The 236,601-nt window shown below is 48.7% G+C and overlaps 5 protein-coding genes across 9 annotated transcripts; 2 read left to right on the top strand and 3 right to left on the bottom strand.

The window, feature by feature from the left end:
- The first annotated feature begins 233 nt into the window (after positions 1–233).
- On the top strand, positions 234–27,386 carry LOC149344154 (insulin-like growth factor-binding protein-related protein 1). The gene is made up of 3 exons (XM_089546176.1): positions 234–1,897; positions 24,225–24,368; positions 26,231–27,386. The coding sequence occupies exons 1-3, from the start codon at positions 1,462–1,464 to the stop codon at positions 26,401–26,403; spliced, it is 753 nt and encodes a 250-aa protein (XP_089402302.1). The 5' UTR covers positions 234–1,461; the 3' UTR covers positions 26,404–27,386.
- A 39,329-nt stretch (positions 27,387–66,715) lies between these two features.
- LOC149344153 (uncharacterized) lies at positions 66,716–117,413 on the bottom strand. Of its 5 annotated transcripts, XM_089546171.1 has the most exons (15): positions 116,668–117,413; positions 109,892–110,048; positions 106,118–106,860; positions 99,428–99,701; positions 98,472–98,884; positions 97,114–97,439; positions 92,937–93,044; positions 91,284–91,370; positions 90,688–90,918; positions 83,477–83,800; positions 81,371–81,598; positions 79,447–79,473; positions 74,221–74,319; positions 71,621–71,730; positions 66,716–70,368 (listed from the first exon to the last, which is right to left on the bottom strand). In XM_089546171.1, exons 1-14 carry the CDS (start codon positions 116,940–116,942, stop codon positions 71,636–71,638), a joined length of 3,387 nt encoding a protein of 1,128 aa, XP_089402297.1. In that variant the 5' UTR covers positions 116,943–117,413; the 3' UTR covers positions 66,716–70,368; positions 71,621–71,635. The 5 variants fall into 5 exon arrangements, with proteins under 5 accessions (XP_089402297.1, XP_089402298.1, XP_089402299.1 ...); XM_089546172.1 differs by lacking the exon at positions 79,447–79,473; XM_089546173.1 differs by lacking the exon at positions 81,371–81,598.
- A 41,057-nt stretch (positions 117,414–158,470) lies between these two features.
- On the bottom strand, positions 158,471–159,022 carry LOC149344152 (uncharacterized). The gene has a single exon (XM_089542564.1). The coding sequence runs from the start codon at positions 159,020–159,022 to the stop codon at positions 158,471–158,473; it is 552 nt and encodes a 183-aa protein (XP_089398690.1).
- A 3,410-nt stretch (positions 159,023–162,432) lies between these two features.
- Positions 162,433–165,641, top strand: LOC149344151 (uncharacterized). The gene is made up of 3 exons (XM_089542563.1): positions 162,433–162,518; positions 163,559–163,693; positions 165,042–165,641. Exons 1-3 carry the CDS (start codon positions 162,507–162,509, stop codon positions 165,639–165,641), a joined length of 747 nt encoding a protein of 248 aa, XP_089398689.1. The 5' UTR covers positions 162,433–162,506.
- Positions 165,642–193,877: 28,236 nt separating this feature from the next.
- LOC149344150 (uncharacterized) lies at positions 193,878–214,193 on the bottom strand. The gene is made up of 5 exons (XM_089546169.1): positions 214,035–214,193; positions 210,753–210,885; positions 199,791–199,930; positions 196,916–197,036; positions 193,878–194,641 (listed from the first exon to the last, which is right to left on the bottom strand). Exons 1-5 carry the CDS (start codon positions 214,090–214,092, stop codon positions 194,425–194,427), a joined length of 669 nt encoding a protein of 222 aa, XP_089402295.1. The 5' UTR covers positions 214,093–214,193; the 3' UTR covers positions 193,878–194,424.
- Between the last annotated feature and the right edge of the window lie 22,408 nt (positions 214,194–236,601).

Below are 236,601 nucleotides of genomic sequence, written 5' to 3'. Positions count from 1 at the left end.
CTCTCACGGCGCTGTCTCCACGCGTCGTTTTTTGCGTCGGGGCTCGATTAGAGGGCCCTCGGGGCGCGCGTTTAACTTGCATGCATGATTTGTAAATGGCAACTCGCATTGCTTTAGTTTTGCTTTTCTTCGCCAAAGAGGCCAACGCGGTTTCACAATGGAAATTTTCTTGCTCGGGGGAGGGCAATTCGCAATATAACAATCTGAAACCCGACCCGACCAAGGGGTCTGTTCGGGCCAAGTCCTCCTAAGAGACAAATTTTCCCGATCATAGATGAAAGATACGCGCATGTGCATTTGTTCATCCGAATTAACTAGCCCCAGACAGCGAGTCTCTACTCTCTCGCTGGCGGCAGCGACGCACCGTGCGACCTACGCCCTAGCACCCCAGCCCTGCTGCTGCCGGGTGGGCGCTGTGCCAGCTTCTTCGCTGCCTCAGCCGCTCCCGTTTCATCTGTTTACATGTATTTTCATTTCCCTCGCTCCTTTGCCCGTCTTCTGCTTTTTCAGCGCCCCCGGCTGGGCGATCGCCGGCCCGCAAGGCTTTCCTTTCCAGCGGGGTTTCTTGTTACTCCTGCTCCTCCCTTCCTCGCTGGAGAGAGTCGGTGTTTTGCTTGGCACGGGTTGATTAGTCCCTCCCTCCCGCTCTCGACCACCGCTGCCTTTCGTTGCTTCGTGCGCTTTCTCTTCTGGGTTCCTTGTTTCCAAAAGCTCTGCTGCAACCTCCGCCACTCTCTTGCGCCTCCGCATTGCATACGTGGGCTGAGATAGATGAGAGTCGAAGAGCTTCGTCGGCGGAAGCAGAATCAGACAAAGCGCACATATGCGCTCCAAGGTACCGCGCACAGATGGTCGGAGAATGAGCGCAAGAGGGCACAAATAAAGCGAATCCAACAAACCAGCAAGCGTTGATGCAACAAACAAAAAACAACACATTAAACGCATCGATGGTGGCGTCATCTCTTGCCATGTAGCTCAACCACAATCTGTTTCCAGAAGCGCGCCTAGGAACAAAAGTTTGCTTCGGTTCCCGTGCATACGCGAGTGCAGAACGAAGGTAAGAGAGGAGAGGTCATGACCTGTTCTGGGTATTAGCACCAACCGTTGCCGAGGGCCGTGGCAGCCGCGAAATGAAAAGGCGTAACTACCAAAAACGCGGTGGTTTCGGTTTCGCTGATCGAATGTCGCGCCATCTGAGGGCGCGCGCGACAGGCAACGCGTCTCTCTCCCTTCCTCCCTGCGTCCTTCTCTCTCCGGCAGCCCCGCCCGCTCAAGACAAAACGTCCCAAACGGAGAACAGAGGACCCACCCGGAGTGCGCCCACGTCACAGCGTTGTCGCAGGCTCCTCTCTCGTCTCTTTGAATCTACTGCCGGCCAGAGCGCAGGCGAACACACTTTCATCCGCCAGTCCGCGGTCGCCACTCGTAGCAGGCAGGCAGGTCCGAGAGCGATCCATCGCCATGAGAGCCGTCCACTGCGCCCCGTTGCTGGTGCTGCTCGCGCTGTGCGGCCTGCTGGCGCCGGCCTCGTCGCGCAAGGAGTGCGGGCCTTGCGACTTGGACCGGTGCGAGCCCCCGAGCGGCCAGTGCCTGGCCGGCATGGTTCAAGACGCGTGCGGCTGCTGCATGGTGTGCGGTCAGCGCGAGGGCCAGCGCTGCTACCACCGGTCGGTGAAGGGCAGCCTCGTGGACGGGCCCTGCGGGGAGGACCTGGAGTGCCGGGTGCGCCGCGACCTGGCCCCCGGAGACCCCGCCGAAGCCCTGTGCGTGTGCTCGCGCCGGGAGCCCGTGTGCGGCACCGACGGCGTCACCTACGACAACGTGTGCCAGCTGACCGAGGCCCGATACCGGCTGCGCAACGGACTCGAGGCGGCCTCCAGGGGACCCTGCTACTCCGGTGCGTATGACGAGATCCAGACGCGGATCTGGAGTCCTCGCGGAAGAGGCTGTACAGACTTCGGGAAATTTTCCACGCTGCCGCTGTGGGCCCGTGGAAAGAAAGATCTATACTTGCGTAAATGGTAGCCGCAAATGTTGCTTGCTTCGCCCGTCCTATTAGCGACCTTAGGCTATCGGAAGTCCTAGAATAAAAGGCTCCCAAGCTCTTCGTCATCCTCCGAAGCGAAGAACACGGGGCGAGCAATCCGCCCCTGCGAGCCTCCTCGTGTGGTCTTGCATGTGTTTCCTCTGTTCAAGAGACGTAGACAGCACCTGGAGGATGAAACAGCAGTCCTATCGACGTTTCCTGAATAGCACAAATGTACAAAAGCATGCAGGAAACCGACTAGCCCAAACGCCATTATGCGCCGCGGCTCGATCGGGCCCACGCGGCCAACGTGTCATGTTTCGGCGGCGGGTGAACGCGGCAGCTTATGGTTAGACGACACCGTGACCGATATTCTCGGACAAACATTTTTGAAAATTGAAAGACAATGCTGGAAATATTCAAGGTAATGGTCTGTTCTTCTGATATGCAGCAAGACCTTTATTTTAAAGTGCTTCCATCGATTGCATCGAACACTTAAGACTGCCATAGAAAACCAATGGGGAACGCTTTTGACGATGGCAAAAAACGGTAATAGAAAAAAAAAGTACAAGACTGCCGTCGGGTGATTTACGGATATATTGATTGTTAAAATTAAATCTTACAATTTATGAAAAGAAATTGCGTTCATAAACGGTTCCCACTCAAAAATGCTTTTGTCCAGAATTGCTGCGTATGGACAGAGAAGAAGGCATCCTTACGCTCAGGTGTCCAAACAAGCGGCATGCGTCAATCAATCAATCAATCAATCAATCAATCAATCAATCAATCAATCAATCAATCAATCAATCAATCAATCAATCAATCAATCAATCAATCAATCAATCAATCAATCAATCAATCAGTTTTATTTTCACCAAAATAAAATATACATGGCGAAAAAGGGGGGTAGGAGAAAAAGCTGCATAATAGCAGCTTGACAAAGCTACAACCACCCTGGCAACAATTACAGCAATATAACAGTTTAATTTCTGTTCATTTTACAAGGAAAAGAAAAAAAATCACAATGAAAAAGAAAGTATATAGGAATAGTCTCTAGTTACAGTAACGGTCGCTAACAAACAACTGCATTTAGTTTGATGCCGGGTGCATGATGTCTGCATCCGCGGGTACCCTTCCCGCGCCTCACATTATAGAGGAGGAGGTTTGTTCGACTACGCGCCACCGCTGTTTGTGGGGTCACTTTCTGACGACTCGGAGGCACGAATAGGGCGACACTGACTGATGGCTGTCCAGGGCACCGAAAGTCGTCAGCACGTGTCTCTCGCGCAAAGACGCGGATCGGTGGCCCCCCTCGTGCTCTCATACACGAGTGGAAACTCCCGCGAAGACGAGCGGAACCTTCCGCTTTGTGGAGCTAGTCTGGCTAGTTGAGCACTTTTGAAATGGCCGTGTGGGAGTTTGGCGTTGCAACTTTTTATTTAAACAGCGGAAACAGAACGTGTTGAATCTCTAAATAAAGTAGTCATGTAAAAAGGAACAGCTTGGGATGGAAAAGTTTGACTTTGGTAGTGGTATGCAGCCTCGTTGCATTCGCGGGCTGTATCTGCCGGGGTTCGTAAACAGGCTCTCACGATTTTGATAAGAGTTTCGCGGCTGCATTGATTAAAGAGCTCCGCGTTCGCCGGCCTTGTCGCACCAAGTGGGAAGATTCTATTTGCGTATATTCTTGCTTAGCGATATATTGTCGGTACTGCACCTAGTCGTGAAAGTAACCAGAGCGGAGAAGCATGCAGATGTGACCAGCAGTCCACACCCGCGTTTCTGTGCTTTGGCAGTGGTGGTGGCGTTTTCTGTACAGGAGAGATTAGCCTTAGTGCGGTCCGTCGGCAATGGCTGTGCTGTCAGTGCCGTTCAAAAACTGAGAATTATTGCCACTGCTCTTCACGCAGTTCGTGAGCCTTCCGGGTAGATGATGCGAGAGACGTCGTCCAACGGAACATTCATTCTCCTCAGGTTACACCGCCCGCGCACATAAGGAACAATTTGTTCAGAAGCCTGTGTCTCACTTAAAAACCGGAGCTGTCTCCTCTGTTCACCGGTCTCCAGGCTTTATGACTTCCGCCCAGGCACCGATTCGTCAGTTACAGACACTGGCACATACAATGTAACACTCAACATACGTGCTCAGGGACTAAAAAGCTCTTAAGCGATCCTCGGTGGATCATTTGAATACGTTCGTTGTATCTGAGGTTGACTTACTAAAGTTCATTTTATCCGAAGTGGTAGACTTAGGTTCGTTACATCCGAAGTTAACGCACCAAGTTCGTTATACCCAAGGCGGCATACTGAGGTTCGTTATATCCGAGGTTTACACATGAAAATTTGTTATATCCAAGGTGACAAACTTAGGTTCGTTATAGCCGAGGTTAACACACTAAAGTTCGTTATAATCGAGATGGCATACTGAGCTGCGTTATATCCGAGGTAGTATACAAAGATCGTACGTTATATCCGATGTGGCGCTACGCATGACGCTTGCACAGGCCCCACTAATGCTAACGCATTAATAAAGTTGCCAAATCAAGTGTTTTCTCTCTCTCTCTCTCTCTAGCGTGCGCACGCAAAAGGAGCAGTGAGACAGTATTTAATATTGCAAGGCAGCGCGCTGTTTCGTTCCAACGAAAAGTTGACGCGTAAACCGCGAAATCCGTTCCACCCGATACTTCGCTGTACGGTACAGGTGTCCACCAACTATTGCACAGCTACCACAACTTTTCTTGCTTATAACTAATTGTGACGCCTACGCAGAAGTGGGTATATACTTTCGAATGTTTTCCGGCAACGCGTGTGCGGGCAGCGTCCAGAGCTCATGCTTCCTGTGTTCAACCCCCTACATGTTTGCGAGATGGGGAGACTCTTGCTATAATAGAGGCGTTTGGAAACGTTTCGCGGCGTCTTCGCGTCCCACCAGATGACGAGGGAGGTTGCGCGAAGCACGGGGGGGGGGGGGGGGGGCACGTGATAGCGGACCGAAGCTGTGAGATAAAACCTCCCGGACTTTCACTCTCGAACCTCGGAGTGGCAGCTACATCGCGGCCCCATTAGAGTCATTGGAAAATTTTGTGATTCCAGTGATTCCGGTCCCCATGAGTGCATTGCGAACATGTGGGCATGTCCAGCTGGCCCACGTGACCACAGGCGGCAGAGTCTGTGTGAGCCCCCGCCACCTCGGCGGCGGTGTCCCTCATGGGTCGGGCTCAAACAAATTGTCCTTGGGTAGCATGGAGTTTTCCTGGAGTTTTCCCTTACGACATGCTACGTCGCGGAGAAAACTCATCGCTCGGCTATCGCTAGAAAAAAGCGATGACCCTCGTTGCGAGAGAGCGTATCAGTGTGCGACCTTCGGCTGAGAAACGAAATAGCCGCTTGCGTTGGCGATCTGCGCCTCCGGTGTAACGCGAAGCCTGCAGCCACTGTCGTAACAGCGCCGCGCTGTTGCGACTGTGGCTCCGCTCGGCGAAACCGACACCGACTCTTTGCACTGAATCTGCAATGTCGGGAGGGTGCCGATAAACAAATCACCGGTGGACGCCGTCCTTGGCTGCTGCTGCGTGATATGTTAGCCGAGGGGGCGAAAGCGGCCTGAAGAGGTGTCATTTGGCCCTGTTCCCACTCCGGTGGGAGAGAAACGCCAGCCCTTCACGTGTGAGCTACTGCTCGCTATAGAGACAGGTGCGAAGGAAAATTAATTGCCCGCAACATCGGGCGAGTCTTAACGATTCGCGGCAGTCGGGGTCCCAAAAGGAACTTGAGTCCTCCTGTCCCTGCCTTGACCAGGCAGGCCAGCAATGGAGTCGAGATAATCGAAGGATCTGAACAAAAACCTCGCTGTCCCCATTCCCAGCCTTTGTCCCAACCCATTCCCTACAACCATTCTTCCCATCCATTTGCCCATCCCTTCTGCTACTTCCCAGGGGAGATCAGGGGAGTCTCACCGGGCCCGATCCCCCGGCTGTGGGTCGCTATAGTAGCTTTTCCCTTTTCTTTTACTTTTCCACCTACGGGTGGTGAAATTACAATTTGCCTACGGGCCTATTCTTTTATTTTCGAATTGGGTTAAACCTGTTGTACGTATGTGGTGCAGGCAGGGGCTTATTATTTTTATTTCCTTTTCGGTTACCCCAGCCTATTCTTTGTCCTACGCCAGACTTGGAACAAGGTCGTATAGACGACTTCCCTCCATGAACCAGAAGTGAGATTGGATTGGACTGGAAAACATTTATTTCGACCAAAAGGGCTGCAGGATTACAGGCGAGTCATGTTAGGTGACCGTCAGCCAGTGGCTGTTGGCGACCTGGTCGGCCCACTCAGTGACCCGGACTTGCGTCCTCTAGGTCTGAGCTGGACAGCACGGCCACCCACCGCTCGAGAGAAGGGATTTGTAATAAATTCCCCGGAGGCGGTTCTTTCTTGCAGTCCCATAGGAAGTGATCATGAGCGGTTCGAATAACTCGGCGCTTACACTCTATAGTGGCTATAGGATACATGTGCACTTGTAGCGAAGTCAGAAATTTACACGACTCGATAGGCGTACGCTGTCACATCTTTTACTCCACGATCAAAGTAATTTGCAATGAGTCCAGCTTACTGTTGTTACAGTGCGTATATTCTTGCCGCGCAGCAATAGTCATCGTTACTTTCATTATTTCACTAACACTGTGTATCGAGTGAATGTGTCGTTTTTGCAGCGCGGTGTATACGGCATGGCAATGCTGCATGGCAACGATCAACTCGGGGAATGTGTCCACAAAATGAACCTGACATCTCTTAGTCGTCCGCAATATGTCCTGTCGAGATGAACAGATTTTCGTGATCCTTTATATCGTTAGGTTAGTCCACATAAATTCGGTCTCTGTACTGGGGAAAAATAAAGGGGAACGGGAGGGTTTTCGCTGTGCTTGTCGTGCTCTAAGCATATAAATACCCGTGAACATTGGGAAGTAATGGGAATTCTCGTTAAGCAGAAAATGTAGTCCAAAGTTGGTGAAGAATCTTTTGGATGGCCAAGCAGGATGCTGACGAAGAAAGGGTATAATCAAGCACCAGTTGCTGGCTGCAGGGTGCTGTGTGCGTACAAGCGTTCTCCGCTCGGGCGGAATCCGCATTTTTCACTCAGTCCCTCTACGCATGCGCGCCTCCTCTTGCTCTGCCCAAATGCTTAGAAACTATATGCCTCTGCCCTCTCCCGTGCTCGACTAGTTAAAAAAAAAAACGTTAGGTTGTACTGCACATGCGCAGTTCTCGTTGGCGGCAGGTGTAAATTCACTCCTGCCATTCGCATCCTCAGTTGGCACTTCGTGGATTGCGCCTTTGGCTTTCACGTGCACGCGTTTCCGGCCAGTTTTAAAGCGAAAACCTTTAATGCCTCATCGTTGTCGACAGAAGGTCGTCAGCAGAGGTGCCACGCTTTTCGGTTGGTCGAAATAGTTATGACGTCAGAGTGCGCGGATTCGCAGTAATGAGGTCACCCACTCGGGAGCCTTCATGTGCTTTTTTTTTTTAAAAAAAAGCTTTTTTTTTTTAGAAAACGCATATGAAGGCTCCTTGTCACCCACGGATGCCTGACGCCTCCTTTTGGAGCAGACGACAACTAATAAAATAGTTGTCGTCCGTTCCGACAGGGGGCGTAAGGCGTCCGTGGGTAACAGTCTCGCAGACTGCCAAACAGTGCGCCAGGGAAGGCTTGCGCCTTGCAGCACTTTAGAGATCCAAAGTGCCCCCTGAATTTTTCTGTGTAGCAGACGAATTTTCGCGTAGTCCCCAGGCTGTGCCAAGTGTCATGCAAAATAGGCTAATTGTTGCTTGTTGGCTGTCTTCTGCCTGTCCCTATCGCGTTCGTTGAGTTCGCTATCAACGAGGCCTTTCGTAGAAGTGTCGCGTTTCTTTAGGAAAATAAGAAGGGAAAGAAAGCAAGAGGTTGCTCCGGTTACACTTTTTCGTCCCGAATCGGAGAGTGCACTATCACTGCTCGCTCCTGCTCACTTTAGCAGGCAGAGGAGACGCCGACTTGCGAAATCCTCTCAGCGTCGCCCAATCACTTGTGCAGCGAGTGCGTCATATTCCGCGCTCGCTTTTTGCCAGAGCTTTATCCGGAGATGTTGAGACACCGTCTACCGAAAGAGCTGCGGCCTTGGCCTTGTCTGCTTGTTCTCTTGCATTGTTTCTTTAGCTCCCTCGCCCCGCAAGACCCTGGCGACTCGCATTACATGAGCGCGCGCCGCTCTAATTTGGCTGCGTTAGACACCAACGCGGAAGCAGCAGTTTGGCCGCGAGACTACGGCGCGACCGCTCCTTTTTGGAAACGTTCCCGGCCACGTGGAACTTGCTTATCGAGCCAACTGTGAAACTGCCCCCCCCCCCCCCCCCCCCCTCCACGAAGATGTAGATTACTTTTCAAGGATATTAGATGTCCGGATATCATAGAGTAATTTGCTTAGTTTGTTGAGAGAGAAGACGTCAAATGCTTTCGGTTGCTCGCTTTTCTTCTCTCAGAATGGTGGCCATTTTGAGAGAGAGAGAGAAAAAAACTTTATTGTACAAGGAATTCGGGGCACGACCCCACCGCACTCAAGTGTTTGTGTTCCTAAGGTCTATAACACTGGCAGCCCGGCCGGTGGCGATGGTCTGCACGGCCGGGTCCTCCGAGCGCAGCAGGGTCTCCCAGTCCTCCCAGGTCTTGAGGTTCTCTAGGTCCCGCGGGAGAGGGTCCGCCGGGCAGAGGGAAAGGAAGTGGAGGGAAGAAGCGAAGGGTTATGGGCATATGGCGCATGCCGGAGTGGGGAAGGAGGGATGATAGTGGACTAGGGTAAGGGGTGAGGGAAGAGAGTGTGTCTGTAGTCTGCGCCAGAACGTTGCTTGTTTGTTATCTAGGGAGGGGTGGGGCGGGGGTAGAGCTGGCGTGAGGCTCTGTAGGCCTGCGTCAGCTCACTGAATGAGTGCATGCGCTCCTTCGTGAATCCCCGATCCGAGGCCACCTGAGCCCGGTTTAAAGAACCTCGGGCTAAAAGGTTGGCGGCCTCATTTCCGGGATTCCCGGAGTGCGCGGGCACCCATATCAGCTCCACTTGGCGGGGTGGGGGTGCATCGGCCGAGTCTAGTATGCCAAAAGCAGGGACATGGAGTCGGCCTCGAGGAAAATTTAGAATCGCAGTTTTAGACGAATAAGTTTACTACCTTCGCTCCAGAAATGGCATCTGAGAAATGAAGCTCAGAGAATGATAAAACAAGGAACACTGTAAACCAACTACACCCTGAAGTATATACGTGAACTTATTTACGCCCTTAAGGGAATACAAACATGTACACCACCTATACAACACCTGTATTTTAGCGAAAAGGATAACAGGGTAACACCCCGTCTACACCCCCCTTTATTTTCGGATTTTCGGGATGTTGTATGGGTTGATCCTGAGCCGGCTCTGGGTTTATCAACTGCCATTGTGCCCCTAGAGATTGTCTGGGTGCATGCGGTCTTGAAGGTTGCTTTGCAACCCTTCCTACAGCTGCATATGATACGGCGGTAATTAATACTGTCCTTCTGATGACAGATGTTTCACTACCAAAATAAAAAAAAAACATTTGCAAAAAGACTTAGTGTTAGCTCTAACTGCGAGGCCAGATATGTGGTCGTTATATGCTGCAAGAAGGGACAAGCATAACGTGTATAGAGCCTTACAGCCATGCATGTGCTGGTTGGGGTCTCTTACGTGGACATGAGTGGTTGAGTGCCCGATATCCTTAGAATCTCTGTTACTCACTATCTGCGGTGTTGTGACCCTGCGTCAGTACTGCTGATTGGTGCGGTGGAGTGGTTTTTGGACAAGGTCCAGGAAGAGCTGCTCTGTGTATTTCTGACACATGTAGAGAGTGACATGCATCCAAAAAAACTCTTCAAAATAATTCTTGCGGCACCTTGTCCTGAGGGTGCTGATGAATCGAACGGCCTTTTAAGAAGCGGTGCACCTAATGCATGGGTATTTACTTGCCGTTAAACGCCATTTTGGAGCGGTGTGTGTTATAGACGCCACAACTTACCTTTAGAGTGTAAAGCGGTGTACTTTGCGGTTTGAGGCAGTTTTTTTTAGCGCTAGGCGTTCATTCTACGGTTTCCGGGCAAAGCGCGCGCTTGTCGTCGTCAAAGCTCCCGGGAAATGCATGTTTGTGTTTATAGTCATTTAGCGTCTGTGCAGCCAAGCGTGACCGGGTGGAGAGCGGCAGGGTTCCAGGGGCAGGCGCGTACCCGTCCAAGCAGTCCGCACGGGGAGCACGTTCTTGTCCGTAATCACTATTGCATGTCAGCTAGCACTGAATTTTCGCATTAACGGTTGTGTAACCACGATTCAATTTATTTTCAGTTTGAAATGACTAAGGGCAATCACTAATAGTATAAAGGCAACCTTAGACATCAAAGGCTACTCAACAATAGGCCATATTCACATTAACGATGAGGTGATAGAGAAAGGCGCAAGTTACGTATCCAAACCTTACATACCGGGTATCCCAATCAAAGGTAACCAAGCTTTAAAAAAAGTCGGAGTGTGCCGGCCCAGCGAAACCAACTGAGGGCGGTTGAGAGCCGCGTGGCTTAGTCGTCAGTATTTTTTCGTTCTCCAAAGTCAATGAATGAGTAAAAATTAATCATCGAACTTTTTAAATACTTGCTTCAGGAATATAGTGTCGATTCAGAAGTTGCAGATCGTCTTGTAAAACAGCTGGCTGAAATATTTGTGCCAAGGTACCTTTCACGCAACTTTATTTGTCGGCCTTAAAAGAGAGCTGCCCCGTAAAAGATGTTGGCGCATATCTTTTGACAAGTGTACACGCAAACGACGCATGCTGGGACGCTGAAGCAGCACCGCCGTCGCGTGGAAGCTTTTGTATTGCGCGAGTTGTCTTTTAAAGGCCGGTAAAAATGCTGTAGGAGTAGCGCAATTCGGGCTTGTTGGTATGGGTCATGATGAGAATGCGCACAGGCACAAGGACGACAGCAGAGAAGTGGACGAGACGGATGCTCGTCTCGTCCACTTGTCTGCTGTCGTCCTTGTGCCTCTGCGCTTGTACAGTCGTTGTAAAAAATATACAGCCCACGGGGTTGGCTTGCAAGCCGTGTAGCGGGGCTCTTAAGCACACTTGATAATTCTAAGCTTTGGAGGGTTGAGGACTTCAGTTCTTCCCGCCTTCGCGAGATTGGGGTCCCTTAGCATGCAAGAGGAGCCGCGCTGCATGGCTCAGAAGCAGATCTCTTGAGCTGTATACTTTTCACAAATACTGTACATCCTCATCACAAAAAAAGTTACTTTATGTAAGTGATACATCGGTGTAAGCAATTTAGCCAGCTATTTTTCAAGACGAGCTACAAATTTTGAATTGACACTCTATTACTGAAGCCAGTTATTAAAAAGTTAGCTTATAAGTTTTTACTCATTAATTAATTTTGGAGAACGGGCACAATACTGGACACTAGGAACACTCTGAGCATTTGGTTTCACTAAGCTAAGACACTCCGTCTTTTTTTTAAAGCTTGCTTACCTTTAGCTAGGATACTAAATCTAGCCGATCTAGCCTCGACAGGTTACGAGAAAGCATTTGGCTCAGTCAAAACCTGAGCAGTCGTGCAGGCAATATGGAAACAAGGTGTAGAAAAGGCATTTATACTGGAAAATATCTATAGCGGCTGCACAGCCAGCAGAGTCTTCCATAGAGTGAGTAATATTACCCCTAATTAAGACGGTGTACGTCAGGCTGGGAGAGACAATTTCTACAGTACTGTGCTCTCCATTAATAGTCTACACGAGGTGAACCTCGTGTTTGTAGCAGGGATTCAGGGATCTGGATTGGGAAGAGTTGGGGATTAAAGTTAATGGAGCCGATGATCACATTGCCTCGCTAAGTAGCTCACGGGACGAAGTGAAAAGCACAAATCGAGGACCTAGACAGGCAAAGGAGAACGGTGGGTCTAAAGATTATGCCAAAAAACTAAATTAATGTCAAAAGTCTCGCACGGGGACAGCTGATTACGATAGGCAGCGAAGCTTTGGAAGTGGTGAGAGAATACCTCATCTTAGGGCATATTGTAGTGACCGCAGATCCCGACTGCAAAAGTGAATCAACTAAGAGATTAAGAATGGGGTGTAGTGCATTTAGCAGCTCAGATTATTAATTGCAGTTTAGCAGTATACCTCAAAACAAAATCGTATAAGAGTTGCACCTTACCGGTACTCCTTTATGGTGCAGAAACGTGGCGGCTAACGGAGATTATTCAATTTAAGAACAACGCAGTGATCTACGGAGAGGAAAAATTCAGGGGGGCACTTTGTTGACCTAAAGTGCGGTGAGCCGAAAGCCTTAAGCGCGGTGTCCCTGATGTGTGGTTCAGATGTTAAGCTTCGCCTCTAAGAGTGGAACGCGACAGCGTCTCGCAACACTGCCAGGGAGTCCACAGAACGCCTTCGCCCATTAGGCTTTACGCCTGGCTCGCCGGTAAATTGGTTTTTGAGGAACGGAAATGTATCTCTCTCGCATATCTCGGTGGACACCTGAACCTCGCTGTAAGGAAAGGGAGGAAGATTGGAGCAAACGAAGACGCCGTATTAGCTAGACGCGCCTTTGTTCTTTCCGAAACACCGAGCTGGCATGGCGGAGTGGTTAGCGTGCTCGTTTCGCACTCCTGAGACCCTGGTTCGATTCCCCAACTCGAGAGCAGTTTCCTTCTCGTTTTTATTTATTTATCTGGTTTGACTAGAAAGGTGAGTTAGGCTAATTGGTTAATTAAGCTGTTAACTAAACTCAGTCCCACTTACTTGAAGCATCACTATATACCATCACTTCAATTGGTTGCATGGTTACTAGATAAAGTACCATTGGCCCCGTTTGAAATTCGCGCGCTTTGACGTCACGACCCTTTCTACCAATTGAAAAGCGTGACATTTCTGTCGACAACTCCTGCTTATACCGATTCTTCCGCTTTAATATATTCAGTCCCTATGTACTACGCGGCAGCATATATCTTGTAACAAAAATTCAAGCGAGGCATTTTGTTGACCTAAAGTGCGGTGAGGCGGAAGCCTTAAGCGCGGTGTTGCTGCTTGTGTCAGTGATGTGTGGTGAAGACGTTAATTAAGCTTCGCCTGGAACGCGACAGCGTCTTGCAACGCTGTCAGGGAGTCCACAGAACGCCTTTGCCCGTTCGGATGTACGCCTTGCTCATTGGTAAATTGGTTTTTTGAGGAAAGGAAATGTAGCTGTCTCGCATGTCTCGGTGGACACCAGAACCTCGCCGTAAAGGAAAGGGGGAAGATGGGAGTGAACGAAGACACCGTATTCCTTAGACGCGCCTTTGTTCATTCCAAACCAGCGAGCTGGCATGGAGGAGTGGTTAGCGTGCTCATCTCGCACTCCAAAAACCTGGGTTGGATTCCCCAACTCGACCAATTTCCTACTCGGTTTTTAGAGCGCAGCTCTTTGGCGTCCGTTCCTGGGTTTCGCGTCGGCGTCGGCGTCGGCCTCGTAACCAGCTCCGCCCCCAATGTCACGCTTTTCAATTGGTCGAAATGCTCGTGACGTCACAGTGCGGGAATTTCAAATGGGGCCAATTGTACTTTGGCTAGTAACCATGCAACCAATCAAAGGGATCGTATAGTGATGCTGCAACTAAGTTGGACTGAGTTTAGTTAATTGCTTAATTAATCAATTAGCCTAATTAATATAGAGGAGAATGAAGAGGTCAGAAGAAAAGAAAAGAAAGACGCGCGCCGCAGCGACAACAGCGTCCGCGGAAGTAAACGCTGCTGAAAAAAACAGATAAGTACGAAGCCGCGTTCCCTCCACCACCACGCACTTCCCCACTCAGTAAGACGTTGCTCGTTTCATATACGTTGTGTCGAACATCCTAGACAGTTCCAACAATTGACAGGTTAATGACAGAACACGATGGATAGAAATACAATAATATAAATATGAAATAGCCTAATTAACCTTTCTAGTTAGACCGCATAAATCAATAAAACCGAGAACGAAATTGGTCGAGTTGGGGAATCGAACCAGGGTCTCCGGAGTGCGATACGAGCACGCTAGCCACTCCGTAATGCCAGCTGAATGGTTTGGAATGAACAAAGGCGCGTCTAGCTAAAACGGCGTCTTCGTTCACTCCCATCTTCCCCCTTTCCCTTACGGCGAGGTGCAGGTGTCCACCCAGATATGCGAGAGAGATACATTTCCTTTCCTCAAAAAATAAATTTACCGTCCAGCAAGGCGTACAGCCGAATTGGCGATGGCGTTCTGTGGACTCCCTGGCAGCGTTGCAAGACGCTGTCGCGTTCCACTCTTACAGGCGAAGCTTAACATGTTAACCACACATCAGTAACACACGCAGACAGCCAATGGACGCGTCATTCGCTGGCAGCACTTGATTCATCATTCACAACCACATTCTTAACGTACGCTCCCTTGCCGCACATGCCAAGGACGTACACCACGATCACATTCTGCGCCATTCCTCTGTACTTTGCTTTGCTGAAACCTGGATGGATCCCGAAGAGCCTCTCGAAATCATAGATTTCCTATACTGCTGTGGTGCTCGCAGAGACCACAACAGAGCGGCGGGAGTCGCTATCTACTTGCGCACAGGTCTCTCTGCAATACCAGTAGAAATGTTTGGCACGTCACATGAAGTTGGCGAACTGTGCGCCGCAAAGTTGCCCAACGTCTTGCTGGTAGTAGCTGCCTACTTCGCCCCTACCGCACTCATGAAAGACGTCGTGCACTTCCTGCAACTCGCATTAACCGTCCATCGATCCACACCGATGTTAGTAGTGGGGGACTTTAATGTTGACATAAAGACAAACAGCAATTTCCTAACACTTATGCGGGAGAACATCCCGTTCCTCTCGCTCGTAACGCGTCCCACGGCTGTGACAACCTCGCGAGGCACTTGTATAGATCTCGTCTTTGAGAATCAAGCATTGGTGTACCAAGTCGAACATATATCAGTCTATTTCTCCGACTACAAAGCTTCCTTCATGACTGTCAAGAACTGTTAGTGGAGTCTTTGTTAAAGGAATACGTGTGAAAAATAAAAAAAAATTCTGTGATAGCGCATACATGTGTTGCTCGATTTGTTTGCCTCAATCTATCGAAAAGGTGAAACAGCTTATTTGCTGCGCTCAAATTTCGCATTAGGAAGTAACGTAATCGTCGGTAATTTTTTATTTACTTACCTGCTCCGACTATAAAGGTTAATTAGGGTAATTGGTTAATTAAGCAATTAAATAAACTCAGTCCCACTTGGAGCATCACTAAACGATCCCTTTAATTTGTTGCATGGTTACTAGCCAAAGTACAATTAGCCCCGTTTGAAATTCGTGCGCTGTGACGTCATGGCCGTTTCGACCAATTGAAAAGCGTGACATATCTATCGACAACTCCTGCTTACAACGATGAGGCATTAAAGGCTTCCGCCTTAAAAACGAGGCATCCGCCGTTGTCGTCGTCATCGCACATTAGGCGATTCCCCCGATTACATCCGTAATAAAAAATATCACTGCAATTGAAGAAGAGAGTTACAATGATTCTTTTTCTTCAAGTCAGATTTCTCAACCCATCCGACTAAATATTGACTGGGCTTACATATATACACCTAGAAAGAACGCACCGCCATACCTAGTGAGGCGTTTCTGGCGCAGAGACTGTGGGCCCCCAAAATGTCACACAAATATGGGACGGTCGCATTCGAATCTGCGTGTGGTTTAGCACAGAATTGCTAGTCACAACTTGAGTAACGAATCTTTCGGAAGCCGAACTGTCAACCAACATATGCATGGCGTCTATGGAAGCCAGCCGGCCCTGCGAGTAAGTGCCCATTTCGCGGGCATAAGGGCGCACAGCGAGGCTCTAGCTGCGCTATCGCACCAGCACACGTAATCAGTGATTAAGTGTCCCCCTGAATTTTAAGTCGGAAGCCTTTAATGCCTCATCGTTGTAAGCAGGAGTTGTCGACAGAAATGTCACGCTTTTCAATTGGTCGAAACGATCGTGACGTCACAGTGCGCGAATTTCAAACGGGGACAATTGTACTTTTGGCAAGTAACCATGCAACCAATTAAAGGGATGTTATAGTGGTGCTCGAAGTAAGTGGGACGGAGTTTAGTTCATTGCTTCATTGCCCAATTAGCCTAATTAACCTTTCCAGTCAGGCCAGATAAATAAATAAAACCTAGTAGGAAATTGGTCGAGCTCGGGAATCGAATCCCGGTCTCCGGAGTGCGAGACGAGCATGCTAACCACTCCGCTATGCCAGCTCGATGGTTTGTAATGAACAAAGGCGCGTCTAGTGAATGCGGTGTCTTCATTCACTCCCATCTTCCTCGCTTCCCTTAACAGCGAGGTTCAGGTGTCCACCGAGGTATGTGAGAGAGAGACATTTCCTTTCCTCAAAAACCAGTTTACCGCCGAGAAAGGCGTAGAGCCGAACGGGCGATGGCGTTCTGTGGACTCCCTGGCAGCGTTGCAAGACGCTGTCGCGTTCCACTCTTACAGGCGAAGCGTAACATCTTAACCACACATCAGTGACGCAAGCAGCAATACTGCGCTTAAGGCTTTCGCCTCACCGCACTTTAGGTCAACAAAGGGCCCCCCTGAATTTTACGTAAAACCACTTATTCAGTCAAAACAGCATAGCTCACACAGACATTGAGTAACAAGGGTGCTGAAAGATGTTAGCAAATGCCTTCAACGATCATAGTCCCTCCGCAGGAGCAGTGAAGATATGCCGACCGGGAAGCGCGCCAGACAAGGTGTCTCAGTCTCTTCGCTGCCATTCACTGTATGTTTACAAGAGCAATCGAGAGGGCTGGATTGGTAGGGTCTGGGGATAAAACTTGAGGGAGAACACCTTAGAACAGCTCCGGTTTGCTGATTGTTTTGCCCTGATAAGTAACCGAGGAGAGGAATAGCAGCGCATGAATGAGGACTTAAACACTCACTTCATCTTAAAAGTGATATGAAAAAGATAGTGATGATGTTATTCATGAGGTGTGATAGCAATAGTTCTAAACACGACAGCAGCGCAAATCTCACGGACCGGCAGCCGGGTCTTCCCCTGTGCTCATCTGCCGCAGAACTTTCAAGGTTTTTTTTTTATTATTATTCTTTAGAGCAGGCTGACATGAAGACTATTAGACCGGAAGCGGGCAAAGAGGGTGAGGGAACAAACGCGGGTTAATGACATCCTATTCGAAATCAAGAGTAAGAAATGGGCTTGGGCAGGGCATGTAATGATTCCAGGAGAAGGCAAGTGGAGCAGAAGGCGGCATTAAGTTAGGTGAGTATATGAGATTAAGTCTGCGGGGATACGGTGGCCGCAACTGGCAACGGAGTGTGTCAGTTGAAGAGACATGGGAGAAGCCTTTGCCCTGCAGTGGGCGTAGTCAGGCTGATGATGATGACCTGAAGGCAGCAAGAGAGCACACTGGGTCAGAGAACAAATGTGAGCTAACAATATACCAGCTAAGTCAAGAAGAAATGGGCCTGTGCTGATCATTTAATGCAAAGGCAAGATAACCGATGATTCCATGACGTGTAACATGATATTGGCGGGTGGATTCCAGGCTAACGATGCGCTCTGTTTCTCCAGCAGCTTTCTTGGTGACGTGTGTAACAGGTGTCGTGCGCCGCCACCGTGACCAGCGGTTTAATGAATTCGGTGTTGTTGTTGTTGTGTTGTTGTGACTGAGAGAAGGATGAAAAGGAAATTGCACGGGCCTGCCTACTGGCTCGAGCCGAGCCACCACCGCTGCCGCGTGCAGATAGAGGAGAATTGAGAGATCAGACAAAAGAGAAAAAGGAAAGAAAAGACGCGCGTCGCAGCAACAACTGCGTCCGGCGGAGCGGACGCTGCTGAAAAAAAAACAGATAAGCGGCCGAAGCCGCGCTCGCCGAAGCGAGGACAGATACTCAACTAATGAATTCGGTGGTCTGAAGAAAGATTTAAATATCAGTAAAATGCAGCTGTCGACATGAGGGACAATGATAGCTCTGGGGCGCGTGGAGCGAACAATAGACAAACAGTCCATACAGAGGACTAGTGGAGGGCGTTTAAGGTGGAACGCACTCCACGCTGAACGCAGAACGCTCTGGGCACGCGTATCATACATACCCCAGTTTGCATCATCGTTGCGGATAAAGCGAATGTCGGTATAAGTTTGGACGCTCAGCTGACAGCAGGATTAGCTGCATTTTGGTCCGGTTGTGTGGAAGAGGACACACAGAGCCAGGGCTGTATACTGCTTGCGAACCGGCAGTAAAATTAGGCACAAATCATTCGCTCCCTTTGTGCACTCAAACAACCCCTTCTAGTATATGCAACTCTACGGCAGCAGTGCTCGTCCCTTGCACCGCTTCCTTCAGGCCTTTGCCAGTCGCCGATGATGCATCGCAGTCGCTGCAGGGTGGCGCGTCTGCCAAGAATATTCCGCGAGATGCACTGCAAGCCGATTTTTTTTTCTTTTTTTCTTTTTTGCGGCGGAGACGGCGAGAGCAGTTTTCATTTAGTTTTCAGTGTCGTTTACGTTTCAAAGTATCCCCCCTTCCCCCCCCCCCCCCCCCCCCCATCCCACCGGCCCTTTCTATCGCCTCCGGCGGCTCGACAGCCTTAGCGCGCCCTTGTCTGCGCCAGCATCGAGGCCCTCCACCCCCTGTCTTTCGGTCTTTCCTCCACTGTAAACACGACCGGCGGCGGCAGCTGGTCGCGGCTATTTCGGGAAGCGAGATTCGTCGGGGAACTGCACCATCAGCCTACGAACGCCGCCGTTTTGTCTCGGTACAATCCAGCACAGTAGCCTTGATTCCGTGAAGGGTGACGTAGGGTGCGGTCACAGACTGTTAGTCCGCGGCATTCTGTTAGCGCGCCTTCATTCGCTGGTGATCGTCGGCGTCCCGCGCCTCCCGCCCATTCTTCATGCACTGCGCGATGTATATGCAACAGTGAAGCGCTGGGTGCGGCGCGATCGCGTTTCCAGAATGAAGGGTGCTGCAGACGGGGGAATGCGTCGTTGGCTGCACGCGCCTCTCCTACGGTCCCACATCTCGGCCGCGCGGCCAGCTGCCTAGCGTCATCTTGCGCCGAGCGCTCCTCTTTCTCGTTGACGCCGCCCGCCCGCTTCGTGAATCGTCGCCGCGACGTGGCCCATCTCAGCGCTGTTGAGAAAACTGTGTTCTTGCCGAGTCGCAATGCTTTCCATTGCTCCAGGTGTTCTTTGAGTCGGGTACAAGTCAAGAAAAAAAGAACGGCTCTTCCCCGTCAAACGGCGCCCTTCCAGCCAATGGCGTCTGCCGATTCTCATGAACCATGCTAGCAAGACAGTGCAGGCATTGGCAGAGGAAAGGGGATAGTACAGTTCCTGCATTGTCCCGCTAGCAGGTTCATGAGAATCGGGCGATGCCGTTGGCTGGAAGGGACGATGGGTAAGGGGTCCTTCGACGGGGAAAAGCCGCTTTTTTTTTTTCTTGACTTGCACTCGAATAAACGCGCTTCGGCTCATGTGTCCCATCGTAGATGCATAAAAAAAAAGCCTTTGGTTAATTTCTTTCTCGCTGGCTAGCGGGTTATTAAAGAAAAAAAAAACTGAAGCTTGTTATTGTTCATGCTCCACCAGCCGTGCCAGGCAGTCTTCGTATCTTATAGTGCTCAACAGCTCTGTGAGACACCTTTTGTTATGCGACAGCGTTTGAGTTGTAGTCGCATCAAAACCCCGCCAAGCTCTCAGACGAAATTCACTGATTGGTCAAGAGAGGTCGCGTGACCTTCTTTCTGACGTCATGAGAGCCTGCCCACCGTGGTACGTAACAGTCAAATTCATGATTGGTCGAGCGAGGTCACGTGACTTGTGGGGTCATCACAACCAGCCAGTTGGGTTGCGAGCAACCCAGTTTCTAGACAGCAACCTAGATAGAGAATCAAAATCAAAAATCGAAAAAAAAAAAATTTGGTGCACGCAAAGTCGGCACCGTCACAGCATAGCGGACATGTGCTAGTGCAGCTAGCAGTCTGAATATGACGATTGATAGATGTGAATAACCGAACGCAAACACACACAGAAGTTGCAAGAGAAACTGCAACAAATGTTAAGTCGAATGCTATCACCCTGGTTACGCAATACCTGCATGACTGCTGAGGTTTCGACTCAGACAAATGCTTCACTCATACAAGGTGTACTACGTATACAAAACACTCATACTGTAATTTTGGACCGCCCACACCTCAAACTTCTCTCAACCAGTCCAGGTCACAAACCCCTTCTCAAAACTGCCCTGCTCTGGCTCCCCTTCTCTGCACGCACCGGGAAGCCCTGATTAAGCGCTGTCCCGGTGTCATAACACCGGGCTTGGTACTCTTCACGGTTCGTCCCCCGGTCACACAGATTTCTGTCAGAATGTTCACTTCCCAAGGGGTGTTCCTGTACTCGTGCTCTCTCTGCTTCCGAGTGGCCGTTCATATCGAGTGCCGCACCCAACTGCTGCTGCCCAGACGGTGAGGGGGAAGGCGGAGAGCAGTTCCGGCCATGTGGCGTCGGGCGGGCTGCGTTCGTCTGGCGCGGTGCTGTGTGTGTATATGCACGGGTTGCGTGGGACGACGGCTGGGCCTTGTGCGACGTGGAAGGGTGTGCGACGTGGAAGGGGGGGGGGGTGGGGTCGCGGGCAGCGAGACGAGGCCGGGTGGAGGGGAAGGCGGCCAGGATCGCGTTACGCGCCCACTTCGGCGAGGCAGGCCTTCGTGGCCAAGGACATGTTGCGAGAGCTGAGATGCACAGCGGTGGTCTCTGCGGTCGAGATAACGAGCTTTGCTAGGACGCCGGAGAAGAAGCCGCTGCCGCGGCGAGCGACACGTCGAGGCGGCCGCCCGCGATCTCCTTTCGTCTAATTAATTGCGAGGGCCACGTCGACGACGCGGTCCTTCCTGCGCTGCGACGATGGCCACGGCTCACGCGTTGAAGTGGTTCTTTCACAGCAGCCCGGAAGAACTACTCTACTTGAGAGGAAGGCGCTTGGAAGTGCTTTGCTTGCATGGTTTTTATCACGAAATTCTTAACGATATACAGAGTCTGTCCCAAAATTTCCCGAAAGGATTTTTGCATTTTTTGTAGTCGGCTGGCGGGGAGGCGCTTCGGGCGGAGAAGCTATAGTGGGGGATCTAACCTTCGATACGAGACCAAGGGCGTCCGCAGAACTTTTTCCAGCGGGGGGCACCCGATGTCCAGGGATGGGGGAGGCGGTAGGTTTGTAGTTGTTTTCTACTAGGGCATAAATAATACGTAATTCCAGGGGGAGGGCGGGGGGGGGGGGGGGCAGCCGCCTCCCCCTTGCCCCCTTCCGGACACCCATGCATGTGCGAGACCTGTCTCAGTTGCCTGCAGGCAGCTGTTGAGGCAGGTCACGCTCCGCGCAGAGGTATGTACTGCACCTCCGCTGAGAAAAAAATGGCCCAGTTTTTGGAGCACCGTTATGCAATCAAGTTTTGTGTGAAACTGGTTAAAAACGGCGCGGAGACGCTCGAAATGCTTTGGAAAGCCTACGGTGACGAGCGATGAAACAAAGCCAAACTTTCATGTGGCACAAGAGGTTCCGGCAAGGTCGGGAGACTGTCAATGACGACAGCCGCTCGGGACGCCCGTCGACATCACAAACGGACCACTCGGTGCAAAAAGTGCGTCAAGTTTTGGACAAGGTCCGGCGATTAAGTGTTCGCGTGTTTGGAGTGTGGAATGACCAAACCAATCGTTCATCGCGTTTTAACGAATGATCTTCAAATGAGTAAAGTCTGCGCGAAAATAGCGCCAAAAGTCCTGACGAGTGAGATGAAGGAAGCGCCGTTTGTTGGAGTGCCAGGAATTGCATGAACGCCACGAAACGGACCGAGAATTTTTGAACGGAGTAATCACAGGGGACGAGACTTGGATTTTTGAGTACGATCACGAATCAAAGATTCAGAGCAGTTAGTGGCACACCACAGAGTCTTCTAATCCCCCCCCCCCCCCCCCAAAAAAAAAAAAAAAAGAAAACAAGAAGCAAATCGCGAATCAAGGCAATGCTCATTGTGTTTTTTGACAGTAAAGATGTGATTCACAGTGAATTCATGCCTCAGGGACAAACAGCCAACAAGCAGTTTTGCTCTGAAGTGCTCAAACGGTTTCGCAACAGGTTCGACGCGTCCGAAAAGAAATTCGCGGCAATGGATCTTGCCCCATGACAACATATCAAGCAACACCGCACTCATTGTCTTCGAGTTACTGGCCAAAATGGGTCCGGCAACGCTACAAAAGCCGCCGTACAGCCCGATCTGCGCCACCGGACTTCTGTTTGTTCCCAAGGATCAAAAGAACCCTGAAAGAAACTCGGCATGGTTCACTGGAGGCGTTAAAAGCTGCTGCAACAACCTCACTGAAGGACGTTCCCGTTGACGACTTTCAGTGCGCCTTCAATGATTGGGTGAAGCGTGGCAGCGGTGCATCGAAGCAGAAGTAGAATTATTATCACAACATTATCACAACGAGTGCCCGTCTTCCTGCGTGTGAAGCCTCTGTTGGCAGGAGGCAAAGTGGAGAGAAGGAAATGGGATAGGATGGAGCGAGAGGGCAGGGGTAGAGAGGGTGAGAAGTGACGGGTGGCGAGAGGGACACCGCGCTCGCCAATCGCAGCCGAGCGGTGGGGAGAGTGGAAAGGGAGTACGACGTGTCATACGGTGATTGGTGGACTGTGTCACGCAGCCCACTCGGTGGCTCTCCGTTCGAGGTTAACACTAATGCTAACGCATACTCTGCGGCACGAATCTGGTTGATCGTCTGTGAATTTTTTATCTTTAATTTCTGCAATTTCACCGCATGCACTTGATGTCACAGAAAATTGTCTGATGGCATATTGGACTCGAAATTCATTCCTCCTGGTTCCGTTGCGGTTCAAGCAGATCGAGGTAACTCTAAATGCGTAGGCGTTGCTTTGTGTTTTTCGGTCACATCTCAAGTTTCAGCACTGTTGCCATCACCGGATGCAGTCAGGCTGGCGTAAACTTTATCTGAATAACGCACATAACATGATTGGCGTCTCAGCCGTCCACCTAGTTCCTCTGAAGAAGGCATTCAGGCTCTTAGTCGGTGTACTATATTAACAAGCAGCGACTCAATGCGTGTAACCTTATCTGCGTAGGCGGTTGCAGTTTTCCGGAATCCAATGGCCTTCGTTAACACTTGAAAAATAAAGTTTCGCAAAGAAAAGCTACATCTGAATGATACAATCAAAATGCAAAAAAGTAATACTTTCCAATAGTGGTTAAGTATACTTTGAGGGAGTTTTAAAATCTACCATGTAATAAATCATTTAATAGTGTATAAAACATTTACCGGCATATATTTTACGTAGTAAATAAATACTGCGCAAACTTCAAGAAAGCTAGCACAGAGCCACAATAACTTTGGATGAGCGTAACGGGAGACTACGGCTAGCGCTTCTGTTTGCAGCACTGGGACTGATAGCCGGAAAATTATCATAATACACCACGCAAAAGAAAGTACTCGCATTCGCAATGAGTCTGCTTGCATAATTTAACCTTGATATTTGTGAAAAATTGTCTGGGACCGTTGTTAGACAAACTGTGTCCCGTGCGCATCAAAGGGTGTACTTTACCCTTGCTGGATGAGAGGTCGTGCAGGCTTCCATCACCAATAAAGACAGTGCTTACACTTCAGAACGCGACCGCAATTGCTGAAAAATAAAATATAAAGGAAATAACATCGAGCTCGTAAGCTGGGGCATGGTGAGATTGTGTTGTATGCCGTAAGGCATGTAGCTGTACGTACGAATGACAACGAGTTGAGCGAGTAGACGCTGCCCGTACTTCATTTGTTATGAAGGCGACAGTGGGAACACTCTGGTGACGGCTACAGCATACAAGGCGACTGTCCTTAATTTAGTATCTGTGAAAGCTCGCTTAAAGCCGAGAAGAAAAACTGCATGCCATTTGATTGCTTCAAATCTGGATAGCAATATCACGGCTATGGTCGACCACCAGTTGTTTTTGATAGCGTGATAGGTTCTGCGAAGGAGGCACTAGTTCTACTGATCTGGCGGTACAATGCCTAGTCTTGCTTCGCTTCACAACTAACGTGTTGCCATTTATCCCTTGCACCCGCAGCACCCCGAGTGGTGACCGCTCCAGAGAACACACGCAACCGGACGGGCGGTCGAGCCGCCATGACCTGCGAGGTGTCTGGATTCCCGGTGCCCACCATCGAGTGGCGCGTCGACCGCGGAGACGGACCGCTCAAGTCACTGCCCAGTGAGTTCATTACAATTGCGGACACGTGCCGCAGGGAACGCTGCGGCAATAGCTTTTCGCGGACACGCGGCTGCCGTCACCGTGCTGCTGGCCAAAGCATGCACTGTTCTCTGACATAACGGCGATGCTGCAGTGATTCGGTGCTTTGAAAGCGCGGTGTAGCTCCCTTTTCATCCGACAGTGATGGAAGCTTGCCCTTACAGCCGATTGTGCAGTGCCAGCTATGAAACATGAAGAAAATAAAGATGGTCTGTGTCATGTACACGACCACGACGCTGGTGCAGAAGAGTTCCACAAGTAGTGAGACGTGCCTTCCTTGCGGGACCCTGCCCGAGAGTGGCCAACCAGTTCGGTGGAGGATGGTACTATAGCATTATTAATATATCACACTGTCCCCATAGGCTATAGTATACGTGCACAACCTGCCACGGAGATTTAGCGCCTGTTCTGCTAGTGAGCATGAGGTCGCAAGTAAGATACACTGCCGCGGTGCCTGCATATCTCCATGGAAGCTGAACCGGACAAACAAAACATTGAAAAGGTCAGGGCGGCTCTCAGGTCGATACACGAGCTGAGGTGCGCCGATGCGTGGGACCCCGCGGGCGCAGACAGCGCGAAACTGGGGGAGTTCGTAACTAACAACCAGCGCTGTATTAACGAATACCCTGGTTGCCTTGAGCCAGGAGTGGTCGCAGGAGCTTTTGAATATGCCGGTTTACACTTCTGTGAGTCTTTCCGGCAGCTCGTGTGCTTTTAACTTGTCCGTCAAAAAGTGACAGCATACATGAATCTTTTCCGTGCGGGACCACATAACCGCTACATCCACAGCATTTTTCTTGACGGGGCAGTGGCACTGGCCCTCCACGCACAAGTCATGCCAGTATGTGTATCCATGAGAAAGGTTAGGTTTGTTTAGGTTTGTTATCAGAGTCCTCATTCTGGCATATATATCCTGACCCCTAAGAAAGGAAAATACTCGTCATCGTTGACAGGCTCGGTAATCTGTTTTTTATATGTAGTGTCGATGCACTGGTATGCCTAGCCACGGCATTTGTTTTTTCAAAAGTGAACGTGACAGTCTGTCAGGAGATCTTCAGTTGGCAGGGCCATAATGTGGTACAAAGAGCTCCGGTACGACCGCCGTCATAGGCGTGGCCGTCATTCCTTGCTCAAGAAGCTGACCACTAATGCACCACGACCAGAGAGGAGTGAAGAGCGCACAGACAGGACGCAAAAAAGGGGGCTTACAGAACGAAGGCTGCTAGTGTACCCTTTCGTACTTGTTCGCGTGTTGTTCCTTCGTTCCCAAAACGATGTGATCAACCGCCACCGCCCAGCCAACCTCCTACCCGGTCACCTAGTTGGCCACGGCGCTCGCCAACTTCAGAGCTGCAGAGCAGGCGAGAGTGATTGCCGGACGGGTCAAAGCAGTATAATATACTTTTTGCTTGTGTAAATGAGTGTCCCGACACCTACTGCCTGTCGCCTTCTACTCACACGCCCCCACAAATTGTTGAACACGCACTCCTTCCGCACCCGGAACCTCCGTGTTCAAGCTCGAGGCTCCCCCAAGATGCCCTCATCATGACAGTATGCACAACCCGCACATCTACTGGAACTGTTTCTCCGACCCTCGTTCCTGTCTGCTGGAGTGGCTGTCTTCCCCACCCCCCTCTATTCCACCTCTCATCCATTAGAGTGAATTTTTCTTTTCAGCGCTTTGGTTACCTGCTGGGTAGTTTGAGCTGAGGGGTGCAAACACCCCGCCTGATCCACCGAAATTATCCTTGACGAAGTATGCCCTGGACAGGGGGGCTTGATTCTTTGTAATGAAGCACTGTCCCTCTCGCTCTCTTCCGCAGCGGACAGCTCCCGCATCAACGTGCAGAGCCGCGGCGGTCCGGACAGCTTCGAGGTGACCAGCTGGCTCCAGCTGCTCGACCTGCGGCCCGAGGACACGGCCACCTACTGGTGCGTGGGCGCCAACGAGAACGGAGAGGCCTCGGCCGCCGCCAAGCTCAACGTGCTGCCCTAGGCCGCCTCTCGTCCTTGTTGTTGACTCCTCCTCCTTGTTGTTGAACGCCATCCACACTTGCATTACACAAGCGCGTCGTCGTCTCGTTTAATGTGTTCGTTCTCTTCGTTTTATATTCTTTTTTATTTCGTCGTCTTCATACGTGCTATTGGTACTTTCATTCTTTTTTTTTTTTACAAGGATCGTTCGTGTAAATCGCTTCAACGGCAGCTGATCGCGGCTCCGATATCCCGCAGAGCACAGATCAAAGCTCATTACATTGTTTTCTGTAGCATTCGCCTCTGTGCCTAAACGAGCGCGTCAAGCGCTCGCTGTTGCAACTCGCGGACAGAACCGTCGATCAGGCGTCCTGCTTCTAACACAGAAGCCTATTTTGCACTCTTTGAACGGCCTGAGGTTGTAAAAAGAGATGAACTAAAGAAAACCATGCAGGACTATCAAAACACTTGCTTCTATATCATGAATGTGTTTAGTAACAATGTGCTCTACGCGTCCTTGCGGAAGCCATTAATACTGGGACCGAATAGTGTTGAAAAAAGAGTCAAAGCACTGGACCAAAAGCAAGAAAAAGAATATGATGAGCATGCCTGCGTATCTGTCGACGAGCAATTCTAACGCTAAGGCGCCGTTTTACCCACAACCATAACTGCATTTATCAGCGCCAGCGACGACGGTAACAAAAACGTCGCGGCTGAGATTCTAGTCGCGTGCCACTTGACACTGCCAGCGTGCCTCGCACTATTTCTGCGGGGACGAGGAGGGCGCTACACACGTAGTCTTCTCGAGTCTTCGGTAGATGGCGTACAAACTCAGCGCGTGCTCTTGTGCCAACACAGTGGAGTTTCACTGTTGTCGCGTGCCTTTCCACACCTGAGTGCTGCCATTTTGTTTGTTTTTGTTTGTTGAAATTGGTGGTCGCTTGCGCGGTGTACTTTCGCTTTGTTTTCGAAAAAAATGCTGCAATAAAATGACGTTTACTAACTTGTCACGTCCATTTCTGTGCGCGACCGAAGAACAGTCAGTGCTCACCGAAGATAACGTGACGTCATTGCCATGAGCACTCAAAGAGCTCGAAATTTTAAAGGGAACCTTCAACTTTGCGCCCTTGGCGAATAAACCCCTTCACCGGATAAAGCACAGGTACGAGCTACATGAAAGGGAAAATGTTTTGTAGCGATAGCTACACTACGTCAGCCGCTTCGCGAGGTCAGCGTGACTGCGCGCTGAGCCATGGCACCGCCGCTCCGCCAGCTGTGAGCATGCGCGGAGTGACGTCTAGCGTGCAGCTGGTCTGCGCTCCGCGCGACTACATTACGCTAGCATTTCGAGCCTTCAACATGGCGGCGCCATGGCTGGCCACGTGGTTGGTCACGTGGTGCGCAGCAGATGCCGGCGGCGCGGCGCGCCAGCGAAACCAAGTGGGGGAGGAGTGAAGAGGGGTGGAGAGAGTGAATCCACGTCCAGGGACGAAGATGAAGGGACGACCAGCGAAACACGGAGTGGCGAAAGACTGACTTTCCAATTCGACTGAGCGAGTTTCACACGGCCAGCTGTAGCTATCGCGTCACTCCAGGTTTAACCAGAGCTAAACCACAGCCATATTTTTAAAATTAGGAAACAAATTTATTTTTCCCGAAATTTTTGAAGCATTACAGCAATCATGGCTGTCGTGGAAAACCACTTAAACAAAAGGTGTTTTTATAAGGTTTAGCATGCTTTCTTCAAATCACTTTTCATCCAAATGAGGTGGAGGGGACGGGCGGAAGACGGCCGTCGCCTCTCCAGTATTTCTTTAGGGCCATAGTTCCCCTAATACGTTTGAAGTCGCTGCAACACGTATTATGAGCAGGGTCACGACAATGCGCAGACGTTGGCACCGTGAAGTTACCCATGCGCTACGCTCTGGTGGCCAAGCCCATACATAATTAACTGACGCCGGTGGGAGGGTTAATAAAGAAATTTGGGCTATTCTGGGCTTGTAGGTATAGCTGTTACTCTTTAACTAGTGCGAAAACCCTCAACTGACCAGGGGCGGACTTATGGTGACTCGTACAGGGGCGGTGACATTTGAACCCAGTATTGTTAGGAGTTTTTTCTTTGAAAAAATTGGGTTCAGCATGGTTTTGTTGCGTAAAATTTCTCGTTGGAAGGGGAGGGGGCCACCGCTTCCCCTGAAAATTCGCCCTGCAACAGACAGCGATATAGTGACCACTGTTCCTTCTCGAGAAGGAACACGGGTCACTGTAGCGCTGCGTCCTGCTGGTTCCTTCTGGCTGTCGCGTTTTTTTTTTTTTGCACTAGGGAGGCTGAAATTGGCGATCGAAGCCTGACACCTGGCGTTTGTGCCTAGAGGGGATGGGCAGTGGGCGTCCCTCCCAGTATGATTTCTGTGGTGGCGCGCCTCCGACAGCGAACCCACCACGGTGATCGTCCTTCGAAAGCAGTCTGAAGATGGAGGACAGACGGCAGGCCAACTGTATCAGCGCGTGTTCGTTTCTCCCATTGCTCAACTTCTTGGAGGGCGTAACGGCGTGCCTTCCCGGCCGGAGAGCGACCAGAATGAAAATGCACGGCAAAAGCGGGCCCGTTTTTCACATTAACCTGCGTGCAACTGGAGGTACTCGACCAGGAGAAGAACGGAAGACATTCGGCCGGTTGGGTCGGACAGGCCAGCTGGAGGAGGCTGCGCGGTGGCTAGCAGGTTTCCTGCTTGTTGCCAGCTCTGACCTATTTCAGTATGGCGATGGGCAGAAACCTTGCTGGTGCGAGCCTTGATCTGTAAGTGGCTTTACGTGACTCTCTAACTCTTAGATAGTTTTGCTTTCTACTATTGCTCCTTTCATTCGCACAGACCGCAGTAAAAAAAAAGAGCAGGAAGGGACAGTTAAGCTCCGCCTTAGTAGTAGTAGTAGAAGACGTTTATTCGGCCAAAATTTACAGGCCGAGCATATCGACCGCCTGGGCGACCAGAAGTCGCTGTTCTTCCTCCCCTTCAGCGCCAAGCCAGTCGAGCCAGGTGGTGATGGATAAAGAAGGTGGGGGGTATGAACCCGACTGCTGAGCAGCCGGGCAATAGAAGAGGCAATGGGCAAGGTCCGCATAGATACAGGGGCAGTTGGGACAGGAAGGGTCCGATCGATAGCGATATAGAAAGAGGCGAGACGGGGCGATGATTGCATTCATTTGAACGTGCCGAAAAAGGCGAGCCTCCGGCACTGTGAGTGATGGATGAGGGGGAGGGTAAAGGCGTTTGTCGAGGCGGAGCTCGAGGTAGACCTCTTTTATGGTGCGGCGAAGGGTGAGTCTCCAAACGTCCTCCGAGGGCTTGGGCCAGGGGATCAACGGTGCCCGGAAAAGTGTCACGGGCGAGCTGATGAGCCAGCTCATTGCCGTCAATCCCTGAATGCCCAGGGACCCAGCGGAGGAAAACGATGGAAGGCTGCAAAGCGTAGACCGCTCGTTCGACCTCCTGTTGAAGAGAAGGGGTTAGGGTGCGTTTCTGTATGTGGTGTATAGCGGCTTGTGAGTCTGAATAGACTGTGTACTCTTGAAGAGAGGGAAGGAGGGCAAATGACTGGAGGGCATGCGCAATGGCGAGGACCTCGAGGGACAATGCATCCGGAGGGCGTAGAAACGGCCCGCTGGTGTGAGTTTCAGGAGCGGGGAGGTGGGGGTGGTACAGGGCGTAGCCGCAGGAACCTCGAGGAGCCACGAAGGAGGCATCCGTGTAAGCTACACCCTGGGTATCAAAGAGAGGGGAATGGTGCTGTGCGGCCGCATGACGACGGCCGGCGTGCAGAACGGGGGACATGTTGGACGGAAGGGGGAGGATCCGAAGATTGGGAGCCGGGGTGGGAATAGGAGAGGTAAACGGGGCGCAGGGAATGGGCGAGATACCCGCTTGAGTCAACAACCACTGACCCTGTGATGGGTAAGGGAAAGCCGGGCAAGCTGCGAGTCACGATGGATACTGAGAAGAGAACGAAGAGGATGGAAGAGGCCTGTGGCAAAGAGCTTAGTGGTAGAGGTAGTGATAGGGAGGTTGAGAGCTGCCTTGTAGAGGTCCACAAGGGCAGTCTCGAGAGCGTTAAGTTGAGTCTGAGTGAAGGAAGCGTAGGGTGCAAAGTACAAGACCTTGCTGAGGGCCAGCGCGTGGGCAACTCGGCACGCGTGAGCCTCGTGGAGACCTGAGCGTTGAGTGACCACGCGCCGCAGGAGGTGAGTTACCGAGTGGCAGGTGGTGACAGCGCGGCGGAAGGCTTGCACATTCTTGGCCGCATGCAAAGGGAAGCCAAGAACTCTGCACTGTGTGACGACAGGAATGGGAGAGCCAGAAAGGTGGAGAGAGACGAAGTGGTTGTGTGAGCGCTGGTAGGAGGAATGGTTGAGAAGGAGAAGCTCGGATTTCTCAGGAGCAGGAGAGAGGCCAGCGGTGGTGAGAAAGGAGTCGATGAGATCTAGGCCACGTTGCAGGGTGTCCTGTACGTGACCGGGAGAGCCAGACGAACACCAGAGAGTGATGTCATCGGCGTAAAATATATGATGCAGGTCGGGAATTTCAGCTAGCTGGGAGGCGAGAGGGGCCATAGCAAGATTGAAAAGGGTAGGAGAGAGAACAGCACCTTGAGGAGTGCCTCGGGTGAAGTTGTGGGGGTCGGACAGATAGGTGTCGACTCGAAAGCGAGCGACACGTTTAGAGAGGAATGAGCGGATATAACAGTACATGCGGGAGCCACAGTCTAGGGAGGAGAGTTGAGAAAGGATGTGGTCGTGGCAAACACCGTCGAAGGCCTTGCGAACATCGACGGTCACAAGTGCGTGAATTTGAGTGGGGGTAGGTGACAGAAACGTGTGCTGGAGAACTAGAAACATGTCCTGTGCACAGACGTGGCGTCGGAAGCCGATGAGAGAATGAGGGAAGAACTCCCTCGTCTCGAGAAAATTAGAGAGGTGAGTCAGGGCCATTCGCTCAAGGGTCTTACCAACACATGATGTCAGGGAGATTGGGCGGAGGTTAGAGAGAGAGGGAGGCTTGCCCGGCTTTGGAATCATAGAAATGAGGGAGGAGGTCCAGGAGCTGGGCAGGCAGCCGCTGTCCCATGCATCATTGTAGGTGTTAAGGAGGAATTCTTTGGCGCAGTCAGGAAGGTTGCGAAGTGTGGTGTATGTAATGGCATCCTCACCGGGAGCCGAGCGTGTAGCATTAGCAGCCAGAGCCGAATCGAGCTCCCGGAGAGTGTAGGATTGGTCCAGATCGGGGTTAGGTCCACCGCAGTACACCGGGTAGGAGGGTGCCAGAGGGGGCGGGAGATAGAGAGAGGCGAGCTGATCAAAAACATCGGAGGGAGTTCCTTGAGTGAGGGCTTTAGCTAGAGTGGGAGCAAGGGCAGGCTTAGTGCCAAGGAGGGATTTGAACAGAGACCATGTGGATCGCGAGTGCAATGCAGAGTCAAGACGGTCACAAAGAGCACTCCAACGAGAGTGCTCGAGTGAGGCGCAGTGGGCGACGATCTCGGCCCGCAGAGCAGTGATCCGGGAAGAAAGTTGGGCATTGTGGGGTTGGCAGCGGAAGGAGCGTTGAAGACGTTTACGGCGACGCCATAAACGGAGTAGGTGAGGATCTGGGTCTGGGACTGGGTGACAAGAGCGAACACGACGGCTACTGGACGTGAGCGCTGCAGTGATGCGCGACGTCCAGTCGTCGTAGGATTGAAAGGAGTCAGAGGAGAGATTAGCGCGGAAGGCGTGCCAGTCAGTATGAGTGACCGGATGACTTCGAGGGATGTGGGAAAGAGAGGTGGAAATGTGGACAAGATAGTGGTCAGTGAGAAGAGTTTCGGCTGTCACTTGCCAGTGAAATGAAAGTGAACCCCGAGAGAAAGTGAGATCGGGTGTCGTGGGACGCTGTGAGGCAGTGCCCGCTCGAGTAGGGGAGCCAGGAGTATTGAGAAGGGTGAGGTGGCGTTCCTGGGCCAGACAGTGGAGGAGGCGGCCGGGTTTGAGGGTTTGAGGGTAGCCCCAGAGTGTGTGAGGGGCATTAAAGTCACCACCAAAGAGGAGATGGGAGTTAGAAGGAAGAGAGTGAAGGAACTTGCCCAGGGCGGAAAATAAAGAGGAGGTAACAGGGGGGTTGTAGAAAGACAAAAGGGCGAGTGAGACGCGGGAAGAAGGGTGGTAATAGACCACACCAAATAAATATTTAAGAAGGACGGAGGGGATATCAAGTGGCTCCACGAGCACGTCGCTACGTACATAAATAGACGCAAGTGGTGTGGCCGCAGCGGCATGGTAGGCGCGGTAGCCTGGGACAGTGCGGGCCGTCCGGGTCTCCTGGAGAAGGAGAAAATGGGGCAGGGAGGGGCGGGCGAGTAGATACTGGTGGAGGGGGGTCTTATTATGGCACAGATTTCGGCAGTTCCACTGCACAATCTCGAGGTCCTCGCCAAAAGCCATTATGATAGTGTAGAGGTAGAACTTCGTGAGGGTACGCGCTCCTTCTTTTTGGCCGGGGGCAGTGACTCATGCAGGGATTGGAGCGTAGAAGTGGATTCTAATTGTTTGGATTGTGCTTGGAGGGTGGTAAGAATCTGCAGAACCGATGTCTCTAGCTGAACCAAGCGAGTGTGGTGTGCCTGTGTGGTGGTTTCGAGAAGATCAGCCAAAGGGGCGACCTGGGCGGTGGAGGAAGGAGTGGTGAGTGTGGCAAGGTGCTCATTTAGCTTGGTAAGCTGGGAGGTAAGAGAGGAGGTGGTTGTCTGGAGGGTTTGGGTCAAGGCGTGGATCTGTTGTTGTAGGTCGTGGGAAATTCGCTGTTGCTCTCGCTGCTGGCGTTCCAGCATAGCGAGCCGTAGGTCGAAGGAGCGGCTCTCGTCAGTCAGGGATGGAGAGGGCGGTGCAGTGGAAGAGACGCTGGAAAGGGACGCTGGAACCGAGGAGCCTTTAACTTTGGCGGCGTAGGAGCCTGGTGGTGACGTGACCGGAGCTGACGGAGGTTCATGATTAGAGGAGGAGGAGGGGGTGGGTTGCGTGGCCCGGCGCAAAGCTAGGCGTCGTAGGTACGCAGCTTTGGCACACTCGCGTTGTTTACCGAGGAGAAAGGGGCAAGTGGGGTCGAGGGAGGAGTGGGTGTTTACCTGGCAATGAACGCACCAGGGCTGGGCACATACATGAGCGGAAGGGTCGGCGGGTAGAGGAGCAGCACAGCGACGGCACTTTGCCGGAACGCTGTGCTGTGGACACTGGTGGGCGCGGTGTCCAAGAGCGAGACAACGGGTGCAGGTGGGAGGCTTAGGCTTATGGGGACGGCACCGGAAGGCAACGCGTTTGAAATACACAAAGTGGGGGATTACGGTTCCAGCGAAAGTTATGAGCACCCACTGAGTGGTGCCCATCATACGAGCAGCAAGAATATCGGTTTTGAATGATTCGATATCATGCATGAGGTCATCAGGGGTGAAGTGGCCACCGACGTTATGGATGACGCCGAGGCATGAGATGGGAGGATTAGGGGCATATGTTTTAATGGTGATAGGCTTACCGTGAAGCTGAAGATGCGTGATAGAAAGCAGGAGGTGGGCGGTGAGAGGGGAATGAGTTTTTAAAAAGACGAGGCTTTGGGCTGGCTTGGCCTGAAGGGTAATGTAATCTCCGCACTGCTCTCGGAGGACAGTTGTGCAGCGGAGACGACTGCGGCGAGGACGTCGTAGAGCGGTATCTTGGGGTTGAGGGTGCCAGGGGGAAGCTGGATGCCAACTGTGATGAGCTCGGTGCGGGGCCGGGTGGCGGAGGCAGGCTTACGGCAGGCACCGATGGTGGTCCAGCCGACCTCAGGGGCCGGAATGAGATGGCCGTCGACCGGGGACGCCGTAAGGTCCAACGTTACTAGAACCTACTCAGTTTCGCAGCTCCCCATACCGCCCAGCGGAGGAGAGTGTCCCAAGCGGCGGTCACGAGAACTAACGGCGCTGCAGTCGAGTCTTGCTCCCTGCCGGGCGCGTCGTCTGCTACGCGCAGCGCGGAAGCGTGGAGCGGCCGGCAGATATGAGGTTTTGGCGAGCTGCATTCGCGCTCTACATCGCTGCAGTAAAATAATACTTCCATTACGGCAGCTTTTGCTTCGAAGCTGCGTGTTATCTTGGAGAAAACGTTTGTGTGATGCGAAATTAGGCTGTTAATATTGTGAAAAAATTGCAAAAACGCTTAAATGACTGTCCGTGGAGTCATCGTTGGGATACCCGCTATTGCATCCCGGTGCAAAGCAGGTCAGCATGAAGAGGCCCGATGTCACAAAATACTAAAACAAAATTCAGGGGCCACTTGATCTAAAGTGCGCGAGGCGAAAGCCTTTCCACGCAACTTTGGCCACACGGCCGTTGGCACACACGAGGTGGCTATGGGGCGACTTGGTTTGACTAGCCATGACGAATTGGGTCGAGACTAATTAGTCATCCCCCATGAATAACTAGTCATGATTGATTAATTACGAACTAGTTATGTCCGGTTAATGACTGGCTAGTCATGACAAAACAGTCATGACTAACCAGTCAACTAATGGCTGTTTAATGACTAACTTGTCATGACTGCTTAATAACTAACCAGTCATGGCAATTAGTAATCGGCCATGGTTAGTCATGATTAATCTGTCATGACTAACCATGACTAATGGCTAACCAGTCATGACTAGCCATGACTGGTTAATTACTAACTAGTCATGACTAACCATTAATGACTATATGGGTCATGACTTGATCCATGACTTACTAGCCATGATTGGTTATTAACTAGTCATGATTGCTTATTGACTAACTAGTCATGTCTTGTTAATGACTAGCTAGTCACGACTAACCAGCGATGACAAACCAGTCATGACTAACCAGTCATAACTAGTCATGACTGGTTAATGACTAATTAGTCATAATTGCTTAATGACTAACCAGTCATGACTAATCAGTCATTAGTCATGGTTAGTCATTGCTAACCATGACTAATGACAACAAGTCATGACTGCTTAATGACTAACTAGTCATGACTAACCAATCATGACTAATTGGGTCATGACTTGACCCATGACTTTCTAGTCATGATTGGTTATTAACTAGTCATGACTAGTTGGTCAATGACTAGCTAGTCATAACTAGCTAGTCATGACCAACTAGTCATGATTGGTTAATGACGAACTAGTCATGTCTGGCTAATGACTAGCTAGTCATGACCAACAGTTCTAGTAACGTTGGTCATGACAAAACAGCCATGACTAACCAGTCATGACTGGTTTGTCATTGCTGGTTAGTCATGACTAGCTAGTCATTAACCAGACATGACTAGTTAGTCAATAAGCAATCATGACTAGTTAGTCAATAACCAATCATGACTAGGAAGTCATGGGTCAAGTCATGACCCAAATAGTCATTAATGGTTAGTCATGACTAGTTAGTAATTAACCAGCCATGGCTAGTGTTACAGACGAGGTAGCAGCATCCACCAGTTTGTTAAATACGAGGTAGCATGGCCGCCGCGGTGGCTCAGTGGTTATGGTGCTCGGCTGCTGACCCGAAAGACGCGGGTTCGATCCCGGCCGCGGCGGCTGGAATTTCTTTGGAGGAGAAATTCTAGAGGCCCGTGTACTGTGTGATGTCAGTGCACGTTAAAGAACCCCAGGTGGTCGAAATTTCCGGAGCCCTCCACTACGGCGTCTCTCATAGCCTTAGTCGCTTTGGGACGTTAAACCCCATAAACCAAACCAAACCAAACCAAACGAGGTAGCATGGTCGTGTGCCGGAGAGGGAATGAGGGACGTCTGAGACGAGGCTGCTGGAAAAAGACAATGAAAGAGGACTTTATACAGCAATTTTCATATTTACAAGTGAGCTGCAGGAACGCTGCATCACGACAGCTCATCAGGAGATCATTCAAAGACAAAGAGCTCCTCGGCCGTGCCGCTGCAGAGGTTTTAAAGAGTTCCCTTCCCTAGGGTCCCTAGATGGGGGCCGGTCCTGCAGGGGAAGGAAGTCCTCACTGGCACCAATCACAGACACACACGCACTCACTCACTCCTGAGAGATCACGCCGTCGTCACGCGCTGGGAGAGGGGGAACGATGCCATCCACGTAGCGCAGACGCCGGAATGTCCATGAGCGGCGTTCGCGCGCATTTCGAACGCGCGTTCACACTTGGTGTACGGGAAACGCTCGCTCAACCGGGCAGACGGACGCGCCTTCCGTGGCAATCCAGGCGCTCACCCAACGCGCGTCTCGGGGTTTTTCGGCGTTTCGCTGCTGCCATGCCGTTGTCTTCCCCACGACGAAGGCGAGACGTAACACTAGTCATGACTGGTTAGCCATTAGTCATGGTTAGTCATGACAGATTAATCATGACTAACCATGACCTATTACTAATTGTCATGACTGGTTAGTTATTAAGCAGTCATGACAAGTTAGTCATTAACCAGCCATTAGTAGTTGACTGGTTAGTCATGACTGGTTTGTCATGACTAGCCAGTCATTAACCGGACATGACTAGTTCGTAATTAATCAATCATGACTAGTTATAACCAGTCATAACTAGTCGACTGCTTAATGACTAACCAGTCATGACCAATGCGTCATTAGTCATGGCTAACCAGTCATGACTAATGACTAACCAGTCATGACTAGTATGACTGGTTAATGAATAACTAGTCAATCATGACTAACAGGTCATGAGTGATTAATGACTGACCAGTCATGACTGGATAGTTAGTCATTAACCAATCATGACTAACTAGTCATGAGTTAATGGCTAGTTTAAATGCCAAAGGCCCTGCCGACACATCTGCCGACACGGCTGCTAACGACAGTATGAGGCATTAAAGGCTTTCGTCTTAAAATTAACCGAGAAGCAGACGACACAAAACGGCTTTCGCGAGCGCTCTCTTTAAAAAGGGCGCAACAGGGCCAGCGAGCAGCACCGAGCGGCGACGAGGGAGCAAGACTCGATCGCAGCGCCACTAGTTCGCGCGACCGCCACTTGGGACAGCTCTCCGGGCAGAGCTGTGAAACTGTTTGTTCTAGTAACGTTGGTAAGGTCCATGTCTGCTGTGTCGTCAGCCTGAGCCGCAATCTGCGACGCAGGTACCAAGGTGCTGGACTTGCTGTCAGCGGGAAGTGTGGTCCGAGTAGGTGCGGCGGCACTGGCGGCGGCGACGAACGCAGTCGACTCGATGCGTCTGTGGGCCCGAAGCTCTTGGCTTCCCTTAATGCGTGGAGTTGGCCAGCAGTGGACGCCGCGGCGGTGACGAACGCTGCCGGCTGCGTTGCGGCTGTCGATTCGGAGCTCCCAGCGTCGGTGAACGCGACGGGAATGGGCGCGGTGGTGTGGCCGGTGTTGAACGCAGCCGGTTGAGACATGGCTGTAAGCGTGGTTGGAGTAGGCCCCGCGGCGGCCGCGTCGGAAGAAGTTGACAGCGGCGAGGTATGGGTGGGTCTCGGCTTCAGGGGCTTGTTGAGACGCTGCATGCCAGAGGTGCAGGCGCGGCGCGTTAGGGTTAGTGAGGCTCCGCGCCGCAGCAGATTTTTAGAGGCGCTTGGAGCGCCAGCTCGACAGCGGGCCGTGATGCGAATGGTGTCCTCGTGGTGCGGATGTCTTCCTGACGCGATGGAGTGTAAATCCAAGGGCGGGCAAGGCCCTGGACCAGGCCAGGGGCAGGTGAAAAACGGAGCACGATAGTCAGCCAGCTAACCAGGGCGGCGCCACCTAGCGGATCTCTCCGCCTTATGGTTAAGACGCGATAGCGTTAATGGGCGAAAGCCCATATATGCGAACTTGGTCATTCTCAACTTCACATTCTCATGCCCGAGGGAGTTCTCATGCCCCTCCTGGCGCAGTGGTGCACCGGTTAAGCGATGCGCCACTGCCCTGCGATGATGATGATGATGAAAAGCCTTTATTTAATAAAAGAGGTGAGGCTTTCTTAAAGAGCCCCGCAATGGGTGGAGTCCCTATTCCGGGACCCCATTGGTCGAAGCCGCCAGCTTAGCCCTCTTGACCAAAGCCTTTTGGGCCTGAAGGTCCGAGCAGCCAAGCAGGGCCGCCTCCCATTCCTCTCTGGTAGGGTTGGGGTGGGGGGAGAGAGCTGAGTTGCGCTGGCAAGCCCAAACCATGTGGTAGGTGTCAGCCACCTCGCCACAGTGTTTGCACCTGCCAGTGAACGCGGGATCGAAATGTTTTAATACTGCCGGGCACAGCATTGTATTAGTGAATAGTCTAAGTAGAACGCGTTCGTTTGCTTTCCCCAGTCCCTTTGCAGGGGCCGGGTACACGCGGTGCCTATCCTTATAATAAGATGTTATGTCTTTGAACGAGAGTAAAGAGCCACCTTCAGGTTTCAGGTGCTCAGGAGCCAATGGGAACGCCCGGTGAATGAGTGCTCGGGCCGCCGCGTCTGCAGCTTCGTTTCCTGCTAGGCCCTGATGGCCCGGAGTCCAAACTATGCAGCGGGGAGTAGGATCGGTGTCTCGGCTGCAGTTCCTTAATATTCGTTCAGCTAGTGGAGTTATCCAGCCAGTCTCATAATTTTTACACGCCGAACGCGAATCAGTTATGATGTGTTTTAATTTGGTATCAGAAGCAGCTAGGGCGATAGCAACCTCTTCAGCTTGTGTTGTGCCTGGGGCTTGAAAGGACAGACCATCCACCTGTATTTCTTGATGTATGACCGCGGCAGTGTACCACCCCCCGTGGGTCGGCCCGGCTACATCTACGTAGTAGACACCTTGCTTGTTGCCATAGTGGCGCGCTAAGGCTTCCGCCCTAGCCTGGCGACGACCACTATGGTCTTCCTTATCCATCTTAGTGGGGAGGGGTCGAACTCTGACGGCGCGTCTCCAGAGTTCGGGCACTCGGACCCGCTCCTGAATGTGGAAATCGTGTTGGATGTGAAGCCGGGCTAGCAAGTCCCGACCCGACTTCGTTTGGGCTAGCCTCGTGTATTGATTTGTGAGATGGGCTTCCTTGAGCTCCTGAAAGGTGTTCACCACTCCCAATGCAAGAAGTCTCGCATTGGAGGTGGAGACAGGAAGGTCAAGTGCCCTCTTCATCATTTTACGGAGTATTACCTCAACTTTGTCTTCGTCGTGCTTCCGCAAGTGTAGATAAGGGACCGAATAGAGAATTCGGCTGATAACGAAAGCATGGGCCAGCCGAACTGCATCCTTGCTTCGCAAACCCCCCCTCTTATTGGAGACGCGACGGACCATACGGCCCACCTGGTCTCCAATTTTGCGGAGCTTGTGCAATGTTGTGTCTACTCTTCTTTGGCTATTGATGAAGAGTCCGAGTATTCGAATTTCTTTGGCCTCATGTATGGGGCCACTTGTTAAGGAGAGATGTATTTTGGTATTGTCCTTAGGTGATGCCCTAAGGTGTACAAATTCAGATTTGCTGGGTGCGTATTGGAGACCACAGTGCCCTGCGTAGCGATCCACTACGTGAGCGGCTGTTTGCAGGCATTCCTCCATGCGCCCTAAGTTTCCCTCTGTGGCCCAGATCGTGATATCATCGGCATACAGCGCATGCCGTATGCCGTCAATACCCTGCAACTGGTCCGGGAGATGGAGCATCGCCAAATTAAAGAGTAGGGGGGATAGCACCGCGCCTTGTGGTGTCCCCCGCGTACCCATTTGATACGGACCGTATTCTACCTCTTGGATTTTGATTAATGCTGTTCGATGGGTGAGAAAGTCTTTGATATAGTTGAAAGTGTTGCGGCCACAGTGGGTTTCACTGAGGTGTGTCAGTATGACGCTGTGTTTGATATTGTCGAAGGCTCCTTTCAAGTCTAAGGCAAGGACGACCTTGTCATTATGTGGATGTTCAACTGGTTGTATTATGTCTCTGTTGAGTTGGAGGAGTATGTCCTGTGCCGACTTATGTGGGCGAAAGCCGAACATAGTGTCTGGAAACGTATTCCGTTGTTCCAAGTATTCGGAGAGCCTATCCCGCACCATTGTCTCCATTAACTTGCCCACACACGAGGTGAGCGAGATAGGCTTCAAGTTGTCTGTGTTGATTTCCTTTCCCGCCTTGGGGATGAAGGTTACTAGAGATGTTTTCCAGTCTAGAGGGAGCGGGGTTTCGCCCTTCCATATAGTGTTGATGTATTCCAGAAGGGCCTCATACGCCTGGTCGGGGAGATTGGCCAGAAGCTTGACTGTGACCTTGTCCCGTCCAGGCGCAGTGCCCCTTCTCATTTTAGCCAGGGCTGCCTTGAGGTGAAAGAGTTGGAACGGTTCGTCTAACTCAGGATTATCTTTGCCTGCGTAAAGATACTCCTGACCACAAGGGTCCTGTTTGCAGCAGAGATACTTGTCCCTGAGTGTGTCTGCGAGTTGTGTTGTGCTGCCCTTGAAATTATGAAGTGCTCGTTGTAAGTGGCGCTGTGTTTCGCCCCGGGTCTGCGCGGGGTCTATAAGGCTGCGGAAAAGCCTCCAAGTGTTCTTCCCGGACATCTGCCTGGCAGCCGTGTTACAGCGATCTATCCAGTTGGCGTCAGCAAGTTTTGAGGCATACTGAGCTGCTTTGTGAGTGAGATCTAGGATGCGCTTCTTGAGTGTTCTGTTATGTTTCTGTCTTTTCCAACGTTTCGTGAGACTGCGGCGGGCTTCCCAGATGTGGAGTAGATGGTTGTCCACCGCTGGGCAGTCCTCCGTGGTTTGTATCTGTGTTTCGTGTTTCTTGAGTGTTGTCATAAGTGTTTGGGCCCACTGCTCGTATCCATCTTTAACCAGGCTGGTTGTGGGCAGGGACTTTCTGAAAGCCTGCCAGTCTGGGAGTCGAGCCTGTGTGAGTGGCCTTTTGAGAGGCCGCGTGTGAATTAGTGTGTTAATGATGCAGTGGTCACTGCCTAGCGTGTCTTCTGTATTGTTCCATTCCACGTGTTGGATGTGTTTGGAAAGTGTGAGATCAGGACACGTGTCCCGAGTCACAGAGTTTCCCATTCGTGTGGGATGTGCTAGGTCGGTCTGGAGGGTGATGCCTAGCGTAGAGATAAGCTCCGCTAGCTTGGCAGCTGCTGCCACCGGCCTATCTCGGCAAAATCATGAGTGCTCACTCAGCCTCACTCACTAAAGTTTGGTTAACCTATGGGCTCACTCAAACTCAGACTCACACAGGCTCGAGCTCAACACTTAGGCTCACAACTCATTTGTACTGACTCCGACTCAAGACTCATCCGGGGTCGGCTAACTCACGACTTGCTTCGATTCACAACCAATCTGGGATCACCTCAATAATTTCGACTCATGACTCATCTGTACGCACTCACTCATTTCGACTCATGGTTCATTTCGGCTCACTTACTCGTCTCGACTCAGACACACATGGGCTCACGAAGCACCCAAGTGGCACGCCCCCGAGCCGACCGATCGTGCGCGACAAAGGACCCCCCCCCCCCCAGCGCAGCGACGTGGCGGGACTCGGACAAAGCTTCCGGCACATCTTCAAGCAGCTCATTAACGCCCCCGCATCCACGTAAACTAGCAAAGGGGAGGGGACAAAACGCCCGTCTTCCTCGCTTCCGCAGAATCCTCTTCGGTTGCCCGCAGACGTCGCCAAGCCGCCTTACCCTCAAGCATCCTTAATCGCAGCAGAAAATCATTCCTCCCCTCCGCTGTCAGTGAACAAGGAAGCAAAAAGAATCTAAGCGCGGGCCGTTATTGCGAATACACGCACCATAATCTGAGCCTGATTCCGAACTCACTTATGACTCAGATCATGATCTGAATGTGAGCCCCAATGAGTCGACTCCTGAGTCAGCCCGCCGACGTATCTACAGGTTGCTCTTCCCGAGCAACCTCTCACGACTAAGCATTAACATAACTGTCACTTGCCACGGTTGGCAGTTTGTGCTGAGGCCATAAGGTCACATGAACTAGGTGGCCAACCTGCCTCCTATGTTGCTTCTCCGGAGATTTTTTCCGGATTTTTCGCTCACGGGTTCTTTAAACCGGGCTCAGGTGGCCTCGGATCGGAGATTCACGAAGGAGCGCATGCACACTTCAGCGAGCTGACGCAGTCCTACAGAGCCTCACGCCAGCTCTACCCCCCGCCCCACCCCTCTCTAGATAACAAACACGCAACACTCTGGCGCAGACTACAGACACACACTCTCCCCTCACCCCTTAACCTAGCCCACTATCATCCATCCTTTCCCACTCCCGCATGTGCCCTATGCCCAGAACCCTTCGCTTCTTCCCTCCACATCCTTTCCCTCTGCCCGGCGGACCCTCCCCCGCGGGACCTAGAGAACCTCAAGACCTGGGAGGACTGGGAGACCCTGCTGCGCTCGGAGGACCCTGCCGTGCAGACCATCGCCACCGGCCGTGCTGCCAGTGTCTGCCAGTGCCTCAGGAACATAAACACTTGAGTGCAGTGGGGTCGTGCGGGGACCCTGGGGCGTGCCCCGAATTCCTCTTGAAATAAAATTTTTTTCTCTCCTCTCACGACGCCGAAGATGACGATGGCCTTTCTGCGACACGGGATCCTTAACGCTATCGCGTTAATATAAGTGAAATAAATTTACGAAGTCTGTGGAACAGCCATTGCTGCCTCTCAACGTGTCTCTGGTTCAGAGAGCCCCTGCGGGACTACCACCTCCGCGCGACTACCACAAAGGCGACCTTTTATTACCTGGCATAGTCGAATCTTAAAAGGGCTCTGAAACACCCGCTGAGGAGAGTACACAAACTCGCTCAATCGCTACATTCTCTCGTTATCAACACCCGAGTTAAATAATACACTCCTACACGCACTAGAGAGCTCACAATCGCGTGCGAAAGTTGTTGAGTCTTTTACGGCGACTTTTTCATGCTCGCGCCCTCCTCCGTAGTGTTAAGAACGGAGGGGTCCTGGAGATGACTAACTCGTTTAGCCCCACAGGTACCGGCTCCGAATGACGTTGTCGGACTGCGCTATCGAGGAAACTGTACAAAAGGGTTTATTCTACATATTTACAGATGAGAATCGAATCGAATGCAATCTCCGATCACACAACATCCCGTTAAATACGGTTCGCGTTCCCCAGATCCCTGACTGGGGAACTTAGTTCGAATAATGTTGTCCAATCGGATGGGCCAGTTGATGATGCTGGCGGTACCACCCACGGCAGGGCGGTGCTGATGCCCTCTCGCTCTCTCACAGCTCGGGGGATGAGAAGGGGAAGACAGTCATCAAACACAGATGCGTCACCTTGACCACTGCCGCAAGTTTTCTGTGCGTTGCCTCCGTGGGAAAGCAGAATCCCACAGTCTCCTCGCAGGTGGTTGAACCTTCTCGAACTCCCCCGCCGGATGGCCGAAGCACGAGACCCCTTCGACACAGCGTCTTTCAATTAGCAGCCTCGCTCAGCGTGACCTTGCGTAGCATCATCCCGTCCGGTGACCCGAAGGCCGACTCGGCCAACGTATACCGCTGCTTCCGCCGTGCTTCCTGTGCGAGCTCTCGCCGCATCTTTGCCCAACGACGACACTCGTTTGACAGTAATTTCTCCCAGGCCCGTGGGAGACAGCGTCCTTCGATCGGTTCGGAGGTTCGGTGATTTGGAGTGCAACAGCCCCGTCCGTCGTCGTCTATGCTTCTGCCGCCGGCGCCAGGCCCCGTCATATTCCTTGCTTTGCGATGAGTCACACCCGGCTCCCAGGACCACGTTGTCCACTCTTAACAGTAGCAAGTACCTGCGTAACTCTGTTCACAGATAGCCACTGGCTAGATTCCTTCGCGCGTCACGTAGCTACTACGGCCGCGGTGAGTCAGCAGCGTCGCTCGGGTGGGTCAGAAAGCATCCCCCCCCCCCCCCCCCCCCCACTAGGAATTCCCACGCGAAGTGCGTCGACCTTTGAGCATGCAAAAAGTGACGAGAGGAGAGGGAAAGGTGCGAAGACGCTGAAATGCAAATTTTTACTACACATAACTTAGTTCATACAAAGCGCACCAAACAAAATTCTTGCGAGAGGATATTCGTGAAGCGGCATCCTTCAACATCTCAGGAACACCGCACCTTTTCGAGAGCCCCTTTCAGAGCTCCTTTAAAGAGAAGTCTCAGGAGTCAAAAGGCGCGTTTACATGAATGCGACAATAGCGCACGGGGAGGGACAGCAGATGCTTCCGCTAAATACAGCGGGGTGGCGTATGGGTGGGTGGGTGTTGCTTGAGCATTCCCACGTGATCTGGTAAGCCTTGGGGGATCACTGAAAATTGATAATTGGTTTTGAGGGAAGGAAATGACGCGCAAATTGTCTCGCATATCTCGGCGGACACCTGAACCACGCCGTAAGGGAAGAGAGGAAGGTGGGAGTGAAAGAAGAAAGAGAGAAAGAGGTGCCGTAGTGGAGGTCTCCAGAATAATATCGACCACCTGGGGTTCTTTAACGTGCACTGACATCGCACAGCACACGGGCGCCCTTTTCACGTTTCTCCTCCATCGCAACGCGGCCGCTGCGGTCGGGTTCGAGCACGAGAACTCCGGCTCAGTAGCCGAGCGCCCTAACCACTCAGCCACTGCGGCTGGTCATAAGTAGACGGGTTTTGCAAAGGAATCTTTAGCTACGCTACAAGGCGGCTTCCTCTCGAAGAGAGTGTAGGGTAAGTTGGGTGTGCGGCGGTCCTCGTTCCGCCATCTTAATGCCAAATTTGACACCCTGTTGGAGACCGCGATGGAACGCCTCATCGCTAGAGTCATGGAGGCTATCCCCTCTATGATAGCTCAACACGTCGCGACTAACACCCGCCTTTCTCGCAGAGCCGGTCCTCTTAAGGACGTATGTGGTCGGCCCTCCAGATTGTCCCGCTGAGTAAATGACCTTGACGATGACGAAGACAGCTGCCTCCCTCTAGGTGCTGAGCTTCAGCCCCTGGTATCTGGCTCGGGGCAGCCTCACTTCCACCTCTCACCTCTAAATCTGAGCATGGCGGGACACCCCGGTGTAGGCGCTCCCCCCTTTCCAAATCGGCTTCCCCCATTACGATTACTCAATGGAACTGTCGGGGGCTCCGGGCCCGTTCCAAGTGGGCCGACCTCCGACTTTTCCTTTCAACCTTTGAGCATTTGCCAGCCGTGGTTGCCCTCCAAGAGGCAGGGAAAGGCGCAGCACTAACAAATTATATGACGTTCCAGCAGGACCCCTTGTCTTGTCTATTAGTCCATAGAAATTATAAAGCCAACCAGGTCGACTTAGACATGCAACTTGAATACTCCTATGTAATGGTGACCCTCCTCCCACTCCGCAAGCAGGACCCACCGCTACACATACTCAATGTATACTGCAATCCGAAATTGCCGAATGTATCATTCGCGGACCTCTTTAGCCGCGCGCTGAGAGTTGCGGGTCGGGACCCCCTCCTGATTGTGGGCGATTTCAACGCTCCCGCTCGGATGTGGGGTTACTGCCGTGAAGAGAAGCAGGGACGCAAGTTGGCGGAGCATGCGTCAACGCTGGGCCTCACTCTTCACACTGACCCAGTCCACCCAACTCGTATCGGCAACTCCGTGACTAGGGATACCTGTCCGGACTTGACCTTCACCCGCAACATTCAGTATGCAGACTGGGTCAACACCGAGGAAACCCTCGGCAGCGACCACTGCCTCCTGAACACTACGATTAGGACCCATCCTTTCGCACGACCAACAACGCAAGCCCGACTCCCAAATTGGACCAAGTTCAGGCAAAATTATAACACTGCCACACCCATACATGAGCAAGGCTACCAGTAAGCTTGGTCACAACATTTGGTCTCTGGCCTTCGCTCCTCCGAAACTGAAATTCAGCTCTCAGAGGCGGTCTCGGATGTGCACAGCCACCTGATCCACCTCTGGGAGGCCCGGCATTGCCTCGTCCGTCGGTGGCGCCGGCAAAAGCACAACCGAAAACTTAAAGCTCGCATCGCCGAGCTCGCTCAACGAGCGGCTGAGTATGCGGCCCAACTCGCCGACTCCAACTGGGTGGCCCGATGCAATACGGCCGTGCGGCAAATGTCAAGCCGGGACACGTGGCGGCTCTTTCGCACCCTAATTGACCCAACGCAAACACGCACGGAAACTCAAAAACACCTCCAAAGAGCAATACACAGCTTTCAGGGCAACACAACTCAATTCGCACACAAGCTCCGGGACCAGTACTTGTGCACCACCCAGGACCCCCGCGGGCCGGCGTACTCTTATGCAGGTTCTGATAACGTTCAGCTGGATCAACCGTTCCAGCTCCACGACCTGAGGGCGGCCCTGGCAAAAATGAAACGCGGCACCGCTCTGGGTCGGGACAAAATTACAGTCAAAATGTTAGCCAACCTCCCCGACCCGGCATACCTGTGTTTATTGAATTACATCAACTCAATCTGGCTTGGGGAAGTGCCACTCCCCATCGACTGGAAGACTGCCCTGGTCACCTTCATTCCTAAAGCTGGCAAGGCCATCAGCACGGACAACCTCCGCCCCATCTCTCTGGCTTCCTGTGTGGGCAAACTCATGGAGACGATGGTACGTGACAGGTTGTCCGAGTTCATGGAATCCAAACACCTTTTCGCAGACACCATGTTCGGGTTTCGCCCACACAGATCTGCACAGGATGTCCTGCAACATCTAAATCGGGATGTCCTCGACCCCGTCGAATGCCCTCACAATGACAAGGTCGTACTCGCCTTGGATTTGAAGGGTGCATTCGACAACGTTACCCACGAGATCATTCTCACCCACCTCTCTCAAACTAACTGCGGCAGAAACGCCTTTCAATACATTCGGCAATTTTTAACCGACAGACAATCTTACATTCGAATCCAGGATAAAGAACATGACCCTTTTCATTTAGGGACCAGGGGTACACCCCAGGGCGCGGTGCTCTCTCCCCTGTTGTTCAATTTGGCTATGATGCGCCTACCGGCCCAGCTGGGCGCTGTCGCCGGTGTGCAGCATGCGCTGTACGCCGATGACAACACCCTGTGGGCCACACAGTGTTCCCTTGGAGACATTGAGACCAACCTGCAGGAGGCGGCGACCATAGTGGACCGTTATGCTCGCCGCTGCGGCCTCCAATGCTCCACCCAAAAGTCTGAATTTGTGCACATACGCCCCTCACCAAAGTGCACAGCCAAAATTTCATCGTATCTTGAGACAGGTCCAATTCCTGAAAACATCGAAGTCCGGGTATTGGGGCTCTTCATACATCAAAACAGACGGTCAGAAGCAACATTGGCCAAACTCCGTCAGGTGGGGGACCAGGTAGGGCGCTTGGTCCGCCGGGTTTCTAACAAGCGTGGGGGGTTACGATGTAAGGACGCCTTGCGGCTGGCGCATGCATTTGTAACCAGTCGAATTTTATATTCGACTCCATACCTCCACCTGCGGAAGCAAGACGAGGATTCACTCGAAGTCATCCTCCGCAAAATTATTAAGCGGGCTCTGGGCCTCCCTGTGAACATCTCCAACAAGCGCCTCCTGGGGCTGGGCATGGTGAACACATTCGGGAGCTCCGGGAAGCCCACTTGACCAACCAATACACACGTCTCTCAAAGACATCGTCGGGTCGCCGCCTCCTTGCCCGACTGCACATACAACACACCACTCTTATGAAAGAGCGCGTACGTATTCCATCCCAGTGGAGATGCGCCCTCTTCCCGCGAACATGAACCGTGAAGACCATAATGGCCGGCGCCTGGCGCGGGCGGAAGCCCTGGCCCGCCACTATGGATCAAAACCCGGCGTATTCTACGTGGATGCCTCCGGCCCCCACCATGGGGAATGGTACACGGCCGCAGTCGTCCAACAATCCAAAACAGTGAACGGCCTTACTTTCCGAGGCCGTGACATAACACACGCGGAGGAGGTCGGCATTGCGTTGGCTGCATCTGATTCCAATTCAAAAACAATTATTTCCGACTCGCGAGGGGCATGTCAGAACGTCAAGCAGGGCTGGGTACCATATCTAGCCTACCGCATTCTCCAAAACAGCGTCTACACCGGGGACCCCGCGCACCGGCCTATCGTTTGGGCTCCTGCTCACATGGGCCTTGAGGGAAATGAGGCAGCTGACGCCGCCGCCCACGCGCTCTCTCACCGGACATTCCCCTCCGACCTCGACGATCAGGACCTCGAATTCACTCCCGCTTACTCCTTTAAAGACATTGTTTTACTTTATCAATCTGGCCACGGTCTTTATCCCCGCCCGTGTAAAGGTCTCTCAAAGGCAGAGGAGCGGCTTCTGCTTCGCGTGCATACCAATACTTTGCTGTGCCCGGCAGCTCTCAAACACGTCGACCATTCTTTCTCGGGCAGCAGTCCGCGCTGTGCGGAGAAGTCTTCGGACATCTACCACATGGTGTGGGCCTGCCCCTCCAACCCTGCTATCCCCTCTCACCCCAACCCAACCCGGGAGGACTGGGAGGCGACCCTGCTCGGCTGCTCTGACCTGCAGGCCCAACGGGCCTTGGTCGCGCGAGCCCGGGCGGCGGCCGACGCCACTGGGGTCCCGAACTAGGGACCTCCACCTAGTACTTGTAAGGGCTGGCCCCCTCTGGGTCGGCTCATGCAATATCTCCAGTAGTGTATGTGTAAATAAATGTTTTCCACCACCACCACCGCCAGCGTAAGCATAATATTACACACGAACTCATTAACTGGGATGCCTTTCGCGCTGCACGCACCGCCCTCCCAGACACTCCCATCGCAGACATCGATGCATGGGTGCAATCACTCAAGCATGATGTTCACCACAACACGCGACACATTGAAACTACAACCGAAACACCGACCCTTGACACACGCCTAGCCCACCTCTGGGAGGCTTATCACAGCATCCTGGAACGCTGGAAAGGCAACAAACACAACAGAAAGCTTAAAAAGCGGCTGGCCGCGCTGCAGACACAAATCCAACAGCACTCTGAGGAGCTCTCCCGATCCAACTGGGGACAGATATGTGACGGCATGGCCGGAAACCTGTCCAGCAAACGCGCATGGCAACTCCTCCGACACCTCATTGACCCCACACGCACCAAATCAGCAACACAGCACCACGTGACACGCCTCACACATGAACACATTGACGATCCCGACACCCTTCTAGACACACTTCAAACCACGTACACATCTCCCGGCGGCCCCATACCTCTACCGCACTACACAGGACAAGCAAATCCCACGCTCGACACCGACATCACGGAGACGGAAGTCAGAGCGGCCCTCCTGGTTCTCCGCGCCAACTCCGCACCTGGTGCAGACCAAATCACAAACTCCATGCTCCGTAATCTGGATGACCGATCGATCACCCACATTACGAAATACTTCAACCAGTGCTGGAGGGAGGGTAACCTCCCGCAGTCCTGGCGCCACGCGAAGGTAATATTTATACCAAAACCCAACAAACCACTCACCATTCAAAACCTTCGCCCGATTTCGCTAACCTCATGCCTCGGGAAGCTCCTCGAGCATGTTGTGTTAGCGAGACTCACAAGTCACATGGCGGACAACAATCTCTACCCGCATAGCATGGTGGGATTCCGCCCTCATCTATCCGCACAGGATGCCATGCTGCAACTCACACACGACCTTTTTGACCCGCTTCTTCCAGGTCACACCAAGGCAGTCTTAGCTTTGGATCTCTCCAAAGCTTTTGATCGCATTGAACATCAGGCGATCATGACTGCTCTATCCCCATTGAATGTGGGTGTGCGCACGTATGCCTACATTCAAGCATTCCTGACTGACCGCACGGCTGAGATACACTTCGGCCCTCTGTCTTCCCCCTCCTACACACTTCAGAGTATCGGCACCCCTCAAGGGTCCGTCCTTTCCCCCTTTCTCTTTAACATAACCCTCATACCCCTCGCCCGGAAATTGGCAACTATTCCCCACCTCAAGCACACTCTTTATGCCGACGATATCACCCTGTGGACCACCCACGGCAGTGACGGCGACATAGAGAACACCTTACAGGAAGCAGCCACCCTCACCCAAAATTACGCACGGACCATCGGACTGTCTTGCTCCCCAGAGAAGTCCGAACTGCTCCTCATCCGGCCTAAGAACCGCCGCTGTCCCCGCTCCCCCATTGCCATTGAATTGAATGGTTACCCGGTACCTGAGGTTGGCACCCTCCGTGTATTGGGCCTGCACATCCAGAACGATGGCAAAAACACCACTACCCTCAAGAAACTCAAGCAGGTTGCAGGCGCGATATCGCACCTCATCCGCAGGGTTTCGGGACATCATAGAGGCATGAAGGAGCGCGACCTATGTCGCCTCATTCATGCCTTTGTCCTCAGCCGTGTACTGTACACTACCCCATACTTACAACTATCCAAACATGACATAAACGCTTTGGATGCTTTGATTCGCAAGGCATTCAAGGTAGCACTTCATCTTCCCCTCAACACACTCACAGACAGATTACTAGGCCTGGGCCTCCACAACACGATTGGGGAACTGGTGGAGGGCCACCGACAGGCCCAATACATCAGGCTCACAAAAACTTCCACAGGTCGGTATATCCTGGACTCCCTCGGAATCAGCATACCGGCCAACGACCCAACCCTCCTCGCCATCCCACGACCCCTTCACCAGGAGCTCCTCATCAGGCCGCTCCCGAGGAATATGCACCCGTCCCACCATGAGCAGCGCCGCAGAGCCCGTGCGAAGGCACTCCATCGAGCGTACGGCCCCCAGCCGGACGCCGTATGGGTGGACGCTGCCTGCACGGGTGATGAAGCGACAGCAGCTGCGGTGGACTCTTCATCCACCCTCCTCACACTACCTCTCCCTCCAGACACGTCCCCAGAGGCTGCAGAGGACGCCGCCATTTGCACTTGCTATAACCCGCACGGAAGCCCAGTATATTTTAACTGACTCTAAAACTGCGATTCTAAATTTTGCTCGAGGCCGAGTTCATGTCCCTGCTTTTGGCATACTGGACTCGCCCGATGCACCCCCGCCCCGCCAAGTGGAGCTGATATGGGTGCCTGCGCACTCCGGGAATCCCGGAAACGAGGCCGCCAACCTTTTAGCCCGAGGTTCTTTAAACCGGGCTCAGGTGGCCTCGGATCGGGGATTCACGAAGGATCGCATGCACTCATTCAGTGAGCTGACCCAGGCATACAGAGCCTCTCGCCAGCTCTACCCCCCGCCCCACCCCTCCCTAGATAACAGACACGCAACACTCTGGCGCAGATTACAAACACATACTCTCCCCTCGCCCCTTACCCTAACCCACTATCATCCCTCCTTCCCCACTCCTGCTTGCGCCCTATGCCCAGAACCCTTCGCTTCTTCCCTCCACATCCTTTCCCTCTGCCCGGCGGACCCTCCCCCGCGGGACCTAGAGAACCTCAAGACCTGGGAGGACTGGGAGACCCTGCTGCGCTCGGAGGACCCGGCCGTGCAGACCATCGCCACCGGCCGTGCTGCCAGTGTTATGGACCTCATGAACATAAACACTTGAGTGCAGTGGGGTCGTGAGGGGACCCTGGGGCGTGCCCCAAATTCCTTTGTAAATAAAGTTTTCTCTCTCTCTCTCTCCAAGCAAAAGCGTGTGCTCAGCAGGCGCCTCGCCCTTAAGAGTCCCCGAAGAACCCGGCGTTTAAATGAAATTTTAACTACAAGACTATGCGACTTATGAGCACGACCAGTTAACTGCCACGTTAATGCACAAATTATTATTATTAGTAGTAAAAGACTTTTATTCGACCATAATTTATAGGCCGAGCATGTCGACCGCCTGGGCGACCAGAGCCGCTGTTCTTCTTCCCCTTCAGCGCCAAGCCAGTCGAGCCAGGTGCAAGGGCGTCCGCAGAATTTTTTGCAGGGGGGGGCCCATTGGTTGTGGGCGGCGGAGGGGGGGGGGGTATATTCGTAGCGAAAAGGCACTATTTGCGGAGTAAATTGATTTATTTATATATAAATAAAAAATAAGTAAAATACACACATGAAAGAAAATTACAAGCAGCAAATTAAAGCGCGGATTGTAGAGATACATTGGAGTTTATCAACAAAGAAACAATTAAAATTAATAAAAATGCAAAAAGATACTATCAATACTCGAAGTGCTCAGTCTTACTGCATACGGGTTCTCGACTCACCCGAATTGATGACCAGCACACAGCGCAATATGTTCACAAACACGCAACTACAGTCACTCAGTCAGTCTTCCTTGAACAGCAACTGTAGGCGCCTCGGATTTTTCTGGGCGAATTGCGTAGTTACACGGGTGATAAATTCATTTCTGTGCTTCATTACACGCTCTCAGTGCACAGTCATCATATATATTGATTGGAAAAATGGTTGAACGAATACGTTGAAAACAAAAGATGACTATATATACAACGAAAACTTATTTACAAGATAAATGCACGCTCGCAGCTTCATACACCTCGCTCCATCTTGCTCGCGCATCCGCACAGTCGAGCAACCGCACACACACTGCTCGCCGCTCGTCGTTTTCTCGTCCGCTGTCTTGGTTGTTCTCACCTTCGTTGACAACCCGCCACTAAAAACACCGAAGCACAAACACAGAGGCGCGCACACGTGCAAGGGCTTACTTGCCACAATATCCACGAATGCGCACTTTTGGGGTGTAAGGAACGCCGCGCGACTTCCGAGGGGAAGGGACACCCGCAACTAATTCGGCCGGAAAATTTGTTTTTGTGCTTTTATGGGGTTCAGAGCCCCAAAACGACTCAGGCTATGAGGGACGGAGTAGTACAGAGTTTCGGATAATGTCGACCACCTGGGTCTCTTTACCATGCACTGACACGCACAGTACATGGGCGCTGTTGTGATTTGAGGCCCAGCCAGAGGTGACAGGCGAGCCAGGCAGGCGCCATCGGGCTGCGTTGACCAAAGGCGCTGGTTTTCGGAGAAGACGCAAGGAACGCTGGTGTGGGGGCGCCTCTGGAGACTGCGTCGCCGTGAACAAAAGCAGCTAATCCCCTTTGCCGAAGGTTCTGAAAGCGGCGCTTCTACCGCACCGAGCTCTCCCGTGGATCGGAGGAGACAGCGCGCGGCGGCGGCGCCAACTCGTCGCCCGCTTGCCCCTGAGCAGCCCGACAAAGCGGGGGTGAACACGGCTGATTTGTCCTTCCCCCCTCAAGAATTCATCGGTGGCCGGCGTACGAACGTATCATGATTATAGCGAGCGACCTGTGCCCTGTGCACTGTCTGCCTCCGTGTCGCTATCTCTCTAGAGATCAAAGAAACAGACACCCATCTCGAAACACATGCTCGCCGGTGCCGCTGCATGTCTGCAACAGGTCGTCCTTCAGCAGAGCTGGCGGTGGCGTGGTTTGAAAACGGCGGAACGACGCGCGCCCGGACGCGGCATTTCGCAGATGTGACCAAGCGTCGAAGCGGGGCTGCTTTTACCCTTTTGGCTGAGCGCACCACCGCCCCTGGCGTGCGGCCATCACTCACGGTTCGAGTGAGTGATTTTCCAGGGGGGTGCAGCCGCCCCCCCTTGCCCCCCCCCCCCCCCCCCTCCGGACGCCCATGGCCAGGTGGTGATGGTTAGAGAGGGTGGGGGGAAGGAACCCGACTGCTGAGCAGCCGGGCAATAGAAGAGGCAATGGGCCAGGTCCGCATAGATACAGGGGCAGTTGGGACAGGAAGGGTCCGATCGATAGCGATAGAGAAAGAGGCGGGACGGGGTGATAACTGCATTCATTTGGACGTGCCGAAGAAGGCGAGACTCCGGCACCGTGAGTGATGGATGAGGGGGAGGGTAAAGGCGTTTGTCGAGGCGGAGCTCAAGGTAGACCTCTTTTATGGTGCGGCGAAGGGTGACTCTCCCACCGTCTTCAGAGGGCTTGGGCCAGCGGATCAACGGTGCCCGGAAAAGTGTGTCGCGGGCGAGCTGATGGGCCAGCTCATTGCCGTCAATCCCTGAATGCCCAGGGACCCAGCGGAAGAAAACGATGGAAGGCTGCAGTGCGGAGACCGCTCGTTCGACCTCCTGTTGGAGAGAAGGGGTCAGGGTGCGTTTCTGTATGGTGTATAGCGGCTTGTGAGACTGAATAGACTGTGTACTCTTGGAGAGAGGGAAGGAGGGCAAATGACTGGACGGCATGCGCAATGGCGAGGACCTCGAGGGACAAAGCGTCTGGAGGGTGTAGCTACGACACGCTGGTGTGGGTTTCAGGAGCAGGGAGGTGTGGATGGTACAGGGCGTAGCCGCAGGAACCTCGCGGAGCCACGAAGGAGGCATCCGTGTAGGCTACATCCGGGATATCAAAGAGAGGGGAATGGTGCTGCGCGGCCGCATGACGACGGCCTGCGTGCAGGACGGGGGACATGTTGGTCGGGAGGGGAAGGATACGAAGATTGGGAGCGGGGGTGGGAATAGAGATGTGAAGGCCTGAAAAAAACACTGCAATTTTGGGGAAAAAAAAACGTTTTTTTTTTCGTTTTTTTTCAGACGACAAAAAAATGGAACGAAACATCGAAAATTTCACAATGCAATTTCAAGGTTCTATGATTTCTTGCTTTCAGTTCAAGGTTTTTGTTTTTGCTTTGAAAACCATAACAGTTTGCATTTGAACGATTGGAGAGCAGTCGTCATCGCCGGTACCAGGTAGTGCTTTTAAAACTCAAGGCTGAAGTAAAACAAAATGACTGCAAATTCTACAGCGCGACACACACGGCATAAATAACATAGGCTGCTTAAGCGGTTCTAGCCAAATACAAGCCTAGCTTCTTGATTTCCAACGTAGCAGAGTACAGGACATCCGCAGGAATTTGATTCAGGACAGGGGTCTGGGACTCAGCGAAGCACGTGGCCCCATCTACCTGGTGGCAAGGCCTTTGCACCAACCAGCCGCTAACTCATCTGACTTGCCGACTGCTGCAGATACCATAATCAACCGCCAGCTGCGAACGAAACTGGTCACGTTTCGGAAACGTCCATACAAGGATTCGCAACAGGCTTTCAGGGGATCGCGTTCGAAAGCTCGTGTATGTGCAGTCGAACCTAATTGTGGACACAACTTAATCCATGCTGCTGCGCGTAGTGCCGCCTCCAGCGGAAGTGACTCTGAATCCGATATGGAGTGACTTATAGATCAGTTTTCATGTTCCCTTTGTCGGTGCAATGGAACAAGAAGTTCGTTCCACAAATACAATATTTATATCTCCATATTCGCCTGGAGTGCAAATCATTATTTATCTTCTCGGTGCAATAGAACAAGAAGTTTGTTTCAGAATATGACATCTATAACTACATATTCGACTGAACTTCGGAGCATTATTATTGATCGTTGTGCTGTTGCAAATAAATCTGTTTTTAACACGTTTTGCAAAATTTCCAATTTTTCATGAAAAAAACCCTGAAAAGAACGGTTTTTTTCATTCCATTCGAAATTTCTTGAAATTTTGCATCTCTAGGTGGGAATAGGAGAGGTAAACGTGGAGATTGGAATGGGCGAGATACTCGCTTGAGTCAACAACCACTGACCCTGTGATGGGTAAGGGAAAGCCGGGCAAGCTGCGAGTCACGATGGATACTGAGAAGAGAACGAAGAGGATGGAAGAGGCCTGTGGCAAAGAGCTTAGTGGTAGAGGTAGTGATAGGGAGGTTGAGAGCTGCCTTGTAGAGGTCCACAAGGGCAGTCTCGAGAGCGTTAAGTTGAGTCTGAGTGAAGGAAGCGTAGGGTGCAAAGTACAAGACCTTGCTGAGGGCCAGCGCGTGGGCAACTCGGCACGCGTGAGCCTCGTGGAGACCTGAGCGTTGAGTGACCACGCGCCGCAGGAGGTGAGTTACCGAGTGGCAGGTGGTGACAGCGCGGCGGAAGGCTTGCACATTCTTGGCCGCATGCAAAGGGAAGCCAAGAACTCTGCACTGTGTGACGACAGGAATGGGAGAGCCAGAAAGGTGGAGAGAGACGAAGTGGTTGTGTGAGCGCTGGTAGGAGGAATGGTTGAGAAGGAGAAGCTCGGATTTCTCAGGAGCAGGAGAGAGGCCAGCGGTGGTGAGAAAGGAGTCGATGAGATCTAGGCCACGTTGCAGGGTGTCCTGTACGTGACCGGGAGAGCCAGATGAACACCAGAGAGTGACGTCATCGGCGTAAAATATATGATGCAGGTCGGGAATTTCAGCTAGCTGGGAGGCGAGAAGGGCCATAGCGAGATTGAAAAGGGTAGGAGAGAGAACAGCACCTTGAAGAGTGCCGCGGGTGAGGTGGCGTGGGTTAGACAAGTGGGTGTCTACTCGAAAGCGAGCCACACGTTTAGAGAGGAATGAGCGGATATAGGAGTACATGCGGGAGCCACAATCCAAAGAGGCGAGTTGAGAAAGGATGTGATCGTGGCAAACACCGTCAAAGGCCTTGCGAACATCGACGGTAACAAGTGCGTGAATTTGAGTGGGTAGAGGGGACAGGAACGTTTGCTGGAGAATCAGAAACATGTCCTGTGCACAGACGCGGCGTCGGAAGCCAATGAGGGAATGGGGGAAGAACTCCCGTGCCTCAAGAAAATTAGAGAGGCGAGTCAGAGCCATTCGCTCAAGGGTCTTACCAACGCACGACGTCAGGGAGATAGGGAGGTTTGCCCGGCTTTGGAATCATAGAAATAAGGGAGGATGTCCAGGAGCTCGGCAAGCAACCGCTCTGCCAGGCCTCATTGTAGGTTTGACGGAGGAATTCTTTGGCGCAGTCAGGAAGGTTACGAAGTGTGGTGTATGTAATGGCATCCTCACCGGGAGCCGAGCGTGTAGCATTAGCGGCCAGAGCAGATTCGAGCTCCCGGAGAGTGAAGGATTGGTCCAGATCGGGGTTAGGTGGATCCACCTGAGTACACCGGGTAGGAGGGTGCCAGAGGGGGCGGGAGGTAGAGAGAGGCGGGTTGATCAAAAACTTCGGAGGGAGTCCCTTGAGTGAGGGCTTTAGCTAGAGTGGGAGCAAGGGCAGGCTTAGTGCCAAGGAGGGATTTAAAGAGAGACCATGCGGATCGCGATTGCAGTGCAGAGTCAAGGCCATCACAAAGAGCACTCCAACGAGAGTGCTCGAGGGAGGCGCAGTGGGCGACGATCTCGGCCCGCAGAGCAGTGATCCGGGAGGAAAGTTGGACATTGTGTGGTTGGGAGCGAAAGGAGAGTTGAAGACGTTTACGGTGACGCCATAAACGGAGAAGGCGAGGATCTAGGTCTTGGATTCGGTGACGGGAGCGAACGCGACGGCTACTGGACGTGAGCGCTGCAGAGATGCGCGACGTCCAGTCGTCGTAGGATTGAAAGGAGTCGGACGCGAGATTAGTGCGAAAAGCATGCGAGTCAGTGTGAATAACCGGATGGCAGCGAGGGATGTGGGAAAGAGAGGTGGTGATGAGAAAGTGGTCACTTAAAAGAGTTTCGGCTGTCACCTGCCAGTGAAAGGAAAGTGAACCCCGAGATAAAGTGAGGTCGGGTGTCGTGGGGCGTTGCGAGGCATTGCCCTCTCGAGTAGGGCAGCCAGGAGTATTAAGAAGGGTGAGGTGGCGTTCCTCGGCCAGACAATGGAGGAGGCGGCCGGGTTTGAGGGTAGCTCCAGAGTGTGTGAGGGGCATTAAAGTCACCACCAAAGAGGAGATGGGAGGTAGAAGGAAGAGAGTGAAGGAATTTGCCCAGAGCAGAGAATAAAGAGGAAGTGACAGGGGGGTTGTAAAAAGACAGAAGGACGAGTGAGATGCGGAAGAAGGGTGGTAATAAACCACACGAACTAAATATTTAAGGAGGGTGGAGGGGATGTCAATTTGCTCTACGAGCACGTCAATGCGTACATAAATGGACGCAAGTGGTGTGGCCGTAGTGGCATGGTAGGCGCGGTAGCCTGGGACAGTGCGGGCCGTCCGAGTCTCCTTGAGAATGAGAAAATGGGGCAGGAAGAGGCGGGTGAGTAAATACTGGTGGAGGGGGGTCTTATTGTGGCAAAGATTTCGGCAGTTTCACTGCACAATCTCGAGGTCCTCGCCAAACGCCATTATGCTAGTGGAGAGGTAGAGGCTCGCGATGGTACGCGTTCCTTCTACACTGCCATATTGCACGGCACTTTCGAACCGGATATTGCGCACTTCTATATTACTATTCTTCCTCTCCAAAGAGGAGCGGCATGCACGCATGTCTACAGCCCTCCTAAAGACAGGCAGGCAAGATTGGGTTCCCTCATAAAGAACTTTCCGAGCTTAGCGGGCCATGCCCCCTGCGTGACTGGGGGCGACTTCAACGCACAGCACCATTCATGGGGCTACCCGGCGGCGGCACCAAAAGGCAGAAAACTGGAAGAAGTATAGCGACGCAAGAAGGGTTATCGATCCCCACCGATCCCAACTACCCTACGAGGCTGGGAAACAGTGTTAGTAGAGATACGTGTCCGGACCTGACGTTCACCAAGAACATAAAAAGCGCCATTTGGAAGAATACCGAACAGCACCTGGGAAGCGGTCACTTCATCCTCTCTCTGGAGGTACAAACGCGTGCAAGTGCAAAATAGGTATCGCAAGAATTACGAACTGGGATAGGTGGAGAAAGGCCCAGGCATCTACTGCAAACCCTATTACCGACCTAGAGGAATTGGTTAAAGATGAGGTGCACTCTTTGAAAGCCTTTACGAGAGAGGTCTAGCTGCACGACAGTAGATTGCCCAGCGGTCGATCCGCACTTTCTACATTTACGGAAAGCAAGGCGCTCATTGACAAAGATGGCAAAGGCAACGGCTTAACCGCAAACTCAAGAAAAAAATAGAGGAGATAAACAAAAAGGCAGAATCCTACGCCATATCCTTGGCCAGACAGAACTGGAATTCGCTCTGCGATGGTATTCAGGGGAACCTAGGAGTGTCAAAAACTTGGAAGCTCCTGGGTGCCCTAATCGGCCCAGCAGCAGCAAGTCGGCCACTAAAGACAGGCTCACGAAGATCGCACACACCGCCCTGGTACGGAAACAGAGTTGATGGAAAAGCTCAAGACCAGCTTTCTGTGCACGTACCAAGTCGTGGAACAGCTGGAGTATTCTTGGCTGCTGAATCCGAAGCTGGACATCCCACTCACAAAAGAAGAAGTCAAAGCAGAAATCGCGGCTATGAGAAAAAATTTAACCCCAGCGATGACACCATCACCTCGCTGGTGGAATGCTTCAACGAGCAGCATTAGGCTACAGGAAATTTACCAATATCCTGGAAGACGGCCGAGGTTCGGTTCATTCCGAAGCCGAACAAACCCCTCAAACTGGATAATCTAAGACCGATACCACTGGCCTCGTGTTTGGGGAAACTCATAGAGAGGGCCATCAACACGACACTGAGCAGATACTCAGAAGAGAACAACCTCCTACCTAACACACAATTCGGCTTTCGCCCTCACCTATCGACACAAGACGCCCTCTTGTACCTATACAAAGACCTCCTTGAGACACCTCCCAAGTCACAGACAAGGGCCATCCTGACACTTGATTTCAAAGGAACGTCCGACAAAGTTCTGCATAAAAATATCCTGCAAAGGCTCGCCGATACCAACTGTGGCGCAAGAACCTACAACTATATCAAAAACTTATCAGCCAGGCAAGCCACTATAAACTTCGATGGAATAAAATCAGATCCCATCACTCTCCGTGAGGAACTCCGCAAGGGGCGGTACTGTCACCCCGCGTGTTTAATTTGGCTATGAAAGATCTATCAGGCCTTCTTTCCGAAATGCCCAGCATCAAACACACATTGTATGGGTATGATATCACTGTCTGGTGCAACTCGGGGAGTGTGGGACGCACTCGTCCCCTGTGGTTAGCTCCCCCGCAATGCACTCTCCTTAGTTGTGTTACTTTAACTAACAAGGGAGGGCGCTCGCGTCGCAGCGACACCAGCGCCACGGATGGCGCGTTTGCTGCTCGCGCGCGGGGGAGACTGTTCTCTTCTGCTTGGGACCGGGAAAGCGCACGGACGTGTCGCGCGCGGCTCCGCTTTGTCAGCGGGCGCCTTCTGGTCGGAACACGCTCCGCCAGCCCGCCAGCCTGTTCCGTCCGGCCTCGGAGTTTTCCCTTGCCCTAGCGTGGGCGAACATTCGCTCGTAACCGTGTTGGTGAGTCGGATGTCCTCGATTCCTCAGCGTATTTTGTTGCTAGCTGGCGTTATTGTTGTTGTACCAATAAATGCCTTATGTCAGCCAGTGGGTCATTCCTTTGTTCCCTCAGAGCAAAGCCCGCCGTGGTCGCCCGGTAGCGTACGCGATCACGGGGTAGGGTCGCGCGGTTTCGAACTGTCAGCCGCGGTTAAGCGGGGAGAACGTATTTATCTCCCCTATTTAAACCCCACAGGAGTGACGCCGAGATCGAGGAGCGTCTTCAAGCAGCAGCGGACACGGTGGACCGGTGCACCAGGGAGAGAGGCATGCAGTGTGCGCCGGAAAAGACCGAGTTGCTCATCCTGAAGAACCAGAGGACACCCCTAGCGCAGAACATCACGGCGTATATAGACAACCACCCAGTACAGAAACTCATGGCTATCAAGATCCTAGGGGAGTATATCCTGCAGGGATGACAGAGCACCACCACTATGAAGAAGCTTACAACATCCACCGAGAAAATCCTCCGGATGATACATCGTATCCGAAATAAACACCATGGCATGAAGGAAAGGGACACCATCCGCTTAGTGAAAGCTTTCGTCATCTCTCGGATAATGTACGGGACGGCATTCCTTAACCTCTCCGGGTCAGAAATTGAAAAGTTGGAGACATTGATCAGGAAAGCCTACAAGACGGCACTGGGGCTACCGAACTCCATGCCAACGGCAAAGCTCATGGCTCTAGGAGTACCTAATACCCTCAAAGAGATGTGGGAAGCACAATGGCTCTCACAACTAACAAAACCAAAGGAAAGAGGTACCACGCGATGTGAGGAGACGCATCAACGTGTACTCCATTCTGCGGAATATGCATCCCGCATATAACATAGAGAGGAGAAAAGCAAGAGGGGAAGCCCTGCAGAAGAAATGGGACGAGCAACCTAACACCCTTTACATGGATGCAGCAGGACCAAAGAATGGAGTCATGACTGTTGTGGTCTCAACGCCTTCAGGATCGATGGTGAACTTGGATGGGTTAAACATATCCGTCATTCATGCCCTTTAACCCCGATACTAATAGGTGGTGACCTTAACGCTCCGCGCACTGCTTGGGGATATGATTATGATTCCAAAAGCGGTGCTCAAGTTCACACTGCCTTCACAGAAATGGAGTTCACACTGCTAAATCATATAGGGGTTGCAACGCTACCTGCAGCACAAGCACACTCACCAGATCTGACATGGTGGAAGGGCCCTAGTGACCAAAACAATAGCAGGATGAATCAAATGCGTGGGTAGTGACCACGCCACCATTTTCACAACCTTGGGAAATTCCTTTTTCCCGGACAAAGCTAGGACAACAAATGTTGCGCCACTCACTTCCAACTTTACTAAACACACTTCACTGCAATCAAATTGACATCAACCGCACTAAAATTTCCAAGGTAAAGGCTTTCCTTGAAAAGCTAGAATCAAGCCACTGAATGCATTAACACATTCACAAACAATACTGTTCATTTTTAACTGATGTGATCATTCTCATGACCTTATTGTTGATGCTTTTGCTGCTGCGCAATAAATGCTTTCATTGTTATTTTATTTCCTAACTTGCTTTGTACATATTCCACCTACAATTTGTATAATTTCACTGTGTGAATTGTTTTGTCGAGCTTGTTCTGTATAATTAATACTTCTTTTGCCTTGTTTCCCCCATATTATTTTTATACATACTTATTTCTATGAACATTGCACTTATAATTGCATATTGGCATTGTGTAAATTATTTTGTAAGATTTTCTGTGCATAACTACCATTTTTTGTTCTATTCTGCAATCTGTAAATGTATCTGTTGTTATACTCGAATTTTGTCGTCACCAAATGCCATGAAAAGGGGGCTCGAACGTAATCAAGTTGACTTGCTTCACTTTTTGTTCGAGCCCCCTCCGTTGTTTTGAACGGAAATAAACTCAATTTGAATTTGAACATATGTTTCGATTTGGGACAAATGAAGAAAATTAGAAGAAAATTTGCGTACGGCAGGATACAAGAACTCACAGCCGAATACTCTTGTACCCACCCTTCAAACGGTTTTCAAGTACCATATCATTACAACAACAGTGGACAAAGATCAGCCAGCTCCCGACCTTCAGCTTTTACAACTTTGGGCATGACGAAAACAGGCGGAGATACAGGCTGCTCAGCATCCTGAAGACTTGCAAAGAAATATTGAGGTGAATCGAGTGACAGTACAGACACACCGTTATGAAATGCAGGTGGCTCATAAGAGGTGAAATGACTGGTGCAGTTGTTTGGGCTCAGGAATAACTTACAAGGCCTTCAGGTGGACTTTCCGTGGCATGGGAAAGGGGCAGCAAGTCAAAGATCATGCAGAGAGTGTTAGACTCGCCTTACAGCAAACGTCAGAGGAGTTTGCAGATCAGGCTTCAGCCCTTTTCTTCCCGAATCATGCACAGAATCCAACATGTCCACTGACAAAGGACACGGTTGATAAAACGGAAAACGGGGATAAAGTCACCGTTTGCCAAATTTAGAGTTATTGGCTGCTAATGAAGAAGCGAATGGTAAAACTGCGCCTGTGAGTGATGATGTTCCTCATGAGGTCTCCAAGAACTTAAAAGGAGACAAAATTGACAGCCTGTTGGGCGTAATATGTGAGGTATGGCAAGGAGGTGAAATTCCATCTGACTGGAAACACTCAGAGGTGGTCCCAATACCAAAGGCTGGGAAACCTCCCACAAGCCTACAATCTCTGCGGCCTATCTCGCTAATGCCCACAGTTTGAAAGATCTATGAAAAGATGATTGCCACGCGCCTATCATGGTGGTTGGAAAATGAACAAAAATACCATGCTTGACAAATTAGGTTCCGTACAAGCCTTGGCACAGAAACTTAGTCGGCTATACTGGCTGAAGAGGTCATACATGTGTCACTTCATAGCCAATTTGTAAGCACTGTGGTGGCTACTGACGTGGCGAAGGCATGTGACGTGTTACATGCCAAGATCCTTGACATGGAACGTATGGGTATTCCCCTACAGGTCATAAAAGCAGTATATAATCTGCTTAAGGACAGGACTTTTTTTGTCCGGGTAAACGGACAACAAATCGGTAATTGCACCTCAAAGAGAGGCATGCCACAAGGTTCAGTTTTAGCAGCTTTGCTATTTAATATCGCACACATACATACTATTGGTGTGGAAATTAGCTGAAATATCGGAGGTGCAGTTCATTATTTATGCAGGCGATGTCACGTTTTGGTCTACTGATAAACAGCTGGAGACAGATTTTTTATCCGCAAGAGGCTTGAATTCACATGATGAGCATGTCCATGATGCAGACCCAGGACTGTCAGCACAAAAGTCTAGCTACTTTCATGTTGCAAACAAGAATGAAAGAAAGCAATTGGCAACTAAAAGTGTTATGCTAAAGATTGGAAATCAGTCATACAAGAGGTAGATGAGTTGAGTGTCCTTGGACTAGACATTCATAGTTCTGGCAAATGAACACAACGGCTACATAGGATGAAAAAAGTAGAAGCAACTTGTTTGAACTTGATCAAACGCATTTCGTCTAGGGGAGCAGCAGCCCAAACGGAGATGTCAAAACGTTTTGTACAATCGGTGCTTTGGCCTAGGATAACCTACCAGGTCCAGTTCCAGTGACTGATGAGGTGACAACTGGCGGAGTTGGAAACAGTAAATAGGAACGCAATGCGCACCACCACAGCCTTACCAAAACTTACCCCCATACCAATTCTCCAGGTATTTGCACAGCTGAATACACTGACAGAACTAACTGATCCTCGAGAGGCAACAAGAAATCTGAAGTGAAATTACGCTATGTCCATAGCATCCTTGTACAATGTGGTGACAGTGCAAACACCTGCAATGGCTGACCCCCCCTGCATGGGAATTCATGACTAACACGACAAACAAGATGACCAAACTTTGTCGTAAAGAGAAGCCAAGAATTGAACCTCTGGTTGGTGTATGCACAGGAACATGTATTGTGTATATGGACGCCTCGATTATAGAAAAGGGTGGTAGAACAGCAGCCACTAGCCTGACACAGAGATAAACGTACATCATGAATAAGCATAAGAGTATCCAGATCCGCTCGTGATGGAACTTTACACAATCCGCGATGATATGGAGGCCATATAATAAAATAGAGTTTATAACAGAAACCCATGTCTATATAGACTTCTTAGCCACCATAAAACAACTGAAAAGAGTGACAAAGACACTCAACAAGGAAACAAAGATATGCATCCAGGTACACTGGACACAAGACGATGCTGCGAACACTGAGCATAGAAAAGTAGACAACCTAACACACCAAGTTCCACACACTAATGCATACCCCACCAGTCTTCCCTTTTGACACCCGCTCCACCCTCACCTTCTTAGCATCCTCCTTAAAGGGGCTCTAATAAAGCTTAAAAGAGTAGAAAACTGAGCTAGTTGGTTCATACTTCTGGGTGGGTACAGCAGGAACAACAAAACGCGGACGCAGAAACACACAGAACGTGGATCAGCTTCGTCCACGTTCCGAGTGTTTCTTTCTGTGTCTGCGTTTTGTTGTTCCTGCTGTACTCACCCAGAAGAAATCTAATAAAGCTGCGCTATGCCTGGATGCTAAAGCAAGCCGCTTCATGAGTATTGTCCAGCAAGAATTTTTTTTAATGCTATATAGTCAAATTAGAATTTCAGCGCCTACACGCCTTTCCCTCTCCTCTCGCCAATTTTGCACGCTGGAAGGTCGGCACTTCTCCGTTGGCATCGCTTCCGGGTGCGGAGCTTTCTGTCCCTTCGGAGCTAAGCGGCTTTTTGGCCGCGGCCATGGTAGCTGCCTGACGTCTGAAAGAATCTAACCAACAACCATCTCTCAACTTGTAGTCGCAGGTGCAAGCCACGGAGGAGGGTGCGAGCAAGAAAAAGCCGCCGGGTACGGCACGCCAACTTTCGTGCGTGATTGTGGGTTCTCTGCTGAGTGTAGTACTAGTGTATTATTTGGCTCAGGTTTTCACGACAACACAATGCAGTGATTGAGCAAGTTGATGTGCTCTCCTCGGAAGGTGCTTCAGAGCCCCTTTAAGGAAAAGTGTACGTGCCCTCATTCCCCCGTGTACTTTTCCTCTCCCTCATAACTTGTTGTTATTGGAGGAGGTATCCCTTAGAAGGATCAGGGCTGAGACGGCCCATACCCCGTTGGTCACGTGCCGATGGGCCTCACAAGAAGATGCAGGAACCACCACTTGCCCGAGGTGTTCCACACCGGCAGCAGAGGCGGGTGCTCGTCATCTGCTGTGGACTTGCACAGGGACAAGTTGTTTAAGGACACGAATTATACAGCAAGTGCGACGAACGGCGACAAGGGAGTACGGTATCTTGAAGTGGCTGATTGACAACAATAAGAGCAGGAGCCTTCTACGGTTCCTGCATGAAAACACCTTACATGACTCTATTTAGTACAAAGCAAACACAAATGATGCCTTTATGCCATAATTTGCCCCCGGCTCCCTCTCTCTCTTCATGAAACGAAGTTAGCACCAGGCACGAGATGGTAACTTCCTGCGTTGACATCGAGGTGGTAATGTCCCGAGCTCTCGATGCTGACAATAGAATATTCTATGCACTATATCGACGATATGGTTACTTGGTGCGCAACTCCGCAAAACCGCAGCAGTGCCGTCATCGCACACTGCATGCGGTTTCGTAACATCAAGAAAACGGCTTTTTATCGCTCCGGTGCAAAATGTGAATTCGTACGTTCGACTGCGGATTCCTCGGCAAAAGACGCTCCACCCAGCAAAACGAGGAAATCATTGCCAAGTCACACTACCCAAATGCATTAAAACAAAACAAAACAAGAAAATTGGTGGTCCTTGGGAGCATCAGCACCTGTACAAGCCCACATCTCTTACGTGCATTCTGGGCAGTTGGCCAGGTCCACTCTTTACTCTTTTTGGTGTTTTCTTCAGACAGCAATAAACGGATTACAGAAGCATGATAAGTGCAATCTAATTTGCTTTGTTTGTGATCTTTTGTCATGTGACGCGGCGTAGCAAAAGCCCAATATCCAACCATGGCAATGATTAAGTCACGTGCATGCAATAGGCTTTGAAACGAAAGCACCCACGTTTTCTCATGACCATTCTGGACCCCTATAATTAAATGCAGGATTCTGATGCTTTCATCAAGAGCAACAAAGCCATGCAAGGTTCTTTGTGAGTGACTGCTGTTGCAAACTGACAAAGGAGACACTTCGTTTCAATGCAGTATATTTACAACCACAGAGCCACAGCTCACAAAGTACTTCAACAGCACACAGTGTGTAACACACGAAAAATGTTGGTCACTGTACAAGAACATATGAGAGCAACCATCTCAAACTGGCACCAGCGTACAAGAGGAAGACAGATAAGAGGCACACAGGAGAATTGCCCCTTATCTGTCTTCCTCTTGTACGCTGGTGCCAGTTGAAGAAGAATCAGCCCAACTTTCTGCATTACTCAAGAGCAACCACATGGATGAAAGGCTTCGAGAAGAATGGTAAAGATTAAGTGACATGCATGGAATGAGACACTGTACAATCCACCTCATAAGCTAAACATGTGAACAATGGAAATCGGCTATGCTGGCTCACCTTGGTCGAGTGGAAAAGTTACACAGTGCAAACAGTCACTGCACCTGATGACAATGCACTTAAAATAAAATTACAAAAAAAACCTTTGCTGCCAAATGCTGCGCAGTTTGAGCAAGTGTTTCCACCGATTTTCCTGCAACCGCTGCTACAACATCGAGCCAGCACGTGAGGTTACAATGTGACTGACAGACACGAACATGATTCTGCCATCAAAGGGAGTTTTTATGTCACTATGGAGAGTCAGCCACTCTCTCCATGCCTAACTGAGCCACGGTATTGCTGTAAAATGGACTCTGGAGACAAAAATGTTCTGAAACATTCAAAGGATACAAAAGGGCTCGCACTTCACAGCAAATCAACACTCTGCAATCTACTATAATGCACGCAATCTGAGAGACATGGCACATTGCTTAATGTGAGGCATGAAGAAATGCTGCTTTGTTAAACTATGCGCACTACTGACACTGCACAAATGAACAGAAATGCACGCTCAGCGTGAGAAGATGCCGTGCCAAACAGCCTTGACAAATCGTCCAAGGCCATGACTAGAGCAACAACAGTTGTGTTACCTTGAAGGAACCCTTGCAAACTTCTTGGTGACTGAGGCCCCATGAGCACAACTGCAGAAAGTGTCCCATCACTGGAGTTGCTTGGAGCAGCACGGACGTAAAGATGGAGACTCTCTCGAGACCCAATTCTTACTTAAGCTGTCAACAAACACTGAAGAATCCAAGTGGTTCACAACCAACCAAAACATTGTGCCTTTGATAGTCCCAATTCGCCACTGCTGAGAATCGCATTGCAAAACAGAGGGACACATTTTTTGAGCCAACACAAAGATACACCCAATCACACCGCAACTCCCCAGATGCCACCTCCTAGTAAAGTAAGAGACTGATTCCCTGACAAACTGGAACATAGCACATGAAAGTGAAATCAAAAGGGACTGGCAGTGTTTTGCAAATATGCTCAAATTAGCACTCTTTTATGTACAGTCCAGGACAAAAGTATGTGGACCACGTGTTCCTCAAACAAAGCCTATAGCTCTGCTATTAACTGGCGGCTGGAGACTGCACTTTTGGAAGTAAGTCAAAATTTTGTTCTTTCACCTCCCCAAGTGTGGTCTACAGCTACCAGCTAATAGCAGAGCTATGGGCTTCGTTTGAAGAACACACGGTCCACATACTTTTGTCCCCGACTGTATATTCCTTGTCACTAATGCTACGGAAAAGAAAAAGAAATGAGGTAAAAATGGCTGCAACAATTGCGTCACACATGCTGTTTAAAAGCGCAACATCAAAAACAGGTTCACAGACTTTCAAGAAGGATGACCTTATCAGCAATTAAATAAGTGCTTTATACTCAAAGCACAGATCTCCCAAGTGGACAGAGCTCCAGTTTCAGATGACCACTGACCATTCCACTGCACAACATAGGCTTAGCCAACAGAGAGCACTTGACGCACTCCTCTTGGTAGGCCCCATCTGCACCCCTATCTGTGGCGTTGCACTCTTCAGGAAACTGCGGCTAAAACAAGAAACTGCAGCGACAATCCGCTTTTTGCCCAGTGTTTTCTTTACCCCTGCACTGTACTGTACTCTATGTCTGGGCTCAGTCTACAATTTTTCAGGCCTCCTGAAAGTATGTACGCTTAGGGTTGATGCCCAACCAAAGAATCTTTCTCGCCGAGTAGTAACTAAAATCAGATCATCAATAAATAACAAAACCCCTCTGATTGGCCCCTGCAATATGATTACATTCAACTTAAAGGATGACTGAATACTGTCAAACCAGAACCTTATTCATTCACAGGACAGAGAACATGATGTTGAGTTCCTTTCGGAACAATGTTGTGTTCTGTTATGAGAGCATAAAAAGCGAATAAGTGCAAAAATTGCACCTTTTCCTTGCTCGCATGGGATCACACACTATAAATGATGTACAACTTTTTAAAGGTCAACACCATAGCTACAATGAACGGCACAAGTTACTGGCATGCTATTTAAAAAAAAAAAAATGGCTTCACACACTGGCGCTCACAGTCAAGATCCCTGGATCTCAAGCTGCACTGACCTAACAACAAATCAGCAAAAAAATGATGAACTGCAACACAATGAACGGCGAGCAAGAAATTTACTTTAGAAGAAATTGGGTGACCTAAAAATATCCTGCCCATAACAAAACACCATCCTAAACCTCCGTAAAACATTCTGAAAACACACTGCCAACATAAATGAAAAGTGAACACACCTCACAAATGAAAATGACAATCAAAGCGGGTGCACCAAATAAAATAAACAGCGAGTGAAGGTAACAATGGGTTTGCACACACAAGGGTGGCCACAAAAGTGACGACTTCGCACCTGAAGAGCAGTGGTGGGACTTTTTTTTTGGTTGTTTACAGCTGCACAAAGTGGACCTGATAATTTCTTGCACAGCCATAAGTTCGTGCACAGCTTGGCAGGCCGCTCTCCACAACAACAGCACAGAGCGGCGACAACAGACTGTGGAACCCAACAAATGTTCAACTATGCATGTTCTGTTGAAGACGATGTCCACTGTCACAACAGAGACTGCGCATCACACAAGTTGCACAACATCGAACACTACCGCTGTTGCTGTCGACTGGAGATGCACCACAGAGTTACCCAGGGAGCGTCTTAACGTAACTGACGACTTGCGATGGTACTGGCGTTTGGGAGGGCATTGCAGAGGTTGAAAAAAAAAAAAAAGGACAGAAACCAATCCACGGCCGAAAAGTGCAATCGATATGCCATCGAAGACCATTGCAGCAGCCTCGCGAAGAACGTATGGCTAGAACGATTCCAGGTCTGCACAAAACAATACAGGTGTCGATGCAGTGAGCGTGCCTCAATGAACGAAGGAGGAAGACAAAAAGGAAACAAGTCGAGACATGCCGCCACAGCACTGGGCGCACCTTCCTTCCTGACGACAGGGCTGGAATGACTTCACAATGGCTGCGGGGCAGACAAAGGAAAATGGTGCAGTAACATGGATGCTCAGTTGTGGGTCCACTCCTCCGGAACGCTCAGAACATCCGTCACCCTTTTTTCGCCTCCCTTCTCTGGAATGGGTCGGCACACTCGGACAGTCAAGCATAAACTCGCCCCATATCACATTCTGACCCTTCGATCCCCACACACCTGGGAGGTCTGGCATCGCCACGCACGGTGAAAAACACGCACACAACATTGCTGATGAAGCGAAGCAGTCACAGCACCAGCGTGAAGCATGAATCAATGCGATCCAGCTGCAAAAAGAAAAACAGAAATAGTGTAAAAAAGTAAATAGGTTTTAAGGTGCACGTGGGCATTGGATTTGGAGCATCTGTACATTTAGGTAATACACAGTTTTGAACTTTCCGTTAAGTTGGCAGCATTTTTCATACTAGGCAACTTGACTGCTTTACGGAATTTTACACAAAATGAAAGTTCATGATTTTTGCCACAGGCCTCTGGCTATTTATTGTGCTGCATAAAAAAAAAAATGAACACAATGAAAGAAACAAGAAATTAAATGAAAAGTAAGAAATGTCCCACAACAATCAGCAAGTCAATCTGTGGCATCAGCAATCCTAGCTCAATGTCACACCAGCTCAGCAATATTACGGGTTCACTCTTCAAAATGCCCACTCTTCAAGGTTGTCCACTTTTGACTTATTTTCACGCACAGTAATATTTGAAATTGCGCAAGAGTATGTCCAAAGCTGTGTTTACTGTTAATATGCAGTTTGCTCTGGTGCATACACTGAAATTGAACCGTACATGGATATCACAGCTTCAGGATTTGCACTATCTGCAGTTGTTTGTAAAGCTTTGATTAAATACAGAAAGGAGGTAAAATAACAGAATCAGTGTAGGTTCCGATACGACCATCATTTAGGATGGCCCAACCTATCCCTTTCCCAATGACCAACCAGTAGCAAGCTATACATAAAGCTGAACAGTGAATATGCCGGAATATAAATAATTTTTGGAATAACGCAATCACTAGAACCGGAACATTTCGGCAGAAATCTGCGTGGTCGGGAGGCAAATTAGAGGCAACCCCCAGCGGCAGTGGTTAGAAAAAACGCGTCTCCTGCTTCCGCCGAATCAATAACGAAGAAGGTGCCGAGTTGGCACCGAAATGTCGGTTCTCACGTGAGAATTTGGTCTGAGTATAAGAGTTTTCTCTGCAGTAATATAATTCAGCATTGTTTAATTCACATTTCCCAACAGCATTCCCGATACCCGGTCAGTTTAGTCTTTCTCAAGCTCCTTTCATCAAACCTACTCATGTCATTTCAGAGTTATACGTGGAGCCAAGAAAAGTTTCGTGCTTGGCTATCGCTGGGTGCACACCGCTGGGCTTAGGCTCTCGATACGCAGCAATTTTATTACATAGCTAAAGTATGTTGGGGCAAACACCGGCAAGTAATATAGGATTGTGACAACAAATTGCTGGAACACAAAGCACGCACAAAAAGAAAGCCCGAAGGTGCCTGCAACCAACACGATTACCTGTGTGGCCTAAAGTCATTGGGATGGTGCCTCAGAGCCGGCCTTAATGTCCTCGAGAAGGCTGCGTGCTGCACTTTCCATGCTGGCTTGCAGCTGCTGCCCCGTTGGGTCTGCAGAACGAAAATCAGCCATCACATCTTGGCACTGATATGCAAGTCACAACTCCTCCTGTAGTTGCATTCCCTTAAAAATCAAGTGCTTAATGCACTAGGTTTCCACTCCTCTCTTTGTTGGTTTAATGTTGTCAATCTGAAGGAAGCAATAGAGGTCTACGTGGAAGTTGGAACATTGCATAAGGAGCATGAACTGTTCAATCCACGGCCACCAATTGCACCATGCTGATCTCACGTGTGCTGCACTGCTTTTTACACCGCAGCATTTAGGTAGTGTAATGGGCCATGATTTCCATTGCCCTTGTTCTGCTATGTACGTTGTTACACATATTTTCGTTCCGATATTTGCTTCCACTTTCTGCTATGAACAGTCGTTTTCAAAAACACATGGTCCACGGCTTTGGTGCATGGAGCGGCTGTGGGGCCGCACCGCAGCGCTGCAATCTTCGTTGGGTGCTCGCTGCAAGAATGTCCCACGTGATGACAGCCTTCGCACTCACTCTTACGCTGTCATGTAACATGCCTGATGAACTCGTTTGTGTGGCGTTTGTCTGTTTTGCCGCTGGCACTCGGTACGAAAGAATGCGCCCTTAAGGGGGGATGAGGGTCTTGAAAACTTGCTTTTTATTTTTCGACATAACTTATTGAAACGTAGCACGCAGGTGTATCATAGAATGCTGATTTCAAATATACATTTATATTTCAAATATCTCACCTGGAAGAAAATATATGGCAAAATAAAATATCCTAATTAGGTCATTTCTTATGGGCCTTTATAGTAATTTATCAGTTAAAGAATGATTTTTTAAGAATAAGTAGACATTTGCAAAGGCCTAAAGCACATGCTAAAGCTTTCTTTTTTCCTTTAAACATGATATATGAGCAATTAGGCAAAGTGTGGGCTAATTACCACCATGTTATTTTTTCTTTCCAACTTTGTTGTTTATTTATGATCAACAAAATTAGTTTGTAGACATTCTGTTAGCTTTAGGATGTGCTTTGGGCCCTTGCAAATGTCTGCTTATTCTTTAAAAATGTTTATTTAACTGATAAATTACTAAAAAAGCCCGTAAGAAATGACCTAATTAGGATATCTTATTTTGCCATATATTTTCTTCCAGCTGAGATATTTGAAATCTAAATGCATATTCGAAATCAGCATTCAATGATACACCCAGGTGCTAAGTTTCAGAAAGATATGTTAACAAATAAAAAAAGTTTTCAAGACCCTCATGCCCCCCTGAAGTTCGAAAGTCTCTGCGGGTGCTGTTTGGGTCACTCGTCGTGCATGCATTGTGCATCGCGGCGTGAAAAACGAGCGTAATGCAAGGTGCGTCCGCTCTGCCGTGCTGTCTTGATGCACCGCTGCTGCAGCAAGTCTAGTGCTGCGGAGCGTAGAGATACGATGCATTGCAGTGACGAGGTCTTGTTTCTCTGCTCTAATTGCACGTCACATGTATAACTGTGGCAAAAGTGGGCTTTAAAATTTGAAAAAGGATGCCGGAAAGGCCATTATTCATTTGGGGCAGCGCTGCTTGGATGCTCCCAACAGTGTGCTCATAATAAAGCATCAATGGAAATGTGAAAAACAGTCATCGCTGCGCTGTTCTCTCCCCGAAAACAGGCAACCACTGCCCAGTCTAACACCAAATGAATCTGCTGTGAAACAGGCGGTTCTTGTCACTTTTTTCGCGACAATTCGTTAATTTGAACATTGTTTTCATGTGCCTTGAATTTCGAATTAACGAGCCTTTATAGCATATCATTTAAAATTTGGAGGGGACACTTAAGCTGCGCCTTAAGGGCATGCCCATTGACCTTATATTAAGCATATAAGAGCATTAACCTTACGGGTTTATATGCAGAATTGGTCACACTCTAGATTCATAGATCACTGAGAGTCATCATACCACTCCTGGCGCACAGTGGTGCAGCGGTTAAGCAACCCAGGTCGCTCTTCCCGAGCAACCTCTTGTGACCACTTATTAATTTAACTACCACCGGCTATAGTGGGCAGACTCAAAATCCGGTGAGCAGGTTGCGACGACACCACATGGTCACGTGATCTAGGTGGCCCACCTAGGTTGCTTTTCTGGGAATTTTTTACAGATTTTCTGCTCACAGTCAACGATTCTAACAACAACATTGAGTCTTCTATGATATGGGCTCCTTAACGCTATTGCGTTGATACAGATCTCGGAGGCTAGGTGACACTGCCATCCTCTTCCAGCCAGTGATCACAGATTCCAAGAACAGACTTCACGTCATCATCAATGTCACAAGTCTGAATCTGGTTGCAGGAAACATACGCGCGTGCATGCAAGATCACACACACACATGTGCACGTGCATGCACAAATACTAAATGCTCTTGTTCCCCTCCCCGTCCCTGCCTTTCTGTTAAACCTGTTTCTGAGTGGAAGCTGTCAGATGCGGACAGCAAGGCGTCGTCTACACACAGGACACTGTAGCAAGGCCAACCACTCACCAGTGGCCATCATGTCGTCCGACACGCATTCAGCAAGCTTCTCCGACGCGTCTGCCTCCATGATGCTGTCCAACAGCTTGTAGCTCTCCTCATTGTCCCCTGTTCAAGGACACAACAAGAGCAATCAACAGGATGGGTGAGGCAAGAGCAAATGCAATGAGGAGCGCCTCCACTCACACAGACTAGAGCCACTGGAAAAAATTTCCAGAGTACCCCAGTCACCCTCTCCCTGCCAATGGTTCTGGAAGCAAATGGCTGCTGCTGTCTGATGCTCCCGGTATGATATCACATCTGTGGTGCGCTGTGTATCTGCCTTTGCAATGTCGCTATTATAAATGACAAAATAAACTTCTACGCAGTTGGCAGGTCTACCCAGCTCCAATGATATCTTGAAAGAACACTCAGAAGAAATTGGAAACAATGATCTTTTTAACTCGTTTAAGCAGCATCCTAGAGGAGAGCCCAGTGACTTTGGAAGGCTGCCGATCTCTGCAATGTCCCGCAAATTCTTGTGTTTGCTGTTCTGGCAACATTGGGCCACAGCGGCCATATTACTTCCAAGCCCAGTGGCGCGGGAAAAAGAATGAAGTACTCTAAAATTAGGCAACAGAAGATGAGCATAGCAGTCGGCGGCAGAAAGTCAGGTGGGCTGATGAGATTAAAAACTTTGTGGGGATACGGCGGCCACAGCTGGCGAAAGACAGGGTTAATTGGAGAGACATGGGAGAGGCCTCTGCCCTGCAGTGGGAGTAGTCACGCTGCTGCTGATGATGATACCTAAAACTTTTAGTGACTCTAGCACTGATCGCTGCTGCTGCAGTGTTGACAGCTCCCATCAGCAGGCACGTCCGCATTCATGCTGCACACGCTAGGTCATATTACGCAGGCTACTTCCCGAATTTAGCATGAGTGACTCTTGAGCCCGCCTAAAACATCGTTTCCAACATGGTGGAGCACTTCGAAGAAGGACCCCTCGCTTCGGAGTGCATTCGTCACTGTCACTGCATTTTTCAGTATATTTGCTTGCCACGAATGGGGTATCAGGCTTTCGCTTTGCCTCATCTGGCCTACAACTAAGGGTTGGACTTTTGGTTTTTATTTTATTTTTTAATTCCGTGGACTTTTTCGGTCTTTATTTTAGAATGCAAGTTTCGTTTTTTTTTTTCTCGGCGAATATTATCTTCAATGAATAAAACAATGAATTTTTTTCAGTGATTTAATGTTGTAATCCTGCGCGGACAAACGTCACTTCAAGTCTACCTTGGTGTTTTCATCATGAACAATTTATTTACGAGTAGTTAATGTGCAAATGGCAGTACTCAAAGCTGTGCTTGTAGAAGAAACTACTGCTGTTGTCATTAAAAGAGCAACTCATGCTAAATGACACAGCTGGCAGAAAAAAACGCAAGTGGAAGTTTACTTCTAAGAACTAGGTTGACATGTTATCATTGGGTTGTCGCGATGGGTTGAGCACGAGGACAGGGCGTGGCCTGCGTGTTGATAGCAGCGATGGAACTTCCGCTCAGAGTTTGCAGTAGCCAGAATATGATGCTTGTCAGTGATGCCCATGCACTGTTTTGTGTCCGTGTCCTACATGCAGCTGATTAACCTACTGACTGCTCTAAGCAGGTGATGATAGTGAACAAACAGTGCTAGCTAGCAGGTGGTAAAGGGGTGGTGCTACCCGGTCTGCAGAGGCATGTAAGTTAGCGGAGCAATATGCGAAATAGAAGAGCTGCGCTGATTGCTCAGCAGTACCATCATCGCATCATGCCCCTGGCATTCCTACTTAGCTGATTTTTAACTCTGACTGAGTGTAACTCGCATTCAACAGAGCCAACTAGCTGTGCCTTGCAAATCATGAACACTCACCTTTTCTGGTTTAAGCCGAGTTTTAAAAACTGAAATCTGAATACTTATATAATTTTTGTCTGGCTTAAACCAAAAAGTCCAACCCCTAACTACTGTAAAATTCCAAACAAGCGCCCCCACCCATGCAAGGGCCCCCCTAACTTCACTGTTAACTTCACATTTCAGCACCATTCTGGGAAAGGCACCCCCCCCCCCCCCCCCCCCCCCCGCCCTGCCTCCTCCGCGCCGTTATCACGCACCGCACCCAGGCAACACTGGCCTGCCCCATGCAATCCAAGAATCCAATCCAATCCTGCTTTTCAAGTCATTCGCATGCCTGTTCGTCACGCGCCATTTGTCTTGTTTTGGCGCTGTCAAGTCGGCAATGCATTCGTACACAGTGGCGAAGAGACTTGAGGCCATAAAATGGCAACGAGAAAATGGAAGGAACGTTCACCAAACATGTCAAGACTTGAAGTTCGACTGGAAACGGATATGGGAATGGGACAAGAATTTCGAGAAGTTTTTACAGCAAAACTACGGGAAAGCAAAACTTCAAAGAAAGTTGAGTAAAGGCACGCCGGTTTTTAGTGAATACGTGGGCGATGCACTGTTACGAGTTTTTCGACCGGGAAAGAACTTCAGGACGTTTTAAATCTATGTGCACTAAGTTTTTTTTTTCTGGCTGGAAAATGTCGCCACCATCTTGAATTTCACCCCCCCCCCCCCCCCCACTACTTTGCCAGTAATTTCGACTTGCGGGGGTGGGGCGCTTGCTCGAAATTTTACGATATAACAAAATGTACGAGCAATAAATCTGCTATACTTTTTATTTACAGTGACAGTTCTGCCGCTCCTAGGCTTAAAAAGCAGTGTCAGTTTGTTGACAAAAGTGGTTCCCGCTCTAAAATAGATGGTGCCACTAAGCACTAAGCTGAAGCATCCAATATCATCCAATCCAATATCACTGCATATTTATTTGCATATGCTGAACTAAAAGTGCGGATGTGACAAAAAGTGTACTGTTCTGCAAAATACTTGCATTTAGCATACTTAAATGTGCACACGCTATTCTAAAGCTGCCTATAATTGAAATGTCTAATGCACGTGGGTAAGGTCAAATGATAACATACAAAAAAAAAAAAGAAAACACAATGCCATTTGCACTTGAAAGGGTGAAAATGCCTGCCGAAAGGAAGATAGCTACAGATGTGAAGCTAAGAATGTTTACACTCCTGACCTGGCATTACTTTCAAGGGAAGTGAGACCAGACGTCACCTCGGTGTCAATTCTGTAAGTTTCCTGCACTGACTGCTTGGTTTCAACAGGCCTGTTTTACAAGTGACAACTTCATTATGGCGTGTAGCAACACTGGCGTCGCGCGTTAGAGCTGAAACATTTTGCAATAGCCTGTTAACATGGAAACTTAAGCAATAGCAAGCAGTGCCAGTGTTTGTCTCCACGATTGCATTTGCATTTCTCATAAGTAACATGAACAAAAAGCAGACAAGGAGACAGTTTTAACATCCCAAAACGACACATGGGCAGTGAGGGATGCTGTGGTAGATGGCTTTAGTTTAATTTCAAACACATGGGGTTCCTTAACATGGGATGATATCCCATAGCACAAAGGCGTTTTAGTATTCTATCCCCATCGAAATACAGTTGCCGCTGTCGGGATCAAAACTGCAACCTTGTGATCAGCAGATAAACACCAAATCCGCTGAGCCACCGCGGTTTGTGGTGACAGGCTGTAATGACACCTTCAATGTGACATAGAAGTTTCACAGTACCAGACTTGCTACTACTAGGTATAGCTGGCAGCCTCTAGTGTATGTTATGCAATGCAATGCACTACCTAAGCCTACATTTACTGGATCAGAGGTTCTCAGTCACTTTAAAAGCCCTGGGGAAACACAGTGGCTTTCAAATGGCACTGATGAACATGTCTTCGCTTCTGTCCCTTCGTTCCTACTAACATGCATGCAAGAGAAGAGCATGCAAGTGAAGGACCCCCAGAAAAAATGCCTGTTATCAATTATAATATAACTGGCTGTACACTGGAATAGCCTATTACAAGCGATCACAGTATAATTAGCCCGAAAACAAAGCGGGTGCAAGAAAGGTGGGTGTTGAGGCATGCATGAATTTAGGTGCTCGAGGTATCCCAAAAAGCACCACCAAGGAACCCAAAAGTTCTGTGTAACCTAGTTTCAGAACCCCTGTTCTAGCTGAACGCTTAATGCCACTCAATTGCCTCTTTATGGTGAGGCAACGTAGCAAACACCAAGACGCCTACTGAGAACTTTGCAGCAGAGTACCATTTACCCACTTAGGCCGAGCAAGGGCGTGAAAGTCAACACCGGCGCTGTTTGTGAAGGTTTATGCCAAGTGCATTTCAGGCGTGCTCTCCACACCACGGGATGGCTGGATTACTTGAACCCCTGCCTGCTGTAGTCCTGGCACCAAATCCACGAGACTGTTTGCTTCTCCACAGGCTGCAGCGCGCGACGGGCCATGTCGCCACGTGACGTCAGCCGGTGTGACGACATGCAACGAAGTGGCCAATCGCACCCAGTGGCCCGCAGAAAAGCGAACCATGTCGTGGATTCGGCCGCTGTTTCACTTCTGTTTTTGTTACGCGAACTAACTGTGCACCCAGACAGGACGATGCCCGCCCGCACAACAACCGATTGGTTCTTAGAAAAACTAGGTTTGCCACTAGTGCCGTCTAACACAGACGTAAGATTACACGAGACGCCCAAGAATTTTGTTCGTCAAAAATTCTGACTTTTGGTGCAGGTTTGACACAGATTACTTGTATTTTGTCATTACGTAGTTGCACGCAGCAGGCTTTGTTATGTGTAATTTGGCACGACTGGCACAATAATCACATCACTGCTTGTGTCAGCGAATAGGTAAGAGGAAGGAAATGATTATACGGCTGACTTTTCATGAAAAATTACAATGCTCACAGTCAGCTGCTGCACCTACTAGTCGCTAAAGCACTGCAGGCACAATGCCGTAACTGTTGTGCATGGCTGAGGGAAAAGACATTCGCTGTTGCTGAAGACTAAACTGAATACCCTGTGCTGTGTAGATGCAAGCCTGGGTAGATTCTCGAGGTGAACTTAGCATGCATATACGCATCTGTGCAGTAGATTCTTAAGCAGATTGGTGAGCTACGGATCCCAACACGCTGCTTACCCCTAAGTCAACGTCTGATTTGTTCCTGCAAAGTACGACATTACTCTCGTCAGCCTCGCAAGATGTACGCACTGTGATAAGCTTGCAGCCACCGGCATGCCTGCCGACTTACAAGGATGTGCACGCGTTCTCGGCTCGGGGTCACTCTATACAAGAGAGTGCACTCACACTTTATACGTGCCACCTCCTTGGAACCTGCAAGAGCAAAAGAGGACAGAAGGAAAGAAGTGACGGTCACAAAGGGGTGCACTGGTGCTGATCACTAATGCGAGCCACGAAGGGGGCGCGGGTAAATAGGAAGGCATTGCATTACATCCAGATGAGGCGCTTTTTTAACCAAGAAAGAAAAAAACAAAAGCAGCTAAGTCTTCCCACAGTAGGCCATATATCCTGCTTCCCTCAATTACAAACTGATTCTCACAGTTTTTAATTATGCGCGGATCCCACTCGTCGTCAACACCATGTGGAATGGCTGACAATATACTCCGACACAAGCAGAATGTTACAGAACTTCTGAAGCCCTTTTGCAGGAGCAAGCTGCCACAGATTGGTGACAAACTGCTGGGAAAAAAACAGCGCTGAGACGAGGGACAAAGAAAAGAAGAAGACAACAGGACTGGTGCTGACTATCAACTGAACGTTTATCAGAAACAACACGCAGTATATATACTCCATCGACAACCAAGAGCGCATGACAACACCAAAAGCCATAGTGATACATCAATCACCTGAATCAAGATACTTTAGTTCACAGTCATGAACTGTTACAGAGGGGGTGCTCACGCACCCCCTGTCTTCTTCTTTCTTTGGTCCTCGTCTCAGCGCTGTTTTTTTCCCAGCAGTATGTACCAACTAGCTCAACTATGTTTTACTGGTGACAAAGTCAATCAGCCAAAGTGATGTACTACATCGCAAATTGGCAGTTACAGGCCCTATCAAATAACTTTTAAATAATGAGCCTTTTAATTGGTACTTACAGTTAAAAAGGACACCACTGAGTCATGCAAAAAAAAAACAAAATCTGCCAACAAAGTGACTTCTAATTACGAGGTGTGTACAACTAGTCTGTGAATAGTATATTTGCTATTTGATTAGATTCACATCGCACTTTTACTGTTTGAAGCATTCAAGCTTTCTCAAAATTTAGATAATAAGGAAAACCCAGTTCGTAAGAACTAGCAGGCAAAAATGACGGCGTTTCTAAAGGCTGCTCTCTAGATTCAGCCTCTCAAAGTTGCCACGTCAATTAACTCACTCTTTCCTAGCAAAACTGCATCTTGCCAGCACACGGAGAAAATGCGCCGACAGCCATCAAGAGCCGAAAATTCACACGCATTGGAAAGTGGTGAGCACCACCATTCCGCACGTCAATGCACCGTACCAAGACGCAGTCGAGGACTGGCTGTTAACATGCCAGTGAAGGATGAAGATGGGTGCCAGTGTTCAGGTCATTTCCAGAAATGCAGCTTGCAGAGGATAGCGGAACAGACGAAGCTGAGGCTCACGTGCACTGCTGTGGTTGTTTCGCTGCAACCCCTCGCATCTTGTACAATTTTCACTAATAAATATTACAATACAGAAGCTACAGACCTTTGGTCACGGAGAACAACAAAAAAAGGTTACAACAGAAACATAAGACTGGAAGCCAGGTCACGTAACTGCACTGTGTACAACCCGGCCTGTAAGCTGTACCTCGTGGTGTATGTTTTATCGCACCTTTGATTTGTTAGAGTGCTAGCTCACATCATGGGGCTTGCCGTGTTGTGTAACGGATGCACAAGGGCCAAGCGGGCTGCGTCTTGTCACAAACGTTGCAAGTTAAGAGGCATTTCGCATTTAGCCTGTTGTCTTTATGCGTACCACCCAGATCGAGCGTGAAAGGATTGGTCCCGCTAGCGTCGTAGCCTAAGTTGCCGCTCCAGTGTCCGTTTCGCGAGCCATCTAGTTGCGTTTTGAGAGCACTGCGGTGCGTTTTTCTCCCCCGATAGCGCACTGCTGACGTCACTCCTCCAGTAAGGAGGTACCTTTTCACATTACAATGCTTCACGACAGCATTCAGCGAGCGTCACGGGAGGTCAACAGTGTTGTGTACCGTCGCTGAGTTCGTCGTCCTTGATGCTGAGCAGCACGGGGCTGTCCTGGCCCTCGGCCTGGAGGCCCTTGGCGAAGTCCGACCCGTAGCCGAACAGGTCCCCCAGCTGCTCCCCGGCCGCCTGTGCCCCCTCGGAGGCTGCGTTGATGCTGGCCGTGAAGCAGGACAGGTCGCCCGAGTGCAGCCGGTACACCTCGTCCTCGGCCGACAGCTTCGCCTCCTCGCCCACTGGTCGGGGGCAGAGGCCGCAACAGGGGGTGAGCCACACTCCTCTACACCAAGTGGAGGTGGCTTCGATCGACTGATTTCATTAATAACTAAGCCCAAATTTTCTCAACACACGGCTGTAGACTTGAAAGGCTTCTTGAATTCGTAAAATTCTCGGTGAAAAAAAATACGACTTCCTGCTTTTCTCACACTGACAGCATTTGATTGGTTTATTGGGGTTTAACGTCCCAAAGCAACTCAGGCTATGAGGGGCGCCGTAGTGGAGGGCTCCGGAAATTTCGACCACCGGGGGTTCTTTAACTTGCACTGACATCGCACAGCACACGGGGCCTCTAGAATTTCGCCTCCATCGAAATTCAACTGCCGCGGTCGGGATCGAACCCACATCTTTCGGGTCAGATGTTTACAGCCATTGTAATCTTTACCCAGTATATATACACCACCATCCTGATGGTGGCTGTACACAAGATGCACACAAGCAGCAAAGTGCATGAAAAAGGCCAATCTGGCTAGCGCAAGCAGAATGCCGTTGCAACCCAGGATTTGTTTCAGCAGGAATAACAACAGTTACCGATAGCAACGACAAAGATACCTCGTCTCTTGGCTTATTGAGTGACGAAATAATGATAGGTGTGCGAAGCAGAGGTCCTTTTATTTTCAGACAATTCAGACTTTACGTAGCCGCCTAGCAGTAAAGAAGTGCATGCACTGGAGAGGCAACCACGCAGTGGTGTTGAATGTTGCACCCATAACTTGTGGCTTATGCGTGTGTGTATGAAAAACTTTGCGAGGACCACTGGCGAGTGCTAAAAAATGCACCAGTGATGCCAGTACTACGAGTGATATCAGTAATACCAAATGTACCAGTAATGTAGTTTTCACTGCATCAGGGCAACCTCGTTTATTCGATTTCTGCATCTCCTGCAAACATTTTTACGAGCCAAACTGGTCAGTGTTTAAATGACAGGCTTACGGAGCAGTAGAGAAATGTTAATGTTTTCTGCCACCTTGTTATCCACTGTCACAACTGCGAATGAGGCCCATTGCTTTAAAAACTGCATAGTATTTGTAAACACAAATAAAGAAAAGCTCGCAAGAGAGATTATCAGAGTGACTGAATGATATCAAGCCAGGTAAGAGTTGCATTAGCACCCCTCTTGTCTCCATCTTGCACAAAGAAAACCTGCTTTTAATATCAACTTACGCTCATATTCCAGAAGAGGGCAAATATGGGCTGGTTGGTACACGTTTTACGAATTGGGAAAACAGCGCAATGAAAGACGAGGCACAAGAAGGACAAAACACCAGCGCTGGTGTTTTGTCCTTCTCTTGCGTTGTCTTTCATTGCGCTCTTTTTCGAATTCGTAAAACGCTCACATTCCTTGCCTCTCTTGCATGCCTCTTACAGGCGATTGCTATGGCGCCTGTCTTGCACTTGTGTGCTTAACACTGGTTTCTTTCCTTGGTTGCCCTACATTGTTTTCCTCTTTGGAAGAGTTATACAATCATCCACACACTTGTCTAGAGCACTTGAACGGTGCGCTCTGTTGTGCCTTTATGACAATCATTGCTGCTCGGCGGGCCCCAAGGAGTTAAAAATGATCAATGAGCATCTGCGCGCATGATAAAGTCTCGTTCCGAGCCCTAAGCCCCTCGTAAATCATGCAAGTGCACAGTTCGAGCACTCTTCTAGACAGGTGTGTGGATTACTGTACAAGTGGCAATCCAAACAGATTGTCAGTTCAAAGTCACTGCTGCATTGAGTCCTTTCTTCAATTCCATGTACCTTTGTGGTGTTTCACAGCCATGACCACGAGCACAAACCTTTGCCTGACCTTTCCGTGTGAACGTGGCATGAGCGAGAGATTCACTACTCACCAGGCGCACTTGTTGTGGATGCTGTTCCAGCCACGGTGGAGACCACGCAGTGCTGGTGGTGATGGTTGGTGTCACCGCCGTCCCCCCGACCTCCCGCTGCTGCTTCAGCCGTGGCGTCCTTGAAGATGCCCCCCGAGAAGCCAAACACGGCGTCATCGGGCATCTTGATGCTGCCCAGGTCAGACGAGGTCACACCGTCACCACTGTTGCCACCCCCCTGGTGATGGTGGTGGTGGTGGTGATGGTGGTGATGATGGTGGCCTCCGGGAACACCCAGCAGTCCACCAGGTGAGCAGGGAGGCTCAGGTTTCTCCAGCTGGGTGCCTGGGAATATGACAGAACATTGTGGTACTCTGCGACGCGACTCAACAAAAACACACGATCAGCCGTGTTCGTGCTGCCAGTGTTCAGCATCATTCGCTATGCAAGGTTTACTGAATCACGGGTCCATGGCACAATCAGATGATTTTGTGATAGCCAACAGTGCCGGCCAATCACAGCAAGATAAAGCAAACATGCTGAATGCCAGCCCTAAAAGTCAGGTGCACAATTTCTATGCGAGGTTAAAAAAACTCTCAGGTCGGTTATGAGAGCGTGACACCAATGTTTAAGCATTAGCTGTGGTTTTTATTATTATTTATTGATACTGCGATCTTTTACAAGACTTTCGCAGGGTGGGCACACAATACATAAATTCTGGAAACAACAAAAACGACCTCAGGAACAAGCAAACAATACAACAACAATTGATCAACAATTTAAGATCAAGAACACAATTTCAAAAAGTACAAACGAAACAAAGAAATGTAGCGGTACGACATTATAAAAAAGTTAAAGGTGGCTTTCAAACCTTTTTAGTGAAGTTTGGGTTACTGCATCATTAGTTAGATTATTCCAGTCTGTAATCGTTCTGGGGAAAAAGGAGTACTTAATGGTGTTAATTTGTGCGTTTAATGGTGTTACTGTAAAGTCATGGCGTTGTCTTGTGTTGTACCCTGAGGAGAACGATATAATATTGGATGTGTCAATATTGTACTGACCTTTGATTAACTGAAATAAAAATTTTAGACGACAGATACGATTTCTGTGAGAGACTGGAAGCAAACCACTTTGATTAAGAAGTGCAGTGATAGATGTGCGGTTATGCGGTCAGAATGGTTAGGCATTTTCGCTCCAGATCTCGAGCTCGCCAAATCGCTTCCCAGTCTGAAGGTCTTGCTTCCTCCAAAGCATTTCGGTGTGGAGGATGTTTTTTTAGCATTTTGGTTTAAACTGTTACGCTCTTCTCCAGTCCTTCACCACTCGGCATCTTTCCCAGCATACACTAGCGCCGCTGGGCGTGCAGCAGCGTGCTGAGCAGGCCATCATCACCAGCGCTTCTGTGGGTGCACAGCGTCTTCGCACTCCGCCAAGTTTGCCAAGAGCGCGCCACTCCCGCAAAAGCTATGGTGCTAGCGACACAGAAACTAGGCACACTGCCAAGGTCAGCGCTGCAGACGGTGCAAAACTCAGGAATGCGCTACGAAAAGCTAATGCTCAAAAAAAGGGGGGTAAGTTTACAAGCTGCCATGTTTCCTGAGGCACTCGCTAATGCGTAGCACAGTCTGGCCAATATTTTTGGTGTGAAACCACTACTTTATGCGGTCCCAACCAAGAATCTTGAGTGAAGCCTTGGAGTAACTCGGGCAAGCTTGGGTTAGTTCGGAGGAGCATTGCACAGGCCAGCCAATGGGAGGAAGCTTGGTAAGTTCGGAGGAGCATTGTGGTAGCTCTAGCCAATGGGATGGTGACCTTGAGGGTGACCTTGGCCAAATCTAGCATAGCAACAGCCCATGTAGAAATCAAACAAATATTGCTGCGACTGGGTTTCGAACCAGCAGCGGTGCGAACAGACGAGCTTTGCTGGCCCCTGCATGAGAGCACTATGCTATTGCCGCAGCCGATCACGCCTCGTGTTAAGCTGCAACACACTCTCATGTTGTGCATTGCATATCGTCATCTTCATCAACTTCCATCTGCGGTGAGGACAGATCAGATCAGCTTCACCTCGATCAGAGCTTAGCGTGAGTCTAATATCGTCGCCAGAAGTGTCGATGACGCAACAAAGCAAAACCATGAGCCAATCAGGCTAAACACATGCTCTCGCACGCCTACTCAGTTTAACTACATTAAAACACTACAGTCAAACTTCCAGGACAGCAGCTTGGGCATGTTGGTTATTCATTTTTGACCATATCGTTCAAGCGTCCAAAAACACATAAGATAAATAATCACAGAGGTTCATACTCAGAGTTTCAACATTTCAAATTCTTTCTTAGTCAAAGCAACAGACGGCGTGCTGACACAATCGTCGCGCAGACTCGCTATCGAAGCTGCCTCGATTATTTCCCGGACTAACTGGTCTTTGTGATTAGCCAAAGCTTTGCATTTTTGGAAAACAGGTGCACAACTTGTTGAAGGGCGATCTCTGCAATGAATTCCCAGGTTCCGGCAAGCTTGCTCGAAATTAGTTTTGTGTTCTAATAGCCTTTCGTTCATGCACCTGCCAGTCTGCTCAATGTATTGTTTACCACATGCCACTGGCAACAAATAAACAAGGCCTTCGGTGCACTCCACAAAGGGGGTTCGATGCTTTATCGTGCATCCCTGCTTCTTTTTGGTCGGGTCGGAATTGACTCGTCTGCACAGACTTTTGAGTTTGTTGGGAGCAGTCATCACAACATTCACGCCAGCTCTTCGACCTATGCTCTTCAGGCGATGGGAAACGTTGTGAATATACGGTATTGCTACTACCGGCCTCCTTTCTTTTTGTTTCTTTGTCTCATCTTGCTGCTCGGGCCTAGCCTGCTAGCGAGCTTCCTGCTCAAGGGTGACTAAGGTTTTTAGACCTGAGACTTGAGTTCGCTAAAGGGCATGCCTGCTGGGCCTATGAGCCCAGAGGGGAGAAAGCACCAATGCCCTTCCAATCAGCTCACTCTAAGCTGACCAAGAGGGCTATTGTGAACTTGTGCCTCACAAGTGCCTTGAGGAAATCCTGTGTGCACAAAATGGAAGCGAGCTTTCTTCGCCAGGCTGAACGGCTTGGCAACTCGGGCTACCCCTCGCACCTTTTGGTTTCTGTTGCCAAGCAGATGAAAAAGCACTTGATGCAGGCTAGGCCCGAGCAGCAAGATGAGGCAAAGAAACAAAAAGAAAGGAGGCCGGTAGTAGCAATATCGTATATTCACAACGTTTCCCATCGCCTGAAGAGCATAGGTCGAAAAGCTGGCGTGAATGTTGTGATGACTGCTCCCAACAAACTCAAAAGTCTGTGCAGGCAAGTCAATTCCGACCCGACCAAAAAGAAGCAGGGATGCACGATAAAGCATCGAACCCCCTTTGTGGAGTGCACCGAAGGCCTTGTTTATTTGTTGCCAGTGGCATGTGGTAAACAATACATTGAGCAGACTGGCAGGTGCATGAACGAAAGGCTATTAGAACACAAAACTAATTTCGAGCAAGCTTGCCGGAACCTGGGAATTCATTGCAGAGATCGCCCTTCAACAAGTTGTGCACCTGTTTTCCAAAAATGCAAAGCTTTGGCTAATCACAAAGACCAGTTAGTCCGGGAAATAATCGAGGCAGCTTCGATAGCGAGTCTGCGCGATGATTGTGTCAGCACGCTGTCTGTTGCTTTGACTAAGAAAGAATTTGAAATGTTAAAACTGTGGTTATGAACCTCTGTGATTATTTATCTTATGTTTTTTTGGACGCTTGAACGATATGGTTGTGACACATTTGTGTTTTTTTAGGGGGAGAAGAAGGTATAAGAAGCAGTGTTTCTTCGAAATAAAAACCAGTTGTAAGTCAGCGCTTGTCTCTTGTCCCGGTGTTTTGCGCTGTTCCGTCAAAAAAAAAAAGTTAAACTTCGATATGACAAACTTCAATATAACGAAGTTACAAGGCATATTTAACTTAATCCCCATTGGAAACCATGTATATTTTGCCTCGACATAACGAAGTAATATTGCAGCAGTTTCATTACAACGAAGTCGCGTAACCTAAAAAAATTTATCCGGAAGGAAAATGTCGCCGTGACGATGATGGCCAAGGGGAAAGTGGTGCCAGCATGAGTGACTTGGGTAATCCACGCGGACAGGCCTCATGGGGCTCGTGGAATTCGCTCCCAGCAAGTGGGAGAGAAAGAGCCAACGCTCTCTCTTCCACCCGTCCGGGCCAGTCTTTTTTTTTCGCTCTGTCGCCAGCGACGGTGCACTCCTCACCCCACCGCCTCCCAGGCTTCTTCGCTGTGCATGCGTCAGCTTACATGCCCGTCTCTCATTGGATCTGCCAACCCATGTGATTGCTTGCGCGGCCGCCATCGCCGCCGTACTCCTTGTCCGCGTTGCCTTTCGCTTGAGCAAAAAGAGGCGATTCTGGAAGCAGTTTCGAAAGGTGAAAAGAAGAAGGACGTAGCGGCTCGATTTAGCATATCCATGAGTACGCTTTCAACAATTTTGAAAGCCAAGGAATCTATCCTCAGCTCAGTGAAATGTGGAACGAGCGCCCAACGTAAGCGATTGAAGCCTGCTACGTATCAAGATGTCGACAAGGCTGTGTTCGCCTGGTTCATGGACGCCAGAGCGCAGAACGTGCCGGTGAGTGGCACAATTTTGCAACAGAAAGCAAAGGATTTCGGTTGCCTGCTCGAGAAGGATTCTTTCAAGGCAAGCAGTGGTTGGCTCCACCGTTTTAAGGCCCGGTATGGGATCGTCGGATGGGTGTTGTGCGGGGAGTCAACGTCGGCTGACGCGCCTGAAGCCGATAGTTGACTGAAGGAAATGCCAGAAATACTGACGCGATACCAGCCATCGGAAGTTTACAACGCGGACAAAACTGGATTGTTTTATCAAATGCTACCTAATCGGACGCTAGCACTGAAAGGTGATCGCTGCCATGGTGGCAAACAGAGTAAACTGCGTATAACTGCTCTGCTGTGCGCAAACATGGAAGCAGTGATAAGCGAGTGCCGCTTGTCACTGGAAAGAGCAAGAAGCCGCAATGCTTCAGAAATGCTCGGAAATTGGAAGTGGAGTATACTTCGAACACGAAAGCGTGGATATCCCGCAACATCTTCCGTGACTGGCTCCGGGCGTTCGACAAGGATATGAAGAATGGCGGCCGCAGCGTGTACCTCTTGGTGGACAATTGTTCCGCCCATCACGTCGACGACTTGGAGCTTACCAATGTCGATTTTTTCCACCGAACTGCACTCCATTGATTCAGCCGCTCGACCAAGGAATCATCAACAGCGTCAAGTGTGCGTATCGTTGCCGGTTGATTGACAAGCTGCTGCTCAATCTCCGCTTAAAACGCCCCACTAAGGTGGATATTTTTCAAGCCTTAGAGATGTTTTCTGCATCGTGGAAGGAGACTTCAAAGGAAGTTATCCAGAATTGCTTCCGGAAAGGCGGGTTTGAGAACGGCGTGGCTGCAACAGCGAGTGCCTCCAAAGACCAGAACAGCACGGAGGCCAATGAAAGGGCTGCGTTCGATGGCGAGGAAGGCGATCAAGCCGGCCTTGAAGAAGCATGGAGGTGCCTGGAGAGTGACGGGGCTGTTCCTGACAGTGTCGCTCTGGAAGACTTCCTCTACGCCGGCTCTTGTGTCGTTGCCACCGAGGAAGTTACCGACGACTCCATTGTGCAGGATGTGCTGGGAAGCACGCAGGAGGACCCAGGCAGCGATATCGACGCTGAAGACGGCGATGCCCCGAGCAGCCGCGAAGTGCTTGACGCAACTGATGTTCTGCGGCGCCACGCGAGTTCGATTGGGCAGCAAGATGCAATGCAATCCTTGTGGGCCTATGAACACAGTGTGAGGCCATCTCTGATTGCAAAACAGACGCAAAAGAAAGTCACGGATTACTTTCAGAGAAAATAAAGGATGAGTGCTTACAACTGGCAAGTGATTTGGTAATGTTTTTGCATGCTAGGTACGGAATTTCGATGCAACAAAATATCATTATAACGAACTGAAGTGCCGATTTTTACGACTTCGTTATATCGAGGTTTAACTGTACCACTTTTTTGCCACACAAAATTGGAATGTTGTAGAAGACTGTTTGTCATCCTACATGGTGCAAACCTTTATCGCGTGGGCACCGCCCAATATCTCTTTGCCCTATTTCCTTCACAATCAAGCTTGTAACAGGCTATGCCACATACCCTGACCATTTTATTTTTTTCGTTCGATCCTGGCCGCGGCTGCCGAATTTCAATGAAGGCGAAATTCTAGAGGCCCGTGTGCTGTGCGGTGTCAGTGCACGTTAAAGAACCCCAGGTGGTTGAAATTTCCGGAGCCCTTCACTACGGCGTCCCTCATAGCCTGAGTTGCTTTGGGACGTTAAACCCCTATAAACCATAAACCATTTTATTTTGTGTGGTCTGCACCCCATTCATCACGTCCTCTTATCCAACCCAGTGTGAGATGGTGTATATAACATAAAAAACGCTTCACTAAGTGAGGGGTAGCCAATCTTTTTTGTCTAGAGAAACCCTAAAAGCCTTCAACATGTGCCAAAGAACCCCTCATCACAAGCGTCACAATTGGTCGGTGTTGCTTGTGAACAGATCCTTCTTGCTTTTTCATTTTGTTTCTTTATTCATTATTTTCATTCATTATTTATTATTTTCATGTTGCTTTATTCACTTTTGTAAGAACTAACTTGTTTTCTTGCTCTCATTAATTACTGTATTTACTCGCATAATTTTCACATCCCCAACTTTTTACTCAGACTTTTGAATAAAAACCTTCATATTTTGCACTCTCTGCTCCAGACCACCAGCACGTATGCCAGTGCGCGCAAGGCAGGCTTGGGAAGATCAGCGCGGTCACGTCGCCTCGTGTGGCTGCGAAAGGTGCGAGTGGCGACAGCACAAATTGTGCACCAGTTACCCGACTTGCTCGTGCTGGCGGTCGCTTTCCCAGACATCTGCCGATCCTTGCGCCGGCATCAGCGCGGGGTCGTTTTTTTTTTTTTTTCATTCTCACAGATACTGGCTTTCCGGAACAAATGGGCTAGCTGGCCGCAAAACTTCACCCCAGCTCCGCTGATGCCATCGAAATGCCCAGAAAAACACCCATCAGACGCGCACGCTTTTTTTTTTCGTGTTGTCCGGGTTCGGTGTTAGCTAGGCAGAGCGGCCAAAACTTTCAGTTGCCACACGCACCAGTCACCAGCGAAGACATTAACAGGCGTCCAGCCACCCAGCATCTTGGCACGCTGCCAAGGCCTGGGCTGTTTTCAACAAACGAGGAACTGTGTCTTGGGTCCCGCACGCTCCTCAGAAGTGTACCGGAAAGGGAGAGAGAGGGCCGTCTGGGTGTTCCCACAAAAGCAGCTCGCGGAACCCAGCTTGAGAACCCCTCAGATACGAACCCACGACCTGCGACAGCAATACCTGCGACATTTCAGTGGTCACGTGTTTGGATTCCAGTGACGGCATGAGGTTGCCTGCTGGTCTACTTTCTGTAAAATTAACGTTTATCTAAATATGACAACACTGTTAATTATAGCATACTCACTTTGAGCAACACCACCATTAAAACGAAAATAGAAAGAATACATTCGCCTACGCTTTCCTTGGTTTCAGTGGCTGTAGGCTTCTTTTGTGAGCCAATCATAATGATCCCCTGCCTTCCTCTGCTCTGCACGCAGCTTGAGATCTCAGAGTGCACAGACTGGCTTGTCGCCCTAGTCCTCCAAAACAAATTCCATTTCTTCTCGTCCCCAGCTGTACCCAGGCGGTGAGGCTGAGAGACGTACCAGCAAAGACGTTGCTTTTCACGCTGTCTCTCGGCATGTCGGCATCATCATCCGAGAGCATGGCCGCATGGTGGTTGTCTTCCAGGCCTATCAGTGGGAGCAAGCACACGACATTTAGGTGGCAGCAAGACTGCAGGCAAGAACTGCTGCCACATTTTGAAGCGCCGAGCTTCACGTATGCCGCGACCGAGAGACATCACGCGCAGCGCAGGGGGTGACGCAGCCGCGTGCTACTGCGCATGTGCGTCGCCTCCTCGCTGTCGCTACAACTGCGCGCTTCGCCTCCTTGCCCACAGTTTGACCTTTCATTGCAGCTGCGTGTTGCCCGCGTCGTAGCCGGCAACCCTCCTCTCCGCATTCCTGAGGGCAGTTTTAACCGCGCCGATTTCCGTCTCCTCCTCAGCCTCCGTACAGGCAGTGTGTGGATGGCCGAACACCTTCACCGTTATCGTGGTGCCCCCAGTGCATTGTGCGAGAACTGCGACAGTTATGACATCAAACCAAGCATAACTTCAGCTTTTCGCTTGTGTATCCAGGCTTAACCAGAGCTAAGCCACTGCCTAATTTTTTCCCAGAACACTTGCACAATGATCAGCATCCTTTACAAGTGCATAAGCAGTGGCAATAGTGGTGCTCCCCTGCCTACACTGGACATCTTTTTCTGCTGCTACTATCTTTACACCCTTCATGGACCAACACCAGGGAGTGACATAAAAGCAAGATGCAGGTACACTGTGGTTCATGGAAACGTGAACAGTCTGCAGCGCCGTTGTCATCCAACAATCAGGCAACCATTGCCCTGTCTTTGTCCAAATAAATTTACCGAGATGCAAGCAGTTCTTAACCATAAGTTTAAATTATTGAACGACCCCCGAAAAAGTGTTAATTCAAACATTTTCTCTGGTGCTTTGAAGTTCCAAGTAATGAGCTTTACTTACTATTGGCTAGGACTGGGGACCGTAGAAATGCATGCGAACAGAAGTTGTAAAACTTGTTTTTCACTCCACATGGCAGCTATTAAGTCAAGTCCTCATTAGCAACTGGCAAGAACATTTTAGAACAGCATGTGAACGTATGAAATGTCACTTTGAGGCCGGTATTAGTTTTAAACCGCTAAAGTATGTGTGTGTTTTGTCAAATGCACACTCACTTGTTGGTAAAGCGAGTCCACACTAACCAGTGAAGCCAATGAGTCAATGCGTTTCTTTTTCAGAAATTCCTTCGAAATAATTTCCGCAAACCTTTAAATTCATGAATGCAAACAGCTGTGGTGGTGCGAAATGCATTTATGCAAACATTCAGATAATCATAACAAAAAAAAGTATTACTCGACTCTTTAAATTTCACTCTTTTCGCCGAGTCAGAAAAATTGGCCTTTTCTTTTTGTGTGCGGAAAGTCATCTTTTTAATCAAGCATCTCACAGTTAGAAGGATACACATTTTTTTCTGACACCAAGCAAAAACCAACAAGGCACTCAGTGTGAAAGAGGAAGCGGGAAAGGCTGCCAAAGAGTGTCTTGTGTAGTTTTATCGCACCATTTGGCTCAGCTCGTACTTAAGACAGTCTATGAACTATCTTTGGACTTTGTGAAGAAGCACTGGAAGATTGCACAGCGGTGGCACAATGGCGAGCGGCAACAGTGGTGGCCTTACCGGAGGCCATGTTGCTGGCGTCTTTCTGCGACAGCTCAAAGTCGTCCATGGCTTCAAGCAGTTCGTCCTTGGGTGCTGGGCCCTTGACTGCACCGCAGGGCACTGCTCCTGTGCCAGACAACAAAGCAAACACTGCAGTGACTGCACACAGGGTCATCCGTAGACCAGCGCGAAAGTGAGACTATGCTGCTGCCTGATTGCAGCAAGCAGCTTAGCAGCAGCTGCTGGTGTCAAGAGTATCTGCACGCAAGGCACCACGTTCAATGCTTAGGTCACGGATCATGCTCTTACAGGGCACAGTGTACCAAGGCAAGTACTGCACTTACACAGGAATTACACTCGATTCCGAATATATCAACCCGGGTATATCGAATTACTGCTTATATCGAACTCTCAGAACATCCACTTGAAAATTGCTTGCGAAACTGTATTAGTGTTTGTTCGCTTTTATTGAACTCCCCCGTTCAGCAGAACATTCGATATTGTCAGGTAGTGGTGCCTGCAGTCCGGCGAACAGGAAAACAGCGAGAATGCTCCTAAATGAAACTCTTTATTTGGGCTGACTTGCGCCCGCAAAGAACTGAATCACTCGACGGCGGCGTAGCAACAAGCGTGCTCGGCGGTCGTCGAACAGAATGCCCGCCGCTGTCGGCCGGGCTCTTTTTAAAGCTGATAGCGAACATTCGAGATAAAGCTTGGAAAGTTACTAGAACATTCTGGCGCAAACTAGAACCGGCTCCACCTGGATGCGATCAATTGAGATAAATCTAGGCGTGTCTTGCATCACAAACAAAGCGATAACGCGGTGTGCCAGCAGCTTTGAGGAGTGAACAAACAATACAAACATTCCATATACTGAGCTGCGTAACTGCGCTCCCGCAAGTGACATTTCTCTTAATGCCGCTTCCATAATCCATTTTCGCGCATGGAGCTGGGTCGGCTACGCAGCCTTGGGCTAATGCTGACGGCGTTAGCACTGTAAAACCGTGTGACAAGGCCAACGTGCTGTGCGTGCTTGAGGGTGGCCTTCGGTCTGGCTTGCTTACCGTATTAACTCGCGTAATTTGCACACCCTTAATTTATTATCGCAGGTTTACGAAAAAGAAAAAGAGACCTCTGCTCGCATATTTTGTACTCCCTGTTGTCCCTGCTATTGGAGGTTGCTTTCCCGGATGAACAGCTGCGCGCATGCAGCAATCAGAAACTACCGAAACGTTTGCTGCTGAGTTTGCCACTAGTCAGCCAGGCTGTACCTGAGGGAGCAGCTTTATCCCGTTATCTCCACTTGCCACTGACCGCTTGCTTCGCGACAATTGTATTGCTGCGTGTTTATTGCTTTATTGCTCTGAGCTGCGCACGCACTGTCATATCATTCCTCGGGGAACTACATAACATGGGGCGGGGCGTGAGGAGGTATAGGTCTTGGTTTCGTTGGTTTATGGGGTTTAACATCCCAAAGCGACTAAGGCTATGAGAGGCGCCGTAGTGGAGGGCTCCGGATATTTCGACCACCTGGGGTTCTTTAGCATGCACTGACATCGCACAGTACACGGGCCTCTAGCATTCCTCCTCCAACGAAATTCTAGCCGCCGCGGCCGGGTTCGAACCCGCGTCTTTCGGGTCAGCAGCCGAGCACCTTAACCAGAGTTAAGTGAACACACACACATGCATACATACACAAGGACACATACTACACGCAGTCACGCATAGTGGACACTCTTTAAACGGAATCTCAAGGGACCGGGAAAATGTGTTCAGTTTATCAGGAGTCTTCGACCACTCTCGAAGTCGTCGATGGTTTCCATCTCCCTTTGCAATGCAAGCGCATTGTGCGGTCGCTTCTGTGCTGCCATTGGAAATGCTGATCGACTTGCGCTACCAGTAGGCCGGCGGGCAGCATGTTGCTGAAGGAAGCATGCCGCTTCATATCAGATATCCACACATCAAACTATTTTGCGATTCCCCAAGAGTTCAATATATCTGGAATCGACCGTATTAGCTTAGCAATGCCACTAATGCTTTGTCACACACAGCGATGCTTTTGAACACAGACCAATCGAGTGTGCCACTCAACCCCCATCAATAGGATATGGTTAGCACAAAAAATGTATTATGGGGGACGCGGAAACTGGAACTATTTTGTAACTTAAGCATGAAATGCAACACATTTTGGAGCAATTATGCAACATTTTACGCCGATTTCAGAACAGCAATTTATTTTAAACTAGCCATTATAGTTAAACTAGCCATCATAGTTACAGAGTAATAACAATTAACACCGTCGATAGGCCATTCTCAGGTTATGAAATAATTAAGGAGAGAGTGCACAATTTATGATGTCAGCATGTTCACAAAGCCCTGTTCTGTGCAATAAAGCTATTGGTTCTCTTTTTAAATGCCAAGAAGTCAAACACGCACATTTACATGGAAACGTTTTGTACAAAGAAAAACTTTCATAAACCAAGCCAACGACAATACTAGCATGCACAACACTAGCATGTGTGTTGGTGCAGACCTGGTGTGCAATACAGCTGTGGGCCTTAGACCACTTCTTGCACCTACACATTTAAAGTAAACTTTGCGGGGACGCCTTCGTCCCCTGCATTCGCTTTCCAGCAACGCACTAGTTCTCTGTGGTTAGCTCCCCTGCAAGGCACTCTCCTTAGTTGTGTTACTTTAACTAACAGGGGAGGGCGCTCGCGTTGCAGCGACACCAGCGCCACGAATGGCGTTTTGCCGCGCGCGCGCAGGGGATAGCCGGTTCTCTTCTCCTTGGGACCGGGAAAGCACGCGGACGTTTCGCGTACCGCTCCGCTCTTCGCCGGCGGACGACCTCATGTGGAAACATGTTCCCCTCAGCTCGTCCTGTCCGATCTCGGAGTTTTTCCCCTGCCCTACCATGCTGGTGAGTCGGACATCCTCGATTCCTCAGAGTATTTTGTTGCTAGCTGGCGTTATTGTTGTTATAGCAATAAATGCTGTGTTTGTTTCAGCCAGTGTGTCGTTCCTTTGTTCCCACAGAGCAAGGCCCGCCGTGGTCGCCGTGTGCTCGGTAGCGCTCGTGACCACGGGGTGGGGTCTGCGCGGTTTTGAACCGAGTTAGCTGCGGTTAAGCGGGGAGAACGCATTTATCTCCCCTATAAAACCTCACAACTTAGAAATGTGCAAACGGGGTTAAGTGCCAGCAAGCAGCAAACCCCAGTCAGTATGCAAGGCCATCTAGGTTGCATGATTAAACGCGAACATGAGCGACAGACAGGTACAGTCTTTGTCAAAAGTAACCAGACTGCACGTATTTCTTCTCAGTCGTATATTAAAGCTATTATGACAGCCCTCAAGCTCTGAAATGTCTGTATGGTAAGAAGAACCCCTGTCCACACCTTCAAAGGACTTTTTGATCTTTAGGGAAGCCGTGAGGGCTCTGTTATACGAATGAGAAGCAAACCATGCAGCCTGGTTACCTTTGACAAAGACTGTACGTCTACTGGTAGAGGGAAAATGGGAATACGTGGCCAGAGAGGGGCTGCTACTCTACAAGATGGCATTTGCGGGTGCTTGCTAGTTAATGCATAGGCACCCAAACCTTTTGGTCCCACCTAGCAGCAGAACAGAAAGCTGGGCAAGTTGGTGGTTATCCATTTTTTAACAGCGCGAAAAGACGATGACGTTTACACACACAACAACACGAGCGCTGACTTTCAACTGAAAATTTATTAACACAAACGACATTTATACACAATCCCGCCAAACAAACACACAAAAAAAACCTACTTAACTTATCTTAAACATCCGGCAACGGCTTCTCCAGAAGGGCAAATTCACGGTTTCACGGTTTAAATTCACATTGATAAGGGGGGTTCTGCGTGTGTCGCTAAACCGTCATTGTCATTGATAAACCGTACGTCATTGTCATTGATAAACAGTGAATTTGCCCTTCTGGAGAAGCCGTTGCCGGATGTTTAAGATAAGTTAAGTAGGTTTTTTTGTGCGTTTGTTTGGCGGGATTATGTATAAATGTCTTTTGTGTTAATAAATTTTCAGTTGAAAGTCAGCACTCGTGTTGTTGTGTGTGTAAACGTCGTCTTCTTGCGCTGTTAAAAAATTAGCAGCAGAGCACACATCACAAACGCACAGAGGCTGCCAAGGGGTCTCAGGAAAGAAGCCCCGCAGCACTCACCACCGAGCCGTGGCAGCACGGGCAGAGCCACGGGTGTCGCCGGTGGGCTGGTGGGCAGGGGCGTGCCGTCCTCCAGCGCCAGGCTGACACGGGCCCCGGGGTCCCTGGCCCAGGTGCGGTACAGCTGTGCCAGCACGGTCCGCATGTGCTGCCAGCCATCGGGCGCGCTGTGCGCTGCCACTGAGCACAGCGCCTCGGACAGGTCACGCGCATGAGACATGCGCTCCTGGTACTCGCGCTGACCCTCGGACGACCACGACTCGCCATCCTCGCCCGTGCCACCGCCGCCGCCACCCGCTGTCAGGTCGATGGGGAATGGGCCACACCTGGTGGGCAGAAAACAGTGCATTTCAAATGCCAGAGCGCTTCTGCTGCTCCAAGTAATCACAAGTCGTCGGTTTTCTCACTGCTCACGCGATCTTCTGGCCCACTACGACAGTGCTGCTGAACAGTGCTCACTTGTTTGATAAGCAAGATATCATGCTTGCCATGTGTGTAAGCACGTAATGGAGGTACGCATGCACTTGACACAAATGGCAACACAATGGTTGACACAAATGTGTCAACAGCCATCGGGGGCAGCACCACGTGGCATGCCGTCGCATTGTGCTGCGACAATGTCACCAACTCACGGTGAGGGTGCCGGCAAAGAAGGCCAACCAGCGCCAGTGCTGCCATCCTTTTAAATCATTACGATATGAACTCATGGCAATGGGCTTGCAGGCACTGCGGCCCACATGTGCTACCGCAGTGTTTTTGAGGCAAAAAAAGTTAAAGCACAGCGCGATCCACGCGCCACCAGTGCAGACGTGCTGACTGGTTCCGACTTGACAGGCGTGTGCATATAGCATGCCGGCATCTGGCGCCCTTAGAGCAACCTGTGCACGCGCAGTGGCGCTCCCCGGAAGCAGATTGGACTATGCTATTACTCTCTATTCTCATCCTACACTATTCTCCTTTCTTTACTCCTTGACAGCACTGTCCAGTTGTCCATGCAGTGTAAGGTTGCTACCGTGCATTCCCTGTCAATTATTCACAACCCCTGCACAGGCGCACGGAGACCGGCATTTCTAAGCATAGCCAGCTGCGTCTTAAGAACGTGCTTCACAACCGGTGACAACAAGGACAGCCGAGCTGCATGCACAAATGGTCACCTGATTGCGGGGAAGAGCTAAGCCTGGCGAGCGGCGGAAGGTGTCCCATAAACAGCTCCCGCTGTGAAAGTGAGGCTTTTAAGTCGGGCAGACAGTCAATCAAACAAAGAAATGCTTCAGAGTCACCTGTGCAATTACGCCTTGCATACACAGCTGCCTACATGCTTGCCTCTCGCGGTGCAGTGAAGGGGGAACAATGCCAACCTGCGCCACCGCTGGTGCACCTCGTCGAGCGGGATCTCGACGTTCTGCGCATGCGCCACGACGAAGGCATGTGCGCAGGGCAGCCGGTAGGCCTGTCGGAAGGCGCAGTCGCAGCTGAAGCCGCTCGGTGGCAGCGTGCCCTTGCCGGCGATCGAGTTGACCACCAGCTGTGAGCCGGAGGCCAGCACGGAGAACTTGTGCGAGCGCGAGATGCGGATCTGCACGAGCACATGGACGGCCGCGTAGTCGCAGCAGGCAGCAATCAGGCGGGCCTCGTAGTCCAGCAGCTGGACGTGGTACTCGCGGATCTCTCCCAGCATGGCCTGCGTGGTGGTCTGCGCCAGGACGCCGTGCGCCCCATACGCCAGGTTGCACACGGCCTCACACAGGCTGCGTGACTGGCTGCACACCGCCTGCGAAGAATAACCACCATGCTCCTTAGCAAGTCATTGCGCCGCCATCTGAATTTAGACCCGAGTCAAAGTGCGGACCCATACCAGTCCTACTACACCTGTGTTCATTCGCTCAGTTTGTGTGTAATAGTGCAACAACCCCTCATCCTGGCATCCACTCAAGTGGAGATCTCTTCACTCCTTGTGGTTGTCATCATCATCCTCAGCAGCAGTAGCAGTAGCATGACTATGTATGCCCATTGAAGGAGAAAGGACTGTACCATATCTCTCCAATCAACCGTGTCCTGTGTCAGCTGAGGCCACTTTATCTCCGCAAACTTCATCTAATCTGCCCACCTAACTTTCTGCCACCCCCTGCTATGCTTGCCTTCTCTTGGAATTCAGTCTGTTACCCTTAATCAGCATCAGTTATCTTGCCTTCGCATTATAGTTGGCAGAGCAATATCAAAGACTCCGACAGAGATAGAAACAGAAGAGAAGTTTATCTACGGGCACGCAAGCACATCAAACTATCAGTGACGATATCACAGGAAGAAGGCACACCTGTTGGAACTGTACCAGGGCTTCGATGCGGTCATTAACACCAGCGCACCATGGCACGAGTCCGGAGCGGCGGAAGCCCGCCCACAGGTCTCGCTGCTCGTGCCACACCCGGCGGAAGTGGCGAGCAAAGCGCCCCTCGCCCATCTCCAGGCGGCGCAGGTTGTCCATGTAGGTGCGCTCGTGCAGGCAGGCCAGCATGGCACGCAGCGTGCGGCACACGCGCTCCTGCTCAGGGGCCGGCATCTTCAGCTGGTCCATCTTGTTCAGCAGCGAGCTGGACGCACATGGGGAGTGAGCGGGTCGATAAATAAGCATTCTTCTACAACCAGTCAAACAGCAGCAATCAATGAGAACAGAAATTTTAAGCACCAGAAGGCTCTTTGCACTCGGAGTTGAAACACAGGAATGCGTGGCCAGCAATAGCTGCCGCATCATCTTGTGAGAGTTACTCGTATTACTGGCAAGGACACATCCACGTGCAGGGTGGGTCACAAAATGGTGCAGATTCACAAGTGCGTCACCTTTCTGAAAACTGGGTGCATGTACTACACCTGCATTTCTCATTACCAATTTGATTGTCGACATTCGTGAAGAATCTGCTGTACCGAAGGACCACAGGTGACTGTGCTTTTTGCCACACATCATGCTGCACGCTCAGCTAAGTGGGCGCCTCCGCAGTGCTGCTGTTGCTAGTATTTCCTTAGTGGGTCGCATGCCATGACCATAAAAGGGTTAATGCAAAAAAAGAAAAAGGCATTTTCCACGCTTCTACTTCTAGGCATCTTTTCTGGAAACATGGGCCGGCTAGCAGTTCTCTGCTGGCTGGCTATTGCTTCCATGGACTTCCCCTCATCATTAAAGTACACATGTACCACAAGCCACACTCATTTCAACATATCAACACCTTGGAGGTCAACACCTTGGAGGTCAACACCTTAGAGGTCAACACCTTTAAGGTCTGTACTGCAAGTACGCTTAAAAAATGGGAACTGATTCCTTTGTCAGTGAGCAGGTTTGGGGAAAACAGGCCACGCAAAAACCATCTTTCCCCAACATATTTTGCCTTCAGTGCTTGTATTATTTTTCTCTTTTGCATGAGCAAAAAATGTAAAAGTTTACCACTCTCTTAACCCACCTCCCGACACTATGCTCAGACAGCACTTCCCCCTCTCAGCTTCTCCGACTGGCCGCCGTGCAAGTGACATGGGGGCTATGAGGGAGGCCGTAGTGAAGGGCTCTGGATTAATTTAGACTGTCTTGGGTTCTTCAACATGCGCTGGCAACGTGCACAGCACTTGAGCACTACTCGTACCTGACCTCCATCAAAAAAACTACACAGAATGTTCACTACATTCGAATCAGTGCGAAAGCACACACTTGTGCGACTGAGAAGACAACGACGAGCGGGCAGTGCCGCAGGAAGGAGCGCTAGCCCTAGGCCAGCTGCAAACAGACAAGGGAGCAGATAACGGATGCTGCTGCTCGGGGTTGGTACCCACTGAATTAGTGCTTATGCATTTATATGGCCACCGCAGCTGGAACTGAACCAGCGACTTTGGATCAACAGTGAGATTAGAACAACTGAGATGTTGCCAATTTAAACCAGTGAACTAGGTGAAATGAGGGAAGATGAATGCTTCGAGTGAATGAACTACAAAGTCAGTTTAATTTTTTTTTATTAGAAAAACTGAAACATCATATTAAACACCAGTACGGACCAAATATATGAAATGCACTTGTCTTGCACAGTGCTTAACCAATCGAGCAGCAGCAGAATTCCGGCGATACAACCACAGCTGATCTGAATGTTGTCACGACATGAATTCGTAAAATTCCATGGCCAAAGCGCATTGCGCACAGTGCGCAGATTCCTGGCTGAACCCAACAGATTCCTGCACCACTATGAGGGGTATGAATGCGACAGTCGCAACCACCACGGGCAGTAAGCCACGGCAGGCTTGAGATTTTAGCGGCAGCAAGGCAAGCTCCGAGAGACAAAGTGTGCTCTATGTGTGACCATGCCGCCCGAGCATAGAGAACAATTCAACCACCAGCTGTGCAGTACAGAACTGTGAACACTAGGAGGAATCATTTTAACTATTGCGTCAGCTTGAATTTATATGTACGTGATTGTGTGTCCAGCTTTTCAAGCACTGAGAACCTGGAATTCACTACAGCCATAAATAAATTTGCATACGCGTCTTTTCCGCACTACCAAGACATCAGTTTTGCTCAGTTTATGATGTTAATATTTTTTTAAACCCCCGAGAAATTCACATTAAGATTTTGCTGAACAGCAGTGGTTGTACCATCAGCAACAAATGAAATATGAACAAGACAATTGAATCGCAAACAGCAAAATTAGAAGTTCTTAGCCAGGGCGACATCAATGCTGGCGATGGGTAATTTCAGTTCAAAGGCTAAAGATTGTTCTTCAGAAGTGTTAATCTACCTTACCTTTGGTTACAGGCGCGAAAAAAGACACAGTGCAAGGCAGAAAGATGGGACGAAGCACTTCGTCCCGCCTTTCTGCCTTGCGTTGTGTCTTTTTTTGCACCTGTAACCAAAAATGAACAGTTACCAACTTGTCCAGCAAGACATTCTTTTAATCGACCTTACCTGGAGCTAATATGTTGGTGATTTTGTGTTGACACTTCAGTTACCTTGTTCCCATTTCATTCATCACTTATAGTACTTGGCCAGCAAGGAACACTGCACAATGCATACTCCTCGTGCTTTGCCCCTGCTCTGTTGACAAGAGCTGTGCCTGATGTTTCAAATAACTGATGCCTTGACTAAGATAACACTCGAGGTTTGTAAGGTTACCTCACCAGATGTCAACCCGTGTGTCACACAACCCTCTGTGTTACAGCAGTATTATGGCCGTAGTGCCACGATACACTGGTAGTAGCGAAAGCGACCTTTCTTGTTGTTACAAGTTGTATTAGAAAAAGTAGTGGGCGTTTAAAAACTCACATGACTGAATATAAAAATCTTCTAACTGCAAGCCATTCATTCATTTACTACCAGCAAAATTATTTTCAAGGCACCATTACTCTTGCATGCTGTCACACTCACAAATACGGTCACCAGCACTCAGCCACAGCAACACACGAAGAGAAGCAAACAAAGTATGCTGAACTCCACTCATGTGTTGCCTAATGAAAATAGGAAGCTCCGGTAAGTGTGGGATTGAGAGTACCACTCATGTGGTCATTAGGGGTGTGCAAATATTGAAATTTTCTAATACGAATTGAATACGAGTATAAAGAAAAAAATGGCTCCGAATATCAAATATCTGTTCAGTAAGAAAAAAATATTCCAGAAAAAGATGAACAGGCAAATGTTGTTACCCTCATAATTTTTTTTTCTCAAAACAGTGTGAGGTTTTTGTAGCTGAAATAAAAACTAGACTGACTCAGCACCACATACAAAAACATGATGTGCACGTAAATGTATACTACTTGGTTAGACATAACAGTATGCAACATGTAATGTGGTCATGCAAAATGAAATCCATGAAATGATGCATGACTGGCAACTAAAGTAACTTGATAGCCAGTAAAACCTCTCCCATATCTGAAGTAATTATCCGATTACCCCCCTTATCCGAAGGACGGTTTATAAAATGACCCGCGCCCCCGAAGTAAAAAAAAATAAGGAGATTGCTGAAATTGCGAATACACGTTGAAGCCTTCGCTCCATGGTACTCAACCCTATGCCCTGGCACGAACACTGAACAGCCTGTCACTAGCCCACAGTTTCAGTGTGTTGGAATGGAAGAACAATACAGACATGAGTGAGTGGTAAGCTCATGGGCGGGTGAACGGGGAGACTGCTACTATGCTATACTATGCTATACTACACTATGGAGACTGCTACTACCGAAACTATGCGGCCAGGCTATTTTTATGGCCTGTTGACAGGGGCTCTCCTATCGCCGTCACACTTGCCGTTAAGCGCAATTAAGTGGTGTGCGGGTTGCAATGCGCCATGCAACAGGCAAGATTTTTACACGGTCGCTCGCCCTGCTGCCACACTTTGACATGCCCCTTCAGGAGCCTCATGCAGAGTTTCACAAGTGGCCTTTCCCACATATCATAGTTGACCTAAACACGATGGTGGAGCTCATGCTAGGAGAGTCATGAAGGCGACAGGACAAATTCCATGGGTTTGGGCGTTAAGTAAGTACGTAACACATTATGGAAGGATCAAAGAAAAAACACGCGCTTTCTCTCTGATTGTTCGAAGCTAGTGGACAGCCACCTTGTTCCCTTCAGGTGTGTAATATTTGGGAAAGCCCACTTGCGGAATTTCACAAGAGGTCATAGCAGCCGAATCAGATCGGTTCTTGTAATAAACACTGAAGAAGAAAGTGAAGAGGGTGCATTTGTATTGTTTTCCTGACACTTTAAACTTGATTGTCGGATAATGTGTCCAGGTATTGTGGTTTTCTCCATGGTCGAACTTATGAAAGTCTGCACGGTATATGAGTGCTTGCAAATATGCAGGAATTTGCTAATATGAATTTCTCGAAGAATATGAACTGAATATAAAACATTTGATTCTTATTCGAAATTTTGAATATACATATACCCCTATTGGTCATACCTGTATGTGAGGTCAGGAGTCAATGCAATTGAAATACACAAGAGTACTTTGTCTACTTCTGTCTATGTCCATACAGGAGATGAAGCACCTACTGCAGACATGAAAAACTCGCCCAATCCAGTCATCTGTGGAAGTACACAAACTGCTCGCAAACGACGATGCATGCAGCAATAAAGGCAGCACCGAAGAAGCCTCGAGAAGTTGGGCAATCCTTTAAATAGCAATGACCCGCGAACTGACCCCCCCCCCAGGTAAACGTAACCCAGTGGAAAGTAAGGAGACTGCTGTCGACTGGCTGCATGCGCAATGAATGGCAAATTTTATGGGTGAAAAAAAGCATCACAGTGAGACATTAAGCTGCAGTGAGTGAGTGCAGAATGCAGTAGCACGGCTGCCTTTTTGTTTTCGCAGGGATGTTGATACGCATTGAGAAAGCAGGGAGAATGCAACCAAAGCAAATGCAGAATATTTAGCCTCACTAAGAGCTGTACTAATCAAGCGAATTAATTAAAATCAGTTTTCCTAAGGTGACCTGCAGCATGGCTTATACTAATTGGAGGTTGGACTATTTGGTTTAAATTAAAAAAAAAGACAAAAGTGCACTGAATTCAATTTTCAAACTTCGGTTTTAACCGAAATAAGCTCAGTAAATCTCTGACAGGTATATGCCACAGCTATAAGCTTGCCATTGAACAGAAGTTGTACTCAGTCAAAGGAGGAAATTAACTAAGTGCAGAAGCCAGGGCTGTTGTGAGAGGGTGTACCTTTTGACTCAGTAGCGCTACTTTACACACCTCTGTAGACTGAGAGACTCCAGCTCAACACCGAATGTCATCTGTCTGTGTAGTGTTGTTCACTGTCATCACCCGTTTAGCGTAGTTACTTGGTTAGCCAAGTCTCTTCACTGCATGAAGGACAATCGACACTGTGCATGCATACGTGTCACGAAAAAGTGCATTGTTCGGGCTACCACGACAGTCACGCGCAGTTCCGTCACTGACGTAAAACATAGGCCACTTAATGCCCAGCCATTCTAGCTATGCTTAGTTTCATACATTGCAGGTAACGCTGTGGAGGCTGTGGAAGCAGCGAGTTCATGAAAACATATTACCCTGCCACATATCATTTGTTCTCGAAACTTTGCCATGCGTTTGGACGAGGACAAACATGGGTATATAACGAAGTGGTAGTATTGAAAATCATGACGGAAGCTGTGAGGTGCTCAGTGTTTGGGCCCTCTGGCAATAACCTTCCCTGAGTGTGAACTACACATTGGGCACGGATTGAATAAGAGCGATTTGCTCTCCCAACCACGTATCATAATGCTGCATGTAATTCTTACTTCTTGAAGTTTCGGTGAGTTGCAGGATGAAATTGTCGCAAGAGGTAAAATGAAGTCCAGGAAGTGCCAGCCACAGCTGTAAGGTTTGTTGGAATGAAGAATGCCAGTGTTCACTTCAGTTGTAAGGCGAACTACCTTTTGGGCATGGACTTATCCTTTGTCCATTACTTCTTTATTGATGATATCATTTCCCTCTCCAAGAACAGCTATCGTGCTTTACCAGCAATTAATGACCATTTTTGCTCAATTACAGGTAAAATGAATGTTTCCAAAAGACAAAAAGCCAAGTTAAACTCGGAAGTTACTTTTGGCCGCATAGGAATACCACATTATGCCAATGAAAAAAAAAAAAATGGTAATTCATCCGTAGGAAATACTAATGGCAAAAAAAAAATAAGAAAACAAGAAACACGGTTTTGAAATAAACAGTGGAAAAATTCCGTCGACTTCCGAAAAAATAAAAACCGAAAAGCCCAACCCCTACTTCTAATATTATGACAGGGAATGGTGAGAGGAGTGAGCATGCAAAAATTTGCATGCTCATTTTGCACAATAAATGCCAGTGCAATACATGTTTGGCACAAATTAGCCTGCATGTCCTGTGCCTATCATAAGCGCTCATTTCGGAGTTTGGCAACAGGCGAGCAGATTCCATCCCAGCATGCAGCCAAATGTCTGAGCTGGAGTGGCAGCACGTGAGACTGCCCAGTCCCAGAGGACTTCCCCCAGATGCTCACCGAATGACGTGGTAGTGGCACAGCAGGGTGGTGCTCGCCTGGTCGAAGAAGTTGCGCAGCCCCTGCAGCTTCAGCTGCTCCTTGCCCAGCAGCAAGAGGCGCACCTGCGACGCCACGGGGTTGGCCTGCGTGAAGACACTCATCAGCAGGCCCACCACGAGCCGCACGGGCCGCATGACGAGCGCGAAGGCGAACGGGCAGCCCAGGCCTGCGGCATCATGGCCGCTCCACGAGGCCAGCGAGAAGCGGGGCCGGCCACCAGGCCCTGTCGCCATGGAGGCGAATGCGTAGCCGCTGTCGAAGAGCAGCAGCTCAGGGAACTGCCGCAGGGATCGGCGCATGGCGCCCGTCTGGAAGAAGACGGCCGTCACCGCGTCGCTGGCACCCACGATGACTGAGACGGTCGCGTCGGCATCCGCCTCTTCAAGCTTCTCCAGCTCGCGCAGCAGCGAAGCGATCTCGGTGGCCTCGCGCAGCGAGCTGTCCGTGGCGCCGCCGTTGCTGCCTCCGCCGCCACCCAGCGTGAGCTGCAGCTGTCGGGCGTGGCGCACGCTCAGTGCCCGGAACTCCTCGCCCACGCCTGCGTGCAGTGGGTCCATGCCGTCCTCGTCTTCGTCGCTGTCGTCACTAGAGCTTGATTCCGCCTCCCCGCCGGCCTCGCCGTCTGCCTCGAGGTTGGCCTCCCCATCGCCATCGGCGTCCATGTCGCCGAGACTGGCGTCCTGCAGGGCCGTCAGGCCCTCCTGCAGGCACGGCACAGGACGGTCATTGGAACGGCGTTCTCTGGCACACTTTCAGTTCAGTGGAAGAGTAAACAGAACTGCTGCTAACAGGTTGGTTAATCGCAGTATACACCCTCCGCCAAACAACGGCAAGCAGAGCAGATTAACAACAGCATCACCCACAGACACTGTAATCCTCTCCCACATCCTTCACGCCGTCCCTAACCAAATCCTCTCAGGGACATCCGTCGTGCACATGAGTATGACGACTTAATAAATCTAAATGATGCAACGGAACAAACACAGCAAGACAGAAAGATAGAAGGAGCACTGAACTCATGTGCCGGTCAGTTAAGACACGTGGGCTTTGTACCTTTGAACTCGCTGCAGTGGGAGGAAGCTAACAGCACGAGCCGACACGTTCGCGTGCCAACCACGCGGGTACAGAAAGCCTCGCCTCACACCCGCAGCTCCAATCCACACACTAAACATGAATACGTCTAACATGGGAGTAAAAAGAGAGTAGCTGTCATTTACCACACTTCCTATCAGGGGCAGGGTAAGCTGCCCAAGTTCCGGAGCAGATTTCGATCACTAAACATACGGAATGCTTACCGTATTTTCCGGTGTATAAGACGCACCCGCCATATATGAAGGCTCTCGTTGAAAAAGTTGGTATATAAGACGCACCTGTGTATAACACGCACCCCAATTTACCCACTTAGTCTAGTGAGGGTTAATTAAACACGCTTGCTCGACCATCGCGAAATGAACCATGGATGGACTCATCTGATCGCATAAAAGCTCCGTAGCTCCGTAGGCCCGCAGCCTGATTTCCGTTTTCGGTAGCATACTCCACTGCAGATAATTTGAACTTTGCGGTGTAGCTCTTGCGCAACTTCGGTGGCATACTGTAGTAAGACCGAGCACGACAGGTGTAGGTAGTGGAAAACACACGCCGAAGTCACCAACACAGACGTAATACGTACACGGTTGCGAAGTGCAAAGAAAGACTAAAAAAGAACACCGGCTTGGCTTGTTCTGACCATGGCGAGAAGCCAAACGAACGAAAAACGAAAAATTCGCATATAAGACGCCCCCTTGTATAGGACGCACCAGCAAGATTTTTGACAAAAAACCGCGTCTTATACACCGGAAAATATGGTACTCTTGGCAACGGAGGCATATTCACACCGCAAAGCATAGTAACACGATGCCGACAGATATGGGATGAGGCTTTTAAACGTGGCACCAGAAGTCTTGAGGTCAGCAAACAGAGGAGGTCGAAACCTGGGTTAGAATCTTCGTGACTAGATGCTAGAACTTCGCATGTTTTCCACCCGCAAGTATGGCACAGTTAGTGATGGAAATCTACCTAAGGTCTTGGGCAGCATACCCTGCCCCATAAAGGGAGTGTGCTAGAGGTCAGCTTACTCGCTTTTTACTCCTTTCGTGTTTAGGTAGCACTGTAATGAGTTCACATAAGGCGTGCCCCGTGTTAATCTGAGAACTAAACATTTTGACGGATTTGCCTGTCTGGTTCAGTTTGAAGATTTATAATAAACTCGAACACATTTCCAACCAAGAACTTTAAACTGAAACCCAATGTTTCAGAGCTTGGCTCCTTCTTCAGGGGTGACTGGGGGCAGTAGCTAGCATCTTTAGGTGTCTTTAAGGGGGTAGTAGCTAGCATCTTTAAGCTCTAACCCCCTCCCCCGTGCCTTTCTCATCACAGCTTTCGTTCTTTTGACCTCCTGCTCCCCTCCATGCATACTTAGATGCCAGCTACTGCCCCCAGTCCCCCCTGAAGGAGCCGAGACGGCTCCAAAATGTTGTGTTTCAAATTAAAGTTTTTGGTTGGAGATGTGTTAGAGTTTATTATAAGGTGTTCATCTGCATTGCTGACAGCGACAGCTGTTTGTACTAAGTCCTCTGAAAGCATTGTCGTGGTCTGTGTCCGCACAGCTGCTATGCGCAGCCGCCCTCGGCACTGCGGGTGAGGGTCTGTGAAAGACTAGGAAGGGGTCTCAAAAGAGGCATCGCGAAGCATCCGCGAAGGACAGTGGGACAACGCAAGTGATGCACTCCCTGCAGCGCACGCTGGGATGGCATGGGCAAACAGAACCAAGGAGACTGGCGGAAAGGAAATTCTCTGAGGAAGCTAGGGCGAGGACTACATGGGCGTAACGTTGCAGAGCAAAGCAAGCACCACATACAAGAACACTACAGCTTTCACCGAGCTCAGCGCATTGCACAGCATGAAATAAACGCCAATTTTTCTTTTTTTCCCCTCCCTGATAACCCATGCAGCCTTCCTTTGCAGTGGGGTTGAAGTGCGCACCCAAGGCGAGATATTCAGTAGGGCGGGGCGACCCAAAAGATAGAAAAATAATAGCCACTCCAAGGTGAGACAGTTGAAGCTCGTCATATATGCTTCTGGCACAGGGCGACCTCGCATTTAGTCGATGTCCAATGAGTAAGGTAGAGAGAGAGACGGTTGCCGCACCTTGCTTTTCCCAGCAACCATCTCTCCCTCTACCTTAGAGTCACTGGACATCCACAAGATATGCAGTCGCCCCGTACCAGAGGTCTGACAAGCTTCAACAAGAACTTGTCTTCCCGCGGCGACTGGAAGCAATGATCGCTGGCTTGTCATATCCCACCATCCACCCTATGCTGTTTTAACAAAGTTGAGACTGTGCAAGGACAGAACACATAGCAGAAGCCACTACTCAAGGAGCCTGCGCAACTCGCAACAGATACACGCCAAGTTACGCAACAGTAGGTCGCTGAAGCAATCCCGCCCGCTCACTGCTCAACCGGCCTGTGGCTCCACTCCATGGAGGAAGAAAATAACTTTTTCATTTCTCCCCACTGCGCTCACTCCTCCACACTTGTACGCCGAAGCCGCTGCGCGGCCGTGTCCTGAAAGTTTGACCCGTCCAGGCGGATTACTGCATGCCGAGCACCGCCGTTGGCACCCCAGAGAATTACTGCACCAGCCCATGGATTTGCTTCGCTTGCGGCTTAAGGGAACAAATTGTGTGCATACCTGTGAGAGGTCATTGGTGCTGTCAATGGCGCTTGTGTCGGGAGGATCGGGTGGATCCGAGTGATTGTGCTCCAGGCTCATCTTGATGAGCACCAGCTTGTCCATCTGTTTGTCGTACTTGATGCCCATGGCTGCATTGCACTTCTTGTATGCCACCCTGTGCGGCAAGCACGCATGCAACAGACCGCCATCAGTGCTGAAGAGGCCCATTTCTCAAAGACACTGCGTGTCCTTCATCCACAGATCCCTCAATCAAGCTGTAGAATCTGGACACAATGGCACAATGATTGAGGCGGGTACCTGAAGGACTTGAATACTAAATTATACTTGAATGCTGGTCACTACTTCCTCTTCTTTGACTGAAAGAACATCAACAGAGTGGCCAGTGACTGCATGGCCCAGCTCAGAGCTTCTACAGCTTGGAGAGAGCTGGCGTGAGAAGCATCATTTACTGCCAATTATTTCCTACAAGTTCTGCTTCAAATTATTACTTCCGTCAAAAGCACAAAGGAAAGTGGACTTATTAAGATCGTGACTTGCTAAAACTGTTACATCTAAACGGCGTAACATAAGTGCACTCACCGAAGTGTCCACTGAGGCATTCACAGAACACATTTTGAGGACCGACTACATAGCATCAAAGGCTGGGCTGTTTTGGGCATAAAATGCAATACATAAAAAGTGTGTAACAAGTTGATATTAGCTATTAAATATATTTACTTGTGCAATGGTTTTATGATAGTAACCAGCAAAACACATCACAAATATGTGCTGTAGTTCACCATGTTGTTTGTTGTCCAGATTCTGAATGTGCTAGGAACTCTACTAGCTACACCATTACCATAAAACAAATTTAATGCAGTCATGGTTAAAAATTAAGTTATGTTCATCTTTATGTGCTCTACTGCTCTAAACGAACATAATTCTGAAGGTTACGCTTAGAGATCACCATTTCGATAAACTTTCTTTTTTGCCAGCTGATATTTTCGTATCTACGAGTGCACTCTGCTTTCCCCTTTAGCACTGCATAGAGTAAAGTGCACTCAAGCGAATGAAGCACACTCCTTGCAAGTGCACTTTATTTTGCATGCTTGACAGGGGCACAACAACTGCACAATACCAACTGACATATTGGTGTCTATAATCAGACGCAACTCAAGAACGCAGCGGCCAATGCCCTCAAGGGAAGCCCTTCAGCCAATGGTGCCAACAAATGTCATTACATCGTGGTTAATCCCACTTGCATCTGCCAGCAACCTGCGATGTTACACTAGCAGGTGTGACGTCATAACAGTCCGTCCACACCAGTGGTTGGTGGGCCCCCTTTGAGGGGCAGCTGCAGCAGAATTTTTGGGTTGCATCTGATTTTAGTCATAGCACCAGCAATGCAATAGCAATAACAAGACCATCACACAGCCAAGCAAAGTCAGTACCACAAAAAGAGCTGCAACGCAGCCACACGATTTGGAAGCCTGTGTGAAATGTTCCCTCCATCACTGCCCAGCCTCACGGCCTTGCAGCACCTCCATGTGCATGATGTCATAATGTGTTATCGGGAATGCACTTCCATCTGCTAAGGCCACGCAGTGCTTGCACTTTTTTCGAATGGTACTCAACTGTGGTGAGCACAGCTGTGCATTCCGAAGAATAAAACAGGCAGGTCTGGAAACCTGAGTTGTCGCCGAAGTGTGTTGTATGCACTTGAGATGCTGAAGGCACGAGCAATAGCAACCTGCGGCGCGGACATGTGGCATAAAAGTATTTTCCTAGCAGCATTTTATGCACTGGTTACAGCACTGTTCTTCTTGGGAAATTGCGTCTTCGGGATTGCAGTGCTGTTATACAAGGCGTGCTCAATAAGTTTTGCCTAATGGGCAACTTGACTGTAAGTAATGGAACTGAAAGATGTTGTATTAAAATTAAAGCTCAGAATGTCTTCTCCCCAAGAACAACATCACATGATGATATACTCCCAAGTCACCGGTGTTGCTGTATTTGCGGCTTCTCTATCAAGGCATGAAGAGTGCACCCTTCAGATGGTGCTTCCTCCCAGAAAACAGCCAAAGTCCGATAGCACCGGGTACAAAGTGTAAGGTGCATGGTGCTGTTGATGTAGTAAACAGCTGCCCTCATTCCTCTGTGAAATTACGCAGACTACTCAACAGATGGCGAAAGTGCACGAACACTGGCGGGGACTGCACATAAATGTAGTGTGCTTGTGGGAAAGATTCCAAGCTACTGTTTGAATGTAACATTTTTCAACTCCATGACTACATGAAAAAGCTGCAGCCCAGGAGGTAACACTACTTGAACAACTCTCACCGGAAGCACTCCTCTGTGGTACTCTCTGGTGGAGAGTTCAAAAACTAGATATGACAGCTGGTGTTCTTCATTCTCGGAAGCAATGACTGGGCATGAAGAGCATATAGCATGCTTTGGCTAGACTATGCAAGAGAAGCCATGGGCCACCTTTTACAATGTAATTTTTTATTGGTGCGTCTTGTTCCCTTGGTCGTAGTATCTTTCAAACATCTTTCTGGCAATGCTGTGCCTAGCATCTGTGCTGGACTACAACCTTGTTCTGGAAGGGTGCTCCACGTTCAGTACATTAGGTAAAATACAGAGCTGGAGAGAAATCTATCAGATGGAGAGCACTCTGAATTCTTGGTAATACAATGCCATGCCATACATGTTATGGCATAATAAGATATGGCATGGAAATTGTACACTGCAAATTGTGGGGTTTGACATCCTGAAGAGCCACCTGAGATATGAGGAATGCCATAGTGGAGGGCTCCGGATTAATTTAGAACACTTGGGGTTCTTTGACATGTGCTGACATCACACAGCACACACGTGTTTTTGTATTTCACCTCCATCGAAGTACGGCTGCCGTGGCTGGGATGAAACCTGAGAGCTTGATATGGTATGGCATGATACTGTGACAAAGACGAAGCTGGCAGTGGCGCGGGACGGGGCGCTCGCGCTAGGCCAGCGGCCATTAAATCATCTCTTGTTCATCGTTCATCACGCCTCATTCTTCGGCTGGCTGTCACGTTACATTTGATGTGAGGTGCTGGGGTCCCTTCATCGCCATCCTGGTCACGGAGCTTCGGTGTCCTGCGCCTGCCATGAACGTTGGCCGTGAGTACCTGGTCCGCCCCGTACGGCCGTGCCCCAGCCCGCCCGACCTGAACTGACCTCGCCACTCACCCCAGCCACGTCCCCGGACCACAAGACCCGAACAACCCAAGACCCAACCGACCAAAGACCCGAACGACCCAAGACCCTGCCCACAATTGAGGACACCGTCCCCCTGCCCTTGCCGTTCGGTGCGTCCAAGGACCTCGGCCGTCAGCTCCTGGCACCCTACGGCCCGGATGCTTCATGGACCGGGACTCATTCTTTCATCTTTCTCATCGTGGCGGCCAGCACTGCACCATCTTCTGCATACTGTTCAACCCTTCACTCAAGACCATCGCCATTTCGCACGTCTGTTCATCACCGATCGGGACGATCGCTCGGTGGCCCCGGGTAGTGTGACAAAGACGAAGCTGGCAGTGGCGCGGGACGGAGCACTCGCGCTAGGCCAGCGGCCATTAAATCATCTCTTGTTCATGGTTCATCACGCCTCATTCTTCGGCTGGCCGCCACGTTACAATATTATTACCAGGAATGCAAAATGTACAGAATTCATGTTTCTGCTTTCTAGGCTTTCGATTACACTTTGCAATTCAGCCCCTGCATTATGCCCCAGTCACACGGGCAATCCTGAGTCAATGGCCAACAAAGATTTTGAGGGCCACCCATCGCGGTGGGTCAGTAGTTAGGGCGCTCTGCTAATGAGTTGGAGTTCCTGGGTTCAAACACAACTGCGGCGGCCACATTGCGATGGAGGCGAAACGCAAAAGGCGCCCACGTGCTGTGCGATGTCAGTGCCCGTTAAAGATCCCCAGGTGGTCGAAATTATTTCTGGAGCCCTCCACTATAGCACCACTTCCTTCCTGTGTTCTTTCACACCCTCCTTTATCGCTTCCTTGCGGTGCGGCTTGGGTGTCCACCGAGATGTGAGACAGTTACTGTGCTATTCTTTTTTCTCAAATACCAATTTTCCAGTTTTTACCACCCAGATGCACTGCTGCCACATGACAAATTCCGATAACTATTGAGTAGTTAGTATGAGATCCAACAGATGGCACTGGGGGTAGCAACACTGAGTAAAAACATCAAGTGAAGTAGAATAAAATGACCGGAATACTGGAGTAAGTGGTACTTTTAAATGAAAGTTTATCCAGAAAAGGTATTCATGTACTTCCCAGCTCGGCACAACCGACAAACAGTGATGCTGGGGTGACGATGGGCAACGATGCCACCTTCGTTGCGGAGGCATTCATTTCTCGCCAGTGAAGCTTCCAGAGATCAGTGACCGTTTCTGTCGCATTCATAGCTGTGGGGCGTGTCTTGGTCATATTACCGCAAAGTGTGCTAAGAGGTGAAAACGAGTGAAATGCAGCAGCACGCTTCACAACAAACCCAGCGTTGGTTTGTTTATACCAGACCATCAGACAGCTGTGGAGCTGTCATTTTGACACAGATTAAAAGTTAGTTCATGAATTACTTAATGTAATCTAAAAGTTTGTATTTTTTTGGTCGTTTCAAAAATTCAAAATCTTCGTTTTTCAACGCATGCTGAGTGCAGGGCTGTTTTCAATTTCAATGAATGCTAAGATGCAGTAAATAGGGCTTATTCACATGACGTCAATTACATGGCGCGCATATGCATGCAACCATGGCATGCAACAAGACAGCAGTCGCACTGTGTCGCGGCCGCATGGGCAAGACAATCCTCTTGTCCCTCAAATCTGACAATGACCCCCCAACCCAAGGCATGGCGAATTGGACTTTTTGTCAACGCCATTTGACACACCTAACAGAGAAGTGGGATGTGCTGCCCCTTCCCCACCTCCCTCTCTGCAGCATCTTTTGGGGTCGCCAGCATCCCTCCGTTGGAGATTTTAGTTTCGAACCTCGCAACAACATGGCGGCAGGGGTGCAGGGTTGCCACACAGGAGGCTCCTGCCACCCACCAAATCTGATAGTGAGTAGGGTCTATAGAATATAGTGGCCAGTGTACTGACCAAGAGCACCGAGGCAGCAAAGGGAGCATTGACTGCCAGCAGGTGCCACAGAGGTGCACTTCCGACTGAGAGTATGCTAAAGACTGAGCATGCTGTGCCTTCAACATGAAAGACACGGCTGCGGATTTGTTATCTCTATTTTTAGTGTGAATCATATTAGACTACATATCAACTCACAATATATGCATCACAGTAGAGCAACTACAACTCCTTCTCTGATGTCACACTGCAACGCACACTGTCACAGCACAGTGATATAAATCAACTCCGTTTATAACAAGGCTGCTTTACCTTGGACATTCTTGCTATGCGACAATCGAATGAGGAATCAATGTGCCAATATGCACGCACCTAACATATGAGATTCATCCCAAAGATGACAAGAAGGAAAGAAATTATACACATGTAGCCGGCTGCTGGGTTAAGCGATATTCTCTGCTAAGAGAGAGCGTCTGTTAGTGACACACACACTCTGTGAGCAGCGCCCTCAATTGGTGTCTATTGGCAGCCATTGGCAACAAAGCCTGTTATACTTAGTGGCACGGGCTGGGACACTTTTCCTTTTAATTCCTTTTCTTAGTTCCAAAATAGTATTACTGGAAACGGTGCCCCCTGTTCTCGTGGAGAGCTGCCAGTGCTCGGCACACTAGCCAGTATATTCTAGGCACTGTAGTTGAGATTTTAATGGCCATTTGCAGACCTCTGTTGAGTGAATGCCCATAGAGTTGAATGATCATTAAAAACCGCTATGTCGCACTGGTCGATCCCCACTGAGTTTGATGTCCACCGACTCAATGGGCATTGAAACTGCCCGTGTGAGAGAGTAGTTCTCAACAAGGCAACGTCATCAGCAATCGCAGATTGCTAAGGTATTCTCCATTAACTTGTACCCTGAGCTCTTCCCAATCCAGGCCTCTGAATACCTCCTGTAAACATGCAGTGAATGGTACTGGAGGGATCATGTCTCCTTGTCTGACACCATTCTCGATCGGGATTTTACTACTTTCCTTGTGAACGGCTATGGTGGCTGAACTGCTGCTACAGATATTTTCCTGTACTTTTAACGCTTCATAGTTTTTTACAGGTATGTAAAAAATTAACACTTGGTGTTTTGCATTACAAAACTAATTAGCTTTCTTGAGGCCTGCATACATTATTTGGGTGAAAAAATTTTTAACTGTAATGATGACAGAGATCTGATGTATTGAGTCAAGTATGCTCTGATATTTTGGTTTCGACGACCAGAGAGACGTACAGAATGTGGAACTGTTAAACGTAAGTTTTTTGGTTGGTGGCTTGCAACCAATATGTTTATGCGGGATGCGTAAAACAGTGCTAAATGATGACAAACAGCATCTCAAAGCAAGCCGGTCCAGGCAAAACAGCAAATTGGGTCCGTAGAGACAACACTTCCCAGCACTGAACAAGACAGAACACAGCAGTCACTGTGAAGTGCAAGTGAGACGGGCCATCAGCAAAAGCCGTGAAGAATTCCGATCGCAAGGAACAAGGCACACAGCACCAAATCAACAAGAGAAAGGAAGAGAACGCCGCACGTAAACACAAGCGAGGCAGCGTTACGCAATGGCCTCGAGCACTGACACCTTCCACGGATTAAGAGGCGGGAACGAGACTCACTTTCCGTTGGGATCATCGCGGGCCTTGCTCTTGCCTCTCGATAAGACGCAGCAATACTGGACATAGGTGAACTGCCACTTCTCGTCGACGGCCTCCGGCGCCGGCAGCTTGGTCTTGCACTTAAGCCGGCTCTGCTCAAGTTTCTTGTTGTAGCTCTTCACCGATTTAGACGCGTGCACTTTGAAGCCCTGGTCGGTCGCCTTGCAGAACTCCTCCAGGGCACTTTTCCACTCCGTAAACGAATCGAACGTGTCTCCCACCTTTAGCTGACGCATGTTGTACCGCGGTCGTCTCTCCTGCAGTCAGAAGGGATCCCCTAACTTCACAAGCTACTACCAACTGCACTCTGGGTTACATCGACACCAAAAAAAAAAAGGTCGTGGAACGATCTCCAGTACAAGTGTGCGCACAAAACTCCCGTGTATTCCAGCACTAGGTTATTTGCATCGAGATAAACGTAAGCCAGCACGGCGCGCTAGAAATCGAGTGCCGCATTCCTCTTGTTACGCGTAAATCACTTGTGAGACACTGAGGTGATCACCGTGATGACAAGGAAAGCAGGCGGCAACGGCCATCCATAGGTGTAGTTTAAAGCACACAAGAAACACGGACAAAGAGAGAAATGTCACCAGAGATGCACGAAAACATGCCAGGAAAAGCAGCGGAGAAAACCGCGAGACGCGCACCGCCATTCACGTGGTTGCCAGATGCCACAAGAAAATTTCACTAAACTGAGCGGTTTGTTGTTGTTGTTGTTCACCTCATAGACTGGCGCATACATAGAGTTTCTTACTACTACCTAGAGGGAAAGCTGGCGGCGCTGCACTTCAGCCAACATGGACGCTCAAAGCATCATGGGGCGGTGAGCTACTTGTTGCGGCACAGTCGTAGTTTTTCGGGAACACAGAGTGGCAGTACTAAGGCGTTTCATTCCGAAAACGAAGTTCGTGTGTGCGCAGACGACTTTCGCGCGAACGCAGTGTGCAAAAGCCATAGTAGTGAAGACGCGACGACACACGACGCCAATAAAAGGTTTTACTCTTCCGAAATGCCATTAAATAACCTCTTAAAGTATCTAAACAACAACATTTTTTTGAAAACATATTTACTTTTAAAAGTGCGCCTGTTAATTACGAAATATTAGTTTTTTTAGTGTTCATCACTTGGCCAATAGGAAAGCTAGTCATGTCTTATTTTAGGCAAACTTTGCACTTAAATGCTTTTCTGCTCGTTTGTTGCAATCATTAGACAAGATATTGAATGTTAGGACGTTTGTAGCTATCAAACAGCTTTATTTTTTTATTATTTTTTGGCCAAAAGTTGCAGTTCCGCAACAAGTAGCTCACCGCCCCATGATGCTTTGAGCGCCCATGGTGGCTGAGGTGGTCACGTGGGGTCTCCATGCAAACTCCCATAGACGGGCCGCCAGCTTTCCCTCTAGGTAATAGTAAGAAACTCTATGGGCGCATACCTACACAGGGGGATCGGCCAAGAAGAGGGGTGCATCGATAGTTCTTGAGATTTTTCTTTTTTGTTTGTTTGGTTTTGTTTTCTTGGGAAAAATAAAAAGATAAATTAAGTAATAAATAGAAATATCAGAATGCTGGGGAAGAGAATGTTCAAGAGAAAGCAGACAGATAAAAAAAAACCAGGACAAGCATAACGCACGCAGGAGCAGGACTCTGCAAGATCTCTAGCAGGGGAGTGGATGTGCGGCTTATATCATAGAGTTTCAGATAAGACCTTTTTCAGTTTTAGCCTCGCTCCCACCGCGCCGAACACCGCCATGTTGCTTTCCTCCTCTCTGGCTGGTTCGGAAACATGGAGGAAGAAAAAACTCCATGTTCGGAAAGGCGGTGTCCGTGCGTCCGGTGCGTTCTGTGCGGTTCTCCGTGTTTACTGTATGCGGTTGCTTAGCTGTAGTAGCCCGATTTGGGTGTATGTGCGATTAAAGCTGAAACGAGGTCTTCGGGAAACCACTGCGCAGTCGTCTGCGGTTCACACAACTACAGGAAGCGAAGGCGGCTTGAAGCGGAGCAGTGTGAAGAAGTGCGGTTGCGGGCTGTTTCAGCTATACATACCTTACACGCGAGCACCTACTGCTGATGTCGCTAAGATATGTGTCATCTGTGACCCTTGCAAAATCAAAACATAAGTACAATTTGGGTAAATGATGCAGCAGCACTGTGAGTTACGTGAAACATTTCTGTTTTATAACTGCCGGCACTGGCGACTGATTATTAACGACAACGGCACTGTAAACTTAGCTATTTGACAGTACTTGAAAGCCATGATGCATTGCACAAATGCCGCAGCTGTTTGCTTGCAGTAAATATCGATAAACCAGCAGGACTTAAAAAACTGAAGGCCGCAGCTTTGACGTGTCCACCTTGCATCGTGACACCTCATGCTTTGACCAAATACTATTTTCAACTGACGTCATAATGCAAAGTGCCGATTGTTTAAAAAAAATTAATGTGCCTATTAGGGACGTGCAATCAGCAGTCGCGCAGTGCCCACCCGACCACACACACGCGCTTTTTCGCTCTTTCGGCATAAATCAGAGGACGCACCCGAGACGGACCAAGCAGATACGCCCCTCAGGAACTGTCACAGCAGATGCACCAGTTTCGAGTGTATAAACTACATCGCGCTCGAAGGCCAGATGCCTCTCTACTACATCTTTTTCCGAGTTTAACGAAATGTCAGACGACGCGAAGCTCCAAATTCAGTTTCCTCTGTTCCTGCGACACTTTGCTTCGACGCGCGCGGCGCCGACGGATGCACTGGCGCTCCGAAGAGCGCGGCCACACACTCGCATGTTCACCCTGTAAGAGTGGACCACCCTACATTTGCACGCTTCACCAGTTATTTTACCGTTAGTACGAAGTAATCAAGAAATTTATGCAAAGCCAAAAGCCGCAACAGAATTCTGTGCGCTTATGCGCTCCAGCGGTGCCTTCTCCATGTAGCACTACAGTAAGTACCGTTTTTTAGAACACTGCAGAGAGAAAATGTAGTGAATGACGCGGTCGAACACAGTTTCAATTTGTTCGTGTCACCGGCGCAACGCAGAGCAGACCGCTTGAGCGCTTGACAGCAACACTGCTGTTAGCTCGGAACGGAGCGGTTTTTCTTTTATAATTATAACTACAACATAGAAACGCTCAGCAAGTTTCGTGCTCGCATTGATAAATGTCTCCATTATAGACACCAGAAAGCCGTTAAACTAATTGCGCACACTGGCGTAGAAGCGCGCCTCCAATGTCGATTTTCAGCACAACTTGCAGGGAAACATCCGCGTCGCCGCTCGCCGAAGCACGGGCTATTTTGTTCACAGTTGCTCAGTGCATACAGTGCAGCACATTGCAGGTCAAAATCATGCAAAGATCAACACTCGGATAAGGCTGAACAGCGCGGCGAGTACTCGCTGCCTGTAAGCAGCGGCGGCCACCCAAGCCAACATGGCGGAGAAATCGGCCAGACGCAAGGCGGCGCTGCTGTCGAAAGATGGCAGTGCGCACCTAAAAAAGGTCAACTTAAAGGGACTATGAAACAAATTTATTGATATTATGTAAAGATAGGCAATCCATCACTCGTCTCTCCAGCGCAAGAATTTTTGAGCTAGCATCAATAACAACGAAGTTATAGGCGATTAAAAATCACCCTCCTCCTCTCCCCCCTCAACTCGTACGCGCGGGGCACCATAAAAAAATAAAGAAAACAGCTCCGGGACTGGGCTCCGCCCATGAAAACGTCATTCGCTGACGTTCGGTTTACAACTTCCGGTTGTCGCACTCGCGAGGAGCAGCGGGCGTCGGCAGCGTCTCTCCGGTCTCGGCGCTTTCTTGGATTGCGGCGCGCGTCGGGTTTCTTTGCTAGTTGGCAGAATGGACACGGACCTGTTCCCGGCTCACACAATGTTTTATTTTTTTGTGCGCTGGTTCGGCCGTCACACCGATGCTGCCAAGTCTTGGTGTGAAACACCGTGCATATACTGAGCCTAGCTCTCGAATGATGTTGGACACCCGGCTGCGGGATCGCAAAATCGCGCCGCCTGACTTAGAACACAAGGAACATACGGTATTACGGTCGTAAAACGGACGGGAGAGTCAAAGAAGGTCGGGACCGAGTCTGCATGTCGAAGCAGCAGCCGAACGTGAACAGCAGCAGTACGTAGCCGTCAGGCCAAGGCCCTCCGCGACAGCTAACGCTTCGAATTCGTCCTGTGCCCTAAGTAAATGCAGCACCTTTTTTTAAGTTCTCGTAGATAAAATTGTCTTCCATCGCAGATCATATCGTGTAAACGTCCATACCGATCGCTGTAAGCTGGAAACTCACCTTCCCGGCGGGAAGAAACAGTGTCGGCAGCGACTTCGGTCGAAGCTTCAGGTGCTTGACATTCATGCCTGACTATCGAACGAGCGTTGGATTATAGTAGTAAGCGTCAGGTGCGAAGTGTCGACCGCAAACGCGGAGTCTTCGGCGTGCGTGCGACGCTGGCAGTCCGATGCGCTCCATCCAGGCTGCTCGCTCACGCACGTCTCTAGGAGTAACATGCCTGAGTTCAACACCTCGCCAGTCACTGGGTTTGCAGCCGACGACACAGCAAGGCGTATTCATCTTGGGCGGTCGAAAAAGGCACTGCTAGTGGCTCCCGAACTCGCGACAGAAAGAGGCGGCAGAGGTAAATTAAAACCATATGCGCGAAGGCAATGCCCTCGCTCGCGCTTGCCCCAGGGGGTCGCGCGGCAGCTCGAGCAGACGATTTTCACCGCTACCGGAAGTGTGCCCGTGACGTCGAAGCTGCCGCGGCTCTAGCGAATGACAGCGTGTGGTGGCCTGCCGACGTCATGGGACTAGTGACGTCTGTCTTCCCGGTTTTGGTTTCAGAAGCTGCATTCGATTCAGCCGTGGTTCTCTGCACCGCCGGAACCGGTTCACGGTGCGCTGCACCAAAGCGCTCGATTCACAGCGCCCTCTGCACCACCGTCCGCGATTGATTTTGGTGCAGTCGTGGTGCCGCTTTGGTGCAAAGAACCGCGGCACCCTCAGAGACGGAGGTGCAGGATAGTGGTGCACGTGTTTGACGGCGTAAGCAGACGACGCGCGTAGCCGACGTTTTGTTTGTTAACATCAATGGGCAACTAAAGGAAGTTTCTCCCCTTTCTCGCTACAGCCTGAACAGCCTCTTGAATTGAAATACCTAGCTACTACGCTTTCGTAGTAGTGGGAAATTCTGTTGCGGTCTTTCCGAACTAACTTTGTTGCTGCAAAAGAAAGCACCACGTCTGCTTCCTCATCTTCGCTGTCTGACGACTCCAAAAATTCCATAAAAATGGATTCGCCGATTTCGTCGTCCATGACTACACGAGGCACGAAAAACAGACGCGACGCACCGCAACACAACACACCACGACGGACCGTGATCACTCCTGCACGAGAATCGGATAGCAGACGAAAAGGCCCGTGAGTGCACGCGCTCGATTGAAAATCTCCGCACCAGTGATTTGTGGCGCTGCTGACGCGCTGCACCGGCACCAAGAAACTAGAATTGCACCGCGTCGGCACCAATGGAACTTTTTCAGAATTGGTGCAGAGAACCAGCTCTGAATCGAACAGACCTAGAATTGCTCCCTACGAAGACACCAAGCGGCCCGCGAATTTTGAAAAACACGGTTTTTAAAAATTCATAATAAATTGCCGGCTGAGTTCCGAAGACTCATACTTGGTGTCAATGCTTCTGAGCATCACTTCTAACATTTACAAGCGGCTTTTAATTCTTTTCATGGTCCCTTTAAGTCTGCAGTGAAGCTCCGCCCACATTCAGCCTCTGCGCACAGAATTCCTCCACGACAAAAAAGTAGTCCGCTGCTTAAACGTTTCTTATTACCTAAACAAGAAGTTTATCACAAGAAAAAGAATTATGAGCTCTATTATTTTGATACGTGGATTGTTTGATATAGTCAAACATTAAAAAGCTGATTTCGTTTACAGTTGCCATTGGCCAGCGGAGTAATACAGGACGCCACGGACCGCGGCCCAGTGTTAGCAACTGCTGTTTTTTAAGTTGTATCCTACTATAGTTGGAGATATTCATTTTTTTCCCTCCTCCGCCAGATACTTATTTGAAGGTGTGCAAACGGCCGTTACAGATGCTTAATTGTTCTATTATGATTTACATTTTGAGAGAGAAAAAAAAAAGAGCAAGATAGTTCTGTGCCTGTGCCGCGTCCAAACTGTTCAAACTATAAACATCGCTTTCTTTACATGAGTACGCGTGCATATGCATCGTACAAAATGCAAAATGCGAAGGAAATGACCCAGTAAGTGTCTCTCATATTTCGGTGGACTCCAGAACCGGGACGTAAGGGAAGGGATAAATGAAGGACGTGAAAGAAGAAAGGAAGAAGGTGCCGCAGAAGGGCTAAAGGAGGGCATGAAAGGAGAAAGGAAGAAAGAAGTGCCGCTGTAGAGGACTCCCATATAGTTAATAGGACTGCGGAATAATTTCGACCACTACTGACATCGCATGGTAGACGCGCCTTTTGCCTTCCGCTTCCGTTGAAACGCGGCCGACACGGTAGGGTTCGAACCCAGGTACTCCGGCTCAGTAGGCTGCGTGAGTTAACACAGTTTGTTGGGGAGTTTAGTCTAAGTTTATTCTTATTTTTAGGATACACATACTTGATGCATATTAGGAAGAAATGGGCTTGGACGGCATTTAATGCGAAAGCAAGATAACCACTGGTCATTAAGGGTAACGGAGTGGATTCGAAGAGAAGACAAGCGTAGCAGGGGGCGGCAGAAATTTCGGTGGGCAGATATGATGGTGGCGGTGGTGGTATGAAACTTTTATTACAACAGCCTTTCTGTTAGGCGTTCAGTAGGTCCTTGGCCAAGGTGACGAGTGCGCGTTGCAGTTTTAGATCCAGGGAGGCGAGCCAGATTGACCACGGCGGGGGGGAGGGGGGGGGGGGGGGAGGAGCGGAAGGTTAGGCGGGGGACTGGGGGGACTGGAAGGCTGCGTGGCACTGTGTAAGGCAGTGTTCTATGTCTGCATATGTGTCTGGACAGTTTGGGCATTGAGGTGTGGAAGTGTACCGGTAGTTTAATTGGTTGGTGTATGTAGGAGATTAAACTGTATTCGGCGAAGAATGCGAACTTTACGGATCAATAAGGATGGGTGTGGCGGTGGTAATTCAGCTAAGTCCAATTTTTGCTGCGAGTAGTATTCGCCGACAGTGCGTTTGTAAACCCTGACCGCCTGATCCGTCGGTGGGCTCGTCCATGGGATCCCGGGCGCCCGGTGTATAGATTCGCGGGCAAGCTGGTGAGCCAGCTCATTGCCGCGGGAATGCCCATGTGACCAGGGATTCACCGAAGGGCCACCGGTCGTGGGCTTAATGCTAAGAGGGCGGCATCTAAGGCCGATCGGGTAGGGAAGGGGACCCGGGAGGTCTCTTTCGTGGAAGGCACGCAGAGCTGCCTGCGAGTCAGTATAGACAACGTAGCGGGGGCGGGGGGCAGTGTGGCAAAGTGTGTGATGGCATCGGCGATCCCGTGTATTTCTAGGGCAAGAGTGGAGGGTGAGGAGGTGTATGGACCGGTTGTGTAAGTGCTGGTTGTAGAGAGGCAAGGGTGGAGGAAGAAGGCTGCTGTGGAGCCCGTGGTTTCCGTGAGACAGGCGTTTTCGTGAGACAGGACGCTGCGGCGATACCGCCGCAGCGTCCAAGGGTGGCTTGTGGTTGTATGCGTATGCTTGGTGGCCGCAGCCTGCGTGTGTGTGTGCGGACATGTTGCGTGGAATTGGTGCGAGGTTGAGCTTATAGGGGGTAGATCGGAGACTGCTATTGGTCTGGGAAAGAGATAGGTGCATAGGGAGACTGGGATAGTATCCACCGCCCAGCTGGTGAGCTGGACAGGCGGATGATTTGCCTCTCCCGGTGCAGGTTAAGGAGGGCTTTAAGGGGGTGGAAAAGACCTGTTCTGTACAGGGTGTCTGTAGAAGCCTGAGGGGGAGTCCTATAGTGTTGCCCATCCCCTCTCGCCCCATCCAAATCATATGGGTGCCCGCTCACGCGGCCCATCCTGGCAACGAGGCGGCTATCGCTCGCGATTTGACCGACCGAGCAAGCCCACCCTCTCCGGGAATGGATACGCGCGACGAGCTCCTCACGTACCACGATATCACTTTACATTACCGCCTATCTCGTCTCACTTCGCCCCCTCCGCACAAATCCCTTTCCCAGCACCACCAACGCTTGTGGCGCCACCTTCAGGCTCACACCTTTCTCACCCCGCACGTCTTGTCCTCCTCCACCCTGGAGCGTACTCGCCGGCCTGCCGCTTATGTAACAGCGCTAGAGCCGACTACGCTCATATCCTATTCTCCTGCCCAGCACATTTGCCCCCTGCCTCTTGGCACCTAAACAGTCCACAGCAGTGGGAGGCTGCTTTGTCCAGCACCGAGACGAATATCCAACTTCGGCTGGTGACTTGGACAGAGGACGTCGCGACTAGGCACGGCCTGGAAGCCACAACCAGCAGCCTGCAGGCCGCCCACAATGCTGCTGCTTAATTTTGTTTTGTTTTAGGCCTTCTAATAAAAAAGTTTTTCACCATCACCACTAGTGTTGCTTTATATAGTGTATTGAGGGCCCGGGTTAGTTTGTCTTGTTGTGTACTTGTAAGGGTGCAGTAAGGTATGTAGTACAGAAATTTGTTCAGGGCCAGCGCTTGAGCAAGGCGGCTGGCGTGTGTCTCGGAGAGGCCGGCATGCTTTAAAACTACGCGGCGGAGTAAGTGTGTGATTGAGTGGCATGTGCTTATAGACTGATTTATGGCAGAGGTGAAAGTATTGGAGGTGAGGGGCATACCCAGGGTGCGACAAGAGTCGACGCGGGTGGGCAGACATGAGATTAAGAAGTTTGCAGGGATACGGTGGCCGCAGCTAGCAAATGACAGGGTTAATGGAGAGACATGGGAGAGGCCTTTGCCTTGCAGTGGGCGAGTCAAGGTAATGATGACGATGATGATAACAAAAGCCCACACCTATACAGACTCCTTAGCAGCAATAAAGCAATTGAAAAGAGTGTCAAATATATGTGCAACTCAGGATATGCATGCTCTCAATAAGAAATCAAAGATACGCATCCAGATACACTGGACGCAAGACGACGCTGAGAACGCTGAGCAAAGAAAAGTAGACAACCCGCACACCAAGTTCCATGCACTAATGCATCCCCGACCAGGCTCCCTTTTGATTCCCGCTCCGCTCTCCCCATCTTAGCATCCTCTTTAAGGAAAACTACACGTGCCCTCGATTACCCCGTGTACTTTTTCCCTCCTCCATAAACTAACCAGATTGATAAGGGCTGGGACGGCCCATACCCCGTCGGTCTCGTGCCGATGGGTCCCTGAAGAAGACGCAGGACCACCACCTGCTCGAGATGTTCCACACCGGCTGCAGAGTGGGTGCTCGTCACCTACTGTGGACTTGTGCAGGGACAAGGGCTTCAAGGACACAGATTTCACAGGAAGTGGGACCAACGGTGACAAGGGAGGAGGATATCTCCAAGTGGCTGATCAACAACAAGAGCAGCAGCCTTCTACAGTTCCTGCACGAAAACACCTTACATGATTTTCTTTAGTAAATAACGAACCCAAATTATCCCTATATGGGAAGTGTGCGCAATAAAAAACGATTATAATAATCGGTAATGCGCAATTAAAGCGCAGCTGTTTTAAACTCGTAGAAAGACTACGGTTCTCGGTAAACGTAGTTGTAAAGGCACGGCAGCAGCCCATTGCCGACTTCAGCAAGGCCCAGCTGTGAAAGCCGTTTCAGTGTTTTAACTTGCATACGAAAACATAAATAACAGAACTTTTCCATTGAAGTCTAGAAATCGGCCGCAAAAGCTGCGCTGCAATAACGCATTACCAGAATCGTAATCATGTTGCGAGGTTTTTAATACGAAAGCATTGTACGGCTCATCGGCAACGAAACCCGTCGTCGGCCAGCAGCAGGGGTCCGAAAAATCCCAGATTTTGTCACCTTGGTGTCAAATAAACATTAAATTTCTTCGGAGGTTGCAGGGAGCTGAACACAGAATTTTCAGGTTACGAGGCGAGCACGCAACCAAAACTGTGCAGCGAGTTGGCGTACAAAGGTAAACTTAATTACGTGTTGCCTTACGACTGTATGCTACGGAGCGGGTGTGTAATTAGAAAAGAAGAGAACAATATTAAAAATAAAAACAAAAACAAAAATATGAGAACAATGCTTTAGCATGCAAAACAAGTAACCGGTCTTCAGTACCCTCCATAATTTTTTCGAGTTCGCGTTCGAATCTCCACTTCCTCCCGGCTTCATTTGTCTATGATAGCATGTAGTTCATGCATACAGTTAATATAAGTTCGTGGGATAGACTCGACGCAGCTGAAACAGCTTGACAGCGGTTATGAAATGAGCATTGTGGGCGGAACAGGGAGGACCTAGACGTAGGACAAGGAGGGCTACAGACCAGCGCTGACTCACAGCTGACCTTTTATACTAAGAAAAACAAACTTACACAACGGAGTCATGTGACCTTACGTGAGCCTCGCGTTCTTGCGCAGAGCAGTCAGCGTGCATTATTTTTGAGAACTCATAACGGCCGCGCCAGTAACACCTGTCGAACGTGGCCGCCGGGATGCTCGTTTCAAAATGCAACCCTCCGCCTCACTTATACAAAAATTATCAAGGACGGAAATATCTTTATAGACGAGCGTTAAAGATGGCTGGTTGACGTAGTGCGCCTGTCTTTCTCGAAACAAATGCGCTTCTATTGCCTCTCTTGTTACTTGTTTGCTGTTGCAGAACAAGATAATTGCGTGGGCAGTGGCCCGCACCTTTGCTTGCAATTGTAGCGCTTACAAGCCCAGTTTTTCAGCACCTTTCTTTGGTTAAATGAAGAGGAAGGTCTGCCATAATGTGAGGGGCACTTGAGGTCGGTTTGACACGCCCTGTCCGTCTGAATTGCAAATTTTAATACAGTCTGGCTGATCCGTAATCCACGTCTAAATCGCCTTGTTTCCTCTGCCAGAATAACTAAGCTGAGAAGGCACATATCTGATTGGTACTTTACAGGGACTGCGCGGCGACAGATGCCGCGTTGAGAAATCAAAGGCACCAAGTACAGCCACTTACCTATACCTCTTCCAACATGAGAGCGCTACAAGAACCACTGCGAGAAAGAACTTTTGACCACTTTGACCACTTTGTTGTCGTCACGATGATATATAAACTTAAATATTGCTCAAAGTTGGAGCCTAGGGCCTGTCGTTGTAGTGAAGCGTGAACTTTATCTGCTTTTAATAAAAACGCAGCCAAAGGGAAGCGCTACTTGGATGCAGAGAAGTTCCGTGCTGAAGGTTCCGGTTCTTTGCCCTCAAGTGAGCCTCGCAGAGGTGCACTGTCACCGACAGCGTCCCAACCAGCCACGTGTGCTTGAGTGTGTTTTTGCGTGGCAGGACCTATGACGTCTTGCGGGACAACGGTGGGCAGGTCTTCTGGTATCTTCACAACCTTGTACACGGGCGCAGTTAGATTAGATAGACTTGTCTCGGTCAGTGAATACGATGCCCAGAAGCACAGAAGCGACACACCTGCCAGCGACAAGACCAGGAAAACGTGTTGGACCATTCTCATTGCACTCTCGCTGTTTACGATCTGTCGTTTAGGTTTGGCACAGGCACAGTGCAGGCGTTCGTCTGTCTGGGTTTGCGCTTCACTGCACTCATAGAGGTGTTGGTCCGCTCCCTCGTGCGACGTTGTACTCAGAGGCCGGGAGAAACCTTGACGAATTTCATTTGAGCAGGCTTGGTTCGCATAAACCGGGTTTCGGTGGTCCATGTTGACAGGTAGACTTAACTGTTCCGCCATAAACAAAGAACCTACTTCTCGTAGTTGTGAGCTCTGATTGGCAATCTGCTGCGAAAGCTTAAGGTTCCACTCTTTAGAGTTAGAGAATAGAGGAAATGTGGGTAAGGAAAGCCGGTCATTGGGGACCATGCCTCGGAATTTCTGTGGTATGGTCGAACTGCAGATTGTATTAAGGACTTAGAGGGATATGTCTCCGTTTCCGCAGGACACGAGGACAAGACGGCATTGGCACTGCACGCACATCCTAGCATGGGATTGCATGGGCTTCCATGAGATCAGGTCGTGCGAGGAGCTGACCATTGGGTGGTGTACTCGAGCGATACAGACACCCGACTGGACGAGGTCGCTGGCATCAACTTCGTTGTGTCACGCTCTGCCGGGTCTTGAACCTTTCAGTGGCCTTTTTAGATGTTCGGAGGCGAAGTGATCAGGCTTGCTGCACAACTGTCTCCAAAGCACGGTTTCGCACCGTCCTAAGTGATGGCACTGAAGATTCTGCAGACATTACACTCTCCCTGAGCTAACACCGCGTCTTAATGGCTCGATAACGCTTTCTGCATTTTTAATTTCTTCTTCTTCACCATTGCTGGCGCTGCCGAGCAGCTTCTCTTTCACGTCTTCTGTTCAGAACAATTGACTCGCATCTGCGCAGAATTACCAACAAACACAGAGAAACGAGGGAGGTGGACACACGGCGACTAGTGCAGGCCTCGGCCCGCGGGCGTATAACCTGTACAATACTTTACATTCATGTCTGCACAGCTGAGAAAGAGTCCCGAGACAGAATAATTCGTGTAGCATGTAAAAAAGTCCTCCGCTTACCCAAAAATACCCCAGCCGAAAAACTGCTCCAGCTTGGGTACATAACACGATCGATGAACTGGCTGAGGCCCATCTTGCAGCTTACTATTGGGCGTTCAATTGGATTGTAAAGCTTGTATTTCCAATAATTTGAGGAGCTTTAGGTCCCTCGCCTAAACGGCGACCAGAAGGTCGTGGCTCCCGTTGGCGTCTTGGGCCAGTTAGACGACCTTTGTCCGTGTCTCCGGATCGGAGCTGAGTAGGAGAGCCTCACATTGGTCAATCGACTTAATTTTTTTCCCTCCAGGGGGGCAAGAGGGCATTTCCAAAGAATATGATTGAGCTCCGCTTTGTCGTCACATAGATTGCACTCATTTGAATATTGCCCGAGATAATAAAGACTACACATAACTGCATGGGTTCCGGAATGCATGAGTGCACGGCGCCAAGAGGTGGCCTGACTCTTTGTCAATGATCTATCAGCCGGAGGGTACTTAGCTCTATTGAGTCTGTCATGCTGTGTGATCTCTGTAACAAACAAACGACCCCTCTCTGTGAAGCCCTCGGTGTGCCCACTGGCTCGGACCTCGAGCCAGTTCGTGAACTGCTTCATTTCCAGCCAGGGATGCGCGTGCAGGTAAGTAAGTAAGTAAGTCAGTTTTTTATTTGGGACAAAATTTACAAAAAATTCTGTCCTGGGTGAGTAGGCTAAAGGCGGTTTCCCGCCTGACGAGGCCATCCCACCCTTGACAGCGGAGGCAACTGTTTACAGGGTTTGAAGACGCGTGTAAAAAGTACAAACAGATTGCAACAGTGTAATTATAGACAATGCATTTAAACCATGTAGCACAACATATTTGCAAGAGACAAAAAAAGATACAATAGGTTGAAATACAAAAAAATGGCAGCTTACGTACATCAGAAATAAAATAAATCAGAAAAAATAGGAAATAGCGTAATTACATTTACACATTTAAAAATAATACATTTCGACAAAAAAAAAGCAATATGAATGCATGGAAATTTCACCTATACCTCCATAAGGTACATAAGTTTCATTGTTTTCTTTATTTTGTGTTGTGATGGATTGGCAGACAGTATTTCAGAAATGGCAGGATATTGATTCAAAAGTCTTGGAATTTGTGTACTCAACCTGTGGTCTCCATAGTTCGTACGTGATCTGGGTATTTGCACTGTATCTTGTCTAAGTTCATAGGGGGTAGATTTGTTACAGTATTTAGCTTCAAATGTTGACCTATCCAACTTATACTGGCGCATTATTTCGAGGGATATTTTATATTTCATTAGCTTACTAACATCCAGTATACCGTAAGCCTTCAAATGTGGAGAGCAATTTTCCATTTTCGGAAAATTGGAGGTGTCCAGACTATATGAATTTTGCGGTCGTCTTTTGCTGTACGCAGGATTCCGTTTGTCAGGAGGGACACCCTTCCCATGACAGTTCATCACTGTAGCCTTGGGGTCACTGACTGACTATCGTTGACGCTCACGTGCCCGCTATTGCGAGCGCGATGGCGGATTCTTCCGCCCTTTCGGGACTGTCCGACGGGATCGAGGCGCCGACTCGAAGATGTGTTTCGGCGCTAGCTACCGCTATCACCATTCTCCCCTTCCCGCACTTAGCTGCGTCCACGTAAGCCGCGTCTTCTATCGGATAGTTTCTGAAACGCCTGCTGAGGACTTTTGCACGTTTCTCTCTGCGATCCTTGTGGTGGACGGGATGCATGTTTTTGGGTAGTGGCGGGACCATTAGCCTATCACGCACGCTTGTAATCATGTCCAGTTTGTGGCCTCGCTGACTCAGTTTATACCTAGGCTCGCTAGCATATTCCTGCCTGTGACGCTTCCAGATAGCCTTTCATACTGCGAGGTTTGTACGGCTTCTACAATTTCATACATGGTGTTGTGGAGACATAGTTCTAGTAATTTTACGGTGGGGGTTCGAATTGGTAAGCCCAAAGCCTGCTTGACACTTCTGCTGATGATCCCTTCGAGCTTGGTCTTCGCCGCCTTGAGATTAAGGAAGGGAGCTACGTAAGCGTATTACGAAGGCTTGGACTAATCTCGTTAGATTAGTTTCTTTTATGCCATATCGCCTATTTGCGACTCTGCGGATGAGTTGCATAGTCTGTTGCGCACATGTATCATTTTTTTTAACGTATCCCCATTGAAACCTTTGTTTTGAATGTACAGCCCTAAGCCTGTCCTGTCCAGCATCGGGATATCAAGCCCGTGAGCCTTCAGAGGTATTCGCGGGAGTTCCGACCGCGATTAACTTTTGGATTGATAGAATAGCATTTCCGATTTTTGCAGGGAGCATCAAAGCCCCTGTCATTTACTTACTTTTAAACTTCTATAGCCATTTGTAGAGTTTCCTATATTTGAACATTGGTTCTTTTGGCAATCCACAAGGTAATGCCATCTGCATACAAATAATGAGTGAGTCCCTGAATCCTCGCTAGTTTGCCAGATGCCGGTGGGGTTCCCTTACTACATAGCTCTATGTATCCTGATTTACTTTCCTCGAAATGAATTGGCGCCACTATATCGGAAAGGAATTCTTTAACGTAATTATAGGTTTTGAGGCCTACTCCCAGGTGGCTGAATTATCCAGGATCGCCTTGTGCGAGACGTTATCGAAAGCCTTCGCCAAGTCAAGACCCAGGATGACTTCGTGTCCCACGTTTGGGCGTCCAGAATTTGATGTTTTAGCTGCAGCATCACGTCCTGCATGGAGAGATGAGACTTTAATTCCACCATGGAGCTGGGCTAAAGGTTGCTGTCTTCCATGTAGTTGTTGAGACGCGTTTGCACTACGTGCTCCATTAATTTCTCTGCACATGAGGTTAGGGATGCAGGTCTTCGATTCTCGATCGACAGTGGTTTCTCCGGTTTGGGTATACGCACCACCTTAGCCGACTTCCACTGCTTCGGGATCTCACCCGCCTCCCAGAATTTCTGCATGTAGGCAGTGAATGCTATTATAGAGTTGTCTAGATTTCCAAGCATTTTGTTGCTTACCCCATCCGGACCTGGTGCTGAATTAGTATTTAATCTAGCAAATTGAGCTCGCACTTCGGATTCGCTAATGGGTGCGTCCAAACGTTCGTTGGGTTGCACGTCATAACCAGGCAAGGGTACCTTCTCGATGTCCCCTATGTACTTGGATCGAATAACATCGAGCCGCTCTTGCTCTGTGACTTCTTGTTTATGCTGGATCTTTTTCAGATTGTGCCTCTGGAGCGTTTTACATCCTCCAGCGTCCAGGAGGTATCTGAGTAAGCTCCATGCCCGCGTCCGACTTACATTCCCGTCCATTTTGTCGCACAGCGATTCCTAGCGTTGCCTAGAGAGTTTGAGCTCGTATTAACGCCGAAGCATTTAATGCCTCATCGTTGTAAGCAGCTGTCCACAGAAATGTCACGCTTTTCAATTGGTTGAAATGGTTTGGTTTGGTTTATGGGGTTTAACGTCCCAAAGCGACTGAGGCTATGAGAGACGCCGTAGTGAAGGGCTCCGGAAATTTCGACCACCTGGGGTTCTTTAACGTGCACTGACATCGCACAGCACACGAGCCTCTAGAATTTCTCCTCCAAAGAAATTACAGCCGCCGCGGCCGGGATCGAACCCGCGTCTTTCGGGACAGCAGCCGAGCACCATAGCCACTGAGCCACCGCGGCGGCCAATTGGTTGAAATGGTCGTGACGTCAGAGTGCGCAAATTTCAAACGTTGCCAATTGTACTTTGGCTAGTAACCATGCAAACAATTAAAGGGGTGGTATAGAGATGCTCCAGGTAAAATAAACAAATAAAACGGAGTAGGAATTGGTCGACTTGGGGAACCGAACCAGGCTCTCCGGAGTGCGAGACGAGCACGCTAACCACTCCTCCATGCCAGCTCGATGGTTTAGAATGAACAAAGGCGCGTCTAGTGAATGCGGTGTCTTCGCGCACTCCCATCTTCCTACCTTCCCTGACGAAAAATTAAAATAAAAAACCTACGGAAAAATTAAAAATAATAAATAATAAAAAGTAGATAAAAGTAAAGGACACACACACGCACAAAAATAAAGAAATCAATGCAATGAAAATCAGTGCGCAAGGAAAGGCTTTCGCCTTGGAGCACTTTAGAGAGCCAAGTGCCCCCTGAATTTTTCGTCTGTCGATTTGTTGCATCTTGCTATTTTTTTACCCTTCTTGGAAGGTCGCGGTACCACTTTTGACTTTTAAGCCGCTTTTCCATACTAGTTTTGGCTTCCCACAATAAAGGAGGCGGCTGTCCATCGTTTCTAACCCTCAGTCCTCCTTTACGGTCTTGGTCGCTTTACGAGCGCCCACTTGGATTTAGCTGACCCACTCCTCAATGTCATCTATTTCTGTGTCATTTCCACTCTGTTACCGGATGTGACGGAAGGCGTCCCATTCGACGAGCGATTATCGTCGGCCAGTGCGTTTATTAGGTCCGGAGGTAATTACCGTTTCCAGAATAAAGTGATCACTGCCTAAATTTTCTTCAGTATTAACCCAGTTTGCGCTGTCAGCGTTCTTAACGGAGGTGAGGTCAGGATATGGGTCCCCACTGAGCCGTCACACATTCTCTCTGGTATCCCCAAGCAGCGTGATGGGCATTGAGGTCCCCCACTCCCACTGCCGCTTGTTTGTTCGCAAAGCGCAGAGTTTTCTGAAGAAGAGACCCAAAGCAAGTCTTTCTTTGTTCTGGACTGCTGTATATATCCAGCACAAAGAGGCTGGTCGGAGTTTTCTTAGTCGGGACGAGTTCTAGAAGAACGTGTTCTACGTGACTTATCTCCGTGTCATCTACAATAATCGCTGTTCTCCTTTTGACGAGGGTGGTAACTCAGGTCTTATCGCCAGAGGTACTAAAAGACTGATATCCTGATAATTTTGCGGCCCCCGCAGTTTCCTGAAGAGCGATCACTTCCGTCTTTACCGACCGGGCCGTCTTTACCAATCAGGAGTTGTTACAGCACCGCTCGCTAGCGGCGGTATTCCCTACTGTTCCACTGCCAGAGCGTATGTTTTCTGTCCTCATGTTGCCTGGACATTTTGGAGTTGTTGAAAGGCTATCATAATAGCGTACGTATGTCTGATTCTCTACGGTCTGCCGCCATGTATTGATGTTTAACAGATCGTGTCCTAGCCTCTTGGTTCCTGTTGTTAATTCCTGAACGACGTTAACAATGGACTGAATTTGGCCCTGAATTTTGTAATCTGTGACCTGAACTTCCAAGTCAATTTTGTCCTCTAGCCCCTTGCATACCTCTGCAAACGTGAACTCGGGCTGCGTGCCGTCGCATGTATTCCTTTCTGTAGGCGGAGGAAGCGATGTTGACGCCACCAAGGTTTCGTTTACATTGGCCGCCACCTGCATCGGTTTCTTGAGTTATCTTTGGTTTTTGAGCAAGCCGGGATCGGCCCACCTTCCCGAGTTCTGCATTTTCCTTCTGCAATTGTTCTGTTCTGTTAGTGAGTTTCTATAGAGTATCAGTAAGACTCTCAACCATTTTTCTCAATTGGAGCAGCTTCTCTGCCCCCTTATCCGAAATATTTTTGGAGGCTCTGTCTACCCAGCTCACCTCTTTATGGTCGGCTGTCGTCTTGTTCTTGACTGACGACGCTGATGGCGATCGCCCTCGGGACGTCGAGCGGCCCCTGGATTTGGATCTGGCCCTGGAACAGGAATGGGCCTTGGATCCTCAACGGCCCCTTGACCCGAGACGAGGGCAGAAAGCCGAGCGGCCGCGATAGCCCTCGTCCTCTCTGGTCCTAGGTTGGCTCCGCCGGTCGGATGTCTTATCTGATGAATTTCCCATTTTTTCTTGGGTCTTCTTTTCCCACTGGCATTGCTTGGTCACATACGGAGTTCTGTAGATCTCACGGCATTTTTTGTTGCCCATTTAATGTCCCTTGCCACAGAGAACACACACAGGTTCACACGAGTGGTCTGCTGGTGGGTGTCCATGCCACATCCTCTACGCTTGACCACGCCTGGGTTCGGGAACACATCGGAGCTATGTTCGAGCTGGCCGCACTTGAAGCACACTTCGTATTCTTATACAGTTGAAACCGAAGGGGAGTGCTCGAGCAATAGATCCAATAAGGCACCTATTCATCCGCGACGAGCAGCAGAATAGAGGCGGAATCTTTTCCTAATCTTCTAACCCCCACAATCTCGTGTTGTACTTGCTGATCAGATTGTCACGGACCCGTTCAATCGTGTGAGTCACTGGAACTCTGTGAATTACTCCTTTGCCGAGTGCATCCGGGGTCACAAGATATGCGAACGTTTCGAGTTTGTCAGTCAGTAAAGTGAGGTGCCCAATATTCATGTACTTCCACACCCGTTCAGGGCTGTCGGTGCCTACCAGAATGGCGTTTTGCTTCTGATTCAAAAGAAGATGAGATCTCTTGCGTCAGCCGGCGCAATCCCTGCCGCCCTGTTCACGATTTTCGAGACCGTCTCATTTTTACAAGACGAGAGTGTTCGAAGTCCTCCCTTCGATCTAATTACGCTTTATCTAGTCGGGGAGGAGGGGGGGGGGGGGGGGGCTGGGGCGTTTCCCTGCTGCGTTTCCACCGAACGCATCGCCACCTGCTGCGTTTCCATCGAACGCACCGCCATCTTCCTGCCCTCCTTCTTAGCTGAGTTGGCAGCCCCTCACTCGCCCTCCTACTTTCTTCCTGCGTTCGAGCCACCATCTTGGCGTCCGCCTGCCTCATAGATACATCGCTCGTACGAGCGCTTCGTTTAGACTTACCAATACTGAACCAGCCCTCTTGGATGGAAAATTCTCCCGGAAAAAACGTTTCTCCTTCTACGGTAACTTCCAATATCGAGCTGCGATAGCAGCCCTGGCCCTCAGGGGCCTGCGAATTGCCTCGCTAGCACCCTACGGGCAGCGGCGTCCGGAGTAGACGTAAGGCTTATCGTGGTCGTCGAAGCGACGAACTGAAGATCGTTAAGATTGCACAGGAATCGCGTTCACTTGCCGTGAATTTGTTATCCCGGTGGTCCTGGTGACTTCCGGCGTCGATTCCAGTAGATGTCTCTGGAGACACATACTTAAATCCTCCGAAGACGTCGACAACCCGCGGAGTCCCCGTGAGACGCGTCCGCTCGCCTCGGCCTCGCCGCGTCCCTCCTCTTGGGCGTGCAAACAATTTACGATGGGGTGTGGTCACGAGGATGAGGATTTACCTCATTTGGTGCTGGATTGCCCAGAGCAAGAGTTTTAGGACACGACTAAAGAGGGTCTTGACCACCCTTGATGAAAGGCCTTTCAGACTTCAAAATGTATTAGGTCTATGGCCGACGGATGGATAAAGAAACGGGCGATCATAGCATCGTCATCATCATCATCATGACTGCACCCACTGCTGGACAAAGGCCTCTCCAATATCTCTCCAATTAAACCCTGCCCTGTGCCAGCTGTGGCCACCGTATTCACGCAAACTTCTTAATCTCATCCGCCCACCTAACTTTCTACTACACCCTGCTATGCTTGTCTTCTCTTGGAATCCAGTCCGTTACCCTTAATTACCAGCGCTTTCTTGCCTTTGCATTACATGTCCTGCCCAAGCCCATTTCTTGGTTGTACTATAGCCTAGTGCATTCACGCCTTCAGTACTGTTTTTCGGTCTGGGGTACCACGACGAAAACTAACATCGATAGGTTGCTAACCTTACAGAAACGTATGATACGTGTCATTGAAAATGCGCCCTATGGAAGTAATTCTGCGCCTCTTTTCAAGAAGAATAGTATATTAACAATAAAAAATCTTATTAACAAAAAAACAGCTATTGTAATATTTCGAGAGATCAGCCATAATGAAAGCGCCTTTTTCAGAACATACCCTCCAAAAGAACACAAATATAATACAAGGCACATTACGTACAACATGGGCAAGATACGGACCAACTACGGTATGAAAAAGCAATCTTTCCTAAATCCAGATTTTCTAAATCATCATCCTGCCCTTCTCACTATGGTAAACGAATAGTCAACTCTATGAAACTTAAAAAAAGTCAACTTGTACTTGTTATCGATTCAGATATGATTGTTTACCTTGATAGTGCAACATGCTTTAACAGCATCTTATTTATTGCATGTACCTTCCATTTTAAGTGTACGTATATGCTTTATGTACCTTCCATTTTAAGTGTATGTATATGCTTTATGTACCTTCCATTTGTTGCTTGAGTGTTTTGTGTATTCAGAAAGGGGACTGACACTTTGGCATGCGTTGCCTTTTTGTCAGCCTCCTCGACAGACTTTCTTTGTATTTCTGTCAAAATAAACATTCATTCATTCATTCATTCATTCATTCATTCATTCATTCATTCATTCATTCATTCATTCATTCATTCATTCATTCATTCATTCATTCATTCATTCATTCATTCATTCATTCATTATAGTGAATTTTTATGGCGCAAGGGCATCTGCGTCCAAAGATCGCCATGGCACACGGTATTTTCGCATGCTCAAGGTGGGGTCAAAGACCAATTCCCTCGCATTTCACCCTAATAAGCCGAACGCCAGGCAAGGGGAAGCTTGTACCCTCTGTATCACCGATGTTTCTTAATTTTCTGCAGCATCAACTGGCCAACTGCAGCCAGTACGTCAGCCAGACAAGAGGTTATGACAATGCCATTCGGTTCCCAGACTTAATGCTAATGTTTAATGAAGGCCACATCTGGTGGAGCTACCGTATTTTCCGGTATATAAGACGCGGCTTTTTTTCAAAAATCTTGCTGGTGCGTCCTTTACAAGGGTGCGTCTTATATGCGAATTTTTCGTTTTTTTTTTCCCGAGTTCAGAGATTACTCGGGTTCATGCTCAAGCTTTTTTCACGAAAAAATGTCACTACCAGTAATGCGGTTGTAACACGGTTATTGCTTCAATACCGGAAGCGCCGTGCGCAACTTTTTTTATGTGAACTTTATCATGAAACGGCAGGGATGACGTCTTCGGGAGCACAAACGTGCGGCTTTTTCGGAGGCCCCAAGCAAAAGTAATGAGAAATGCCAAAAGATTGCGACAATCGCGCTTCTCCCCATTGTCAAGACAAGCCAAGACAAGATGTACTCATGGGGAGCTCATTCGTTTTTTCTTTCTTTTTTGCTAAAACGTGGGCGGGTATGGCGTGAGTGTTGCCTTTTTCAATCACTTAGCGTTGCTTAAGAATTTCTCACAAGTACGGTGCATATCGCGATGGTCGCGCAAGGGGGTGTATTAAGCCTCACTAGCCTAACTGGGTTAGCTGGGGTGCGTCTTATACACTGGTGCGTCTTATATACGAACTTTTTCAATGACAGCTTGCATATATGGCGGGTGCGTCTTATACATGGGTGCGTCTTGTACACCAGAAAATACGGTACTCACCCAGAACTATGAAAGCGCTATTGCCGTTTGTTTCATCGCACTCCAAGCTAATAAAAAAAGCCATAGCTAGCCGTTGCCTAACCAATGCCTTGCAGAAGAGCTGCCTACATGCAGTGAATGACAGCTTTCGTCAGCGAGTCCTGCGCCTAAATGACGCGGGTTATCCGGCTGACGTGCTGACCGCAGTTGGCGAATCGATGCTGCAGAAAATTAAGAAACTTAACACACGGGATTCGGGGAACGTTAGAGTGAAGAGGAAGAGAGTTGAAGTAGTGCCCTATTTTCACGGTGTAACAGCACGGCGTGACGGCATTCTTCTCTGCACCTTGTAAGCTGTCTGGTTCATGTTCAAGAATAGCGAAGGCCAGCCAGTGAGGGGAAGACGTCCAATGGCTGCACTGTGAAGGATGCCAACAAGTTCGTTGCTTGTTCGACTGTAATCGTTTGCATATATACCCCTCTCATGTATTACGGTGCACACGAGCCAAGCAGGCAGATGTGTAAATGACCGGACACGTGAACATAACATTTCCCTCAAAGATGTGTCTGATCAAAATAATCTCCCATGTCACTGCAAGAATTGTGAAAACGGTGTTCCAGCTTTTAAGAGCATTCCAGTCATTGTAAAAGGAAAAAAAAAACAGTGAGGAGAAGGAAATTCTGGAGGCCTACTATATTAAGATGCAAGGCAGTGACACGGGCGTCAGTGCAGCGTCTTTGCTACTCACGAAAAAGGAACTGAATTTCCTGAGCAGAAGTGTGCGCGTGTAAGGTTGTTTGGCAAAGGAGTTGTCCTTTGTTGTTTGCCAGAACTTGAACATCTATTCGTCGGTGACTTGCAACATCAGTGTTGTTCCTTTAGCGCGTTTGATACGCACGCGTGTTTTGGTGACCTAGGTTGGCTGTCTGTCGATTAAACCTTAGCTGCTAGCCCAGCGTTGTCCTGCGTTCTTCTTCTCCTGGTGTTCTCATTTTCGCTGGTGAAGTTATGTCTAATACACAGCAACCATAAAACACGATTACCTTATCATCAAAAGAGTAGCCGGCGCCATAATCATGCGCCAGAATCTCCTTTTATATCCATGTCAATAAAAAAAACACGCCTTCCTACACGACCACAAGAAGGGATATCCATCCTTAAACTTAAACTTGGGTACACCACCACGGCTACCTCCGGACTTTCGCTCCGTAATGAAATTTCCAGCCGTATATTCAATCCTCCCCTTCCCAAAAACATGCAACGAGTGCATGACCAAAACCGACGCGCCGCCAGAGCCAAGGCACTGCATAAACACTAATGCCCCTTGCTTGAAACGGTTCACGTGGATGCGGCAGAATACCCCGACAAGGAAGCATTTGCACTCGCTGTCGTAGACAATCACGGACAACCCCTGGTGAAGGTAACCTCCCTCTACACCCGGCAACAGCTTCCGTGAGACGACGCTTCCTAAGGAAGTTAAGCCTGCGATGGGACGTTGCAGGCGACTACCGCAAGTGGACTCATGATAGTCACTTTATCGAGAACTTTTGCCACTTTTTAAGCGAGGCTTGTTGACACTCCTAACTTTCGCTCCCTTTTTCATTATGCCTAATGGCAAACACCTCGAACAAAAAAAAAAATCGACAGAGACTGAGGAGGCGGCCATGGTGCTCGACATAGCCGACACCAGGACAGGATACATCCTCAGTGATTCGAAGACAGCAATCTGGAACTGTGCTAGGAGAAGGCTTCATGCCCCAGATCTCTCCATCGTGGGAAGAGACAAGTTATTCCCTGAACGGTTCCAGCTCATATGGTTGCCAGCACATACCTCCCACCCAGGGAACACGGCAGGTCATGAATGTGCCCGAGGATTCGTCACCCGGGCACGGAGCGACCGGTGCTTCTGGTTCAGGAGGTAGAGCCTGGTAACCTACCATGAAAGCACCCTCTACTATCGAAACGATCGACTGAAATACCCACCCCCGCACAAATCCCTGATCAAAGCAGAGCAGGTTGTCTGGTGGAAACTTCAAAAGATCAAGTTGCTGGGCTAGTTGGTACTGTTGCATCGTGGTGGAGCAGCGCAAAGGACGGGACACAAGAAACAAGGAAGGACGTGTGTACGTCCTTCCTTGTTTCTTGTGTCCCGTCCTTTGCGCTGTTCCACCATGAGGGAACTTCAAACGGGTACATTCCCAAATACCTATATATACTCCCTGATGCATCCCGCAGAATACGATTCCCGCTGCGCTTTCAGCCGTTATTTTAAAGCAAACATCAGGCACATCCTATTCGAGTGCCCAGAAGCCCAACCACCTCTACTTCAAAATCTCATACCAAGGTCATTGGGAGACTGCGTTGCTCAGCCCTGACCCGGAGGTACAACTCCGAGTAGTGGGCTGGGCCCTGGAGGTCGCAGTGAAGCATGGACTTCAAGCCAACTAGCGCCGTCAAGAGGTCCCACGCGCTATCTAAACGTTATCCCTTACCTCTTCCCTCTTTACTGCTTTTACTGCTCGCACTGTCCGCGATAAAGTAAAAAAATAAAAGCACTGAGCCGGGGCGGTCAATGCGATTTAATACAGAAGTCGGCCGCACAGGATAATTCGAAGTTTCTAGGAATGCTTGGAGCGTATAGGTCGACTTCCCACGATAAAAATCCGACCTGAAAATCCTATTTAATGACCCTTCAAGGGGAGACCAGGCTTTAAACAATGCTTTTTTTAATTCATGACGTATTTGCATGAAATTTGAGCACATTAGAAGTAATTTTGTCAACTCACAAAATTTTAATGTTTCGAATGTCATATCGAGTATCATAGATACAATTTCGCCTGAAACCTTCGTTATTGTCTCGACGTTTTTAACGTTTTTATGTCGAGCTGCTCGTCACTGATTGATATTTTGCCCTCGAAACAAGCCAGAGGAGCGATACCTCAAAAACCAGAGGGAAAGAAGAAGAAAATACTATACAGCGGGTATGGCTGCGACTATTCCTGCGGCGTGTGCTGTGCATTCAGCATCGTCGAACTTCGGCGTCTCCGGAAGAGATGGACTGTATACCGGGTCATCTTCAAACGTCAGTGGTGAGCCTGACCCTCCTCTGTCTGTCCTGATGTCAAGAAAAGATGCATCGGCTACGGACAATTCAGCTTTCGCAGGGCCATCTCGGATCCAGAACAGTCCCTCCGCTACAGTTCCTGCCCCTCCCGGAGACTTGCAGCAGTCTAGCGCGTTGGTTCCCTTTGGTGCCCCGGGGAAAGTCGCAGGGAAAAGAACCGGCCGTTCAAAGAAGCGTTCACGACCCGATCCCCAACAGAAGGATCAAAGAAACCTACAACTGCTAGCAAACGTTCATAACCGCACCGTCTACAGAAAATACTGCAGGAGAAAAGCCGTTTGGAATCGGCCTCCAAGAACTACGTCACCCCCTCAATCAACGTCAGATATGCCACCATTCCAGAAAAGCCATCTTCCGAAAAGCGTTTCTTCTAGCAAAAGATCACGAGACAAGCTGCCTGCTTCAGGATGCTCTTTGATCCAAGCTGCTACGTCAACTAATAACTCATCCGTAAAACCAAGAAGTCACTCGCTAGGCGAAGCAGTCGTGCTCGAGGCGGCTAATTCGCATACGTCACGCAGCACGGGCCGAGCCGGACACCGTCGATTTCCGCGTCACAACGCGGCAGTCCAGACCACGAGGCTTTCTAACGCGGCCAGGAGCGGCGTTGACACGACACACTGCAGAGCAAAGCTTCGCACCGCCGAGAGTGGGCCGAACGAGTGCGCTCACGTCGCCTTGCTCAGCCTTGCCTTGTTTGGTGTTACGTTGTTGTGTTCCTGGGCCTTCTACGCCGTTGGCGACGACGCCCTCCGAGGCAAGGCGTTAGGCAGGAGGCACGGTAAGAAGAGTGACATTGAACTCGCAACCGTGGCCCCGCAGGACGTCATAGGCGTCGCTATGCGCAAAATCCTTCACGACGAGCGGCCTCTCGACAAGACACCCCGGGCGCAAGCGTCCGTGCGCTCCAGCACGTGGTGGTACTTGAACGCTCCCGCGAACAACACCACGCTGAGTGTACTCGGAAATTATGATTAACTCAAACTTTTCTCAAATATCATTTACGTTTACATTTTTGTATATGCGGATTACTCATATGTTTACTCCTATAGCTATGTGGTTCCTCCTTTTGCCCATTTTAATTAATTTATAGTTACTGTAGCGCATTTCCAGAGTGATTATTGTCTCATGTTTCGCCTGTAAGCGGAATCCGTTTAAAATCTTACAAACGAAATTAAAGGACTTGAAGTTGTTGCTTTTGCGCACCGGCGCAGAGAAGTGTTCTTTCAGAGGCTGAGCTGGAAGGACCATGCCTTATAGTTGCCGTATTTGTTTGCATATTGGTCGGTACGTTGTATAGGTGGACGCCCTAACTTCGGGAGCAGGAATGAAAAAAAGAGGCGGAGCGTCGTACGTATAGGCCAACAAAAGGAAGATGTGAGTCGCACTGTACTGAGCATGAAGGCCGGTCGTACCGTGGAAAGCGAGAGAAGACGCCAGAGGTAGATGCCTTCCTATATTTTATCCAGACACGTTCGTGCTACTGCAGTGGAAAAAGCGCTAATGCAACTTTCTCCATTATCTGAAACACTTTTCGGCGACATTGAACTCGGTGTACCAGTAGAAGTAGTAGCAGTAGTAGAAGCAGTAGTAGTAGCAGTAGTAAGGTGGTAGATGTGGCGGCGGCGGCGGCGGTGGTGGTGGCAGTGGCGGTGGTGGTGGTAGTGGCGGTGGTGGTGGTAGTGGCGGTGGTGGTGGTAGTAGTAAAGTGGCTTATCGTAAACATACTCAAGTGAAGAAAAAGATGTTGGCGGTCAATTTTTCAACACCTCCATGATTAAACATGATGGCTTACTAAAAAGTTGCTGGGAACGGTCGTCGACATACTTCGAGGCGTGACTCGCCGCGCTCCATTACAAAGGCGTCATAGAAATGACGCCACCGCAGTTGATTTTTCACGGGCATAAAAAAATTTGGAAGGGTTTCGGGACTTTAATTTGCGCTTTTGTCAACAGCATAACCATGTTTCCGCGCACAAAAAACGCCGGTAGTGTTCCCGACGAATAATCTAGCCGTTTCGCATAATTCACTATCGTTACGTGACGGCAAGCCGATGAAAACTGGACGACATGACGGATGGTGACGACATATTTTAACAGCTACAGGCCTAGCGCGAGTACTCCCGTCGCGCCACTGCCCGCTTCGTCTTCCTCTATTCCGTGACAATATTTCCCTTTGATTGCGCCTAAAGGGATACTGAAGGGGTGTAAGAAGTAAGGCTTGATCGATGTTAGTGTCACGTGGTAGCAAATATGCCATGCACCACGAAAACAAAGCTTCAATAAGCCAGAATATTGCGTAAAAGAGGAGTACACGTGGCGCCACCGCTTGCGGATTCGCACGGCTGCCGATGTATTTATGCGTTTTCTGGACGGACGCATTGTCGCCGTCAATGGGTACATACAGCCGAATTACTAGAAAAGCAGCGCGGTGAGACTAGCAGAAGATTACGTGGCGATCGATGGTCGATCCGTTGGGAAGTACAGCCACTTGATAAGTTTTGAATGCGGGATAAACGCACTCTTGCAGACACATGCATGCACGTCATCAGCTTGTCAGAAGCGACGCGTGCGCGCGACCTTTGATGTTGTGTGCACTGTGGAAAAGCCGAGAATTGCCACTTGCGTGCACCATCACCCCTCATTCGGTTCATAAAGAAAAAAACTTTCCCAGCGCGGGCCATCCTGTACGCAGTATGTGAGGGGCCGGCACGCAAGACAGGATATTTGCACTTTTGGTTTGGTTTGGTTTATTAGGGTTTAACGTCCCATAGCGACTCAGGCTATGAGGGACGCCGTAGTGAAGGGCTCCGGAAATTTCGACCACCTGGGGTTCTTTAACGTGCACTGACATCGCGCAGTACACGGGCCTCTATTACTTCGCCTCCATCGAAATTCAGCCGCCGCGGCCGGGATCGAACCCGCGTCTTTCGGGACAGAAGACGAGTGCCATAACCACTGAGCCACCGCAGCGGCTATTTGCACCTTTCATTTCAGTGCTCGTTCTGTGGCGAAGCTGCAGCATACAGATGCGATATGCAGCTATTAACTGGAAACAACGGTATACGCGCTTCCTCGAGACAAATGTTAAACCAGCTGATGCGTGTTCAAAATTGTGCATGCATTCCCTGTCGACAGCTATAGCCGGTAGGCGGCAGACTACTGTTGGACGGATAGTGTCCTAGTGCTTTTCAGCTTTCGACCCACGGAAGCAAATTACGAACAAAGAAATCACGACGACCAAAGCAGAATCAACCACGAGGATAGTGATCGTACTGACTGTATATTTAGTCAACAAACACGCGATGCGATAGTCAACAGCACACGTTGTTGTTTGATGAGAAATGCGCGTGAAAGTTTTAGCTGAGATGTGATGGTGGATGAAATACGTTAGCGCTAGACTGCTGCGCGCATGCTACTACTGAAGACCCCTCGAAGCTTACATGTATTGTAGACTTCAAGACAGTACACAACGCATCGAAGGCCGCACGATCACGTCGTGGTTGCCGATGTTTATCTGCCTGAGCGCGATCAGCAATTTTACACTCTTCGTCCGCACTCGATAACTTCACGTAGTTTCAATTTTTTCAATTTTATTTCAATTTATTTTTTCATGTACACTAGGTATTTACTAAGGTAATCGCTAATGGAGTCAGGACAACCTTGGACTTCAGTCAACCAAATGATCAGGCAGGCTTTCGTAAAGGATATTCGACAATAGACCACATTCACACTATCAATCAGGTGATAGAGAAATGCGCAGAATATAACCAATCCCTATATATAGCCTTCATTGATTACGAGAAAGCGTTTGACTAAGTGGAAACCTCAGCTGTCATGCAGGCATTGCGGAATCAGGGTGTGGAAGAGTGTTATGTGAAACTATTGGAAGATATTTATAACGATTGCACAGCTACTATAGTTCTCCATAAAGTCAGCAATAAAATTCCAATACGGAAAAGTGTCAGGAAGGGAGACACGATCTCGCCATTGCTCTTCACTGCCTGCTTACAGGAGGTATTCCGGGGGCTGGAATGGGAACAGTTGGGGATAAGAGTTAATGAAGAGTACCTGAGTAATTTGCGATTCGCTGATGACATTGCCTTGCTAAGCCACTCAGGACAAGAACTGCAAAGCATAATCAATCAGTTAGACTGGCAGAGCAGAAAGGTGGGGCTAAGAATTAACATGCAGACAACCAAAGTAATGTTCAACAGCCTAGCAAGGGAACAGCAGTTCGCAATTGGTAGCGAGGTGCTAGAAGTAGTAAGAGAATATGTCTACTTAGGGCAGGTAGTGACCGCAGATCCGGATCATGAGAGGGAAATAACTAGAAGAATAAGCGTAGGATGGAGCGCATATGGCAGGTTCTCTCAGATCATGAATGGTAGCTTACCAATATCCCTGAAGAGAAAAGTATACAACAGCTGTATCCTACCGGTACTCACCTATGGGGCAGAAACGTGGAGGCTAACAAAGAGGGTTTAGCTTAAGTTAAGAACAACGCAGCGAGCTAGGGAAAGGAAAATGATAGGTGTAACGTTAAGAGATCGGAAGAGGGCGGAGTGGGTGAGGGAACAAACGCGGGTTAATGACATCTTAGTTGAAATCAAGAGGAAGAAATGGGCTTGGGCAGGGCATGTAATGCGAAGGCAGGATAACCGCTGGTCCTTAAGAGTAACGGAGTGGATTCCAAGAGAAAGCAAACGTAGCAGGGTACGGCAGAAAGTTAGGTGGGCGGATGAGATTAAGAAGTTTGCGATGATACAGTGGCGGCAACTGACAAAGGACAGGGTTAATTGGAGAGACATGGGATAGGCCTTTGCCCTGCAGTGAGTGTAGTCAGGCTGATGATGATGATGACATGGTGAGGGCCGAGGGAAAAAGCCAGAGATGGTGGCTTGACGTGCCCCTCGGCCGCTACATTGCAGGGCAGCAGGTAACATATAAATGTTCTACACAAGTAGCATCCCAAAATGCAAAAAATAGTTATCAAAAATGATTTGGCGCATTATTAGAAAAAATGACAAGGAATGAAGTTACACAAAAAATGGTAACAAAAAAGGAAACAGAAAAATACATGTCATCGAAAAACACGAATTCGGTTATTAAAATCAGGTCAACACTATACGGAAACGAAAGAGATAATGAAGCAGTGAAGAGATAAAGAAGGAGTGAAAGCACGGTGAAATCTAAAAAGTAGCACATACATCGTGTATATCTTTGCGGCATGCTCGTGATACATGAACTTTTGCAGCATGAAACTTATTTAAAAGACGGGGCAACGTGTTTGCTAGATTATGTGCGCCATATATTGTGCGGCATGTTGGAATATGCCACAGTTCGCTGTGTCTGCTAGGATAAACTTGTACATTTAGTGAAAGGTGTGCCGTGTCACGCAAGTAATTCATATTTTGTTTTATGTCCTTCTTATATGTTTCCGCTAGCCTAACATTATACATTTCAGATACTTTTATGGCATTGAACTGGTGGAATAAATCGCATGTATTTAAATCAGAACCACCGTTTAGTACTGCACGCAGAGCCTTCTTCTGTAAAACATAAATCTTATTTTTATTATTACCTGTAGTTGTTCCCCAAACTAAGTGCGCATAGTTCACTTGGGACATGAAGAGCGAATTAATTTAACTTTGCATGGAAGTAAGTGACGATGCCGGTTAATGATACCTATGACACGAGAAAGCTTACTGATGACAGCGTTAACATGATTGTCCCAGCTTAGCTGGCTGTTGAAATGAACGCCTAATATCTTAATATTGTCTACAACCTCTATCGTTTCCAAACCTAGCTTAAGATCGCATGGTAGAATAATGTTTTTATATTTTTTGGTTTGAATATAATTGCCTTAGTTTTAGTTACATTAATTTTCAACAGATTATTAAGGGACCATTGATGGAGTGTGCTTAGTGTCCTATTGGCCTCGTTTATCACATCTTCACATGCGCTTGATGAGAAGAACAGCGAGACGTCATCTGCATACATAACACACTTCGCATGGAGGCATTGATTAACGATATCATTGATATACAAGTTGAAAAGAAGCGGTCCAAGGATACTTCCCTGAGGTACGCCAGCAGTTACTTTTTTTACTGAGGACCGACAGCTATTAATACCAACAAACTGAAAGCGATGTGCAAGATATGACGCAAGAAGCGTGTGAATACGACCCCTGAAGCCGTAGTTGAACAGTTTTATCAAATGTATATTGTGACTGATGTAGTCGAAAGCCTGCGAAAAATCTATAAAAACACCAAGGGCAAGTTTCTTTTCCACGAAACACTGTAAGAGGCACTCTTTTTGGCTTAGTAATGCTGTATCGGTAGATTTATGTTTGATAAAACCAAACTGCGAATCTTATTATGTTGGTGTTTGTCACAAAAGCGTGATATTCGCGTGTGGATAATTTTTTCCAGACTTTTAGAAAAGATTGGCAGCACAAAAACTGGCCTACAATTTGAAACGCAAAGCTTATCCCCTTTCTTATACAAAGCTGTCACCTTACCACTTTGCATGCGCCGTGGGAACACTACGTATTCCAAACTTAAATATATGTGCTAAAATTGGGGCTAGAATATCTAACACATGCTTCACAGGCCGTATCTGCAAATAATCCGCATCGTGGCATCTGCTGTTCTTCAGGTTCATGAGTGCAGTGAATATTTCGGAAGATGTAGTTGGACTTAGATACATAGAATCGCTACTTTGACTTATGCGGGCATCATATGACATGTCTGACGAACTTTGGTATTCTCGGCTGACGAAATATTGATTAAACGCCTCTGCTAGCTCCTGCCCATTTACACTTCGTCCTTGAATAAGTACTTCTTGAGGAGAGCTAGTCTGGGGTGTGCGTAAAACAACGTTGTTAATCTGGTTCCATAACTTTCGAGAATAACCGTGGCATGATTCGATTTTGCCGTAGTAATACGAATCCCTATTGAATTAGAAATGTTATAGCGCAAATAAAGACACGGACAAGAGAGACAAAACACACACACACACACACAAGCGCTAACTGTCAACTGAATTTATTCGTCGAAAGCCACACCTTTTATAGGCCGAAGGATCGCGAGAGAAAATGACTCTTGTCCGTGTCTTTATTTGCGCTATAACATTTCTAATTCAAGATGAACTACCAACTCGCCCAACAGGAAGTTTTATTGACGAATACCTAGCACGCCTTAACTTTTTGTTTAGCTTATTTCTGAGGACTTTGTATCTTGCTAATAGTTCGGGATGGCGGGTATTATTGAAGTCGTGGTACATTTTTTCTTTAGACTGTATCTCCTTGAGCAACTGTGACGTCATCGACGCCCTTTCCGAGGTCTTACGTGCGCTTTGTACGAGAAATGTTCGGTGTAAAGTGCTTTAAATTTATCAAGAAAGCTATCATAAGTGGCTTCCACGTCTGTCATAGAGAGCACGTCAGACCAGGCTACATCTGAAACAGCCTGTCTGAAAGAAGCAAGGTTTTTCTCAGTTATCGCTTGATAAAAGCAAGCACGAGCTGGTTTTTTCTTCATACCTAATCTCACCCCTAGCAGTATTGGGAAATGGTCACTAAGGTCGTAATGAAAGACAGCGGACATAACGCTATTTTCATCAAAATTAGTAATAAAGAGGTCAATGAGTGATTCTGTATGCATAGTAACTATTGTAGGCGTACCAATTGTGTTAATACAGCCGTTTGCGGAGAGCAGCAAAATAAAATCTTTTGCTGTGCTGCTATCGGAAAGCAGGTTCACATTAAAATCGCCGCCTAGAATGACACTGAAGTTGTTAGAGTTCACAAAATTCAAAAATACGTAAACGAAAGAAAAGAATTCTGCAGTGCGGCCATCAGGAGGCCAGTAACAAACCGCAATAATGGTACGGTCAAAATCTAAGCAAACCATTTCGTAGTCGGAAGTGACACAACCAAATCTTGGTACTAGGTCAATTTATACACTTTTTTACTAAAGCACAAACACCGCCATCACGATTTAAGGATCTGTTCATGAAAAACGAGTTGTACCCGTGCATATTAATTACTTCTTCATCACAAGAGTACCAGGTTTCCGTAATCATAAACACTTCAAACTTTAGTTTATGAAACAGGTACTCAAGATCAGCAGTTTTAATTACGGCAGACCGCGCATTCACATGGAGACGACGAAAAGACGTGTTTGTTAATATTTGGTTACATTTTACTTCATTCATCATGAATTGATTGCAAGCTTCTGGACTGTCATATTCGTTGATAAGACTGCGCACGTCAAGATTGATCAACGTTTGCTGCACCTTGACCGAGTGGCCCGTGGTTCCATACTTTGCTCTACTTCGCTTTCTTCGTTTTTTTTTTGGTTCTAGTTCAACGATGTCGTTGCTATCGTTGTCCCAGGCGAAAAAAGAACCATTAATTAGAACTTTATCATACGTCAACCTCACTTTTTTTTTCCTGTCACGATTTTCTTTGGTTCGATTCCACAGCTTTTTCCTTACCTCTCGGACACTTTGTGAAAAATCTTCTCTAATCGAATAGGTAGATCCTGTAAGTTTGGAACACTGCTTTAAAATGTTCACTTTATCACGGTAGTCTAGTAATCTAAAGATCACCGGTCTATCTTTGCCTTTATTGTCTGCCTTTCGTCTACCGAGTCGATTTATTCTTTCAACACCTAATACAGTCACGTTTAGCTTATCTTCAAGAATATCTTTTGTTAGTATTGTCTGAAGTTGGTCGTCAGACTCTTCTTTTTGCTCCTTTATGCTAAAACAATCAGGTTTGATTGTCGGCTTCTATTTTCTAAATCATCAATTTTTTTTGTCATTACTGACAGCTGCTGCTCCAATTCAGTTACTTTTTCTACACATTCCATGACTTTTTCCTGAAGGCTTCCATCTCTTCCAGCTTCTTCTCAAATACGTTGAGCTTCTGGTTTGTTACATTTTTTTTTCCTTCTTTATTTCCTGTATGTCTGCCGCAATCAACTTCAATTGCTCCGAAATTGAATTATCTGGTCCGGGGTTCGCCTCGATGTCGTCCCAGCAACAAGAATCGCAGTGAAACACATAAACTACACATCAAATCAAGCACGGGCCGTGGGCACGGCAGCAAAAGAAGGCAAACATTGTTGCTACGCAGGCATTTTCCGTAGTGTCTGCTCACCTGGATGAAGGAGACAAAAGGGTTTGTAGCCCTCATCTTGGTACTGCCGCCGCGCTCACTGCCGCGTGCTTCGTGACTCGCCTCTTTTATACAGTCCGGTGTTGCTGATGCCGATGCTCGTGCTGCTTCCGTCGACGAAGCAGTGGCGCCGCTGGGAAGGCTGTGGTAGAAATCTTGGAATACGGCCGGATGACTTGACGTGTTGACGGAATCGATGCAAGCAGCCGCAATGTCCGATAAAGATGCGTAGTAGTGCGTCGGTGGCTGCCCCACCAGCAGAGGCAGTAATCCAAGAAAAACCTGGATGAAGAAGACAAAAGGGTTTGTAGCCCTCATCTTGGTATTGCCGCCGCACCCACTCGCACCTACGGAGCCTATTTCTACCGTACTTGTGCGTTGCAACGAGACGCAGAGACACGCAATGCATCGGACAACACTTGCCTTTCGCTGGGATGTGAAGTATAGTAGGGCGGAGGGATGGATGTACGGACGGACAGATGGATAGTGTTAAGATCAGCAAACCAGGGTCTGGGAGGAATTCCAAGAAGACAAGAGTCATGCAACAAAGGTGCGGCGAGGAACAGCGGCGGCGGCGTCAGGTGGCCAAGCCTGCCCACCGGACGCCGGACGGAGTGACGCGGTGAAAGGTCACGCTGTTGATTTTACTCGAAAGGCGACTGCGACATTGACAGAGGTCCCGCGTTTTGGACGTCAGGCGGGGGCGTACAAGGCCCTTCATTCACCTGCTGGGAAACGCAGCGCAGTTCCTTTCCCATGGAGGCACCGATCTCAACATAGTGCTGAAGTCGACACGACAGCCTTCGATGACGTGTCTTTCCCCCCTGTCCACCGGCTGGGAAACAGCGTGGAATTCATTTCCCACGATGGGGCTGGACCTGCCAATTCGACACGACCGAGCTGCTCGAGAGCGAGAGAGTTCAGCACCGCCCCATGACGTGGGTGGTACCGCCAGTGCCCACAACTGCCTATCTGATTGGACATCGATCTCCGAACTTTATTCCCCAGACAGGGATCTGGGGAATCCGTAGCCTATTTAACGGGATGTTGTTTTGTGATCGAAGCACTCCCGTCTTGACTGTAAATATGTAAAATAAACCTTCTGTACAGTTTCCTCCATATCGGAGTTCGACCCCGTCCTTCGGAGCCGGGACCAGCAGGGCTGAACGAAGCCGTACAGCCTTTTCCTCTAACGCTTTCAACGAGAAAATCTTCAGTGTCGCTTTTGATCTCTTCACAAGGAGGCGCGCGAACAGTACCTGTGAAAACTTAGAAAAACAGCTTGTTTAAAATTAAAAACGCATCTATTGGTTTAGGCAACAGTTCAAGCAAGCTTCACCAGCTCGTTCCAGACCATGCATGCGAAGCTTTGCTTGTTTTTGTCTCTGATCTTTTCTTTTGCGGCTTGTGATCATCGGCTCTCTCTAGAGCTCGTTCTCTAGAAAAGTCTCTAGAAAGCTCTCAAAAAATTTAGACGTTGTGCAAGATGACTGTCGTTCGCCGATGACCCTTATCTCCAATGTTCGACGCTGCCTTTAGGTTGAGCGCGGCGGAAAGGGGCGGTGATTCTGAACTGTGACGCTGCCTAGCGAAATTGTTTCTATCACCGCGGTCGAGCTGTTCAGTTCCTTATGACGCAAATTAGCCCCAATAAATCATTGCAGTTTCTTCAATGGCCCGATTTTCTCTTCTCTTTGACCGTGCCTGACGTCACAACCACGTCACAATTTTATTTGTGTTTTATTGTGCCATACATAATTGCGTGTTAAACTACGGCTTTCCCATAGCCATAGGGACGTTAAACCTTATAAACCATGGCGGTTTATGTGGTTTAATGTCCCTCAGGTGATGGGGACGCTGTAGTGGAGGGCTCCGGATAATTTCGACCACCTGGAGTTCTTTAACGTGCCCTCACATCGAATAGTACACGGGCCTCTACCATTTCGTCTCCATCGAAATGCGACGATCGCGATCGAACCCGTGTCTTTCGGGCCAGCAGCCGAGCACCATAACCACTGAGCCACCGCGGCGGCTGCTCATGAAATTTTTGATTAAAATGATGTAGTAATAATCGACTAGTTTTTCGTAACTGTTCAGCTACTTTTTGGCGGCTGTAACTGATCATTGAAATCAGTTGCATTTCAGATGAGTTACTTGTAACTGTTCTCGGTCACTTCTGTTATTTAGCGAGTACAAGACTGCACTGTGCTATATTTTTCCCCCGGAAATCTTAGTTGTGAGTACAGAGATATGTTTATCTTCTACGTGCTCTTTGATCCTAATTGTTTGCGCACTGCTTGCCCTCTTTTATGAAGCACAATTAGCCAGGTCAGCATGTCGTTCCCCTGCTCGGAAACGGAACTAAGCCACCCATCCCCATTCCCGTGAGGCGGAAGAAATAGTCAGAGAAGGGCACTCTATAAACACTGCTGAGGAGTGCATGCTGCTGAGATTTTTTGTTGTTGCATGTTGTGAAGAAGTGAGCGCGAAAACTACAAGAGGGACAAAAGAAATAAAATTTTCTTTCCTGCTCTTTTCCCTCCCTCTTCTAGTTAGCGCGCTCACTTCTCCACAACATCTAAATACCTGGCGGAGACAAGTTTAAAGAGCACGGCTGGCAGCATCGATGACCCGTCCTTGGATGTGAAGCTAACCTAATCGTAAGAACGGGTCATGAACCGGGTTCCCATCACTCTCACTGCAGACCTTCTTCCGTATAATGTAGAGGGCAGCCGTTTTTATAGTTTCAGCTTCCGATGGAGGCGAAATACCAAAAGCACCCATGTGACGTTGTGTTCGAACATGTCAAAAAACCCAAGGTGGTTGAGATAAGCCCGTAGCACTACGTCCATCATATCCCAAAGCGCTGGTCAGATGTCACGTTAAAATCAATCAATCAATCAATCAATCAATCAATCAATCAATCAATCAATCAATCAATCAATCAATCAATCAATCAATCAATCAATCAATCAATCAATCAATCAATCACTCAATCAATCAATCAATCAATCAATCAATCAATCAATCAATCAATCAATCAATCAATCAATCAATCAATCAATCAATCAATCAATCAATCAATCAACTTTGTCCGCCCGCCACCGTGACTTAAAGGCCGTGGCGTTCGGCTACTGAGCTCAAAAACGCGGTATCGAATCCCTGTCGCAGAAGCAGCATCTCAATTAAGGCGAAATGTTAAACCGCCCTTGTGCTGCCAGATGGTAGTGTACGTTCAATAACCCTAGGTGGTCGAAATGAACCCGGGGCAATTATCTGCGGCGTCTCTCATGGCCTAGCCCATGTCAGATTTGAAACGTTAAACGACATACACCATCCTCTACTAGCGCTCTTAATATTGGTCTGAAAGATTGCCCGGTTCTGTATCTTCTCAGAGTCAGCCGGCTGTGCTGTGTCTTCGAAGTAACTTGTGCGTCATTATGGCGTTAATCTGTGTTTAAGAGAAATTGAAGCGCCTGCGAAATATCTTCGTGGCAGCCCGAGAAGACCTTGGCCGCATATGTCCGGTTAACAGGGGGGCTCTGCTGTCTATGGGGGAACCGAGGCCGACGCAAATGGCTGTCGGGAGCGACCGCTTGCGCATTGGTATCTTAATGGTCCCTGCTTACATTGCAAGCAGGAAGGAATAAAAAGCAAGGATTCTTTTTATGGTGCGAAACTGAAAACGCTAATAACATCGTCGAATGGGCGGCCTGGCTGGCATTCTTCACCTACACTTCGTTGCACATACCGTAATTTACCGACTATATTCCGCACCCCGTGTATAGTCCGCAGAACTCAACAGTAACTGGGAAAAATTGATCGTACGCACCTGGGATGCACTCGGTAGGGTCCATCAGCAAAAGAAAATGTTAATTTCTTAAATATTAAGGCGGGCACACAGCTATGAATAAATTTTTTTTTTATTAATGCGTTAGCATTAGTAGAGCCTGTGCAAGCTGAGATAGCGACCGCCGAGACATGCGGCCACGTCGGATATAAGGAACAAAGTACACCTCCTCCGCTATACGAAGCTTAGTGTGCCACCTTTCATATAACGAACTTCCGTGTGTTAACCTCGGATATAATGAACTTTCATGCGTTAACCTCGGATATAGCAAATGTTGACTTCGGATATACCAGACCTAAGTGTACCACCTCGGATATAACAAAATTTATCTTGTCAACCTCGGATATAACGAATCTAAGTTACCACCACCAGATAAACAGAAAAAGAGCAATAAGTGTGTGTGGTCGAAAGGAGCGATGCACTGTGTTGTAAAAATGAAAATAAAGACGTATGTAACGATCGTGTGGAAATGTATAGGTAAAATAATCAGTACTAACAGAATCAGCAGCAAGAGAAATTGCTAAACGCATTGAAACGATCCACCGAGAATCGCTTAAGAGGTTTTCTACATGAAACGTTCTGTATTCTTGACCACGTTTCTACACCCGTTGACTTCGCCAGCTTCTTCCCTGCGGGGTCAAACCCCCAGAAATGGATGAGTTGAGGAAGTCGGGCGCCCAAGGTGAACGTGTGCATTTTTTTCAATTCAAATAACTTTGAAATCAAGCCCTCAATAAGGGCCTGTAAGCTAATGCCAGTTGCGTGATAAACAGCTACGGAAGCACTGCGAAGGTCCTATCAGTAAAAAATAAACAACAAAGTCAAGATGATAATTATGCTTGCCATGACTTGTTGTAAAAGGCAAGTTTGTAGACAGAAGTATTATTTACTGCTCCCCTTCTGCAGACAGTCTGTAAAACAAAGGAAATTATTCTTTTCAACACGCCTAGTCACTGAATTGCATGCCGGATATTACGGTAAGCCAGGGGCGACTCTTCGTCGTTTCCCATAAGCGCAGCCGCCATGTCAAGACCGCCCCATTGTAGTAAGATGCACCAACGCGGTACCGCAGGTAGATTGTAGTATCCAGTGCCAACGGCGCCGTGGGAAATAATTTCGTGGCGATATTTTCTGAAACGGAGCCTGTCACCTTAGCCTCTTTATTTAATAAAGCGTTTCTGTCCGGCATCTATCCTGATATTTTGAAGCTCGCCAAGGTAGTCCCTATCTACAAAAGTGGGAATCCTAATGAACTCGGAAACTATAGGCCGATCTCAATCCTTAGCTGTATCAACACTCTCTTCGAAAAACTATTGGCTAAAAGAATTACGCAATTCCTGACTAAAAATGCAATTCTGTCAACGTCCCAACATGGTTTTCAGAAATTTAGATCGACCACCACGGCTGTGCTTTCTATAACTGACTCAATCAATGAAGCACTCAATAATAACAATATTTCTGCTGGTGTATTCCTGGATATTAAGAAGGCATTCGACACTGTGGATCTCGATATTTTATGCAAGAAACTAGAACGATATGGGTTCAGAGGTGTATCACTCGATTTCTTTAGAAGCTATTTAACTGGGCGACGGCAGTGTGTTATTATTGACGAACACGCGTCAAGTTCGCGTTCTATTTCCGTAGGTGTTCCGCAGGGCTCAGTACTGGGGCCTATACTTTTTACACTCTACATAAACAACTTACCCGATTGCCTAATAAATACCCGTGCCATTATGTACGCCGACGATACCTCATTGTTGGTGACTGCTAACTCCGTTGAAACAGCCAAGCATATTTTAAACTCAGAACTTCAGAGAGTCAATAAATGGTTTTTAACAAATAGACTCACTTTGAACATAGGCAAGACTAAATATGTTATATTTGCATCCCCTTATAAAAAATACCAGAATACCTGCTCCGCAATATCGATAGGAGATAAAGAAATTGAAGAAGTTAAAACTATTCAGTACTTGGGTGTAACCTTAGACGCTGCATTAAACTGGAAACCGCATATCGAAAAATTGCGCAGCAAACTATCTTATGCATGTTTCGTTCTGGCCAAAGCTCGGCGACATTTCGAAATACACACACTAAAAACAATATACTTTAGCTTTTTCCAATCCCAATTAACTTACTGTATAGAATCATGGGGGTTCACTTACATCACTTACATTGAACCTGTTTTACGCCTGCAGAAGCGGGCACTGAGAATAATGACTTGCACAACACCGTATACGCCTTCTCGCCCTTTGTTTTTTAGACTCCAAATAATGCCGGCATTGCAGCTTCGAGATTTTCGCGTTGCACTACTCGTACTAAGAGTCCTCTCCGGCACCTCCCCCTTTCCTTTGAACACATTCCATAGAGCCCCAACTAACAGCCGTTCAGCAGCACAGGGAAGATTTCTGGTTCCTACATCTCGCAATGACTATGGCCAGCGCCGCTTCGAGTATCAAGGGGTAAAAACTTGGAATAAAATCCCCTGTGCAGTCTTTGCAACGTCTAACCCTTATATTTCACTTAAGACCTTTTTTCTATCACAAATAATTACCTGATTTACAATGCAAATCGCTTTGTGATTGTTTCTTATTATTCTCTGTAGTGTCTATGTTGGGTTTGCCATTTATATGTCATTGAATAATCACTTCTAAGGCAACTGCGTTTATTTTGTGTAAAGAATGCTGTTCCTGCCTTCATGTTTTTTTGCACACTCTTCTATTTTTTTTTGTAGTGAGCCCTCTTGTATTTCTGTATTGAACCCTCTTGCTTGTACGCTTTGCATTTTTCCACCATTCTTATGTGTATTATTTTGGCATGCATATAGAGAGCATTTGTCCTCACTAATATCTTTGCTTTTATTGCATGGATCCATAACTAGCCTTTGGCTAAGGATCCAGACAGTGATGTTATGTACTGTGCTGAAGAAATGATAATAAAAAGAATTGAATTGAATTGAATTGAATAATCGAGCCGGCCTCTCCGGCTCGATTCCTTCTGCAGTGCTAAAGAGTGGCAAAAACAATATTACCCGTAATCATGCCGTTATACGTGTCAGTCACTCATTTCGATGGTATGAAATCAATGAGCAAGGGAAATACTTTCTTAAGTTATTCGCAGACACACAAGAGCCCCGGATATGCATGTTCAGCGCTTATTATCGGTGATTATCGGTTATTATCAGCGCTTATTATTGGCAGGTTGGAAGTACGCCCAACAGATATGTCTCTTATTTAAGCTCAACTTGAATGATTTGAATGTTTATTTCGCTTTTTGCCTTACAGAAAGCGTGGCTGACGAAATAAAAGCGGTTCGCAATAACCGCTCGACGGGCTCCGTCACCCGAAAAAGTCGACGATGACAGCAATGGCAATTCTGGCGGCATACAAATAACAATTCACATCTCAAACAAAACAGATTGTGCTGTAAGGCAGGTAGGGAGTAGATATAGTAAACAGTGACAAGGAAAGAAAAAATAACGGTCAACTTATGCATTTCAGTACTAACATAACCTAATCAATAAAAGTTTCACGAAGTGCACGGAAATACATTTTGTTTATATTGTTATAAAGAGAAGAGTTCAAACATCTTGGTAGTATATATATCAGCATAGCAAAACCCTGATTTGTTCTACATCTGGGTACCGAAAACATTTCAGTGTTTCGAGTGGTATACGGCGTGTTGTGTGGCACCAGCTGCACAATACGGGACAAAAAGGGGTCATTTCTTGCCGTCTGCTTCTTGTAAAAACAGGCAAACCTGTACTCAAACAACCCAGGAACTGGAATTATTTTGTATTTTATTCGTGTGGGACGAGTTGGGGCGTCATAGCAGGAATTTGTAATGACTCGTAGCATTTTGTTCTGTTGAAGAAAAAGCTTTTGCAAATTGGACACTGTGGTATTTCCCCATACCAAATAACAGTACCCTAAGTATGAGAAAAAGAATGCATTGTAAAGACCAAGTTTTGTTTTTGTAGGTAAGATATATTTATTGCGAGAGACGATACCTATGAATTTAGAAAGTTTGATGCAGACCTTGTTTATGTGAGCATCCCATGACATTGAAGGGGTAAAGTCTACGCCAAGTGATGTGAATGATTGAACATATTCAATTTGTGTGCCACTGAAAAAGATAGATGGTGCATTCCCTACCAACTTGCCCTTAGCATGAAATATCATCACTTTGGTTTTTTCCTTGTTTACTGACAAGGAGTTTGAGGATGACCATTCCATCAGAGTAGTCAGTACTATGTTCGCTGAATCGATTAGTTGATTAATATCAATGGTGGAGCAAAACAAACTGGCGTCATCAGCATAAATAATAAATTTTATCTCGTTGTTTATATTAGGGATGTCATTTATATATAAGTTAAAAAGTATAGGACCCAAGAGACTACCCTGTGGCACGCCATTTGAAATTTGTAGGACATCAGAGCGGCAATTACTGATGCCAACCTATTGTGAACGCCTGTGGCACGCCATTTGAAATTTGTAAGACATCAGAGTGGCAATTACTGATGACAACATATTGTGAAGGCGAGGACATATAGCGGTCTAAAAAGCGTACCTCGCCATTCTGCGGAAGTTCATGTTTTTCCTGTGAAGTTTTTCCTGTCAAGAAGGCGGGCGCCGCCCTTGTGTCGTGTGCACACGCGATGTGTATGCCTGCATATTGTTAAATGTTCCGGACAATAAAGCCAGTTGTTAGCAGCGTTTGAGTTGGTCGTGTCTTCCTCCTGTGTTCTTTTTTTGCGTTACCTTTTTATTCAAGTATGTGCCACCAACTAGCCCAGCAACACGTTTTATTGAGCTATATTCGCTATATGCCTTTGTCCTAAATGCAGGGAACCGCTTTACTGCCTCGTAACTGTAAAAGTTACGTAAACTGCAAAAGTTTCTTTATGAACGTTTGCGCTTGACAGCGTAGGTTCAAGGAGCTGTAGGCGTTTCCTGTGCAAGCGTTACGTTGTGCATGTTCACAAAGACCCGTCAACCTTCCCAGGAAGCAGAGAGCAGATTTCAACCATAATTCGATCGCTCAAGAAAAGCAGGCAAGATTAGCCCATTGTGACGAGAAAAACCACTACACGCGTTGAGAAAGCTGACGGCGTCGATTTAATATTTTCGAGTAAAACCACGCGCACAAGGCAGTGTCTGATATGTAGGACGGCACCGCAGCGGTAGCCTAGTGGTTAGCGCGTTCGCTTCGCAAGCGGAAGGTACAGGGTTCGATCTCAAGTGCCGCTAGGTATTACCTACCGTTGTTATAATGTGTGAAAGCTCTGCTCTGGCCTGGTGTCCCGCCTGGTGGCCTGGTGATTTGGGTGAAATACTTGGGCAATGGGATTTTTACCCACCATTGAGTAAAACAAAAACACCTTGTGCCATGGCTCTCTTTGCCCACAGATTATAGTGCAACATAAAAATTCATGATCATCATCATCATCAACAACATACGTAAGACGGCTCAAAAGTCGATGTTGAGAAGTATATTTCCATCAATAAAAAGGTGGCTCTGAATTCTGATTTTAAAAAGGAAATTTTGTGTCAAAATAATTTAATCGTTTTTACTTTAATAAGCCCAATATTAATGCAACACACAACACGCACACATGGCTAGTGCACTGTAAAGGCACTGAATGCAATCTGCATATATCAAGAGAATATTCTCTATATTTAAATTAAATAAAACATAAATCGCTATATTTAAATTAAATAAAAACATAAATCGCCCTGCTAAATGCACACTGTACCAGTGTTTTGGATTGAGGTTGTGCCATGTTTTTCCTCTCAGCTTGTACCATTATTGCGAATTTTTCTTCACAATTTGTATTCACATTGCTCATTTTAAGGCTCAAATAAACAATTTAAGAATTGCTTACTGACGGTGAAGAATCAAGAGATTTATGGATTACGAATCAGGAGATTTCATACATATTATAGACAGCTATTGGTGTTTTTCTATTTTGTATTTTTGGTGTTGTGTAGTTTGCGGGCATATTTGGGCACTATACCTTTACTGTAACTGGTGCTTCTGTTCTGCCACTTTTTGAAGATTTTGAAAGTATTCGCTTTTCGCTGTGGGTGAGTATTTCCAACAATGTATGCTCTCAAGCCTTGCGACAGCTGTATATAGGTCTTATCAAGTTGTTTGTACAAAGATTTTAGCCTAGGTGGTCAACGAAAACTTTCTGGACAAGAAAGTGAATTTAATTGTACCTGCGTCACGGAACCGCGTTCTGCTGACTTGTGCTCCAACGCGCGTATTTACAGTTTTTAACGTAGCCTAAGTCGCTGCGCTTTGTGACTGCCCGAGGAAATGAGTATCCGAGAACCTTTCAATACGAACAGGTAGAGAGAGTCACTGTTCTTCATTATTTTTTTGTGCTACAGAGAATTGAGGCTTTCTATCGACGCGCACAAAAATTTCACTTGATTAAGATCAACTGCACATCATACTAGTTTAAAGAAACAAACGTTGGAGTATATGTATCGGTTATTTCATCTGACTGATAAAGCGTATGTGCTGCGACATAAATCATTCCAACGTCGCAGACGAAACTAACTTCCCATTGGTACCATGCAGGGCCTTTCGTATAAGGACGGAACTCCTAAATGCGACTTGCGACTTAAGAGTGCGAGCGAATGAGCAGTAAATGCCATGTTTTAGCTGAATTTGTTGGTTGTTATGTTTCCTTTGACTTCAACCTTTCGAAACTCCAGATTTTACACTACACACTAGATACTTTTCAGTAACCGAGAAAACGAAATAGTCTGGTTAGTTTTTTCTTCATTTTATTTTTAAGTACATATGTGAAAAAGTCAGAGGTGAACCAAGGCTTCGTTAACGAAGACCTACAGCTAACCACAGTGCGTAAACAGGACTGCATGTTTCGCTGTGGAGGTGTGCCAAATGCGGAAACATTGCTTAATGGAAAAAAAAGCGGTTACGACACGGTAATCACGGAATAAGATGAAGAGTCGCAAAATATGAAATTGCTGGCTAATGCCTTCCGGTTCTTTTAGCGTACAATACCGGCATTGCACAAGCGGGAGCGGCTGAAGGTCAAGCAATAATAATAAAAAAGCACGAAGACCGTTTTCAGTGGTGGGACTACAAGAAAAAGACGATGGGCAGCCTAGGCAGATTACGTGCAAATATATTTCCGCCGCCAGAAAGACGCAAACCTGGCGATGCGAAATGATCCTACGGCTGCCTAAGGCTTCCTTCACGCAGGAGAGGTCCCGAAAGCGTTCTTATTCCATGCAGCTAGATGTTGCTTATGTTGCTTAACTGTCAGTGGTTGCCACGGCCAAGAGCACGACTTGGCAACGGAGTATAAAATGAGAAAAAAAGCACCGCTTTGCAGCCGTAATGTCGTCCGGTATGGCCAGGGTGGCGCCGCCGACTCTTTGGCAGGTATAAAGTCGCGCTGCCGGTGGTGAGGGCCAAGCAGAGAAAAGCGCGTTCAGTGTCGCCTCGCTGCTTGGATAACACCGTCGCAATCTTGCCTGGCTGCTATTTTGGCCGTTCCGAACTGCTGGTATGCTTCCAAAGGTACGCACTGAACTGGGACTTAACCTTAGATCTTTGTGGCCTGCGCTGAATCACTCGGCAGACTGTTCAAACGACGGGCTTTTGACAGCAGCTATAATTCTCTGTTTTTAGCCTCCATGGCATGCCCAATTGAAAGAAGAAAAGACGTTTTGCAGGCTGACCACTGAAAGTTAGACACCTGTTTTTATGTTCCTGAATTAATATGTCTTTGAACAGAACAGAAGTTGACTATAGTTCCCGAAAAGTCACGAGTGAGGAAGTTGCTGTAGAAGTCAGCAAATTAAATTTCTTTAATTTGGTGGCACCCTGTACTCCTTCGAGCGATGCCGGCCTTTGTACTGCGGTCTTTGCCTGATGCCTTGTTTCTGTCCTAATATCACAGTCCCTAGTGTCTCTACGCCGCCACGGTGGCTCAGTTGTTATGGCACTCGGCTGCTGACCCGAAAAACGCGGGTTCGATCACGGCCGCGGCGGTTTCATTTCGATGGAGGCGAAATGCTAGAGGCCCGTGTACTGTGCGATGTCAGTGCACGTTAAAAAACCCCGAGTGGTCGAAATTTCCGAAGCCCTTCATTACGGCGTCCCCTGAGTCGCTCTGGGGCGTTAAACCCCCATAACCAAACAAAACCAAACCTTGTGGCTTTACATGATGCGCATGCTCAAGGTTCGGAGGCCATATATGAGCCTAGTAGCTGGATGGCTCTTTCATGTGCAGCTGGAAACATGTCAGTTGCTCTGCATTGCTCATATTTCATAACGTGCAGTGTTTTTGAAATAAGTAGCGAAGAAAAGTAGAGAGGAGAGCAGCAAGGCCACTCTACATGCTTCGTGTGGCGGCGCTTCTACCACCTTAGATTCATTAGACAGCGATTTAAATTGTCCTTGCTTGGTGTCGCAAGTGATAGGAGGCGTCACGGGATATTTCTGCCACTATGGTTCGGAGAATGTCGAGGTCGTTCGATGTGAGGCTGAGGATCATTTTAAAAGCGTACTACGGTCGCATCCTCATGTGAACGAATGCCTGTGTCCCTGCTGTGTAGATTCAAGTGGTACTCGCCTGTCTGGCGGCCGGAATCTACGCGCACCGACCAGTCCGCGTCGGATACCAGGGCCGCGGCGGTTATGTACCTCCGGCTGCTGGCACCCCTCTACGAAGATACGATGGCTATGCATCCGTATGTATACCTTTTGTTATGTGAAATGCAGGAAAGTGTACATTGATTGTCGTGCACTTTGCAGTAAGGGTATTCGTGTAGAGGACCAAAGACAGGCTCAAAGAGATATCGAAGTTTAAATATTAAATAAGCACTTAAATCCACAGGCGATAAAAATTCGGTTCATACCTGCGGACACCAAAGACAACATGCCTTGTGATGTAATTATGATCCTGGGCGTGCGCATCATATGGCAGATGCAAACAGCTTCGAACAGTGCAGCTTTTGATGCCTGTCCTCCACGTGAATAATTTTGATTCTCTGTCGGAGTTTACTGAAGCACGAAAGATGCAGAAGTTTGTGGCAAGTTGGGCTTCGAGGTTGAAATCACTACTGCATGCATGACGAACTGCTCAACACGGCTAAATTAAAGTTAACCTGCACCTTTGATAACACCCAATGAATGTGGTGTGTAGGTTTTTATTATTATAGGCCGAAATCAGGCAATGAAGAAAAGAAAGTACCGGGGTAATCATAAAACAACCTGTAGGGCTGCTGTGAAATGACGTGATTAATTCTTCGCACGGGAGCAATTTTGTTTTTGTGCACATATCAACTGTGCCTAACTAGGACGAAGATGATATAGGAGTAAAATTCTGCTTTGTCAAACTCTAAACGCTAATTTCCTGGAAAGTTCTGAGATTGTCTTCCGGCCGTCGGCTTGGTTATAAGAAACCCCGTGGCCCACTCTATGCTTCTGTGGAATTAAGAACAACAAGGGCGAGCTTATTCAGCTCAGAAAAAAAAAGATATTTTCATAGAAATTTCTAAGAAGCATCTATACCTTGCTTTTAAGTTTTGCGATCTCGGAATAGCGCAAGAAAATCGAAGCCAAAATCAAAATGCGGCGCATGGCCGTATATCCCAGTGTCTGTGTGAGAATAAACGATTACGGCAAACCATTATCATATAATCAAGGTCGTGTACTTCCGCGGAATTCGTCGTTCTAACGGCGTTTCGCGACTAAGAAGAACTTCGTTGCTGGTTTTTCAGCAAATGATACTACAAGCATAAGTATATGTATTGTACGCATAGTAGCAGAAGCGTGAAAATCAGGGAATCAAACCACAATCCTGATGCGTCACATGGAATGAATTGAACATGTGACAAGGGCGGAGATCACACATGAAAGCAGTGCAATGTTTCACGACAGATATGGGCACCTATGCCGGAGCTGTACAGGTAATCTTGAAAATCAGTCTTAAGGGCGGTTCCCGTAAGTTCAAGCCCCTTTCAACGCTGTACCAGCCATCTACAAAATAAGCGCTAAGCGCTTAAAATGCCTGTTTTTTGTTTTTCACTTTCAAAGAAACCGCAGCCCCCACAGCCGTACAGCTTTGGCTACGACACAGTGGATGAGTACGGCAACCAGCAGTTCCACAGCGAACGAGGAGGCGCCGACAACGGGAAAATTGGCTCCTACGGCTACCGGGACATCAACGGTCTCTACCGGCGTGTGAACTACGTGGCCGACGCCAACGGCTTCCGAGCCACCGTGGACACCAACGAACCAGGCACCGCTTCAGGGGCCAGCGCGGACGTGGTCTTCAACAAGGCGCCGGTCGTGGCTCCAGTTCCAGCTGGCGCAGCAGTCTATGTCGCAAGAGGCGTCCCTGCACCGTACGGGACAAGGCTTCCAGGACCTCATTTTGCGAACAGATACGGCGGCTACCGCAGATATGGGCGCTACCCTTACGGCCCAGTTGTCAGTGCCTACGGGTACATTCCTTACAGGCGTTACGGCTACGCTCCTAACAGCCCCGCTTACGGCGGGTACTCCTATGGAGGACATGGTTTTTACAACTACGGCGGAGCCGAGTACGCTACTAGGTACACACCACTTGGATATGGTGCGCCCATCGGATACGGAACATGGCCAGCTGGATACTACGGCTACAAGCGTCGTTAATGCTGCTGTACGCTACATAGACAGTTGATGAACAGTCGAAGCCACTAAGGGGTCGAAATGTGCATCAAGATAGTGCCATTAAATATATATTGCTAAATAAAGGAGGTTTAAAATGCAATGTCGGTGAGTTTCAAGCTACACTGGCGCAAGGCAGCGACCATGCATTTTTTTTTGCTGTCACAGCGAGCCGATGCGATGTCGTTGTTTTCTGAAGCTAGCCCACATATGTCAAGGCAACTGAAAATGCCAGAAATGTTTGGCATGAGATATGCGGAATAAATATTAGAATTTGTTTTTGCTCAATAAGCAATAGGTAAAATTATGTTGTAAAGGTTTCATGCTCTCCTCCTCTCCGCCTCATGAGCCATTTTCTCTTCCCCGCATGAGCCAATGCAGCCATCTTAATATATTTGTGTCAGAAGGTATGGGCTCCATTCAGCCATCGGTACAGTTTAAATTCTGTGAATCTTTTAATTTCACTCTGCCCGAAAAAGAAGACGAATTTAACAACTGCTCGGTTGTACAAAAGTCCTATACTAACCAGACCTCGTGGCTGCTATTATCGGACTTGAAAAAAGGGTGAATGAACGCAGAAGATTGTGAACGGTCATCTATAAAACATAGAACACGAGCTAGAAATGGTGAACTGCCGCCGACCAGGGTGAGGTTTTGTACTGTAAGGGAAAATTCACTTACTAACAGCAAGGAGTAATAAAAATGGTGTAGAATAGTGCAGGAAAAATGTAAGGATTTTGCAAACTACTGCAGGCAACAAGTGCAAACAAATTGATTTATGTGTCTAATTCAGAGCACATTCTCGCGCGTTCTAAAGCGACTGTATTGAGGAAGTAGAGACGTTCCCAACTTCTTGCCAGTTACGTCTTCGGACTTCCTTGCCGATTATGGTTGCGAGTAGCTCAAGAAGGGTTAAAATTTGTCGTTGGATATTCGGCAATTAACAGATTGCTTACGCCTTGATTATAATCAATTTTCGCACAAAATATCATTCCACTTGGGGGAAATTATTGGTGCAATCACTCATTCAATCCGCTCCGATGCGACCGTGCCTTGCGCATGGAATGAACTTATAACCATTTTCCGAAGAAAAACACAAAAAAATGAGACGATTACGATAGTCGGTAATGCGAAGCTTGAGAGCAGCTCTTCACACCCCACCTACCACTTCTGGCAGCGAGGGGGGGGGGGAGGCGTGTTACGCTGCGAGCCACCCTCCAGGATCTACCCATGGCAACCACCTTCCACGTGACTTTTCGCTCTGCTACTTGGGCAAGTGGTTACATCGACAACGCCGACGCCGATCACGACGCGAAACGCCGGGACGGGCACCTAGAGCTTGCCCCTAAAACTGCCGCTAGCCGCGCGATGCATCACTTGGGCGCACTCTGAGAATCCAACGTGCAAAGGAAGGGTACAAGGAGCAGGACTGTGGGAAGATGAAGAAATGGCGCTTCCTTTTTTGGACAAGTTACCTTTGGCGAAGCCGTAATGTGGCGTATCCCAGCAAACCAAACCGCTTGTGTAAGGGCAGCGTCTAAGAGATGTGTTCTCTTCACGGGTAGCGGTTTTTGTAAGTTCCCTGTCTAAAACACCAGTGAAGCCCATACCCAACAATTCTGGGCGAAAATGACTTTTGAACGGGAACCAGTTTATGAACGCATTTTTTTTTCATGTATCGTAAGGTTTAACTACAACATCAATATATCTGCGGATCTCTAGTCGTCGGGCTTGCATTTTTTTGCTATTAACGTTTTTGCTGTAGTCAAAAGCGTTCGCGGTTGCTTTTTTTATGGCAGCCTTAACTGCTCGATGCGAGTGATGGAAACACTGGAAACGAAAGGTTTTGCTACACATCGAGAGAATGGACCATTACCTTCAATATTTTCATAACTATACCTTACAAAATTTCAATACTCTAAATTTTTGTTCAAAAATATTGGACATGAGGGAACCGACGGGGTGGTGTCTCCACCCGCGCCGTAGCCGCTTTCTTCCTTTATCACGAACAGCGAAAAACTGAAACCTAAATAATCATCACAGAAATAAATTTTACTTGCATCAAATTTGCACCTAGAAGATACCAGCTGAAGAGGATAGTTTCGAAGCCTAATAACAGTTTCATGAAATACCTTTCTCTGAAGAAATCGCTCAGTCTACTCCAAATTCCGCTGAAGGCAGAGTGCGAGCGTTGAAGAAGAAAAATCTCCTGTTCTAGTGCGTCCTTAAGGCGGCCTGTTCAGCCGCAACTTAGTCTTGGCTGCCGCTGCTCACCAGTACTTTATATGTTCTCGAGCTGCACCGGCACCTGAAAGACAAAACATCGCTTTAGGCAGCCAGCAAACGCGACCCCTTCCTTGCCAGGACCGGAGGTGCTCAACTTCCGCGGCGCGGTGACGCAGCACCTTCGCGACGGCTCGTCAGCGCCGGCCATGTCCCTGCACTTGTGTGAGCCGTCCACCGCGGCCTCGTACAGCGACGTCACCGACGTCCAATCCCTCCTGGCGCCTTTCGCTGCTGCGTCACGGCAGTCCGGCGCCATGGTTCCGCCGCCGAGCCACGTGATCGGCGTGCCGACACTGGGCGACGACGCCGCCGAACAAGGAGCCCCGGACGACGCCTCACCGGAGCCACCTACTGACACCTGCTCTCGGTGTCGCCCTCATGGGTTCCTTGTCCCGGCCCTGATGGCTTTCGGCGGGCTGCTTGCGGCTATGCTCGCCTTGGTCCAGGTGCTATGGCCCAAGGAGTTGGCCGAAAACGTGTTGCTGAGGGACGCTGCTCAGCACTTACACGTCCAGGAGGAGCCAACCTCGGGTCGCGGAGGGGGGGCCGCTGGCGCTGCAGTAGTCGGTACGGAGGCAGAAGGCGTAAATCGGAGCGCCAGTACCGAGAGATCCGACAGCTCGTCCAACGGAACGACACCCACCAGATTAAAGTGGCACCTGATGGCGGGCGAGCGACATTAAGCTCGCCTACTTTCAGACATGGTCTTCATCGACGTCGCCGATCTTCGCTACGGCGCATTGGTGCCGGTCAAAATTTGAAGAGGAACGAAAGGGTGACTGGCGCTTCAATTTTTTTCGCGCTCGTCAACTAGGTTGAACCTTACGTTTTCGAAATATATAGTTAGACATGATGAGCAGCAGTGAAAAGTGAACTAGAGAGAAAAAACTATCTCGACGTTTGCGTTTTGGTGATATTCTTAAAAACAGTGCCGTGAGCAATGCTGCTGCGACTACGACTACCGAAGAGGTGTCCAAGCTGATACAGAAATCTGAAGAAGTTTGCGCTCCTCTTTCGAATGCGAGCACTATGACCTCAAAAGCCACGCACCTAACAGAAGAGTAAGAAAGTGTGGGCATTATTTAATGTTCCATGATGGCTGAAATGTTGCAACCCTTTAACACTCGCCGGCACTGAACTAGCGTGCTGCGTTACCTTACATGCTGGGCAAAGATTCAAGGATTAGTCCTGGTGCAATTAATTGCACTGAATGGAATAAAGAAACAGTTATGAAATCGAAAGATGTGAGGTATTCCATATGCTTGTTTACGTCACGTCATCATTAGTCTTTGATAGTGGCGGTCTCAGAATATTTGACACAGCTTTGGTTGACAGCAGTATCGTGAGTTAACATAATTACATGGTGATCTATGGGACGTTTAGTCAACGTAAATCTTGGTTAGCAAACAGCGAAATGTACTTCCGGGACCACGGTGCCATAATACGGTGCCATAGACGCATACGCATACGCATACGGTGCCACGGTGCCATAGACACATCGCTGACGCACATGAAGGTTCGCTACTCTGCAATGGGGATTGAACATAGGGCACAGGGTGCGCGCCCTAGAGTTTCGGTGCAATGGTATCTGCCGCGCTGCTAGCGATATAGACATAATTGTTCCTTATCTGAATGTAGTTTTGTACACAGCACTTGGCACGGTCAGGGGCACTCACCAAGAGGCAGGCAATCTTGTTCCCTCAACCTGAGGGTCGGGCTTCGAAGGAAGTGCACCAACAGAGACCAGAAGAGCGACAGCGATCATTCATATGCGTGAACAATGGACGCACTATGCGCCATGAGCGGTCACGATAATCAAGTTCTAGCACCACCAGGGGACGCGAAACTGAAACACTGCTAGCGCTCGCTTGTCTTGGAGTTTTTTGTCTCCAACTTTGCTTGTAGGGCTCGATGCTAAGTGCGAATGAAATAATTAGAAAAAAAATGTAATGGTCTTTCTTCCTCTTATATTTCTTGTACGTGATTCGTGAGTGGGCGACGTAGCAAACAACTTCTTTGGTAAGCTTATTGATCGACGACACACAGCCTCATCGGAGAACATGAAACCAAGCATAACAAACTCGTCGAAAGGGTGGAGAAAAGAAGATAAGTACAAAAGGAACAGGCTATTAATACTAAGCCGCCAACCTTCACAGAGCACACAGCTGACCCAGAGCGGCTTTCCGCAAACCCCGTGCTCGGCTACCTCGTTGCACGAAGCCTAACAAAAATTGAAGAAAAACACATTACACTTACTTTTAGAGACGTGTGCGACCATTTGTTGCTCTCGTACAAGATAAACTTTTTGTATGCTACGCTCATTCTCTCCTCCGTCGTGGGGAAAGTCTGGGGCAGAAGAAATAGTCGCTCCCAAGCACACTGAGAGACAAGAACCGCCTCGAAGATTTGGCTGTTCCTGGACCTCTGGGAGACAGACAGCCGCCCTCACTTCCCGCCTAAAGTTGAGTCGATTGCCAAGACTATTCGAATTATTACCGGATCATGATTTTAAAGTGATGCGCTTAAGTTCCCGTTGTGCAGAAAATCCAGCGGCGCCTGTTGGGACTGTGAGCAAAACATCCAGATTAGGCTATAAGGTGGCTGGCTATGTCACACGTGCAGCAGCGGATTTGAAAAAGTGATTAGAACATTAGAAAACCGGTGATCAGAAGGCCGCATCATGACTAAGATCATATTTCTTTCGGTCTATTCCATGTGAAATTACCTTCTTTCTCTCATCCTCATTTTATCTTCACGGTAGACTGCACAAACATCGGTATGCCTCTAGCACAAAATGTTGCGAGTCCGTTTCCAGTGGAAACCTGCAGAGATTACCCCTGTACTGTGCGGGATATCTAATCACCCGCTTTGACCAGGTGCTTCGCGGATGATGGGGAATGAGTGTTAAGGGTTGTTTGGTCTAGTTGTTGAGAGGGAATCGGGCATCTGGTGCGCCAGCGTTTCAAAAATTTTGTCTGGGTGAGGGAATGCTTTGTTGTTCCTGTGCGGGCCTTTCTGGAGGGTTGCGCTTTGTCCAGGGTAACATCAGGGATCCGCGGTGTCTTGAGACGGATAAGGCAGCACCAGAAGAGAATACTGCACAATCTGAAACTCGTTTAGAGAAACTGAGTGGCCGCTATTGCCACTTAACATTGCATAGCCACACATGAAGAGTTGACTTTCAAGTTATAAATTCTCAGTAATGCTGTCCTATCAAAAGTAATCTGAACTGGCCAGTCGTAACTTGCTCCAGTGCTTTTTAACTATGCGCATAAATTTTTGATGAGCCGTTGTTTACTTTTTTTGGGGTGGATTTCAGAGTAACTTGCGCGTAATTTCTGGAGGTTACAAAAAAAAAAAACGAAACGCAAACAACATGGAAACTAAGAAGGAATAAAAGTAAAATACTTGCCTCGTACTTGGAGTATGCCTTCATCGTTTCGCTGTTCGATCACATCCTACGTGGCACTAGCAGTAACATGGATGTACTACGACCGCCGCTAGGGTGGCGCTGGTGAACGCTCTCAAGGTTGGGCTACACACAACATGAATGCAACCGAAAGTAGAAGATTGGGTAGCCGTCGCTTTAGCTCAGTAGCACCGGGAGCAATCAGGAGGTCGTGGGTTCGGCAGCCATCGGAGACACGAGGTTCTTTTTCATCTGCGCTGTGATCAATTATCTTTCAGCCGTAAAATGATTACACCGGTAACTTGTCATTGATCAACACCACAAGTAAATAAATAAATAGAAACGTCTCCCCGCGCTTCCTCTCGTTTCAGTGACTAGTGGCTTCCTTCATTTGTTTGTCATCTACGAGCCCCTCATTTCCCTACACTAATTCTGTACTTCTGTAATTCTGTATTCTGTAATTCTGTAATTCTGTATTGTACACCTTTGGAGAAGGTGTACAATATTTGTAACAGGTAGTTTTAGCCTTGCAGAGTTGTGTTACCGAGCGCCGCCATTGACAATTGTTTGGAGCAGAAAAAGCCCACTGCGCTTTCGTAGCAAGCGCACTTAAGCGTGCACGGCAAAACGGGAAAATGAAGCCGTTTAGAGTCGGACAGAACTCGAGCAACAGTCCGCGATTCATGCTAGCCAAATGGCACCGCCTGGCAGCTCCCACCAGCGCAATTAACTAACGAAGCTGAGCGTGAGCTCTCTCCAAATAAATTACCGTCGTGATTGCCATTCCTTGTCCCCTCCTTCTCAAGTTCAGTGTCCTAATGGAAACACTATGTCATCCACGGTACTAACAGGTGCTGCTGTAGTCGTCATTTCAGGGGAACTGGGAGCTATTAAGCTCCCACTAGGCATAGGCTCTTCTGGCTTAGGGATCCATGATGTCATTTGTACGATATAACCAGATGGCTTCCTTTGGAGACGGATGCAACACGTGGTTGGCGCGGTTGAATCCACAAGCATCAGAAGTGGCCCTGCAATGGTGGCATGACCGAGACCTTTGTCTGTACGCCTGGAAAACCGGGTTATCTATCTCCGCGTTTCCGCTTCCTCTTGTTCTCTACTAACTTATCACGCTCTGCCTCGGCAAAAGAAATAGGATACCAAGGCTTTTAACTACAGCGTGTTCCGCGGGTTTACGCGTGCCGTAGAATCTTTTCTCCGCTAAACCGGTGAATTATTCCAGCTGAGCTATCGAGCAGAAATATCGTTTGGTCGGCCGCATTGTTTTATATTACATTTGTTCGGGGTACTTGCCTGAATCGATCAAAAGTAGTCCGATATTCATATCGCATGAGGCGACGGCGAAGCAAAACAAGTCGCCATCCAAACGATGCACCGATGGCGTCATCACGCCCCTCTCTCCCATCTTTGCCGCCTCTCAGTAGAGTTGCTACAAACAAAACGAGACGGCCTCGATGGCGTAGAGGTAGAGTATGCACCTCACGTGCAAGAGGAGCGGGATTCGAATCCCGACTACACCTGATTACACGGAGTTGCTTCTAGAGCAAGGAATGCGCATGGCAAGAGGCATTGCACATTTCCGCAATTGCTAAGCTGATGTGCTACTGACGAACGTCAGCGAAGAACACCGGCACTTTAACAAAGGCACGGCGAATGCTTTCTTCGACGAAATATCCGACGTTCGCGACGCCTTCCACCTCTCCGATCGAGCCCCAGAAGATTCACCTAAGGAAGATCACAATCACGTCTTCGACATAAACCTAGCCCTGCCCCGGAACAAACAAGGCCATATACGCAATCTGCTTCGAAGCTACACCGAGTGCTTCTCGTCATCGCCGAAGGTTCGACAAATGACGATTGCCAACCATCGCATGTAATCGACCAGCACACCCGACCTCTCTTACAAAGCCCCTACCGTGTGTCACCCCGAGAACAGCAAGCCATCCGGGACTAAGTGGAAGAAATGCTTCGCGACGATGTCATCCAACAATTGAAGAGTCCCTGAGCGGCACCGGTTGTTCTAGTGAGGAAGAAAGACGGCGCACTTCGATTCTGCATTGATTACAGCCGCTTGAACAACACAACGAAGAATGATGTCTACCCCTTGCCCCGCATCGACGACACACTGGGCCGGCTCTGGAACGCCAAGAATTTCTTATCGATGAATCTCTACTGGCAAATTGTAGTGTATGAAAGAGATTGCGATCGCGAGAAGACCGCATTGATTACTCCGGATGGCCTCTTAGAGTTCAAGATGATGCCATCTGGTCTCTGTTCCGCCCAAGCGACGTTTCAACGAATGGTACAGTGCTGGCAGTACTGAAGTGGCAAATATGTCTTTTATGTTTAGATGACGCTGTTATTTTCACCTAGAACTTTGAAGAACACCTAAACACGATTCGAACAGTACTAGAGGCAATCAAGTCGTGTGGTTTGAGCTTAAAAGCAGAGAAGTGACACTTTGCCTATGAAGAGCTGCTGTTTTTAGGCAACATCGTTAGCAAGGAGGGAGTGCGCCAAGACCCGCAGGAAACAGCTGCTATCGCGCAGTTTCCACCGCCGCCCGATAAGGAAGCTCTCCGCAGATTTCTGAGACTGTGCGCGTATAACCGACGATTTCTCAAGAACTTTTTGCGCATCGCCGAGCGTGCCATTTAAATGGCAAGCACCGCAAAAAGAAGCCTTCAAAGAACTTCAGTCCCGTTTAAAGTCCCCATCGATCCTCGCGCAGTTTGATGAAGACACCTAGACTGAAATTCATACTGACGCAAGCAGCGTGGGCTTAGGCGCTGTCCTTGTTCAGAAAACCGACAGACTGGAGAAAGTAATCGCATTAGTTAGCCGTTCTCTGTCAAAGGCCGAGCCTAATTATTTGATAACTGAGAGGAAATGACTTGCCATTATCTGGCCTACGTCGAAATTCCGGCGATACCTGTACAGATGACGTGGTCAGCAATCTCCACGCCCTGTGCTAGCTTGCCAGTTTGAAGGACCCCTCCGGCCTCCTCGCTCGATGGAGCCTGCGTCTCCAGGAGTTTGACGTTACCGTCATTTACAAGTCCCGACTCAAGAACTCTGACACAGACTGCCTCTCACGATCCCCTGTAGATGCACCGCCACCGGAGGACGACGAGGACGCCTTCCTGGGACCCATCAGCTCCAGCTCTTTTGCACAGCAGCAACGCTTGGACGTCAACCTTAACGCCTCATCTGGTACTTGGAAGGCAATGTTTCTTCACCCCTCCTTCTCATTCAAGCGAGGGTTGTCGTCCTTTGCATAGTATGACGTCCTGGGGAAGAAGAACTGCGCAGCGAAAAAAGCAACCTACCTCGTTGTTGCACGTGCAAGTCTCCGCGAAGAAGTTCTAACGGCTTCACACGACGAGCCGACAGCTGGATATCTCAGGTTTGCTCTCACCCTCCAGCGCATTCAAGATAAGTATTACTGGCCCCGACTGTGAACTGTCATTAGGTGAACCAGTATTATGTCACAGTGACGAAAATTACGATGAACTTTAGCGGCTAAAGTGGTGAAAGGCGAAAGCCTGAGTGCTGCATTCTGCTACGCGATTGTTCACTGCACATTTTGTTGATGCATTAATTAACTGCCAATTAATGACGCTTAAGCTTCGCCTTTAGGAGTGGAACGCGACAGCGTGTTTAGCGCTGCCACGGAGTCCAAGGAACGCCACCATCCGTTCGGCGCGATGCGTTGCCCTTTGAACGCAACGCTTTTTGAGGAAAGGAAATGGGGCTGCAATTCTCTGTAATCTCGGTGGACACCTGAGCCGCACCGTACAGGAAGGGAGGAAGTGTGAGTGAAAGAAAAAAGAGGGGCCGTAATGAAGAAAATGAAAATTGTATTTGAGCAAAGGAAATTACGCATTAACTGTCTCACATATCTCAGTAGACACTAGTCGAAAATTGTATTTGAGGAAAGGAAGTTGCGCAGTAACTGTCTCACATATTTCGGTGGACATCCGTAAAAATTCGCGCGCGGTGACGTCACGACAATTTGGACCAATCTGAAACGCGGACAAATACGCCTTGCTCGTCGGTAAATTGGTTTTTAAGGAAAGGAAATGTATCTGTCTCTCATATCTCGGTGGACACCTAAACCTCGCCGTAACGATAAGGGAGGAAGATGGTAGTGAACGAAGACACCTATTCACTAGAGGCACCTTTGTTCATTCCAAACCATCGAGCTGGCATGGCGGAGTATTATACCACTGAACCACGGACCAGTGGTAGAATACTCCGCCACTCCGTTATGTGTATTTCTGTTGTGCAATGTCATGAGCCAAAGCCAGGCAATAAAGAAAAAAAAAAGCTGGCATGGCGGAGTGGTAGCGGGCTCGACTCGCACTCCGGAGACCGGGGTTCGATTCCCAAGCTCGGCCAATTTCCTACTCGGTTTTATTTATTTAAGGTTAGACTAATTGTTTAAGTAAGCAATTAACTAAACTCAGTCAAACTTACTTGGAGCATTACTATACGATACCTTTAATTGGTTGCATGGTTAGTAGCCAAAGTACAATTGGCCCCGTTTGAAATTCGCGCACTGTGACGTACGACCTTTTCGACCAATTGAAAAGCGTGACATTTCTGTCGACAGCTCCTGCTTGCAACGATGAAGCATTAAAGGCTTCCGCCTAAAAAATATATCCACAGCATGGGAATGAAACAGTGCGAGTCTCTTTTAAACGTCAGTTTCAGAAGACTCATGTTTAGCTTATGCGATGACGGCGGGGGTTCTGAAACCATTGCAAAATAAGGCCTGTGAGGCAATTCAAGACCAGCGCATGCCTTTCCAAAGCCGCAAGTTTCTGCGGATGCTAGCTTTCATTTTCTATCACAACCCTTGAAGCAGATTTGTTGGGAATCCGTTTTGACTAATCTTTCGCATTGACCAAATATCTGCGCTTAGGAAAACGGTGTCTTTCACTGCAGGAGTCATATATAGAAGTCAGGAGGAACTCCCACATATGGTACAGATGGTCGCAGATTCCTGTGGTTAAAATAAGCACGCACTGCAAATAACAGCATTCTCCTCAGTTTTTATGATTTTTAATAACTAAGGCCGCATTTCATGCAAATGTAAAAATATTGCAGGAATTCAGGCTATTATCGGTCAGCACACCATATTACAAGAATTAAACGATCTCAACTGCGGGAAGAAGATCTTCAACTACGTGAATACCTTCCTCTCGAATCGTACGGCCACCATAGGAATTGGAGAGCTCCGGTCACCCATGGCGCCTATGCCCAACAACCGCACGCCGCAGGGCTCTGTAGTCTCTCTAATGTTGCTCAACATAGGAATGACTAACTCAGTCAAATAACTGTTAATCAAATGTTTTAGGGGAATCCCCCCAGGTGGAGTAGATTTGTAATAAGGGAGTAATTACTCATTGGAATCCACCCAAGCGCAGCCATACGGCTACAAAAGCTGTATAGCTTTCCTTTGTAGCCGTATGGCTGCGCTTGGGTGGATGCCAATGAGTAATTACTCCCTTATTAAAAATAACTATTAACCCGCGAAGGTATCGGCTTCACCTGCTACGCGGACGACAACACCATATTGGCTACACAAGGATCCTTGGCTCAGAAGGAAGAAGCTGTGCAAGCAGCTATAGGTATGGCCGAAGAATTTGCTGAGAAGGACGGTCTTCAGCGCTCCTCGGAGAAATCCGAACTTAGGCTACGCAGGAAAAATTACAAGTCCCCGGGAGAAATTGAACTATACCTAGGAAACCAAAAAATTCTGGAAAAAGAGAACGTGAGAATTTTGGGGCTGTGGCTAAAAAGCAATCTGAGAGCGGATTATACAATCAAAACTCTAAGGGCTACAGTCAACCAAGTATCAAGAAAGATTAGAAGAGTAACCTGGCATCGGAAAGGAATGAGGGAGGAAGACACCCTCGGCCGTAAGCAGGATTACCTACGGGCTCCCCTATCAAGAGATCAGAATCGTTGATAGAAGGAACATTGATACCATCATAAGGGGAGCATACACAACTCCCTTGAACATCCCATCAATGACATCAACGGAACGTCTCTTTGGGCACTGGGAGTCCCTCAGGGAGGCGGTTCTAGAGGGCAATAAAAAAAATGCCCGACCACAACACAAGTGGGCAGAGATATCATGACGAGACTGGGGCTGCGGCAGGCACTACGAACTAATGAGAGCAAGTCCCTAATTTCGACACCTCCAAGAGAAGATCTACCCGTGAACCCGATTCCCAGGAACATACACCACGAACGGCAGAAGGGTAGAAGGAGAGCCAGAGTCAAAGTACTGCCAAAAAAACTATCAAAAGAACCGGAGGTATTATACGTGGACATCGGGGCCTATTCCAAGCCAGGCAGATTCGGGACTGCTGCGGCCGAAAACCAAAAGAGGCCAGTTATCAGGGCTTGAATCTATGCCAAAGATCCCGCGGAAGCGGACTCACTGGCCATAGCCATCACCATCAAGATTCAAGAGCAACAGGGGTAGTAATCGCACATGATGATGGACTACCAACAAGCTTGCAGGGACTACCTTGCTGGAAAACCTCACGGAAAACCCCAATATTAAGTACACCCTAACATTCACACAGAATAACATGGACACCTGGTCTCGAAGGCCTAACTGAAAAAGAGGTAGCGAATGATCTAGCACGAGCTATCACAAACAGGGCGGAAACCCATCCCTACCCCACCCCGCCCCATCCCTACCCCACCCCGCTCCTCGGACCGTATGGGGACAGGTTAGAACACCTTATGCTAGAAAGAAGACAAGAAGCCATTTCTCACGGCCACGCAAACGGTCCTCATCGGATGCCATTGACTGTAGGAGAATACAAACACATATCCAAGTCTTTACATTTTACATAAGACCAGACCCGCACAATACCCAAATTAATGTCTTTGGTGCGGAGCAAGCCCCACACTCTACGAATACCACGACAAACCGGACAAAAAGTTAATAGCGCCACACCCGACACACGAGCAGTGGGAGGAGGCCCTGACCAGCAACAACCTGGATCAGCAAGCCTGGATTACCCAAATAGACCGCAAGTCAGCTGCCGACAGCGGAGCCCTGGACTAGGGGCACCGACCACCAGGCTGCTGCAATTTAATCTACGCTAAATAAAAGTTTCCTCTTTCTCTCATTAAAGAGCTCTACTGCAGTTTACATAACCGTAATATTGTCATAACCAGTTGCCATAACCATAACCACTTGTCGTAACTGATAGGAAATTTAAAAAGAACAATAAAAACGCCAGCCACAGCAGCAATTGTGGTTCGAGAGTAAATGGAGAGATATTTATTTCTCAGAACTATTGCAGAGTCTGCCGACTCCGAAGCAAGTGAGTGGATAGGGAAAATATTGTACGCGTCCTCTTTTACTGCGGCTAGACAATGCGTCAAACTTCGATCGTTATAGTTCAATTAAAACTACGGGCACTTAAGGGCGAGGTATTACGGAGTTATGAGGTTGAAGAACAGTCTCCACCAGGAACAAATTTTAGCTGCTGAAATGATAGAATTGCACTTTGAGTCTATTTTTAGAAACCAAAGCATCCTTCACTGCTGCTTCACATCGGAAAGTACGCTGCTCCAGACACGTCACGTAACCGCATGGCTCGGTTTACCAGTGCCGGAACCAGGCTGGTCTTCACTGGCAGGTGCTGCCAGGGGAGAACTTGACGTGATGTCACGGCCACGTAAATTTTTGCCCCGGTAGAGAAGTGCCGCAGTTGTGTCCAAGCTAGGAGCGACGGTTAGCGCTTTTGCAAGTTCATCGGCTGCATCGGAATCCTGCGCCTCTTTCGCGCTCAGCGCCGCATCTCCCAAAGTGAAGAAGGTCCAGAAGCAGAAGACAGCGATGCCTGTGAGGCAGATGACTAAGAAGGTCGTGTGCAACGGAACCGACATCTTCGAGGCACCATCGACGCTCGTAGAAGAAGCAGTCACCGAGCAAGTCTTGCACCATGTGTCCTCCGAGAGTGGTCCGTGCTCTCCAACCGCAGAGGGCACAGTTCTCTTGAAGTGGGATGCCGCAGTGGAGACCTTGTGGGTGCCGACTTGTGAACCACGCATGGTGTCGGGTCGGAAATGCGTTGTTGTTTTGGGTTCTTGCGTTGGTTCGCGCACGTAAAGGTCGTTTGCCGCCATGGCGGATGTGGACCTGGTCGGACTACCTTTGAGAAGTGACTTAAGGGACACTACGCTGGATTGTCCCTGATCTTGTCCTTCTGGTGCCGTAAAAGCGAAGGAAGTGGTTGGGGCCGAGTGAACTCGGCGCAGGGATTGACCACTTAGCTTTGAATTTTGGGACTTCATTTCGGCCCTGTAGGCGGTAGGCCGCTCGAGCTGCTTCCTTGCTTCTAGTGCTGTCAGGTCTCGTCCTTTACGGCACGCGGTCGTAGATACGCGCGGGTTGTTCGTCTCGGTTGTTGGAAGCTGGCCCGCTGGGCGTGCCGAGTCACTCACACCGGGATGGTCCGAATTGGGCATTGTCGTGAGCAAATGGCTCGAAGCGAAAGCACAGCTGGGCAGTAGTAGAACTTCTTCTTTCAGGCAATCAGCACACGCACGGTAGGTACAAGTGCTTGCCCAAACACTTTTATATTTAGATCCAATCTGAAGTGATAGCTCAGATAAATTATCTTAATTAAAAGAGTATAAAAATAATAAAACCGCTAAGGTTAAGTGTATCAATGTAGTTAGGTTCCATGCCTTTAACCTTTGATGTCGAAAAAGCGAATAAGAAGCTGTAGAAGTCGGCTGCAGCGCCTCGACTAGATAGTCACTCGAAACTATTCTCTTATCCTCTTTCACCTTCAGTACAAGTAATTTTGTTGCACACATTTTTTGTACCCTCGCAAGTATGAATGTTCATCAACATTTGGAGAGTTTCAAATTGGGCTAGTTGGTGGTTGTTATTCTCGTGCATTGTTGCGCTTACGAAGGAACTTGGACACAATCAGGGACGACACAGAACAGATGTGCGCAAACTATCAACTGCAAGTTTATTTCTGAGTGCATGTATATATAGGCATTGTCAAGACAAAAACAAAAACAAATCCGTGATCACATCGTCATGGCAAGATATCTTTTAACGTCCTGTCCAGCAGTAAAAAACATACATTATCTTTCTGACTTAGCTGTTTGTTTTTATTTTTCCAAAAATTCTTTTTCCTGATTTGAGAGCTCGATAGAAGGCTCGATAGAAGCTAATCAGGGAACTTTGGGAAGCATACTGCATACAATCAGGAAAAGAAGGGCCATGTGTAAGCGTGCCTTCTATCGAGCTCTCAAATCAGGAAAAAGAATTTTTGGAAAAATAAAAACAAACAGCTAAGTCAGAAAGATAATGTATGTTTTTTACTGCTGGACAGGACGTTAAAAGATATCTTGCCATGACGATGTGATCACGGATTTGTTTTTGTTTTTGTCTTGACAATGCCTATATATACATGCACTCAGAAATAAACTTGCAGTTGATAGTTTGCGCACATCTGTTCTGTGTCGTCCCTGATTGTGTCCAAGTTCCTTCGTAAGCGCAACAATGCACGAGAATATCAACATTTGATTCAGGATGGCGTGTAAGCAAACGTTTCTTTCTGAAAAAAAGAATATATACGAAACTTGAAACCCATAACTACGTTCCTGGTTTTTCACGTTGCTATCCACATGCGATTACGAATTAAGTCGAGGCTCGCAAGTGCCGGCTGAAGTGCACTTCCGTGTCTTTTTACCGTGGTTCCCTGTGTCGTTACAGTTGCATGCGTATGCGAGCCCGAAAGCGAAATAAGGAATTTGCGCACTGCACCGCAACTGGCGAAGGACAGGGTTAATTGGAGAGACGTGGGACAGGCCTTTGCCCTGCAGTGGGCGTAGTCAGGCTGATGATGATGATGATGATGATGATGACCGTGCCGCATGGGCAGAACACAAGATCTCGTATCGTCGAATGCCAGGTGGTTTTCATGGCCGTAGCTGCATCTTTTTCCTCACTTCCGAGGATCGAGCTGGCGGTATGATGCATGATGCGGAAGAGAAACGTTTTGCACTCGTGGATATGGCGTGTAGAATTCGGTCACACTCTATCCGCAATCACTCACATGCTGCTTGCGCTGCGGTGAATAGCCAGCTAGCTTGCCTTCCTGAGCGACGAACCGGTGCCACAAGAATTTCAGCTTCTTTGTCTTTTTTGTCTTATCGAAGAAGATGTGAGTTGAAAAAAGATAATTAATTTTCACCAAACTTTTTCAGTTAGGCGGCGTGACATGGTGAATATTTATTTATTTATTTAAAAATACACCTAAAACGCCCTAGGCATGGTTTATTACATGAGGGACATTGTTGAAACATCAAAAAGAAAAAAAGACTACTTAATACAGTAGGGTATTTTTTCGTTGAATGTCTTAAAATGTTGTGTTTGGACTGCAGCATGGCATCTGAGGGAGGATCATTATAGTTTTATTGCTGTCTAGATTAAGTAAGTACCTTGAGGCACTCCGGAGATGACACGGAACATTTGGGATAAGTACTTGTTGGCACATACCAATTGCAGTCTTTTAGAGCGGTCTTGCAGTCTTTTAATTGCAGTCTTTTAATGAAAGTCAAAACTGAAGTGTTAATATTTAAGCAAGAAAGTTTCAAAAAAGACGTCTGTGTGGAACCTTATCAAATGCTTTTCCGAAGTCAATGAATACTGCGTCAACAGGAATGTTATTGTCAACACAGAAACTTAAATCATTAACTAACAATGCTAGTACGGTTTCGCAACATAGTCTTTTAAGAAAACCATGTTAGCCAGGGTCGAAAATAATCAATAGATGTTAAGGATTTAAACGTGCTAGAGTAGATTATATGTTCTATTAGCATAGATACAACATTGGTAAGCGAGATAGGACGGAAATTTTGACATGAAGAAGATCGGCATTTTTTAGGAACTGGAACAATCTTATCCACTTCCCAATCGGCCGGAACCACTCTAGATGAAAGAGACTGCTGAAATACATGAGATAAAAGGAGACTATTATTTAACAGCTGGTAAAATATCATAGAGGGGTGGTATTCTATTTCCATTTCCCCTTCACCGAAGTGCAGCCACTTCGGTGATGATCGAGCGCCGTAGGCAGAGAGCCACTGCTCTGGGTGTTATCCTAACTAATGAGCTAGGCACAAAGGGCCCTAGAAAGCAGGCTTAGCAGGCCACTGATTAGAAGTAAATAAATGCGGCTAGCGATTTACCCAAACTAGTTAAGAATCATATGGTACATGCAAGCGCATTGCAATGTTCGCAGTAGCGTTGGGCGCTAAAATTTTCTCATGTTTCCGCTCTATTGCATTCAGGTCGCTTGGATATAAAATAAAGCACTGGCAAGGTGTCTTTCGCGATCATTTCTTCACTGCTGGCAAGGGTAGCTAGATCCGGGCTTTAACCCACACGACGCGTTGTAATATGCCGTTGCCGATATCGTTATTTTCAAGACAACCAATTTAAGCTGTGTATTCGCGAACGGCTAATTGAGAAATAATATTTGAGGTAGTTTGTGTTTTCATTCGCTTCATGATTTGAAATGAGTTGAAAAAATTATGTCTGTTGTCGTGAATTAAGGATCATGGCGCAGGCTATGAAACACTAGGACGCGGGGTAAAATAAAAATAGTGGCCGCGTCTAGATCAAGGCGAAAAACAAAAGATGCCTGTGACATGCCTTCAATCACGAGATGAAGAACGGGTATGCGCATTCGAAGGTCGCACCGGCTGAAAGTGCAGCGATTCACTTAGGTTTAAAGCTACTGTCAACTGACTGACAACGGTAGTAGTGTAATGTGCCGGGTGGTGACGACAGACACGGGAGATAACGAGGACGATAGAAAGACAGCCTGTCGTAACGCACGATCGAAATATTTATTGGGCGAACTTTTGCCCAGAATGAACAAAACAACACAGCGAAGACGATAGCAGCGAATGCAATCGGAGGCGGATGAAGACCATAATGGACGTCGCTCTGAGGTGTGCCTAACTTAAAGGTGACGACGAACCTTTGAGACAAGGTGCTTGCAACCCTTCTGGGGTCGATAGCGAAGTGCAAAAGGATAAGAATGAAATGAAATTATTCGAATGAAATATACAATTTATTCCATCGCGGTTTTTGTGGACAAGAAAGCGCCAAACCACCAAACACGTAAGCCATAATATGGCCTGCCATTGCCGAGACACTCCCTCACAACACTCTTCGAGCTTGAAATGTGTCCAGGAGTCGTGTGCTCAGCGATGGTTGCTAACGAATACGGTTTCTTATTTACATAAGCCGCTCTAGTCCAGACAATTAACCTTTTTCTAGAAATATACTTGGAGTGCTTGGCAAGAACGGCGGCCCTCCAAGCGTCCACTACAGCAGGAAAGCTTCGTGTTCCCATGGGATATTTATTTCGAGCACCAGTAAAAATTGTGAGGACGCGACTCACCCCCTGTAGTTCGCTTTTCCGCAATGCACCCTCCTTAGTTGTGCTACTTTCACTAACAGGGGAGGGCGCTGGCGTTGCAGCGACACGAGCGCCACGGATGGCGCGTTTGCTGCGCGCGCGCGCGGTGGAGAGAGGGTCCTCTTCTGCTCGGCACCTGGGAAGCGCGCGGACGTTCGGCGCAAGGCTCCGCTCTTCGCCGGCGGGCGACCTTGCGTGGAAACATGTTCCCGTTAGCTCGCCCCGCCCGGCCTCGGAGCTTCCCTCTTGCCCTAGCGTAGGCGAACGTTCGCTCGTAACCATGCTGGTGAGTCGGACGTCCTGATTGCTCAGCGTATTTTGTTGCTAGCTGGCGTTACTGTTGTTGTAGCACTAAATGCCTTGTTTGTCGTAAACAGCGTGTCTTTCCTTTGTTCCCTCAGAGCAAGGCCCACCGTCGTCAGCGTGCGCTCGGTAGCGTACGCGACCACGGGGTGGGGTCCGCGTGGTTTTGAACTGGGCCAGCCGCGGTTAGACGGAGAGAATGTATTTACCTCCCCTATTAAAACCCCACAAAATATGCAGTAACTCTTAGCAGATCATGCACTTTGTTAGCGTGCAAACGTGTATGTAGCATTGCTGCTAATGTTTTCAGAGGAAAAATATGACAACTGCTGAGTATGGCCCGCGAAGCCCTCGCAACGGAGCAAGCGACGTGGCTCCGCGCGCGTGGAGCCATCTTGTACTGGTTTGCGGCGCCGCTGTAGTGTGTCATCGATTTCGTGAACACCGCCATTACCGATGATATTTTCCTAGCTGACAATCAAAAACACGTTCCATGGCAAATAAAGCGGCGGCCCCACGAACTAAGAGTTAGTTTGTGGGGTCGTGCTTTTTCGTCTCACTATGCGAGCAGTCATACCCTCTGAGGCCAGCAGCGGTACCCTCTCAGGTCCTATCGCGTAGCCCGTCAGCAATATAGCTCATGCTTTGTACTCGGGAGGGGTAGAGTGGGAAGTGAAGTTTTACCTTTGGGTACCTCAAGGCGCAGTTTTACCTGTGGATGCACGGCGGAGGGCATAGGGACGTCCATAGAGGTAAGAAACTAACGTTAGTTTCGGTTTCAACTATTTCGCCACATCTGGAGACTGAAGACGTGATGTTGAAAAAAAAACAAATAACAGACGTACACGCAGCCCGACAGGCTGCGGCAATCGCGAACGTGCCTGAGGCAGGAGGAAACGACGCTGCTTTGTTATTGCCGGCAGTGGTTAGAACCCTCCTCAGGGATGAAATTTTTTTTTTAGATGGATACCGTCGCCATGATAATGATGCCACGATCCAATTGGCCTTTCTCCGACCCCTACGGGAGGAATTGGTGCTGACGTCAGGATGGGCTGGCCAGTGGTATATATTGAAGTTTCTTACCTGTGTCGCCGACGCCAACCAGTCAAAACTGCGCAAAGACACTGTAACCACTAGGCGACGCCAGCGGAGACACAGGGATTAGGGCATCCGCCTTGCATGTGAAGCTGCTGGGCTACCTGCGAATTAAAATCCACTTTGGAAGTATACACAACATTTTCTGAGCATACAAAACGCAAACCGCACCCTCGATGTGGATGAAAATGTTGTGGATGAAATTTCGACATTTAAGTTGTGCTTATCAGGAGGTGACAAGAAAGAACTGTGTTTTGTAAGTGCGATTTTCTGGATACTTGCATCCGCTTTGCAAAAAAATGAGGTTTAATAAAAATTCTGTTCGAAGTATTTCCTCTGTAACTAAAAAATTTGCTGGCGCAAGAAATATGCGACAACAGGTTTTTGCAGGCGGACACCACCGTCAGTTGCAGGGTCAATCACACTTAGAGGGAACACGGTTCCGCGTGGCCACGTTCATGCGGAGTGCCATTGCATCTAACCCGTTCATGAATCAATGCAGAGTGGCGCACGAGAAAAGGGACCTCGACGTGGTGCTTCGTGTCATCTGCCCCTTCGCACGGGTTTGCTACCGGCTTGGTCGCAATGGTGCTCCGCATGTGCGCAGCCGGGCGGAGCCGTGTTCCCTCTAAGTGTGATTGACCCTGTACCTGAAAGCGCGATTTAGGTGTCCACTGACCTAGGGAGCCAGTTATGCTGCTTTCCTTTTCTCAGAATCAACTGAATCTACAATGTTGTCAGCACAACGCCAATGAACCCAATGAGCGCCGGTGGCCTATTGCTACAGTGCCTCGTTTTTACCAAAACGTTGTAAACGAAAGCAGCGCATATCTCTGTTACTACGGCCGCGATGGTGGTGGTGGTGAAAACTTTTAATTACTGAAATAGAGTTTGGTAGCCACAGAGTGGCCCCGCTACATGGTCGGCGTCCCTAGTCCGGGACACCGCTTGACAATGCCCCGTCTCTAGCCCGTTTCACCAGAGCCCTTTGGGACTCAAGCGAGGAGCAGTTGAGGAGGGCAGTCTCCCATGCCTCTCTGGAAGGGGTAGGGGAAGGGGGGAGGTGGGGATTTTGAGTACATGCCCACACCATGTGGAAGATATCACAGGTCTCCCCACAGTGTGGGCATCACCCATCCGTGTTAGGATCGTAATGCTTTAAGATTGCAGGACAGAGTAGAGTACCTGTCTGCAGGCGCCTTAAAGTTCGCTCCTCCGTCTTACTCAGCCCCTTCGCAGGGGCCGGGAAAAGGCGGTGGATGTCGCTATAATGCGTTATAATTTCCTTGAATCGCAGCAGTGGCTGGTTAGTCTCCGAGCCAGAAGAGCTGGGATGAGGAGCCCGGTGAGTAAGCGCTCGGGCAGCCGCGTCAGCGGCCTCATTACCTCGTAAGCCCTGGTGGCCAGGAGCCCAAATGATTCTTTTGGGTGTTGGATCAGTGGCAGTCCGTCTTAGAATACAAGCAGCTAAGGGGGAGATCTCCCCTGCCAAGTGATGATCACATGCATTTCGGGAGTCCGTAATGATGATTCTCGAATTGGCGTGGGCGGCAGCAAGCGCTATCGCTACTTCCTCGGCTCGCATTGAATTCGGGGCTCGAAAAGAGAGTCCATCAACGTGCATTTCCTGGTGAACGACAGCGGCCGTGTAAAATCCCGTGGGCGATGGGCCTGCTACGTCTACATAATATACACCGGGTCGGGAGCCGTGTTGTCTCTCAAGAGCCCGAGCCCGCGCTTGTCGCCTGTTTGCGTGTATGTCGGTGTCCGCGAAGCTCTATGCGCGACTGCGTACCCTGACCCAGGGATCCAGTTAGGCGCGTATGCCTTCCTTTGGTTACTTTTTCGAGCAGAAGGAAGTTGATGAAGATGACGACGTGCAATGGACAGCGTAAGAATGTTGGCAGTTTAAGACGAGTCGTGAGCGGCTGCGGCGACAGCACAGTGCTCTCGTTCAGTGGCCAGCGAAGCTAATCTGCTCGCGCCGCCACGGGTTCTAAATACAGTACCGCCAATATTAACTTATTTCTGAAGGTATCTGAGAGGCAGCGCCTTTTTCAGGAATTGGTAATCAGATAGTCCTCTCGCACTGAAAACAAAACGTTGCCACAAACTTCGTGAAAATCAGACCAATTTTGGCACTCTAGAGATTCTGTAAGGACGCATGTTTTCTTTATGGGAGCTCGGGCTGCTAAGCAGCCTGAAGATAAGATCACGTATTAGCATTAAGGCACTGCAAAATCGGCTCCTTCACTTTGTAGCTACTTTTTTAATTGCGGCCACGAAGTACCATAACATACATCTGAAATCAATTTTAATCTCAGCGCGGCGAAGGAAAAGCAGTATGCTGAATACGTTATGTTATGTTACTGATCTCAGGAACGAAATGAGGTAAGTTGTTCGAAAGAAGTTCACTTCAAACCAGGCGCCTCGGCGTCTTGAAATGACGTCTTGCCATCGGCCGATGTAGTTGGGTGAAACTCTCTGGCACGTTTGGGAGCCAGTAGTCGCAACCTTGAGTTCAGTGACCCTACATTCCGGTCAGCCTTATTCGTGGATACGGTGGCGTCGCTTTGAGGAGCTACGGTCAGGAAGGTAGCGCCATCTCCGGTATTTTCTTTAGCGGCAGATATTTCCGCTGCAAAGCCCAGTTCATCGATGGCGTAGGAAGCCCAGAAGGACAGCACGGATATGCCCAAAAATGCGAGGCCAAGGAAGGTGACATAGGCACAAGCTTGGTCTGTATTGACCCTAGACGCCTGACGCAAGCTTCCGGAGGCACCGTGTATCACCGCGCTAAACGGATTCTTCGGGTCGGCGGCGCTTCTGGGAACAAGGCAGGATATTGACCGTTGGAGCGGTAACTGCGGGGTAGAAGCGGTGGGTTGCGTAGTGCCACCAGGGTAGCCGTCTGGCCTATGACCCCACGACCTGTTGTTCGCGTCAATGGTCTGCGCTTCGCTCCCCATAAGAGGCTTCGCTTCAGACTGGTTAGGAGTATTGACCGGTGGCTGGCCGCAAGTATCGTAAATTCTGCGGACCGTTGGCAACTTCTTTAGGCGGCCGCTGAATGCATCGAGTGGAAGGATGCAGTCTTTGCTTATCAGTGTGGAGGGTCGGCAGGACTTCGCCAGTGTCGGCCTTCTCGGCATGATGTTCGGGTAGTCCGTACGTGGGTCGTTCTTCCTGCAGATAGCTTGGCAGGCCGTTTCTGCTATCATTGTCTCAGTGGGCTGAAGACGTATCACGGGCTTGCTTAGTGCCCTCATTAACTCGCCTTTGACGTCTGTGGATGAACTAGATAGAAGGCTTTTTGGCGCGTGAGTTGCTAGCTTCGGTAGACGAGCAGTGCAATGTTGTGGCGAATCGACCGGTGGGTTCCCATTGCAGCGTGGTCCAAGGAACACTGAAGTCATCGGAGCCGATCTGGATCGTCTGGGCTCCCTGAAGGGCGTAGTTGCTAGAGACGGCTTCCTAACATTCGGAGAAGATTTTGACTTTATCGCTCTATTCTTCGAGGAGCTGATGTCTCGCTGAAGGTGGCGACGAACGAAGGACACAGGAGCCATTGCAGCCATACTTCGTCTTTGTCAACTTTGAAGAGATGATGTGGTTGTGCCTGATGATGATGATGATGATGTCCTCGGGCTGAATGGTTGTGCCTCCCAGCCACAGTAGCCCTCTTCTTCTTTCGCAGTGCCACTTTTAGTTTTGAAGGAATGATATGGATTCTAAAAGTCTGCCGGTATGTTTACCAATGGTTTTGTTCTGCCGGTTTTATTTAGTAAATGAAACTTAGTCCACCATCAGGATTTTATGCTTGTGTATTTTCGAACTAGCAAACAATATTTAAATACTTTATCTCAGCTTTCAGATCATGTGATCTACGCGATTGCAGCACCATTCAAGCATATTATCTGCTGTTTCCAATGCGTGCAAGAAGTTATTTGCATTGATACTGTGGGAGCGAACTGCCACTGCCATGTCGGTACTGTAACGTCTACCGGTCGAGCTCCTACAGGTTACAAGTGCTGCCAGTCAAGATAAGGAAAAAAAAACGAATGCAGCATTAAGGTTACATTCTTCTCGCGTTTGACCTGTGACTCCAAAGACACGCTTTACGCCATTACCGCAGCGAATAACGTTGTGTTCTGTGCATAAGCCAGCAGCTGCAGGGGAACATCACAATGCTTCCGAGTCGAATGGATGCTTACGCACTCTTCAGAGGGTCATAGAAATACGCCTGTTCACAGCACAGTGCGAGTGGTAGACGCAACGATTAAACACCTTGGGCAAGACCTTTGAGCTGCAGGAGTCATATCTACTTCGCTCACTGTCGAGCAGATGCGTGCATCTTGTTCACTGACCCGCTACAAACTTCACATTACGCACTTTAAACCAGCTTCTAGCTGTTTCCTCGTTGTTTGGTTGTCATTTGTGGGTGAATTTGACAGTTTTTTTTTGATGGTCTTCTCGAAATTATCGCTGCTTCTCCCAGAGGTGATTCGTTACGGAGCCGCTTGTACAGGCATTTTTCTTGCTAACATTGAGTTTTCTTGCAGTTTGCTCCTTAGGCTCTTTCTCTGAGCGCATACCGCTTCAGATAAGTCATTTTTATTGCTCATATTAGATTTATTCTTGGTTCTTTGTTTCTCCGCATTAGTACTCGTGATTGCGCGTTGCGCTGTAATTTTCAGTCTCACTATACTTTTCTGTACTGCGCGATGTCAGTGCACGTTAAAGAACCTCAGGTGGTCGAAATTTCCGGAGCATTTCACTACGGCGTCCCTCATAGCCTGAGTTGCTTTGGCACGGTAAACCCCCATTAACCAAACCAAACTTTTGTTATATTGTTGTAGCTTTTACTGACGTTATTAGTCTTGATATACTTGATCTTCTCAGACGTTGCGTTTTTATGCTGTATTGCTTTTCGCAATTTCTGTGATTACTTTGTTCATAGTGTATTTTCTTTTTTAATTCCCCCACAACTCAACACACTTTCTAGGGCCTGTAATGTACGGTGGAGAAATTGTTTTCAAATAGAAATCTTCATTCTCGTGTCGACCTGCTGCCACAGGTTAGGTAAGTCACAGCAGGACATGCGCACTTATTCTAACTTTAGTTCTGGGGAGATTGATCCGTCAACTTCGTCACAGATTGAACTAGAAGCGAATGTGACATCCACCTGCAACGCAAGTCTTCGCTGTACCAGCCTTGAGTACAGTGTGTCTCGACTCGCTACTAAAATGCGCTTAATTTGGCACACCTATTTATCGCTGTATTACTTCTGACACTGCAGACGGGACTGTGGAGGCATGGTTCTCGAAGGCACACAGTTCTAGAACAGTTTTCTGTGGCGTGTAAGAAACTTAGATGCAATAGTAATTGCGTAGCAGCTGTGGTGAAAAGCCACGGAGAGAAATTTTATTATTTTTGGTTATGCCAAAAGGAAAATATATTCCCACACGTACATTATCAAGAGCATCATGACTGGATTTGCACATCATTTCTATAAGTGTGTTGAGGTTTTAGTTCTGAAAAGCCGCTCACAAAACCACGGCGGTACAACCGCTTCCTAAAATACTCGGCAAGAGATCTGAATCGAGGAACCGAAGGTAGAAAATGGGTTCTGATCACAACGAGAAAAGCTGTCGGTTATTTTAGATCAATGTGGAGAGGCGAAGCTCGAAAACTTGAGCATGAAATAATGAACTGTGAAGTGATACCACGCGGTGCTATAAGGACCAGGCGAAAACATCGTTTATTCTGAAAGCAGTTGATCATGTGTTATATCTGTTTCCGCTGTGTTATGTATATTGATTTTATGTTATTTACGCTTTGTGAATGTTATTTGTTTTATTCTGGAGAAAATTTATTTTGTACTACCTGTTTTCACTGTATGATATTCATTGTTCTTTATCCTAATTAACCCACTCCCCTCTGCAATGCCTTTGTCCCCGAGGGTACAATAAATAAATAAATAAATAAATTATCGATCCCCAGCTTCTACGGCGACAAAGCGATAGAAAGATCGCCTTTGCAATTAGTGCGACAAGAGCCTAGACGCCAGAAAAATTTGACTCACTGGCTTCTGAAATCATGTAGAGCCATGCTTTCAGGGCGCTGTTGGAGACTCAAACGAAGGGAGGGGGAGGTGGATAGAGGGGAGGGATATGCAGATGGAGTGTCAGACGAGATTTCGCTTAAGTGGGCGTTGATCACTTGGTCGCTGTCATAACCGACGGCACGAAGGACAGGGACAACGAAACGAGAACATGAAGATTTCTTTACTGACAAATCCCGACGCAGCGTGCATGGAGCTGACCATGAGTAAGACGGTATAAAGCGCAAATTGTGGAACACAAGACCAATAGAGATCTCTCGGTTGGTGCCCTCACTTAGAGCTGTGGTGCGCAAAGTGCAGTCATTAACTATTCACGAAGACTGCCGGTAGCGGTCGTCTTGTGGACGTTGGATACGTGGTGAATGTTGCATCTTTCTCATTGGTCGCGGGGGAGGGGGGGGGAGGGATTATAGGGCCGCAACAATGAACGCACTATCGCGTTCGACAGCGCATACTTCATTCCCATCGCCACTCTCGCGAAGATATACTGTCGTTTCATCACTACTCGCAACCTGATCCGTCACCCAAACACACCATCTGGGTTCACGCTCGCTTCAGCGCTGAACGCAATAAGGCATCGTGCCTGCGCGAAGAGAGGAAGACCAAGGACGAGCAGGCACTGAGAACGGTGGGAAAGACTTGGGCGCACTGTGCAAAGACGGACTTCATCACAGTAGATTACTGGGCTGCTAGTTTTTGATACTGAACACAGTGCGACATGGTATCAGCGCGAACAGACCAGGACGAGTTCGTACTCCTGTTTCTCTACCGCCTTCTTCGTCTAGACCCTCTGTATAGGTTAGTAAATCATACCTATTTCTCTCAATTTCGGCTGTCTCGAACTGATGAAGTCTTCGCTGTTGTCTTTTAAAACGGTGGTTGTTAGGTGCGGAGGCACCAGGTTTCGCGCAGCATATGTAGCTTTCGCGATTACGTGACCACACTGAGCACGAGGCCCGCGCCTCACGTCTCCTTCCACCTTCACCGTTGTCGGGTGGGGCTTACAGCTTTAACGGGAAGCCGTCGAACAACATCATACGCCTGTCACAAAAGCATCTACAATACCTTCAAGCCCTTCTTCGCCGATTTCGCTCGCATGGAGGCTTAAGTAGAGCTGGAAAGAAACGTCTCCGTCAGCTATGCCAAATGCAGGAATTATGTAAACTTCGTATTTTCTTTGTTTCCAGTATAGCTTTACCTGTTTATTTTGGTTTCACACCTGTTTTTCATATGTCGCAGCGGAGTCTTGCTGAAAAACATACGGCCTTCTACGTGCTGCAGCAGTAATCCAGGGCTTCACAACCATGTGCAATACTTCTGCATGAGTAACTGCGCGGACTCTGGAGTTTGTAAAGGAAGCACTTGGCTCTGATTAGGCAGCTCGCCTCGGTTTTCTCGGACAAGAATTGTCCTCTGCGTGTAACAGAAAACTTGTACCGAAGGTGCTCATGAAAGGTACGTCTGGTAGTGACCTCATCTGCCTAAAACTCCTTTACGAGGGTCTTCAGTGGCTTGCGAGGTGCCTCATTAATGATACCTTGGACGCGACTGGTAAGTTCCGGCATGCTGAGAGTGCCAGAACGATGGTAATGTCGTTTCCTGTTCGAAGCAGTGTCCACGTCACTCTGACAGCCTCCAATTCCTTCCGTACTTTGACAGCGAATCACTGATCAACCTTCAAGAATGTATTGCGTGTAGGCAAGGAGACTGTGACTGCACGACTTCAAGGAGCCCTTAAATGTTTTTGATGGAAATATTCCAGTGCAACAGATCTGTGGAGGTTGTCTTTGTGGTTATTCGATTCAGATTTTAAAGCTCTGCGTAGAACCTATAGTTTAGAAATAATTTTTAAAAATCGCTGCTCGCAGTAGCTCGCAACCGATTGGGGCGACACACCTCACCGCACGTTCCCTACCCCGATGATGCCAGTGGGCAGAAGAGCCAGCCTTCAAGCTCGCCTCGTCTGACCACTAGTGTCATCGTGGTAGGGGACGCGCGGTGAGGTGTGTCGCCAGAATCGGTTGCGAGCTACCGCGAGCAGCGATTTTGAAAAATTATTTTTAAATTATAGGGTCCCCGCAGAGCTTTCAAATTTGACACGAGTATCCCAAAGGCCACCCCTACAGAAAAGGCCACCACTGGTATATGCCCGTCGAAAATAAGAAAATATTTCAGGGTCCCTAAATTTTCTGCGTTAGCCAAAGTTCTGGGATCCATACTTGCAGTAAAAAAGGATTTGTAACTCTGATGTCGAGGATGGTGTGTCACCTTTAATGTGTGCTCTCAAATACTGGCCGCATCCCTGCATATCTAGCGATACAACACCATGAACAGAAAAAAGAGATCGATCGAAAAGGATGATGACATCCAACTTTCGCTCAAAGAACGCGAGTATGGGGCCACTCAGGTTCACTGGCTCTAATGCAGACCTGGTCTTTTCCTCGGTGCTATGCACGGCTGGAAAGAAGAGAAGACGGAAAAAGGAACGAAGGAAATGAGTAGAGAGATTTTTATTTACAAAAAAAAAATAGCCGAACAAGCAGCGCTGACGGTCTGCTGGCATCGATTCTTACTGCAGTCCTGTATCACCGGAAGTGGTCTTGGTGGCCTGCTTCGTGAGGAAGATCTAAATCCCCACTATCACACACACAATTTTAACACTGCTGTTAACACTGGTGTTTTCTGTATGTACAAAGACTGCCTGTGTGCCGGAAGTGCAGTTCATTGTATCATGGATGAACAAGGTGTACTTGTGCCGAATTCGGAACATGAGATCGATGTGAAGCACCCCTGAAAAAAACCATTACAGTGACTGCACCTTTGCGTTGTTGTGCACTTGAATACACGGTCGTGAGCTTTAGTCTCAATTGGTCAGGACGGCGCACCACTCAATTTGAAGTGCTTAACCAGAGGAGTGAAGCTTATTCTTGGCCAATATTCAGTGCCGTTCGCTCAGACGAGCCTGTGCTTCACAGTGGTACGCAGTTATTGTACTTTGCGACGCAAGTGCGTTTAAAACAGTCCCTACAGTAGCTCGAGAGTCTATGCATGCCTCGAGAAAATCAAAGCCACGACGACGGACAGGACGGCGGCCAAACTAGAGCCTGTTTGCGCAGCAGTGTTTCCGCTGTAGCCGGGCACAGAGTTTTCAAAGAAGGTGTTGAGGAACTTCTGAGCTGGCTCGATGCTGACACCTTCGCACGCCTTGGTCACGTTTCGGGACAGCTGAATGCACTTTGGTAGCTCAGTGCGGAATGTTCTGGAATGAAGATCATTGAAACGAGTAAATATCTGCACTGAAAGACCCAAAGGTAATTAATAATATCACTCAGAAATTTTTCGAACCAACGATCAAGTCCAGGATCCGAAGACTGTGTCCAGGGCTGTGGAATATTCTAAAGTACTTGCTTTTATACTTGTATGGGGTTCAACTTCCCGAAACGACTTAGGCTATGAGCGACACGGTAGTTAAGGGCTAAGGATAATTTCGACCACCTGGGGCACTTTAACGTGCGCTGACATCGCACAGTAATATTGTAAAGCATTAAGTACTGTTGTGGAAATACTGAAGCTAATGGTCCGCTGTTTCAATGCGTAGCAAAATCTTTCTTTTAAAGTCTGTCCATCGCTCGCATCAAGTAGTCAAGTCTGCCATAGAAAACCAATGCCTAACGTTTTTGAGGATAGCAAAAATGGTAATAGCAAAAAAAATGCAAGCCTGCCGTGGGGAGATCTGGGAATATATTACTTTACTTTTACTTTTTACTTTGCAATCTTAGATAAACGAAAAAAATGTGTTCATCTAGTATTTCCTCGTGAAAAGTGCTCTTCTACAGAGTTTCTGTGCAAGAGTTCAGGCTTTATACGTTTTGGGTACTGCCATACCTTATTTATTCATTTATTTAGTATAAAAATAGGGCCATAAGCTTCAGAGAAGAAAATATGCACATGCTCGTAATGTCGTCCGGCATAACCGTCATAAACATAAAAGCCCTCTGTGTGCGACTTTCGTTTACGATGAGCCTTGCAATGTATGACCTTAATTCGAAGGTGGCCGGACACGTTCGTACAGCAGGACATAATTCTTCTATTAGAACAACCGCCTTGGATTATGCTTGCTCAGATGACCCGGATCTGCTACGAAGAATGATTACGGTGCTGATGAAACTGTGTTTGGTATTGCACGTGTGTTCTGCTGCTCGTAATTTCAAAGACGGTTATTTTTGGAGACGTAGGAAGCAAGGCCTATTACAAGTATTGGGTAATGTTTCTTACTGCAGTAGTTTTCACGTAGCATGGGATAACACTTTGATGATAATTCAACGGGCATACCCTTCGACTTCAGGATAATCAGGTTACACTGATACGCACTATCTGTGTATAGAAGCAAGTATGAACGGGGAAATGTAATTTGTGTAGCATGAGGCAGCAGTGTAAAAACCGTTAAATATATTCTCGTAGACTGCAGAGCTGTACTACATAATATCAAAGGGGACATACTGTGCCTTCAAGTAGCTTTGGATTTTAGATATAATAAAAAATAACACTTCAGCTATAGAGCTGATGTGCTCGCGCCGCTCGAATGGAAGTTGATAAAGACGACGATACAAAAACCCACCTCGAGAGACTGGCAGTTCAGCGCACGGGTGTTGTGCGGCGGTGATGGCGCAGTGCTCTAATGAAGCGGCCAGCAAAGCTGATCTGCTAATCCGTTCGCGCCGTCCTGGGTTCGAAGCCGACTTCGGGAGCAATTGTGTTATGAAATACTATTTATCTTCCTTTCTTAATCATGTCAAGTGGGTTTTCGAACTGTCTTGCGAGGACAGCGACAAACACCTTATTTTCCGCCTCATGAGCTATTTAATGCTCTCGCATTAAAAGGCACTTGTGACATGTATTTATTCTGAAGCGGGCGAGCAGCACACCATCAGTAGTCAACGTATTATTTAATGTGCCCGTAACATGCGCATATTATGGTTTGTAGCGTGCATAAACCCGCAAAACATGGCGATATACAAACCTTCGTGCTTACGCGCATTCGTTGCCCTTCGAGACACAGCGTAAGCCCAAATAAAAGTGCCGAAGAGAAGCTGGGGCGGGTATGCGAATATCATAACTTAGTCGGAAGAAATGACAAATTAGGTGCTGCGTTGGCAGTATTTTGTATCACGACAGCCCGCAGACCACATAGTTGATCAGTATCACGCAGCTCCTTGCTTGCGCTAGTATCCCATGAAATTTTGAAAAACGTTATCTAAAAGAATTTATCGCTCCTTAGGACCCAGACGAACCGATAATGGGCTAAGGAGAAAGTGTGCAAAAAAAAGTATTTTCAGTTTCTTTCATGTCCTGTCGAGGCAGTCTCTCTTAACTCTGGCTTTAAAATTGAAGTTCTAGGACACAGGTATCGGTGGTTTGCACACTCTTCATTGAACAGGGGCCTCACTCGAAGCGACATTGTTCCTTCTGTAAACCAGGTATTATCTGAGAGCTGTGCAAACAGATAAAGATGAAAAAGAAAAGACGCTCTTACTCCAAATCCTCCGACGTCCGCTTCGAGGTGAAGAAGTCTAGGCGGTTTGCCGTCAGATGGATGCGTTCGACGCAGCTCACGAACGCATCTTGTCTCCAGCACTCATGCATCTCCGGCACCTCTGCACAAGGGAACCACATATCTAATTGAAGCATGTACACATTTCACGAACTTACAGGGCTATGAACAAAACATGAGCCGGCTATGAGGGCGATAAATTTGACTGTTGCGGAGAAAATGAGATGAGTCTTTTATTCCCCAATATATTCAGATTCTGATTCTTCGAATTTCGGCAGTGCAATTAGGCAAAATGTGTCACAGTTATAGATCGCTGCGAGTCCTCATACCGCTATCAGTGTGGTGGCGAAGCGCCAAGCGATGCACCACAGTACCGGCAGGTGGCTGCTTGAAACACAACCACCGCTAGGGCTTGTCAGACACAGGTTGCTCTTCCCGAGCAATGCTAGAAGGAGTAGCTACAGCAAGCTACACTTTTGCACAGACAGTTCTTCGGGAGGCTGTATATTTTTCACGTAGGCCTGCTGTTGTTTGAGTCCTTTTCTTGTTAGTCATTTTCAATTCTTCTGCACAAATCTTCGTCCGGCTTAGGAGACTGACACGGTTGACAGGTGACAGGTGGAAAGAGCCAAATCTCCCTAAACACCTCCCAGCGTGTGGATGCTTCACAAATACGCCGACGCCGCCGGGCAGCTGTAGTGCTTGAGTACTTATACGATGGGTACCAAACGGCGAGCAGAATCGTCCGTTGTCTTTTCCCCTGTCACTTCGCAGCCGGCCTAGAGGGAGCTACCCGTCCGGCGGCACTGTCCGCTCATGGTCGTATTCTACGGAGCAGAAATGTGTGCTTTCGCACTGACACGAATGTAGTAAACGTCCTCGGTAGTTTTTCGCCTTTATGGCCGTCCTGACGCTGTCGCATTAAAAGATATATTGCGGTGCATGGCTTGAGCGCTGGAGGGGTGGCAGAAAGGAGGAGCCGACAATCAACTCGAAGCGCGGTTGAGTATGACACGATTACTATCTGTCAGTGTTGTCGGTAACGCGTTACAAGTAACGGTGTCACTGGTAACGCGTTACTTTTTTCGGTAACAGTAACGTACTCGTTACCATTTCGGAACTGTAACGGGTAACGTACTTACGTTAACATTTTTCGGTAACTTGAGGTGTCGCGTTACTAGTTACTTTTTATTTCAACTGTCCCCCTCTGCCTCTTATTCAGAAAAAAAAACGCCAAAAATGATGTTGCAAATGAACAACATCTATAGGTGCTCTCGATGCCATTTAAGCATTTCTGTATTGCGACATAATTTCCGCGTAATTTCGTAAGCAGAAGAACACCAGAATTGCTGCAAATTTGTTCAGTTCAGCTATTTTTTCTTTGTGAAGTTAGAAATATGGGAAATATGAGCTTTTAAAATTGTTATCTTGAGTTCTTACAGCGAAGACGCATTGATTAAAATTTATCGCAATGGAGTAACGGCAAAGTAATGTGCAATACTTTTTTTCGGTAACGGTACTTTTTTTCGTAGATAACGTAGGGCGCTGGCGCGTTCTTTTGTTTAGCGTAACGAGGGACGCATTTAGTTAAATTTTTTCGGTAACGCCTACAACACTGCTATTTGCACGCTCTGAACGAAGCATGCGAAAGAAGGGACGTGCGCCGACGCCAAACATAGGGTGAAGTCACGAGCCGCCACGGTTCGAGGCATACCGTTGCAGCCGGCAGTGGTTTGGCTATGTAGAACGCGTTCCCGGTGGTAAATAGCTTTCGAACCACCGTCGTCATAACAGCCTGCCTACGCCCACTGCATGACAGAGGCCTCTCCCGAGGACCTGTAATTAGTGCGAGAAAATTTCGCAGCCTCATCTGCCCTTTTGACTCTGTGCCACTCGGTGCTAGGTTGACGTTTTCTTGGAGTTAATTTGATTACCCTAACTCACCATTGGTCAGTTATCCGCTGAGGAGTATCATTCGGCTACAAACAATACAACGCCGTAAAAAAAGGCAGATTAAATAGCAAGTTTAGAGAGGCTGCGATTAAAGGCGTTGCTTAATACGAGGAACATTCTGTGATACAGCCTGGGACACAAGCTGTGCCACAGGCAACGCACGAGCCTTATACCGAGCCTGTGACAGTGTTAATACAAAGTACTCACCACTGACGTCTTCCTATAATCAAAAATAAAGGTAAGATAAACCTGAAAACACGCTTTCGCTGAGCGGCTTGCATTTAGAAATTGAATTTATTCCTCAGGTTTCCGGTGTAGCACAACTAAAAGGAAAAAAAAGTTTAATAGTTTATTCCTCGGACAACGTAAGGAGTTAAGCTGCATTACTTCCGCGCCCATGACTGCTCACTTCCGCAACGTTCACGCAAAGTAACTTCCGCAAAGTTAAAATCACTTTATAGGGTGTCCGTGGACATAAATAGCGACAACGAACTGGAATGCAAGTTTCGGTTCATTTTGATGTGTACTGATCTGGAATGGAAGATCATCTTTAACCCTCTGAAGGTACAGCATAAGCTCGTAAAACGTAATAGGGTGAGAGAAAACGCATTATTCGGAGCTTAGGACTCCGGAATTTTAAAATTCTTGTGCCTGACCCAGCAGGTCGAGCTGGTGAGAGAACTAGAGTCAAACGCGTAAGCCACTTCGCTTTGCTTCGACATTTGCGAAAACCAACCAGCTCGCTTTGTAAACACTTCACGTTGCGAGCGTAATGGTGGGAGCGACTACGGCGAAATAAAACGCATAAAAGCATGTGCTTCATGGAGGGCGCCATATGAGAAAGTGTACTCCAGTTCTTCGCTTTGTGAGTTCGGTTCGATCGTGAGCAGCGCAGTGCACTTACTTTTAAGAAGGGCTCCATCGTTGGCGCAAAGTGCATCTATGGCGGCTGCCAGGGAGTTCTCCACGAGAGTGAGCGCCTTCCTCCTCTCTTCGGGGCAGTCAGGTGCTGCGTGGATGTCTGTGCAGGGCTCTTTCTTGGCACTGAAAGCATTTGCGATGATCAGCTCATGGACCTTTCGTGCAGCAGCTTCTCATTCCGAGCGCGTGAAGCACCAGCTCTATGTATGGGAACCCATCGATGTATCCTGCTCTCTCCTTACACTAGGTTTGACGCGTCTCGCATACGGCGCCACCTATAGCATAATGAGAAAACACGTAAAAAATGGCCTCTTGGAGAACATAGCCTAGAGCAAGGCAGGTGAACTCTATCAGGGACGGTAGAAAACGAGGCAGAAAGATGACATTAGACATTAGGGGGCATTTTGCGGGAATACGAGCGCAAGGCAGGACTCGTTGAAGGCTAAAGTCGTCTGCATAGCACTTCACCCCGCTGACGGTGATGATTATGTTAATGATGGGGAGACATATCAGACTTGTGGAACAGAGCTGAGATTCTGCCATCAGAAGCTAAGGATTGCTTTTTTGAAGCTCTTGAGGAAAGGAGGGAGCCGTTTCCTGACATGAAATTTGGAAGCGCCTGCACTGTACTTCGATAAGAAATCTTTACGTACCGTGGTAAAAAATGATAACCAAGGCGTACTGGACAACAAAGAATAGGAAGAAATATTCAATTCTTTATATCATTCTATGTATTATCCGCTATCTCAGTGTAACATTCTTTTGACAGCAGATCTGATAATTATGCAATGCCTCAACGTAGTTGCGAAGTCAGAGACTTCTTAAAGTTTCAGCGGAATTGATGTTTACAAGTCAGTATGTTCCGATTATGGCCACTGTCCTTACTACACCCAGTGGACTGTGAAGGCCACTCTCATATTTCTCCAATTAACGCTGCCTTGAGTACCCGATGATCTCCTGAGGTCCCTAAGATATCCCTGCATTTATACTGTGGTTACGTTCCATCATATTGTCACGTTGTAGTGACGGTAGTCCAGCGGTCAGGAAGACACCAGAAAGACTCGTAAACGAAGCTCTTTATTTGGGCTGACTTGCGCCCTCAAAAGAACTGAATCACTCGGCGGCGGCGTAAGCAACAGGCGTGCTCGGCGGTCGTCGAACTACGAATGCCTGCCGCTCGCGGCATTGCTCAATTTAAAGCCGGCAAGGAAACTTCCAGATAACAGGTCAAGATCATCTACGGTAATCCGGAAAAACCTAGATGCAGCCTTTCATGGCTGCGAACAATCGAGATTAGTCTGGTCGCTTCTCGCGTCACGAACAAAACGATAACAGTCCTTTCCTGCAGCCTTGAGCATGAACGAACAAACACTACAATGATACGTGGCATTACCCCCCTTCCAAAGAAGCATCGTCTCGATGCTTTAAAATGGAAATAAACACGGACAATGAAAACTTCGAGTCCTTTAGCGTTCATAATATGGCTTCAGGCGTACGACATGTACGACTTCCGGGCGTGTGCGGCGTCGCTGAGATGCTGTCGTGCCGTCGGGGATGACTTCATAGTCGAGGTTACCGATGCGACGGAGAACCTTGTACGGGCCAAAGTAGCGTCGCAGCAACTTTTCACTCAATCCACGGAGGCGAACTGGCGTCCATATCCAAACACGATCACCTGGCTTGTAATGCGTGTCCCGTCGGCGCAGATTGTAGCGTCGGGCGTCGGTGTGCTGCTGGTCTTGAATGCGAAGCCGCGCAAGTCTTCGGGCTTCCTCGGCGCGATGAATGTAGGCGGCGACGTCGAGGTTGTCTTCGTCAGAAACGTGCGGGAGTATTGCGTCGAGTGTTGTCGTGGGCTTCCTGCAGTATACCAGCTGGAATGGGGTAAACCTGGTTGTCTCCTGGACGGCAGTATTATACGCGAAGATCACGTAGGGCCGAATGGAGTCCCACGTCTTGTGTTCGGCGTCGATGTACATGGAGAGCATGTCTGCGATGGTCTTGTTCAGACGCTCTGTGAGTCCGTTGGTTTGTGGATGATAGGCAGTTGTCCTCCGATGGCTTTTCTGGCTGTAGTTTAAAATGGCTTGCGTCAGCTCCGCTGTAAATGCCGTCCCTCTGTCTGTGATGAGCACTTCGGGGGCGCCGTGTCGCAGGAGAATTTGCTCGACAAAAAATTTTGCGACTTCTGTTGCGGTACCATTAGGCAACGCTTTTGCTTCGGCGTATCGGGTCATGTAGTCGGTGGCCACGATGATCCACTTGTTACCTGATGATGAAGTCGGAAAGGGGCCGAGGAGGCCCATTCTTATTTGCTGAAAGGACTTAGTTGCAGGTGGTATGGGGTTCAGGAGTCCGGCTGGTCTAGTCGGAGGCGTTTTGCGTCGCTGACACTCACGGCACGTTTTCACGTAATGGGAAACGTCGGTGGCTAGCCGCGGCCAATAGTACTTCTCCTGGATGCGGTGCAACGTGCGAGCAATCCCGAGATGCCCTGCAGTCGGCTCATCATGACATGCCTGCATAATATCTTGCCTAAGATTCTTGGGCACGACAAGAAGATGTACTGTCCTGTTGGGCGCGAAGTTCTTCTTCAGGAGGGCATTATTGTGAAGGACGAAGGACGACAGTTGGCGTTTGAACCCCCGGGGAGGCGATGCGGTCTTGCCTTTCAAATAATGAACTAGGCTTTGCAACTCAGGATCCGAGCGCTGCTGCTGCGCGAAACTGCTGTCGCTTACCGGTCCTAGGAAAGCATCGTCGTCTTCCTCTTCCGGTGCTGCGTCTACGGGGGCTCGCGATAGGCAGTCTGCATCGGAATGTTAGCGGCCAGATTTGTAGACTACAGTTATGTCGAATTCTTGAAGACGCAGGCTCCAACGAGCAAGGCGGCCGGAGGGATCTTTCAAATTGGCCAGCCAGCAGAGAGCATGGTGATCGCTCACAACCTTGAATGGTCGTCCGTATAGGTAGGGGCGAAATTTCGACGTGGCCCAAATAATGGCGACACATTCTTTCTCTGTCGTCGAATAGTCGGCTTCGGCTCTCGACAGTGAACGGCTAGCGTACGCGATAACTTTCTCCTGTCTGCCATTTTTCTGAACGAGGACCGCTCCTAAGCCCACACTGCTTGCATCGGTATGAACTTCGGTTTCGGCGTTTTCATCAAAGCGCCCGAGCACAGGAGGGGATTGTAAGCGGCGCTTCAGCTCGTTGAAAGCTTCCTCTTGCGGCCTTTCCCATTTAAAAGTCACGTCAGCCTTGGTAAGTTGGGTCAAAGGTTCAGCGATGCGCGAAAAGTTCTTGACGAATCGCCGGTAATAAGCGCACAATCCAAGGAATCTGCGCATAGCTTTCTTGTCATTAGGCTGTGGAAACTCTGCGATCGCAGCCGTCTTCTGGGGGTCTGGACGAAGTCCATCCTTGCTTACGACGTGACCAAGGAACAGCAGCTCCTCGTAGGCGAAGTGGTACTTCTCTGGTTTCAGTGTCAGGCCTGAAGACTTGATCGTTTCCAGCACTATCCGAAGCCTTCTGAGGTGGTCTTCAAAGTTTGAGGAGAAGACAACAACGTCATCTAAGTAGACGAGGCAAATCTGCCACTTCAAGCCTGCGAGCACCGTATCCATTACTCGCTGGAACGTCGCTGGTGCAGAGCAGAGGCCGAATGGCATCACCTTGAACTCGAAGAGTCCGTCTGGCGTGATGAACGCACTCTTCTCGCGATCTCTTTCGTCGACTTCAATTTGCCAGTAGCCGCTCTTCAGGTCCATCGATGAGAAGTACTTAGCGTTGCATAGCCGATCCAGTGTGTCGTCGATGCGGGGGAGGGGGTAGGCATCCTTCTTCGTAATGCTGTTCAGGCGGCGGTAATCGACGCAGAAGTGAAGGGTGCCGTCTTTCTTTTTCACTAGGACAACTGGTGCTGCCCATGGGCTCCTTGATGGCTGGATGACGTCGTCACGTAGCATTTCCTCAACTTGCTTGCGAATAGCTTGGCGTTCTAGCGGTGATACGCGGTAGGGGCTCTGTCGCATTGGTCGGGCGTGTTCGTCTGTGACAATGCGGTGCTTGGCAAGCCGGGTTCTTCGCACATTCGATGCTGATGAGAAGCAATCGCTGTACTTTTGAAGAAGACTGCGTATTTGGTCTTGTCTGCTCCGTGGTAATGCTGGGTTGATATCAAACGTTGGTCGATGGCCTTGGTCAGATGGTTCTACGGGTTGGTCGCGTAGGGCAAATATGTCTCTGATGTCTGCCAGCTCGTCGAGGAAAGCGATCGTCGTACCTTTGTTTAGATGCCGGTATTCTTCGGTGAAGTTGGTTAGCACCACCTGGGCTTGGCCATTTCGGATTTGGGCGACTCCCCTTGCGACGCCCAGTCCTCGATCAAGGAGTAACTGGGTGTTCCCCTCGACGACGCCTTCGGCAGTTTCGACGTCTCCAGTACCTATGCAGGCGAAGACACTTGATCGGGGCGGCACGCTCAGTACTTCGTCAAGGACGTTTAAGGCAACGCGATGAGTCGCTGTCGTCGCTGCAGATATGGCTTTGTCCGTGGAAAGCTTGATCGACTTGGATCGAAGGTCGATGATCGCCCGATGTTCGTTCAGGAAGTCCATTCCTAAAATCACGTCTCGCGAGCATTTCTGTAGGACCAGGAAGGTTGTAGCATAGGTTCGCCCATTTACTGTAACTCTCGCGGTGCAGCGTCCTGACGGCGTAATAAGGTTACCACCTGCGGTGCGGATCAGCGGGCCATCCCAAGTTCTTGTCACTTTCCTGAGTCGGACAGCGAGTGGCCCCCTCATGACTGAGTAGTCAGCTCCCGTGTCGACCAAGGCAGTAACCGCGTGACCGTCGACCGTAACTTCAAGACCACTTGTTCGCGTTCTCGTATTGTACGTTGTCTTCGGTGTCCGATCTCGGCTTCGTCGAGTAGTGGGGCTGCGGTGGGCGTACTCCGACGTTACTTCACTGGGCAGCGGTAAAAGCTTCAAGTCTGGCCGCGTCGTCTTCGTCGGTGTTGTCGTCGTAGTCGAGGTATGGTCTTGAGTAATCGTCGATGGAGGATCTTTGTCATTGCGCTTAGAAGTAACCTCACCTCCAGAGGCTGCTTTATTCAGTTTAACCTTCGGGGGCTGGGGGAGCGTCCACGCACGGCGTAACCTCGGTTAGGAGATACAAAGCGTGGTGACGATGGCGACGGAGAACGTGACAGGCGGCTCGGCGATGAGCATCCTTTCCGACGCAAAAACTCCTCGATTTCGGCTGGCCGCTGGCCGGGTCGGAGTCGTGGAGCGTCGTAAGAGAACCCTCGGATGCCCAGTCTTCTGTATGGGCAGTGGCGGAGGACGTGACCGGCTTCGCCGCAGTGAAAGCATAGTGGGCGCCGCTGGTCGGGAGTTCTCCACTCGTCGCATTTCGTCGGCTGAGTGCGACGCTCGTAGGTCGGGCGGGTTGGGGCAAGAGGGCGGCGGTCCAGCGCAGCTGGCTGAGAGCGATAGGGGCTTGGGTCCCGTCGTCGAGGGGCAGGACGGCGCACAGCAGCGGCGTAAGTCATGGCTGGAGGCTGCAGGGGCTGCGTGGGTGTCGGCACCACACCCAAGGCCTGTTGAACCTCGTCCCGGACGACGTCAGTGAGCGATGAAAGTTGCGGCTGCGTTCCCGTTGGCAGCAATCGTTGGAGCTCTTCTCGCACAACTTGACGGATAACCTCCCGCAGGTTATCGTTGTTAACGGTGTCCAGGCAGTTTGCTGAGAAGACGCGCTGCTGACGGTCATATTGGCGGGCTCGGGCGTCGAGGGTTTTTTCCATTGTGGATGCCTCTTCTACGAATTCCGCGACGGTTTTCGGTGGGTTGCGGACGAGGCCGGCAAAGAGTTGCCCTTTAACTCCTCGCATAAGCAACTTCACCTTCTCTTCTTCCTTCATGTTCATGTCGGCACGCCGGAAGAGACGCTTCATCTCCTCAGTATACACTGCAACGGTCTCGTTTGGGTGTTGTATGCGAGACTGTAGCAGCTGCTGGGCTCTCTCCTTTCGCACGACGTTTGTGAAGGTCTTCAGAAGCTGTTCCTTGAAGGTTTCCCAGTTGGCAAGGCTGGCTTCCTCATTCTCGAACCAGACTCTTGCTGGTCCCTCCAGGGCGAAGAAGACGTACCTAAATTTCATGGCATCGTCCCAGTTGTTCAAGACAGCCACACGGTCGAACTGCTCCAGCCATTCTTCGGGGTCGGCGCCAGGCGAAGCGTCGAAGGTTGGTGGCACCCGGGGCTGCTGCAGAATGATTGGAGTGGTCGTCTGGGACAAGGTCATGATGGACGTTGGTACTTGCTTTCGCTTCCGGGTAGGGTCCGGCAGGGTCCCGAACTCAGGTGCGTCCCCTTGCAGGCGTCGGCTTGCGCGGTGGACTTGACTCAGGTCCTGCGGTAGATGACTCAGGGGCTGGCGTCATGACTTGTTGGGGGTGTCCGGAACATGAAAGGCTACCCAGCACCTCCACCAGATGTCACGTTGTAGTGACGGCAGTCCAGCGGTCAGGAAGACACCAGAAAGACTTGTAAACGAAGCTCTTTATTTGGGCTGACTTGTGCCCTCAAAAGATCTGAATCACTCGGCGGCGGCGTAAGCAACAGGCGTGCTCGGCGGTCGTCGAACTACGAATGCCTGCCGCTCGCGGCATCGCTCAATTTAAAGCCGGCAAGGAAACTTCCAGATAACAGGTCAAGATCATCTACGGTAATCCGGAAAAACCTAGATGCAGCCTTTCATGGCTGCGAACAATCGAGATTAGTCTGGTCGCTTCTCGCGTCACGAACAAAAACGATAACAGCCGTTTCATGCAGCCTTGAGCGTGAACGAACAAACACTACAATGATACGTGGCAATATTCCGCCTGTGCTTTCATGCACTGCGTGAAAAATCTGAGCATGAAAAGTGTCCCGAGATGTTTCATTACCCAAAACTCGCTCTACGGATGCGGTGTCTAACTACTGGCTGCTGTTGTTCACTAGCATTTCATGCAAAACACTGAAGAACACTTTACGCATGCATATGATTGCTCACATCAAGCGATTCAATCTCCTGGAATGCGCCAGCATGACCTCTTTGAGGGTTTGTAATTCGGCTTACAATTACCTGAATTTGCGCATGAATTGGTGGAAGTTTGACGTTCGTACTAACATTGATTACATTTTTCTTGGCTCTAGGAAAGTTTTTGGTGTTTTTCCGCACAAATTGTTAATAACGAAGCCTTATGGTTACAAACTGGATAGCAAAGAGTATGGTAGATACGGGAATCAGAAACACATCCACTTGTTGTCGCGTAACGAGTCCTAATGGCTCCCTGCTCGGCATCTTTATTTTGACTTTGAATGATATCTTTGGTAGGGTGACTAAGTAATTTACTGACCAGTACAGAAAATAACTGATTCCAGAGTTCTACCAGCAGATGTAGAACACTTTTTGATTTTGGAGGGTGTGGAAAATGAATATTGAGTTAAAAAAAAACAACCGAACATACGCCCATTGAAGGTCTGTTCAGCCATATTACATAGTTTACACTATAGACGCTGTGCCATAGAAAAATCTTCATGACTACAAACATTTGGGCGCAAACCACATATCAAGTCAAGCTTTGTGCAGACATATTTACTTTGCCGTATAGAAAGCTGTTGAAATACATGCTTTTTTGTAAACCAGTTTCTAACCTTTCCTGTTGTCTAAAAGAGAGGCTTTAGTTCTGAAATGTTCGCTCCATTTTGTAATACCTCTTCGCTACCTGTGGTTCTGATGCCATGTCATGAAGTTTTAAACATGAAGTTGTCCAAACCAGGCTACTGTTCTTGTTGGCCTTCGAGTATGTATGACACATAGTAAGAGGAGCTTGGAGCGTCGAAAACTGACCAATACAAGAATATGGCTTCGACTTAAGCTGTCGTACAATGTAACGGATGATAAAACACACAAGAAGGTAAAACTTCTTCCAACGGCCAGGTTCTAAATAGCGCTACACCAGTTACGGCAAGGTATTTCATGCTTACGTCTGCGCCTGACGACAAGATAGACTGCATTTATCTCATAGCCTGGGTGCTCTACAGGTATCCTGCGAACAAGTGTGCCTTGCCCATCACAGCACTGCAACTTAAAGGGTGGACTGACTTTCAAGGCCAAATTTGCGCTGCAAGCACCAGCCTATCGGGATTCCGACGCACCATCGTCATGACCGTTGCCATGCTGCACCACATAGGCGGGAAGCAGATAACGGCAGCCAGGCCACTGCTTCTATGATTTCAGTGCTGCTAGAAACGGCGTGATTCTAAATACTCAGTAAAATGCTGAGAACAACAGCTTTACATTCGCAATAAAGCTGTTATTTATTCAATGGTGACAAAGAGGACGAATTGCTTTTTGTGACCCCTTCACGAACCAAACTCGTTAACCTTTCGAACCTTCCGCACTTTCTGAAGTCAAGCAACGCGTACTGGCTAAGCCTATCAGCTCTGAAAATCCAGAAGCAATCAGAAAATTTGACGCGTTTCATCGCTCAAAATGTGTGGCGCGGGCATCTTCAGATAAAGAGAAAGATACGTGCGCCTTTCGTTTGGCATGAATGTAGCGGCAACGACGAATTGGTGGTGAATCTAGAGGCCCCGCTTTGACTGTCGCCGCCTTGTTGCCCGGCGGGCGGAAGTCAGACGCCGCCCCGCCCCGATTGGTCCGTGCTGCCAACCAGCATTGACCGCTTCCGGCGTACATATCAAGCCCGGCTTGATCGACGACGAACATCCGCCAGACGCCAGACGGATGCCGCCGGGCGGCCGTTCGCCAGTTTTGAAGCGAAAAGCTTCACTACCCGCACCATAGCTGCCCTTCGCGTGAGCCGTCGGAGCCAAGATTTGCCACGGCTGCGCATGCGCGAAACCGAGTGACGTCACGCGCGGCACAAATAAAAAATAAATAAAAGACAAACAGTGCGCCAGGAAACACTCATATCTCGGTGGACACCCGATCCGCGCCTTAAGAGAAGGAAAATGAAAAGAAAATTGGTTTAAGGAAAGGAAACGACGCTTGTCTCTCTCATATCTCGCTGGATACCCGAACCGTGCCGTAACGGCCTTAAGGGAATTGAAATGAAATGAAAATTGGTTTTAAGGAAAGGAAATGCAGGTCTCTCATATCCTGGCGCATACCCGAAAGGAATGGACACCACAGTACGTGTCTCTAAAGCAACCTTCTAACACAGCACAGTATTCACTGCATGCGCGTCTCCTCCCTCGCCTCCGTACAGGCAGTGTGTGACGGCCGAACACCTCCACCGTTATCGTGGTGCTCCCAGTGCATTGTGCGCGCCAACTGCGACAGCCATGACGTCAAACCAAACATAACTGCAGCTTTTCGCTTGTATATCCAGGCTTAACCAGAGAAGAGCTTCATGTGGCTTAACCCCATGAAGAGGAAACTCGCTTCATGTGGGTCGGCCTTAACACAACCTAGCGACAAGCACAAACTTGTTTTTAGTCACACCTGTCGTACTTTTTTATAGCTGATAGGCATAGGCATTGCTGATAGGCATTTGCTTGCGTGCTCTGTCGAAGCCATGCATGGCGTGCGTTGAATAACTCGGGTACGTCAAGAGCACCTAGGCAAGGAACGTTAGGATACAAAAGCGCACCACTTCTCGTTCAGAATATGATACCGCGCTTATCGTTACGCAAGTGGCTGACCGCAAAAGTCCTTAGGCGGCAGCGAGCTATTGCTGTGCAACCTGATATTGCCGGTGGCGTTTTGTGGCCTGATGGGTTCGTTGTGCGTTTTTGTTCTGTGTCCCGTCTGTGTTTTTTGCGCTGTTACTTGAAGAGGAAGACAGTGGCTGTGATAACAGATACAAATAAATGTAAAGAGAATTCGGAGCAACTGAAGACATTATGCGTAAAAAGAAATATCTGAGCGATTCGGGAAGAACGAATACAATTTTCCATATTTATGGAATGGCATGATATCTCACAAGAGAACATTTACTTATTTTATCTATTCAAGAATACTGCCGACTGCCTATTGTTAGTTATAGCAGGAGTGGTACAAGATATGAAATTACAAAAATTGGCAAAAAAAGGAGGGATTAGGTGAGGTGATACGGCTGTTAACAATGAACCAATAGTTTAAGAGCAAACTTATTGGTTGGTTTATGGGGTTTAACGTCCCAAAGCGACGAAGGCTATGAGAGACGCCGTAGTGGAGGGCTCCGAAAATTTCGACCACCTGGGGTTCTTTAACGTGCACTGACATCGCACAGCACACGGGCCTCTAGAATTTCTCCTCCAAAGAAATTCAACCGCCGCGGCCGGGATCGAACCCGCGTTTTTCGGGTGAGCAGCCGAGCACCATAACCACTGAGCCACCGCGGCGGCGTCTAAGAGCAAAGTGAATACAAGCAAATGATACAACGTCGAGCAATTAAGGAGAACAGCAAGGAAAGTACACTGCACACTAGACACATAAAGCGACACATGTGAAGAAATAGCGCGCAAAAAACATTCCCGCGATAAACTGTTGCTAATGGCAGATGGAAGCCGGTTCCACTCGGAAATGTTGCTTGGAAAGAATGAAAATGAATAGGCTTTAGTCCTGCATTTTGGCATCAAAACTCTCTTCTCATGTTTGCTTCAGGTGTGGCGAGTTATGTTATATTGCATGTAGCTGTCAAACTTCAGTTTTGCTTTATTATACATTATGTTGACTTGAGTCGACATTAAGTCGACTAACAAATGTAATAAATACAGCAGGACATGATTTAATAAATACAATTCATTGAGCAAACTAAGCAAGGAAGGAAACTAAGAGCTCGTCACCGAAGCCTAATAGTATCAGGAAGCGCATGAAATTTTCAGGTGGTTTTATAACAGCTGGAAACTGTAGTGACTTATCACGGTTTGAACTTACCTGCAGACGGCCTTGACGGCGCCGTCAATGTCGTGTGGTGTTTCTGCGTCCTCAATTTCTTTGAACATTCCTCCCAGACAGTCAATAACTTTTTCCTCCTGACATGAGTTGTATTGGTCCAGCACAGCAGCATCTGCGAAATTCGTTCACCGATAACAAATTTACCACGCGTAGTAAACTCGTCCACATTGTTGCTTGCCCTTATGAAAGGTCTGTAAGATAGTGTGTTCGATGCTGTCGTTCAAAAAGGTTTCGGTTTATTCGGGCTTAACGCCCCAAAGCGACCCAGGTTATGAGGGACGCCGTTGTGAAGGGCTCCGGAAATTTCGACCACCTGGGGTTCTTTAACGTGCACTGACATCGTACAGTACACGGGTCTCTAGAATTTCGCCTCCATCAAAATTCGGCCTCCGCGGCCGGGATCGAACCCGCGTCTTTCGGGTCAGCAGCCGAGCGCCGTAACCACTGAGCCACCGCGGCGGGGCCATTGAAGAAAAAAAAAAAGGCCGCAACCGTAACTGTCGATATGTTTCAGTATGTACGGATTAGTACGCACTTACGCTCCCAAATTATATAAATTTGAAATCAATCCAGAAAGAGCGAGGGTAAGGGAAGATTTATAGCGGAAAACCTCAGAGTGAGCGGCCTAGTCGAAGAACGCCTGGCCTAGCACTGATAAGCACGTTCGTATTGAGAGGATAGGGGCGTAAACTTAGTCACCCGGTTCATGGGGGCGAAAACGCAGTTTGTGCATGAAACAAAATCAAGCCATGCTTTGTGACCTGAAAAGCGAGAGAGATTTGATTTTGGCCGCGGCGTCGAATTTCGGTGGATGCGAAATTCTAGAGGCACGTGTACTGTGCGATGCCAGTGCACGTCAAAGAACCCCAAGTGGTCCATGTTTTCGAAGCCCTTAACAACGGCGTCTCTCATAACCTCAGTCGCTTTGGGAAATTAAGCCCTCATGAAGCATAACCCTTCCTGATGCGTTTGTAATTACACTGCAGTCACGGAAAGTTTCAATGTTTTCAAGACGGGCATATCATCCCGTGCGGATAAGCGTCGGCCTACCCCTTAGCGCAAAGCTAGGACAAGCCGTGGCACGCAGCAACACGTAGCGAACACGGCTACGAATGATTTATGCGATTGTCATGCACACAAGTGACAGGTTCAGCTACAACCGTGGCTACTACTCGAGCCTTGTAGTGGACTCTGACTGGAAGCTTTAAGATGAATGGCATAATCAGCAAAGAACCATGTTTGAGGTTTCATGGCTGTGAGCGGCGTTTATTTTTCTTCTTTCTTGTATGAAGGACAGCAAGACACTATAGCAACACTGCACTTGGACCAAGAGGCTACAAAAAAATCAGCCATGTATACAATAACGCTTAAACTTGGGCTTGTTGGTTCACATCCGCCAGCCGCTACCGCATCGAACAAATGTGTCAACGTCTCGCCTTCATGCCTTATTTACTCATACGCTATAATGCGCAGGCATCAACAATGAACAGAGTTAATGTTCTCGGCGCCGCATATACACGCTTTACTCAACTCTAATGTCCAACCCGTGGTATCCGACATAATGGCGAAGTATTATTTTGTCATAAAGGTTGAGCAGCTCCGAAACCTCAAGAGATCACTGGTCCACTCTAATGAGCGATCGCATGCAGCACGCCTGAAGCTGCGGCGCATTTCGCAGGAATTTATTTTTGAAACAAGCGCCCCTCACTACTTTGACAAGGAAAAACAGGAAGTTCGGCGAATAGTGGACCTAAGTCATTGAAGGCACCGTCTGGCCCCATTCTCAAGGCACCGTCTCGATTTTTGCTGCCGAAAGTTCGACTGGCTTCTCTGCACAGGACAAGTTACTTAGCTGGCATACTACGCTGTTTCGTATAATGAGCAACGGTAGAGAACATCATGTATTTTTCTACTTGCTCTCACTACACTTTTTCTTGCGCCTTGAAATCGTAAGTGAACCGAATATAAATGCCAGTTAAAACCAGCCTGTGAGGGGAGGCTGCACTTTTGTTTGCAGTAAGTTAGGATTTATTGGTCTCAAAAAATATACAAAACATCATAAATGTACAGACGAGGGTCCCAAAGTCATATACTTCACTGGGACCCTCAATAAATCAATAATACAAGAAATGATTAGAGCACAGTTAGCGCATAAATACAAAATATACAAAATATCAAATCAATACTTCACCACAAAAACAGAGTCAAAAATCACAATAACGCAGGCAATATACACAAAAAGAGAATAACACATCAGCATTCGAATAAAGACACTTTGAGCTTACTTTTGAATTAAGGCAAGGATAGTGATGTTTTTAGAGTGGGTGGCAATGTGTTCCAAAATGAAATTGCTTGAAAAGATGACGTCGATTTACCATAATTGGTAGGGATTTTGGGGAACAGAAGATTTCTTTTACAGTGCGGGGAACGGCATCATCATCAGCATGACTACGCCCACTGCAAGGCCAAGGCCTCTCCCATGTCCCTCCAGTTAACCTTGTCCTTTGCCAGCTGCGGCCACTTTATTCCCGCAAATTTGTTAATCTCGTCCGCCCACCTAACTTTCTGCCGCCACCTGCTACGCTTGCCTTCTCTTGGAATCCACTCCGTTATCCTTAAGGACCAGCGGTTATCTTGCCTTCGCATTACATGCCCTGCCCAAGCCCACTTCTTGCTCTTGATTTCGACTAGGATATCATTAACGCGCGTTTGTTCTCTCACCCACTCCGCCCGCTTCCGGTCTGTTACCATTACACTTGTCATTTTTCTTTCCATAGCTCGCTGCGCTGTCCTTAACTTGAGTTGAACCTTTTCCGTTAGCCTCCATGCTTGTGCCCCACAGGATAGTACCGGTAAGATACAGCTGTTGTGTACTTTTCTCTTGAGGAATACAGCATGCAGGGTGTCTACTCAAACCACCTCAAGAAGTCGCACTACCTGGCTTATAGTGCAATTCATTCTGCTGCGTCGGAAAAATAAGCTAACGAGGCGAGAACTGGCTCTAAGACCAACCGAGATCTTCCGCAATATTTAATTGATCTTGAAGCCTAATAAAAAAAGTGACTTGCAATATGCCACTGTTTTTTCTTCACAGTGCACTCGTGCCTCCCTAATTGTGCCAGAGCTTTCTACGGTCGTGCATAGAATTCGCAGACGATGTTTGGCTGCCTTGCACGCACGAATGAATAATGACTCGCTGTGAGTAGAACCCTTGTTTCACATCAGGCCGGGGAATATCATCGAAAAGGCGAGGAACCTCACCTGCCAAGGCGACAGCGAAGGCCAAGACCGCTACGGCGTACACGGGTGTGATCTCCATGTTGAGCGCTCTGGACAGTTCCCCAAGCTGGAGCTAGTGCGCAATGAAGCGTTCTCCTATGAAGGGCTCGGAGGCAGTTCCCGCCCTTTATATCAATGACCCAGATAGAGGTCGGTAAGTGGAACATCACACCTGATAAGCACTCCTTCTTGGCAAGTGGTGCACTTATTTTATCGCAGTTATCAGCGTCTGTCGACGCCAGCAGGCTTTTAAACCCAATGCATTGACGTCATGATAAGCGAGCCGGTCGTGCAATACCCATCCAACCTCGGCGCATGTTTGCTCCAAGGCAGACGCGAGCTGCGCAGTTATTCGGCCGGGACGTCGACTTTGGCTTCTATAACTGCAGTATATCATCATGAAGCTATGTTACATGCGTTATAAGTGTCTAAAAGCTGCGCTTATACGTATTTTACGATGCTAGTGGTAATTTCTGATACGTTGCCAACTTGGGGTTGCTAGACCTCAGTTCTGAACTTCTTTATTCTGATTTGTGGAAGTACCCGACTTTCTTTCCGCTAATTGTGTATCAGCCTATAAACAGTTCCCCATGTACTTCCAAACTGATGCGAGTTTAGTTTAGTTTATAGAGGTTTAATGTCCCAAAGCAACTCGGGCTATGAGGGACGCCACAGTGACGGGCTCCGGAAATTTCGACCACCTGGGGTTCCGTAACGTGCACTGACATCGCAGAGTACATGGGCCTCTAGAATTCCGACTCCATCGAAATTCGTCCGCAGCGGCCGGGATCGAACCCGTGTCTTTCGGGTCAGCAGCCGAGCGCCATTACCATTGAGCCACGGCGGCGGTCCCAAACTGATACGAAACGTCGAGGAACACTGAAATAATGAAATGCAGAGACCACGTGTTACCGCTTGCTGATTTTCTCATATCAGCAATATTGCTGTCATGAGCAGTACTAAATGAACAACCCTCCGTTTGTGGGCCCGACTGCGCCGTTAGGACTGACTAATAATAATCAGCAGAGAGGAGAGGTAGCGTAGTAGTTAAGAAAAGTGCATTACGGAGAAGACGGCATGCCGTATGAAACACTTTTGCCAGCGAGTGCCGATATTTGGCCACCGGAAGCGTTCGTGGCGGACGAAATGGCTCTACAGTTCTCACAGAGAAGGCAACAGAATCGTGCGCTAGAATCTGTCTCATTTACGAGATGTGATGTTCTCTTGATGAATCGCAAAATTTTGTCTGCGACTCAGAGTTCTGATTGAAAACAATAGCGCGCACGTGCATAACTGTCTTCATTGCTAAAAACGAAACCGCTTTGCTGCAGGTGACATGCTTTGCAAGCAGGCTGCTTGCTGTGCGGTTGATCTGTGGAGCGCGTTCAACGTGGGCATCAAATGACGCTTGATATCAACGCGTGGAGCGTGAGAGGGCAGGGGTAGAGAGTAACGCATGCGGCTTAACAGCAGTGGGAAACAGGCGGGTTTCATGATATGGAAATAGAAGCTACAGCTGGGGTACCATCAAATGAGGGGAGGAATTCTGAAAGCTGCTCGAGAATTGAAATGACTTAGCACATCATGTTAAATAAATCTGGAACGAAAACGAGGACGAAGAGTGATGATAGAAACGACTGAAAAGCGCTAACACACGGGACGGAAAGGAAGAACACAGACAGGTGCGCTGGAGAAGAGGGGTTAGTCGGGCTGGTTGGCGCATATTGATGGAAACAACTGAACAGGGCTAACTTCTAACTTCTCTTCCGTCCCGTATTTTAGCGCGGTTAGATCGTTTCCATCAACGTGCACCAAATATCCCGACTAAGCCCTCTTCACGAAGAGGGATACTGAGACGAGAACCGAAGAATATATTGCGAGCCAGAAGGCTTCTAGGATCTTTATATTGATACATCAGGTCCTTGAGGAGGCTCGCCACTAATTTTTAAACATAGTGTTTCAAGATAGTATCCCTACGGCGCCAAACAATGTTACAATCTTGAAAACACTACATTTTAAAAATAGTGTTTTCTTGAAAACACTGTATTTTAAAAATAGTGTTTTCAAGCTAGTAACATGATTTTGCGCCGTAGGGTTACTGCTGTTGGCGGACGTCAGAAAAGTAGTGAATAATGTTAGCCAGTAATTCGGTTAAGTAAACTCCAATAATCAACTTTTTAATTATTACAGATATGCCCATTGTTGCAACTAGAGGTATCAAGCGGTATCAAGCGGTATCAAGCGGACCATTCGTAATACCGGTACGAATTTTAAAATTTCGAAAATCTGATTACTCTTGGCGCTGTGACTTGAGGAATTTTGGACATTTCTAGCGCAATTGGAAAGTCGCGCGCCCGGGTTGCGTGCAAAGCGACGCCTGCCAGGGAACGTTGAGTTACACAGTTTGATGAACGTCGCTATGGGCATGCAGCAGGCGTGCGATTTCCGAATTGCCTGAGAAATTGCCAAAACGTGTTCAATTACCGCGCCAAGGGCGTCGTGTTTAGGAAATTATAAAATCAGATATCACAATTAATGGCAGTCAGCTACAAATTTCTAATTGAAAAGAGTGGGGCGCCCATCTTTTATAGTCAAAACGTTAACTATTCTAATTTTGATAATTAACAAGCCTATTTTCGAACATTGCCTGCACTTCTGTTCTACTGTGGTGTATTTGCACCCTGCTCAAATCCAATTTGAAGATTTTAATATCTGCAAATAATAAATAAAAAACTTGATTCGCTTCTTTCATGACGTCCGCCACCATTGATCTTATTACGTCCCAAGAGGCACCTTTTCCATGAAAACGCACATTTTTAAACATTAGTTAGGGCTCCCTGAGACGGTTCCAGAAAGAAATGTCCTTGGAAATAACTTTTTCGGAAGATACGCCCCCGGAAAAAACGTATTCATCTGAGTAAGTAAAAATGCCCCCAGGCGGGTGGCATCAAACGACTTGTAATCCGCAGTGATTTGAGCATCTAGCCGCCTCGCATGCATATACTTCTCGCATGCGGCAGATTTTAGTTGTTTGACAGTGGAACGAATCTCTGACCCGTAAACACAACAGTATGGCCAACGCAACGCAAGTGTGGCTGTGGTTTATCGCTCAAGCCTCGTAAGATTTGCATTATAACGCTACATGAGAACGACATCTAAACAAACAAGATGCAAGCTGAATACAATCAGAAAATTGCAGATTGCAGAAAGGAACTGCACAAACAATGTATCTATATATGTGTGTCATGACGAAGGCACTTCACACCATGATCGAACGTTTGTTGCTGGGCATCAAATTTATATGGTAATGTGTTAGCGTGGCAAAAGCACTGCGCCTGTGCTGTGCTCTCTCATCGAGCTGTTGCATGACCCGATGCAATATTTAGGATGTGGTAGAACACCGCCTATGCAGTTCACCTGGAGTTGCTATTGGACAAATGATCCGGTTTTAACTTTACTTTTTTAATTTTTTACTTCACTTATGTTATTCATCCTTTTGCCATGTTTTTGCTGGCTTTTATTGTCAGTTTTTTTTCATATATTCAGATTGGTTTATTTCGTTACTCGGTCTTCTTTCGCGCAAAAAGTAATTTGCTTTTACTGTCGTGACATTTAACTGATCTGAGCTTACAGCAATCTTTATGATTTTAGCTTCCATGTTTTGTTTGTATTTCGTGCATTCACTTCCCACTGGATTTCTTCACTGTGCTATCGAGGCTTAGAGTGCGTTTCTCCTTGGCAAGCTGCAACATTGTAAGCTGCAGCGATTCCACCTGTCGGCACGTAAGCGACTAAACAAGGAATAGATGCGGTGCGTCCACAATAAAAATTGGGGCGGGCAAGAGCGCTTCTGGATCCTTCACCGTTTCAGCGAAGTTACCGGCGGAAGTGTTTTTCCCTGGCATGACCTGCAGAATACTTAATGATTACATCTACTGTCATATTAAAGGAAGCGCCCAATACAGAGGCAAAATTTTTGTCAAGTATGTTGCGAAGGAACTCATTCTTTGAGTAATTTCTCACTTGGGAACATATTTTTCAAGGGGGCTCTTCCTCAGAGGGCCTTCTTTCGGGGACCTGTTTTCCGCTGACGTTTGTTCTACACCCCCCTGAGACACCTGGTATAAATGTATAATAAATATTGGTGGAATTACTGTAAAAGACCATTCAATCTATAAACAAGAGACTCTAATATGGTCAGAGAAAAGTATCTAAGGTGTAATGCTTGGGCCAGTGACTTCTAAGGCCTGAGCCTCGTCGATTTAGTTCAAATGGTTGGCGGATCATCGCCGCACACACGGGTGAACTGACGAACGACACGATCGTTGCTTCTAAACTGCGCTGCTCCACTATGCGTATGTCTCACACACTACGTTTGAGATGTAAGACATGTGTAAAAACGGCGCCGAGAGAGTAGAGCTTGGATTTATTGCAGCAACATAATAATTAAAGGCGACACTAGGCGTTTTTTTTTTTAGAAACGACGTAATTCAGGTTAATCAGATAGCTACAGGTCCTGGTGTCTAGTTTATCTCCCGGCGTCAAAACTCCAGGGTGGGAGTCAGATTGTTCTGCTATTATTTGTTCAACAATGAGTAATAAAGCTGCAAATAATTTACGGTGTCGCAGCGGAGCATCAGAACAAGAGGTCCAGCATGGCTGGCTTCTCGAACCGAAAAGCCCGTGCCGTGCTTGCGCACCGAGCACGTGCCGTTCAGCTTTATTTCCTTCTTTCGCCGGCTGGGAGCGCCGATCTTAGCGCCTCCGCTTTGCAGCGTCGCTGTGCGGTACAAAGGTTTTTTAACCTGCACGTGAACACCAGAACTATCTTCTTCCTGAATGGACTTCCGTGGACGGTGCGAGGCGCACGGATTGCAACTTGGGGGAAAAACAGCGCACTCCTGAGACACGGACAAAGAAAGGCAAGACGGTCAGCGCTGTATCGTCTTGCCTTTCTTTGTCCGTGTCTCAGGAGTGCGCTATTTTTCCCCCAAGATGAACTACCAACTAGCCCGCTCTTCCACCGTTGCACGGATTGCAAGAAAAACTTTCTAATGCGGGGCATTGTATGTACCATTAGCACAAAAGCCACCGTCCATCGCCATCCATGGCACGAAATACTTCAGTGACGTTGCCATGTTCTCGCATCAGCAGTAGACGATGAGATAGTGATGTCTACAAAAAATAAAAAAAATAAAATTTCTTCCGAAGCTGCGGGAAATGGAACCGAGGGTCTTGAAATGGCGAGGAGAGTACGCAACCACACGACACAAAACCGTTTTACTTCTCGGCGAATAAAGGGGAGCCGTCTGTGTGAATTTGTTTACGACTGGAAGCGAATGAGTTGGTGTGTCATTAGGAAGAAAGGAATTTTTAATGCACCTCGCAACAGAGCCCCCGATATGGCACAGATTTCGCATTCAAAGCACATAACCAGTCTTAAGTTCCTTCCGTATCTTTTGAATTAAGCGCTTTTACACGTATATTGCAAATTCTGTTTCCTGATCAATATCTTTAGGCTCAGGTTACCCCGAAACAAGAATTAAATGATCTCGATTTTCAATATATTGTCACGGCTTGACGCACAGGCCGGCGGCGAGAACGGGTGAAGACAGAGAGCAGAACAAAACAGGCAGGTCCACCAGCAGCAACGTCGTCGTCGGCGCGCCGCAATCGCTACTCGTCTTTTTCTTCCACTCGCGACACTACCTCCCCCTATAAAGAAGCATCATCCCGATGCTAACACGGAAGCAAGAGCACACGAAGGAAAACCACACACGCGCCCAGCAACTCCTGCTGGCCAGTGTAAAGGGAGTGGTAAAATCAGTTCGGGTCCAGGCGATCATCGCGCGTAATACGGTTTAAGCCGCACTACGTGCACTATTTCAGGGCGGGGTGAACGACGTGATGACGGTCGGGTTCCTTCGGGCAGCACCTCGTAATTAAGTTCACCGAGGCGGCGAACAACTGTATACGGGCCGAAGTAGCGCTTCATGAGTTTTTCAGAGAGACCTCGACGGCGCACCGGCGTCCACACCCAGACCTTGTCTCCAGCGTAAAAATGGACGTCGCGTCGACGGAGATTGTACCGACGAGCGTCGGCATGTTGTTGATGTTGGGTACGGAGTCTGGCGAGTTGGCGAGCTTCTTCTGCGCGCTCGCAGACTAGTCGGGCGTCATCGGCGACGTCGACAGGTGGCTCGTGCGGTAGCATAGCGTCAAGCATCGTGGTGACCTGTCTTCCATGGACCAGCCGGAAAGGGGACATACCTGTCGTCTTCTGGACAGCGGTATTATAAGCGAATGTAACGTAGGGCAGTACCGCGTCCCAACTGCGGTGGGCGACATCCACGTACATGGCGATCATGTCGGCCATGGTCTTGTTCAGCCGCTCCGTCAGCCCATTCGTTTGCGGATGGTACGCAGTAGTTCGGCGGTGGCTGGTGCAGCTGAGACGGAGGATCTCCTGTGTGAGCTTGGCCAGAAACGCGGCACCCCGGTCAGTGATCAAAACGGCAGGGGCACCGTGACGGAGCACAATGCACTCAATAAAAAATTGGGCTGCCTCAACAGCTGTCGCCGACGGAAGTGCTCGGGACTCCGCGTATCGTGTTAGGTAGTCCGTCGCTATGATAACGTACCTGTTGCCCGACTGCGACGTTGGAAAAGGACCAAGAAAATCCATTCCGACAGTGTGGAACGGAACAGGCGGTGGTTCGAGTGGTTGGAGAAGGCCAGCTGGTCGTATGGGCGGTGTTTTGCGCCTTTGACACTCTCGACAAGTTCTTATGTAGTGACGGACGTACTTAGGAAGTGTCGGCCAGTAGTACCGTTCTCGAATGCGTGAAAGTGTCCGGCTTTAGCCAAGGTGACCAGCTGTAGGATCGTCATGGCAAGCTTGGGCGACCTCGGCGCGCAGGTCTTCCGGCACAACAAGGAGCCACGACCTCGGGCTGCTGTCGAAGTTCTGCTTGTACAATACACCATGCATTATCTTGAATGTCGGCAGTATGCGCTGGAAAATGCGAGGCACCGCAGCTTCGTGGCCTTCCAAGTGCGCCATCAGCTGATCAAGCTGAGGATCACTGCGTTGCCGAGCAGCCATATCTGCCACGTCCAATGCCCCAAGGAAGCCGTCCTCTTCGTCATTTTCGCCTCCCGGTGCCGGCTCCACGGGGGCTCGAGACAAGCAGTCAGCATCATGATGTTTGCGGCCGGACTTGTAGGTGATGGTGACGTCGTACTCCTGTAGCCGAAGGCTCCACCGAGCAAGGCGGCCTGCTGGATCCTTAATATTGGCGAGCCAGCACAGCGAATGGTGATCGGTGACGACACGAAAAGGGCGACCGTACAGATAGGGCCGGAATTTGGTGATGGCCCAGATGACAGCGAGGCACTCTTTCTCAGTTGTCGAGTAATTGCCCTCCGCCTGCGAAAGAGCTCGGCTGGCATACGCAATAACCCTCTCAGCGCCGTCCTGGAATTGCACAAGCACTGCGCCAAGTCCTTTGTTGCTAGCGTCCGTGTGGAGTTCAGTGTCGGCGTCTTGATCAAAATGGCCTAGTATCGGGGATGTTGCAAGGGCGTGTTTTAATTGGCGGAACGCTGATTGCTGCTCCTCGGTCCACTCAAAGGCAACGTTATCCTTCGTCAGGCGGTAAAGTGGCGCCGCGATCTGGGCAAAGTTCCGTACGAAACGTCGGAAGTATGCGCAGAGACCAAGAAAGCTTCTGACGGTCTTCTTGTCCGACGGTGGAGGGAAGGATGCGACGGCAGCCGTTTTCTCGGGGTCTGGCTTCACACCCACTTGGCTGACGATGTGACCAAGGAACTTTAGTTCACTGTATGCGAACCGGCACTTCGAAGGCTTGAGCGTGAGTCCGGCGTTCAGAAGAGCTTGAAGAACCGCTTCAAGACGCACCAGGTGGTCTGCGAAAGTGCTTGTGAAGATGACAACGTCATCCAGATACACGAGACATGTCTGCCACTTTAGACCGGCGAGCACAGTATCCATGACTCGTTGAAATGTCCCGGGCGCTGTACACAGGCCAAACGGCATCACCTTAAACTCGTAGAGGCCATCCGAGGTTATAAATGCAGTCTTTTCGCGGTCGCGCTCATCCACTTCAATTTGCCAGTATCCACTCTTCAAGTCGATGGACGAAAAATAGCGGGCATGACTAAGACGGTCTAGGGTGTCGTCGATGCGTGGTAGTGGATACACGTCCTTCTTGGTCACCTTGTTGAGTCGCCGGTAGTCGACGCAAAATCGTAGGGTCCCGTCTTTTTTCTTCACTAGTACTACAGGTGCGGACCACGGACTGTTGGATGGTTGGATGACGTCGTCCTTTAGCATTTCGCGCACTTGCCCCTGTATGGTTTCCCTTTCCTTCAAGGAAACGCGGTACGGCGGCTGACGAATCGGGTGCGTTGTGGTGTCGACAATAATTCGATGCTTGGCGACGGATGTCTGGCGAACTCGGGATGTCGTCGCGAAACAGTTATTGTACCGATGCAAAAGAGAGAGCAGTTCACGTGTTTGGGAAGGCTCAAGTTTGGGGTCGATATCCAGGGGCAACGTTTTAGGGTCTCGAGACTCGGGCGGGGCCGCCTCTGTAGGCAGCGCAACAGCTTCACGAACGCCGCTAAGTTCTTCCATTTGGGCTATAACTGACCCTTTTGTCAGGTGCTGCGGCTCGTTCCTGAAGTTGGTTACGAAGATGTTGGCACACCCTCTTTGAACATTTGCGACCCCTCGCGCAACACCAATGCCACGCGTAAGTAACAGCTGGACACTGCCTTCCAGAACGCCTTCTCCACATGCTGTTGTATCGGCTCGGACCGGCAGGAAAACTGTCGACAACGGCGGCAAGTGGACATGGTCGGCATCAACTTTCATCGCAAAGCCTGTGGCCCGAGGTGGTACTGGTGATGAAGAACGTGCGCGGAGGGTCAACCTGTTTTGCCCTATGTCGATTACGGCGCCATATTCACGGAGAAAATCCATGCCCAGAATAACATCTTTAGAGCAATTCTCCAATATCACGAATGTGGCGGGGCACGTCTCACCGTGGATCTCGACGCGGGCAGTGCACTTGCCAACAGGGTTTACGATGTGGCCTCCCGCGGTACTTATGGGCGGTCCGTCCCGCTGGGTGGTAACCTTGCGAAGACGCCGAGAGAAACTTCCGCTGAAGACCGAGTAATCGGCGCCGGTGTCCACAAGCGCCGTTACGTCACGTCCGTCGATCAGAATGTGCACATTGCTAGAGGTTACAAAACGATTCGCGCTTCCAAGGATGCCATCGGTCGAGCTGGGACATTCCAACGTAGGCGGAGGTTCTTTACTTCGTGCGACTCCGGCAACGCCACCTCCAGGCGTCGCCGTACTCAGTTTTCCCGAAGTGGCGAAAGGCTCTCACGGCGAGACCCGCGAGAAGGGGATGGTGGGCGGCGAGGTGGCGGCGACCGGGAGGTGCGAGGACAAGCTATAACCGGTGATGGAGAACGTCGAAGGTAGTCTTGTATGTCGCGGGGCTGTTCACCGTAGCGGGGGCACGGATCAGCCCGGTTAAAACCCCTTAGGCCAAGCTCGCGGTATGGACAGGAGCGATACATGTGGTCAGGCTCACCGCAGTGAAAACACAATGGTCGCCGGTCCGCAGTCCTCCAGATGTCGGTCTTCCTGCGTCTCGGCGGTCCCAGGCGGGCATCAGACGGGTGCAGGAACTCGCGGCGTTGAAGGCCAGAATCGGGAGCGTTCTGGACTTGGCGATGGGCGGGAGGCGGACGACGAACTGCGGCGGCGTAGCTCAGAGTTGGTGGGTCGGCTGCAGCTACAACTGGGACGTCTTCTGGCGCCAGCGTGTGTCGCAGTTCCTCGCGAACGGCCGACGCGATGGAGACAGAGGCGGGCTGCTCAGGAGAAGGGAATAGCTTTTTCAGCTCCTCGCGGATGACGTCGCGAATTATTTCTCGAACATCGGCTAGACCAACTCCGCCCAGGCCAGACGAGGCAAGACTTGAGACGGCAGGAAGGGCGCTCAGTCTCTGAAAGTGACTGGTTCTTGTCGCCAATGCCTGCTCGATATTTGTAGCTTCGGCGACAAATCCGGCTACTGTGGTCGGAGGATTGCGTATGAGGCCTCCAAAGATGTCATTCCGGACACCCCTCATCAACGCCCGTACCTTTTTCTCCTCAGTAGCCCGCGGGTCGGCGCGGGCACTCAGACGCAGCACGTCTTCGACGAAGCTTCTGACGCTTTCGGTGGGTCCCTGGATGCGAGCGTGGAGCAGATCTTCTGCTTGCTGTCGCCGGTGTTGGTTCGCGAACGTGCGTACCAGTTCGCTCTTGCATGTCTCCCATGATGTTAAAGAAGCCTCATGGTTCTCAAACCAATACTTTGCTGTGGCTTCCAGGGAGAAGTACAGATTCTGCAGGCATTGGTCGGGAGTCTACCCGTTATGTCGAGCTACTCTTTCATAGTGCTGGACCCAGTCTTCAACATCGTCGAGGCCATCGCCACGGAACGGGACGACGGATCTTGGAGTGACAGGCACGTAGACGATCCTCGACGCAATCGCGGGGTCGGTTTGTTGTGACTGGGAATCCATGGTGACGTTGGCTGTCCTAGATGTCCGCGATCCCTCGGGCAAGAGTCCGAATTCCGGCGCTTGGCCTTGATGACGTCGGCTAGCGCGAGTCTCAGTTTCTGCCGAGGGCTCCTCCAAGAAAACTCGACGGCCAGGACTTAGGACGGGGCTCGAACTACGAGGCGGGGTGCGCTGCATGAGATGCGTTACCCAGCACCTCCACCAAATGTCACGGCTTGACGCACAGGCCGGCGGCGAGAACGGGTGAAGACAGAGAGCAGAACAAAACAGGCAGGTCCACCAGCAGCAACGCCGTCGTCGGCGTGCCGCAATCGCTACTCGTCTTTTTCTTCCACTCGCGACACTATATTGCGCACTGGGTTTTTTTGTCTGCTTTTATGGGGTGGCATCTGTTGCAATAGCCTATACATCTATAACGTTTTTTGCTTTTGCTGAGATGTCAGCAGGCGAATGGTTGAACGCTCAAACAGCATTATGGCGATGCGAAAAAAAATCTTAATGAAAGTAAACACAGGCCGCTGAATTTGATTGTGCTGTAAAGTCGTGAGCTGCAGCACACACACACAAAAAAAGAAATCCCCACGCACCGCACTACTGCATATCCAATCTGTCACGAGTGAGACAGTTCAACGAAAGAGCGGAAGTGAATAACCGTCTCCGTGCGGTGCTTTGCACCTTTCCGGTGATACGGATGACGCTAGTCAACGGTCGTTTATCGACAGCTCGAGTACCGGGCTGCGCCCTCTTTCACAAGTTACGCGCCCTTTTACGCCAAATATGGGGGCATAGTTGAGTCACAGGCTAGGAATGCCTCAAGCTCCATTGAGCGAATGCGAATTACACTACGCCCCATTTCTGCAAACGCCGATGTTGATAAGATAAAGGTGCACAAGAGAGAAGATAGTGAGGAATCTATAAACGCAAGCTGTTTTTGTTTTAGTTGTTGCATGGGCACTTCTTTTTTTCACGGTTGTGTCTTAGGGCGTTATCGTATTTCTAAGGGGAGGTGTCTTCGTCAGGTTCTTTACGTGGCCGCATGCCGTAGTGCTGGCATCAGAGTGACGCACCGCCCGCCAGCTTTATTCACCTGTGGCATCAACTACGCCCTCGCCGCTTCCTCTTTCGATATGGACAACCTTCTTGAACCAAGGTTTATAAAAAGTCTAAGCCTTCTTCAGAACTGAAATCGCGTAGACGTTGTTAAGGGTTATCTAAAGTTACAGTACCATTTTTTCGCTCCTCCTATTTGATTAATTAGTCGATTATATCCATGATATCGGACATTTTGCATTTAAGGTATTAACTAATGCTACTTATTCTGACGAGGAAGTAAACAGGTATCATAGGTCAAGAATCTGCACCAAGAGCACCAGTTACTACCTTTTACTTATGTTTTTTCTAAGAGTGGGCTCCCCCAGCTCCACACCCATGCCTGAGCGCGGATGATGACGAGGGCTCTTCAAGAGTTCGCCACCGTCCAGCGCTTGGTGGAAGCTTGCAATAGAGAGCTTTAGCATACCGCCACCCGTGATCCGCTGCGACGAAGCGCTTCCGCGGTGACCTATCTGCGTGGGCCCGGGCACGGTAGAAGGGTAGCCGGTTCCTCGCATTAGCGGATCGCGCTGTGCAGAATCTCTTTTATATGGTGCAGCGCGCTTTGCGTGGCCTGAAGCTGAATGGGTCATGCGTGTGCATCGGCCGGAGTAGCCTCGCATTGCGTATTTCTGGGTAGCCGAGGCAAGTACGCAGCGATTTGCGGTTCTGACTTTCGAGCTCATTCCAGGACGGTCTGCGCACTGTAACGAGCGGTAGCTCGTAAAGGGTCGCCTCTCCAAAGCTGCTGCGTCGCAGAGCCGCAGCACGGCTTGGTGTGAAATGGCCTGGCCTCGATCAGAGAGTTTGTGTACAGCGAGGGTTCCCTTCATCTGCAGGCAGGCCATGGCTGTGTGCGCACTTTCAAGCGCCACAGGCCGTGGCGGCGGCTGAGGCTATGCCAAAATCGGATCTGATTTCAAAGGCGCGTTTGATTCTGCCTGGAACACGTTGTTGCTGCACACCACGAACATCACGAGACACGGGCGCTCGTGTCTCGTGATGTTCCTTTGTGATGTTGTTCCCTTGTCTAGAACCTAGCGCTCACCACTCACAGTAAACTAACTGTTCGCTTCCAGAATACGTCCATTCCCTTTTAACCTTATATTCGGATTGTCGGAGTCCATTCTGACACTAAACTAACTCTTCATTACCACCTCCTCTGGTTACGTTACAAAATGAAGCTGCTGACTGCCAAGCTTGCAGCATTTCTGCGCGTGTATTTTTCTACTTCACATTCTGACCTCCCATTGCCACTGTAGTGCCAAAATAAAACGCCTTTTACTCCAAATTACAGAGTTGCAGTGTATACAATTCTGCTCTTTAACGTCCCGAGCCACCAAGGCTTTGTAGCTAATGCGCTTTCAGACATTGCAGCAGCCTCGGCTGCATGCACGTCTTGGAGATTCCAGCTCTTCAGAGTTTTTCGCCGTTGAGCCCAGACCGCCTTGGAAGCTGCTGTTCATAGGCAATATTCTGCTCAATGAAATTCATTGACAATGGCACCGAGCTGTCCCGCTTGGTTCCTGATGTCACCCACATTAAATCTTCGTACGATCCTTCGAAACCAATCGCTCATTTAAGAAGATTCCAGGTGGTTTTTCATTATATTTCAATTCTTTTGGGCTCCGACCTTACAATATATGTCCTCGCTGATGTGCTTGCTAATCAGTTTCTCTTTGTCCTGGTAAATGTTTAATATATTCTAGTGAAAAACATTCCATACTGTCCACGTATTGTGGCTTTAATGCACCCCAACCCTTCATCAGCAATTTTCGATCAAGAGCACTGATTAAACAAACATTTACAACTGTGGGTAGCGCATTGCCTCAGTACCTCCACACTGTCACTTATCTGGATTGTACATAGGGATTTTCACTTTTCTTCTTTTCTGTCTTCTTCATCTTAATATTTTTTATTTTCTTCACCAACCTGTGAGCCTGTTGGTGTACTATACTGGAGGGCAAACAGACTCAAGTGGGAGTCTGTTGTCATGCCTCTTTTGCTTTCCTTATCGGTGCCTGAATTTAAATTCCGTTAAGGTTTGTTTTTATTAGCCTATGTTGATTTCTTTTGATTGCTCTAATCCCAAGGTGTCCACGTTGGTGCAGCCACTACCTTATATTTAGTGTTCTTTTCTTTTGGCTTTTGTTGATCGCAGGAATTCCACAGTAACGCTCTTAATGGTGTATCTGACAATAATGAACTAATATTCTGCGGTGGACGAATCCACCTGCTTTTAACGGTTGCGTGGAAAGGGTGAGGTGCTCTAACTGCGAGCAAGATTGCGCTAAGACGCTTCGCGGCGGCAGGATCTCAAAGGGACGATTCTTTCGCTACGGCCTTTGCTTCTAGGTCACTCTATTCACCGTGACTTATCATTGGTAATAAATTGATCTGGTGTAGGTGAATCATTTGGTCATCTTGAAACATTAGGAAGTGCGAGAAACGAAGGGGACGAAGTAGCACCGAAGCGACAGAATAACTGCTGAATACCGTCTAGTTTACTTCAGGAATAGGTCAACCTGTTATGCAAGGCAGGAGCATCATATCTATATCCGGCGATCGTTTAATTAGCACGCCTTCGATTTGGCAGCCAGAGAAGAAAATACCCGTTCTGGATGGTTTTTAAACTGCCATCCTTTCATTTTTATCTCTAGACCTGGGTTAGTAGACTGGATTATTTCTTGTCCTGTCAATGGTATCGTTTTTGTATAAGTCTCTTGTTTTGTTTTTGGGTTGCCTTTTACCCTTTACACTGCTTAGAAAGAAAGTCATCCGCACTTTGGCGGCGCGCCCTCGTCTCTCTACGTGCTAGATGTGTCATGCCCGGGAGTTGATCACCTTGTGTCCTTTGAGCGATTTCTTGCTGGATTTGCCTTCAAGTTCTGACTTCCCGCCTTTGGGCATGTGACGCTTCTCGCTTATATAAATTGGTTGGTTTATGGTTTACGGTGTTTAACGTCCCAAAGCGACTCAGGCTATGAGAGAAGCCGTAATGAAGGGCTCCGGAAATTTCGACCACTCGGGGTCCTTTAACGTGCACTGACGTCGCGCAGTACACGAGCCACTAGAATTTCGCCTCCATCGAAATTCGACCGCCGCAGCCGGGATAGAACCCGCGTGTTTCGGGTGAGCATCCGAGCACCGTAACTACTGAGTCACCGCAGCGGCTTTATATAAATTGCAGCCTGGTTGCTGCAGTGAACCACTCGGTGGTCAGTGCATATGCAGCCGTCTTTGTTTTCCACCATCCTCGTTTTTCGAACTGCTTAATGTTTCAAGACTAAAAACTGACTAGCCTATATCAAAATACTAATATTTAAGTTCATTTCGCCTACACTGGACTCAATCCCTTCAGAAAAGCCGCACTTAATGTGGGCATCATATGAGATAGCCATTTCGCCATCGCCAGCTCCAATTCAGTTATCGTCTCAGACTGCCTAAAGAGCGTTTCACGTGCAAGTGAAAATGCTCGGACTCCTGTCACCGCCGGATAAAAACTTGCTTCGACACGTGAGAGGGAAGCGGTTCCAACAAGTTGCAAATTTTTCGCTAAGACAGCGTGACAGCTCCGCCCTCTAACTAATGACTCCACGGCGGAAAAGCTACGTTACAAAGGAGGACCAGTGCGGGAAAGATTGTTTACAACACGTACTTCTGGCAACACGACAACATATTGCGTGGAGTCTTCAATGAAGCGCCAATCATCGAAGTGTCATAGCGCCCACTTCTGGGGCTCATTAAAGACTATAACTTCAGTTACAAGGCAACGAAGGAGTACATGTGGGAAGAAGTGAGGGACGCACTTCGAGAAACTGACGACACAGGTAAGTGAAAGCACGTGTGGTGGCGAGCTCTACGATTATCAGCCATTTTATTTTCTATACCTCACAGTTGCTTCCATTAGTATAGTACGCGAAGGAACGACATGACATAAGTCCAGCGTTGTACAGCAAACAAATTTTTATCGCTACTCAAGCGCGATACCGCAGCATATCAAAAACTTATGTCCCCGCACATTCCCGCATACTGTTCAGGACTTTTTTCGGTGCGCCGGCTGTTCTGCGCAGGTTAGCTGCATGAACACTGTCTGCATCATGCAGCCGTGAGCAAACGTTTTTGCTTTTCAAACACGCTAGCAGCAGCCTTTTGGTGCCTTCTCTTTAATCGTGAAATGCACGCGACGTGCACGTTTTCATGCACTCAGCTACGTCGCGTTTGTAAACGAGGAAGCCGGCCCTTCTAGTTCGCCCAGGAGTGAAGGTATTTCTTGTGTGCTAACAGATGACAATGGCTACATTTGCATGCTAAACTTTGACCCACCCGTCCGTCATTCTTTGTTAATTATTTTGATTGCCTAACATCATGCTCTATACGGCTCTATATTTCAGCTACATTCGAGGAGGTCACAGTGTGCTGAGAGCATCAGAATATTACCTACAGAAGAAAAATTAAGGATGAGAAAGACAGCAAAAAGAATGGGGCAGGAGTCACTGCAAAGTCGGCCTGGCCTTATTTAAAGCAGATGTAGTTCCCGAGGGACTCTATATAAACGCGACGGTACGCCATGAGCAATAGTAATGTTGAACTAAATATGTAAGAAACATCAAATAACATCTTGCACATTCTACCCAGGAGCTTTTTCAACTTGGACACATTTCGCTTTGTAAAAGCTGCCATCGCAACAGCCTACGTGTGCCACAGCTAACAGCAGCCCCGTAGCTCAAGGCTCGAAAGAAGCGGACAACTGTCAAAATTGATTCGAGAGCATGTTACAGTCCCCATGCCTTCCCGACACAAATGAAGCATGACAATCTTGTGCAGCATCAGCCACACCAGAGGTACCTCCCCCCCACCCACCTATAGGGGGAACAAACGGCAGAAAGGAGGTAGGAAGTGGAGGCTGCCAACACAAAGCTTCTGTCCGCGCGGAGTGCAATTGCAGCGCACAGGCAGATGGATGTCTCCAGCCATTTCCTTCCCTCCCTGCAGTCGGAATTGCAAGGAACTCCACCGAATATACTCATGCATCTCAAGATGCAGCCGCTACTTATCTGCGAACTGTACAGCCAGTGCCAATACCCTGCTAGCCTGGCTGGGCATTAGCCATGAATAAATGAACAGTATTTCGTGCATGTCTGTTTATTTTTTCCTGCACTTACTCTATCACAGACAGGCATGCACGTTATAGCAGCATGCCTGTCAGCAGCATGCCATCTTCAGCGCCGCAGCCTAGCTGATGCCCACTGCCATGGCATGGCTCCTTGGGTGCTCATGAAATAAGACTTAAATAAGTCTCTTGTCTCAGTCATGGAACGGCTATAGTTATGACCCGGATGAGGGTCAACATTCAGCATGGCTGCGTCTTCAGCTGCTGCCCGTCACTGGCCTTCAATGACGTTGTCATTGCTATCCTCCACATCGGCACAGTTTGCCGGCATGTACAGAGTGCAATACACATGTCTAGAACGACCGAACTGCGTCCCACAGGTGCCAAAGCCGCTGCGACCCGGAAGGCAAAAAATTACGATTAAAGCCTATCAGTTTAACTGCACCTGCTTATACAGATATCATTTCTAACCAAATGTTATTGCTAAGTATCCCGTGTTCAGCCTGAAATACGCTCAGAACGTGTTCTAGGCAAGCGTTTTGCCCTCTGTGCATGAAATCATCTGCAAGAAAGTTGTGCAGAACGCACGCAGCCACGACTGCGTAGTCGTCGTTCTCTGGCAGCAGATTGATGACGCGCCGGAAAATCCGTAACCAGGACACGATCCCTCCTAACGAATTTTCAGCGCACCTTATGGAAAGAATGAAATATCACTGTTTTTTGTCAACTGCAGGTTCACATGAAAAGTATCTGTATTCTTTGCCACCAGGCTAGTGATGAAGTACATGCGGTAGATCAGCTTTCTGCTACAATAAAGCTTACACGGCTGAGCGTGTAATTGAATACTGTTTTGCCCTCATCCAGGCTTATGCCCGGGTACGGTCGGAAGAAATCGGGGCGCAGCTGGGATGCCTCATCCCGCAGAAAAACATGCGGTGCCACCACTGAAGTTTCCGGCTGTACTTTAGGCAGTGGCAGGCTTAGACGGCCACACTCAAGACATTTTCGTAGCCAAGATGCACTAAGTGTCCTGCCGTCGCTCTGCCTTCCGCATAGCTACCACCGTCAACCGGAACAAACTTCAGATTGCCGTGGGCCACACCCATACATACTATAGAGCACGTACCCTGTAATGACAAAAGTAGGTATATAGAGAAAAATAATGTAATTGATAAAAGACCTTTCAGTTTGTACATTACCTTGTAGTTGAAATAAAGGCTATCTGAATTCAGTGGGGCCTGAATTCGATAATGTTTGCCGTCGATGGCACCAGCACACTGTGGAAAAAAATCTAGTGGTTAAGTTCTCCCAGTCAGCAGTGGTTGGCATCTGCGGTGACAATGAAGTAGACATTTGAAAGCATTTTTAGTGTAAAAAATAGTAGCAGCACAAACCAAACAAAATGGTACTGTGAGAAGCACTCATCCTGTCTACTCTCCCTGCGCCTACTTTCGGTTTGTGCCCATTATTCCAGTAGTGCAAAGCAAGAACATCAGCATGTAATACTCAGTTGTTTTTAGTATTTCAGGCAACCGCTCATGTAGCATTCCCTTTTTTGGGGGGACAGGGGGAAGGCATGTAAACTGCAGTATTCAGTAAATATATAATTCATTTCAAAAAGAGTACAATGCACATATTATAAACATTCTATTCTCTTCATGGGATTCACTCACGAGCATTTGACTGGGAAGACTTCATGGAATCGCTTTTGTAGCAGGATCAGTAATTTCATGGTTTTATGTTTGGATCATTGACCAGACGGTAAGCTTTTGAAATTAAGAACCAACAAATTTTATGTATTCATTTTTGTTCAATGTGAGGTGCCAACAAACAGGCTTGGTGCAATCAGAGATGTGAAAGAAAAATGAACAATGAACAGAATAGGAAAACAACAGCAAAATAGCAATGACAACAACGGAGACAATGGAAAAGAATGATAGCTACATTTAACAGTCAAAAGATCCCAGTGAGCACAGCAGGCTTCACCTGAAAGAATAATTCAATCAACCTGCAACTCACGTTTAGGCAAATCGGCTGGGAAATCTCACAGCAGCTTGTAGGTGTCGCAGAAAATGATATTCGCAGTGAAGATGCCCATTCCGAATGCCATGGCAAGATCCTGAATGTGCATATCCGATGCCGAGTACCTAAAAGGAATCGCGAAAGTAATACTTGCTCATTTCCTAGTACCTCAGTGTCATGGCAAGCCTTGCACGTGATGTTAGCAGCTTCCGTATGACGTACTGCTTTGTGAGTGGCTCCTGGCTCGTCGAACTTGGCTGGTGACATAGCTCATTTGAAAGTACTCACTGTCGCCGCACATGAGCAGTGGTACGAACAGAAAACATAACAGTGGAACTCAACGCGGTGTAGTACTCGGACTCTTGCTTGTGGTTCTCCAAAATGGGCCTCACCTACCAGAACCGCGGAATTGGGAGCTCCAGCAATGCAGTCTTTTTACTGAAAAGACAGTATTCCTCCAGCAAGGAAAGATGGCTGTAGGATGGGTCCAATGGCTCACATAAATTCATTTCGGACGACTCCACGCTGTCTGCCCCAAGGTCTGCACCTCCGTTTGCGCGAGCGCATATGATTGAAAATTGACTTGCGATTTCGCAAAATCAGCTGTTGCAGTGCACGTACGAACTTACACAGCAAACAAAAAAATAAAACTGATATCATCGACATCAAATTATTTGACAGCTAAAACATGAGAGTTCTTTATTTGGCAAAATAATGCATATACATAATCTTTGTTGATGGTTGCATACCACCGAAATCAACCGCGAGCTCGTAGTCTTTGCCAGCAACATTGGGGTTCTCAACGGCAGTGAAGGCTGTGGAAGGACGCATGTGAAACATTGCCTTGCGAAAACCATCGCGGCGCCACTGGTAGCTCAGTTCACTTAATAATCGCTTGCATGTCAAACAGCCGTAAGGTGGAAGGTCGCGCCCAGTGAAATGAAGACTGCTTTCAGGATTGTCGCACCGCCTTTCGGAATGCACACATATTAGGAATGTCACTCAAGGCGGAATTCTGGCCGGAATTTGGTTTTCTAGAAGATGGTTGAGGGCTCATATAGAAGTCTCCACCGACCCGTCCCCAGCAGAAACCCGCTGCCGAGAGTACAAGACGCTGGCCGCCCAAAACGACAGTTCAGTGGCGGCGAGTTCGGATGAACCTCACATAGAGAACGAAGAGCTAGTTTGAGCTGATAATCACTGTTGGGGATGACACCCATCTGGAAGATTTTGGGAAGGCGCTAAGGATGGGGCCGGAATACAGCTAGAAACCTCCTGCGAGCAGGCCTCAGCTGCTCGCATGGCTGAATGTGCAGAGGAAAAAAAGAAAATGGCTGCGGCTTAGCTCGGCTTTGTCCAGTTATGCATGTGAATGCATTGTTATTCGTGGTTATGCTGCACTGCTAAGTCAGGCTAGACTCAATCTCTGTCCGTCGCCGAAGCAGTGGCGGAGGCCGAAGCAATAGCGGCTCTCTCCAAAGCTTTTCGCTGCCGCCTTTCGGCATCCTTCAGTCAACGTTAAGCGAGTCGACGCTCCCGTTCCTCGTCGGTCTCTGCCACTAGCTTGGCACGTTTAACTTCCCTACCTCTTGCTACATGCTTAGCATGATTGGCAACGTTCGCCGGACGATCACAATCAGCCCGTCGTCTACGAAACCATCCCGACGCCATAGACGTTTACGGCCGACTCGCTTCTTTCGTGGCGAGAAACTTCGAGGTGGCAGTACATTCTATGCACGCGACGCGAGAGCAGCGCCATCTCTTTTTCGAGCGAACGGCGACTCACGTGGACACAGCTGGCGAGGCGGTTTTCGGCGCAGCGGCGGCGGCGGCGGCGGCGGCGAGTCAAATGGTATGCCGCATGGCTGACACACCTCCACTTGAAGGTAAAATGTACCGCGCCGGTGACCTCGGCTCGAGGAGGCTAATAAAGCTTTGACTTGAAAAAAAGAGGGCAAATAAAAGGTAAAGACTGCGTGCCACGCGCTGCGTCTGCTGCACTAAGGAGAAAGTCTCTAGTTTCGAAGATTGTAAAGTGTCTCCAGGAAGGCCCTTTCAGGGCTCTTCCTATTGATAAAGATGATTTATTTGTTGTCATACCAAATGAACTTTGTCACCAGAAGGGAAAGGCTTTAATTGGAAAGGGCTTCAAGGCGTTGAAATCTATATCCAATGAACATAAGAATGCAGGAGTGATGCTCCTCAGCGACCGCCGCAAGGACGCTATCAAGAAAGAGCATATAAAGCAAAATAAAAGGATGGCAGAGACTCTTAAGACTGCTTACGTGTGTGAAGGCTAAAACTCCCGCTCATTTTGTGAACAGAGTCACTGTGGCGTGCAGTTACCCAATGCAATAAAGCCCCTCAAACTCCGTGAAGCAATGCCAACATTTCTAGAATGCCGCCCTGCCGTCTCCCTTCTGTCTTTTATTCTTCCACAAGCTGGGTACGGATGTCCTGCGCCTCCCCAGAGATGCGTCGGAAGCCGTTTTTGATGCATGATTACAAGTTTCTGCATCAAAACGAGAGGAGGAAGCGTAGGAGAGAAGGGGAGATATTGCTACTTTACGAAGTTTTAGGGCCTTGACGATGAAACGCAGCTGGCGATTCCACTTCTTCATGGCTCTACGTAGCCGCCCCGGCGCGACGCGGCCGCACTACTTCGGATCTGTGCTCTAACTTCGTGAAGGTAGTCGTAGCCGTACCGCGTCCCGCACTCCGCATTAAGGGTATGATGCAATAGCTAATGCGTTAATGCAAATATATGTTGAATTGGCCTTTCTCTACTTAACATTCATAGATGCCTGGGAGTCCTCATACCACTCCTCGCGCAGTTGTGCAGCGATTAAGTGGTTCGCCTGTGCCCTGGGATGGCAGGTGCTGCCACCGGTGTGGCTTGTGCTATCCAGGTTGCTCTCCCCGACCAACCTCTGGCGATCAATCATTAAGTTTACTGCCAGTGCCTTAGGGTGTCAGGTGCTGCCGTCGGTGGATCTCGCGCAATCCAGGTAGTCCTTCCCGACCAACCTTGCGTGACTAATCATCGATTTACCCGCCACCGGAAAAAATCCGGCTTCTCTGTCACGAAACTCCCCTACTGGTCGAGAGAGGTGTTGTGTGACCTTGAGACCATAGCACGTGACAACCTGCACACCAAGTTGTGAGCTACCTGCCGCCCTGTGGCACGCGACAGTGAAATAATTCAAATAAATTCATTGCAACTGCCGCCTACCCACCATGGCGCAAGGCATGGGACTTACGGGAACTCGGGAGCAGCAACCTGGGTCTCAAAAGCTGCATCGATGGCTTTGTTTCATACAGTCACCCGCCAGTGCAGTGTCGCATCACTTAAGTGCTGCACCACTGCGCCAGTAATGGGACTCCCAGCGATCTCTGATTGCGATTGAGACCATCGTGATGTCATCAACACCACGTGACCACCAGTGGACCAATACTACCGCAAAATTTAAAAATTTGAGGACCCTTAAAGTTTTTAGGTTTGACGACTCCCAAAGTTTGCAAATTGCCTATAACTTCTTTGTTCTTGCTTGTTATCGCTTTTGTTTCCTGATGGTTTTTGTGTGTTGTTGTGAGGAGGTGAAAATATGCAGGGAACGTCTCTACCTTCCGCGGGAAGGTGAGAGGAATAGACCAGGCGGTTTGGGGAAAAAAACTAATGTAGGTTTTAAAGGGAAGACTCACTGATAC

This window comes from Amblyomma mixtum, chromosome 5 (assembly GCF_055824585.1).
Source record: "Amblyomma mixtum isolate Tamu chromosome 5, ASM5582458v1, whole genome shotgun sequence".
In the NCBI taxonomy this organism is placed as follows: Eukaryota; Metazoa; Arthropoda; class Arachnida; order Ixodida; family Ixodidae; genus Amblyomma; species Amblyomma mixtum.
This window is presented reverse-complemented; position numbering and strand designations above follow the sequence as displayed.

Bases quoted from the DNA above. Each gene is read 5' to 3' on its own strand.
- LOC149344154 (XM_089546176.1), top strand. From the start codon at position 1,462: ATGAGAGCCGTCCACTGCGCCCCGTTGCTGGTGCTGCTCGCGCTGTGC. The intron at 1,898-24,224 runs GTGCGTATGACG...TTGCACCCGCAG, and splicing joins CAGGGGACCCTGCTACTCCG to CACCCCGAGTGGTGACCGCT. The intron at 24,369-26,230 runs GTGAGTTCATTA...TCTCTTCCGCAG, and splicing joins ACCGCTCAAGTCACTGCCCA to CGGACAGCTCCCGCATCAAC.
- LOC149344153 (XM_089546171.1), bottom strand. From the start codon at position 116,942: ATGCGTCAGCTAAAGGTGGGAGACACGTTCGATTCGTTTACGGAGTGG. The intron at 74,320-79,446 runs GTGAGTGCACTC...GTCCTTGAACAG, and splicing joins GGAGGTGGCACGTATAAAGT to GGGACAATGAGGAGAGCTAC. The intron at 71,731-74,220 runs GTGAGTGGTTGG...TTCGTTCTGCAG, and splicing joins GGACGACATGATGGCCACTG to ACCCAACGGGGCAGCAGCTG.
- LOC149344152 (XM_089542564.1), bottom strand. From the start codon at position 159,022: ATGTCATGGGATGCTCACATAAACAAGGTCTGCATCAAACTTTCTAAA.
- LOC149344151 (XM_089542563.1), top strand. The intron at 163,694-165,041 runs GTATGTATACCT...TCACTTTCAAAG, and splicing joins GATACGATGGCTATGCATCC to AAACCGCAGCCCCCACAGCC.
- LOC149344150 (XM_089546169.1), bottom strand. From the start codon at position 214,092: ATGGAGATCACACCCGTGTACGCCGTAGCGGTCTTGGCCTTCGCTGTC. The intron at 210,886-214,034 runs GTGAGGTTCCTC...CGAATTTCGCAG, and splicing joins CTTCGCTGTCGCCTTGGCAG to ATGCTGCTGTGCTGGACCAA. The intron at 197,037-199,790 runs GTAAGTGCACTG...TCCCTTGTGCAG, and splicing joins CGATGGAGCCCTTCTTAAAA to AGGTGCCGGAGATGCATGAG.